Source organism: Dermacentor variabilis, chromosome 11 (assembly GCF_050947875.1).
Source record: "Dermacentor variabilis isolate Ectoservices chromosome 11, ASM5094787v1, whole genome shotgun sequence".
Lineage (NCBI taxonomy): Eukaryota > Metazoa > Arthropoda > Arachnida > Ixodida > Ixodidae > Dermacentor > Dermacentor variabilis.
In genome coordinates this window covers 17,394,579-17,613,630 of record NC_134578.1, presented here as the reverse complement: position 1 = coordinate 17,613,630, position 219,052 = coordinate 17,394,579, and the positions used below count along the sequence as shown (strand labels likewise).

The window sequence follows — 219,052 nt, the reverse complement described above, 5'->3', positions numbered from 1 at the left end:
TGGGGTTGGGGAGCGTGTACAGATACACTAGATGTTGAGGTCACATTTTGTAGGTTCTTTTTTTTTTTAATTTTCCTTCCCGTATTATTCTGCTAGCATGTCACCCGCCATCTCAAGTTGCCAATCTCGACAATAACGGTGGCATGGCATACGGGAAACGGAAAAAAAAAAGGCCTTGAAATAAGGGCAGCTGCGATGATCTGCTATGTAGAAAATTAACAAGTTTGCCGATGAAAGCGACTGGGATGTCGATCCGTGTGCAGGTCGAAATTCACTATGCACTATCAGCACTTCCGCTATTTGGTGCAATAAATATATTTTACAGCAAAAGGATACGTTTATTATGCGTGTTTGTCACTGTAGTTTACGACACGTCCGTACTGGCACCAATAAAATTCTTCTGGTGCAAATATTGTTGAGACGCGAAGTGATAAATATTTCTGTTTTGTGCTTTCAGTCTTTGTATCCCCCGTTGAAAGGAGTAGCTGGCGCCAATAATGGTGCCAACCGCTCCTTTAACTTCGTGTTAATACAAAATTGGGGTGGGGGGGGGGCATCCATCTTTACAAATGATTGACGGCTTTAATGCTATTCGCAATCTATCTTGCGGTACGTGGGTAATTGTTGAGATCATATATGTTTTTTTTTATAGTGATCATTGTGCAAGAGGACTCAGACACTAATTTGAAAACGTGCCGTACGTGTATAAATGTTTCGTACTTTGTATCATCGTGTGTATATATTGTTGGTCAGTGAGTACTCGGACACTACATTGAAAACGTAGTGACACGTAGCCAGTGGCCTAAGCTGGCATCAGAGACGTGTATTGAAGAGCGGAACAAGGCCCATCGCGCCTAGTTAGCGTGAAAAGAGGGTCAAAGAGGAACACATACTCATTGGCACATACCAAGTCTCCCAACTTGGCATCAAAGAGGTTTATTGAGCGGCGCCATATGCCATGAATCACTAACCCGCTGACTCAAGCTGGCGTGAATGAGGTTCACTACAGAGCGGCTCATACCAAGTGGCGCATAGCCAATGACCGAACTTGACGTCAGAGAGCCATGGAAAAGCACCGTACACATACCCGGAGTTATGTACCAAGTGACACAAATTGGTCCGACGGTTGGCTTTGACCACGGACTACCTAGTGACCCAGGTTGAATGGAAATATGTGTGGGAAAAGATACATTAGAGACACACCGCAAACATGGGGTAAGTTCCCAAATAATGCTAATAGCATTAAAACACGGATGCTTCCTCCAAGGTATTTCTCCACGTTACGTCTCAACGATATTTGTGCCAGGAAAATTTTATCGGCTCCAGTGCAGTATGTCGTAAGCCTTGGTAACGCGCACGGGTAAATGCTTTCACGAACACCGTGTTCATGACAAAGGTCATCGCTTACGCGTCACATGTATGCTGCATTGCAGACATGTGCTTGCATTATGGTGCATTACACTGCATTATTGCTTGCGGCAAATTGTGACTGTTAAACTGCTTATCAGCTTCTTTTTTAGCTATGTTTTTTTGGAGGGGGGAGGAGGAAGATGCTTCTGTGCACGTTTCCACCATTCTAAAATTCTATGTGCAAACTGAAACGTATATGCTTAAACGAAATGAATATGCCATATCCAGCAAATATCTAGGCTTAATTACAATATCTACCTCATCAATAGATCAATATCAATCAATATCTGTAGCAAATATCTCATTTACAGACCTATAAAAAGTGGTTGGAGAGTGTACGGCAGGCATTACCAACTCATGACTGCTGTCATATATGTGTGGGAAGAGCAATGGAACGAAAAATTTTAGGCGTAACGTTAGGGACAGAGCGGGGTGGATTATAGAGCAAGCAGGAGTGGCCGATGTTCAAGTTGAGATTGGGAGGAAGAAATGGAACCTACGTATAGGCCATGTGATCAGTAGAACAGACAACTGGTGTTCTGCTGTAGTTACAGCACGTATGCCAAGGGGAGGGAAGCGCAGTCGAGGACAGCTGAAAATTAGGTGGAGTGGCCAAGTGAGGAAATTCACAAGCATAAGAGGCAACCAGCTGTCACAAGACGCGGGCGATTGCAGATAGCGGAAGGGGGGGGGGGGGGGGGGGGGGGAAGGCCTTCGTCCTGGTTGATGATGATGATCTAGTGCGTTTAAATTTCACATAAGTTCGTACAGTATCGGTATCGGTTGCATCAAGCATTCGTGGCAGTGCGGACGAAAAAAAAAATTGGTTTTGCAGGAACAACGGTTTATTCCTTCCTCCACTTTTCTATATACGCTGTATTTCACTTCTTGCCGCTCGCTTATGGCTCAACTGGTCACTAATTGGAGAACAGCAGTAGGTTTGTTAAGACTAGCGAAAGACCCGATCAGCACTGATTTGACTGAAATAGCGTTTATATATAAAGCACATAAGATCATTTGATGGCCAACGTTAACTATATTTGAATATCACGCTCAAGACGCGGCGTCGCTATAGTTCAACGTGACTTCGCGAATTTCAGGACATTTCTTTTGGCCCTTAGAAACTTACGAAGCTCTCAGTTTATGACACGGCTATTAATTTGCCTCAGAAATGCCGCAGCACTTATATTGTCACGTATTAGTAACGGCGAAGAAGGCAGCAAAACTGTGATTAATGAAACTAGCGTTTTATTTGGCGAACTTGTGCCCTCAGAAGCAGGCTACTCTCAAAGAACAACGATAGCGGCGAACACACTCGGCGATCGTCGAAAATCTTACGAGCGGGTCAAGCACGTCGGCTTTTATATATCACTCATCGAATGTTCCAGAGTAACCGCTGGGACCCGCATATCTACCACAAAGTTCTACACTATTCGTGTCGCACATACATGCAATCGGTTTAGACAAGGTTCGGTAACAGACAGCGGATGGAACCATCGATAACATTCCAGAAACTTCCGACACATGCACGCGCATCCTGCGCCATGCGATAACATTTGTTAGGCGGTGAAATGTGGTCGCCCGATAAAGATGAACAAGTGCAAGTGTTAATATGACCTCTGAGAATTCCGTCACAGTATCATGACAACGTATCGAGGACCACCTTTTCAGGCCACAACAGTTCGAAACTATTGAGCTGTAGAGACTACAGCCCAAGGTGGTGTTTGCGAAGCCTCCCCCAGACGCACACCCCAGAAGGAAAGCCTGGCGCCAGGCCGGGGTTGCGTCTGTACCCGTTTTCTTGACCGCGGTTGGGCCTGCGGCGGTGAGTTTCGAGCGAACCACCTCCCGCAGTGCCGGGCACCCTTGGCCCCCCCCCCCTTGGGTACGTGCCTGGCTGTCGGGATTGGAACACAGCCACTGTTGTGGTGCTGATGATTATGGCGGTGGTGATGGTGGTGGTGCTGGTGGTGCTGGTAAAAGATGTTTTGGCTGCGCTTGCATATAGCAGTAGTGTCGCGCGTGTCGAAGGAATGGAACGAACTACATGATGTCATGACGGATCCACTCCTAATTAACCGAAACTGCTTCGTATAGAAGTAAGTATTGTCGCAACTTATTTAGGGTTCTCTGACGTTTATCAGCGTATTCTTGAAGGCTTTAGATTATTTGAACCTTTATTTAATGAAAAACAAACATTGCAAATAGCTTAGTACGCCTTATTACTCTTATAACCGGAGTGTCGAACCAACAAGGTTTGGGAATTGATTCGGGTTCGGTTCGGATACAGGTTCGGGCTTTCGGATATTTACTTGTTCGGTTCAGCTTCAAAGCAAGCACATAATGGTTCGAACCCGTATGAGCCGGTTCATGCGGCTTCATAACGATTCAGAATTAAGAAGTAAATGTTGTAGAAAACTATATTTTCCAGCCTTACTCAAGAATGTATTTGATTGAAAGATAATTTATTTCTACTTTTACCTGACGCGGACGATGGACGAAGCCCGTCTCGAAAGTTCATGCAGGGAGTCTGCAAAAGAAGAAGGAAGATTCGAATAGTAAAAAACATGCGGCGATGGCAGCAGCTGCAGCAAGAGAGAAAAAAAAGTTAAAGAACCAAAGAAACAAACAAGCAAGTAAGCAATTTGGGGTCTCCGTATCATAAGTGCGAAGGTTGTGATCTTACAGCGAAGGTGTCTATGCTAAAGAATCTCGGTATTTCTTCGTCCTGTAACGTCAACAGAAAACTATCATAATCTATAGCTCATACCCACAAATTCAATGGTTCATACCCCCGTAAGACAGAGGTTGCAAGCACTCAGTAATGTGAAGCGAACAGTGCATACATACAACATGCAGAACAGCATACATTTTAATAAAGAACAAGCTCAAAACAAGCAACCGAACCGCGCAATTGTTGATAAGGCGCTCTTGCGTCTGCATGCAAAACGAAGCATGTCGCGCTGCCTGCTGCGCAAGTCGCCGCGACGACGTCAGCTTGACTTAAGCTTATGAAGCAGGGAGTGACGTAACTACACTTTCGTACGTAAAAGAGGATTGCGCCTAGGAAGTGACATGTGGCAGTGTGATATGGGAAGGCAACGTGTAGTAACGACTCCCGAAGAGCAGCGTGCGTACGAGGAGTGACGAGTTTCTTCTCTCTCTGGTCCGCCCTTTGTAGGTGCCCGAAGCAGCGGCGCAAGCGAAGTAGTCGCAGGCCATCGAAACGTGTTGGGATAATAATTAGGTAAAGTGCATGAGGATGCCGCCACGTGAATAATGTTAGCCTACGTCGCAATGGGTAATCGTCCTTGTTATCGTTGAGAGCTCCGCTGTGCAACCACCTTCACAGCGTGGATTGGAGACCATATTTTTAACTCAAACCAAAGTTTCTTGAAAGAAAATGATAAGCTTTCAGCGCATTTATATAAAAGACTTATTGGTTCCGCGAAACGTTTAGCATGTTTTTTTTATTGGCAAGTCTGCTCTGCATCTTGAATGTTATTACTAGAAAATATCATTTAAAAAAGCAGTCCAAGGACGGTGTTTGCTTGTGATAACATAAGCCATAAGATGTAAGGCTCTGGCTCGAGCATAAGTCTAACGATTGTTTGTCTTGTTGTCTTTTGGTGCTATAACTTCTGCAACGCCTTCCCAAACCATTACAGTACTTCAGCATACGTGCAAGGTCTGTCCTAAAAGTTAATGCAGTAACAGAAAAAGAAGTGGGAGAGGATGCAGCGGCGTCGCACTCTCCGCTAGAAAAAACCCGGCTGTCTTCTACTACATGACGGACTGCTGTATGACAAGGCACAATACTACGGCCGCCTATAAAACCAGAGTGGTTAAAGGAGAATAAATTATGGGTGTTAAGAAAGCGAAGCATAACTAGTCTAACATGTCATTTTGACACTCAAAACAATAGTTAAAGGTGTTGATATTGCGCGGCAGTTCTCAAATCTGTCTTTGGCGGCCATTTCCATCAAGTGCATTTACTAAGTCCAGTTTTTTTGTGCGTCCGACCGGCGTTACTCATCGTGCCAGCGTTGTGAGACGCCTGGTATCTGTCAGGGTGCTGTCTCTGCTACAGACACAGACTTACGTGCTGCGTCGCGGAGACATGCCGCCCTCGCGTATTCTTAGAACACTGTCCGAGGAGCTCTAGCGCAAAGCTAAACTTGCGCTGCCCCTTGGGCGAAACTGCCATTTTTTTTAAAGCGTGAAGTGCTTTCGGCTCCCGTTGTCGGCGACTTTGAAGTGACCTTGCGCCGCCCCGCCACTGGAGAAGCGTGTGTTCCCGTGTTCCCGCTTTCTTTCTGAACAATGAGCGACCCAACCGGTCGTAATGCCTCGTCTGCCGCTGCTGCTCAGTGAGCGGCCCGAGCATGAAGCTCAGGACCGCCGCCGAGAGGACCCTGTCGGCCACAGTATATCGCGAATTGAAAACGCCTAAACAGTTGCGCTCAAAATTTGCACGAGGTAGTATCGTAATTGTCGGTGCATTTTTTACAAAACACATCCGTTTGTAAATTAACTGGAATTCTTAGTGGAATGATGGCGACGTGAAATTAGCATGTAATTTGCATTTCTTGGGGGAATCTGAAGAATTGCAACTGCTAACGGCCACGAATTGAGTTTGATCAGCCAAGAAGTTTTGATCCATGCGAGTGCATTCTGATCATGCTTTAGTTTGCTTAGCTTGGAACAGTTATTGATGAGAAACAAGATTCAAAATAAGCTTCGGGAAATTGAAAAAATATGCAATTTTTAAACAGACCATTCTCTAATGCTGCGAAAAGCAAATGCGTAGAGAAAGTAAGCCATTTTTCCCCATCAGAAATGTCTACAAAATCTATGTTAATAAGGGGGAAGGATGAAGTAGGGTTGAAAAATAATTGTGCAGATCCCGCGCAATGTGGGAATCGATGTGAGCTACCTGTGAAACGCGAAGCATTTCACAGGTAGCTAGCTGTCTGGAGTGCTAGTTGTGCACTGTGATTTCGCATCGGCTTCGTGATCGGCCCAGGTTGATCACGCTTTATCAATTCTTCGCCGGAGTACAAACGCGCTTGTCGTTTTCACGTAAACCACATGATATATAAATGTATGTGCGCACGAGTTTATAACAATTCGTTGCTATAGACGTCGCAACTCGCGTTTCTCTCACGAACGGCCGTTCAGCATAGCTATGCGGAACCCAACAATCGTCATGTATAAATTCGTGTCGAACGCTCGGACTATAAATCATGCCGTACCCGTCATACCTTCGTTGTGAGCGTGGTCATCGTCTTGTTTCTATCGTCACCGTACCCACGTGGCGTTGGCTGCTACGAAGACCGTACTGAAGGATGTACATGGGCTGATCCCGCAGGGATTGCGAAGCCTAATGGAGCCCCTAAATCGCGAGCCATCCCAAGGAAGGAACACGAGAAAGGGGCACTGGACACAAGTGCCAAATGTAGCCAAGAGCTGTAGTCGGGTTTGGCACGAGAGGGGTCAGATAATTTGGCTGCTTGCTCGAAGGCCAAGGTTCGATTCCTCCGTCAGCCACGCATTTTAGTGCGAAGAATTTCTTGCCTCCTGCTCGGCACTTTGCGGCAGAAAGGTAGGTTATATAGCTAAGTAGGTTGCTATTGCAATTCGCTTTAATAACAATATCGTGTGACCGACGGTGGCATCGAACTTCTGCCGTTGAGTACAGCAGTCGGCTGTTCTATCCATTATAGGACACGATAACTTTTTTTTATTTCAATGTTATACATTGTCAACCAGCTGTAATGATAATCGTTTTTACAACTGTTTCATATGTAACAAAGATTCCATGCCGGGTACCCAATCGGATACACACTTTCACATTTTATGCCATTTCTAGGAGCGAAATGTGCGACTCGTGAAAGTGCTCATAGCAGCACGAGCATCGTAGTCAGCTTGGCGAACGACCATACGTGATGTGCAAGTACTGTCATCATCCTCATCATCAGACTATTTTATGTTTACTGCAGAACGAAGGCTTCTCCTAGCGATATACAATTACCCCGGTTTTGCATTATAGCTGATTCGATCACATGCCAATGCCCTAACTTCATCACCTCACCGAATTTACTGCCGTCCTCGATTGCGCATACCTTTCCTTGGCTCCATTCTGTAAGAGACATTACAGGCTCGGGCGATCATGAATGTTTGCTCTTTTGGCAGGCTCTTGAACATTACCTTTGTGTTCTGCGTATTAATCTTCAACCCGACTCTTACACTTTCTCGGTTAAGGGCCTCATTCTTTTGTTGCAATTCATCCCCAGGGCTGCTGAACAGAAAAATGAATTTGCAAACCGAAGGTTGCGGAAATATTCACCATTGATCCTCACTCCTAAACCTTCCAACTCTAATAGCCTGAATATGCATGCAGTGAATATGAATAAGCATGCAGTGAATATCAGTGGAGATATTATGTCTCCATGCCTAACCCCTTTCTCGATAGGCTATTTTCTATCTTTCTTGTGGAGGACTAAGGTAGCTGTAGAATGTTTGTGGATAATTTCCAAGATATTCGCGTATACCTCCTTTGCTCATTGATTACGCAATGCAGAAATACTATGCAGAGCCAATAACATTGTAATATGTGGAAAGTCATTCTCGGCATCAACCATTAGTTACCTTATTCCCTGTTAGGCGACGATTGCCCTTTGCTCACTGATTACGCAATGCAGAGATACTATGCAGACCCAATAACATTGTAATATGTGGAAAGTCATTCTCGGTATCAACCATTAGTTACATTATGCCCTGTTAGGCGACGATTGCACGCATGGCAGCATCTTTTAAACACTCGTTGCTTGCGCCCTGTGCCACTTCCTCGCCTTCTTCCTTTGGGACAGCTCCCGCTCCGTAACCCCGTATTGGATGCTTTATCAGCGGGACCGGCCCACTTTCCTCGGTAGTTTCTTCGTAGTAGGCTGCGTTGAAATTGTGCGTCGTTGCACCGACGTCATGATCGGCCAAGTTACTCACGCTTTAACAATTCTTTGCTAGAGTACAAACGCCCGTCGTCGTTTTACATATATGCACCACATAGCCATAGATACATACGATTGCGTAACACGTACTCGCCGATGACGTCAATATTTCTGATTTCCCTCGTTTACGCTCGTCCGCTATACCTATGCAGAAACCAGCGAACGCACGTCGCAAGCACGCATCGAACAGCTGGCATAGAAATCGTGCCGTTGCCGACGCACGACTGTCTTCGACTCAGTGATGGTCGAGCTGCTGTCGTCAGAGACGCGGCCGCCCGCGACCCACACACACAGCTACTCAATTTACGCAAACACGTCAGTCTACCTTGTATTGTTTAGTGAAACCCCATGCAATGCTATACAGCAAGGTATCTGCAGAATGCTTCGCGCAACATTGATCTCCACAGTCAGTGGGATCTGCTACCATAATAAGCCGACAAGCAACGACACCCAGGACAGCATAGGGGAAATTACACACACTTATTAACTGAATTAAATAAGTGATAAATGGATGGAAACGAAAGCGGATGAAAAAAAATAGACAACTGGCCGCAGGTGGGCCACGAACCCACGCCTTCGCATTACACGTAATCTTACTAACTGAGCTACCGCGGAGCCGTTTTCCGATCCACTTTCCATGTGCATTTATGTTTACCTGCTAGAACTAAACCTGGGAATGTTAGCCGGCGCCACACCTCACGGCCTTGACGGCGCATGTGGAACATCCTTTTTCTTTTCTTTTTTTGTCGCAGGCGTCACGTGTACGTGATCTTTCTGGGTGAAAGCAGCTGGTTAATAAACCCACACATGCCACCTAAAGGCACCAATGCTGCCGGATTCGAGGCCCCGCTATATGCAATGAACGAGAACAAAGGAAACCGAGGGCCTGATTTTTCTTAGTCATATCATAAGACGCCAACAAACAACGACACAAAGGACAGCTAACATAGGGAAAATTAAACGTACTTATTAATTGAATTAAATAAATGATGAATAAATGGAAATGAATGAGTTCTAGAGGATCGGAAAACGGCACCGCGGTAGCTGAATAAGTAAGAGCATCGCACGCGTAATCCGATGACGTAGGTACGAACCTACCTGCGGCCAGTTGTTTCTCATACACTATATATATATATATATATATATATATATATATATATATATATATATATATATATATATATATATATATATATATATATATATATATATACAAGCGAGAGAAAAGGCGAGCCAAGGGGCTTGATTGTGTTAATCCTTACCATATAAACTCAACAGACAATAAAGCCAAGAAAGCATCGGGAAAATTAGCTGTAGTTGAAATTTAAATGTAGAAAATAACAAAGGGAAAGGCGAAATGAAAGTGGACGAGTAGATAACGTGTCGCCAGTGGGAGCCTAACCCAGAACCTCCGCATTGTACGTGCGTTGCACATACAAATTGTGCAACAGCGAAGGCTATGAAAAAAACCGACCACTATACTTGGGCATTCATATTCACTAGATCTAGCCCTATAGGAGTGTTAGCCAGCGCCATTCAGAGCCGAAATGGGCGGATGGGTAGAATCCTTTTCTTTTGCCCGATGGCGTCACGTAACACGTGCTCTTAGGAGAGTATATAGACACGTGCCTAATAAACCCTCGCACGCTCGCTGATCACATCAAGGCTGCCAGATTCAAGATTTTCGCAATGAATAACCGAAAGCAAATGTAAAGGGGGAACCAAGGAGCACGATTGTGTTACAATCATTATTGATTTCGGGACGATATATATATATATATATATATATATATATATATATATATATATATATATATATATATATATATATATATATAGAGAGAGAGAGAGAGAGAGAGAGAGAGAGAGAGAGAGAGGAAGGAGGGAGGGAGGGAGGGAGGGAGAGAGATAGTTCTGTCCACAGTATTACGTGTATTTACGCAGTGCCCACCCTGTGCAAGAGTCCCCGTGCTGTGTTTGTTAGCCACACGTTTCTTCGCTGTACGTCGCTCGGGCCAGCTGCCGAAGAGAGCGCGCGCGGTCACGCACCGACGTGCGATGCATGGGTCGAAGGCGCTCGTCTCCGCTGAATTCGTGCCTTATCAGAAGCGGGCCGGGCGGCGGCTCGGAGAAAGCCGTCCCGAACCGACGCTTATCGGAGACGCCGGGTATACGTCGTGTAATGTAGGAGTGCGTTTGCAACCGCCCCCCCCCCTCCCCTTGATACTTTGTATGTGGAAGCCGCGCTCAGCTCTTTCAATCACCGCGGCGCGTCAATTCTCTGTTGCCGTCGTTGCAGCGGCGCTGGGCGCCACGCGTTACACAGCCGTGCGCTTTCTGTATTTTCCTCGCGGCTGCAAAGCGAATGCCTTTGTTTTGCTTTTTCGCCTGTTCTCGCGGTTATTGGTGGACGGACGGCGGTGGTCGGACTCTGACCGCCGATGCAAGGGGGCGCGTTCCACAACGAACGCATCGTAGCCTTCGAGACGCGCGTGCTGTTGCCCGCAAGCTTTGGGCCGTCAGAATGTATAGACGCTGCTTCTGTGACACAGCGGCGTCGCTTCCTGCGAGCGGTGATGGCGGCGTTTTTTTTAAAGCTGAGCTCTCAGGCACCCGTTATTGCGGCGAGCGTTGGCGGCATCAGCGTAACCGAGTGAACGAGCACGGCGAAGAATGAAAGAGCGAACGCGGAGCGCAGGGGGGGATGAAAGCCGCGAGGAGGAAAGCGGAGGAGGAGGGTTCAGCGGAACTATGAGGCGAAAAGTGGAGCAGGAGGAGGGTTTGGTGAGAGGGCGAGAATAAAAGCGTAGTGTGGCGACGGTGGCTACGAGATGGCGCCAAAGTAGCACGCTCCGTCTGGTAGGCCCGTCGGCAGCGGCTCCTGTAAATCGCACCCTCGCGTCACCCACGTGCTAGCTCTCGCGATCTCCAGATTAGCGAGGCAGTGGCGCCGCACTTCGCTCCGTCTGCAACGTGACGCACGAGGCAGATTGTCCGCGCCAGCCAATATACCGCGAAAGGAAAACACGTGTATAGAGCTGTGCTCAAATTTCGCATTAGGGAGTATCGTAATCGTCGGTGAACGTTTCTCTGTTTCGGCATCAAGAACAACTACGTTTGTGAGCTGTTCCTGGCGCTTGCATTCGTATTTCAAACGACAAATTTTGCACGGAGGTAATTCCTTCATATTTGCACTGTTCGCTTAACTTGAGCCAAATGAAACCAATGGCATATGGTTTGACGTGATTTGGCACTTATTGGAATATATTTTATATGCTATTTAATTGGTTAAATAACTAACATCAGTTATGCACAGTTTTTAGTATTTACTTCAGGGCCAAGGGCGTTTCGTTACGTTCTAGAATGGATTGAGAAACGACCGATCCAATTTTCTGCGGCAACGCACATGCTGTGTGGAGATTTTTTCGGCATTTAAAGAAAGCCCACGAGATATGAAATAAAACCACGTGACTGCGCTCATGCGCTGTGGTACTGAATCACTCAATCGTGCTTCAAGCGAAAGAACCGTGCGCGCGGACCGTGGCGAAGAAGCGGCCGCGGCTCTAGAGGTCGCTTTCACAGTGCGTTAAGATTTTTGATGGTGGCAGACGGAAAGAAAGCGCCGTCATCATTGATAAGCGATATACTTATCACTCTTAACAAAACGTTGTTTTGTGCATTCAAACACAAGAGTAACTAGAACGCCAATGCATTTCTCCGCAAATTTTCGGAATTAATGTCTCGAAACTGGTGTCATCCTGAGAATTCGTTCCAAGCGGATGCGCCTTGCAAACTCCACGGCTAGAATTTGTAAATTGCAATATGGGCTATAAGGTAATTAGTTAAAAGGCTAATTGGTGCGTTTTTGTGAATTAGTCGAGTATGCATTTCATTTTTTTTGCAAGCAGTGTCTACCGCTTCGAGTCGACCACCTCATGAACAAGAATTGTGCTATCTGTCACAGACAACCTTTAAGAATTTTTGAAAGTGTTCACTCAAATAACCGGCTTGTACGTTAAGAGACTGTTAACTTTAAGAGACAGGAATACGAGCAAACGGGGGTATCCTTTATTCTACTTGAAAGTAGGAGGGGAAAAAATGGAGCTGTGCAGCCCGTGAAATGCGGAGAGTAGGCAACCGGAGGTCTATTAGAGTTACAGAATTGGTACCAAGAAAATGGAAGCGCAGTCGAGGACGGCAGACAATTCGGTGGGCCGATGAAACTAGAAAATTTGCAGGCATAATTTGGAATTAGCTACCGTAATACAAGGGTAATCGGAAATCGCTGGATAGGCCTTTGTCCTGGCAGTTGGAAATAGAAATATGATGATGATGATGATGATGATGATGATGATAGTGGTGGTGGGGGTGGTGGTGGTGGTGGTGGTGGTGGTGGTGGTGGTGGTGGTGTCGGTGTGTTGTTCATGGATATGTCTAATCTTTGTGCATGTGGTTTCAGACAAACTAGAAATGTTACATCGTAACACTATATGTTATGCCTACCTGAAAAGGCCTGCAAGGCCTGCATCATCGCAGGTTGGTAAAAAATTATACAGCAGAAAAACGCCTTGTATATCAGATTTACGAAAACTAGAGATCCTGTGTTAGATGCATTAAAATCTATAGAAATTCAGCATACTTCTAAGTGATAAGGGTATCAAAGGATTCTTATTACCCTTATTTTTATTATTTAGTGAATACTTTGCGGGCTCGTAGACATTACGTAAGGAGATATGCCGATGAAATGTCAAGGCACTAATATACAGAAAATTAATAACACCACCAGCAGCAATAAGTATATACATATATGAAGAAGCATAACAAGAAAGGGCAACTATAACGGACAATACATGCCAACGGCTAACATAAAACTGTGTAACAAAAAAGCAAAAAAAACTTCAAAAATCAATAGAATTGTTTTTTTTTAATTAGGGGCATCAAGCACATACTTGTTGGACAACGTTAATCACATACATTCGAAACGTAATTTTCGCAAGGTCATTTTGTCGAAAGGTGTTTTTCCTAAAGCGTTGCGGTTTGCGCGACCATATATGAGAAGGATGACAAAACTATTCCGAATAATTAACCTCCAATATCAGTCCTGCCGGCAATCTCAAAAAAGGCGTGATAGAAAAAATAGTGCACTTTCGAATTTTGTCGCAATTAAGTTGACATAATATTCTTCAGAATTTCCAGCCCATTTTCAGAAACATCGTTCCACGGAAAGGATAGTATAGCTACGCAACAATAAATCATCATAAAAGCTTTCAATAATCAGGAGATCATAATAAGTGTGTGCATCGACTTTTGAGAAGCTTTTTTTACCATTTTAGTCGCCACATTCTTCTTCCAAAGCTCCGGAAATACGGCGTCCGATGGACGGCTCAAGTGATAGTCAAGGCACACTGTGCCCACATATCAGCACTGCAAAATCTTCCACACAGTCTGTTAAAGAGGGAGATGCCCAAGGGAATGTATCAGGGCCACTATTGTTTTGTATATAGGTGAATGATTTCGTAAGCATCTAAATAAAGCGCAGTTTGCCCCGTACGCCCGTGAGAACACAGCATTTGTTTCGAACAGTAGCGAGCAAATTAGAGCGAAGAGCCAATGAAGTTCTCAGAAGTATATAGACATGGCAAACCTCAATCTCCTAATGATAAACTCAGAGCAAACACAGGTGATCTTATACCTTACCCAAACGAAAAAAAATATCGCAGCCAATTAGCGTTCCCTTGGGTAATGATGGCATAAAGTTTCTCAGCCATGTGCAAAGTCTTTTCCAGTTGTTCTTTTCAAAGCGTCTAACCTAATGAGCTTACTGAGCACATTCGATCGATCTAAAATATGTCTTGTGCTTTTGGCACTGTATCACGACCGAGGTACCATTTCATATAAAAAAGTTGAAATTCTGCCATGTAATTCATTTGTCGCCTCACTTCTACAATACTACAGCATTGTCTGGTGCGCAACCGGCGTAACAAATATAAAAAAAACAGCATGTGTTTCAAAAGAGGGCTATTCGGTGCATAGCAAACGTCCCTTACCTCTATATCCTACAAGTGTGACTTTCTTTCCTGAATATGGTATTTTACCTGTGTTTTGTTTGTTTGATTAAACAATAACACAATGATTATACAATGACGGGCAAGTGATTCCTTCGTAATAACGAAACCTCTTTAGCCAACCTGAAAAAATGTCCATGCATCAAGAATGCGACAGTCAAGGAATCCTGAATAGTTCCCACCCCCCTGCTTCCTTCGTACTAACGAAACCTCTTTAGGAAACCTGAAAGGATATCCATGCATAAAGAATGCGAGAGTCAAGGAATCGTGAATAGTTCCCACCTCCAGAGCGCATACGGTTTCAAGCAGTCATTACGTTACGCGATGTCTGTACTAATAAGTGAACTATTCAAATAGAATTATGATAATCTACGTGCTTCTACCAAAGCTGTTACGTGTTTTTGTCGAGCCTTATAAACACGAGGTTGACCCTGTGTCAACTCCTATATACATTTTTAAAGCCTTTATGTGACAGATAGCGAATGTAAGGTAATATATCCACGACCCTCTTCCAACTCTCAATGCTTTCTGCTACGATGTGCGAACTGGGAGGCTCATTTAACCATTCATTTCTGGCCCGAATTTTCTTGAAAAGTAAAAATTGAAGTTAAAATTTGTTATTGCGTGCATCTGAGCAAAAATATATACAGGGAAAACAGCATATAGTCCTATTGTATGTTGTTGCACATGAATCAAAGGTTTTTCTGATAAGCGATATACCAACAGCTCAATGTCTTCCCAGCAACTTGTGGTTAATCAGACTTTTCAATTCACAATCATAAGAGAGTCAAATATGGCCACAGATTATTTGAAGATCATTTTTGTGTGACCGAAGGCAGGTGGTATGCAACACAGCGCCTGCGTTGTGTTCTTCCTTCATTCCTCGTTTTGCACTGTGCAAACATGTCGATGCTTATGCGTTCTTACCGAAGAAAAAAATGTAAATTTTAAAGTGAGCGATTTGGCCTTGTTTACACTTGTTTACACCTTATATATCTTAGTTCTCATTGAGAAATCGTCAGCACGTCCCTTGACAACAGGCGGGTTTTCATGGTCTTCAAAATTTCCGGCTGAATTGCCGGCAGTCCTTTTTTTTCGAGAAACAAAACCAGCTTCCTTGTTCTATATTACGGGTCTGAGCTCCTTGGCCGTATAAGTTATGAACCATTCAACTGGGCACGGCGGAGGCCATGATGCTGTCGATTCATTCTGAAGCAAAACGAATGCGTTCTTCTTTCTTCTTCGGGAACAAATCTAGTAATACAGCGTGGTAGGCTTAACACGTGTACGGGCATCAAGCGCGCTTTCAAGTATTTAGGATCTAGAGGCGAAGTTCTGCTAAGCCTGTCATCAGCGACGGCGTGCCCGACAACTATAGCGAGTGTCTACACCGGGTGCAGAAGTTTATAAAAAAATATTTCCTCTTACATGGCAGGAGCTCCCGTAACTTCATTATCGAAAGAAACTTGGTGTGGCAGTCAGGGATCTTGCACCATTTGGCGTATATAAACTGCTGCATAGGTGGCGAACGTCTTTCACTTAGCTTTACAATAAACTCCCAAGCGCTCCTTGTAGAATCCATATAACTGGTTGCCACAGTTCTTAGGACAAAATTGCGAATATTCTTCTAGCAGGACCAGTCGATGGTTGCAGAAAGCCGCACAAGGTACACATACGAACTTCATGCAAACTACACAGTTCCGAGCAAACCAGGGCAAATTCCTGGCAATGCACATGCAAACGGCAGTGGAAGAAGCCACGGTTGAAGAATTGCACAGGTTAGTTGAGGAAGTACAGGCATTTAGCAGAAAATGTACTAGTACTCAGTGCACTAGAAATGAACTAAAAGTTCATCAAGTTGGTACGGAATCAAGTTACTGAAAGGCCGGCGTGAAAATACGCGCAAACACAAATAGGAAGGGAAACGACCCGAACGACGAATATTGATTGAAAGGTCTCAAAGTAGCGGAAAAAAGAAGGAAGACGCAAAACTTATCGGCGCATGCTCAGAGGAAGCTATCACCAGCCCGTCATTCATGGGCACGTGCGGACACTCGCGAGAGGTAACTGCTTAGGCATGACAATTTCTCTTTGTGTGAGATAATCGAAGGCTGACTTATACAGATGCACTGCCGCTATCAGTGATATATGACATATGCCTCGACCATAAGGCACGCGTCTTCGTTTACATGTCTTCGCAGGACTAAACTGTAAGCCGATTTTGCTGACAACAAAAGAAATATACTGTCGACCAAGGTGCGTTCTATCTCGGGCTTCTTATAGGTGACTGTGCCAAGAAAATCGTTTTTTTTTACGGGGACAATTACTTGGTGTTACGCTCCAGTGATCCCTTTTAGAGTGTCATTGCCATTGCGACTGAAGAATTCGAAGTAAAATAAAAGGCTCCACTTAAAAAAATATACGTCGAAAAGAAACCTGGAAAATTTCGACTATATTGCTACAGAAAATATCTTTCCGCGAGAAAAAGAAAAACATCCATGATCACCGACTTTCCTTCTCTACTTATGCGGAAAGAGCGTTTCTCTGGATTTCAACAGGGTTGGTCCCTGTACGGTAAAATGAGAAAAATTGTCATCGCTATTGTGAGTCAAATTATATTTGTTCGTTTCCTTACTATCCGCAATTAATAGTTTTCTGAAGTTTCACCAGTAGCGTACATATAGGCAGATAATTCCATACGCGTAAGGCAATAGATCTTAATTAATGAAAAAGATGCAGCTGCTTCATATGTGAGTCATGTCATTACGAGCATAGCTATATACTATACGATATATACTGCTACAGTTGATGCTTGGATGTATTGCGTAGTGATGTGGGTGCCTTGTTGCCGGGTGTCGTGTAAATCACATATGTTCAATGTAGCCTGCTTATTCGTACTTCTATGGTCTGGTGCAGCTGCGTTCCAGCATTTGACTTCTTCATGAGGGGCGTAAAAGGGACTTCTAGAAGGGAGTAATCATGTATCAAATCCTTCTTTTTGTAAACTGGCGGAAAAATCCAGCAACAGAATAAGTAATTCAAACTACAGAAACAATGAGAAACAGATAACAGACGAAAATAGGATGTATGGTAATTAAATTGCCAGTAATGTTTCTGCTTTTTTTCTTGCGCACGAAAAGAATTACAGTGCAAGTTGATTAAAAGATCGCCTCTGCAACACAGCACCCAATTTCTGTAGTTACTTTCAGGACATTACTCAAGTAGCTGGCGTTACTTCGAATTTTCAGGACAATAGTGAGTCTTGGGAAGACTGTCTGAGATTAACTTTGCTGAACCATTACCTTAAGCATTGAAAACCATTAATAATGGAATAGTGCGCGGTGCCTTAAGTCCGCCCTCGCCAAGACAAGTCGAGTGTACACAAGACGAGCATCAGATTCAGTGCGCAGATTACTCGTTTATTAGAAGAAAGGTTTCCTTCTTTGTGTATAGGCACTGTTTCGGAATGTTTAAAAAGGTAAATCATGTTGTACAGTTCGCACATGGTTGCAGAAAGCATTGAGAGTAAGAAAAAGAGGGTCGTGGGCAGGGACACGTGGTCAAGGGGGGGGGGGGTGCCCCCTTCCCCGAAATTTTTGTGTACCAGGGATACCTGGCATAAAGCGGAGTGCGAAAACACGCACCTGCCCCGCACCCCTCTCTTGGTCAAGTGTGTCCTCCCGACCACCCTCAAAAAAAAAAAAAAAATCCTGGCTACGCCACTGGTATACCTTGCACTGACTTTCTGTCACACAGGCTTAAGAAAGTATTGTATACAGTTGACAATAAGTTTGGAAAGGTGTGCGCCGCTGTGTAAAGAAAGGCCCAAATAACTGCGAGAAAATATCTGGCAGGTGTTATGTAAAGACCGCCAACAAGTTCGCAGAATGCCCCGTTTGGGCAAAGTTTATAAAGATCCTTTCAGCTCTGGTCACCTTATTTAGGCCAGACAGGGCGTTTCACCAGTCAGATACTAATTGGGCATAAATGGTCGTTGATCAGTAGAACACCGTCTGACCTATCATTAAATTGCCGTGAATGCAATCTTGCTGCATTTTTGCTAACAATATAGTTCTGTTCAGATATAAGAACGAAGAAGTGGTCGAGACATGATATGCCAATAATGCTGGTAGCTCATGCGTAAGTCAGCCATCTATTATCTTGCATAAAGAAGTCATGCCTAAGCAGTTATCTTACGCGTGTGCCCGCACATGTCCGTGATTGACGGGCTGACGTTGTCTTCATTTGAGCATGCGCAGATAAGTTGTGCATCTTCCTCCTTTATGCCCCCACTCTACGACCTTTCACTTTAAAGTCAGCGTTTGTGTTCTCCTTTCCGTCCCTCTTTATGTACCGTGTCTGTGCGCCTACCTTTCATTGCAATGAATTCCTACCAACTTGCTCAACATCTAATGGAATATAGAAGGTTTTACTTGATGTAGTCATGAACAGCACCTCTGGTGGCGCCATATCGTGATGTTCAGTTCAACAAGAGAGTATACAAAGCTAGTATTACAATGACGGGCTATGTGCTGCTCAAGTCTGGTCTCAAAAGAGTCACGGATGTATCACGGACATATAGTAGCCGTATTCTTGCATTTTTTAAAGCTTTCGTTCGACAAGGAAAGCACGAAAACGTATCTGACACTTCTTGGTTGAGCGGACGGCCGCAAGGCGACGCTGCCAACGCTTCTGCTGCCCCATCCACACTCGGGTACAGCCTAAATAGCAACACAAGATATATATTTTTTATATCTGTTCTTCAGTTTCATTTGTTACTTTACTTTCATAAGTTTGAATGTTTAAATTAATTATGGGGTTTTACGTGCCAAAACCACTTTCTGATTATGAGGCACGCCGTAGTGGAGGACTCCGGAAATTTCGACCACCTGGGGTTCTTTAACGTGCACCTAAATCTAAGTACACGGGTGTTTTCGCCCTCATCGAAATGCGGCCGCCATGGCCGGGATTCGATCCCGCGACCTCGTGCTCAGCAGCCTAACACCATAGCCACTGAACAACCACGGCGGGTATTTGGAATGTTTGAATCGCCAAGTGTTGTATATATTAGTTACAACGAGAAGAAAGGGGGTTAACCGAGGGGCCCGATTTTTATTAGTCGTATCATAATCAATTAGTCATGCATTAGTTACGTACTTTCTTTACGCACTTTCGCCTTTTGAGCTGTTACTGTTATAGCAGTTTGATCTAATTTCGCTTTTCTTTTTGCTGCGTGTTACTGTTTGACCCCTTTTTGGAGATATAATGCCCCAGTTGCTCCCACAGCCTACCCAGAAGCTAGTAGAGCATGTCTAAAAATATTAAAGGATATTAAGTCAGAACTCTGTTAGCAAATGCCTCTCCTGCGATAACATTTTACCACGGTAGTCTGAAAAGAAGCAATAACAAAAGTCGGGTGCCATTCCTCCCTCCCCCACCCCGCCGCCATCTTTAAGTTCCCTTACCGGCTCACTGGGGTTGAGGTTTAGGCGAGCTGGTATTGCGTTCTAAAACTGCTACAACATGGCCTTTCCATGTTGCGCTGTAAAAGTTTTAGAATAGCTTACCGGCTCGCTATGACGCCATGTATATTCAGAGCGTCCGTTCGGATTCCGTGGAAGCTTATCGACAAATAAAGACAACAACGCTTTCTTAAGGAACCGCGGGATAGGATAATATAGGCAAACTTTAACGAAAGAACAATCAGAATAAACGCTAATGGTCGGGGCCCCTAGTCCAGGGCTCCACTGGCTCTTGCCATCTTCTCAGCTCTCTAGATAAGCTTGAGCTGGTCATCGAACGCCGAGCTGGACAGCAGTGCCTCTCATTGCTCCCTCGTGGTGTTCGTGCCCGCAGATACAACCAAGCAAGATTTCAGAGCTAGCTCTTGTATCCTGGAGGGGTACTCCGTAAGTGCATACTTAGTGCATAAGTCTATTTCGTCTGCTGCTGAAGCGCTGATTGCCTGGCGGCGCCTGTCTCCTTCTCACGCATACCCCAGTCCAGCCAATCAGAACTTCAGCAGCAGACCAAATGGATATTCCCACCAAGTGAAGGCTTACAGAATACACTCGCCCCCTCCACCCCTGTCTCGAATGGGCTCAGATATGAAAATATGTTTTGATTGGAAACCGTATCGCCCCACTGACGTGCAAAATTTGAGGTTTCGCAAAAGTTTTCCGAACACGGAATACGAAGAAGGGCTATGAGGAAACGCAATTGTGCAGCCAATGTACAGGCTCGCGACTGTGAATGTGTAGCGTATGTAGCCCGGCACGACCACCACGTTACTTATGTAAATTCCAGGCTGAATGGCGAAGACGCGAACAAATACAAGTTTATTGCACATGCTGCGATCCGGAAAGTTATGCAGTCGGCTTTGCGCTATATTTTCTATGTCGAAGCTCTAGCTGTGACACCTTTGTTGATTGCGTCTGCGGACGCTGTGTGCGTTTAACGAAAGCTCGCTGAGCCAGCACCACCAAGATAGCGCAAGGTCTGTTCACTCCGATCCATGACGTCATGCTAGTGGCCCGAAATTTCCATTGTCAAGGCTGGCATGACGAAAGCGGTGACGTCAAATCAGCGCGGCTTTCTCGGGAGCATTCCCATTGGATTCTGTGGCAGTCGGGCCTGTAGCATGACGTCATGGATGCGAGTGAACAGGCCTAGTGCTATCTAGGTGGTATTGGCTGAGCCAAGGTCTACGAGACAGTGGGCCTGTGCGCTCTGCTTTATGATGTCATGCTACTTGTACCTAAATTTCCATTGCCAAGCTCAGCGTGACGAAAGCGGTTACGTCAAAATCACCGCGGTTTACTTGGGAGCGTACCCATTAGATTCTATGGCAGTCGGACAAGGTAGCATGACGTCATGGATCGAAGTGCACAGGCCTTGCGCACAGTGCACGATATGGGAATGTTACTACGACGCAAAAACAATGGCGAAGATGTTCGTCCCGGATTTTGGGCCTCGATGATGCGTGTCAGCGCGTCCCTCTCACCCTCAACTAACTCAGGCGAGCGAAGCTTAGCGGCAACTGTGGCTCCGCTCATCGGAAAACTTACCAACAAAGTTTTTTCTTGACGGCCATCGTAAGATTCTCCGTACTCTTTCAAGCAAGCCTACAATCGCAGGGCTTCATGACCCACGTTCTGCACCTGCATGGTCGTAACAGTTCACAACGCGTGCGTACTCTGGAGACACAGTGTTTGCTGTTCAACGCTCCAGTTTACTTGGAACAACATCGCTTCGCCATATACTACCCCGTTCGAGCATTCCACATTCCAAGACCGCTCGACGCCACCGAGGTGTTTGACGCACCGTGCCGTTCCGTGACCATTGCCCCCCTTGCTTGGAACTGACCAGGGGTGCCGTAAAGAAGGCACAAAAGGACGATTTACCGTCACGGCGGAGACTATAGGCCGGCGCGCGATGCGGCAAGTCAACGACTTTAGGGCGGCTTCGGGGAGACCTGGCTTCCCCACCACCACAAATCCCGTCTCGCTGAGAGCCCGTCCCCTTCTGAAGCTGCGGCGGCGGCGGAATGCGCGACGCGAACACAGGACGACAGTCTGAGTGGACGAACAAAGGTTTCGAGGCGCCTGTCTTTAGACAGCGAACGCGTGCCAACGACTCAGTCGCGTGTAAATTGTCTCCGCACGTTCGGCGAGGGCATAGATACAGTAGTGGCGCTTGTCCGTCAGTTGGTCATATAGACTGACTGGAAAATAAGTCCCCAAAACGGAACGGAGGAACCGAGATCCGAGCTGTGAATAGTGTATACAGGAACACTACCTGTGAAAAACAACCGGCGCCGTCTGCGGGCAAAGGCTGTGACATGCAGTGACCGGCGTGGTATGCCGCCGGCGTCCTTGCATTCATCCTGGATGGCAGGTGAACAGCAAAGTGATGGATGGCCTGACTGTATTACTGCCTCCTTTGAAAGGGAACGGCAGCTGCCATCACCAAGGTCACTACTTTTACCTGTCTGCGGTGTTTGTAGGAGAGTACTTAACCTGTTCGTATGCGCCTTATTATTTGCGGAGTACCTTATCATTAAGAAGGAAAGTGTACAATCAGTGAATTTTACCAGTGCTGACATATGGGGCAGAGACTTGGAGACTGACAAAGGTTGAGAACAAGTTAAGGACTGCGCAAAGAGCGATGGAACGAAGGATGCTAGGCATAACGTTAACAGACAGAAAGGGAGTGGTTTGGATCAGAGAGCAAACGGATGTAGTGGATATTCCAATTGACTTTAAGAGAAAAAAAATGGAGCTGGGCAGGTCATGTAATGCGCCGGTTAGATAACCGTTTGGCCATTAGGGTTACAGAATGGGCACCAAAAGAAGGGAAACGCAGTCGAAGATGGCAGAAGACTATAGGCGGAACGATGAAATTAGGAAATCCCCGGGTGCTAGTTGGAATCGGTTGGCGCTGGACACGGGTAATTGGAGATCGCAGGGAGAGGCCTTCAAAAATAACGTACAGCGCGAAGGACAAGGACTGCGATAGACGACATACACAGCGCTGACTTCCAACAATATTGTATTGCGTTACCACATCGTGTGTATATATACAAGAAGAGGCATGCGCAGAAAATGTACGGCAGTCACATGGGGTGTTCTAACAGCAAGTCATTGAACTAAGAACATGGTCACCTGAAAAAATAAAAAAAATATAAAAAAATATAAGCATTACGATTTCTATCTTTTTAGAAACGAGACTTCACCAGGGGTCAGCGCGATTGAGGGCGCACTAACGCAAATACTACCAAGTTTTCTGATGGAATCAGCTTCCACAATTTCCCGGGTGAGCTGAGAGCTATGTGTCGCTAAAACTTCAGTATCTTCAAAGAATGGCACGCAGCCGCAGTCCCGGCAATGGATGCCCAAGTGGCCTTGTACAGTGCTGCGGACGTTGTTACAATGCTCTCTTAGTCGATCATTTAAGCACCTGCCTGTCTGTCCTACATATTTACTGCCGCAAGCCAGGGGAATTTGGTGGGCTACATTCGTTGTGCACGTCACAAACCGTTTTCTATGCCCGACAGAACAACAACTCTGATGCGATTTAGGCGCGTTTACACGCTTACAGAGCCTTGCCAATTTTTCCGGGGCTGAGAAAACGACTGTGATTCCTGCGCGCGGCCCAAATTTCTTTAGCCTATGGGATACATCATGCACATATGGCAGCACTGCAAACCTACGTCTTTCAGCCCGCTGGTTCCCTGATTGAGCGGGATTATAACGTTTTGTGCGCCTCAGAAGCTGTTCCACTATGGCTGAAATTAAGGACAAAGGGTAACCAGCCCAAGAAAGGCGATCAACCTGAGCAGCAAGACTATGTTGCATCTGGTGCGGGCACGATTTATTGAGGCTGTTAGCGAGACATAACTTTATAATACCTCGTTTAACGAGTTTTGAGTGTGCAGAGTGGCTTCTTACTTCTCGCTTCGAAACGCCAGCACACATGTTTGTTAGCAAGGCTCAGCCTGAGACCTAGAAAGCGCAAGGAATCATCCATGGGGACCTCATGCGTAAGTTCTAGAGGCTCCAGCTCTTTCTTAAAGATCTCCAAGACTTCAGAAACAGCAGGCTCAAAAGCGGGATTAGTGCAATCAATAAATATCAGGTAGTCGTGCACAAACCTGCACACCTTGACAACAGGGGACGCGGCTAGGTGACCATGAATATTGCGATCATGATGAGCTAGATAAATATCACTTAGTACGGGCGCCAGACATGATCCTATACAAACACCATTCCTTTGTATGTAATTTTGTTCATTCCATGAGATGTAAGTTGATTTCAAGTAGAAGGTGACAAATTCAAGAAAGCCGCTAACAGAAACACCTACAGCATTCTGAAAGCCAACTGATCCAAAGTCATCAATGCATTCTTCAACAACCAGAAGCAACTTGTCATGCGGAAGTGAATAGTACAGATCTTTAACGTCGATCGAGAACATCTTGAGTCCCTTTTCATTCCCTTTTAAAAGACTAATAACTTCACCAGAATGTCTAACGAGAAAAGGATCGTCAGTGATTAGAAGGTTTAGTTTATCTTGCAAAAACAAGCCAACAGCTTACAAAACGTTATGATCCCGCTCAATCAGGGAACCAGCGGGCTGAAAGACGCAGGTTTTCAGTGCTGCCATATGTGCATGATGTATCTCATAGGCTAAAGAAAATTGGGCAGCGTGAAGGAATCAGTCGTTTTCTCAGCCCCGGAAAAATTGGCAAGGCTCTGTAAGCGTGTAAATGCGCCTAAATCGCATCAGAGTTGTTGTTCTGTCGGGCATAGAAAACGGTTTGTGACGTGCACAACGAATGTAGTCTACCAAATTCCCCTGTCTTGCGGCAGTAAATATGTAGGACAGACAGGCAGGTGCTTAAATGATCGACTAAGAGAGCATTGTAACAACGTCCGCAGCACTGTACAAGGCCACTTGGGCATCCATTGACGGGACTGCGGCTGCGTGCCATTCTTTGAAGATACTGAAGTTTTAGCGAGACATAGCTCTCAGCTCACCCGGGAAATTGTGAAAGCTGATTTCATCAGAAAACTTGGTAGTATTTGCGTTAGTGCGCCCTCAATCGCGCTGACCCCTGGTGTAGTCTCGTTTCTAAACAGATAGAAATCGTAATGCTTATATTTTTTATATTTTTATTTTTTCAGGTGACCATGTTCTTAGTTCAATGACTTGCTGTTAGAACACCTCATGTGACTGTCGTACATTTTCTGCGCATGCCTCTTCTTGTATATATATACACGATGTGGCAACTCAATACAATATTGTTGGCACTCAGCGCTGGGTATGTCGTCTATCGCTGTCCTTCTCCTTCGCGCTGTACGTTATTTTTGATCATGAATTACCAACTAGCCCAAGCAACCACCCTAGAGAGGCCTTCGTCCTACAGTGGACATAAAACAGGCTGCTGCTGCTGCTTCTGATTATTATTATTATTATTATTATTATTATTATTATTATTATTATTATTATTATTATTATTATTATTATTATTATTATTATTATTATAAATACAGAAGACGAAGAAGGGGAGCAAGCAAAGCAACCGCATATTGTCACTGCACCTGTTACCAAAGGGAGGCGAGTTACGTAACTGATGTCCCTGCGCCGCTCACGCCGCTACTCGCCGAGCGTCATCACGTGGTCCAAAATTACGTCAAATGATCCGCCGCGCTGAAGAGAAGCCGGCTTTAGGATGTGATGCGGACTTGTAAAGCGAAAGCATTTCCCAAGACGCAGAAAAGCCCGCATTTTCCGCAATGAGGGGTGACAAAGATCATAATCATCAGTTACGTCATCAGCATCTTGTGTGACGTCAGTAGTGATGCAGAATTAAAGTTAGAAAAGTTAGAGTAAGGTGTCTCAAGGCGGAGCAAAGTGTCGTAAGGTGGAGCAAAGTGAATTAAGGTGAAGTAAAGTGAACGAAGGTTAATTAAGGTGGGTTAAGGCTGGTAAAAATAAGATCAAATTAGATTAAGGTATAATTGTGAAGGACGCGCGACAACGGATGCCGCCACTTATCATGGACGTAGGCAATTAATTAAAGAAGTCATAATGCATTCGCATTCAAAGCACGTAAGGATGCCTAAGTGGCTGTCAATTTATTTTCCTTCTGTGCCATCGACATCGCAATCCGGCGTCGGTGAGAAAAGCGATCGTGCGTATCACCCACCAGGTATGCTGTGTCTGAGGACATGGCTTTTTCAGTTGACATTGAAGACCTCTTCTACAGCATTCCTCACAATGAAGTGTTTGTAGCTGTGCGTGAACTTATTGATCACTGCAGTCCTGTAAACTTCCAGAACGCATGTGGTATGTCGGTGGATGCCTTTCTAGAGCTGTAATCCTTTTATCTTTCATCCACTATTGTTAAATTCAAAAGCTCCTTGTTTCTTCAGAAAAAAGGAATGTGTATTGGCTCTAGTGTTGCTCCAGTGCCTTCCCAGATTTTTTAGCAAAATTTGACAGGACACTTCAAGGCTTCCTTCAAGACAAGCGTGACCCGCTGTGGTTGCTCAGTAGCTATGGTGTTAGGCTGCTGAGCACGAGGTCGCGGAATCGAATCCCGGCCACGGCGGCCGCCTATCGACGGGGGCGAAATGCGAAAACACCCGTGTACTTAGGTTTAGGTGCACGTTAAAGAACCCCAGGTGGTCTAAATTTCCGGAGTCCTCCACTACGGCATGCCTCATAATCAGAAAGTGGTTTTGGCACGTAAAACCCCAAAATTAAAAAAAGACAGGCGTGTGTGCGAAGTTTTTAGCTATGTGGTCGATTTTTTAGTACTTTTAGAGCTTTTACCTAATTACACTCTGCCCGCAGCGGTAGGCGATGTATTGACTGCGATGTATTGACGGGTTGTGCATAAGTTCCCTCTCACGTGCGAGAGAGTTTTCATGGGCCGAACCGGTCGATGTATTAATGACCGCCTGCAGGAGCACCACTACTCCCTGGGGTCCGATAACGGTGCAATCTTGCCTGGCCATTGCATTGAATGTGGCTGTTACTCGCTGTTCAGCAATGTAACGATTCTTAGTATAGGCAAGGGCAAAGAAGAGCGAGAAATCCTGGAAGCGTACTACATCAGTTTATTAGGTGACGACTGCATTAGTACAACATCGGTGCGCTTACTTGAATAAGAATGTACTTCTTTAGGTCGGTCACGATAGATGTGATAACTTGTCTTTTCATGCTCTTTGATTAGTGATGCTGTTGTTGCGCATGCTCTGCTGGCCTTGCTGGGACTACGCCGTTTCTAATAAAGTTCAGTTGATAGTCCAGTCGTTGTGGTTGGAAACTCTCTTCTTGTCTTTTGTCTTTTGTGACTAGTTTTTTCTTTGAACTATGTACCAACTGGGCCCGGATTTCAACTCTTCTACGTTTCAATATATGAATCTATGAATATGAACCACACAGTTCAGCGGATGTAACCTATATACGGTCAGCAATAACTGACGCTCCACCAACGGTCTTTTTTTTTATTGAAATGAAAATAAAAGAAAGAGACGTAGTCACCTTATAATGGTAACGGCTACTCCTTTTCACATATCAGAAACAACAATATAAAAAGAATATGTAGGGAAATGAAAAAATATATATAAAGAAATCACTTCATACGGTGAGAACGCCAGTGCACAGTCCTATACGCCTATGAACATAATAGTGTAAAAGTGACATGCAAGTTGCACCACAATAAGTTCGTAAACGAAGTCACAAACACACACAAACGGCCGTGATATACACTTCGATGAGCATATAAACACATGAGGAATTACAGCGTTAAAATAATTCACGCACAAAAAAACTTATAACACGTAATATACAAGCACTAATAACTACAAATAATAGAAGAATGTTTTAGTGACATCGTGTGATTATTCAATGCAATACCTAGTATTTGTTGGGATGCCTGTGTCTTCATAAAAATTTTGAATTGCGTTCAATGCTTTTCGCTAGCTGTGTTATTTTCGGTGGCCATGGGCCCAGCAATGTTGCGAGTGAGAAAGGCCGGTGAGGATCGATGGAGTGTAGCTCTTGTTCTAGCTGCTGTCTTTGTATCTCGTATATGGGGCATTCGAGGAGTAGATGGCGAACATCCTCATCGTCGTGGCCACAGGAGCAAGCCGAGGAAGGAGCCCGTTTGATGCGATGCACGAAATGTTTGGTGTATGCTGTCCCAAGGCGCAGTCGGGGAATTAGTGTCTCGGTACTTTTAGAAAGTTGTACATCCAGCTGGTATTCGAATTGAGGGTCTACTTCGTAAAGCATTGATTCCTTAGTGTTTTCGTTAAACCATGTTGACATACACAAGTCTTTCTTTAGTACTCTCAATAACCGTTTTGTGTCCATTGGCCACCAACCGTCGCGTACCTTCAGGCCAGAATAGTCCTCTTGACGGTGATCCTTAGTCGGCTTGTTGAAGCGGCCAAAATGCGTGCGCGCATTTTTTATAGCACAACGTATCCGCGTCGACAGTGATTATGCGGAGCAAACACGCTGAAATCGTCAACGCTGCAGGGTCTGTGAACGTTTGCTTAAAAGCTTAATGGCTGATAGTCCTGCATGTGATGTTTGCGGATGCAGGGAGAACAGTGACCACTTATTGCGCCACTGTCCTCAATTTCAAGCGCAAATACAATCTTTGTCCAACACATTGAGGAAACTATAGATGATCGTCCTCCGAGTAAACAGACCGTACTAGAGCATCGTCCCCACCGATCATCGTCTCGGGAGCATGTGAAGGCACATTTGTACTTTCTGAGAACGTCTGGTTTGCAAGAGCGGCTTCGACTCAAGCACTGTCTGTGCACGTCTCTGTACCCTCTCTCTCTCTCCCCTCTCTCTCATCCACTTTTCCCTTCCCCCAGCGTAGGGTAGCCAACCAGACTCTTGACTGGTTAACATCCCTGCCTTCCTTATATCCCCCCTCTCTCTCTTTAAAGCAAATATCCCGCGCATTCCGGTGACTCCCAAGAAACCTCGTATGCATGCTGGATAAAAATATTCCCCTCTATACAGCTACCATGGCAACCTACTGTGCGGAGCACGCCAAGTTTCGAGCTTTTTCCGGCTTACCTTGCATGCTTAACTGGCTGCTAACTTCAACAATGCATGCAAACAAGTGATTCGCATGTTTTCAATCGCGACTAGCAGAGGGGAAAAATAAATGGAACAGCGTTATACATTTCTGCCCCCGTGCTAAATTTGGCTTCCGCGAGCGCGAGGAGTGGCTTTACCGCATAGCTCTGGAACAAAATGATGGACATTTTGGGAAACTGTGTTCCCTTTGGGAGCATATATGAATGAAAACCTTCGCCTTTAGATTTTGATGCATTAGTTTATAACTGGATATGTAGCCTCCAAACTAACCGCCAGCGATTTGCGTTCGCGAATAGCCGCTGCTCTCTTAAAGGGACACTAAAGGTTAATATTAAGTCAACGTGGACTGTTGAAATACCATCCCAGAAACCTTGAAACGCTTATTTCGTGCGAAGAAGAGACTTATTTTAAGAGAAAATCCGTTCTAAAGCGTCCGCGTACCTCTAGCGCAGTTCAAATCACCCGCCCTCCGATCGAGGAGTATTGACGTCATGGGCTCATAGTGACGTTGCGCCGTCGGTGGGTAAAACGGCTCCCGCAGACGGCGCTACGGATTTTCTGCACAAAACGCAAATGCGCGGCCAGAAAGAGCCAAGACAGAGCCGACAGCAGCGCGAAAGCGGAACTATGGTGGCTAGCGGAAGGGAAAGCGCACGACGATAAGCTGGTTCTTTATTTTATGACGCCAACTTCGACGCTCGTTGCAATAGATGACCCTGACAACGACACATCAGCTCCCTAAACTGGGCTCGAGTTCAGCGATTTAAGCACTGATGAACGTGACCTGCTGTTGAGGGCTCGCGCTGCCGGCGTCGTTGCGTACGACGACGGCCTGCTTTGAAAGGCATTTCACGCGACTTCAGTAAGTCGGCGTTGAACTCGTAATCCTCTGGACGAAAGTGCAGCGAGTACACTACGTGATTTTTCGGCTCTTTTCCAGCACGCTGTGGCAGAGGTACGGCATTTAACCGCTTCGAACGGAGAGGTTCACTCGTTGGCACACAGTGATAAGTAACGTTGGATTCGCCGCTGCAACTGCCCTTGGCCAAGCTCCGCGGACCGTTCGCGCATCCCATGACATCGCATAGACGTGTCATTCTCGCTGCTTGTTCCAAATGCAAGTTCCGCGAGCCAGCAGGACCACTGCAGCACGACGCGATGAAGAAACAACTGAAACTCGAAAGCGCGCGCGGCGCAAAGTCGAGCGCGCAGAGTCGAGCGAAAACGAAACCTTTCGACCAGCCATACTACTCAAGGGTAACGTCAAAATGTTACTTTTTTCTTAGAATCGAATAGAAGGAGACAAGTAGCATTTTCTTCCGTCTTATAATCTAATGAAATGATCTTTTTAATACGAGTAGTTGAGTACTAGTGACATAAATTCTGATGAGGAGTGTTTTCGTCATCGGGCTAGTACCGGAATGTCGCTGGGGGGTCTCAAATCGTGTCGTGCATTTACCTCAATTTCTTGGTTACTAAAGCTCTGTTCGCGATTATATTGACGCTTTAGACGTTCTAGAGCATTGCTTTATCACTTTAACTTGACTTTCTGGTAACCTTTAGTGTCCGTTTAATTCTCCTGTACTTTCCGGTGTCCCACAGGGCACCGTTATCCGCTCGCTTATGTTTTCAATATATGTATAAATGATATCCCCGCCGGAATTTCCTTTACCATGCGTCTGTTGGCCGACGATTGTATTATCTACCGACCTATTGATAACACCTCCAATGTTAATACTCTTCAGTAGGATTTAGACATAATAAAAGAATTGCGTTATACGCGCCTAATGACTCTTAATACTAACAAAACTTCTCTATAGTCTCTTTTCATCGACGCAAGTTCTACCCTACTTCTAAATACGTTATTAGCGACACACTAATTACCCAAGTTGATTATTTTAAATACTTAGGCATCAGCCTAAAGCATGAGCTTTCTTGGTCAAAGCATATAACGAAAACAAGTAACGAAGCTAACCGCGTTGTCGGTTACTTACGTCACTCTTTCAGACTGGCTACTCCTTCTGTAAAACTACTAGCACACTTCACAACAGTACGACTGCAACTAGAATATGCATGCCCAATTTGGGACCTTCATCTATCTAACCCTTCTACCTCACTGGAATGCATTCAAAACCATGCAGCCAGATTTATTTATAACCATTACTCCTACTACAGTAGCGTGTCCCAAATAAAACTTCCTCCATGATTTAGAACTAAGACAAAAAATCAATATGCTATGCCTATATTATAAATTCTATCACTCATCCACCAGTTAATGCGCATCTTACCCGTTCATCATCACTCTTCACGCGCACACCGCGAGAAAGAAGCCCGCGAGTACAAAAAAAAAAAAAAGAAAAAGAAAAAGCCGCGGGACTGCACGCTTGCGGAACTTAAGATCCGTGTATAAGTGGGCTTCCCTGATGCTTGCAAAAACATTTCTATGTACTACTGAGCAATACAAATCTGGATCGCAATTTTTTTTATGTTGCTCTACAATATTTTCGTTGACACTTTTCACATAACTCTAATATTTGAGAAGTTTATAAATTAATTAATTATAGTTGTGTAATAAGGCGGAATACAAGAAAATAATCTGAGTATGTCCAATTCTACGGCCAACAACATTTCCTTGTTTCTGTCCAGCTACGTGCATGTTGCAGGTTTTTCAAGCTTGGCTCAAGTTATGTGGGACAACCGGTATATAAGCACATTTGTCCAGTGAACAAAGGGCTTTGTTGGGAATCGCACCGCTGGCACGAGTTGTTGGGAACTCGGCGCTGACGCCCGTTGTTGCACCTGGGTCGCAAGCCCCAAGGGTAGCGTTGGCCTGGCGGCCTGGGGTACAACTGGAAGCATCCGAAGGTCCCGGCAAAGCATGAGTCGACTGGTAACAACAAAACAACTTGTTTATTCTAACATCGCAAAGAGTTGGCGGTCAGGTTGACCGAAGTAGAGAGACGGGAGTGCACGTTACTCAACAGAAGAAATCAAAGCCTCTTGGCGTCCGGGGGCAGCTGCTTTTATACTCTCGCAGTTGAGGGCAAGAAGGAACCCCTCTATAGACGAGCACGTGACTGTGCCGCTCGGGCACAATGGGATAAGGTGGCGCAGCCGTCGTGTCGGCGCCACTCGGGCACAATGGGAAGAGAAGGTGGCGCATACGTCGTGTCGGCGCCGGTCAGACCCCCTCGCTTCACAGTTGGGGGAGCTCCTCTCTCCGGCTGCCGCGCTTCGACAAGCGTGGGCACCAACATGCACATACACACACACACGCACATGAAGACACGTGGCATTGGAACATGCCTGGACGCGCTTGGCGGGGAGGCGTAGCGGCGGCGCCGAACGGGCCAAAATGTCTGCCGCTTTGAACGAAGCCCCGGCGTCCGTTGCATCCGCGCCGGCTTTACCGCGCGTCGTAGGCGAAACGTAACAGACCGCCCCGCCGGGGGAAGGAGATCCCGATGGTCAGGGGACTGCATCCGCTGTCCGGAGGGATGTCGCTCGATGATGCTCATAACCGAAGTCGGGCGTCCCTCGACGTTTCTTGAGCGCAGCGCACAGAGAAGGCCTCGTTCTCTCGTTCAGGTTCGCACGGGACACTGCAAAGTGACTTCGGGAGAGTTCACATTTTTGTTCTCGTTCCCGGCAAGCGTTAGAACTACGCTGAAACTCAACCGCTTAGTCAGCAAGCACGGCACAACCCTCACTAAGCCCTGCCAGGCTCTTTCCCCTTCTATACCACTGCCTAGTTCCTTACAGTAGTCTAGCAGCACTCAGAACGCGTCCACAAATTGGAAAATTGCACTAGAAAGCATGTCATCACTTTGAAACACTAAACAAAAGCAATATGTTAAAAATCCTGCCTCAGGAAGAAAAACATCAGTAACAAACAATTTTGAGGCTGATTCCTACGTTAGGGGCTTCGACTTAAGCCATCGGCGTTACCGTTGAGACTCCCCTTTTTGTAACGCACCTCAAAGGAATATTGTTGCAAAGCGAGGCTCCAGCGCAGGAGGCGGCCATTTTTGGGAGAGATGGTCTGCAGCCATTGGAGAGGGCAGTGATCCGTCTCAATGATAAACCTCGAGCCGGCTAGATAGCATGACAATTTCTGAACGGCCCACACGAGACACGCACACTCTTTCTCGGTGGCGCTATACGCCTGCTCACGACTGGTCAGCTTACGACTAGCATACAGGACGGGGTGTTCTACTTCTCCATTTTCCCGTTGGCACAGTACAACGCCCATGCCTCGCTCACTAGCATCGCACAGAACAACGAACCCTTTTGTATAGTCTGGTGATCGTAGCACCGGCTGGCTTGTTAGGGCACTCTTTAGGGCGCTAAAAGCTCTTTCCTTTGTCTCGTCCCATACGACTGTTTGGGGCTCTGTCTTTCTTAGAGCATCCGTCAGGGGAGCCGCGATATCAGAGTACCTGGGGATGTACCTCTGATAGTAGCCGGCGACACCTAAGAACGACCGAATATCGGTCTTCGTGCGCGGTTGCGGGAAGTCTCGCACAGCGGCCACCTTTATTTCAGAGGGGCGGCGACGACCCCGACCAATCACGTGACCGAGGTAGACAACCTCGGCCTGTGCTAACTGGCACTTAGGAGCCTTGACTGTCAAGCCCGCTTCGTGCAGGCGGGTTAGCACTGCCCGCAAGTGTGCCATATGCTCAGACCAGGATGCGGAGAATATCGCTACGTCGTCTAGATACGGTAAAGCGAATTCTTGCTGTCCCCGCAACACTTTATCCATGAGGCTTGAAAAGCAGTATGGCGCGTTCTTCAAACCAAAACTCAACACTTTAGGACGGAATGTTCCCATTGGTGAAATGAACGCCGCATACCTACTAGCCTCTTCTGTAAGTGGAACCTGCCAATAACCCCTGACAAGATCTAGGGTGGAAATAAACTGAGCGCTACTAACTTTCTCAAGGCGCTCCTCGATGTTAGGGATCGGATAAATTTGATCCTTAGTGATGGAATTAAGCCTGCGGTAGTCGACGCAAGGACGAGGTTCCTTGCCCGGTACCTCTACTAAAATCAAAGGGGAGGTATAATCACTCTCACCTGCCTCAATAACACCGAGCTGTAGCATTTTCTTTACCTCAGCCTCCATAATATCGCTCTGGCGGGGTGACACCCGACACGCCTTGGATCGTACTGGCTCTGGGGAGGTAAGTTCTATATCATGAGTAAGTACAGAAGTCCTACCAGGCCTCTCAGAGAACAGACCTTGAAACTCTTGTAAGAGCTGGTGTAGTTCGGTTTTCTGCTCAGGCGACAGCGATGCTCCACTGACTAAGTCACTAATGACCTGATCGGTGTCTTTCCTGTTCGTCACTGAGCTTAGTCCCGGAAGCTCGACCGGAAGCTCTTCAGGAACGTTTACCATCATGCACACCACTGCTTCCCTTTGTCTATAAGGTTTGAGCAGATTACAGTGGTAAACTTGCTGTGCTTTCCGCTTTCCTGGCAGACTCACCACGTAGTTAACGTCCGACAGTTTCTGAACAATTCGTGCTTGGGCCCTCCCACTGCACGTCTAGTTTGTTCTTTAGCGATGTGCGCAATATCATGACCTCATCGCCCACCTCAAAACGACGGGCCCTGGCGGTCCGATCATAATAAACCTTGGCCCTCTGCTGGGCCTTTGCCATTGCTTCACCTGACAACTCCTGTGCCCTTCTTAAGCGTTCGAGGAGCTTAAGCACGTACTCCACCACGACTGGGTCGTCGCCCTATCCTTCCCATGATTCTCGAAGCATGCGAAGCGGAGATCGCAGCGAGCGACCGTACACCAGCTCAGCTGGCGAAAACCCCGTAGCCGCATGCGGCGCGGTCCGTAATGCAAACATCACCCCAGGCAGACACAGCTCCCAGTCAGTTTGATGTTCAAAACACAATGCTCTCAACACGCGCTTCATGACGGAGTGGAGGTTCTCAACGGAATTCGACTGTGGGTGGTACACTGAGCTGTGTAACAGCTTTACCCCACACCTTTCGAGAAAAGTTGTCATCAAAGCGCTAGTAAACACTGTGCCCTGATCTGATTGGATTTCCGCAGGAAAACCAACTCGCGCAAATATGGACAGTAGTGCATTGACTATCTCAACTGAGCTGAGTTCTTTAAGCGGCACTGCTTCAGGGAACTTTGTCGCTGGGCAGATCACAGTCAAAATGTGTCTGTACCCCGTGGCTGTTACCGGCAGAGGTCCCACTGTATCAATAACGAGCCGTCTAAAAGGCTCCGTAATGATAGGTACCAATCTCAACGGCGCCCTCGATTTGTCCCCTGGTTTGCCCACCCGCTGACAGGTGTCACATGTCCTCACGAAATGGTCTGCGTCCCGAAAACATCCTGGCCAATAGTACTCTTGCAAGAGACGGTCCTTAGTTTTCTTAACTCCTAGGTGTCCGGACCACGAACCCCCGTGCGACAAGCGCAACAGATCCTGACGATAGCATTGAGGCACGATCAGCTGATCGAACTCCACTCCCCTGCGGTCTAGATACTTCCGGTACAGGACTCCACCTCTTTCCACAAAACGCGCATTTTTCCTGGCGATACCTTCCTTGACATTGCAGCGCACGTTTTCTAGGCTGCCATCCTTCTTTTGCTCGGCTATCAAAGCCGACCGGCTGACTTTTAGCAACCTATTAAGTCCATCTGACGTAGGCGCGATGAGCAAATCTGCAGATGGCTCTTCTAACTTTCCCGCATCGGGAATTTCCTCTCTAGTATTTGGTGCCTTTAACGTTATAGACTCAATTTTATTCAGTTCGGGCGTGCTCTGAATATCGGCTTGCTGCGCCTCTGACCCTTTCTCATTGTTCGATAACGTCGGCCCCGCAACTACCGCCTTTGCAGCGAGCTCCCGAACCTTCGATCTGGTTAAGGCCTGAACGCTAGCCTCACCAAACAAAAGCCCCTTCTCGCGCAGGAGGTGATCGGACCTGTTCGAAAATAGGTACGGGTACTGGGGGGGGCAGCATAGATGACACTGCCGCCTCCGTCTCAAGCGCTCCGAAAGGTCCTTCAATAAGCACTTTTGCTACGGGCAGACACACGCTATGAGCTTCCACGGCTTGCTTGATCCATGCGCACTCGCCCGTGAACATATCGGGTTCTACGTAGGAGGGGTGAACTACATCCATCGTAGCTGCGGAATCGCGAAGCACTCGGCACTCTTTCCCGTTCACGAGGAGGTCTCGCATGTAAGGCTCGAGAAGCTTCATGTTCTCGTCAGTGCTGCATATTGACAAAAACACAACTTTTGGTTTTGTTTCCGGACACTGCGCCGAAAAGTGACCCGGCTTCTGGCACGTATAACAAACGCGCGCTTGCCTCGTCTCGAACCGCTGTCTGCGTTCGGCTTCGGCTGCCGCCGTCTCCTTAGGTTCGGTCGCACTGCTTTCACTCGCATCCGCACTACGTGTGTTCCCCTTGGCTCTCATGGGTGTGAACTTTGGCCTCTCAAACTTGGAGCCAAATTCACCCTTTTGACCGTCCTTAGCTCCGCGAGCCCGACGCGTCACAAACTCCTCGGCTAGCTCAGCGGCTTTAGCCACCGTACAAACGTCTGGCCTATCCAAGACCCAGTACCGCACGTTCTCAGGTAACCGACTATAAAACTGTTCCAGCCCGAAGCACTGTAGAACTTTATCGTGGTCACCAAACGCTTTCTCTTCTTTGAGCCACTCCTGCATGTTTTACATAAGCCTGTAGGCAAACTCTGTATATGACTCACTTCTGCCTTTCTCATTTTCCCGAAACTTCCGACGGAACGCCTCCGCTGACAGCCTGCACTTTTTTAGCAGACTCGATTTCACTTTGTCGAAATCCTCTGCCTCCTCTCTATCCAAGCGAGCGACTACGTCGGCCGCCTCGCCGGGTAACAAAGTGAGCAAGCGCTGTGGCCACGTTTCCCGAGAGAACCCCTGCTTCTCGCACGTTCCCTCAAAGTTAACCAGGAACAAACCAATGTCCTCTCCAAGCTTAAACGGCCGCATCAGGTCAGTCATTTTGAGCAATACTCGTTCTCCTGCACCGTGTGCCTGACTTTCATTACGAGCGCGTTCCATCTCTATCTCGAGACGCTTCATTTCCAAAGCGTGTTGACGCTCTTCTTTTTCTTTCTCTTCTTTACGTTCACGCTCTTCTTTCTCTTTCTGTTCTTTAAGTTCGCGCTCCTGTCTTTTTGCAGTCTCCCTCTCCTCAATGGTCTCAAGGCATTCCGACAGCTCGTCATCCTCAGCTTCTAACTCAAGAATAGCCCTTAGCAGTTCTGGTTTTCTGAGTTTGTCCGAGACATCCAGACCCAACTCTCTTGCAAGCTCCAACAATTTCGGTTTGCGCAACGACTTCAAATCCATGGCTGCTCTGAATGCTGCTTTCTCTACTGCCTACTATTGTCTTGCCGCAAACTAACCCGGCAGCAACGACAACCACAATTACCAGCTCTGTTTCTGACACTAACAAAAGCCTGGCAAAGCTCAGAAGAAGAAAGTCCCGCACTCACCAAACCTCGCAGCCAAGAATTCAGCGCAGTCGTTCCGCTGCAGGCAACCAGTCATCACACAGGGCTCGTTGCACTGCTCCCGGATGGTCGTTGAGCTGCTCAGCATACAGTCAACTGCATATCTTCGCTGCTGGCCTCCGTTGTCGCGATCTCACCGCTGGCAGACAGTTGTTGGGAATCGCACCGCTGGCACGAGTTGTTGGGAACTCGGCGCTGACGCCCGTTGTTGCACCTGGGTCGCAAGCCCCAAGGGTAGCGTTGGCCTGGCGGCCTGGGGTACAACTGGAAGCATCCGAAGGTCCCGGCAAAGCATGAGTCGACTGGTAACAACAAAACAACTTGTTTATTCTAACATCGCAAAGAGTTGGCGGTCAGGTCGACCGAAGTAGAGAGACGGGAGTGCACGTTACTCAACAGAAGAAATCAAAGCCTCTTGGCGTCCGGGGGCAGCTGCTTTTATACTCTCGCAGTTGAGGGCAAGAAGGAACCCCTCTATAGACGAGCACGTGACTGTGCCGCTCGGGCACAATGGGATAAGGTGGCGCAGCCGTCGTGTCGGCGCCACTCGGGCACAATGGGAAGAGAAGGTGGCGCATACGTCGTGTCGGCGCCGGTCAGACCCCCTCGCTTCACAGTTGGGGGAGCTCCTCTCTCCGGCTGCCGCGCTTCGACAAGCGTGGGCACCAACATGCACATACACACACACACGCACATGAAGACACGTGGCATTGGAACATGCCTGGACGCGCTTGGCGGGGAGGCGTAGCGGCGGCGCCGAACGGGCCAAAATGTCTGCCGCTTTGAACGAAGCCCCGGCGTCCGTTGCATCCGCGCCGGCTTTACCGCGCGTCGTAGGCGAAACGTAACAGCTTCTAGGAAAGGCTCTGGCGGCCAAAAGAGAAATAAATTGGCCTTTTACGTGGATGTCTCGCGGTAAGGTCCTGATGCTAAAGGCCGAACAAACTAAAATGCTACATGTGACGAGCGCAGAGAACGTGATACAGGCTGTGTCAGCTCTTGGCGTATCTAGTGTATCGCAAACTGAACAAGCAAAACTAGGACGCGATAATTTATCCATATCTCATATAAACGTAGGAAGCACCTGAAAATTTTGAGGTAAGCGTCTCGTTTACTGGTAACAGCACCCTTTTCGTTAGGACATGATTGCCGTCACGGTAATGTCGCAAAAAGAAAGTGAATCTGCCCTTATACCGGGTGCGAAGACATGTGGCTGCTGAAGTGCCGCTTTTCATGTGGTGACGACGTTGCGTTATGTGCCAAATGCGATCTGGGATGTTGCGATGTCCAAAAACACAAAAAGAAAAGCGGTTGAAATACCTTTGGCTCGTTTAAGTTGTGGTCTTTCAATAAAGGTTGCTACCCCGGTGCTACCCCAGTGCTACCCCAGTGCTATAAGGGGCCATTTATTGCAGAAATTCAGGGTGTTTGATGTGGCTCTAAGTACGAAGTGGTCCCGTTGTTATCTGTAGTGATTTCATTATTAATTTTTTGGCCAATAATTGCAGTAATTATGTATTTATTCTTAGTCATTCAAACTTAGAAATGTTATCTCTCCCCCAGACGAACGACCTGTCAATCTACGTCTTTAATTGACCATATATTGTGAAATACGAACATGAATTTATTAGATTAGATTATGAGGTTTTACGTGCCAAAACCACTTTCTGATTATGAGGCACGCCGTAGTGGAGGACTCCTAAAATTTCGAGCGCCTGGGGTTCTTTAACGTGCACCTAAAGGTAAGTACACGGGTGTTTTCGCATTTCGCCTCCATCGAAAAGCGGCCGCCGGGGCCGGGATTCGATCCAGCGACCTCGTGCTCCGCAGCCCAACAGCACAGCCACTGAGCAACCATGGCGGGTCACATGAATTTATGGGCAGGCGTTTGTGAAGTTCTCATTGTTGACCATTGTCCTATATTTCTGCTGTTGCTCTAGGCGTGTATGTTACCGGTGTATCAAATACGTCTCGAAGCATTTTATCCACGTAGACAATGAGAGCGTTAAAGCACTGCTTTATTGTGCAGATTCAGCAGCACTAGCAAAATGGAGATGTAAACGTTGAGTTCAAATTCGCTAATAATAAAAACGTATCAGCCCAAAGTACACATACTGAAAGCATAATTATGAAGTTTAGCAGCACTGGTAAAATTGCGATGTAAACGTTGAGTTCAAATCCTTCAGCCATTCAACCTTAGGATTGTTATTACGTCCCCCAGGCGAATTACCGGTCAATCTACGTATTTTATAACCATATATGGTGCAATACAGACATGAAGTTATGTGCAGGCGTTTGTGATGTCATTGTTGACCATTGTACTATAATTCTTCTGTTGCCCCGGGCGTGTATGTTACCGGTGTATCAAATACGCCTTGAAGCAGTTTAACCGCGTTGAAAATAAGAGCGTTAAAGCACTGCTGGAATGTACGTATTGAGCAGCACTGGTAAAATGGTGATGTAAACGTTAAGTTCAGATCCTTCAGCCATACAACCTTAGAAATGCTATTAGGTCTCCCATACGAATTACCGGTCAATCTACGTCTTTTATAACCATATATGGTGCAATACAGACATGAATTTATGTGCAGGCGTTTGTGATGTCATAGTTGACCATTGCCCTATAATTCTGCTGTTGCCCCGGGCGTCTATGTTACCCGTGCATCAAATACGCCTCGAAGCAGTTTAACCACGTTGAAAATAAGAGCGTTAAAGCACTGCTTGAATGTACGTATTGAGCAGCACTGGTAAAATGGTGATGTAAACGTTGTGTTCAAATTCACTAATAATAAAAATGTATCAACCCAAAGTACACATGCTGAAAGCATAATTATGAAGTTTAGCAGCACTGGTAAAATTGTGATGTAAACGTTGAGTTCAAATCCTTCAGCCATTCAACCTTAGAAATGTTATTACGTCCCCCAGACGAATTACCGGTCAATCTACGTCTCTTATAACCATATAATGTGCAATAGAGACATGAATTTATGTGCAGGTGCTTGTGATGTCATTGTTGACCTTTGTCCTATATTTCTGTTGTTGCCCCGGGCTTGTGTGTTGCCGGTGTATCAAATACGCCTCGAAGCAGTTTATCGGTGTAGACAATGAAAGTTTTAAAGGACTGCTTTATTGTGCAGATTGAGCAGCACTAGCAAAATGGAGATGTAAACGTTGAGTTCAAATTCACTAATAATAAAAATGTATCAACCCAAAGTACACATGCTGAAAGCATAATTATGAAGTTTAGCAGCACTGGTAAAATTGTGATGTAAACGTTGAGTTCAAATCCTTCAGCCATTCAACCTTAGGATTGTTATTACGTCCCCCAGGCGAATTACCGGTCAATCTACGTATTTTATAACCATATATGGTGCAATACAGACATGAATTTATGTGCAGGCGTTTGTGATGTCATTGTTGACCATTGTCCTATAGTTCTGCTGTTGCCCCGGGTGTGTGTTACCGGTGTATCAAATACGCCTCGAAGCAGTTTATCTGCGTAGACAATGAGAGCGTTAAAGCACTGCTTGAATGTACAGCTTGAGCAGCACTAGTAAAATGGTGATGTAAACGTTGAGTTCAGGTTTACTCATAATAAAATTGTATTAGCCCAATGTGCATATACTGAAAGCACAATTATGAAGCACCCATATGTTGGTGGATGACAAAAGATACTCTTTGGCATGCAACAAAGAAAGGAGTGGTAATACAATGAATGGGAAATAAACAGGACAAATAATTGCTCTAAATTCCAATTTACGTTTTACAGGAATAAATATATTGCCATGGTGATAAAATCAAACAAATGATACCTTACTAGGCTTATCACTGGAAGCAAATGAGATACAACAGTGGAAGATTGTGAGGAATACAACTGGTCTAAACCATGTAACCCTTAATATCATACTCCCGCAGGTGACCAATGAAATTAATAATTTTACTAAATGTTGACCCAAACTTCAGTACTAAAATTCCATTGTGTTACCACCTACCGCGATTGTACGCATTGCATTCAGTTCCACGAGATTTCAGTTTCATGAAATTACGGTAGAAGAGATAAAACTTGTCGGCACGACGTCGGTGAATAAAGAAGCCGACCATGATTTTATTCCGAGAAGAGTGCTTAAGCAAAATGTTGATATTCTTTCTACGCACCTAGGCTACTTGTTCAAATATTCCCAAGAGTATAGTTGCTGCCCAGATATACTCAGCAGTGCTTAAGTTGTTCCCATCTACAAATCTAGAGATCCTAACAAACCAAGTAGCTATAGGCCAATATCGGTATTACCCTGTCATTAACACTCTTTTCGAAAAACTAGTTCCACAATAGTTCAATATAGTTATTTAGGAGAACAGTGTTAAATATCCCCAACAACATGGATTTGTCTTCAACAAGTGTTCACCTAAAGCCGTATTAGGCCTTTCACAGCACATTCATTCCGCCGTACATCAAAATGACATTACAGTTGTGCTGTTTCTCGATGTACCTGTAAACTTTGCCACACTACTACTAAGAAAATTAGAGAACCACGGTTTTAGTGATAACACTAAAATTATTTTCGAATTACTTAGCCATGTTGCGAACTATAACAATAATTAATGATTCCGTTTCGGTAGTTAAAATATGTTGTGCGGTGTTCCATTGGGATCCATTATGGGTCATACGTTATTTTCTTTTTACTTAATTGATATTCTCCAGGCACTGAGGCACTGTACTTTTTGGAGGTTCCAGTGTATGCAGATGGCGCGACACTTACTTACGTTACGACACATAACACTGCAGAACAGGATACTAATCCAGCTGTCAGATTTGTCTTTTTGGTTTCCAGGTAATGTGATCGTGTTGAACGTCGCAAAAACCAAATATGCTACTTTTCATTCTAGACACGACACTGAGCCACAGTTTAATTTCTCTTTCACCAGACGTTACTTTAATTTCATTACTTAGGGGTTCTTTTCTGCAGTCGTTTATACAGGAAGGACCGCTTGAATAACGGTGCAGGATTTTCACGTTTGGGCTCCACATTCTCATAAAATAAAAAAATATATTTTCCCTCTTCCGTGCTCGAGGCTTTACTTTTGTCTCACACTCTTTCCTGCACCCAGCTACAGTTATCTGACTTTGATGCTGTACCAACGTAAAATAATAAATACAATCGTATCATTACCTAAGTTCAAACACTTAACTGCACGACTGCTATAAACGTAACCTACCATTATTGCACAACCGCATTGCATTTCGTCTTATTAGAAAGTTGTGAGTATTGAGGATTTAACGCGCCGCTTTAAACACGTCATAAAATATGAATCCTTTCTTTCGTGACATAAGTTAAATCTCGTGCCTATGTACCAATCACATGGACCACAGTTGTAATTCATCACGTAAAAGAGGCATATAAATCTTGAAGTTGGACAAAAATGTTGTACCCGTATATTTTAGCATGCATCGCTTCGTACCCACCATATGCTACGCGCAGTAGACCAAACGTTGCAGATCTAGTATTCGTAATGCAATGCAAACTTGTCGTGTTTTATAATGTGTCGTAACGGCGAAATGCTCTCACATTCTCATGGATGATCGGGAGACACGATTTCTGGAATATTTTTTAACATACGGTTTCATTGAACTCGAAAGTGTCAACACCTTTATTTTGTGTGCGGTCCCCGTTTCTAAACGGATCTTGCCAAAAAATTTGCATCCTTAATATTGTTCATACTCGGTTAAAAGTGTCCAAACATTTAAAGATGTAAGATCGGCAACTGTGCCATGCATGCGAGAAGCATGCCTTAGGGAACTATTGCTTTATAGAACAGTGTTAAATATTATTGTATATTATAAAGGGTGCTCATTCTTTAAACCTTTACTGAATCTTTAAAAATAGCCTGTTGCAGATAACATAATTCCAGTCCTTGAGCTGTATTATACAGAGAGGCGGACCGTTACGAGAAATCGAAAGACATAATAAACTAATTACGGAAAACCAGCCAATCATCTTTTGCATTAATTACTTTACTGGACATATTGCAATTTACGAATTGTAGCCCGTGAATTAGGAAGGTGTATCCACTTGGAATGAAATTCCGGAATGACTCAAGGTTGGAGTTATCTGCCATCAAACTTTCCCTTAAAATGCGCTGTTATTCCGCTTTTTTTAACAAAACACTCTTTAATGCATCGAAGCACAAAAATAACTGGAACGCCCATGCATTTCGTCCCGCACTTTGGGAAATAATATCTTGAAACTCGTGCGATCCAGGGAATTTATTTCAAGTGGATGTGTCTTGCAAGCTAACCGGCTACCATATTTAAATTGCAACAAGTTCCGAACAAAATTAAGAAGGTAATTGGTGAATTGTTGTCAATTATTTGAATGTGTGTTTCAATTTCTGGTGCTGTTAAAGTCTGCCTCTTGGTATAGTTCAGCTCAAGGACAAGAGTTATGCGGTCAGGCGACTTTTAAAAATTACGTAACACTTAAAAATGATCACCCTGCATTTTATATTATAGAATACGGAAACTATACATGTACTTTATCATTGGAGAAGTTACAATGACGACACGGTAGTACGCGTTCGAAGTCCTATGGGAGTGTGTTTGAAGTGCTCCTTGCAAGCTTCACACAAGAAAAGCGTTCAAGATCCCGTAGAACCTGCTGAATATTTTCTTGAATCAGTGCGAACTCGGGCAAGAAAAATGTAGACGTTAAATGCGATAGGTTGGGCTCACAAGACGCATTGAATCATCAGCCCCTACAAGATCGGCAGAGCAAACAGTATAACATGATACATTTGCGAGGTACTATAAGTATTTATTGTGCGCCCCTTAATAAAGGAGCAGTATAATTAGCTAGCATGCAGCTGATGCGAACTTCATTTGAGAAGTTCCTAATAGCCGTTCCCCGACCTAAGGAACTACACCGTGCTGAAACTCAAAGCGGAAGAGCACGGCGGGGTTGAACAGCGAGATAGACGAGTCGCAGACCGGAAGTATATCTATATCCCACAATATCGATTCATCATTATTATTGCAATAGCATTAGGAGTGTCAAAGTGGGAAAAAGGATGTGTGTGAAGTGTGCCAATCCAGTCACGTGGTAGAGATAGAGAGGCGGTGGGAGAGCTTAGAAGAGCGTGTGTATACATTTATATATTTATATAAGTGCAAGCGACGGTGGTCTGCTCCGGACCCCTCGTCAGCCGCACTGAAGAGGCAAGACTCGAGTCGAATGAGCTCCTGAACCACACTTTGCAATGTGGTGAACGCTGTTTAAATCGTGGATCCGGGACCTGGGAGAGGTGCGACGTAATGTTATGAACATAACGCATTTCGGTCGCATTCACCGCTATATATAGCCACTGGACTTGTTCATCTGGCTTTATGGAGGAAGTTACCTCGCATTGGAACAGCATGTATTGTTTTTGATTCTTGTAATTCGACATCTGGTGTAATGCCACCTAGATGATTATTTAGGTAATGTTGAGAAAAATGAGACACGAAGCATAATACTTGAACTGGCAAGCTGACTGAGAAAGACCTGACCTAGAACGTTTTTATTGCTTTATTTCTTCTTGATATTGTTCAAATACATACCAAATGAAATATGAAAGGGTTTCTCTGAAAACTAAGTGACACACAGCGGGTCAAAAATATTGACCAGCTGATTGGAGGCCAACGTATGGTCCAAAACCTGTGTTTGGTACTTGCTTTGGCAAGGTAAATGCGAGTTCTTGAGATCCACATCAAAGGAGACAAAAAAAGGAAAAAGCTTCCTTAAAGGGAAACAAATTCGCATTAGCGATACTACGACCACCACGTCCGCGTAGGCGATACCGACGAGGTCTTCGAGTTTTGTCACCAAAACATCTGCTGCTGCTTACGGTCGACATCTTTGCGATTACCACTGTTTAGGAGGCACACATTAATGTAACTTGACAGGCAAATTCTAATATTTGATTTCGTATAACTTTTGCAGTTCTTTTTGTAATGTCGACAATATAGCTGAGCTGCCAGTTAAAGGGTTAACCAATGGGTACCCCCTTCGCTGGGCGACTTCACGAAGCCTATAGTATCTGTAATGAAGGGTATGCGTCTTCGTTGTGAACGTTGCGGGCGATAAGAAAGTGCTTCCTGATTTAGCCACGCCCACGTTATTCTACATCTCCATGCTTCCGTTGCAGCCCCCGGAAAGCCGGGAGACGGCACTCGCATGCACATCAGTACGGCGTCAGACGCAACATGCATGGCCGCTGCAAAGTGACTCGAGTCCAGCACAATTTTCCATCCGACTCGCTCTTTTGTGTTTTCTTTCGATTTTTATTTACAGCTTAAATAAGAGCTTAGCTGAAAGTCGAGCGTCCTCGGTAGCGACACAAGACGAAGCGCTTGCTTGCTTTGCGCACAACACACGGCTGTCTCCGAAAAACAGGCCAACCCTCGCGGCGCCTTGCCGATGCCGATGTCAATGCTGCTCGCGATGCTGTTGTGGCCGCAGCTGGTTTCCGCTGCTAGTTGGTGGTTGCTGACGTATTTTAGTGGTGGCTGATGGAGATAAAAAGATGGAAAGGAGAGACGGGAAAAAGGTTCGGGAGCCCATCTCCCATTTTTTCCCTCTTCCCCTACTTCTCCTCCTGCTCCTTTCTGCTCGCGGCAAACTGTCCGCGCCACGCGAGGTCCACACGAGACGCGCCCATCGCATGCGGGAGCTTCGACGTCACGGTCGACGGTGGCGCCCTCTACAAAATGTTCCTTATGTACACGCACACACACACACACACACAGGAGATGTGACGAAGCGATGCGATTGTCCCGGGCGTATCACAAGAGGGCGCGCACATTCTGCAGGCGAGACGTGAACGGAACACGCGCGCGCGCACCCACAACACGTGTACGACGCGCACCGCGGGCTTCCTTCTTTTTGTTGTCTCCTTTTTCTTGGCCCTCAGAGAACTTGGAACTTCCAGGGAGCACCGCCGCTTCCTTTGTCCCCAGCCGACGACACGCCGTACTCCAGGCAGTCGCCCGCAGGCGGCGTCCTCGTACTCAGCGTCCCGGGCCGGTCCTGGTGGTGGGACGTCGGGTGCGGGCCTTGGAGCGACGACGGATGGGGTGGGGGCGGCGTCTGGTGCATGGGCCCGCTCAGGTAGTCCATGCCGCCGTAGTAGGGCGACGCGTAATGTCCCGCGGGGGCGTAGCAACCTCCCGACTGGAGCGAGTGAGGCGGGCCGTGCTGAGGCCCTCCGCCGGAGAGGGCCGCCTGGCTCGCCGACACGGCGGGTCCCTGGACGACGTGAGTGGAGGCGGACGAGGTGCCCGTGTGGTAGGGAGACCGCTGGTGGGCCGCGGCTCCGGCCATGAGCTCGGCCACGGCCGGCCCGATGGCCGCGGGACTCCAGATGGAGCTGGCCTGTTGGTGGAGCGGCGACGCCGCCGCGCTGGCCAGCGGGGAGGCGGCGACCAGCGCCGAGGGCTTGTACGGCGACTCGCCGCGACTCGAAGATGTCGGGCTCGAGGAGGGCGCGGGACTCTTGGCCTTCTTTGGGCGAGGCTTGGAGGAGGCCGAGCCGTTCTGCTGCTGTTGCTGCTGCTGGCGGCACTTGGCCCGCCGGTTCTTGAACCAGACCTGCGTACATCAAGGAATCTTTTATGTATGCTGAGGCGACTAGTGTTCAGACTTGGAAGTGATTCAACACTGGCCTGACAAGGGACGGTCCAGGAGACAACCGTTTTCTGACTTGTCCTCGTCAGGGCAACAGTCCTGCTCATGACGGTCAGGACAAATACTCCTAGTCGAAACGTTGCCCAGATACATCCCTTGTATTGGACAACTGTTCAGCAATTACGGACGATAGTCACATTTCAGGAACGTTAAACAACACCGCCGTTGATGAATGTTATTCAAAGGTGTAGAAGCCACTCGGGCATCAATTGAAGAGGAAAGAAATGAATACGTATGCAAATATTCTACATTTCAAAGTAACCTAAAGGGATAGCAAATGTTGGTTCGGCGTTATCAAAGAGCAGGAAGAATTTGTCGAGTAAACACAGCACGAACTGACTTTCATGCAGCGTATAATCCGTATATATGTAGTGGTGTGCGACCTGAGATGCCATTTAACACCGAGAGTCCTATAGACACGGGGTCGATTGCGCGCATACCTTCACCGTTCCATCGTACACTCTTCCGTTGCATCCACTTCGTTAATGTGCAGTGATAGTGTGCGTCTGCGCATTGTGTTCTTCATTTAAATATCATTTAATTCTTTTTTATACATCAGACTGCTGCTACAGCTCTCTTTTTGTGTATTCCGTGATCTTTCGCAGATTACTGTGGCAGGCCCACTGTGATGTACGTATCACAGTAAAAGGTATAATCGGCACCTTTTGTGCGGTTAATATTTCCCTTAATTATCGACATTCTTCTCTGCCTGGTGATAATTACACTCGGTACACTTAAATTTAAATGATAAAAAAATACAGACATTAGTTCAATCAACTTGTGATCTTCCTTCCAGTCTCATTGTAATTCTACATTTTGGAATAAAAAGGAGCAGCGCTCACTACAATGTCATTTTTTAATGCAACACTAATATAATAAAATGTTACCATGCAGTATGACGAGCCATCCACGCCGTGCTTTTCGTTAGCTGTTAAAAAACCGTCAACCGGTATTCACAATTATTTCGCAATACGACGGTCGGAGTGCGACCAACCGATATGCAGAAACCCGACCTTTGAGCATATGTAATAAAACACAGGTCCCGAAACGACGTCCATCTGAAATCAGCATCTGTTTTATTATATCTTGGAAACACGCACGCACAACCATTCGGTGATGTCATAGCTTTCTGTAGTGTTCTCCAGCCGGCGTTGCCAGGTGAAGGCGAACGGAAATGTGTGATGTCACTTGGCCGCTCTGTTAATTGAGATAGACCGTGCACCTGCCTTTTTTTACCGCCTGTTTCTGCAACGATTGCCTCTTATAATTTAAAAAAAAATGAAGGGGAACGGGGATTCGAGACAAAGGATATTTTTTACTGACCAAATTTCGTAGCAGCGGCAGACGTCAGAATTTGCGCGATAATCACCAATACGGTTATGAACTATCACCATTGCACTAATCATCGTTTAAATTATTGCTTCTACTAGAGTATACATGTTCTAACTGCATAAGTGAACTCGGTCAATGCTTAATGGATAAGCTTTTTACAGAAATGATTTGCCTTGCCCAAAATTTCAAGACATTGCCAGTAAAATGTCCCGCGAAATACGCTGCTCAGTCATTTAGTATGTATCCGCACCATGATAGTATATAGTACAGAAAAACTGCTGCCTGGAACAGCAACGCATTACAAGGCACATCTTGAGTAATGTTTTGTAATGTAATGTACATCTGTAGCTTTGGGACGATAAGCTACACGTGAAAGCCCATACAGGTATATTAAACCATAGGTAAGATCCCAAGTCAATCCCACAGCAAGCAGCGCCAAAGAACACTTTGGGTCAAGCAACGAAGCCAAGATCGTCATCTGCTCGAGTCTCCTTGCTTGTTCCTACATAGCGTTCTCTGGCGCCGTTTGCTGCCTCAATCCCTTAACTGCCGATGACGAGATAACTGGATGGATGGACGGACGAATGGATGGATGGATTGATGTTATGAACGTCCCCTTTGAAACGGAGTGGTGGGCTGCGCCACCAAGCTCTTGTGCTCGCCACACAACGAGCGTCCTCTGGTGTCTGTGCCGAAATAACTCGTCGTTAATTTTCGAAAATTCTTGCACATGCGTATGTTTCCAGGTTCTTGTAATTTTTGACAAGAAACTAACACACAATGACTTCCGCCGATCGCGTCTGCACTTGAAAAAAAAAATGTTTTTGGAATTTTAAACGGCAGTTAAGGGACTAACGAAACAACTAGCCCAACAACACATTTTTCACCACTCCGACAAGCGTCTGGTAAGGCACAGAACTTCAATTTCGTGCAAGACGGTGTCGGAAAACGAAGACGCAACATCCGACAACGCCCGGGTGGCGGAGCGCCGGTTAATTCGCTTCGAAGTGCATGCCGCGACCTCAAAAGCATACACGCCCATAACACTCAGCCCACGAACGAGACTCGCGCTTCATCGCGCGCAAAGCATCGACCAAACGGAAACCGCGCCGACCGACACTGCGGGAGACACGCCCACTGTAGTGAATACCTTTCGCCATGTACTGCCCGCCGCAAAGTGGGTACTACACCGACAATCGCGCCGCGGTGGGCTCTTCTTATATGCCTTCCGGCGCGGTGCGATGCGGGCGTTAAAAGGTTTATTCCGGGCCCGCTCGCGACCTCAGGCGTAGAGGCACCACCGCCACACATCGGTCACGCACACACCCACAAGCGCGCGCAAACTCACAGACACATGCATTTGCCCAGTCTCTTGAACTTCGCCGCCAAACTCCTCGCGGACAGCACAGTTCACGGAGCACAGAATAAGCGGCGGTACATAGCCTGTTCTGCGGTGAAGTGAAGTGAAACCGAGCCGGCCGACGAATGGATATCTTTTGCTCGGCGTTAACCAGTGCGGCTTCGCCGGCAACGGGCACAAGACCTTAGAGGGACGTGAGGAAGGGCAATTCCCTGCCGGCCTTGTAGCACACGATGTGCATAGATGCGCGGCCACGCAGAAAGCCTGCCTGCAGGGCTTGCCGCAAAGGGTGGAGGGATTGGGGGGGGGGGACAATGGAAGGAGACGCAGCCAGCTCTCTCTCTCTCCATGTTTCACTCCCCCTCGCTTCAGCGAGTAGCAACAGCGGTAGCTGTTCCAGCTGACGCCCCCTTTCCTCCGGCTCCTGTCCTCGCTTAGCACACGTCGTGGGAGGATGCCGATAACGCCCCGCAAATAGCCCCGGCGCGCAAATGCAGGCGGCGATGGGACCACGGCCGTGGGATCAGCGAGGGACACGCGATACAGTGGCTGGCCACCGAGGCGCGCAGAGAAAGAAGGCATCACCGTGCGTGCGTGCACACGTGAGCAGCGCGAACAAGGAGGCCGAGGCGTACAGTAGAACTCCGCGCTAGTCCCGCTCCCGTTCTGCGCTTTCTTGTACGGAGAGAAAAATAAAAAGAGGGGGACGGAGGAAGAGGTGTTCTTGTCGGCAAGCTCACGCTTCTTGAATAAACAGAAAAAGAGGTTTTTTTTTTTTTTTTTTCGAAAAGAGAAGCGGCGGCTCCGCTCCTCTTCGTCATCCCGCACACCTCGCCGTGACGACTGTCTCGCACGTCGCGGTGCGTATACTATGGAGGAGGCTGCTCTATGGCTGCACGCGGGAGATAGTAGGTGTCTCTGTGCAAACAAGCCAGGGAGGTTTCGGTCGCAGCGATGGCGGCGGTCTTTTGCCGCTCAGGGTCCGGCGAAAGTGTGTGGAAGTAGGGGAGGGGAGGGGGGTTCGGATGGGGGGAACCAGGGGCTGTATTCGGCGTGCAGGCGTTCTTTAGAAAGTCGTGCCTTTCCGGTTAACGCCGGTAGGCGCTGTCCTTTCTTACACAATTTTTTTTTAGATTTAGCGGAAGACTAGAGCGTGCTGCGGCAGCGAGATAGAGGCGCGAATGATGGGTGCGGCCCGTGCACGCTGTGTTGGCCTAAATTTCCTGTGGATGGATTAAGTTAATTTCTAACCATTGCCCCCAGTTACGCGTTCGTGTAGGGTAGCAAAGAGCACGTCCGTCTGGTTAACTTCCCTGCCTTTCCTTCTCTCGCTCTTTCTCCCTCTCTCTCTATCTATCTCTGTATCATATATATCTGCAAGTCGGTGAGAATGCAGTGGCAAATACACCGCTGTCCCACACGAAGAAAATTTGCATACATGCGTCAGCCAATTATGTCCGCTTATATCCAGGACGTCATGGCGGAGGCGATCTCCTTTCAGCACCGGTGTGTCTCCGGAACTACGTTTTGGAGCGCGGAGGAATACAGAGGGCAGATGCAGTGCGATTTTGTGAGCGGAGTTCGAACTTAATTCTTAGGCTTTCATATAGTGTCGATCTTGTAGCGCATCCCATATTTCTCTGGCATATGTTATCCGGTAATGACATCCGTTCTGAGCTGAATCCATGAAATCGAGCTTTCTGACAAGCTGGATACTCGCTACAGCATTTCCTGCTGACGAGACGGTCAGTCACTCTTATAGAGCATTTGTGGACCATATTGCACTCCATCCGCTAAATAAGTGCACATTCCGGAGTCGCATTGCAATCCATACATGACTGAAATCGTGAACAAATACAACATCCAACCCTAGACGGAGTGCAATCCGACTGTGGACTATGGAACGTAGCCTTTGAAGTGCAATACGGTATACTGCGAAAATTTCAATGGCTGCATCAATGTGGCATGGTGATCGACTGTGCGTTACTACCGGAGCGTACAAGATACCTGTGGAGTCTTCTCGACAGATTATATGGAAGCTGCTATGAGCGACTGAAACTGACGTTGGAAGCACAGGGTGTAGGCGGCCGCCTTAAAATGATTAATTTTGCCCTGCAAGCCACTCATATTCCACAAGGATAAATGCCCTGCAGCTCAGTGACTCCGCGTATCACGAGACGGACAATTAAGACACAACGCTATATTCTAGCACAAAAAAAAAGGACGCCGAGAAGGGAAAGGAGCACCACCGGCGGTTCCTGTATATTTCCGCTCGCACACAGTCAAAACGTCGGTTCAACACAACCCGATTCAACGAAATTTTCAATTTAACGTGATGATTTCCAAATATTGGCGCATGTTCATGAAGCCTATAATGCTTTGGAAAGCACGAGGCTAAACTTCACGACTTTCTCGATTTACCGAAGTGTACTCTAGGCTATTGTTCAGGCAACGGGCGTCATCGTTCTGTTAAGAAGGCTCCCGCGAAAGAACATTTATAGGAAGCGCTCGACAGGCTCTGTACATAAGCGAGCTAAGGGTGTATGCAGGCAAAGATTTAGTCATACGTCGTAAGCTAGCCAAAGATGATACAAGAAAGTAAGTCCTGATGAGGAAGAAGCGGAATATTGGTGGACAGATATAAACAGTCAAAGCCGTCATGATGGCCTGATCACTTCTAATTGACAGAAATTTGGCGCAGTCCACAGGATACGCTACAGTCAGACCGGGAAAGTCGCAAGAACACGCGACGTCTGCGTCGCTGAGAATTAGTTATGTCAATTTTGAAAATCTTCGCAAGCGTTCCACTTCAGGGAGTCAAGCTTATAATAGTGAGAGTTGAATATGATCACGGCTCACTCGAGCAGGACCGCTTTTCGCCGTAGACGCACTATACAACGCCCACCGGCTTAATTACATCCTCACGGGCCGCCGTAATGTTCACGCCCACTGTACACCGAAAATCGGAGCGACTCAGGCGTGCACCATGACCCTGTATTCAACTGTGCCAAATTTGTAACGTAGGTTTACTCTTTTTGTCCCGAATAAATAGCCATTCGCGTAAGGTTTGCTACAGTTTCTGATTCAACCAAGGAATTTATTTATCGAAGCAGTTCTCGAAAACGTAGCACATCGACTCTGTCAACTTCATGCTTAAACAAACATACAACGTTTAACCCCCACCAGAGGCAACGAGCTCAGCATGTGATCGCTTACTGTGAGACAGATACACTCAACCCCGGGAACTGACAGGTGGTCGTCCCGGATGGCCACTGAGCGATACGGTCAGGCCCGCGTCTTCGGAAAGAATAGACAGGCGACCTTGTCTTTTCTGGCGACGTCTCTTTCCGTGCTTTCAGTATAGAGCATACCCTGCTTCGAGGAAGAAAACCAACTCCCACTCCCCAGGCATACAACGAGCAATACACTGATCGCGGTCGCGACCATACGCGCGAACACCACCGCCGTCAAGAGGGTGCCCCGACGGCGCTTCCGAAAAGATATCGCAGGCGCACGCGAGATTGCATCTGGCTCGCGGTGCCCTGTGTGTGCGGTTACAAGGACTGCCCACGACCGCATTCAAGCGACCTGCCTTGCGTGCAGCATTTTTTTTCTCTCCCGTTTCTGTTGCGAGTCTCCGCCGCGGCGGGGCGCCACTGCGGCCGGCCGCGCTTCCACAACCGTGCACCGAGAGTGGCATGCGGCTGCGCTCGTCGTGTTCGCACGGGCGTTCGTTCTCTAGAGTGAGTGAGTGCAGGATCGGGTGTCTCTCGACGAGCCCGCGACGCATTGTGTCGAGTACAGCAGCATCACGCGCCTACGACAACCCCCCATCCACCAACCCTACATTTTACTCGGCGTTCTCCCATGCCGCGTGTCGACAAGACGCGACGGGGGCGGCCATTTGCATGACAGAGAGCGCGAGCGAGCCGGGACACTGCCACCCTCAACGCAGCACCATCGCGTGTGCCGAAGGGAGTCGTCGTCCCCGCGTGTAATTGAAACCGGGAGTTGTCCGTGCGTGCGTGTCCTTGCATCTGTGAGCGTGCGTGCACGAAAACGAGCTGTTACAGCTGACGACAAACCGCCGCGTTCCCGGGCACTTTCACGCTCATACATGGCCAGCTAGGTCGGCTGGCTGCACCTCGCAGCTCTGTGGGACAACGGTTCGGCGACCGTGCGGACGCAGGCGTTCCTACCGCTCGGGGTTTGAGCCTGGTTTCACGGCTCTCCCAGCGCGCGCGCGGAGCCCTCCGCGGAACGCCGCGCGAAGGGTCACGTGCGTTGGTGCTGCTTCGCGCGATGCGAGCGCCTCCCCCCGCCCAGCTGGTCGGGTGGGTGGGTGGGCGCGGAGTCTGTGGCTCGTGTCGCCCCCTCTCATGAATAGCCGATTAGGATTTCCGCGGACTGTTTTGGCCGCCAACCGCCGCGGAAAATTTCGGGGTGTGATTTCGGGGGAGACGCTCTGGCTTCCAAACGAGACCGCGAGTGCATGGGAAGAGACGCAGCTGACCGGCTGTATCTCCGAGACTACATGGAACGCAGAATACAAAAGCCGTTAAGTTTCCGCTTACAGCCATGCTTGCTTAATGTCATCAAAACCACAGCTCAGGACAAGCCGAGTTCTTCGTTTGTGTCTTCCTTTTCTGGCCCACGAATCTGGGTACACAACAAAAAAAAAATTTTTTTTGTTTCGCAGAGTACTTCAACTTTTCTTCAACCTAAGATTGCACCAATGAGCAAAGACAGAGGTCCGAGTGTGCGCGGACATCGCTGTGCTCGCTTGCTCGCTCAGATTCCAAGAAAGATGGTGCGGGAACTAAGGTCCGTCGCGGGCTTCGTAGTGTTCTTTCGTTTGTTTGTTTTTCAGATGTAATACGTGGAAACAGCAACGACGCACGAAATGTGCAGCTGGAATTGTGAAGCATGGTATTGCCTCAGATAGCCATCGCCTAGCCAGCCGACCCTACGACTCGGAAAGCAGATGCTTGACACAGCCATCCGTTTCAAGTAAACAACGATATATACTGAAACATGAATCAATTACAAGAGCGCCGGAGCAAGAGTAACAGACGACTCGAACACTGAAGACATATAGAATGGTGTGCTACATATGCAGCGCACAACTTCACACAGTTACTGAATTGAAACGAAATCTCCAGTTTCCTTAAAAAACGAACCAGACGATAGTCGTTTAATTTCTTTCGCATAGCAAGCTGCGAATCTTCGTAGTTTCTGTCATGCGTGCCTTTGTGTAACAACTACGAATAAATGGGAAGAACCAAATGATATACTAGATTGCTTCCTTTCGCATGACAAGTTGCGAGTCTTTCTCACTTTGTGTCGTGTGTGCTTTTGTGTAATAACTACGACACAATGAGAAGCGTGGCTACCGAAGAATACACTATCCAGAACCGTAGCTAAGAACTCAATGTGTTGCCTGTGGCTTTCTTGTGCATTGCACTTCTGTAGCGTAGTCAGCCAATAATGTCTCTTACAAGGACGGCAAGTCGGCTTTCCCGCGGACTCTTAACTGCATTGCGGCCAATACACTGTTGAAGCGTTTTTAAATGCTTGTAGTGCGAGGATTTGTCTATAGACAGTGCTCGTCCGCTGCACTTAAGACTAGCTCAATATTCAATTTTCGCTTTAGTTCAGCCCATTTCGTGTTTAACCTGAACATGGAAGGGTCCAGGAGCTTCAAAACTAAAGGCAAACAAGAACGCTTGAAGGGGTCCTGTGACGCCCTCAGCACGGTATTGCACAAAAAGACACAAAGCTACAGCATTTCAGGCATAAGAATCAATGTGACTATGTACTGCATAGTAGCAACTAAGAAGCAGCACCATTTCAAAAAGATGAAGCGCCAACATTGACGGCACACTAGCAAGGAACAAAGACAGGACAAGCCTATTCCAAGGCTTGTCCTGTCTTTGTTCCTTCCTAGTGTGCCGTCACTGTTGGCGCTTCATCTTTTTGAAAGCTATGCACCAACTAGCCTCACAGCGTGTTTTATTGCAAAAGCAGCACCATCAAGCATCCGAGAGTGCGCTATGCTGGAAAGCCAACTAACGTTTCCTAATAGCTAACGTTTCATAATCCCCCTCCCCCCCATGTCAGGGAATCTCTACATTCGCACCTGCTCGTTACCATGGATACCTACTTACGTCCATCGAAAATAGCCGTCAAATATCGGCTGCAGAGCGCTGCCGCTAAAAAAAAAAAAAAGACTTGTTTAACAATTTATAAAAAGACGTGGACAATCTCACATAGCCCACGCATATGGTCTTGCTCTTTTATTGACTTTTGTTACAAACGACAATATCACAGCACGCTTGAAGTCAATTTAGAGCGCACAGACCGACATAAATATAGTTAGTTGCGACTATACGAGACGGCTTATAAATGCTATATCGAGGACAGGGATTAGTGGGAGTACTTCATACGCAAACTGTAAATGCGTGGCTGTATGGGCGTATCGGCTCCATGAACGCCACGATCACTAACACCTTTCATTTCAAGTGGTGCACGAACTTTAAAATAAAGTTTACCTTGAGGGCGTCACATTACACACAAAGTCTACGCGACCAAAGCAATGACCCGAGATTATGCCAAACGTATTACCACTAAATACATAAACGAGTCATGTAAAGTCTCTAAATTCGAACGATGACAATATACAGATGAGGGGAAGGGTGCACATATCCCAGTTAGTTCTGCAATATCACGTTTGCCCCTGTCCCCATAAATAACTGCAAGGACTCTATTCAGCCATGTCACGTTTACCCCTGTTCCCACATATGAGAGTTGAAAGAAGCTGCGCTTACCTGCACCCTCGACTCCGGAAGGTTGATCTTGAGGGCTACCTCTTCACGCATGAAAATGTCCGGGTAGCGCGTCTTGCTGAACAGCGCCTCGAGCACATCCAACTGGGCCCGCGTGAACGTGGTCCGTTCTCGCCGTTGCTTGCGAGGAGCTGGTCCTGTCGCTGCAAAGACAGACAGAGATGGACGACAAAGTCAGTCTCGATGGGTACATGCGGACTGCTGGCACAGATTTGTCGAGATGCATATAGTTATTCGCGAAAGCGTGTGGGGGCAGGAGACCAACTGTGTGCAATTCGAGATGCGATCCACCGCGCGACCTGCCGTGGACCGGACTACAACCGAACAGCGTCCAGCAACGTTTTATCGAGTTCCAAAAGCCGCAGCGGCTATGTTTCAGGCACGTCGCGCATGGTAAATCAGCCGCCTGGAAGTACGCAGTGTTCCGCTTTAAGTCGTCAACAATTGACTAATCAACTGTAATGAAATAAATTCTTAAGTTTTACGTGCCAAACCACTACATGATAGCGAGGTTCAAGCCGTTGTGGAGGACTCCGGATTAATTTTGACCACATGCATATGGGCACCTAAATCTAAATACACGAGTGTTTTCCTTTTTTTTCCTCTCTGAATTTCGCCTCCATCGAAATACGGCCGCCGTATGGCCGCGGCATCGAACCCGCGACCTCAAATAGAGCAGCGCAACGACATAGCTACTGGACTATACCATGGTGAGTGACGAAGAGTTCGCATTTCATCAACATAATTATATATTGTTGCAATATGTATTTCTGTGTCCTCTTTAAGTGTATATCCTACGACATTCCTGCACTTATATTTCTTCGCGTACCTTTTGCATACCCAACCACAATACCTTAAAGACCACAGAATCCGTGAAAACGTTGAATTTCGAGCAGTTTGCGAACGTTGCGAGCAAAACACAGTACAAAACTGTTCACACACCCACGCACACGCACACACAGATATATATCACTGTAGTCCATCTTTATGAATTAGGGACCTCTGCATTACAAGGCGGAATAGTTTGAAGTCAAGCTGATTAATGCCGTAGTATTTACCCTCGAGCAAAATGTTACTGTCAAATAGAATGAAACTCCATTTTACAAGCTGCGCCATGCCTTTACTATAGCACTGTCGGTTTATTTGCAACGCAGCGCAAACGTCACGAGTCTTCAGAAATGTTTTGTGTCTTAATGCCCCCGTTCGTCGTAACGACCATCATCATAGTTTCCTCATCCTGCCGCTTTCACTTGCATGTATGGTGAGTATAGCTTTCCAGAGTGCGGTGCCAAATCTAGGATAATTTCGCAACTTTCCTCGATCAATACGTCGCTATTACTACCACTTGCAGTGCCTCGCCTAGCACTTGGCATTATAACTTGGACCATATGCCTGCAGTTCGGTCTTTTTCTAATGCTTGTGGGATCCGCACTTGTAAAATATCGGCGTTCTGTTGGAAGTCCTCTACACACGCAAAAAATGAAACAGTCAACAAACCGGCGTGTAGGACAGCCGCGCCTACAAGGTTTTTAACTCTTCAGACCCGCATTAGCATCAATTTTCATTTCGTGACCTATAGGAATACCAATACGCAGGATGCAAGGTATCTGTATACAATGATGCGTCACAGAGATCTGTCGCAACAGCCCGTGTCATGAACAAGTGAATGTGATACCCTGCGCTTCGTGGGTACGTGGCGAGTATCAAGAGATTGCTACGTGATTCGCTTTATGACAGGATCAAAATATGACGACCAGTAGGCAACGTAAGATCAGGAGCTACGCATTCGGAGCTTACTGTTAGCTTAACGGCTAACAAGTTTTGTGTGTGTGTGCGTGCGCGTACGTGTGTGTGTGTGTGTGTGTGTGTGATAGAGAGAAAGAGATAAAAGAGATGAGAAAGGCAGGGAGGTTAATCGGAAGATAGATATCCAGTTTACTACCCTGCACTGGGGAAGGGGAGACAGAAAGGTCTCAAAAGAAAAGAAGTGCACACACATGAAAACAATGGGAGATGAGAAAGAAACACACACACACACAAAGGAACGCAGGTGTGTCAGAGTCGTTCAAGCAGGCCGCTTGGCCGGAGAAACCTCAGTAGCGCCTTCACCGCCTTCTGGTGTGAAGGTCGCATCAACCAACCAGCACTCCAACATCGTCTGCTCAGAAAGCGGTCGGTCATCGAGGCGCGCCAACGCCATCACGAGCGACTACGTCCGGGAGCTGTAGCGAGGACAAGGACAGAGGATATGTTCGATTGTTTCCTCGCTACCGCAACTGTCACACGCAGCGCTTTCAGTCATTTCGATGCGGCAAGCAAGTGCATTCGTGAAAGAAACTGTTAGCCATAGTCGGCAAAGAGCAGTTGTCTCGATTCGGGTAGTCCAGATGGAATGCGTCGCAATTGAGTATGTCAGAAACCTGGCGTGTTCCACATGGATCGTGTGGCATCACGCGCTAGTATGCGAAGCTTGGTTGCTGCATCGGTTCTCAATAGGGGGATGGGTCCCTTCATGGTATCTACGTGAGCCTTCCTAGCAGCTTCATCGGCGTTTTCGTTGGCCTTGATGTTGCAGTGGCCTCGGAGCCGCTGAAAAGTAATGTCATGTCCTTTCTCTGCTAGCTGGTGATATAGCTGCCTTATCTCTAGCATAAGTAGGTCTTGTGGTCCATGACGTAGAACGGATAGCAAACAATGCAGGGCTGCCTTCGAGTAGGTGGATATGCTCTATCTTCGTGGTAGATCTTCACTAATCTACCAGGATCTTCAGGATCTACGCTGCGAAGTGCAGCAAGCTCCGCAGCGGTCGACGTTGTCCAGTGAGATGTTTTAAACTGAATGGTCACGGCTTTTTCGGCAAAATCACAGCTCCTCTAGATCCGTCAACAGTTGTCGAGCCATCAGTGTAAATCTGGAGATGGTCCTTGCATGTCTCGTGCAGCATGAGTAGAGATAGCTGCTTGAGGGCTGGCGACGAAAGTCCTGCTTTCGTTCGGAATCTCGGTACTGAGAATCGAACTTGTGGGCGAGGCAAACTCCAAGGAGGTGCCAGGAGCCTCTCGGCAGGCGTATAATCTCAAGGGAGGCAGTCACAGTACACCGATATCTCCTGGCAAAAAGAGGCACTGGGCTGGTATTTCGGCAGCGCGGTGAGGTAATGGAAAAGACGGCGGGCAACGTGCCTGATGTGTGCTTTGAGCACTTCCAATGTCATATGAGTTGTGACTGGGTAATCTTGAGTTATGGCACTTTACTCTAAGAGCAGTTTACACCCTTTGGAGTGCCCCTTCTGCCACACAACGATAATCGTCATCTGCCTTGATGCGTTTCCTTTCTTTAACGCTGCGAGCCCGGTACTTTCCAGTAACAAAAGGCACGCGCGTTATCAGCATGGTAGCATTTCCTGTCGGCAATGCTATCATGCTGATAACGCGCGTGCCTTTCGTTACTGGAAAGTACCGGGCTCGCAGCGTTAAAGAAAGGAAACGCATCAAGACAGAGGACGATTATCGTTATGTGGCAGAAGGGGCACTCCAAAGGGTGTAAACTGCTCTTAGAGTGTTGTCTCCGTTATTGATGTGCAGCGCAGCTATCCAAGACAAACCCTGAGTGCCTGCGCTTGTGCACTCTCGATTGTTCGGATGCTACTTCTGCAGGTATTGTTCAGTGTAGGTAAGCTGTATCCGAGATACCCCAGGAACAACGTCCTGTAGAGTTGTAACATCGCGTGTACTGACATACCCCACGTTTTCCCTCCAAGAAATTTGAAAAGGTGTGAATTAGCCGTTAGGGGTTTGTTCGGGTAGGCCACTGGGGAAACCAGCTGAGGTCTCGATCAATGATCACTCCTAAGAATCTGTGCGTCGTGGCGTAACATAGATTTTTGTCATTGATAAATACGGCGTAGGACGGCGTTAGCTTCCGCGAAAACCAACCAGCGCACATTATTTCTCAGGTGAAATCTGGAGACCTTGTCCGCTAAGATACGCCGACATAGAAGTCGCGGCTTTTTGAAGCCTCTCGCGCACCTGATGTCCACACGCATATGTCATCGGCGTACACTGATATCTGGACAGCACTTGGTATGCGTTCCACGAGACCAACAATAACAAGACTGAATAGTATGGCCAGCAAGTTGTAAGGCAACAAATGAAAACGAGCAAGAAACACTGCCTTCTTATCATCTTCTGTGGCAAAGCAACCACATTACGTTCAGGTCACCATCATAATCAAATCACTAAAGCTGTCCTCTGCGACCTGTACCTTGTCCCTTGAGTTCATTATGATAGCGCAATCGCGGAGTGATGAAACATCAGCTGAAGATTTCATCGCGGCATCCGTCTATTTCTTTTACGTTCTAGCGCTAATTTCCAACATTTACGCTCCATAATAAATTCGAGCTTAAACGACCCGCTGTAGCCTGGCTTTGTACTTTACCATCCCAAAAGCACATCTACACACGTTCTCCTTTAGCTACGTGTTCCGTCCCTCTCGTCACGTGTCCGCACCCCCCAAATATCAACCGGGCCGGCGCAGCAGCCTCCAGCAGTTCGCGCCGCCCACGTTGCCGTCCATCCCCACGTTAGGACGCCAGGCGCTGGGGTCTCCGTCTCCCATGCCAAAGTTTCCCAAAAGCGCCAATAGGTGGCGTCAGGCGCGCGCCCGCGAACAATGCGCCGCAGCAGCCGCGCTCAGCGTCGCGCAGCGCCACGCATCGGCGATAGCGGGCGAAGCGCGCGTGCGCGTCCTCGCATACAGCCACAAGCCCAGCTAGGCTAGGCCAGGCCGCGGCAGGCAGGCAGGCAGCCAGCTGTGAGGACAGCGCCGCTACGCTGCGGCGCCGTCTGTCTCCGCTGCAGCCGCGGGGTTCCTTTCATCTCGGCCGCCATCTCGAACTCGCGCGTGCAGTAGGTTGCGTAAACTACGCGACACTGCGGCGGCGGCGTTGGACGCTCGCTCGCCCTAGCGCTCCCACAGCAAGACCGCGCGGGCGACCAGTCTTCTTCCGCGGAAAACAAGAAAGACAAGGAACTGTACAAAAAAATGAAAAAGACGGAAAAAAAGAAACTCGCTTGCACTGTCCTCGTCTTCTCTTTGCGAAAAAAAAAAAGAAGATAGGAGAGGACCTTGCCTTCCTCGATTCCTGCGCTGCTACGAGTCTTTCAGAGCGGCGGATTCCCGAGAGCCTGCCTTACAGCACGAACGAGCGGCGGTGCAAAGCGGGGCGATAGCGAGAAAGAAAATGCGAAGACGATCCTATTAGAGCCGAAGAGTTACGGTGCCCACTGAAGAGCGTGTAGATGAAGTAAAAGAAGAACAAATAATTGCGCACTGTGTTTGCGCTTCCGATTGTGTTCTTCTTCTTCTTCTTCTTGATATTCTTTTTTTTGTGTGTGTGGAAGCGTTTCTTTTTGCACGAGCGTGTCGGAAACGTTCTTGCGCGATGCGTTTCGGTTCGCTGCAGTGTGTACACCCGCGGCTCGCTGCAGCTTCCGCAGTTTTGCCCACCTTGTTTCTGTCTTCTCTCGGTAGGCAAATAAATGACGCTGTTACTCGCGCTGGGTGTTACAGCGGCGTTTTTTTAGGTCGAACAAACGTGGCTTCTCGTTATTCTTCTTCGCCAACTCGAGAACTGCACAATTCTTCAATGCAAATCAATACAAGCTGCACTTTGTCAGGCCGCCTTGTTCTTTTTTTCTTGCTTTCACGAGCATGGCAGTATCGAACGGAATATTTAGCAGTTCTTCGTCGAGATGTGCTATTATATTGTATACACCTCCAGCGAGGCAATATAGCGGTAATCACCTAGACCTCAAGTGAAAGTACAGCGCGCGGCTAAAGTGCTATAGGATTGGCTGGAGCCGCTTATTTGGGTGGACTGGATAGAGCCGCTGGTAGATCCACACGAGTAAAACATCCCCCCCCCTCTCACGAAATCCTCACGAATAATAATATTGCATGTATTGTAAGGCTGCGTATAATTATAGGCTACGCAGCGCCAAAGCGCATTCCAACTCGGCTCACCACACTGCGAAACAGACCATGTTGCACAGTTTATGACTAGTCGTATGGCATTGACCAACTGCTTTGCCTTCACCATTGGGACGGCCAAGTTCCATCGGTCAGTGTTCTCAAAGCAAGTCCACGCAGAAGGCTGTATTCGTGCTGCTGAAGTTCCTGAGGTACGCGGGTCTACATGAGAGACCTTGAGGACACTATGTCCTACCGATGCTACGCGAGGACGCTGTATACGTGCTACCGTCTTGTTTTTCTCGTCTATGTCTTCGTCCATTCGCTCTTTAACCAAATGGATTGTGCACGTGCGTTGTGTTGTTTGTGCTCCTTAATATTTATGTACATCCCCTTACCCACACCACGGGTGCATGGTGACCAAACGGAACTATACCACTATAGTTAACCTCCCTGCCTTTTACATGCATTCATTCGCTCTCTTCCCGCTCGGCTGCAATTTTTTTCGTGCCACATAGCAAAACGCGGAAATGCACAGTTTGGTTCCTCTTTTGTTTCCGCTTGCTCGCGCCCTGTGATCAGTTGCCGGTCTTCCGACCAATCACGGAAGCCAGCGCCGGCAGGTGAAATTCGTGCTATATATCCCCGTCTTGTCTTCAGCAGATAGCTGCTTAACCAGGTAGCCTGATTTGCTACCCTGCGCTCGGAAAGGGGACACTTGAAGAAACGTATAGAAAAGGACAAGGGAACGGACGCTTGGTTAACTGTCACAGCTGAACAGTTCCACTGTCGCACTAGAGCGGCTCACTGAAGCCAACAGCTCTAAAAACTAGTAGCAGCTACGCGTGGAGGCGTTACCATGGACAGTTTCGGGGTTTATTACAGTGCAAATGTAGAGCAAAGGCGCAGTGGCAGGTGGGAAAGTGCGTGCAAAATCATTTTAACAGACTAAATCTTCGCACTGTAGCATTATAGAAAACTCTCGGCGAACAGCAAACACATCTCAAAACAGCATACTACACAGCTGTATACGGTGTGAGCTGTTTCCCCATGCGTGCACGTATGATGGTCTTCACTGTAAAGCTGCAAGGGGCTGCAACGCTACAGCGGCAAGGAGGTAGGTGCATGTCAAAATGTACGCCAAAGCCTCGCAATGTCGCACTATCAGAGACTTGTTAGTCGCATTCGGTCGTAGCCTCAGTGCGATTACCTTCACGTCGTTTCAGACTGAACAGCCACCTCGCGTCCTGAACTCATGTAAATGAGCAGCACGCCACGGCAACGTGCCTCCTCGCCGGTTCATCCGGGGTGCATCAGCGGAGGGGATGGAGCGAGTATACGGTATGTCGCGCGCTTCCACCCGCCGGCAGAGTGCGCGCCGGTCCTCGATAGGATCTGCGGCTCGGCTCGTATCTCTTCGCGACAGGCGCGATCCGGATAATCCGCTCCTGAGCCAATCGGCTTTGGGGGAGGATTCTGTTGCGCGGAATCAACTTGCGCTTTTGGGCACGCGTTTCCGAAGTCGGAAGACGACAACGAGATGCTCTCGCGCGGGCTATAATCGAATCTGATCTCGCGGATAACGCGTATATACGCGCGTGGCTCGAAAGCTGTTGAACGAATGGCGTTAACCGTGCAGTGGAGCCGTTTCGGTGGGAGTCGAGTGATTCGGCGCTGGTTTTCTGATTACACGTTTAGGAGCTTTCAAGGCGGGTAGTTCTGGAGTATAACTGATTGGTCTGTGGGCGTGCTTGTGAGCAGAAAGTGTAAATGAGCATTGAATGGGTATTTCCGCATGGTAATGTTCAGCGATCGCGAGCAATTTGTAAAGCATTAATTGTTCGTAAATACTTCGTCAAACGACAGACCAGATATTCGATCTACGACTGTAATTTTATGCTACCTCTCGACTTATCATTTATCTGCGCCTCTTGTCTTAGAACGAACAATATTAATTATCTCATCTCTGTGGCATCATAGTTCTATCGCAATTACTTTTGCGCTCAACTCACCACAGCAGGGACCATTCCTGCCATTGTAACAATAAATAATAAAATAATACATCCGCTAAATAACGTCACTCAAGACATGAACATTCAAGAGGAGAACAAGGCATAAAAAAAACCTTATAGATAATAAGTGCTCATATCCATATATTGGCGGGATGGCAACATACTGAATTATTGTCTTTTCACATTCGCACGCTCCCTATTTCTTTAATCGAAAGCAGAGTTTTAGACAACGCTGCGACCGCAAAGTCGCAAGTTCCGAACGTTCCCTTACTACTTTCTGTAGGGAGTATTAGATTAGCAAGAGCACGCATTAAGCAAGAACCCAAACTCTTGCGTATGCAAGTCGCTTATTTCTCTAAGCTTAAAACTCATGCTAGCTCGAACTTAACACATTTCAAGGTATTCTGGTGGCCTGCATGTGAGGTCCTGAGCTTCTCATGGCGATATTTGCCCCTGGTCCGCGCGCAGCTCTGTAGGACCCGCGGACACCTGTTGGTTTCCTCGGCCGCGATCGCCAGGGCATCGGCAGCCCTGCCGAGAACGCACGCGGTGCCCCGAGCTTCTCCATCGCATCGCCAGGGCGCGCTACCGTCCGCGATCCGCGCGCCGGGCCGGGACCGCAAGCGTAGCGGCCGCAAAAGGTACCGTGCGGCCAACGCCATCTGTCGGGGATGGCGCAGCGCGGCATACTTCCGGCCGCCCACCACGAGCGAAGGGGGGGAGAGGAGGCAAGAGGGGGCGCCACTGCCTTGTTATCGAGCGCCGCCGGTAATCCTCCGGCGACGGCGACGAGGCAAAAAAAGGGGGCCTTCCCTCCCTGCTGCTGGATTATAACCCCACCCCGGGCGGATTAAAAATCAGCCGCGTCGCGGGAAAGACGCCGCAGCGGCGGCGACACAGCCCAGGCCGTTCTCCCTCGGCCGTTCTCCGGTCCCCTCCTCCTCCTCACCGTACCTTTGCCGGAGCACAAGGAAAAAGCAGGCGAGAAAGAGGCCGGCGCGAAACCGAAACTATTCATGGCGACCCATCGGCATGTATGATATAATGAAGGCGGTTGGCCGACGCAAATCCCGGGAGCGCCCCCGAAAAATTGTTCCTTTGTGTTCCATATCGGTATCCAACGACTCCCCTCCCTCGCCGGACTCGCTAATCCGCCGGGGGTTCCCGTAATAATCCGCGCTTTTGTCCAAGTGAGCAGCGCATCTGCGCGCGCCGCGCCGCGCCTCGCCATTCACGGGCGCCGCCAAACAGGGAGGCGGTGGGCGCAGGAGAGAAGGTGGTGCCTGAGCGAAGCCGAAGCCGCGTCTCGCGGGTCGCGCGGCCACCGTCGCTACAGTGAGCAACGGGGGTGGAGGAGGAGGAGAGGGGGCTTGCGCCCTTGCTTACCCCCCGCCGAACCCCAATTAGGAGCCCCGGAACCCCCGGCCGCGAAAAAAATGTATCTTGCTTTCTTTATTTCTCTCTTTCATTCTTACCTTCTCCGGGCAATGGGGAACACCCGAGCGCAAAGAGGACACAATACGCGTCTTAGGCCTATCGCCGTGGTGCAAGCAAGCACGGCACGTCGCTTTCACGGCAACACGCCTGACATTGGTTGATCTCGCCGACGGCGCTTCGTGCCCGTTCGGTGCGTCTAAATACACACGCAGTCGCTACGCTGTAGCCCCGCACGCAGAAGACGCCTGGGTGGCATAGGCTACCGCCCCTATAATAGCCTCCTAGCATTCTTTTCACAGAGCGCCGTGGCAAGTCGTCGTCTGCTACGGCGTCTGCAGACTTGCGTCGCGTATATAGCCTCGCCGCATGTGTGGACACAGTGTGCGTTGCTCCTTCTCGCTGCGTCTGCAAGCCCCGACAGCTCCTTTGTGTGCCCACAGCACTTGCTTAGTTCAACACGCTCAGAGACAGACGCACACGGTGCTGAAAGACGTCGCAGCATATATATACATACACACTCTCGCAACCAGGGACGACGACAATGCGCGTCTTTTCTCCGGTTTTAAGCAGGCTTTTGTACATGGCACTTGCTCAAACAGACGAAGCAACAGACGTACAGATGGCATATGGTACGGTAGCAGCAATGGAGGCTGCATGCGAGCGTGTTTCTTTACCTTCTTTTCGACGCGGCCTTGAAGGTAACCCCCTAACAGTTCATGTTTGGTTACACCCGAAAACGAGCTCACTATATATATACGTGCCGCGTGTAGGAAGAGTCACAGAATCCTCTTAGGCTTAGCAGAACCGCAAATATGTTGGCTCAGATTACGACGCGCGGAAGGCGATGTCACTGGCACGTGCGCTGGCTAGAACTCGATTCGCACTTTTTGTAGGAGTTGTTTGCGCTCTTAATGCCACTGCCCTCACGACAAAGCCAAAGTGCTTAATGCGATTTCCGACGCGTGCGACTTAAACCGCCTTCTGTGTGGACCCGTATCTTCGCCGGAGTTCATCTTAAACCCTTCCCAGCCCTAATCCCTTCTTAACTGGAGAATGTGTGTATATGTGCTTCCGTTTCTTACATGTAATGCCTTTGAGTACATGTGCTGGCTTCGAATACCCTGGCCTGGCCCTTTGCTCATGTCACGTATAGCTGTGTACAGCAATCTCATCCGACTGACTTCCTTGGGCTGTTTTGCGGGTTAAACGTTTCTACGTCTCGCTTTGTACGCAATAACTGAAATAATGAAGGTCTGAATAAACAATTCCATAAAATTTCGCAAAAGTGCAATCAAAAGAAAATTAAGCGTTAATATATGCGGAATCCGCCATTATGGAAACTAATCTAGCGCGACAACAAGTAATGCATAAAATTTCCGTGAAGTTCATCGCCATAGCTTTCAGTCTCTAGATTTTTGTCCTCAGGAATCCGTGGTTATATATGCTGTTTTCAGAGCACCGATTAGAAAAAGAAAGAAAAACTATCGAGAACGTGATTTCCCGCTGCATCAAAATATTGCATAGGCTTATTTAGTATACATGCTATACACTAATAATTCTTCATTCATCAGATGCGCTGTATTTTCCACAGGAAATCGATTTGGTTTCAAATGTCAAACATCTGATAACTACAAAAGCCTAATCTCAGATGATTAAAAAAAAAGCCTGAATGAAGCTTATTTTCTGGTCGAAAGAAAATTACTGGCTTCTTTGATTATTGAAAGAAACGAATTTTACTGGTTACGCCATCGCAGTGAAAAGCTACCCCCTTGCAATCTTCTAAAGCGATTCGCCATACGACAGATGGCATGCGTACGTTTGGCTTCAGCAGAAAGTTAGACAAGATGCAGTTCCTTACGGATTCACGTTTTACTTGCCAATTCAAAATGCACGGCTGCCGCAAACAGCGGTTCCCGTGCATTTTGCCGGCAACCGCTGTTGCCGGCAAAATGGTTCTATACAGTGGACGCGACTTCTATGCATACGCTTGCGTACTATACAGTGGACGTATGAAAGCGGAAAATGACATTTCAAATTAGAACAGTGAAATCAAAAGGTTGCTTTTGACGCATCTTAATGGCACATCCGTGTACCACACTTCGATGTAACATCGATATCCATACGCCGTTATTTGCTCGGGAAAAGAGCTTCATCCTTTTACGGAACCTATAAGTATTGGCTTTGTATTGATGTTTGACTACACCCGCGATTGCATTCCACTTGTCCATAGAGCAAATATCCGCCCTTGACGTGGAACGCTGATAACTCCTTTTTTATGCTGGAGCTGCTGCTTGTTCTATGTTTAACAATATATGCTAGAGGGTTGTGCTTTCTGATAAAGTAGGTAACTCCGCTTGCACCCAAATAGACTGTGCGGAACACGATTAAAGTGTACGATCACTTTAAGAAATGCCACCAAGCATGGGGCACGCAGTTACATACGCGTAACAAGAAAGTAGCCAGTCTCACTTCTGTCTTCGGTATACACACGTCAGATCTGGCTTTGGTGCGCACTAAACATTCACAGACTGCCGGACAGCGACGGGCTTCAAAGAAGGCTCCCTCCACCTTGGGAAACTCCATATCGCTGATCACGTGACATGCGATGCGCGCCCATAGAAACCAGAGGGCTAACGTAAGATCGTTATCGCTTCGGAAACATGACAGAACCCGTCGACAAGCGGAGGGGGAATCCCCGCGAGTCATCAAAACTTTCATTGTGCGAGCCCACTCTCTTCTCTCGAACGTATACGGGGAGACAGAGAGCAAAAAAAAAAGAAAGTGAAAATACCGAACAGAGGTTACGCACGAAATGTGAACAGTATCAATACGTCGGCGCCGTCGGTTCAACCTAGTTACAGAGCGGCACACAGCAACAAAACGTTATACATGCCTTTTGGGACATCATCGAGCAGGCCATCGGGCGAAGCCGTACATATACGCATTTCAGCGGCAGCTGGTTTGTGGCACCACGACAAAAGGTTAGGCTATACACCGAGGCTCGATGGGAACGCGTGCAACGTACGGGAGATCGGTAAGTCGATTACAAGCGCACTAGCCGAGGTCGCCGCAGAGTATACATATGCGCATAATTTATATTTTTGGCACATAAGGTGCATCTGCGCTGAATTGCCAATTATGCGCTCGCAAGGAACGGAAGTCAAGCTGCCTAAATTAATGCTAAAGCGTTTCGCTGCGCCATATGTAATATTTGCGCCTTTTTTGACACTATCGCCAATCGCGAACGCAGCAGGCGACGATAAGAGCTTTATTGTGGTTTTTTTCTCGCTACAGATGTGTTTATCTGAATGACAGACAATAAATATAACGCGCCGTCGCCTTCCCCCTTCTTGATTCCAAATTTACAATTCGACCACTTGGGTGTTGACTTTTGGCGCCACATGGACTAAGTGGAGTGCCCGCGACTCCTTCACAAGGGAGTAAAACTGCTTGTCCCGCATTTAACTCCAATTTTCAAGGCTTAACCAATACTTCCCAAAAAGGGGTGCGCGAACGCTCGAAAATGGAGTGAAATATAAAGCAACTCCCCCATAAAGGTAGTCAAATATAGGAGGCGCACTTGCGCCTGCATTAGGGGGCTGCCCGTATACAATTTTCGAGAGTTTAGTGTTTTCTCCGAAAAACTGCATGCATGTTCACCCTGTTTGGATAGTTTCCGCCACTCTGAGCGATCGTGCTCTGTTAGGGCTGCACAGGAACTACAGAAAAAGGAGCCAAATATAACTCGCGCGAAATGAATTGTCAGCACACAACTTGTAAGAGTTCTCCTACACCCCCGGGAGTGTACGCTTAATCTATACTTGTGCCAGATCTTAGCGAACATGTAGAACGCTCAACTGAGGAACATGCAGGTAATCCCTGCAACGCAAGTAGTCATTAGTACTATTGCTTTCAGGATATACGTGAACATCAACAACGGTTAAAATAGAGGCAGAGAAAAAAGCATGTTTGTATTTGGGAGGGATATGGGCATTACGTAGAATTGTGCCCAAAGCGATTTAGAATCTTCTTTCGTCGTCTTGATGAGGTTTGGCATCGAGCTAAATACCTTAGTATTGTTTTGTTACATGGTATGAATAGAGCTACATAAAAGGCCCGAGGAGGTTCCAAAGCATAAACTGTCCGTGAGACATCTCATACATATAGCCTAAAAAGAACGCGCGGTTGCCAACAGAAGCTCAAAGTGGCATAATAGACAAGTGTGCACGTACTCGAAGTAAACATTGTGCAAGCAAAACCACATATACTACAGCAATGTTACGCGAGAATATACAAGTTCGTGCGTTTAGTTTTACGATATCGCTAAAACATTTACACGCAACATGCCGCGCATACGCGTTGCGCCAGCGAAGGCAAAGCTGAGCGCCATTTTACTACCGAGCAGCGCACTTGTATACAAGTTCAAAGCCTGCAGTGCAGACAACTGGTATCTCTATAGCCACAACGTGTAATCCTGCATTCACGTCGACGAGATGCGACGCGAGAATTTACATTGCAGTCTTCACTATAGAGGAGCAGCCGTCCACATGTTACAGGACAATGTTTTACTGCTTCAAGTGCCCAAGACTTTGATCACAGCTGCATTGGGTGATCGTAAGTCGCTGGTTGGCACGGCATTGGCGCCAGATGCTGAGGCGATTGCAAGGCTGTAAAAATTCGGCAAGGCGTATATGTACTACGAAGCTTTCCAAGTCCACCGCCAAGCTGCACCAACGACGTTTTGAGGCCAAGCAAAGCGATGGTTCGTGCCCCCTTGGTCTTTAACTGTTCGCAGCAATGTTGATCGACCTTGATCGCACTGATCAGTTATGCGGTGCAAGTCGTTCGCTTGACGCCTTACCGCGGTAATAATACGGGTTTGGTGGCTACTACCTATTTTTGTCTTTGGTCTGATATACCTCGGTGCCTTGTCGGTGAGTGCATGACTCTGGATAGATACTATGAATTCTAACTTATTTTTAGTTATTTTCGTTTGGTCCACCTAATTTCTAGGCGGCAAGGCTGCTTAGGTTGAAAGTGCCCTTTGTGTAAATGCAAAGGAACGATCCTAAAGGGACGCTAATGAATTTTCAACAAATTTCCATGAGTTCGCTTACCTGGTCTATACGGAAACGCTCAATATCGTCCCCGACAAGGGTTGCTCCCAACCTCGTTATCTAATATTTTCCTCACGAAAACGTTTTCAGCGCAGAAATACAGCATTATCTCTGGCCACTTGACCACATAATTAGTGCCCTATGGTCACGTCAGCAAACCGAGAACAATACGTTCAAGTGTTAACCGTAAGAATGTATGACGCATTCTTGCGGCACGATTAGGCTGAAGCTGGCTGGGCGTCACAGGTTCACCTCAGATATAGCCCTTATGATGTAAACCGGTTTACTTGCTTGGAGTTCACAACAGTTAACGCATACTGAGTCAGTGACAAAGGAACGACATTCTGAGTCGGTGACAGTCACGTGCCTGTGATGCTTCGACACCGTTCCGCGTCTTCACGGATTGACTGATTTGTTTGGGATTGGAAACGTTGGCCGCTGCAGTACATTATACATTTAAGTGTATGCCGCCAGCTTCTCCACGACGTTCAATTGTTAAATGATTGGTAGGTGATGATACGTGAAGTGGAACCTTTCAGTTACTACGCTAACTTCAGCATTGAACTGAGGTCGCGTGGCAACAAATTGGTGACTGCGAAACTATAGCTTTGTAGCTGAAGTCAAATCCACCACGTCATACCGTCGACCGCACACAATAAGCAGTAGACGCGCTCACAACGCAGATGTAAGAATTCACACGCGCTGAGTCAAGCGAACCGACAACAAATGGGCAACGTTGCGCGTAGAGCTCAACGTCGACTCCACTTCGGTTGCACCCATACGCAGGCGATCTCGGACTTTCTCTGTATAGTTAAGCCGAGCCCGCGCAACGCTAAGAACGGAAACCGTTCGCAACAGCGAGCAATGCTGGCATCGGAGACTAACCACCGCGTACTGTCTTTCCTCGTGACATTCTTCCAACTAAACCGTGGCGAGAGCCCCCTCCGCCCATATCCTACGCCCCCCCCCCCCCTTTCTTCTTCTTCTACCTTGTAGCCCGCGCTGAACAAGCGTCTCCCGTCTCTTGCGCCGATGAACAGACTCGTCGGACACACAGGCAGGCGGCTCGGTACAGGCGCGTAAGCCATGCAAAGTGTCTCACTCGGCGCGCTTCGGCGCTCTGTCATCAATGCATGGCGGATTCTGGGCATCCATCATTGCTCGGGGATGTTGCCGCTTGCCGCCAACTCTCGTCGGGCGGCCGCGGTGCGGTACGCGCACGTCACGGGGCGGTAAGGGGACGTTCGTCTTCGACAGGAGCGCCTCGGCCGCGCCGCTCATGCATCAATGACAGTGCTAGGAAGGTCCGCGCGCTCGGCTCGTCGCCCTCCCGCCCGCCGCCGAGCTTCCCTCCGGGAAAACAAGAACTCGGGAGGAAAGCGCGGGAAATAAAAGAAACAATGCCGGATGTTGCCAGGCGCGAGCCCGTCGACGACGAAGTCGGCGGAGGGAGGGCGAGGAGCTCTCTTTTCGGCGGCGAGAGCTGCGGGCGTTATTGCGTCAGGCGCGGTTTACAACTGCGTCGTGAGCTGCGGCCGCGTCGGTCGGTCGTCGTCGGCGGCGCCGTTTCTTTTATGGTGCGGCGGTGGCCGCCGCTGCGAGGCGCTGGAAGCGCGCGCGCGGCGCGCGAGTCGTAAATGGGCGCCCGCTGTTTTTACGCGGCTTCCGAGCCATCGAGATGCACATGCATGCGCGAGCATCAGAGAGCGGCAACGATTTCTTTTTTGTTACGAGGACCTCGCCGAAAGAAACCACCGCCACCACCACCCTCGGTGTTGGCTGGTGCATACCTGTAGGACCCGGACAGGTCACAACAGGACCCCGCCGTTGCCTCTGCTTCGTCGTGAAGTGCGCCGCAGTTGTGCGGTGGTAGTCTAGGCAGCATAGTGACGGTGTTGGGGCGAGCAGTATATCGCTGCAGGTGTACGGCTGCGGCCCTCTGCGCGAAACCCCTAACGCTTATTGCGGTCATGAAAAGCGAGCACCAGAAGAAGACGTATGGGTTTTTTCTTCTTTACTTCTTTTTTTCTCTCTCCCTCTTCTGGTTCTTCTCAAGGAACTTCGAAAATTGAATGCGCCAGGTCACGCTCCACCATCAGATCGAGTGCCATTGTTCCAACTTTCGAAGCCTTGACTTCAAACGCCGGAATAATTTGTTGCCTCAACACAGTGGCACACGCAAACATACGTGCCTGATCAAGGAGCATTAAGTTCGGAATGCAACAACGAATTTGTGGCGAGCAGGCAGAACGACCCTGTGGTTGGCACACAGTTATGTACTAAACGACCACAGACTTGAGGCCGACTATGGTGAACCGGCTGTAAGGGGCCCACTGGAGTTGGCGGGCAAACTTCTTGATTTTCTTTGTCCTAGATACGACGAGCTAACGTGAAGAGGAGGTTGAGGAAATGGTCTGAGGTGGTGACCTCACTGAATCCAATTGATTATTCTAATAGAGTAATTTTTCTTATTTCGTTTGTTTCTACTACTTTTACTAAATGTTTCGTTTTGATCCTGTTCTTATTCCTATACTTATTTTCCTACCACCTAGAATATTTATCGCTAAGTGGCAACAACGAGAACGACGGCATAGCGCACGTACCAGAGCGGAAAGACACAGAAAAAACAGTGTTGAGTTTGTCACACGCTGTCGCACGCAGTAACAGAATCGCGTTCAAAACAAACAATCAAACGGGTGCCGAAATCAATCCTGCCATATACTTGCTGTCGTTCTGTAGTCAACCAGGCAAACTTTTTATGCACATTCAACGGAGTAAAGCTTTATAATTCGAGGAGCCAGAACATCGCCATCTTCCTGTTCCCATAAGGCTGTGCGAATGAACGTGTGAACAAATGTCTGTGGATCGCGCAACAAAATAGAATACATTCTCGTTTCCTGGGGCCGCCGGAGAATTGGGAATCCAAATACGAATCTGAAATTGTGTTTTAAATTGGCATGCTCGGTTCAAATACCTGATATTTTATCGATTCGAATATACGGTAACGACTGAATCTGCCGGGCTACCATATATAGGGAGGCCTGTCTATAATGCAAAAGATAACATAATTTATGCGGACCCAACACACACGTTGCAATCTATGTGAAGCGAAGTTTTCGTGAAACGGTTAATGAAATGCTATAAAATTTGAATTTCTTCATTTCATTCCTGCTTCTTTGGCGTAAAAGAAGCAAGCTTGCGCATGTGGTCTCACGCACCCGTGCTACGCAATGTTACAAATCTTATATAGGCTTGTGTTCCTTTGTTGCTTCTTATTTATTTAAATGCCTGCTACACAGTCACGGTAATGAATTCTTTCTTTTTCTTTCATGGGGGTACAGTCGTAAAGAAGTTTAAGAAAGTGAAGTGTTATTTTACTAAAAGCTTAATTCGTATATAAATAAGTGATTAGGAACTGACCTGCGATTGTACCAAACACTGACATCTCGCTTCAGCGTAACAATAATGCTGATATCGTACGTCCGTGTGTAAAGATTCCCGTGCCTAAAACAGAATTTCTACATATTTATATGATGGGCATTACAGTGTTAACCTCCCCGCTTTTTCTTCTCTCCATATCTAGAGCCTAAAGATATTCGGCATTCAATTCGATATTCGAAATTCCTATTCGTGCTATATACTCGCACTTTCACAACGTATCTTTCACTACTTGGACCACCCCCCCTCCAAACCAACTCAGCTTCCACACGCAACCCTAAAGGTCTCGGTAGCTCCCTTATCCACGCCGGCGAGTCCGTAGCCGCCAGATGTGCGGGTCGGATGGCGGGGGAGCTGAAAGCGCATGCCGACGCAGCGCCACGGCGGGCGAAGAGGCGGTCGATACACGATGACCCCGCGTTGCGCCGCTGGGGCTGCGGCGACAGCTAGAACCCCGGGCCTCCGGACACAAGCGGGATCCCTGGGAGGCAGGGTATGCGCGCAACGCACCGCGGGCCCGTATAGGCTTAGCGCGCGGAGCCAACGTCCCCGGCAGCGCCCTCTCCCGACGAGAGGGCTGCCGGCATCCAGCGGCTCCCGCCCAGAAGCCCGGTCGATACCGCGTCGCCCAATGGAATCGAGACGACAGTCAATCCCCCTCCCCCTCACTTCGCCCCCACCCTTCTCTCCACACCGCACTGACGCCGCGGCGCAGACCCTTGGCGCAGCGTGTGGTCCCGGCGCTGTTGATCGCAAGGCACGATGGGACCTCTCGACGCCTCCCTGAGAGGCGTCGGCCATCTACGAGGGCCGTCCAGCCAGGCACTAGAAGCACGCCACTTGGGTACCCGGTGTGTGTATATGGATACGGCTTGTCACTGGCGCACTGCGCGCCTTGTCGCTTATGCACCCCCTGCCAGAAACGCAATGCCGGTCAAAGGAAACGAGATGCCGAGTGCGTCTCGAGGGCATATTCCTTTCGAAGGTGTCGATTCTGTCATATACGCGTACGTACAAAAGGTCTCGCCAGGAACACGGGCCTGGCGGGCTAGACAGGGGTGCGGAGTGCGCGCCCGATTGTGCGAGAAGATTTAACACGCCGTCGGGATGTATACCGCGCCCGTATACGGGAGGGGTTGCAACCTCTGTGTACGACAGATGGCACCAGCGAAGAGATTTGCGAAAGTCCTGCAGAACTTAGTCGAACTCTGCGTGAGTTCATGTATGCGTGGCGTTCGATTCTAGAAAAGCGAGTATGAGATGTTCTCCTCGATGAGGCTCGCCATGCATACAAGCAAGGGTGCATGCAGCTCACGGAAGAACAACTATGAGAAGGCGAGATACCACGCCATGTCTGTACGCTAGCTCATATATCACCGTAGTTAGCTGAGCTGATGAGTTTCTCTTTAACACGACACGTACTGCAGTGTGATAGAAGTGACGCAGGACGAAGGTGACTGAAAGACGAAGCGCTGGAGACATGCGCAACCGTGGTCAGCGCAACCAAGTCGATCGCGCGATAATTCCCGCCAAGAAGCATTGTGTGATCCAGACGAGCTAATGAAGCACGTGTTACGACGATGCAGTGGTGAATAAATAAGAATTCGTGTGGTTCAAGTCATTCTATACATCGCTAAATTCTGGCTACTTTTAAGCAAACTAACGAAATTGAACGACAACGTTCACCTTTAAATAGATCGACAAGCAATTTTTATGGTATATCCGTTTTTCCTTTAGTGCAACGGTAAGCTTACCGGTCATATGGTCCAATCATAGAGCGGTAACGCGGAATACGCCATGGAACATTTTTTATAAGAACTTTTTTATCAGCAGATAGGACGCAGTAGTACGATGGAAACATGTTGGAAGCAGTGATAGGTGAGTGAGCACGACAGCGACTGCACGCCGGCGTTGCTGGCGTTGGACGTATCATTGATGGGTCGCTTGCCTATGCAGCCGGAACGTCTCAAAACGGGAAGTTGGCATGCGCTTCCGAGGCGTTGCACTATAGCTGATTAAGCGGACCCCTGTCGTTGTCCGTACCCATAGCCGAGAGTTGCTTGCCGGTGAGGAGATGAGGGCGGGAAGTTGAAGTCGAGAAACGGCTTTCTTCACATTTACAGCTAGCATTACAGCACAAAGCTCAACGATTATTGGAGCACACTAAATGTCAAATACCTGAGCACACTCTTGAAGGAGTCTTCTTAAAGCGATTGGTTTTCCTGTGTCCCTAGGCAAGCGACTCTTATATCATGACCTCGTTCCGACCAATCGAAGTATAGTCGAACTTTGTGCGACATTCCACCCGTGATGTCACATCTCGCAAAACTCCGCCCCTGATACCTTCGTATTCGTCTACAATGCCATCGAGAGGCAATGGGGAAGCGAAGCTACACTCCATTTCCACAGTGGTCGTCGGACGTGGGAGCCTTGTAGCACAATCAGCTGGCTCTCTGTGGCTATTAGTTTGGGCTGGTTGCAGCGTCTGCGGTTTCAGACCAACACAGCCGCTTGGCAAGCACGTAGGCTTCGGCAGACAAGTTCCACAATCGCAGCTGCGTCGACCTGCCTGAGTATAGGCTCTTCATGGCTTCGCAAAGCTGACGCACACTCCCGCTGGAATGCTGGGCTTGTCAGCAGTTTCACGATCCCGGCGTCCAATCGTAAATGTGATAAGAGCTCGCAACCAATGAAGCCATTCTCCAAGCTCTTGCAGCTGCCGAACTTGGAGGCAACATCTTTAGGTGGATTAGGAGCTATCTCTCACGGAGATTTGTGTTTATCCTTACAGAATATTGCCCGACAAATAGGTATACGACTCCAACACTATCTGTCTTAAAGCCTGCGAAACAACCAATATCGGCATTAGGTGTCTCTGGCAAATTCACATGTGCCATTCAATTCCTGGACAGCTGTAACGGAGCAGTACTTGTTCCGTTGGAAGCAGTCTCTTTGTAATTTAAATATTCGTACAATACCACGTATACAGCAGCAGAACTTGCTGCTCTTCAAGGTGCACTCGATTATATGCCCCAGCAGCCACCATATCGTTGGGCCATTTTCTGCGATCCTAAAGCACTCCTACAAACTCTGCAGTTTGCTCTACGTCATGGGTTACACGAGTAGGTAATGTACGAAGTAAGTCACGCTCGTCATCACGCGTTCGAGAAAGGCTACAACACCGTATTTCAACGGTTGCCGAGGCATGGCGGAATTGTCGGTGATGACAGCGCAGATGAAGCTGCGAGTTTTGCTCATCAAAAACATCATCGGGTTCCTATAACACTTTCATGAACAGATGCTGCGCGACAACTTCAATCACTTGCTCGCCACATCTCACTTATACGATGGAATTCACCGGGTTTCACCAACTCACGCTTGCACTCTCTCGACCCTACCTTGCAACTTCGCCTCCCACCTGGAGCCTCCCGTCGCGAAACTTTATTGTGTCGCATGTGGTTGGGCGTCGCATTTACCAATGCATATTCATTCCTAATAGGGATTGCCACCAGTGCGGCGTGCAACTTGTGCGGGTGCGATGACTCTATAGAGCACCTTCTGTGTCGCTGCCAATCTTTTGACACTCAACGACTTACTCTACAAGCTAAAATCAACCTGCTAGATAATAGAGCACTCTCGGAAGAAAAGATGCCTATGCATTCTTGCATGCAAAAACCAGAAACCCTTCTGCACTTCGTGAAGGATTTTAAATTGTATGAACGCTTGTGGCAGTGGAGATTCCTCTGCGATTGACTGTGAATGGCTGACTTATTTTTCTTTTCTTCAGCGTGAACTTCTTTCTAGCCCGAAAGAACGCGTAAAACAAAACGCGTGGCGTCTATCCAATATAAAGACTGCGATGTTAAACTAAATATTTTGCACTTCATGACAGCAGCCTTACGTACATATACAGAAATTTCAATGCATAGATCTCAAGTATAAGGAGGTTTGACCGCCATTTCGCACCGTTTGCCTTTCTTTTTCGGCTTTCTTTGCCAATTTAATCTAACAACTCCTACTCAAATTGCGAACAGCATGCATGCATGCTCGTTTCTGCCACAACACATCGTGGTCTTTTCTGGAGGGTTGTTGAAGCTGCACCGCAACCCGACAATTGTGGAGCAAAGCTGGGTATTTGGGGGCCTATACAACTTCGTTACGCTTGTGAATTGCGCAACTAGACACATATTCGGAGATAGTGAACAGGTCTAGCGCTATATGCACTCTCACCGCGAGTATGTATACTCTGTAGCAGTTGGTATACAGCATGCTCTCTTCCTCTACATGCGTCCTTACGTGCGGAGAACCGCATCTGCACAAATCCACAAGGTGCTGGATGTTTCGCGAGCGGCAGAAGTTGTCCTAGGAGTTTTACCTGTTGGGCTAGTTGGATAAACACACAACGCTTAGAAGAAAGCTGGAAATTGAAACGTGTACACCGAGAAAAAAGCGCTTATTTATAACGGATCCAACTGGATGCAACACATTTCCAGGGCGGTCCCTATACCAGACCAGGAAACCCTGCAAATTACCAGCAGGAGGTTGTTCAGATGCACAGTTGATTTTGTTAACGCTAATGCACCAATGATCAGCAGCACACCAATCTGTTTTGTAGTCAACTAGCGTATATAGTTTGGACAGATGGTGATCGCAATTGGAAAAGTGCATCGTTTCGACAACATTTGCTCACGCAAAATTGGCTGTCTGTGATGATAACGACTGCTCGAAAAATCGTTCGTTAACTGGCGTCGACCTCGCCCTATGCGTAGGCAGGAGATTAGATAGATAGATAGATAGATAGATAGATAGATAGATAGATAGATAGATAGATAGATAGATAGATAGATAGATAGATAGATAGATAGATAGATAGATAGATAGATAGATAGATAGATAGATAGATAGATAGATAGATAGATAGATAGATAGATAGATAGATAGATAGATAGTAAGCGAGTGAGTGGTTGGGAGAATGATGAGGGGAATCTACTGCCACTGACACCCACACAGTATCTTGATATTGCACGGCTTACGTCTGAGTGAACAAAACAGCGCAACATTGCACGAATTCACGAAGAAATAACTTCTTGCTAAGCAATGTTGCCGTCATATGCAATATGGGTTGCAGCAGATCACGTGGTGGTGTCGCTACTTTCCGCGAAAGGGCACAACTGTCGGCGGGCCGACACGCCACACACACACACGTGTCCACCGGCGCACCAGACGCATTGGACACAGTCCTCAGTCCGGTCACCCCTCTTCCTCCTCCCCCTCCTCCCCAAACACACACACACACAAACACACACACGGGCCGTGCGCGGATTCCCGCACACAGTCGCAGTGTTCGCGCCTCCACCATCACAACAGACCCATGGTTGCAAACAACCGCCCCGTGCTATTGCTTTCCATTTTTGCGCGCTGCTGCCACGCTGTACCGAGAGCCACAGCTGAGGAGGTATACGTTTCTCCTGAAGGAATTTTGACAGACAAGGCGGCCACAAGCGTCGCCCGTGACAATGAGACCCCGTCTTGTCGTACGCTTTCTTCCAGTACACCCTCCCCGTTTCTTACTGCATTTTTCCCGAGCTCGCCGTTTCCGAGTCTCACTGGATACACACACACACACGCAGTGCAGACACACCAGCCACCCACGCGCCCGTGCAATTTCAAACTCTGCTGTGGTGCCCACCGGGAAGCGATCGCACAATGCACGGTGGTGGGGAACCCGTCGCACCAGTGGGCCGATGATCACTGGTAGAACTGTGCTGCCGCTGGGGATGCCGTGCGCCGACGCATACAAACAGCGTTGCTCCCGCGGGCGAGACGCGAGAAATGTCCACCCCCGCCAGGCCGAGACAGGTCGAAGAAAAGGAGAAGGGGGAGGGGGCTGCCACGCTTGTGCGCGCGCGCATAGGCACGCTTGTCAAGTCTCAATCAGCGTGTCTAAATATCCTGTGGAGGCCAGCCCCGCGCGCTATACTTCGATAGCTCCGCTTGGCTTCGCCTCGCGTCCCGCGCCGACGGTTTGCAGAAACTGCGGGCCTGCAGTTCCGCGGAGCCTTGCCACGTGCGCGCGAGTCCAGACAGTTCGTCGCCGTCGTTGCGCGACTAAGGAGGACCTGCGAGTTCTTGGTAGGCGAACGCCCTTTGTTGAGACTTAAGAGGTGCCGCGCTAATGGAGAGCTTCAGCTTTAACGCAAACACCGCAAAACGCTTAAGCTTTTGTGGTTTATCGAGTACGCTGCAACGCTGGCAGCGACTTCTTGCGAAGCAGAGTTCAACCAGCGAGCACACTGCACCAACCTGTCGCACAATCTTGGCAAGAAAACCGCGCAAGGGAAACGAGACAAGAAAGGACCAGCCCTGACAAATTGACCCGTTTTTCTCGCGCCGTTTCTTTTTTTCGTCCGTGAAGTAGTACCATCAAGCTCACGGTTCAGACCAATTTTAAGCTACACCATATCACACTACACCGCACGGTGTAAAGCGTTGGTATAGCGACATCATAGTTAACGTGCAGTCCATTGATTATTTTCCTTCGACGACAACACTCGCGCCACACCAAATATTTTCAAACTCGTCGTACTTCCAGAACCGCATCACAACATGTCGTTACCGGCAGTGCTACCGCCTCCCACGGGGGTGCCGGGTAACGCGGTAAACCGTTAGTGGTAAGAAGTTTCCGGACGGGCTAAAACTCGCTGTGGTCACTCACTCAGGTGACGCAACCGTGCATCACGAGAGCCGAATTGCACAAGAAGAAGAAGAAGATGATGATGATCGTGAAGAAGAAGCCCTCCGAAAGTGGTGCACTTACTCCGGAGCAATTACCAGAGGCAACAACGTCATTTCTTTAAGTGGTAGCACCGGCTAAACGCAACTACTCCGTATAAAAATTGTTCAACGAGACATGCTACATGGAAAGCATACGGCAGGGCCGATATAATGTAAGGATTCTTTTGTCGCGATTCTGTTCCTGTCTCATCATCCACCGCTCTCGATAGGCTGATCGCGTGCAGCACCGCTCGCACCACTGAAAAAAAAACGCGAAAAGAAATGGCGTATTGGAATATAATTACGTTAGCCACGAGGGCCCTGAACTGTATATTAACGCGCCTTAATATACGCAGCTGGAAGACGTTGCAAACATCTATCACACACTTCAGTGTGGCTTATACGTTACTCGTTTTTTTAGAATTTTGCCCGCGACGAACTTTCGTCCTTCTTGTGGGCCCTTCCTTGCTCTAACGTTGTGTGCGACCTGCTTTCCTGTCAAGAGATAGGGGGAGACAGCAAGGAGAGGAAGGGCAGAGAGGTCAACGAAAGGAGTGGCCGTTTACTACCCTACACTGCGGGTAAGGAAAAGGGGGGAATAGAAAGAGGAGAAGATGGGAGACAGTGAGCACCGAGCGCACATGGGATGATGCACAGGGACACTGTAAGTGGTCCCGTACACCGGTACACTTCAAGTAGTGGACTATAGTGCACGAATCGCTTTCAAGTTGTGTCTGACAGAAGGGTAGCGGAACCGATGCGTTAAAGGAACTTCGAAACTATTGACGACGACGACAATTGTTGTAGAACGAAATTATTTCGCGAAGGATGCGACTTTTGCAACAGTGAGTGTTTGCTACGTTACACTCGAATCAATACGTGCAGCGTCCACAAGCCGTTAGCGAGAGGTTCAAGACCTCCCCCATGTCCAGACAATATCACGGGTACAATACAAAACAGCCCAAACAGCAATGTACAGTCCATGCAGTACATAATCCACAGAGTATAATTCAAGTATATAACGCAGTTCGGCATATATATATATATATATATATATATGTGTGTGTGTGTGTGTGTGTGTGTGTGTGTGTGTGTGTGTGTGTGTGTGTGTGTGTGTGTGTGTGTGTGTGTGTGAAAGCAACCGCACGCTAAATCTTGGCGTGATGTTGATGTAAATAGCAACGAAGCCTTATACCGCAGGCCAGCATGCCGAACATTATAATAATATACTTTAAGAACACTGAACCACTGGCTTTTTCCTTTTCAATCTTTTCCTCTCTCTTTGTCCTCTTTCCAACCCCTATGTAGTTCCCCCTCCCTAGTGCAGGGTTGAAATTGACCGAAAGGTCGCAGCTGATTAAATTCTCTGCCTTCTCTCTGTCTCCCGTATCTTTCTTCGCAGCATACTACACAGTTGAATGAACCTGAGACGGCTGAAGCCCGGTGTACAATATGTCGGCGAGTACAACCGAAAGTACAACTAGTGGTACAGGGTACCACTACGTTCTAATGGGTTACCAAAAAAATGAGTTTCCGAGTGGTTTCGGCATCTTCCAACAATCGGAGCAACCACCTCTTGGCCACGCGGTATACTCTTGGTGTCAGTTGCTTCTATGTGCTCGCAAATATTCGTCAAACCGGCCATCTGGTTTGACCAGAGGGTAGTTAATCCAGTCTCGAAAACCGGTTATTTGGTTATTCTGATTTCAAGAAACGGATGTTCAGGATATCCGGTTTAAAGAACCGGTTAGCCGGATATTCGGACACGAATATTTGGTGTCGCTGATAGCTCATCCACACTTTCGGTTCTATTGCACGTATAAATATTACAAATGCATTGCAAATATATTAAACAAAGATTACAAAGATACGAAGTGTTCTTTTTCGAAGTTGTAACCCCCCCCCCTGCTTGCACACCCCCGGGCAAAGCGGGGTATCTCTGAATAAAGAATAAGGAATACAAGAAATAAAGGCAGGTAATTTCGGTAGAAATAGAGCAGAACAAATATCAGGCTATCCGAATGTCCGAATACTATTAAACGAAGAGCCAACCGAATAACCGGTGACTCCAGTTATCCGATTTTCAAATTCGAATAACCGTATAACTGGCTCCTGCGCAAAACCGGTTTGATGTTGCTGCACTAGTTGCCTCATCGTGTCATTTTCCGCGTCCTATACACAGGCGCGTGGTATCGGTCGCGGCTTCGCACTTTGGGAAACCATTCGATCGGACGTATCCGACTAATCGCACCAGCAACCGTATCCAGAAAGTTTCCACGAGGTTGTAGCAACGATTTTTGTTTTTAGCCGCCGCCCAAATTCAATAAAAGAAATGACTTCTCAGACTGATGGTACACACCCACTGGAATTTGGTGAAAAATCTAACGAAAATTTGCTGGAAGCTTGCTGGGTGCGTTGTCGGTACGGCTTTTTGTCGCGTATACGGCAATTCCTCCGCGTAAACCTCGCGCACATCTCCTTGTTTCGAGCTTCACTTCTCGGGGTCGGAACGCGCGCGAGACAACACAATACGGGAAGACCACGAGTGGACTCGAAGTCGGGGGCCGCACCGCCATCAAGAGGCACTCTGCAAGAGGGACACCACGCCGAAAGAATCGCACGGCCGTCCTCTCCAATACACAGTAGGGCCAGGCCAGGCGAAATCTCAAAGGCGGTCCCGTTCTCGCCACCCGCACGAGGCGGCAGCAGCCCAGGGCGTCCCCGCTCGCCTGTTTGCCCAAGGGCTGATCCCGGATTAACTCGCGCGTTTCTCGCGCGATTAACGGTTTCCGCCATAACCGCCGACGTCACTGCTGCGAGCGCGCTGCAGACACGCGGAGCGGTTAGGTGGGAAAGACAGGACGCGCAGGAGGAGGAGGCAGTGTTGTACAGCTTTCACCCCGTAAGAAAACAGCCACGCGCACACGGCTGGCCGAGATTTCCGAAAACTCTCAGCGGCCCCGCGGGCTGCTTGACTGTCGACGCAATGCGACGTTGATACAGGCGCGCTTGCACAAGCACACACACGCGCACACACGCACAGAGCACGCCGCGGGCGTTGGCCGGGGAGCGCGCCGGGTGCCCGCGCGATCTCAGTGGGGGGCGAACGCAGCGCCGCTGCTGGATGCTTCGCGCACTTTTGGTTGGTGCGGGCGGGCGTGCCGTAGCTGGCCGCTGGCTGATAGAGCGCGGGAGACGCTGCCGCAGGGTTTGTTGGTCCTGACTCATCATCCACAACAGTTGGCGAACAACTCTTAAAGTGCTTTACCATGGAGCAGCGCGTACCGCCGAGTGCCGCGCAGAGATTAGGAGCGTGTCTTTCTTTCCTTCTTTCTTTTTTTTTTTTACAGCTGTTCGTGCACTTACGCCCGGGCTCCGCTGTCAGTGTCTATCGCCAAGCGTTCGTCGCAGCTCGCACCGTTAAATTATAGTGACTATACTAGAGAGAATGGCGAGTTTTGTGAGTAATGTGCTGCCTTTACGTGCGCCTAACGTGTCGACGACTTTTGATCACCCCAGAAACGAAACGCGAGCATGCTCGCACGTGGAGCTTGCGCGGATCTACATGGGGGATGTTCTCACCCCCCCTCCCATAAAATTTATTATTATTATTATTATTATTATTATTATTATTATTATTATTATTATTATGACTATGTGCTGTGTTGTGGCGCAAGGGCCAGATGAAGCCAAAGAGAGCCAAGCGAGTGGTCATAATTTGTCAAGATAAAAAAGAATCGCTAATGACGATGTGACATGGCTGTAAAAGAGCCTAAAATCATTCGCTATATAATGCGTAATATACATATGCATTAAAGACTGCAATGCGCGTGAACTATCAGTCCGCGATGCATTACCAGCGTAATAATTGCAGAGTTGCAATTAGTGTGATAGTTTTCAAGCGACGGTGTCCTGCAGCGTGTGGCAACATGGTCGGTACCGAATCTTAGCCAGAGAAACGTCAGCAACGTATAGTCTGGATCGCAGCCCCAGAAGCGGCCGCACGACCAAGCCGTCGGAAGGCGTAGCCGGACGCCGGCAGAGCCGGTACAGCGTCCGGATATAGCGAAGTATATAGCGATATAGCGAAGTAGTAGGATATACTCGGATATAGCGAAGTATTCGACAGTGCTCGGGCAAAACAAAGGCAATGCAGCGGATATATATAGGTGAAGCGATAGCAAACTCTACAGTCGATATCGGCCATTACCCCACTATGACGCATCGGACTTTCACGGGCTGTATTCTATGATTATTGCGACAGCAATTATATGGATACTCCAAGCTCATTTCTGGCGTCGGCGTGAGCTTCCGTATAAAGTCCAAGGGCGATAACACCGTCTTCGCGCACCGCTTTATGTGCGAGTGAAACGTGCGAGGAGAGATGACGATCGCGGCTCCATTTTGCCCGCGTGAAAGGGACGAAAGCGGTGAGGAAGCTCGCCGTCTCCTGTGACGCGCGAGCTGCCGACGTTGCGAGGTGCAGGGGGCGAGGGGGGGGGGGGCGTTATACTCCAGCTGCAACTGCGCATGTGACAGCTGCGCGCGGTAGTGCGGCCTATCTTGAGAGCGATCTGCGTTCGGGGCCGAGTCTAGGTGCGTCGGCGGCTCGTAGCTTTGCGTGTGCTGTGCTCTCGGCGCTCACTTCGCGTTGAAGCGATAGAAAGCACGAAGATCACTTCGCTCGCTGCTGCTGCCGCGTTTCCCCAGGCCAGCGTATTAACAGCGCGCGTCCGCGGTGATCGAGTGTGGTGTGTTCGTGTTTGCTGTGCGCGTTGACACCATGCTTGTTAATTTAGCTAGCAAACGAATGTTTGCAAGTTGATACGGCCGATTAAACTACTAGCCTTACTTCGTACGGCTGTCTTCTAATTTGCTATCGTAATCGATGCTTCACATTTCTGGCGGAACTCACTTTTTTCTGTAGTTTGCATACATCTGCAACGCTTTTGTCTCTCTCTCCCTCTCTTTGCATAAATTCGTTCTCTCTATCGCGGGATGCGCCTGCTGTCGCTTTCTGACTTGCAGCGACGGCTAGACAACATTATGCGAACACTGTCATGATGCGCCAGAAAATCATACGATTTGTGCGCTGGGCATCAAATATGGGACAGTGCCTGCGCGCTATGTTCAGAGGGCGCTTCTACTATCAAGGGAAAAGAGAATGCAGTGTGCGTTTCACTAACCCGACCAAGTGTTGTCACGTTTTTGGTTAAAAGGATCATCCGACGTACCATACCACGACCAATCGTAGACGTCATGTGCCTCATGTCCTCCTGCATGTAAAAAAAAAGAATGTCCTAGAGGTTCTTTTCTTCAAAACAAGGCCGACAATAAAAAAAAAACTTTTCATAGCACGCTTACTTTTGCAGCTTTGTTTTCATTATGAAAACGTGACAGCACATGGTTTTAGATAAAACATTATGACATCATAAGCAACGCGTCTCCTCCGTGATTACTGCGAGATTATACCGGCTGCGGCGGTCGGGAATCGAACCTGCTACCTCGATGCTTAACAGTAGAACGCATATATAGCCACTGAGCCGTTCACGGTGAGTGTTTTCTTCGCTCGGCACACACACTGTTACTCTGAAAGAACCACTGAAACCAAGATTTCAGACTCGAGATGTTTGTGTTGGGTTCTCCTGTATACATTGGTACATCTGACGGAGGATTAATGGCGAACGAGGCGTAGAACATATATTTATCATATGGTTTTAAAGCAAGCGGGAATGCTCATCTGAGTTGGCAGCACCTCGCGACATCGTCATCAACATGACGCGTTTAGTGACTGCTCGGCCCCTCTGTGACGTCAGGGCTTGTTCGTCTGCTCGCAGGAGACACTGCGGCACGACCATCCGGGGTCCCACTTGTACCAACTACAGCGTGCAACCGATTTACAAGTTTCGACAGGATGTGACTTTGGATCGTACGACGCACGAACAACAAACTCGCTCAGACTGATTGACATCTGCAATATGGAGCGACGCCGGCAGCGGGCAGCTACAGCCGAGACTTTCGCATCTATCGCCGCTCAGAGAGGCATAAAAAATACTAAAAATAGAATGCAGTTTAATTGTTTCATGCACAAATTAGTATCTAATAGAAAAAGTTATATTGAAAGTGCACCTGTTCTGCAAATCAGTGCCCAGTATTAAAACATGGGCATGATCGCCTCGCAGACGGGCAGCACATGACCACCGTGTCTCAGCGAGGCTCGGCTTCTGCAGCTGCAGACGAATTCTGCAACTGCGAGCTGCTCAACGTCCCCGGTTTTTGAGCGCACGAGATCACGTGTCCGATCAGCTTCTTATGGTTCTGGCGCGCGTTTTGAACTGGCGTTAAAATTCATCATAATTAACGACGCTAGCATTAATTACATGCCACGTATGAACATTTATGGTTGCATTACCTGGTTATCAGATGCAGAGCTACAGATATGCACTCATCAAAACATAAAAGTCACAAACAAAAAGGCTGACTGTCAGTGGTCCTCTAACGGCCCACAAGGCAAACATATTGCACCAGATAATGAAAGAAACATTTGCTTGTGATAGATCGCTTTGCGAAGGTCTAATTTAATTTAGCGTTGTAATTTAGCTACTCTCTAAAGGCCACTTATGGTCAGAAAGGCGTTAATATGCACTCCTGCGGGTAATACGAAACGCGTGGCTCCGAGTCGTCACGGCGCAACAACCACCCAGCGGTCCGCGATGGGCTGCCAGTTCTCGGTTGGGATAGGGGGTGACGCGAGTATACCAAAAGGGCGTCCGGACGACTTGAAAGGAAAGTTTGGAAAGAAAGGGCATCCCCCCCCGACAAAAAAAAGAGGAAAAAGAAGAAGGGGAGATTGGCAAACACGCGGGTCCGCTCAACGCACAGCTGCATGCAAACGACCCCCTTCCTGTCACCGAACCCCCAACCCTCCTCGCCGCATCTTTCGCTGTTTTCTTTTCTGCTTCTATGCTTGCTTGTTTAGCTCTGCACGTGTTGGAGGCGAATGATCGCCCATCGCGGTTTAGAAGAGGACTCGCTTTATACGACGCGCTGTTTCGGATAAGGGGATATTGGCAGGTTGTAGTTGGCTGACCACTGTCGCAGTACAAATAGTGGCCCTTCTGTAGACCTAAAAAAAACTTTTGCCGAATCTAGTTAGCAAGACGTCATTCGGTTTCCTGCGCTGGTTTCTGCGCGAAAGGTAGCATAAAGATGGAGTCGCTCGTTCTTGTTGTGTGCGTTGGCTTGGGTAAGGTAACGACGCACAGTAAATCCGAATGACTTCTGTAGACACGCTGATCAACACAGAGACAAACGCACACGCTTGTCTTTGTTCTATGTTTGTCGCTGTGTCTAGATGATGTGCTGCATCCATGTGTACAAGAGCTGTTTCGGCGATTCGATGTGTTGTACCGGCGCCAGAATCGTAGCCAATGACAACTGTGACATGTGCTGCATGAGCTGTGTGTGGGAGACGCTTGAGCTGAACCGGTGGGAGGGGAGGGGAAAATAATAACAGTCTTTCTTCGTTAAATTTGTTAATATCAACGTGAACCACGATAAAGAGGGGGGGGGAAAGGCTAGAAAAGGAAGAAATTGATGAAGTCTGTCCGCGGCCGAAACGGTAACAGCAGCGCTTAAGGAATTCAGCGAACATTGGATTCATACGGATCAGCGAACATCGAAAGACGATATCTGTGGAAATGGAAAAGGCACCAGATCGGCCGTGGTACACGCCACAGGGAACGTGGTTGCCGGAAACGTTATTGGGGAACCAACGGCGGCCCGTTTCGAGCAGAGGGAGGCGGTAAGCGGACGCAAAAGCACCGCTCCACGGAGTGAAACGCAGCAAACTCTCTGTATAACCATTCCACAATTGGGAAGTGGCTGGTTAGAAGGCGTGTTTAGGCTAAGATTGTTGGAGACAATGGAGAAGCGCACAATAAATAAAGTGCAGTTCATCACGGTGCAATGGACCGATAAATCGGAACGCATGGGCAACAAGCCCAGGAGGTCTCCCTTGACGCGCTCCAGATGAACGCTCCGCACTGATCATGCGAATGGTTCACAGTCAACGTTTTGAGAACAGTCTCAAGCGCTCTGGAAAGCTGTTTCAAAGCCGGTTTCGCAAAGCCCGAAATCTCAATCCCGTTGTCACAAGTGCGGTATCGCAAGCTTGGCAACATAGTTTCACAAGCTCCGGTTCCGCCAAATCGGCGTCACAAACCCATTTTCCCATCTTCACAAGGTCATCTCGTCCGGAAAACAACATGTTGCTGGGCTAGTTGATGCACGATGGTAAGTAACTATATAGATTCAAGCACTAAACATAAAACCATAAACTAATGAACACATAAACTGGACGGGCACTATTCTCCAGCTCCAGAAGCTTAATTTCGCAAATCCGGTTCCAAATCTTCAGTACCAAAAGTCCATTTCCAAAAGTCAATTTCCAGAAGTCCAGTTCCAAAAGTCCAGTTCCAAAAGTCCAGTTCCAAAAGTCCAGTTCCAAAAGTCCAGTTCCAGAAGTCCAGTTCCAAAAGTCCAGTTCCAAAAGTCCAGTTCCAAAAGTCATATTCCAAAAGTCATATTCCTAAAGTCCAATGCCAAAAGTCCAGTTTCAAAAGCCAAGTTTCAAAAGTCAAGTTTCAAAAGCCCGACATCACAAACCCAGTATCCCGAATCCATTTAGAAAGGCATTCAAGCACATCAGTGCTCAACAATATATGGCGACGCAGACGCTCACTTTGATGGCTAAATGCATTCGCGGTTTCAACATCAAACTGGTTTATCACGCGACGAACGACAACTTGCATACAAACTCGCGAACCGGAGAACAACGCCGCGAAGAAATGTAGCGTGCATATATCATACATAATCGTTATCTCCAAGAGCCACGGTATACGGCTCTTGCACTCGAACGCAGCGAGTTGTAAGCATGTAACAACATCGAGCAACTTTCCCACACTGTTCCCGTGCCTCTCCCCCCCATCCCCCCATACTACACATACTCCGGCAGCCACACTGCTCGCATTATCCGCGAATAATAAGTATGAATAACCAAATAAGCGCGAAGCGGCGTGCTAGCTAGTCCTGCAGCAAGGGTCGCAGAATGCCCCCCCTCTTTGCTGCGGGCAATAGAATTTCATGCGCGGGTATCGTGTTTCGCGCAGCGAAGTTTGTGTGTGCATTTCAATGAGGCTGCAAAAAAAGAGAAAGAAAGTGGACAGGAAGGGGGAGGGAGGATTGTTAAAGGGCGCCATTTTGACGCCACGCGGTCACGTGCAAGCTCTTTTCAACGCGACCCGATGGAGCTCATCCTCGCACGGCGTGAATCGAGAGCCCAGGGTGACATACACAGTATAACACGCAGGTTTTATACGAACTAGTTTAAAATATGGCTTGGCGCATTGCCGCTGCTTCATTGTCGCTCAAATTTCGCAAATACATCGTATTTCTTCGTTCTCCCCATAGTTTAATTAAATGTTGCATCCTGGCTTGCTTGTTTCCAAGTTTCTATTTATTGGCGCGATAAAAAGGTACTGTTGAGGCAGCTATAGGCATTGTTTCAGGCAGAGGTTAGCGTTTTATCCATATGCTGGTATACACGCTTACACATGATTGATGCTCTTGGAAGCGTTATCGGAAGTGGCTCTGACAGTGAGCAAATCATCTGCCTGTTTTTCCTTATCTATCTTTACGCCTTTATCTTTTCCCAAGCGCAGGGTAGCCAACCGGGCTGTCATGGTTGAGACTTTGCTTCTTCACAGCCTCTCACTTTTGTACTGTTGTACAATTAACGTGTACTGTACATGTAACATACTGTGCCCATATAACATACCCATTTGACATGCTTGGAATAGATAGTATATAACATACATACATGCTGCCTTATATATATTTATATGACATGCACTCTTCTAATAACGGATTACACAGCATGTTCTAGTTCAATCACACACACACACAAAAAGAAATTCCAAGCCACCGTTGCATGGGTTTCCCGCCACGCGAAGTAACTGCTACAGCAGAGAGATCAGCTGGTTTCGATCGCACGTCGGTGATATAAAAATCGGACGAATTTGACAAGCAATGATGTCAAATGTACAGAATACGCTGCATGCATAGTGGTAATGGAATGGACTAAATCCGGCACAGAAGAAGCTATTTGACGTGCGGACGAAGCATCGCTGCCCAGCTGATTTTGCATTGCACATCCATCACCGCGCGACAGCCAGGGTGTCAATACCGACGAGGTTTTTAAACCTCCTTACATTTGATCGACACCCCGGCTGCTGCGGATGTTTGACCAAGGAGCCACTTTAGTAATTAAACCTCCTGGGGCAAACTCGCAATCTCGTGTTCTGTGATGCACGGGGGATCTCAATTGCGGCCCAGTACAACGCGAGGGCTGTGAAAAGTGGACGGCTTTGGTTGACAAATTTCGACCGCGCGGCGTTCTACATCGCGCACCCAAAGTTTTACGCACGAACATTTCTTGCATTCTACTCCAACTGGAACGCAGCCGCCGATGTCGGGAACTCAACCCGCGACCTCGTGACCAGCATCTCACGTTCAGTAGCGTACAACAGATCAGCCGAGCCACAGCGGTGAACGGTCACTAAAAAAACATTGTCAGATATAGAGTGAAAAAAATGGAAAACACAATGGCAAAGGGGAATCCCCGGACGGTTGGACGCCCGGTGGGACATAGCCGACCGCTGGCGAAACAATCGGCAACCCCACCGAGCACCCCCCGCTCGCGCGCGCCCACACATCCCGTTGCGGTGCGAATGCTAATTGTCCGATCGCGCGCCGCGCCGCGTCCAGCGAGCTAGTTTGACCGTAGCTGCGTCATGGCTGCAGCCTCGTGCGAGGCGCGCGCCACGACCGGCAGCCACTACTACGCCGGGACGCACTCTTGGCAAGGGGGGGGGGGGGATGCACCGGACATGCCTGCAGCAACCAGCGAGTGGATCGTCGGACGTTCCCACATGACGCCGATCTCCTGCCTGCCTGCTCCTACAGATGCAACGGCAACGGGCTCGCGGAGCGCAACCAGATTGGGAAGGAGACCCACTTCGGTCAGTTGCGAGCGTTGGAAGGACGCCCAACCGAGCCCTCCCCCCCCTTCTGTCCCTCCTTTCCGCATCGACAGGAGGACCCGCTGAGCCGCCGTGCTCTCTTTATTTTCTTCGGTGTGCGTGCGTTGGCTTCTTGTTCGCGAAGCAGGGGTAACCCCGGAATGACGGGCGTTTTGCGTTTCGTAATGCATTGCCCCCGCCGAGCGGCGGTTATTTACGGCGTCCTCCTCTCCCGCGCTCCGTCGCTTCTCGTTGCTTCATGCCTGTTGCGTGCATCACGCGGCGTTTCGTCGACGTTCCTTGCCTTCGCTGCTCGAGCGAGATTGCGCGAAGCCGCTTGCGGGGCTACTGATATGGAAAACAAACGATACCGTTGCACCCATTTGCGGGCGCCACAGCGTCTCCTAACAACAATGCTAGATGGAGCTCCGGCGCTGCGATTGGCGCTGGTACCGCCTGGGCATAGCGGTGCAAGGTAAATATAGAAGTTCGAAAATAGACAAGAAATATTAACAATATTCATGCAAAATACTATAGAATGAAACACACACGCGCACACACATGTATAACATGATTAACTCAAGCAGGATAGGCGACTACTTGTAACCACGCCATTTCAGTGAGGATGCCAATAAATCAACGTCACCATCGGTCAGCTACCTTATCTATAGGGACTTCATCGGGAACTCACCTAGGGACCTTATCTACCTTATCTAGGGACTTCATCAGGAACAGCGGGAATTATAGCCATTACATGTATCTGTCTAATCTTACATCGGCGACTCAAGTGCACACTCTCGTCCTTCTCCCACTCTCACTCTTTTCCCTTCCGTTTTCAGATCCCCCAGTGCACGCAGGGTCCTTACCTACCTTATCTAGGGACTTTATCAGGAACAACGGGAATTATAGCCATTACATGTATCTGTCTAATCTTACATCGGCGATTCAAGTGCACATTCTCGACCTTCTCCCACTCTCACTCTTTTTCCTTCCGTTTTCAGATCCCCCAGTGCACGCAGGGTCGCCAACCGGGATCAGTTTTGGTTAACCTCCCTACCTTTCATTTATATCATTATGTCTACTATACTGTCTAATCTTCGTACTCGTGGCATTAGACGTTATTGTGGCGTCCTTTATTACGCTTTATCTTTCTAAATTTCAGAGTAGTCATGTATAGTTTTCTAAACGCAGCGATAAGGCAATACGTTTGTGCGCACATTGCATGACCATCGCGAATTGGCGCATTTAGAAGGCAATTTTTTTTTCAAGCTTTACCAAAATGTAAAATCACAAAGCCGTTACAAGCCAAAAAGGACGAGGTCCAGGGAAACCTCCGTATACTGTATAAGCATTGTTCCCACACTCAAAATATTATAGCCTTAAAAGCGAAAAAAAGGTGTAAATTCATCTATACCAAATACCTAAACTCTTAAAAAATTTTACAGACTTTGGGGCTTATCTCGTCGAACAATGATAACCGTCATCTGTCTTGCCCGTATTTCCTTTCTTCAACGCTGCGAGCCCGGTACTTCCAGGTCACGAACGGCTTGCGCGTTATCAGCGTGACACAGCATTCTCGACAGGGAAATTATACGGAGTACGCACGTGACGTCACCGAATGCCATTTTGTTGTCCTGTTCATAGCCTCCACTGTGCTGCTGGAGACAAGCACATGGAGCCAAAGCTAAGCTTTGCGCCGTGCTGGCTGTGCAACAATATGGCGGCTTCGATGACGTCAGTGAATAACCCCTATAGCGAGCGACGAGTTTTCAAGAAAGTAGACGCAAGCAAGACTGATGACGATTATCGTTGTTCGGCAAGGTACGACCCAAGGGGTATACAGATTTGTTTAAGAGCGTACACTTTCAAAAAAGTTTACACCTTCTGGAGTGTATATTTGCCACACAACGATAATCGTCATCTGTCTTGCCCGTATTTCCTTTCCATAAAACGCTGCGCTCTTTACTTTCCTATCGAGAATGCTCTGTCATGCTGATAACGCGCATCCGTTCGTGACTTGGAAGTACCGGGCTGGAAGCGTTAAAAAAGGAAATGCGGACAACACAGATGACCATTATCGTTGTGTGGTAAATATACACCCCAAAGGATGCAACTGTTTCTAGAGTGTATGAGTGTATACACCCAAAGGGTGTAAGGATGAGAGTTGTACACCGATTTACCGCGTTATTCACGTTTAAGGGTGTAAATTATTTAAGAGTGTGTGCTGGCGATGTAAACACTATCGTCAGAGTTCTCTCTACTCGTAATTTTTGTGCGAAACCCTGTGGCAGGAGCGAGGGAGCGATCACTCGAGTCTCGCCTGATCTCGATGCCGACGATACCCAGCTTGAAAAAGGGGAGATGGCGAGCCGGTGGCGGTGGTGACGTCGAGTGGGGCGACATTCGCGACAAGGCGACGCAGCCGCCGAGGGGGATACTGCCTTCGCAGCGAGAAATTATGACCGGGTAGGGGTCAGACAGCCGCACAATCGTTATTATTCATTTTTATAACCTTTATTCTCACTGCCTCACGTGATTTATCCTCCCGTACTTTGTTCTTAGTTTATATGCTGTGTTTTTGGTTTCATGTTACGAGGTTTTTCTTTGTAGTGCCTTCTCTCTCCTTTTCTCCCCTCTCGCATCCTTTTTAGCCTGGCGTGTTAGGTAATGTTCAGCGCCTTTCTATCCTGCTCTTTTTTTTCCTCCTAGGGTCTCGTTTGCTACTGCCCCTAAGTATTGTTGTTCAACCCATTCCTGTTGTTGCTGTTATAACTCTCTTCAGAGCAATCGTACCTCCCCCTCCCCCTTCCTTTCCTTTTCTTTAGCACGTGTTAGCAAATGGTCATGACGGCGGAACATTCCAGTGAATTAGAAGTGACGAAATGCAGACACCATAAATTGTTATGGCGCGCCGACGAAAAGTCAGTTGCGACCGTACAGCGTGAACAAAAGAGGTTGAAACAACCGTTTGAAGAAAAAAAAGCGAGAAAGAAGAGTGACATGTGTTTCAACATGTACGATCTTCATTCATAATACGGAAGCAGAAGGCAACCCCGAGAGAACGGCACTGAGTAAGCCTGATTAGCATATAACGCTAGGGGGAAATGTTTCTGTGGCTCGTGCAGTTGTCAGCGTCCAGAACACAATGGGCGACAGCTTTGTTAAGTGCGGCAACCTAGCTGAGTGTAGAAACGACGGCGCGTTTCGTAATGTGCGACACCCGTCACGTGAATAACCAAGTTCCGGGTCAAATGCGTTCGCCCCCTCCGCGGCGTATGCACAGCCTTATTGCATGTCGGCTGAACGTTTCTTGCGCGATACAAAGGCGATTTCCAAAGGCAACCAGAAGAAAAAAAATAATGAGAGCATCGGTCAGCGCAACCGTCGTCCCGCATGCAGCAGTAGTTCCACTTCTTTGCATTGCTCTTATGGTTGTGCGTCCATGGGTGTCGAAAAGGTGCGCATTGGAAACGTAAAATATCATTGGCCTTCACTGCACGTGTATAGAGTACGCAGCGTTCCAAAAAAAGAGAAACGCCAACGCTGAACGCTCATGGATTTCTTATATATAATTTTTAAGCTCGGAATTCTTAAAAATCGCCTGTGACCCAGGTCGACAGCGTAATTCTTGTCCTTGAGCTCGATTTTTCGAAGAGGAGGGCATTACTTCCACTTCAAAATCGAAACACATTTTCAACTACTAAAAAAAATTCAGTAACTGCCTAGTTGATTACTTTCCGTCAGCACATATTGCAATTTACGAATTCTGCGACGGGCGATTCCTAAAAATTCCGTAAAACTTAAACATGATCACCCCGTACATACGATGCCCTTATGATTATGTATAGCGCAAGGTCTTCGTTTCTTTAAGGCCAAGCAGTGATCCATAGACTTCCTATATTGGGTTCTTTATATATAAGGTGGATATATATATAGGCATAAATATACATTGCTAAGCGGACTATATATAGCGATATTGCGCATCAGAGAAAATCGCGAAGCATTCGCGGGAGCTTGCGCAGCATTTGCGCAACACTGGAGGAAACTGGTAAAAGACCGAAGCGATTCAAAAAAGATTCGCACAGCATACTGCGCAGCGCAGGCGGAATTTCATTTCTCTCCGCCGCAAATATAAACGAGTCGGATGGAATCATCGGAGTCTGCTCGTTCGTTTGCTCGTTACTTTTTTTTTTCTCGCGAGGGCTACACGCGGGTATATACCGAGCAGCACTGACAACACGATCGCTTGCAGGGAGCGTGTTGTTACCTCCCCCCCCCCCCCCCCCCTCTGCTAGGACCGTCGAAGAATAATGCTCGACCGGCCTGCACGGCCGAGGAAAACGTGACAAATAATGTCCACCTGGCCGAATGTGTCGTCGCCGACCGGTACACAGGGACCGCGGCGAGGGCTCTCCCGCTGGGGCGAAGAACCCCGAAAAAGAAAGGCCCGGCTGCTCCCGCGCTTGACTAATGTGTCGGCAGTCCCTATTAGAGTGGCTTATAGCTCGCCGCCACTGCCGACGACGACGATATATATGCGAGGAGCAGTTCGGCGCGGTGTGGGTCCGGCGGCGGAACGATTCTTCTCGGGGCGTATCAAGCATCGCGATGGCAAGCACGCAGAAGGCGACGCGTTGGTCTTGAGCGGGTGCACTCTTATACGCGGGGACGGCCGCTTGCTTTCTCTGCGCGTGCAAGGCGCGTGTTCGTGCGAGAGTGCGGGCATGCCTAAGTGTCGCAGGTTCGTATAGGTTGCCTACAACGTATTATCTGTAACCTCTACGGTTATACGGTGGGTGCGCCTTGGAACCTCTGGTCGCTAAAGCCATACGGCCTTCCCGTTTGTTGGGAACCTTCTGTTATGAGTACACTGAATGTTTGTGTCTGCGGTGTGTATCTGTGTGTGTGTCTCAGTCTGTAGCGTGCGTCTGCGTGCGTCTGTATAGTGAACGCATGTGTGTGCGCATGCGCGTATTTTTTTTCTGTCGCCAGTAGCGATTACACATTTCTTGCGATGCCCCTAAGCACCAAAAGTGCGACCAAAAATTTATGCAAGCCTGCTTCCCGTCGAAACCACTTCCTTAACGCGGGACACGCACAGTTGCAGCAACTGCGCATATCGGCAAAGAACGTGTTGCGTAACGCCTTTCATGGACAGAACTCGTTTACATAAATGTGCGCCACTGAAAGGTCGAGCACGAAAAAGAATCAGAAAACATGCAAACCAACAAACATGCGTCTCCATTCGAAGCCGTGTGTCATTTTCAGTCCTTACTCAATTTGGCAAACAATGCCTCACTTTTCTCTCCCCCCTCCCAAAAGAAAACGAGAGAGAAAGAGGACCCAGAGAAGATGAAATGCCACGAAATTGAGTAACTTAGAAACAATAACGGCAGTAAAAGAAAGGAGGAAAAAAGGAACTGAGTCACCGAGGTTACAACTGCGTAACTATGGAAAGTAAATAACACGATTATCTAAACTTAATCTGCTACATTACCTGAAGCGGCAAATATGATGCGTTGCTTTGCAGCTTCCTTTAAATGGCTAGTTCGCCTCGGCGAGGCTTGCGTAAGTTCCGCTCACAAATCAGCGGTATAATTCAGAGTGGTTTAATATGTCTGCTTCGGGAGTAATTAATTCCCTCGACAGTATTGTAGCGTCTGACTTCATTGAGAAGCTATAGATTTGTAAACTCGTTACTTATTCTTGCTTTCTTCTTTACTTGTGCACTGCTAACACTCTTACCGTTAGGGCCTTACAAAATTTTATAGAGGACGACAACGGAGCTCTAACTAGACGTGCGATGACAAAAGACGTAGTTGAAAACTATGTAATCATTCCGACAGCCTTGGGCGCACAGAAATATCCGACAGGAGAGTTTCACATCTCTGCCTGTGAAATTCTCTTATCGGATATTACTGTGCGCCCTAGGTTGTCAGAATAATTACATAATTTTCAACTACGTCTCTTGTCCTCGCACGTCTAGTTGGAGCTCCGTTGTCGTCCTCTATAAACTTTTGTAATGCCCTAAAGGTAAGGGTGTAATGCCCTAACGGTAAGGGTAACAGTGCGACAAGAAAGCACCCTTAAGGGTGTAAACGTTTTCCCAGGGTGAGGAGAAATATGGGAAAATTTCGTGAGGAAGAAACAATGTTGAGGGCGTATTAGTAGAAGAACTGCTCCCGACAGCTTGTGGAGTATTTTTTTAACGCAGCTACCATAGTTAAAATCGGCCACGTAACCGCCAAGCAAAACGTTTTACTCCTTTGTTTGCACGTATTTAGGTAGAAGCTACGCAGGACATGTTTCGCTCGAGATAGTGAACGGGAACTTCAGCGCATACAGATCCGGCATACCAACTACACTGTAACATAATTTACACCCTTAAAACAGAGTGAAGGTGAAAATCGGTGTTTAACTCCCACCCTTACACACCAAAAAGGAGTGTAATGATGAGAGTTGCTGGCCAGCTTACACCCTTATTCAATTTAGGGTGCAAACTGCCCTACAGTGTAGGCGTGATTTACCCTGTTTACCCGACGAACGTACAGTAGACCCTTTTGGAAAATGCAAGCTTGCTTGCGCGCAATTGCACGTTGCCCAAAATATGGCCGCATCGCAGGAATATAAAAGGTATTGTCAGGTTGGCCGAATTGGAAAGCACAGCAATTGTTAGGCTAAAGTAGCGCTTAAATTAGCACAGGTAACCACGTCTTCGGAACACGGTCATCTATTTATTAGCATCTGTCTCAAGTGGAGGTGTATGCCCAAACTTCAAAACCGCGGTGCTTGACACAAAGGAAAGCCCACCCCGCGTGCAGGTCAACAAACGTCTCGGGTGCGTTGAATCTAATTTTCTTCCCTATAGTACAGCTTCGACAGAGCGGAAAGAATCGACTCCTACCGTCCACTTTTTTTTTTCTGCCCGAATAATAACAGTTCGAACTAAACAAAAGGGAGAGAGAGAGAGAGAAGAGCGCGCTAAACATTCCGCGGAATGCGACTGTACGAGCGCGCAGAATGGAAACGGGGGCAACGGCCCGGAATTCTTGCTCCAAAGCACGTGGAATTCGGCGATGTACACCCACCCAAACACAACCAGCGCGGTCGTCCTCATCCCCCCCCCTCCCCACCTTTACGCCTCCGCGCGGTTGAATCGGACGCACACGGTCGCAGGTGGAGGATCTTCCTTCGCATACCGCGCCCATGCAAGCGCGGCAAGCACCCCACCGCCACGTGTTCGAACAGCAGCAGCAAAAAGACCCGTGACGCGCGGCGGTCGCGCCGCTGTTGACCAGAACGAACGCCGTCGTACCGTCGTCGTTCTAGGTCCCGTTGTTGCGTCCGCCCCCCTCTCTCTTCCCTCCTCCTCCTCGGTAAACCCAGCACGCCCCCTCATCACAACCATCTCCCACCCCTCTCCCCCTCCCTATGCCCCTGGTCCGCGCAGCACCTGCGTTACACGACACACTGGGGCGGCCCCCCTGCAGCGAGCTGGGGGTGGCGGTGGTGGTGGGGGGGTGCGTGCGACCAGTACCAACTTCGAAGCAGAGATGTCCCCTAGCTATGCTTAGGGCCGTGATGGCGGTGGCGGCACGCGGGGCAATCTTGCGCATCCACGCAAGCGCCTGACAACTGCGGCGCGATGCCCCTCTGCCTCCCCCTGCTCCCCCCCCCCTCCTCCACCGACCAACATCTCGCTGCCGGCAGCGAATGTAGCGGTGGAGCGGCATTGTCTCGCGCGACTGGCGGTGCCTTTGAGGTGGCCTTATCGCGGGACCCACTGCCGCGCCGGACCGGCTCTCTCCGGCGGCGACGGCGCGCGGGGCCCTGATGGAAGATCCGCGCGCCAAGCCAAGCCCGGCCGCGGCGGCGGCTGCATCGATCGGCCTTCTTGCCTCCCCCCCCCCCCCCCCCTCGAAGTGGCTGGCCGCGATGCCGAGCAGGCGCGCCCCTTCCGAGAGAGTTGCGTCGCCGCAGCGACGTACGACCGAGGCAGGGGGCGAGCGCGTACGACTTGCGTATTGCCGTGTCGCTTGGCTTGGCCCGACGCCTGCTGCATCGCATCGCATCGGCGGCCGACCGAACGACGACGACCACGCGAAGCGAAGCCGCCGCACCGTTTTCACTCGAAGCGAGAGTCGGCGACCTTCGCGACTCGGGGGCTCCTCACCGCACAGGCTGTGGGACTGGCAGTGAACAAACACGGTGCGGCCGTGGACGCATTCGACGCACCCTGACAAAAAGTTTGCTCAATAGATAGACCGGAATAAGCGAGAGCTGGGCGGGGTGGCCGGCGAAGAAAGTCGATCCTATATATATATATATATATATATATTTATTTCTCGTGTGTCCTATATGTATTTCTTTCTCTTGTGTCTTTCACGTGTTTGGTTTATTAGCGCGGGAAATACTAATTTAAAAAATTATCTAGAACGGTACTACGCGGAGACGAGAGCCTGTGAACTACGGTCTAACACTTTGTCAAGACTTCCCACAAAAAAAGAAGAGAAAAAATAAAGAAAAACCGTTCCGAAAGTGAACGGACCACAATAAGCGAAATCGATTAAGACACACTTCGTAAACACTTTTGCACACGAACTATACCTTAGACTTTATATAGCCCCGAACACATTTCTACAGGAAGCCAAGCTATAGTCCACAAGTAGTCCAGAGACTGTATATATAAATTCATATTTTATATGGGATCGGCAACTTGGTGCGCACCGGCTTCGGCCAAGGCACTGACTGCTTGCTTTTTTTTTTTTGGGAAGTCCGGCTTGTGTGACAGCGGTGTGTGTACTGCGCAACTTTCGGAGTGTGAGCGAACGAGTGTAAACAACATTTTCTTGATTTCTTTTCTTTTTTACTATTTTCCCACCGTGGACGCGTGGGTGCCTGCAGCACGTGATGTGCAATTAAACGAGGCTTACGCTGCCGCCGCCGCTGCAACAGAGTTGGGAGCAAGGTCGTTGGGTGCGAGATCCGGCCGCGACGACGTTGCGCTCGAACGGCCGCATGCGCCGGTAAGTGACATCGTTTACAAATGCGTTAGAAGGCGGTTGTGCTTTCGGTTGCGCCTGATTCGCGCGACTCTCCAGAGAACCGTTTTCTTTATTTTATTGTCAAAGAGAGGCAGGTCCAGCGGACTCGTCGGAATCTAAGCGAGGCTTTCTTGTATTGCTTCAGTAAAATGTTCTGCAAAGAGTCAAGTGATGCGCGCAACTGTCGATTATTTCGGACTTAACTCGTTTGCCTGCGCCAAAGCTGCTGTGTGGGATTTCCACTACATATACGTCAACATCAGCATAAGGTTAGAATTGGTGCATGTAACACGAGATATTCTATATGATTATTTTTGCCATGTACGTCAAAAGATTGGAATGAACTTCCGTCTGACATTGTTTCTATTAATAACAATGATAATTTTCGAAAAGCACAACTAACACTGCATAATAGCAAACATTTGTACGAACTACTTTTGGCATTTTCTTTTTTTCTTGTTTAATGTTACTTTTATAAGTCATGTTCTATTACTGTATTTATCATACTTTAAGCTAGCATTGTATAATTAGCAAATACTCTGTATAAGCTCGTAATTTATTTCCTTCTTACTTGTTGTATATCCCACTCCCTTCGTTAATGCCGACAGGCCCTGAAGGTAAATAAATAAATAAATAAATAAATCTATTATGCTCGGCGAGACGCCGACGCCAAGCCCGACGTGGTCGTCGTCAGCAGCTGTATAGGTGCAAATGCTGCACCTGAGCGATTGTAATGCGATAGCATTATCAGGATTACACTGCCTCCAGTATTGGCCCGCGTTGAAAACCCACTCTAATAAACGCTCGCGAGCACACACATCCTGGTGTCAAGATCGGCCCACCAAGTCACCAGGTTTGCTTACGCGGCCGCCGGGATCGGTTATTGTTATGCTGCCTCGGGGATCGGTCCAATTTACCCAACTAGAAACCGAACCCGAACGAGCCAGCTCCGACCACGGAGAATTAGGAAATTGAACTTCCGCATTAAAGAAAAACAAAAAAGCGGGGGGGGGGGGGAACCTACGTCTGCCTTCACGCTAGTCCTGGACGAATTGTATACTGGCAAAGCCGGCGGACGCTGCTTCGTCACTACATCTTCCACATTAAAGTAAAACAAAAAAGGGAGGGGGCGGAGACCATACGTCTGCCTTCACGCTAGTCCTGGACGAATTGTATACTGGCAAAGCCGGCGGACGCTGCTTCGTCACTACATCTTCCACATTAAAGTAAAACAAAAAAGGGAGGGGGCGGAGACCATACGTCTGCCTTCACGCTAGTCCTGGACGAATTGTATACTGGAAAAGCCGGCGAACCCTGCTTCGTAACTACATGTACGACGCTATGAAACCATACATAACGCTGTGTAAGTTTATCCAAAGTTCTGAAACTGCATTACGACGCTATGCACTCACTGCCATGCAAAGAACGACGCGCAACAGCATAATTCATGGTGCAAGGTGTTGAAATGGGACTTGCAGGTAAGTCTGCATCAAACGGATCCTGCAAGCGTGAAAGTTGAACGCGGCGCGTAACACCGGACGCCCCCCGCAACGCAACGACCCAAAACTGCCACCAGCCGTTGTCGTGGATACAGGTCCAACGTGCATCAGTGATGAAACAGAGTTTTATCTATAAAACATAGTTTCATACAAAAGTAACTAGAGGGAGCTCTGGCGCTAGTGTCTACGGGAGCTGCAACGGGAGCGGTTGTGCCAGCATGGGAATTATGGGAAGTACATGGATTTACCTAAACTTCGTCCTTCTGGATTCGAACGGCTTCGTGACTTCATCATTTTCGACGAAGCACTGCTTAATAAATAATAAACTCTACATTATTAAAGTTATCCGAGGGCAGGATTCGAACATAGCAGCTCTAGCACATAAGTCCGATATTGAAACCATTAGGCCACGGACGCATGCTTCGACAAGCAACTAAAACACCCTTATGAATTTATCGCGGGCAAGCCAGTGCCTTGAAACGCTTGGCGCGTGTCGATTTGGCCACCTCAACAAGCTGAACAGTGGCAATTAGTAGCGATTAGGCGTGTTCGCCGTGTTTTCGGACCTTCAAAAGGAATATAGATTGCTCTAGCCTCCGTATTCAGAAATGCAACTTAAGCTGAAGCCCATGCTTGACTTGATCTAAGCGACGCCTATCGTGAACGCGCCGAAGGAAACGCAGTGAGCATCTGTGGGCACGTTAACGCCAGGCGTCATCTAAATCAAGTCAAGCATGGGTTTCGAGTTATGTTTCATTTCTGAATACGGGGGTAAGTGTCCTTAGTAGCTCCGTTCTACAGTCGAGTGGGCGACAACTTTTTTTATATTTACGACAATGAAGGCATATGAAGCGTGAGAAACAACGCCACAAGAACGTCTGAATCCACAAGCACGAAGATCAGACAAATCCATGTACTTCCTATCATTCCCATGGTGGCTGAACGATCGTAGCGCCAAGGTTCCCTCTAGCTGTTATTGTAGGAAACTTCATGGGATAAGTATTCGGACCAGGGCTACTGCGACAAGAAAACACAAATTTCTCCGCTGATTTGACACGTCTATAACCTGTAGACGAAGACAGCAGTTTGGACTTGGCCTTGCACACATCGCAATGCATTCGTCAGTTTCAGATTGACAGTGAGTTGCCAAGAAATTAGGCTCTTTCGCAGAATCCGTGATCCGCCTACTCTTGATCACCGGTGTAAATGGGGTCATTGCCGGAGTCAGTGTAGCACCGGAGCATGGGCCAACCCCTAAGCCAGTGCAACACCGGTACACGGACGAATCCCGCAGCCAGAGCAATGCCAGTGCATGAGCCAATCGTGAAGGCAGTATAGAACGACAGAAAGCCGCGCTAGTTGGTAAGGATTCATAATGGCACAAACACGGACACAAGAGGTTGTCCGTGCTGTCCCCTTCTCTCCTTTTGTGTCCGTATCTGCACGCCTTACCTCTTCTTTGCATTGTGAAGGCAGTGCAAATCGTGTGGCATACGGAATCGCTCCCCGATCCTTCCGATGAACGCCCTGCATAATGGTTCCACCGATAAAATGTATCGCACGTGTGTTTGGTATCGCTCGGTAGACACATAGCCACGACACGGTTTGTTCTCAGCCATGGATAACCGGAAATTGCACCTCCATCGGCTTCTCAAGGCGAGGCTCAATGAACTAACTGCACGGCTGGTCTAAAGATAGCGAAAAACACAGGGGTGCACCTTTCATCAGAAGTAACTGTGCCACCTTGCACTTGTCAGGTTACATGGTTACAGCAGCCATCTTCCGTGACGGCTTAGTTTCATAAGAAGCATAACGGTGAAAACGATGAGCAATACGAGAACAAGGTGAAAGCAGCAGCCAACGTTTCTACAAGTGGACTTGTCTTCCTCAAGACGAAACGGTGAAAACTCACTTGACAACACATTGACGAATAGCGCTAGGCAAGAATAGCAGCAAACTTTGTATAGATCGTGTTTAACGAGAGCTGTGGTTCTAATTAATTAACGCCAGGGTTCAAGCTCACATTGAACGTCTGTCACGTCGAATGATAACCGAGGTCGAATTCACAGACTTTTCGGTCGTAAGTGCTCTTCCCATTGGTCACCAGCGTTCGCTATTGATGTGTCCAGTATCGCGATTGGCTATCACCTGCTCTTACGAATACTTATACAGCGTAATAACTTCCTTGTGAATGCGTGCCCTAGCTCGTTCTACGGTGCAACGATTACTCGAGTGTTACTGAGAATGTGTTCCGCAGCAGACACTTCGTCAAACGGCGCGAGTAGTACAGAGCGTAATGATGCACTGGCCCGCGATTTGGGCAGATAATGGAACCTTTTCCTCAGTTTTTGAGTCCCGGGCTTGCGAAGTGAGTTACATCGCAATGGAGATGCCGCTTGAATATTGGACCGCATGCAGGGCAAGGGCAGCACGGGCGCGTTGTTTGCTGTGCGCACATATCTCAGACTTCGGGAATGGCAAGTACGCAGCTGGTTCGAAGGATACCGCAAAGTCCCGGCGAACAGAAGAACAGCTGATAAGAAAGGTGAGACAAGAAAAATAAAAAAAAGTACTGAAAAGTCACGGCGCGCATGCCTTCGAAGGCGAAAGAATGCGAACGGGGCATGCAGAAAGAAGGTCTACGGAATTCTGAGCAAAGAGAAAAACCACATCGATCCTGCTTTCGCTTTGCTTTTTCTCTTCCTTCCTTCCTTTCTTTCTTTCCCCACCCTTTATAAAGCATAATCCGTTTCTCCCACCAAAGCCAACAACCTGGTTGCATTGGAAGGGCGCAGGGACCCAAGCGTGCCAGCGCGCAGTGCCGTGGGATGTGCCGCCGATATGCCTGCCTGCCTTCCTTAGCTTCTGCTCCGATAAAGAACGCTCGCAGAATCAAAGCGAGAAAGAAAACGCATCGAAAGAAGAGGCAGAGAAAGAGAGAGAGAGAGAAAGGGGGGAGGCAGAAGGATAAACAGCATGGTTGCATGCACAGCCCAGACATTGCCGCACGCCCTTCGACCGCAGAAGGTTTCGCCGGTGAGCAGGTAGGTAAGGAGACAGGAAGGCCGGTGTGCGAGAGGAAATTAGGGATCTCGTTTCTGTTGACATGTATACAGGGGGAAGGGGAGGGGAAGCAGTGCTGCTTGCCTACCTGCGGCAGGCACAGAACGCGCTGCGAAGGAGAGCGTAAGGACAGGGGATTGTAGAACCAAAGGCAACACCCCCGCGCTCGCGCCCCAGAACCTAGCCGCGATCCCTCAGCACAAGCAACAACAAGAACTCCTGCTTCCACGGACGGGCAGCAGTGCGGCGGAGGGAGGGAGCAACAAGCGGGAGGAGGGCTTAAGCCCGTGCGCAAACAGCCGGACACGCAGCTGGCGCACCTGCGTGTCCCAATATTTGCGATCGCTTTCTTCGCACGTGCGGCCTGGCCGGCCGGCTCTTTGTGACGCCAGCAGCAGAAGCAACGGCGGTGCAGGAAGGGAGGGGAGAGACGGCAACCAGCGGCGGCCGAAGTCGAAACCCTCGGGGCTGCCTCCCAGAGCGATGCAACGCGGTGATGCCACTGCCGATGCGACTGCCGCGGCTTGTCGCGGCGGAATGCCGGGCGTTCCTTTGTGGGCCATTCCCGCAGGTTCGGCAGCGGCGCGCTTAACCGCAGCGAGAGACACCGCGACGGCGAGCGCTGCCGATGTCCGCTGCTCACGTCGGGCGCGGCCGTTTCGCCCGATGGCGCCTGCCGCCGCCGCGGAGGAGACCGGGCGCGCGCGCGGCCCTCACGACACCGGCTCGGCGGCGGCAAGCTGAAGCGGGGGAAGAAGGCTGGGACAGCGGCCCCCCGCCAACTCCTGCCGCGCGCTGCCCTGCCGGGGGCCTTATTTACGGCCGCCAGACACGCAGCAGCCCGGCCAGCTTCGGCGGCACGGACTCCCTTCTCGGTGCGCTTCCTATAGCGCGATTAAAGGTCTCCCCCGGCGCGCGATATACGCCCCCCCCATCCCCCCCTCCACACACACACACCAACCGTTCGCCCAACTCCGCGGATACCTGCCGACCAGCCAGCACAGAACCACACGAACACACAGAGAACGAGCACTGTGCTTCTGCTGCAAGCGGTGATCCTTCTCGACCGCTGCCCGAAGCCGCAACAGGTCCCTTTCGCGTGCAGTGCTACGCAAGAGAAGGTTGGGGTGGGCTGGAAGAGATGCCCTTCGCCAGCGAGCGAGCGAGGGGCCGACGCCACCGTCGTCCCGCCGTGGACATCTGCGATATCGAAGCTGATATCAGTGTTTTTTGCAAGTTGCGTACAACGTGAACGCGAGCAATGCCTTTTTGCGAGGTGCTGGGATTCGTCTTATCTTTCACCCGCTGAGAAGTCCAGATTAGAGGGCTGTGTTCGCTCGGCTGTGCCAGCTTCGAGGTTTGGTCGACCGCGATATCGATGTTTGTAAGTTGTACGACATAAACATGAGCAATGCCCCCTCTCGCGAGGTGTTATTCGGCTTATCTCTACCTGCTTGGCAGTCCTGATTAGATTATATTCGACTAGATTAGAGCGCTGTCCGCTCGACCGGGCCACACTTTCAAGTTACGTTTGATGTTCGCGCCACAAAGTTCTTGGATTTTGGCAGAGTTTGTCACTATATTACCTAGAGGGAAATCTGGCGCTGCTGCGTTGTGGTATGTACGGGAATGACGGTATATTGTGACTTCGGATTGGCATCGTTCTCAGAGCGCCAGGCAAGCACCATTGCATCTGTCACAGTAATTCATTTTCTACTAAAACAGCACGTAAAAAGCGGTTTTAGCTTTATTATTGCACGAAACTATGTTTTGTTTAACTATGAGAACTTGTTATTGCATGTACAATTATATGATACGTAAAAAAGTATCAGAGGGCCGATAAAGTTGGAGGACAGACGGCAAGATTCGTGCTCGCTTTGAAAGAGTTTGTTGTCTGTTCTTGTTTTTCTTCCCTCCGTCATGCCTTGTAATAAGTAAAGATGCAATTTGCGTGCATGAAAACACTTTATGAAGATTTTACTTTAAGAACGCGTTATTTGTGTAGCCATATCCACGTTTTAAACGAAGGCTCTTACAATACCAGCCAACACAAGCCCCGCACACACATATACCGCCATTCCCATGACGGCACAGCGCTCCTTAAGAAACTCCCATAGACGGTGGCGCCAGATTTCCCTCTAAGTGCTATAGTGAGAAACTCTATGGAGTTTGGCTCCTTTTATGCGAAGCATATCACTAGAGCTCAACCCAGCTCCTCAGGCGCGGCGGTGTCGCCTTCAAGGCTGACCACGTGACACCGTGACGTCACGACAGAGGAGAAACGGGGCTCCAACTCGCGCCGTCGCTCGAGGCGTCGCGGCGGTATATAAGCAGCTGCGCTTGTTTCTGGGTGGCTTTGGCTCAACTCTTGCAAGATGGGCTGGGTGGGAATCGAACCAGGGTCTTCGGAGTGTGAGACGGAGACGCTACCACTGAGCCACGAGTACGATGCTTCAAAGCGGTACAAAAGCGCCTATAGTGAATGCGGTGTTGCCTTAGAAACGAGCTGTTTCTAAAGCTCAGGCGTGCGTCGCTTGCTCAGGCGCACATTTCGTTGCCGCGCCGAACGCAGCGTTGCTCGACGCTCACCGCGTCCAATGCGGGGCGCGTAGTCACTGCGCCGTAGCCCATTGTCTTACACCCCTTGGCGGGTCGATGGGAACGCTGTCGCGTTCCGCTCTTGAAGGCGAAGCAGAGTAACGCATGAGTTGTTTCTTCGTCTAGCCGAACCAAATATAGCCAAGCAACAGCAGTTCACCAGGCTAAACAGTGGTTCAACAACTAAAATAAAGGCTAGTATGCTTCGCATCCTGGGCTTAACCTTAGCTAAGCCACAGCCATTTTTTTCAAGCTTCGTGGCCGCTGCCGACAGAAAAGCACGAAGCGGTGCGGCCTTAATTTTGCCGACAGTATATATACGTGGTATCCCAATAACCAATCGAGTGTTTCTTGCGACTTATCTGGCGACAATGGCCAACGGCTCCTAGATAGCACAAGGCCGGTGCCCTTCGATCCGTGACTCCATACTATACCTTGCCTGACTGCCATAGAACCTAACGGGGACGCTCCCGAGTAAGCCGCAGTGATTTTGACGTCACCGCTTCCATCCCGCCGGGCTTATTGGCAATGGAAATTTCGGTCCAAGTATCATGATATCATAAAGCAGAGTGCGCAGGCCTGTTGTCTAGGAAGCGCTGCTATGGCGCAATAAGGGAAATGAAACTTTGAAACGAGGTGCTCACTGCAGATTACTTGCTGCTTAAATATAGTCCTGAATTAGGGAAGCGTGACTCAGCATCAACCATGCCCGTATTATAGATACGTATAGTTAGTACGGCGTGACAATGGGAAGCGATTCAAATCACTGTCAAGCCAAGGATCAATGCCACAAGCCAAGCAAGCTATAGGACCATCCTGTATAAGTACACGCGAAGCCTGTCGCACGAATTAGTTCAAAAATACTAAATGTCTCGTAGAGCGATTGTGAAACAGAAACAGCACACGAAAGGATGGCGTGTGCTAGCAGTAACGTTATACTCCCGTTGGTATAGATGGTCATAACGGCACGTCACATAATAACGACCGAATGTGTACGGCCGGTCTTCATACGCATCGCACTTGTCCAGATGTGACGGCACGGGTCCTAGTGTTGGAATGCTCGATGGAAGGGACATATGACAGGTGGATTTCGTAACAGAACTCAGAAATTTATGCGGATACGCCAGGCAATGCTACAGGCGCTGCAGTGCAAACCTGCTGCATGAGAATGCAAAACGTCTGCAGTGCGCCACTTTTCGAAGAATGATCAGGACGACTGGTAATATCACTGTAAAATAATTTACACCCTTAAAAGTGAAAAAAGGGTGTAGATGTGCCTAACTCCCACCCTTAGAGTGTCGCTTATATAAAGCACGCCCTAAGGGTGCTTGTTATAGACACATTTACACCCTCTTTCATTTTAAGGGTTAAACTATTTTACAGTGTACTGTTGTATGAACTGAAAATTTGGCGATGACGCCCATATGCGCGTTACGTGATGAAAATAGTGCAGAAGCCACAGGACATAATTTGTAAGAACGTCGTAGCCGCCACGCAGCGGTAAATGAAGACGTAGTTATCTTGCCCAATACCTTGGTTTCCTATAAGAATTGGTACTGAATCCCCTGTCTAGACTAATAATAAACGGCGGAAGCACATTCGCTGCGCACAGGCAGAGAGCAGACCCAATGAAAATACGCACATCAATCTTTTAGAGCAGTAACTTTCCATCGTGTTCGACGATTTGTTAACACGAAGCATGGGTCGAATAAGAGGCGAAAATAAGAGCAGAATAAACGCAAGAATAATGAACTTGGTCGCATAGGGCCACAACTCCCGTTACAAATGGTAAACTAACAATATCCATACGTGCAGACAGCCGATAATTCCACGCACGCTTAGTGAAGTCCTATAGTGCACACGATTATACGTCAACAAATGTTTAAGCGTAGACACAGCAGGGTTTCCGAGACCGGATAACAGAGATGCAGGTTAAGGGATTAAACAGGATAGCCGATATTCAAGTTGAGATTAAGGAGGAACAAATAGACTTCGGCAGGTAACCTGATGGCTCAGAGCAGATAATCGGAAGTCAGTTATTATTGAGCAACAGAGCGTTGGACGCCAAGTTAAGAGGAGCGCAGTACCCCAAGACCACAGGTAGTGTGGTGAAATTAGGAAAATTTTCGTGCGTATTATGGATCCAGCTGACGGAATGCGGGAGTAATCAGAGATCGCTGGTAGAAGCCTTCCTCCTGCAGTGGATAAACAATCTGGCTCATCAAGCTGATATACGGGCAAGCGAAGAACTCTCCACAAATTTTGTTTCTGCTTAAAAAACGAAAATGTCCGAGTTACCCTTTGAAAAATAGCCCAAGCTTACCTTGTTCAGGACGAGCCTGGAACCCATAGCAGTTACGTATTAAAAAAAGAAACGAAAAGAAAAGAAAACAAGAAAAGGGAAGAAAAAAAGAAACAGGTGTCAGTCTGTTGACGGAAGCGACTTCTAAAAGACTCGACGCACGCCACATGCGCGCGCTTTTCTTTCCCACGGGAAAATAAGAAAACAAACGACCCCACCTCTCGTTTTCTTGCTTATTCGTTTCAGTCCGCCACCACCGTGCGCCTGTCACAAAGCACTCGCAGCCGGTTTCAGAGCTGGCGTGCGACTATCGCTCCAAGTACGTTTGTGCTCTAAAGTTCAGCACTGGCCAAGCCGAGATCACTAAAAGGGTTTGCATCAACACAGATATCGGAAACCATGTTTTATCGGAAACCGTGTGAAGCGAAACCTTCGGGAAGCGGTAAATTAAGTGCTATATAAGTGTTCATCCCTTGCAACGGGTTTTGATGAACGCTCCTGTTATACACTATGAACTAATTTACACCCTTAAGGTTGTAAATGTCTAGACTAACACCATTACGCCCTTTCGGGCGTGATGACGAGAGTTGTAGACCGCATTACCCCGCTCGTACACCCTTATTGGTGTTATTACCCTGTAATACGATGGCATTCATGCAATATATACAAGTTTGATTCTGCGTGTATTTGTTCCAGTTATAGTTTCGATTTTAATTGATCTTTTGTATTGACTTTTGACGTGGCGTGCTATTGCGTTGTACGAATAGTGCTTTTGCTACGCACTTCTTTGTTGTTTTGAATAACGTCTCTCTTTCACACTTACCCAATTCCTTCCCAAAGGCCTGTAAGGTATTCCTAAATAAAAAAAATATTGTTTACAGTGTAGGGGGCAACACAAAGCCCAAGGGGCGTGAAACATTTACAGTGTGGAAACCACTTCATATAAACCGGCAATATAATTTACGCCGCGGTGTATACATTCCTACAGAAACGTCGTCAATAATATCAAGCGACTTGTAGAAGGACTTGAGCTAGCTGGTTAGACGTTTCCGGCTAAGCACGCGAACGAGAGCGGTGCAAGGTTGATTTCGAGCGTTCCCTTCCTGGCCGCTGTGATCTAATGAAACCAGTGGAGCGATGCCATGCACTCTCGCTATTTCATACACATTATTGCTATATGTTGATGCCTACGTCAATCATTATTAAGAGGTGGTTGGTGCTGGCAAAAAAGAAGTGTGTGAATGTGTCTGTCGCGTAATGAGTATAGAGCATCATGCTCTTGAGTTCGTTCTTACCATCGTAAAAATATTATTGTTGGATTGATTGATTGATTGATTGATTGATTGATTGATTGATTCATTCATTCATTCATTCATTCATTTAAGATGTCCCAAGCGTGCCGAGAGGGACCCTATTAACCTACCAACCGACCCCACAAAGTGCCTGGTAAGAGGCAAAGAATGATTCGCATTGAATAGCGCCATCCGGCGTAGAATGCGTGCGCAGCGCTAAGCTGCAGACGCGCCATCTGGTGTATACGAGACGAGAAAGCGCATGACGTCACAGTGAAACATCAGTTCGCAACACAACCGACGGCGGCGTGGAGATTACGCCGACGACGTCGAAAAATACCCGGCGAGACGGCCGAAGAACGCTTCGCGCTAAAAAACTATTTCGACCAATGAACATCAGAATTTTACGATCCAAGCACGACGATGTCACAGTGCCAGCGACTCTACTTACATTGCCAGCATCAGTTCCCAGATGTGTTCGAGTCCATGAGTTATATATTTCGATATAGTTAGACAAATAACACCGAACCGCGACTGTGACACGGAAACAAATAAGGATAGTTGCTTAAAGGGGTAGCTTGTTGCATCTCGTAAGATATTTATACAATTTACATGTTATTTATTGTTTGCGACGTTTTATCAACATTGCGTAATTTACACACTTATATACAGCCTTATACAACCATATAACATTAGCTGCGCTCTCTTTGCAAATTACCCCATCTTTTGTCAACGTTTGTCGAGTCTTGTCCTGTTGTGCCAGAGTTTTAGGAGGAACGTGCCCGAGAGCTCTAGCGTGCCCGACAATAGCACCAGTCGTATTGCGCATGGGCAGAAACCATAATCCGCCAGTTAAAATTTGCTCTACTTTTTTATTTTTGTGCAATGCTCGTGCTTAGCTTTAGGTGCACTTAGCTTACTTAGCTTAGCTTTAGGTGCACGTTAAAAAACCTCTGGTTAGTCAGAATTATTCCGGGGTCCCCCGCTACGACGCTCAAAAATCATATCGTGGATTTGGCATTCAAGACACCGGAATTATTATTTTCAGGCGTAATCCGTCTCCTTGTAAGATGCGTGTGGTCGACACGTTTCAACAACCTCCGAAACGTCTGTCGGAACTAAATTTGGGCAGCTGGGGTCTATAGACCATGCGTGCACTGTGTCACACCTCGCGTGCTCAGACTTGCTTTACGGGGCCGTTTATCCGGCGATCCGTTTAGCCGGCGTGCAAATGTAGCGTTGCAGAGTCACATATCGTGTACGTATAATATTATATGCAAATGATAAAACGTGCAGTTATGCGCGTACGCACGTGCCAGGGTCTCCGGAACCGTGCAGCTGCTCTCGATATGAGCGGAACAGACCTGCCTCGGCAGCTGCAAGCACGCGACAGACAAACGGCTTGTTTGCGTTCACCAATCGCTCACTTTCGCTCCTGCAAACGCGAATATTTTATTCGCCGTCTCTCTCCCATATCCCTCATTGAAATCACTATGGGTGCATTGTTGTGTTTTTGTTGACTTTCCGTTGATTTCAGTACAATGTCTGTTGACATGCATTTGAGCACGATGCAGTATTTCTGTAAGGGTATGCTCGGCTTGCAGGTATATCTCATGTTGGAGGAAGAACTATAGGCAGCTGTACGCTGAATATGCACTTCGAGTTGAATCGCTGAAGCGCTTTACGCTTTCAAGGCGAATTAGCCCCGAAACGTCTGGTTTAGTAAAAGCCAATTCTTCGTTTGGAGACGTTTCTGACTTCATAAATAATAAGCCCGACCGAAATTTCATTTCCGTCAAAACATTTAGCTTCCACGTTCAAGGGGGGGGGGCGCACCGGAACACTACAAGGCCATAAACAGCAGCGCCGGTGGCGACATCTCCTGTGACTGTGATTATCTTCAACGTGCTACGAACACTTGCGTTGGAAGACTGCTTTTTGCACTACTATGAATCTTTTGGTGATATCTTCGTAGGACAGAAAGATCTCACAACGCAAGAACGTCTTCGACGCATACAGTCTTGTTGCACACGGCGCGAAAAGATGTCGCCACCGCTTCGGCTCCCAGCACATATGGGGGCATACCGAGGAAGTCACGTTCTGTCAAAGGCACAATAAATACTATAAAAAAAGCAAAATCACTATCGCGCCTAATGTTCAGTTAAGAAGCATAATGTACCTCAACCGAGGAGCAGCCCCACCAGTATTTTGGATGAAAATGTAATTAAAGAATGATAAATGTTCGTTTAACAAGAGAGCCTGTGTGCTGTTCCTTTTTCGTTCTTTTTGTCGGCATGGAAGCGGCACGCGACGCGTTATCTTGAGCTTCATAACACGCGACGCAGTTTTTGTTTTGTTCAGTAATCGTCGCAGCGTTATACCGCGAGTGACGCAAGTCGCAGCTGGATTTTATATGGAGTGCAAAAAAATAAAAATAAAAGCGTAACACGCTGAATAATGTGTACACCAGCGGAAATGTAGTAATAAATCAGCGTTACATGTACACCGGGCCTTATCATGACAGTCCTCACTGCACATGGCGCAGCCGCCTTGTTACTGCGCCAGTGCGAATGCCACAAAGCGAAATGATAAAGAGGAATATCTGCAATCGGGGCTCGCAATGCCAGCAAGGAAAGTATAGCCCATGACTGCGACGCTATGTGCTGGCAGGTGAAATAGGTGAACAACGACGTTGGCATTCAGATAGAAGATAGCTTGGTTACCAACTGCGTTATTATACGTGTGCTTCCTGCATGCGGTGTTCCTGCGAGGCATTTGTCCCTCGTATAACAGCGCAGCGCTCTGAACTTCTTGTTTTCCCGCATCGATGCAAAATGCTTTTTCTCGAAACCGACTCACCCTCCTGTTATCCCTAAGACTTCTGTGTTGTGTGCGTGGGTGCGTGCGTGTGATGCACGCTTCCAATTTATTTATAACAGTGAAGATTACAAGTTACGTGCTATAAACACATGACTTTACCACCCTGAACATATTTACGGGTTAACACTTAAGGTAACGCTGAATGCACCTATTCTAACCCCCAGGTTATTTCTTGCTATTTTCTTAGCCGCCTCTTTCTTGGTGCCTTCTTCCCCTTCGTGTCATTCCTTGCAGACCATATAGCACACAGGTGAATGTGCGCATGATAAACACAGCTTTTCAATGAAGATATCTCTATCTTTGTCTTGAGCCCTTAATACCGGAACGTCATGCTTTCTACAACTTGGGTTTCTTTAACGTTCACCTGTAATTACAAAGTAGTTTTCACATTCCGTCGTCATTAAAATACAGCCGGGTAAATAGAAACCGCCTTACCTCGTGTTCAATAGCAGAACGCGTAACAAACACTTCGCCACTGCGGAGGCGAGAGTCGGTGTTTGTTAGACGTAAAAATCGATTAAGGTAACGCTTTCCACGCAAGTTCTACCGACATTTAGAATCAATAGAGCAACGAATATATAATCAATCTACCCATCCATCCACCTTAAATCTATATATGCGGTTCATACCTGCGGTTAGAGAACTACCGTGCGAATATATAGATATTTTCCCGCCGCGGTCCATGTATTCGAAGCATTTCTCCGAAATCAGCTGCGAAACCTGCTGGTTCCTCTACAACGCTATACGCATACTCCAATCTCCAAGCTTGATCACGACTGCCCCTTCTCCGAAGGCCGCTTCACGCGCTAATTTTCACTCACATGCATGCTCCGCTCTTTTATAGAGAGGTCGACAAAGAGTGCGCGAGCAATAAGGACGGCGACTACACTCGGGGACAAGCCGCACAAAGACCCCTGACACGCGCTCAGCGCATGCGCGCAAGTTAGCCCTATAAGCGTCGGCGATGAGGCCTTAAGCGTCGAACACACACACATCAGCGAGGGGCCAGGATGACGGACGGCTCATCTGCGCCGGCATGTCGGGGCCTTTTGGGCCCCATGTTGCATGCGCGTGCGTTAGTGCATGCACGAGTGGTGTGCGTATTCGCGTGTACGCACGCTTGGACGGATGGATGGATGGATATACGTGGCGGCGGCGAAGGCGCGAGTAGAGAAGCCGCGCGCGGGCGTTATATGGAGTCGCGGAGGTAGTAGCGTGGGCGGCATGGCGGCACACAGCAGCAGCTGCTGATGACGACCATAGAGCTTACAAAAAAGAAAGAAAGAAAGAAAGAGCGAAAGAGAATAAATAAATAAAGAAAGAAAGAAAGAAAGAAAGAAAGAAAGAAAGAAAGAAAGAAAGAAAGAAAGAAAGAAAGAAAGAAAGAAAGAAAGTTGCTTTTCTATAGAGGTGACTGTGGTGCTAATGTCTGTATAGGAGATGCATGCACCACAGTCAATATTAGACACGGTGGTTATAGCGCATGACTTCGCCTAAGCTCCGCCGTCCAGGCATCAACATTAAGGCCTCGTGACTTTTGCAAATGGATCCTTTGTCGACAAGATATCACATTATAAAAGCAATATTGAAACTGAAACTGGCCTCTTGAAATATGGTGATACAGCAAATATTCAAAACATTCTCACGCTTCTCAATAACACGTACATAACATTCCAAAAACAGAAAAGGACGAACGTTGTGGCATATATTTTTAGTAACGTTTCGGCCGGACGAAGGCCGGTCGAAGACTCCGACGAAGGCCGGTCCTCCGGCCGAAACGTCAGTGAAAATACATGCCACAACGTTCGTTCTTTTTTCTTTTTTGAATGTTATACTTTCGGGTCTGGCGCGATACCTTTCCTATATATATATATATATATATATATATATATATATATATATATATATATATATATATATATATATATATATATATATATACTGTTTATATATACTGTTTAGAGCTTCGCTCAACGCCAAAAAGTGGGGATTAGAAAATGCCATGCCATTACTCTTTGATGTATGAGCTGCGCGCACGAAGTCGGATATACGTCCCGGCAAGAAGGCCGTCATTCAACTTAAAGCAGACGTGCGAAAATAACCTGACAGCTTGATTAATAGACAATTCGGTGGCATTGAAAATCCAGGTATCACGGGATATAGTCTTCCTCGGCATTTCGTCGCGATATAAGAAGACACAAACGACGCTAGATGCGGAGATGCGGAGAGAAAACAACAATGGCGAATTTCAGAGCTGACGCGCTTGGAGATACATAGGGGTAACCACATTGACTTTTTGTCAAGCGCGTTGCTGGCGCGTCGCGTCGTCCGGCGTCGACGAGTTCATCTCACGACATGTGGTATAAAACCGTTTTTAAACTTATGTGTCGCATCGGCTGTCCGATTTAACCGACAATGACACGAGAAACAAGATGGCCGAAAATTTCAGCACAGTTATCGCACTGACACTGACGTTGCCCACAGCTGAAGACCGACGCGCATACATATACGCCGGGCAGCGAAACATCGAAAGTACGCCGGAAATGCGCTCAATGTGGTTGCCGCTCAGTGCACTTTCGTACAGGAAGCGTGCACAGCGTATAGACACTCTACAATAAACGTCGGCGGATCCATCTAACAATACGGTTCTCAAATCGGAACACTATAATATACGCAAAATGCTTAGAACTATTTGATTTCTGAACCAAATTGTATAGGTGGCCGCGGAAGCCGAGACCGGCGATCGCTGCAGGAACAATGGAAGTAACAACGAATAAGTGTACAAATAAGCACGTGGTTGCGGATAATCCCAGTCTGCGTGACTATATAGCACGGCCACGGTGTTTCTTGCTCGTTTCGAAATTCAGAGGCCCTCCCCTCCACCTGCACTTCATCCGGTGGTGATATATATCTAACCCGCTCCATTGAACTCTGACGTTGACGCAGGGCTTTTTTTGTTTCACGAAGAACACATGACGTGTTCTCGTAAAACGTTGATAAACAGGGGATGCTAATTGTGGACATCATCAAATACCGTCATTTTGTCAAATTCCGTAATGACGGCATAGCAGCCCTCTGGGCCAATCAGAGTTGACGAAAGATCCTCCATAAGGATGTGCCAAGTGGTCTGCGGATTTTTGCTGCAGCGTACACATGCCTCACCTTGTTGCGAATATTCGCTCCGATATGTTTTCTTTTCTTCTTTTTTATCCGTAGGCAACGAGCTCAAGCCTCAAATGGCAAAGCCCATAAGGACGAGTACATAGCACAAATACGGCCCAGAACGTGGGAATGTGCAAGCCCATGACGACGATGGTGGTTTTATGTATGCCCACGCCATTTCTGCCCAATATCTACTTTCTTGCCATGTAAGAGAACTACCAAAATTTTCGAGTTTTTCCTTGAAGGCGAGGCGTTTTATCTAAATAGAAGAACAGCTAAGGCTCTTAATTATTATTCTTCGCACAAAAGAGGGAGAGAGAGAGCACTGAGTTCATGTGGGAGGATGCATAGGGACACTAAAAGCGGTCTCTTAAGCCGTGCACTTCAAGGAGTGTACTATTGCAAGAATCGCTTTTCGTGCCAGTGTCGTGTGACAGATGGTACACGAATCAGGACACCTGGACAGCACCTATTCAATTCAACGCTCGCAACACCTTTATGCTGTCCTGACGAGTGTATATATCACATGAGGGATGCCATGGCAGCACAGTAGCCAGTTCCATCCTCGAGTACGTCTCTGACATTGGCCTCTTTTTCGACGCGCATAACATGTAGGTAAAGCTCAGGCCAGTTACATTGAAAAGCACGCTTTCTAAAGAAAGACATGAGCTACGAGCTTAAATCGTGCAAATGATTAAAAAATAAACATTTATTTTACACTCGCAATGAACATCAATACCGAGATACTACGTCTTAACTAGTAGCACCGATTACGGTTGAATTAGCTTACATCCAAACGTCAACCACGCTAAGGTTTGTCGAGTTTACAGCTTACACGGAAAATCAGGTGACCATGCATGCATAAAGCAACACGTACAATAAATGATAATGCGCTCGCGGTCTCTGACGCAAAGAATCATCGGCAGTGCCGAATTACTGGCAGCTTGCGATAATAAGTGCTCGCGAATCACCGGATGACCATTCGGCGTTTCCACTAGCACATACGCCTGCACTTCGTAACAAGATATCGAAGTCAATGAGTTTACAAACAGTGATCAGTCGTCTGACTTCGTTGCTTGACAAGTCAATTAGCCTCATTTTTATGCTTGCGTGTTTAATTACTGCCTTGAATAGTTTAAAAATATATTTCACCGTGGTTACAAAACGCCGAGGAAGTCGCCTAATTTTCTAGGCGACTTTCAAGCATCTTTCCAAATTTTAAGGATTTTCGAACGTATTTTCTGAAATTAGCGCTACCAAGTAGGTTTACTGTAGAACGACGACCTGGCCTACTGATCTCCAATTAGTCCTACCTATACTAGCCGACACTATTTTTTTTGTCTACAAATTTCCTCATTTAAGCACGCCACGTAGTTCGCTCAAATACCATGTACGTTCTGCGGAAACATACGAGGAGACTGAAGGCTGCATTCGTAAGAGCGTAAACCGCGGACCACCAATTACTGTTCTGACTATATATATATATATATATATATATATATATATATATATATATATATATATATATATATATATATATATATGGAGAGAGAGAGAGAAAGAGAGCTCAATTTGAGCATCGGCGGAGTCCTGAGTTCAGTCGCCATTTTACTCGACGGTGGCGCCCCCTCCAGGTCGTGAAAATCGCGAACATAACGCGCAATGTGCCATCGTTCGTTTTGCGCCATTTCGTATATTGAAATCGGAACATTCTGACGCGCGAGTCTGTGTTATGCCGTAAGCTATATGCCTTTTCCCTCGATATCGAGAAGCAATCTCACAAAGATCTCTCGAGATAATGCCGAAACATTGCTGCCGAAGTGAGACGAAGGGTACAGCGGAAGTCTAGAATACCCTTCATTTCCCATGAAGGAGGCTAACATAGGTTAAGGAAGCTTTGTTCTCCCTTCCGCTTAAAGCTGGCAGGCCTGGTGTCGTCATGTCGGGCGATTACGTATACAGTTTCCGTGTAACGGGAGTGTCTGCAGGTGGGTAGCTCCTGCTGGCTGGGCGCATACCGTAACATTGCATGACAACGTGTGTTCTTCTGTTTTCGGTAACAGACACATGCGTCACGCCATTGTGAATATTTGCTGGGGCCACATACACGTACAGTACTAATGTTCCTTCTTTTTGTATTCCTTCATACTAAACTGCTTTATTGCCGCAATTCCATGTATGACACTGTTGCAAACGTTAGCTGTTATAGATGGCTTTTTTGTTGGTTACAATTACACCGTGTATTATTATTTGTTTTTTATCGCATTGTATGAGAATAAATAAATTAGGTGGGGCTATTCAAAGGCCTGGCTGGCTGCCTGGGGACTAGAAACATACCGGAGAAAATATTCGACACAGCCTGAAGCATGTGTTCGCTGCAGCAAGAGACCGGAGACGACTTTGCACAATGCAATGGAGTATCAAGATATTCACCCAGCAAGGCTCGTAGGGAACGTCCACCTTCCAGAAGCGCTGCGCTTCAGAGAGGATGGAAATGTTAGCTGGTCAGCGGTCGAGATAAACAAGGGACACTTAGAGTACTGATGGAAATAGGTCAGGGAAGAGATTGTTATAGTTGGAGCCGTGAAACGCACAGGTAAGTGTACAATATAGAGATATAGGTTTCAATGAAGAGAAAGAATCAACGAGAGATAGGCAGAACGCTGGACTGCAATAGATGTATATAATATTTTATTAGCTCAAGCAGGTCTGGTGACTATATGCGCCGTCCCGTGACAGAAGAGATGGCAATATATAACGCGATCGTCATCATGGTTACCCCCACCCCGCAAGGTCTCGTGCTTTAGAGCTGATATACGAAAAAAAGGTGAATGAATCATCATGGTTACCCCCACCCCGCAAGGTCTCGTGCTTTAGAGATGATATACGAAAAAAGGTGAATGAATTTGTCTTGCCATCAAAGACGGCTGAAGTATATCGCTGGTGCACAGGCGAGGAGTATGCAGCATGAACATAGATTACTTCTTTAGGGCAATGTACCTCTTTACCGTCTCTGTGGTTTTCTTTCATGAACCCCGATCTTAAGAGCCGATAAGAAGCGCACAAGAGAGCTAAAAATAACGAGTTTCTTGGAGCGAGCCACCCCACCGCTTCAAATGTGTTGTCTATAATATCCCTTCCATCCATCCATCCATCCATCCGTCCGTCTATCTATCTATCTATCTATCTATCTATCTATCTATCTATCTATCTATCTATCTATCTATCTATCTATCTATCTATCTATCTATCATGCATCTACCCATGGAATCACGGGGCCGCTTCGAGTCGACGTTCGTTTGCGTCTATACAGGTGGCGCGGCGGTTTATACCTAAGTCACCTGTAGATGTGCTTTCCTCTTCAAAAAGCTGTGCAAGAGCACATAACCGCGATCGCTGTTTTCTGCAGAAAACAGAAGGAGAAAAAAAGATAAAGACATCTGTGGCCGACAGTGCGGATGTCTACAGAATCGATCGCGAAAGAGTCGCGTCGCCACTGCGGAATCAGATAAGGGCGGTGCGCTCCGTCGCGCTTCCTTCCTTTCGTCCGTCCTCGCTTTCGAGCGGAGCGATATCACGGTTCTCTCTCTCTCTCTCTTCCCGTCGATCGAGGCGGCAGTTCGCGTCGAGCTGCACGCCGCTCGGATCGGAAGGAGACAACGCGCGCTTGCACGAGGTGTCACGTCGCACGAGCTTCGCCTTGGGAAGTTGCGGCAGGAATGCATATTCGATGCGTCGCCCTGCAGAGCTGCTCTGCGCATTGTGCAGGCCGGTCACGCTTTCGTATACGGAATGACGCGGATGAAAGAAAAGTGGGTGCGGGGGGGAGAGAGAAAACTGGGCAGGGGGTTCCTTCTTTTTCGCCACAGCCTCCCTTACGCACCGCTGTCAAAAAAAACAAAAAAAAAACGAGTGGAGTGAAAACAAAGAAGACGGGGGAATTAGAAGAGAGGTTCATTATCGAAAACGGTCGTCGTTTCTTTATTTGTATTTTTGCTTAGTTTCGTTACCTTGATCTAGCAAGGGTGGCCCTTAAAATACCGCCACGAGCTCCTTGAAACGCGCAAACGAGTCACCGGCCCCAGAGGCGTTCGAATTCATACGGCAGCCACGGTCATTACCACATTGTCATTTTCTTTCTTCCTTTCCTTCTTTCTTTGCTCGCGCGCCCGGAAAGATGACGTCATGTCATGCCTGCAGCGTCCTACACCACACGCACAAACCAGCTCAAGCCCAGTTTTGCTGCCAAACGTACATAAACGAAAACCGCGCGACCTCCCGAAATGAGTGTATGTGTGTGTGTGCGTGTGTGTGTGTGTGTGCGTGCGTGCGTGTGTGTGTGTAGGGGGAGAGAGGAAGGAGGTGGATTATTCCCTGACCGTGGGAACTGAAAATGAAGCTCGGGCACAGACGCGCACACGGAACAATTGCAAGGTCGCACCGGTCGGTTTATCGGAGTCGCACCGCGACTGTAAACCAAAACAACGAAATAAGGCAGGGAACAATGACATCGGACGAAATTCGGAATCCTCCACGGAACGCGCACTCGGCTGACCCCCTGCTGCACCCGTGGTTGACCATCCGAAACCGTCGCATATACCGCGACGCATTCCCACGAGCTGCTACAGCGGTAGAAACCGCTGCGCTTTGCGTGCACAGTATAACATGCCTGAGCGGATGAATCTTCGGCACACACACACAGACAGGAGGAACGGTTGCCGAACCGCGGTCGATCTTCTCGCTCCTGCGGCATATACCATGTATCGTCTTCACCCCGAACAAATTCACGGTTCATGGATGCGCGAAGAAGGGCGCGCTGCCAAAGACGAAAGCAAAGAGAAATAAAACAACGACAACAAACGCGTCTCTGTTGTCCTCCTCGTTCTTGAGGCGTACCGCGTTCGCCGTTGCTAGGCCTGCCGCCTGGCGCGTACACCAGGGATCCCGTAAACACAAACGCGGCTCGGCTTTCTAAGAATTCACGGTTGGTCGATCGGTGCGCGAAGGAGCCGCTTGTGCGCGCACCTGCCTGCAGGCTATATTCCGCGGTGTGTGCGTGTGTGTGTCAACGCAGGTTTGCATCGCAAAACCTCCGAAAGGAAGAAGAAGGCCGCTCAGCGCGATGCCTATCGACACCGCCGCCGCCGCCACGGTCTTGCGGTGCACTACCACCCTTCGGCAGCGGCGGCGACATCCGAGCGAAGGAAACGCGAAGCGGCGAAGCTGGGCCGTTCGGCCGGCACCGCGACCGTCGAGAAAGTGGGGCCTGGCCCCCCTTCGCCGCCGCGTCTCCCCTCTCCGGACGGCGTACGCAACGGCGGCGGAAGCTTATCAGCGAGGCCGTCTCTCTCCGTGTAGCGCAGCGCCGCGGTTCACATACGTGCGATCCATGCGCGATGCGCTGCAGTCTCGCCGCAGATCCGTATACTCAAAGCGAGGCGGTCGCCGCCGCGGTCGGTGGGTGCGTTTTGAAGTGCAGTGAAGAAGTGATCGTGCAAGCCGCTGGCAGAGCGGAACGCCGCGTCTTCGATCCCTCCCTGCCCCCCCCCCCCCACACACACACACTACAAGCACCACCGGCAACTTCTCCTTTCGCTTTCTCCCTCTCCCTCTCACCCATGGTTCGATGCGTTGTTGATGTTCCCTTGGGTGTTGGGCACGTGCAGGGTTTGCACGCACTGCAGGTGACGCGCGCGCCCGCCGGATCGATTGTGCGTACGGGCGCTCTTCGTTACCTAGCGCACAGTGGGGGTCTCCTCACGTGTAAAAGACGCGGCAACCTATACGGAGAGTCCGTTTGTTGGGGAGCTCGAGAAGAAAGCTTTGTTTGTCGATGTCCCTGATATAAATAAGGAAACTCTTACAACCGAAATGGAGTTGGGAGTTTCCAACCTGTCCAGTTGCATCTAGTCGAGCTCTATTACTATGCAGGAACGCGGAACGAGCCGAGCAACGAGAAATGATGGGTGTAACGTTACAAGACAGGTAGACAGCAGCGGTAATTAAAGCATGGTGAGCCGGTGCAGCTGATATCCTAACTGAGCTTAGGATTAAGGAAACGGAGTTAGGCTGGTCATGCAACGGCGCGCAGAGAGGATAACCAGTGGTCTGTCGGGTGAATCAATGGGCGCCAGAGGAAGGGAAGCGCAGCTGAAGAATTAGATCGTGTGATGAGATTAGGACATTTTGCAGCCATAGGGTGAAGTCCGCTGATGTAATTGGAGGGCGCTGGGAGAGGCGCGCTCTTCCTGTACGGGACATAGTATAGCATGATGGGGAGCATGTAGAATATGGCAAAGTTTAAATGCTTGTCTGTGAGCTCTTGAGAGAAAGAGAAAGCAAGTCTTGAGAGAAAGAGAAAGCAAGTAGAGGAAAGGCCGGGAAGTAACCGAATGGCAGGGAAATAACCCAATGATGTGACAGGTCATCGTAATGCTATGGGATTATAGTCGCTCATGTGAAGAATGAGGAGCTAGTTATCAGGAATGCGCGTGTACAGTATACATGGAAGTGTCTAATCCCGCACGTCTATATATATATATATATATATATATATATATATATATATATATATATGTGTGTGTGTGTGTGTGTGTGTGTGTGTGTGTGTGCGCGCGCCCAGGAGCAGGACCACGTGTGTCTTCGTTCAGTCGACGAAGGGGCGGACAGAGGCATTTGCCCTGTGAAGATGGTGGGCGCGATAAGCGTGCGTCGAAGGGTGCGCGAAACACCAAAGTCGATCAGAACGGACGCGATGAAAAATAAATATAAAGGAACCTGGGTTGTTGAACACGAACTTGTCAAGCACAGGCGAAACCGGCCACAACACCGGCGGACTCGCTAAACAAACGGCGTGCCACCAATGATACACGTTCGCCGAAACATAACACTTGTTTGTGTTCAGACACCACGCAGATAAGCGAGACCAATGAGTGCGGCGAAGATTAGGACTAGTCGATACGTTGATATACGCAACACACACGACCCACGCCTATATATACACCCTAATTTGGTAGTTCGTCTAAAAAAACGGTCGTCTAACAAAAATAAGATAAGCAATCTATAAGTGTCAAAAAGTATACGTGGGAATGAGATGCATTAGATAGTTGAAATTGTAAGCAGAAATTGACAGCATGTCGGAGAATAAGGGTGTCATAGGTGGGCTTTTTATAGATATATTTCATATCAGTTGAACGAGATCATCTGTGCGCTGTATGTATGCATGTATGTATGTATGTATGTATGTATGTATGTATGTATGTATGTATGTATGTATGTATGTATGTATGTATGTATGTATGTATGAAAGAGAGAGAGACTTGTGAGCAATGTGGATTCAGATTTGCCACTGCGAACAGGTCCTTCGTTTTACTGCCATGATTTTCACAACGTAGCTGCCACATTCTAATAGAGTCTGCTAAACACCAACAGATTTCCTAAAACACAAATGGACTTGCTAAACACATAGTGCGATAGCTACACGTCAATAAACTGCTAGACACCAGCGTACGTAACCGCTAGCAACCGCACTATAAGAATGTTCACACCCATAAGGGTGTTATCGCTTGTAAAAAAATTATAGTGGACGAGAACGGAGCTCTTACTATACATGCGATGACAAATGACATAGTTGAAATCGTAATCATTCTGACAGCTTTGGGCACACAGAAGTACCCGGCAGGAGAGTTTCAAATCTCTCCCTGAAATTTTTTGCGCGCCCGACTGTCGAATGATTACATTGGTTTCAACTACGTCTTTTGTCATAGTACGTCTAATTAGAACTCCGTTGTCGGCCTCTATAAATTTTTGTATGACCCTACGGATAAGTGCGTTGCCAGTGTGACGAGAAAACGCGCTTAAGTGTGTAAACATTTTTACAGTGACTCCTATACACTTTCCACACTTGTAGGCCCTCTGGGCAACATTTGCGTGTATTCGAGGCCCAACGCATGTGTACGATCGTTACCATTCCTATATGCAACTGATATTTTTAGCTTCTCTTCGCTTGCCTGTGAGCAAATGAGCAGTCTAGTGAAGTTTTATCTCAGGCTGACTCCTCTAATATGTTTTTTTTTCGGTTTCACTCTCTCTCTCTCTCTCTCTCTCTATATATATATATATATATATATATATATATATATATATATATATATATATATATATATATATATATATATATTTGCTGATACGGAATACTCGCCGGCCCTCTGATTAGATGGTCTCTTCCTTTCTTCTTTTCCTAGGTTGATATCGGCAGAACGTTATGTCTTGGGACGTTCACGCCGTATTTTCGTAACGATTCATTTGAATATTTCATTTTTTGTCATCCTTCGTGATTAACTCGGACATGGAAGCACCACCGTTGTATAAGAGATTGGAGGCTCAGGACTACGGATGATAAGAGATAAATGCAGCTAGGAAAATGAAATGCATCGTTACAAAATGCCGTCCCTGGACAGTCCTTATTTCTCTGCACGACCCAAAGGCCCCTCTCCGAGAGGATTCAAGTGCATTGTACTTTTGCCGAACTGTGCACACCACTAATGATTGCAACGTCACGCGCAGATATATATATATATATATATATATATATATATATATATATATATATATATATATATATATATATATATATATATATATTCAGCTGCACCACATCTTTAAATATTGCCTGTGACAGATAGCAGAATTGTAACGCTTGATCTAGTTCACTCAATGAGACGGCCATTACTATCACGAGAAATCAAAAATGCTTAATTCAATAATTCCTACATTTGCATACACTAACTTTTTGATTAATTACTCTACGGCACATGTTAAAATCTACGAATTGTAGCCAGTGAGTATGCAAGCTATATTGACTTGGAACGAATTCTCAGGACTACACCAGTTTCGAAATATACGCCGTCCAAATTGTGGCAAAAATGCACTGTTCCGCTTACTTTTTAAGGAAAACACTGTTTTATGCATTGAAGCACAAAAGTAACTAGATCCCCAACCCATTTCGTCCTGACACTTTGAAAATTAATACGAGTTCAAGTGTGCGAATAAGCTGATTGTTTGCTCCTAAATCTTCTATATGTGCTTTCAATGAACAACGCATCCTATAACGCGCAGTGTAATGACAAAAATCTGATGACGTTGTTGATAGACTGGGGACGTGAAGATCAACGGTGGGAAAGGCTGCTCAATATTCCAAAGTCATTCTAAAAGTATTCGATCATCCATTCGATCCGCTTCTGGCACTATTCGATTCGTAATTTCGGTCTCGAAAATTATTGTTCACGCACCTTTACATGTTAACTTGACACGTTGTACGCTTCGCGTGGAATGAACTCTATAACAAGCGTAGTTCAATGGCAGAAAACTAGGCGTTCCGTTCTCATTTCTGTGTTTAGGCAAAGAAAATATACTTTTGTTTATCGTAACAAAACAATACCAGACAATTATGTACACGTACATAAAGACACAGCTTTCGGCATCTAACCGTGCTTAGTTTACATTTTAAAAAGAAGGGAGGGACAGGAGGATATTTACGTTCGCAGCATACCATTTGGTAACAAGAAACAACTTGAAAAGCGGTTGCACCAGCCACTGACTGACATTTAGCGGCTTGAGCACGAGGTGACGTGATCGAATTTCGTCCCGCGGCAGTCACGTTCCGGCGGAGAGGGTTCGCAAGAACACTTTTGAAGCGCGCTTTGGGTGCACGTTAAAGAACCCCTGATTGTCAAAATTAAACAGAAGGCTCTTACCCCCCCCCCGCCCCCTCCCCGCAGCCATGCAGTTTCGGGAAGCTAAACCCCACAGTTGTTTAAAAATCGATTTTGCCCCTGATCTGTCTCCGAGTACCACGAGTATATTGGGGAAACACATTGCCATTGTAATTACGTGGATTACATTCTAACGTTCTTTTCCCCCGCAGCAAACTACCCAACCGGTATGAATACTGCGACTACCTCCGTACAGCACTGTCGCGGTGCGTTACCACGTGTAGTATGCGGCCTATTGTTAAAGGGAACACTCTAATGGAAGGCATTTACTTTGCTGGCACTCTACAGCTTCAAGTGGCCTGGCTGCTAGCTATGCCAATTGCACGGTACAGGTGCGCATACAAGTGTGCAGGCGCCATCCGACCATACGTCATCATTCTGCAAAGTCGTGGGATTGCACACTTTCTAGAAGGGAAAAAAGAATTTGCACGGGCTCCACGCTCAAGCGTTCCCTTTAGCAGTGGGCCACACTACGTATACGTCCCCGGACTCGACTGCCACGGGGTGCATTGGAGTAATAAAGCAATATTCCGCGCGCCATTAGGGCTGGCAGAGGCATGCACGCAAGGCCATGCGAAGCAGCGATATATCCATGGGCGTGAACACGTAACATCGCACATATCCGCCGAGGTCGTGGTCAAGGGCTCCTTGGTGCTCGGCCATTGGCAGTTCGCTTGCAGACACCACACACTCCGGGCCCGTCCCAACCGGCGAGGGGAACCGGTTCAACCGCGGCCGGTCCCGTCTAGCTCGGCCCAAGAGTGTGTGTGCGTATGTGCATGTGTACACACACACACACATACACAGGCGCACGCGTTTACACACTCCAGACGCACGCACAAGAACTCGAACGAACTCGGTGAATGCGCTTCGGTTGACGGTGGGTTCGACCCCGTCTGTTCAAGCAACGACGTGTACGGGCACACCCACAGCCGTCGTCGGAGACAATGCGCGTCGACCACGCAGCATCTCGGAGCAATAGCCGCGTCATCGAGTTGCATGCATAAATAGACGGATCCTCGAACCGAGAATGCGTATGTACACGCACGTGTACACACGCGTATACATATACGAGCACGCACGAGAACTGGGACGAACGAGGGCGCATGCATGCGTATGCGCTGCCGATGACAGGAGTTCGAGTGCCTGTTTTTAGAACGCGAAACGAAGAACACACCCACTACGCACGAGGACGCGATACATGGACCAGTCACATACATGCAGGGAGGCTATATCCTTGACTTATAGTCAGCCCCTCACAGCAGTAGCCACGTCATCGAGTTGTATACGCGGGTGTAGACGAAGGAGCATCGGCTGTCAGATCGAAAGATCCAGCGAGCGAGAGTTCCAGGAAAGAACTTCAAGGGGCGCGCTGCTCCTTGGATGCTTTTGCAGAACGAGCGTCAAGCATAGCGTTATGACGAACCGAAGGCTTCTCTGCAGACGCGCTGCTCTCATGCGTCGTGGTTATGACTCGAACGAACGGCAGCAAATTAAGGGTGAACAGTGTGTACGGCGCACTCTGAGGCGTTGTTTTCTGACGTTCCATTTCGTTTTGCGCACTTTTCCTCCTTGGGCGATGGTCTCGGACGTACGGCCGCGCGTCGTTATCGGCCCGAGCCCGGACAATCGTTGCGGCTCGCGATGGGAAAAGGATGGAGAATGGATATGAACCGTTATGCAAAATACAGACCCGGGGCCTGCATTCTGTAGCAATACACTTCGTAATTCAGTTGTCACCCGAACGCGATTGCATATGGCCGACCTTCGACAAGAAAAGCCGCATTCGAGCGATTGAGGAGATTTTAAAAAAAATAAGACAGTAAAATTGAATGAATTTCGAGAAAATGAGGTCCCTGTTTTTTCTCATTTAGCGTTATGGGTGATTTCTTTCACAGCGGTGTAAAATCGACTTCTGAGTAACAAAGGCGACTCCTAAAGGATAATACAACGACGCAACATGACTCGTCAAATTAGTTTTGCAAAAATGCGCATGGTATAGAGGAAGCTTCATGAATGGAAAAGATCGTCATCCACACGACTACAGCACGAAAACTATGTACATTAGCAAAAAAGGAATAAGCATGGTAGTCATGTTGTGATGCTCAAGTTACGCAATAGGGTGTGTTTGCAATAAAGTGGGATTCGGTTTGCTATACAATTTGAACTTTCTCAACGTAACTTGTACATAAAACGGATTCACTCTCGTATGTAACGGCAAAATGAGGTGATATCCTGAGCGAAAATCGCGTGCGCACAAAATCAGAGGTCTCTTCAGAAGTGTATATCGACAGTATACGCTAAACACCTCACACGAAAAGAGATTTTACTAGACACGTCGCTTTAATTGAGCGACCTGCGCATCCCGCCATGACTAACGCGTCTTATACATTTCGTCAGTCTGTCAAAGCGTCAGCCCTTGGTGACAGCGCTAAACCTCTCCCCACCCCCTCTCTTGCATCTGGTTGGTCACTCGAAAAAGAAAAAAAAAACGCAAATCATCTTACTTAAACCATCTTCTGTGTGCGCTTCGCACTCGTTTGCTGCAACCGCGGCGAATCACCGCGATTGTCTCAATGTGGTGCACACAATATGTCGTCTTCATCTGGCACTGCATACATACTGAATGTTCCGCCCTCAGAGATAAACATGCAAGGAATTCGACAAGAAGAACGACGTCGTAACGACGAGGCTCCTGATCAAATCACTAGTGATACACGCAAGCTCAACCACATTGGTCTGCGCAGTGCACCAAGCCGCACGCCCAAGGCGAGAACGAATGTTGGACGATATACGCACAGCCGCCTTTGTGATGTACCTCAAACTATGCAGAGCCTTGCTGCATGTTTTCTAAGGACGTGATATTGCCTTAGGACGTGCTGCAATGGAACTTGACGGAAGTCTATTTTCAATCGGCATACCTCTGATATTTGATGGCACCCCGTAAAGATGGCGTGCCATTTGATGCTCTTTTTTTCCCTGACTGGACTGCATGCATCTTATGCAGTTGACACGCATGCTGCATCGCAGTGCGGCCCGTTTGATGTCTTTTTTTTTCTGGCTGGACTGGATACTTTATGCAAACCGCGCATGTTGGACCACACTATTGTTTCTACAAAGTTTCAGTTTAGTCAAATGAATGTACACTTGAAGGACAATATAACTTAAGAGCTTCGACAAAACTGGTGCCATATTTTGATCAGTTACCTGTCGTCGCTCCTAGGTCCAAAAAAAGTGATCTTCTGCTGCAAGTTGTTCGCATCGTGTTTTCTATATGTGTATTTTCAGAGTACCGATCTGTGATGGGCTGGCCATAGTGATTGCATAGTTCTCGCATATACGGTGTTATACTCCACACAGTACACATACATACCACGTAAGAAAAAAAAAACATTGCCCTATATATCTCTGTGATTAGCACACCCGACCTCCAACAGCACATCGCCGCAGACGGACGTGGGTTCGATCCCCAGCGACGACTGTGGGACAAGTTTCGCTTTGTTCTTCGCCATAAGATAAGGGTGAGAATGCGGAGAATAGCAAACGAAGACGGCGTTAAAGAAAGAATCGAACGGTTGGTCACAGCCAAGACATGGCCTCGAGCTCCTATATGAAAAGATGTAGCAGTAAGAAGAGACGCAGCTTCATCCAAGGTATAGACCGTAATCACAAGCGTTAACTTCTGAAAGACGAACAAGAAAGTGGACGAGCTGATTCGTGCACGAAGTGTAAACAAAGTAATCTGAGATGCAATGACCATCAATTCAGGACGGAAAGAACCAGTCCTAGCTGCAAACGCCCACAAAATCCTTCACAGAATCTTACATACGACAAGGTGATGCACTTAGAAGCCTACAGTGCTCCACACTGGACAAACTTACGATGTCCTGCACAAATTCCACAGTTTTACACTGGGCCATGCGAGACGAACCTACACTTGCCTACACGCAGGATCCAACACAGGTTCCGACACAGGAAAAGCATACGGAGCTCTACAACGACCTATATACTGCACATGCAGGAACAACCTATACGAAGTCCTACATTCGACAGATCTACAAAGTCCTACAGAGGTCAAACTGATAAAGCCTTGTATAATATCCGAGGACAAGGCTACGAAGTCCTACATACACAAAGTGCCACATTCCTGCACCCAGAACCCAGCACGTCCAACCTGCAACTTCCTGTGCGAATTACAGAAGGACACTCTGTCGTTATATGATTACAGCAATTCAGAGAACAGTTCCGAGTCTTCATCTTAATTTTTGTTCCAGGAGAGAACGCAGAGTACAGAGATTCAACCTGTCAAACTTGCGGTCACGGCGAGGCAATATGGTAGTCTGCTATCCAGGTTTTAGATCCCGAAAGGAAACTCAAATCCTTCACAAAGTCCAATACTATGGTATTTTATCACAGCGGGGCCAGTCTGCAACCGAGGGTTTAGATCCAGAAAAGAAAATTAAGTCCATCACAAAGTCCAACACTATGGTAGTTTATCACACGGTGGCGAGTCTGCAACCCAGGTTTTAGATCCAGAAAGTAGAACTAAGTCCTTCACAAAGTCCAACAATTAATATGGTAGCTTATCACACGGCGGCGAGTCTGCAACCCAGGGTTTAGATCCAGAAAGGAGAATTAAGTCCTTCACCAAGTCCAACAATATGATAGTTTATCACATGATAGCGAGTCTGCAAACCAGGGTTTAGATCCAGAAAGGAGAATTAAGTCCTTCACCAAGTCCAACAATATGGTAGTTTATCACACGGTGGCGAGTCTGCAACCCAGGGTTCAGATCCAGAAAGGAGAGTTAAGTCCTTCACAAAGTCCAACACAGCTCTATATATGCTATATCCTGAAGAAGATGGAGAGGAAGCATGTCGTGTGCTGATCACAGCAGGACGTGCAGAACATGAAAAAGTCCTGCGTCTTCAATACTGTTCCAGCACAGAATGGAGATTCCGAAGATTCAGCCTGTGAAAGGCGCGGTCACAGCAAGGCAGTATGTTGCGTTATGTGCGTGTCAACAGCCCAGAATTCTAGATGCAGAAAGCCCTACATACCAATTCCTACACAATGACCCCTACATAGCCATCTCTAACTAAACGACGGACAGAAGCCATGCCGTGGGCTGATCCCAGCAAGCCAGCGCGAAAGCTCTGCGACTTCAGGACTTTCCAGGATAGACCGCAGAAATTGATGCTTTTCAAAAGAGCGGTCAAAGCGAGGCATGCAGTAGTCACACAGCGCCGCGTCTGCATACAGCCCCATGTTTCGACCCGGAGGGGAGAGAAAGACCTGAAAGGTCGCACGTAAAATCCATGGTCATCACAAAGCCTGGCCCTATACTATCGTAACGACGACACACAGAAGCAGCCAGTCAGAGCAACAGTTTTGAGTCTTCACGGACATTTCCGGGAGAAAACGCAGACTGCGTATATAGATTAACGTTTGTCAAATTTAGACGCGGCCAGTGCGAGTCAGTAGGCATCACGTTTTGCGATGGCTGCGATCCTGAAAGGACTTGGTACCTACGAGGTCCGAGCCCGCAGTACGGAGAACAGGAAGGAAGGACAAAGAATGAGCAAGAAAAGAAGAAGAAAAACAAAAAGAAAAAGGAAGACGGCTAAATAGGAGAAAAGTGGAGCGGCAGTCGGAGGTTGAGTGCGCGCGCTGTGTGCAAATGCGGTTGCAAAAGGCGATCGGCACGGAACGCGGCCAAGGCGGAAGAAACGACTTCGGAGCAGTCCGTGCTGCGTCGTATACATGCACTCTATACGGATACGGTGGTGAGAAAGGGTAAGGGGAAGGAGACGGCGATACTGCTGCGAGTTGCACTGCCGACTGCGTAGGAATACACACAACAACGCGAGCTTGGCTTGCAGCTATAATGCCCGCGTACATCGCGAAGCTGCAGGCAATGCGCACGTCGCCGCCGAAGAGGGAAGCAGACGAAAAACTTGGACCGGGATGTAAAAAAAGCTTGCGGTGGTCTCTTTTTGACGGTTTTGTTTTGTTTTAGTTTACTTAATTCTCCGCCGAATCTGCACGTGCCCGACTATTTTAGGTATATTGTGCTTCGTAACGTTTATTGCAAAAATTACGAGAGGGTGTCTACAACATGCGAGCTGCATGGAATGGCGCGGTTCTGTCCCGACGGGTTCTAGTACATGGGATTTGTCTCAGCTTAATTCGTTCTTGTGGCTTCGAACGCCTTCGTGGCTTCGCGAATTGATCGTTTTCAACAGAATATTGTGTTATAAATGCAAAGTTTCCGAATCAATGTATGCATGCGCGCATAGCGTTATTGGCTAAACATGCATTTGAAAAAGTATACGAGTGCTTGGAAATTTAGAAAGATAAAGTGAAATTTAAAAAAAAAAGGAAACGCCACATTAACGTTTGAAGCCAGCACGCTGATTAGCAAAATTCATGTACTAGACATCATTTCAATGATAGCTTAGCGATCGCAGCGCCAGAGTTCCCCCGGGTAATTTTCTTAGAAAACTGAGTTTCCAGGCTGTCGTTCTTCGTCAGTGACGCCTACGCTACAGTTATATACATCATCTCCCTTCCCCATTGCTTCTTTTTTTCTCTCTCAATGCCTCTGCGGCAGAGATCGATGAAGCACTGGCGAACGACTTCCCACCGTTGTAAATCTAGTTATCGTTTTCTTCGTATACGGAACGGTAAATAGCTGCGCCGGTCATAAGAAACCACCAAAAGAACACTCTGAAGTCTCCGCTCATGCATGATTCGATCCTGCAGGCCTGAGACCCAGTTGTGGTCTTTGTTGTCTGTACTGGACCAGCGATCGGTGTTTGAAAAGCAGCTATAATGTTTTCTTACAGAGTGCCTGCCGCCTGCATGTCGTGCACCACATGCGTTCTTTTTTTTTACATCGCACCACCAGCGGCAAGCATACTTCATACTCTCCTAAATATGCCAAAAAGGTCGCTCGAAGTGTAATTACGACCCCCCCCCCCCAGAAAGGGATAAAGCCTCTCGCATCTCGGGAAGCGTTGTATTACTAAAGAATGAGCTTCGGATGTTCGAAGTCGCGCCCTCGTCTGTATTTACTACCGATCGGAAACGCCACTCGCCAGGTGCATTCCTGCAAGCTTCTGAATCGGGTGGTGGGACATTTCCTGGAAACGAAACACCGCTACACCGAAAAAAACGTCCGGCTGTCTGCCTCGTGCCACGGTGGCGCCCGAACACCCCCTGACGCATCCACGACAACGTGTCATTCGAACGCAGGGGGGATGGAGCTTTCCTCCCGCTCGGCACTAGTGACTCAAGATGGCAAGCGCGCGGTGTTCCACACGCGCGCAGGAACCGGCATCACCACCACAACCCCCATCATTATCATCATCATGGTCGTCGTCATCATCATCCGGAGCTGGCACCCAACGGCCAAAGGGACGGAGTTTGCTCGAGGTGGAGGAGGCGGCTGCGGACGGCCCCAACGCCGGCTCGGTGTTCGCGTCCACGCCCACTCTTGCCGCTGATAAGCCAGCGGGAGCGAGTTAGTGAGCCGGCGTCTCGGAGCGTAGATTGACAGCAGCCGTCCGTTACGCGTAGGGACAAGCACACCGCCCGCCCAGCAGACTCGGCAAAGAAAAAAAAAATGTGCACAACGATCAAACAACCGGAGCAGAAAAAAGGTCTCGCCGCCACCGACCCTTTCCCCGAAAAATAAAAAAAGGACAAAGCTATCTCTGGGGGGGTCACGTCAGGGCCAGAAACCGGAAAGCAGCAGCAGCGGCGGCGGCAACGGCAACAGCACCCACGGCTTTCGGACTGGCTTCTTCTGGCTTGTCGGCAACCAATTTGCTCGCCATGCCGGCGCCGGGGGCCCGACCACGACGAGGCGGCGGCTCGCCAAGGGCACGCGCTGAGGCCCCGTCCGCTGCAGCAGGGGGGAAGCTCACGCCATCACCCGTCATGCTATTTTCTCTCGGGGGAGCAACCCCGAGCCCGCGCAGAGCTCGACCAACGGGAGCCGCATATTTCTTTTCTTTTTTTTTGTCGGTAGGCGGGGCGGCGTGCGGCCCCGCCCTGGGAAAAGCGAAGGAACCCCGCGATCGTGGATCCAGAATCCGCAGCCGCCCTGCCGCGGCTGTTGCGAGGGTGGTCATTTCGGCGAGGGTTGCGAAGACGCACGCAATCCTCCTCCATGTACTTCATCTTCTTCTTGACGCAAACCAGAAACCTCCTCTCCCTCGCCCTTTCCCCCCACCGCACGCACAGACACGGACACGCACAATCGCCGAAACGCGGAGACATCGAAAACAGCAGGTTCCTTGCGGCGCCCGATCGAAAACTGCGCCCTGCGAAGCGTCTTTCGCTCTGCTCTGCGTTTTTTTGTGGCAATCCTGAAGGATCCCGACCATCGAGGATGGAAGGAGGCCCGTGGAAAACCGACAGGCACGCGAGGAGCGGCAAGCTGGGAACTCTAACGTCGAACGCGCGAAGCTTCTGCGGACCCGAGGAAACGAACGCATGCGGCGCGCAACCGAGCGACGACTCCACGCATCCGAGGTTCCTCGCGCACACGAGTGAGTACATACACGCATCGCACGAGAGAAGTCGGGAAGTGAAAAAAAGAGATGGTCGCATCGCTACTCACTGGGGCAGCCCGGCGAGCCGTACCAGACTTCCTCGATCATCGGCGACTCCCAATCCTCGCGGTACTTGTCCAGCCGTATCGGCCCGTGCGCTGTTTTGAGAAAAAGGAAAACCGAAGTCGTTGGTGGTGTTGGTGGTGGGTTTTCGCAAGGCGGGGACCCGGGCCCGCACCACGAGAGGGCGAGCGAGCCAAGGCGCATTACCACCCCTCCCTCCCCCCTCCTCCCATACATGCGCGGCACACAATTAGGCATCCGTCAAAGCCGTAATCGGCTTTAGGGCTCTCAAGCCCCCTCTCCCCCCGCAGCCCTCCACTCCGCGTGCTCCTCTTCTTCCGATAGATACGAGAAAAGCCGCTCTCGCGAGCCGCTAATCCAGCTTACCGGGATAGCCAGGGTGCAGCAGATCGACGCCCGCCGAGGTGTGCAGTCCGATGCCGTTCATGGAGTACGCTGCCGCCGCGGGGCCTTTGAGGTGGTGGTACGCGGCCGCCATGGCTGCGCCGCCAGCGGACGCCTGGCAGCTGCCGAAAGGCCCCGGTCCTGCCGCAGCCGCCGGTTGAAACGCCAGCTTGCTCGCCGTCGGTCGCAGGGCAGCCTGCGCAACGCCGCACGACCGGGCGCACTGGGCGCCTCCACGAGCGCGGCTCGCGCGCACACGCCCCGCCCCAGGGAAGGACCCCGTAGGCCCCGCCCACCCCGCCGCCGCAACGCGCCGTGGCGCGCGCGCGCGCCCCCACTCCGTCCGATTCTCGCTAGGCCCCGACCACACGACTCCGCGTCAACGCGGCACGCCCCGCCCCCTCCGCGTAGCTGCTCTCTCCTCGCCTTTTATCCCTCTCTCACCCTTATCGTTTGGTTTTTGAATAACTTCAAAGCGCGCCGGCGGCGGTGGGAGGTCCAGTGCCGCGAGGAGGCTCCGCCCACGCCCTTTTCCGCACTTTTTTTTGTCTCGCCGCAGGAGAGAAAGCTCCTGCCTGCTCACGGCGCGTCCGCGCGCGCGCGCCGCGCTCGCGTCATCGGTGAGCGCGCGCAGCACGCCTGCCAGCGCGCGGCTTCGTTCACCGAGCCGACGACGAACGGGAGCAAAAAAAGAAAAACAAAAAAGAGGGCGCTTGTTTGGGGATCAATGGAAACGGGCACGAGAGAGGATCAGACGGGAATTATCTCCTTAAAGGGAATTTGATCCCCCCCACACCCCCCTCGCGTTCCTTTTTGGTTGCGGCGAAAGGATAATAAGGCGCTCAATTGGATTACAACACCATGGCCGCCAAAAGCTAATCAGGTGGTGGCGGCGGATGAGCGACGCGCGTGCTAGAAGCGACGGAAGTGGGAGATAAAGAAAGAAAGATGGTGACCGCGGCGACGAGGCTTACGGAAATGAAAAAAAAAAAGAGGGAGAAGAAATGCGGAAGGAAACACGGACGGACGAAAAGAAAAATAGGAGGGAAACTGCATTTTCCGACACGCTGGCGCAAACTGAAGTGGGGCGGGGAGTCAAGTAACGCTGCGCGGATCGTAGCACCGTTCCGCAGACGGCGACAAAAGGACGGAGTTTGTTTATTCCCCGAGATAAGCCTCAGATAAGGAAAAGCTCCGGTGGTTGGTCTACGCCACAGTGCTTGGAGGTACATTTGTCGAGCAATGGAGCCAGCCACTCGACGGTTGGTACCTGTGTCACCAAGCGACTGCCGGAGCGAGAGGCGCGCTTTCTTTTTGGGCGTATAGACGCAGAACAACGAAATCCTGAACACGAAGCAGTGAATTGCGGTGTTCGAAACGATCAAGTTTGCCATTGAAGTGCAGTACTCGGCGAAAGGCTCAAGGACTGCGATATTTGTGCTCTGGCGCAGTACGTGTTGTCGCCGAATCTTCGTCACGGCTTCGTTTGCGCCATGTGCACGGGCGAAGAATCTGGATATCGTTGGAACTCTTGTAAGGTCGCGTGCCCAACGTTACCTTTAGTGTGTGGCAGTAACATGCAAAATGGAATTTCACAGAGCTTAGCAAACGTTTTAATCAAGCGACTTAGCTTGCAGCTGCCTGAAAGAGGGCTTTTCTTTACTAATAATTCTGCCGTGAAGCCAACTTCTTTTGTGCTTCGGGAGAATTGGTTGTGCGCAGATAGGCACGCGGGTATTCTTTAAAAATATAGGTAAAAAAAGAACTGCGGTGTTTGTTGATGCCATAGGTTAGTTCTAGCTGCGCAAGACTGATGGAGTGTTGTTCGTTCGGCAATCAGAACACATTCTGCGCCATTTTACAATTCGTGGTTCTATTATTCGCTGCGCGAATACGTAGAAATGGAATAATAGAAATGGATGACTAGGCTGAACACACGTGGTCTATGTGACAAGTGACTTGAAACGTCACGACTTTGGCTAACCTAACCAATGAACGCGCGGCACGAGATAAAAGCTGTTTGTTCTGTAGCTAGCGCGGTATACTTCTATCCACTCCTATCACAGTTCACACCGAAACCACTCTCATCACCTGTAGTGTGCGCCACCTTGCACATCAGCCCTTACAAAGGTCAGCATAAAAGTTATATTTTTCTATTTACTTTTTGTTCCGTACAGGTTTTCTTTTTTACTGCGTAATTAAACATGATGCACAATCCTTCCATGGTACGCGTATACAAGGAACGGGCTCACTATATTTACGGGATTCGGTTAGGATTCCTAGCCGCAAGCGCTTCTGGTATCTTTCAAAGATTAAAGTTTTCCTTATACAACAGAAGCAGTCACCCAGGCGACCTCAGGGCTTTTACAGCCACAAGAATACCGAAAACGAGATAAAAAAGGCAGGTGCAATAGGGTATAAGAGGTGGAATTATTCACAAAAGCGAAACGCGGCAAGCGACAGCGCAGAAATTCGAAAACCGGCCGCAAACGTTTCTATGGCCGCGAATGTGGGCTATTTCTATGCATATTTCCGACTAACGACTTCGGTTACGCGGGCAGAGTGTTTTGTGATACAGTTTGTGCCTCACGTTGCTGCCAAATACTATAATCTGTCAAACGTCGGCCGATGTCGTCACAGCTTCATCACACTGTCTCCGCACAACCGTCGCAATGTCATCAAATCTTGGCTGATGCCAGCCTACATGGAGCGCCCCCCCCCCCGCACTTTAGTGCGAAGAACAGAACAATTTTTATTACAAAGCGGCAGTTCGCGAGCTTTCTCCCGTCTATTTTTCTCGCCTCGATTTTTCCCCGTCATCGGGCTTCCTCGCATTGCAGCAAAGAGCGTTTTATAACGCTCAACAGCGCATTGCGGCAAAGAACGTGCGTCATCGACGTTTCTGTATATAGAGCGTGTAAGCCCTTCATGACGGAGCTACTAATGGCTGCTGTGGGATTAAAATGGGCCATTAAACAGACTCGCCACGTTGTCTATACAGTACAAGTTCGTTATACCACTCGCGTCATCTCTGGATCGAATAAAGTTCTTTCACTCACTCACCACTCGTGTCGAATACTGCGGAAATGTACTGCCAACGTGAACAAACAGCACGATTGGTTGAGCACCAACCCGCGTATACCGTTAACTATTGATGATGTTAAGAGGATATTATTGCGAATAACCGCACGAAACTGCAGCAGACGATGAAATCAGCGAAAGCGGGGGAAATGTATAACTGGCACCGTCACGACCGCGAGTGGCACGGGTTAACACTCCCACTCTGTATACCTGGGGTATATAGAGTGGGGTATTTGAGTGCACGCACTCAAATACCCCGGAAAGTCTATACATGGAATTGCAGCCGCAGTTGTAGGTCAATGGATAAAGCATTTCCCGCGTATAGCGTGGCATATGTGTGGCTTCGGCTTTCGAAGCCCTCATCGTCGTCTTTTCGGAAGACGCGAGTTGTCGGCTGACGTATAATAAGCTAACAAGATACCAAGACCATCGCTTTCCCTTATTCTTGTAGATCATTATTTAAGCAGGATGTGAAATTGCAATTCGGGGAAAGCAAAGAAGCAACTGCTGTCCAACGAGGTATTTGTGGTAATGAGATCAAATTCATCTGTTGAGCTATATCACGTTCCTTGGCCCGTTCATTAATGCTGCATGGTAGGTCGCGCAACTAATGAACTTCTAAACTTCCTCCGTGACCCGGTGTCTTCCTCTCACGATTCCGTCAGCACTCGTCGTGTAGAACCTCGCAAGCAAAGAGAGGGAGAGGTCTCATTAAAATACCTTAGAATTTGTTGAGTGCTATGGTGTGTTTACTTTAGATTGCGCATCTGCCGTGTGCCATGCATACCATGTAATTATATATATATATATATATATATATATATATATATATATATATATATATATATATATATATATATATATATATATATATATATATATATATATACCTCATTTCGAGTAGCATGGTAGGTGTGCCGCCTAGCAAACATTTCCAAGGTTCATAAAGAACCTCTTTCTCACACTGGTATATCCATTTATCCATTTTCTATACCTATATTCATACATTGAACATCATTATTGTCATTAAAAGTGATTATCACAAAGGACAAAATGTAGAACGACCACTTTTTTTTCATCATCTATCGGATGAAGACTGATCCAGTTATATACGGAGGCAGGTGGAAAAGACAACGCCAATCTATACCAATATCGCGCTAACTGATATTTTAATACAGCATGAACCAAATTAACTACCCCAACAACGAGTAATTGCTGTCCTTATTTGATGTAATTTCTCCCGCCCCTTACCGGCAACAAGATCCGAGTGCAAAAAGTCGCCAACTGCTGCTTTGTGAATATTCAATATTTAATGCGTGATCATTCCACCCATATTCCACGGAACGCTGAAAGACGTTTAATTTAATACAACTTATAGGTTTTATTTGGGCCGAAGTAACTTCCACTCCATATCCTTATTGGCTTGTGCAAGGCTGGCCAGTAATCGCTTCAGAAGCAATTGCCTAAACTGTGTAACATGGTGCACACAGCCATGCAAGAACATATCACATGACCCGTTAACACGGTACATGCTCCAGGTACGGCGCTTGTGGCGCCATCGGTGGCCACTGGAGGCACCAAGTTGGTGCATTCAATGTGACTGCACTGGCACCCAGTGATCAACCGCGGCTCCCCGGTGGCGCGCAAAAAGCGCCAGCTGCCGTGCGGTATGATTGAAGTGTTTCAATCGTTTGAGCGTTGTACGTTAATGCTGACGTACATGCGCTTAATATATATGTTTTTTTCACCACACAAATGAAATGCTGTACCCGTAGTCCACAATTCCGATGCATTGCTGGACATATATAGCGTGTGCAAGAGCGAATGCTCCGACGTCTTGTTGGGCTTGCCGGTGTCAGCTTTGGTAAAGGAACTCGCCGTGTAAACTACCGCGACACCTGCAGGCACATGCACATGGCGAGCGTTCGTGCTTTAGCAGAACACAGCTTCTCTATCTGTACTCGTAACGTAAGAGATAATATATCGGTCAGCTTCATATCAGTGACATCGTTATGCTGAGACGGTTTGAACATTCATGGCCATATATTCCAAGGCGAAGGCCTTATACGTCCATGAAGCGAGAAATCAAGCTTCCGTCCAGCGTTAACATCCTAGCTATGGTACCGAAATCCACGTGACTAAGTGATGACATCACGTTCCCAGCACTGCACCTGCTGTGGCTCGCACTGCGTTTTCCCGCGGTGAGGTAAAGTGAACGAAGGAGAATTAATTAAGGTGGATTAAAGTGGAATAAGGTGGGTTAAGGTTGGCACAAATTAGAGCAAGGTGGATTATGGTAGAGCTTTAATTTAAGGTGATAACACAGAAAAGTCCTCATGCTTTCTCCTTCAAATCACGTAAGGATTCTTAAGTGACTCAACTCTTTTTACCTCCGAAACAGGATTATTAGCTATTGAAAACGTTCGAGCTATAGTGAATTGACAAAATTTCATACCATTTAGCAACTCTTGAACGCTTTGCACTTTGCACGTGACACGAGCAGCAGCGTGTTGAAATCGTGTTGGTATAATGATGAATCATCCCTATACCGTGCTCGTTGTTCATTGGTATATATTTTTTATAGATAATACAGCTTGATATACCTTTTCCTTTGCTTACGCTATTCGTTATTATTGAATAACATAAGCAAAAGGAAAGAAAAAGAAAACTTGCGACAAAGTTAATACCATGCGAGCTCAATCTTGGACTTCAATAAACATCTGGAGTACATACACAAACGAGCAATACAGTGCAGGGGTTAAGCGCGTTTTTGTAGCTCGAAATAACGGATGATGTAAGGCAAGCGTATTATATATATATATATATATATATATATATATATATATATATATATATATATATATATATATATATATATATATATACATACATGCATACATACGCATACATAAAAGAACGCATTAAGATAAGCGAGTGATGCGCTGACTTTCCTATTCTTATATTTTATTACGTCATAATGATTACTCTTATAGAACCCGTAACTTGAAGCTGCGTGAGCTTCATAGACGAAGTGATATGCCTGTATAAAAAAATGATATACACATGACCAGATAAACGCTTTGTATATATGTATGCGCAAATCCGAGCAATTCATACAAATGACAGCGAAGCTTTGTGTGTATATATTATATATATATATATATATACGAGGGCGAACCATAAAGTCTAAGCCTCTTTTTTTAGCCAAATTACGGCTGTAAACGCGAAGCCAACACATCCATTCCCAGCGGTGGACCTTTCTTGGACCGGCTCGGCCTTATCTTCCGTTAGCTCCACAGCAATGCACTACTGTCAGTTATTGAAGATGGCGGTTGTGCTTCACACCGTTCTCGTCGTACGAGCAACAAAGTATGATTCGTTTTTTATCGAGCAAGGGACGAACACCCATCGAAGTCCACAAGGAAATGCAGCCCACGTATACGGGCAAAGGTGTCTCGCTTTGAGAAGTGTGAGGTGGTGGTGTTGTGAGTTCGCAAGAGGCCGTGAAGACTTACATGGCAATGAGCGTTCGGGAAAGCCGCATGCGTCGCTGACTGACGCCAACATTTCTGAACTTTATTGCTGCGATGGGACAAATATCTGAACCGGTGTGCGGACTATGAGGGAAAATAGAAATATGCGGTTTTACGTACCAAAACCACTTTCTGATTATGAGGTGCACGCCGTAGTGGGGGACCCCGGAAATTTGGACCACCTGGGGTTCTTTAACGTGCACCTAAATCTAAGTATGCGGGTGTTTTCGCATCTTACCCCCATCAAAATGCGGCCGCCGTGGCCGGGATTCGATCCCGCGACCTCGTGCTCAGCAGCCCAACACCATACCCACTAAACAACCACGGCAGGTATGTGGAAAAATAGGGCAAGGTACATAGAATAGTACGTATAGTTGTAATTTCCTGTATGTAGCTTATTTTGACTAATAAAAAATAGGGGCAATGACTTATCTGATTCGCGCTCGCATATATATATATATATATATATATATATATATATATATATCTCGAGAGAGAGAGAGATCCGAGGACGAAATGACGTGTATATATGTCACCTATGCAAAGTTCCGTGTAATAGCTTAAAGAACGATAGCTGCTGGCGCTCTCGTCTTAAGATGTATGCTTGCATTCTTTCGTCGGTTGTTATTGTGTGCGGCCTCATTCTTCACCCTTTTCCTATCTAGAGCGGCATGCAAGTCCTGCGGTTCGGATAACGTCTACAGGGTTGCATGCATTAAAGGGACCGACAGTCGAAGTTTATATGAAACCCATTCTTTTTCCTCCCCCATGCAATGCAAAACGTGCGCGGGTCAGTATAGGCATTACTGAAGCGTGGACAACGGCATGAAACGTTTTTAATAAGGATTCTTTTTTCTATCTATATTGACGATCATGGAAAAACGTGATAAGTGAGCGCCATTGCATGCTGTCTCTCTAGAGAAAAGCCGACAACTGTGGTCCCGTGGCCGTGAGAAATCATTCTTTCGCTTATCAAGAATACTTGAATTATTTACGCGATAATACGTATTTTCTTTCTTGTTGTTTTCCTGTTTCTTTTCGAGCTGTTTCCTGTTTCCTTCTCCTGGCAATGGTGGTTGGATGGTTATGGCGTTGCCTTAGTGGGCATGGAGGTCGGCAGGTTCGACTGCCGGCCATCAAAATGGTCAAAAGAAATTTTCGTACCTCTGCTACAGCGTCTCTCGCATACGTTATGATCAAATGTGCCAGTTTTGGGATGTTAAACTTCCTAATTTAATTTTAACTTGACTGTTTTTTTTACGCTCCAGAAGGTTCAAAGCCTAAGCCAAGTTGGGTTAGGATATAGCCTACTTATATATACTACATCTGCATGCTTTAACAATCCTAGTGTACGGACGAATTGTGGTACTAAACTACTGAGCTATATAATCCCGAACTTTTTAAACGAAAGTGCAAAAAAAAACACGATTGATATAATAAAGAAACGCAAATCGTCTGCTGATTTAAAAAGCCTATTACATTGCACCTAGCATCACCTTTAGAATGTCAGTGTGTCAACGTAATTTAAAGTACTGCTCTGGCAATATTTTTTGCACATTCATGTACCTTAAATTCAGATATTCTTGTTTTTGTTATCTCCGCTTCTCTATGCAGAGATTTTATAAGATTTCCTTGTACTTGATACTCGCTGTGCGTATTCCTTGCAAAATTGAATCATGTTTTTCTTCTTGTTTTTGTTCCGTATAACTGCCTTTATTACGTACTCGCTATATTTGACGATTACAAAATTGAGTCATGTTTTCGGTTTTCGTTTATGCCTCCTATCTGCTGAGCAATGTACGGGTGGCAGGGCCTGCGTCACGCGAAGGATTTCTGCCTCTACCCTTGTCATCCGGGACCGTCCTTGTGTCTAAATTAATATCTAAATAAATAAATAAATTTGCATGAAGCCTCTACGGCACAATTAGTTTTATTTTTCCGAGGAAGACGACAGAATATTATAAAGAACGTTGCGTGGACTCGTTATAAAACGGCACGTGTATATGTTCAAAAAGCGATTATGCGCGCCGCCATACAAATGGGGACGCCGCACTTTGTTCGTTTCACTCGTTGCCGCGATGGCGATGCCGCTTGTAGACGTGAACTGACAGTCAGCATAAACTCAAACGCTAACAAGTCGAAAACGAATAGAACTTGTTGTTGCATTTCCAGGTGCGCTCGTGTTTTTAACCGTGGCTTGTTGAAGGTTTCAAGACATATATATATATATATATATATATATATATATATTTAATGTCTGGCTTGAGGAAATGACGCTGGGCCCGGTAGTAAAATGAAGAAAAAAGAGTACGACGTACGTTGCATAAGCACACTATATTGAACTGACGTTTCGGCTGGTGGACCAGCCTTTGCCAAAGCCTGGTTCACCAGCCGAAAATGAGCACTTTGACAAAGGCTGGTCCACTAGCCGAAACGTCACTGCAATATACTGAGCTTATTCAACAAACGACGTACTCTTTTTTCTTGATGTGTGTGTGCGGGGGGGGGGGGGGGTCAGGGGAAGAGACTACGTTGCCGATCCGTAGCAGGTGTTCTGGTCAGTTTGAAAGAGAATTAAGCTGTCCACACGAACCCTCCCCGACTTGGGTTTTATATATATATATATATATATATATATATATATATATATATATATATATATATATATATATATATATATATATATATATATATATATATATATATATATATGCAGCGCCGTCTGTCCTGTACTTGTACCTATATATGGGTGTGCGAATATTTGAAGCTTGCGAATAACGAATCAAACTTTTGCCAAATCTGATTTGATCTCCGAATCGAACAAGCGCTATTTGTAACCACGTATATTTGTCGTACAGATTTCGAATATTTTAGGCATTGAGCTAAGCGCGATAGAACATAAAATTGGAGCAGAAGTGCGATAAGTTTCACCCCAAAGGCCATGGAAAAGAAAACACAAGTTCATAGCGAAGCACGGTAAACGTTACTTAAGGAGCGAGCAAGGCTTTTCCGGCCGAGACGTTGTATCTTTAGCGTTCACTGAAGACTGCTGAGTATGCGAGGAAACTGCTTATTTGTTCTTAATCGATTCCTATGCTAGCAAACAACACGTCTTAATCAGCACTATAATGAGACAACCTTCCTAACATTGTGAATTTACAAGCCCGTGAGTTCATTTTTATATTAATGATGAAAACGGGTCTTGACGTAGTATTTCTGCGGAAACCAGCAAGGTGGAGAGAAGTAATCAATAAAGGGAAAATCAGACATCCACCCGTTCGTAGCAATTGCTACGAACGGGTGGACGTCTGATTTTCCCTTTATTTAAAACGGGTCTTCATTATCCGAAGAATCTACAAGTATATTCAATTCGACTCGTATTCAATTTGACGTCGAAAGATTACTATTATGAGACCCCTGCTGAAGGGTGAACCAGCACGCATTATACAACGCATGCGTTTTTAACTAGGTCCACTGTGCACTCATAACAGTTAACTTTTGCGTTGACAAATTTATGATCACGTGAGGTGGCTTCAACGTTAGCATACAGAAGTTTCGGAGTGGAGCGTCGTGGCGCGCAGTGCCGGCTTAAAATTGAAATTAGAGCCGAGTAAGACTGGTCGATCATTAACTGCGCGGCAAGGTGCATTTGAAAGCGTATACACGGAGCCAACCTGCGGAAATTTCGATTTCACGATTTAAAAGAGCAAGTTCTTGAAAATGCACGGAAGTCCGCATTTGACGTTTCAGATTTTTATGTTGGTGGCGCGCAGTCGCCTGCGCTGCGTTTTGAGTGCAAAATCTGAAAAACGAAAGTTTCGCCTTTCTCTAGTAATATTCCTTTCCTTCCCGCCGACCAGCAGAAAGAAGTAATCCAGATTAGGGCTTGTAAAGTTCTAGTTTATCTATCTTATATAGTAAAGCGCTTAACTTACCCTCAACGCGCCTCTATAAGTAATCGTTTTTTTTATTTCTATTATTTGACATTAACATTTTCTGGTGTATTGTCTTGGACAGTGCGCCAACCCGCCAAAATCTAACAACTTAGACGGCGGTATCTGTAAGCAGACAAAACGAATCGCATGCTTCGCCTTCCGGAAATTCGGCATCGCAGGAAAGCAAACAGTTGGGCTGCTTGGTACGCCTTGTGAATCACCAGAATTTAGAAAAGTGCGGCAAAGAAATAAAGGACAAAAGGACAGAGCTTTGTCGGCGCTCCGCCCTGTATCCCTTTAATTTTATTTGTCCTGCGTCGCGCCGGTTCAAAATTGAATGCCTTGAACAGCTCCAGGGCGTCGCATTGCCTTGCACCCGCCCCCATTCGATCCCGACAACCACCGCCTGCTGCACGCTTGTGACGTGGATTGCTAGGTATGACGCGGGTGATCAAGCTTCACAGTATAATCTACTTCGTTCAAAGCGAAAAGGGTGTACAGCTGTCTATAATTCACACCCTTTTGCCAAAGGATGTAAGAGTGTTATTTATATCCCAATTTACACCTTTCTTCGCTTTTAACGGTGCAAATTATTTTAGTGAACTGCTTGAATGTTAGCTTCTCTTCATACTTTACTTATGTACAAGCTCCCTCAGAGTAAATCCGGGTGCGCGATAGAGGTATCTCGCATGCGTTCTGTGGACGAAGGTCTCTTATAAAAAGCGCTTAGACGGTGCGTACGTTGTCTGTTTAGTTATTGTAGACTGCTTCGTCCTTCTTATAGGCTTTCGTTCCCTACAACAAGTCTGTGCTCATTGTATAGACAGAACAAACCTAAGTAAGCACGTTTTCATTGGTCTATTGCAGTATACGCAGACATTCGCGCAGGTTCCTCGCCGGGAGCCTGTGAGATTAACCAAGAAAATATTGTGAGATCACAAGCCAACAATGTGTGTGGGGAAAACTAGATTTTAATGCAGAACTGTTATAGAATGCATGGAGATTTTCCTAACAAATCACTTAAGGGACAGTTGTCACTTAAATGGATACTCACATGACATTTCCGACTTGACGTTTTTTTTTTCGTTAAATATAGCTTCTTTAACTTGAAACTTTTGACAAGATAGTGGCGAACGTCAATGTGCTTGAAATTTAGTATAATAGCGTTTCTAGGAAATTATGACATTCGGTATCACTGAAATAACAATGAGGAGCAACTTTTGCATTCACAGTAAAAAAAAATATTTCTGAAAGCTGCAATGAGCAAACATTATACAACGCGATTGCAGGTATATTCGTGATCATTTTGTATCTGTTGCACGTTTACCATTTTTATGCGTAACTTTTATTTCGCTTATTTTATTATTTGCGTTACGTCGGCTTTGGGCGATGAAAGTACTGTCTTTGTTCCACGCTTCTTTAAAACTCTATAGTGACTAAAATACATATTTATGTCATGCATGGTACCTTGCACATCCTTCAATATATTTTGTTGAATTTCGTTGCTGTAAAATGCACACGAACACGGGTCAGGGCAACCTTAGGCTATTGGCTCAACAATTTTGATACACCCTGTGTGTGTACGCGTTGAAGGATATGAGTGAAATCAAAGCGGTTTCGGCTTCTCTTCGCTGAAGGTGTACTTAAGCAAAAGGGTCACGAAGTGTGTATGCCTTGTGACGTCATGACCACAGAAGGCAGTCACGTGGTAGCAGGACTTTGCGGCGCTTTAACTCTTGGTCCAACCACCGCTCTGTGATGCTGCTACATCGGGCCTCGCAGGGGTATAAGCATAGCAGACGACCGCAAGATGGAAAGTAACACTGGCTCGATTAAAATAAAGTTTGGCTCGAAATCAAGTTAAATCGACTATTTCAGCACAATGCATTGGCGGGCTAGTTGGTGCGAATCCATAATTACTTCGTTTAGCGCAAAACAACGGCCACAAGAAAGACGACAGTCGGTCTTTCTTGTGTCCGTTGTTTTGCGCTAGACAAAGTAATTATCGAATCTATTTATTTCATCATATAGGATTGGATACGGGAGTTGTAGGGCGTATAAATTTCTCGAGTATGTCTCGAACAATCGGTTATACAATTTCCGCAGTCATATACATATATTTGCATGAAGTGCGCAGACGTGCAAGCACTCTGCGCGTACGCAACACTGGGCAGCGGACCGGCACACACCTTGCATGGTGGACCTGTGCGCGCTGTATGTGAACTATAGTGCGCATTTTATACACACCTGTAGAGCACTATGCTTGCATGATCCCCAGGACGCCCTGTACGTATACCCCGGTGCACACTGCGGCTACACCAGTGTGCACTGCGCTCATACACTGTTACGCATCGTGTTTGCACCAGTGCACACTGCGTGCATGCACCTGCACACACTGTTTGTGCACAGCTACACGCTGTACACTGTATACACACACAAGGGCACTCGCTTTTTGCATGTGACGTTGTCGTCCGTTCCGCACTGCCTGGCATGTGTTGGGAACGATACCATCTCGCTCATACCGGGACGTCCGGATATATGCACGTTCGCGGGGTCTCCGTCTGCCGCTGCTCCTATCCGAGCCGAAGCCGATCTTTGGAAACGGTCCATTTGCCGCAGCGTTGTCTTAGCTCGTACGGTATAACCTTATCTATACCACGCAGCGCACGCGGCTATGGATGAGACCAGTGAAAAAATATTCAGCATGTAACCAAGCATACAGCGAATTTGCATTTCCCGTTCAAGTAAGCATATATACTCTCGGGAGAAATATCTGCTCATATTATGAGGGAACAAGATTAACGCTTTACCTGGCAAGATAAGAAAGGCTTAGCCTAGAACATTTTTGTTCCTTTGTTTCTTCACTATATTGCCCAAATAAACGCCAGCTGAAATATAGAAGAGTTTGTCTAAAAACTAAGCGAGACACAGTAGGCCAAAAATATTGTTGACCAGCTTCGTTGAAAGTCGATGTACGGCCGAAAACTGGTGTTCTATACTTTCTTTGGCAAGGTCAATGCGTGTTCTGGATATGCACCTCTACGGGGATAAAAAGTAACAGCTTGCTTAAATGAAAGGAAAAAAAAATCGCTTTGGCGAGAATACGACCACCATGTGCGCTAAGAAGAGAATGACGAAGTCCTCCAGTTTTGTCATGAAAACATCTGTTACTGCCCACGATTGACATTTCTGTAAATGTCACTGTTGACCAGGAACATAAACAGACGTAAATTGAGAGGCACAGACTAATATTTAGATCTTGTCTCGTTTTTGCAGCTGTTTTTGTTAGGTCAACAATATTTTTGAGTTACCAGTTAAATGGTTAAGGGGATCCCGAGCGCCTCTATTTTTTTAGCTATTATCATATGGGAGAAAACAGACAATGAAAAAGCCTGTGGGCATAGGCTTACTGCTTCTCGTCTGCAGCGTGAAGCAGGGCAGATCAAACGCACGAACAAAATAACACGTTTTACTCACACACCAGGAGGTGCCGCATCGGCCGGTCACACAACAACAGCCCCAACTTACGAGCTTATGCACGCACATACGAACTGAGCCCACATCTTATGCATTACACGTGCGTTGCTTAGCCAGTTAGGTTACTACGGCCGACTGTACTTCCGTCAACGTTATTCGGTATACTTGTTTCTATTTCTGTATGTGTACAAGATTAGCCTTCGTCCAGCTTTGAACACGAATTTAAGATGGTGATGACTGATTATGACGCCAGTATGGCATTCTAGCCAACACTATAGCTTGAGACCTGCTGTGGTGGGGCACACTGAGCGTGTGGTCACGTGTTCAACTGGCCGCCACGGGGAATGTCTAGAGAGACCGCGCTGCCGTTGTAAAAACAAAAGCCACACCTTGATTTTTTTTCTTTTTCCAGGGCACTTAAGGGCCCCTGCCACGGCGGCCGTATTACAATGGGGCGGAAGACAAAACGCTCGTCCACTGTGATTATGGTGCGCGTTAAGCAGCTTCAGGTAGCCTACATTTATCCAGAGCACCTGGCTAGACGGTCTCCCATAGCCCCTGTTTTGCTCGGGAACGTTGACCCCTCATATTAATTAGGCCCACACCACTCTGTAAGCGGAAGGGCCCAAAACCGGCACGAGGGAACGCTGCAATGCTGATATAAATTAGTGCTTTAAAAAGGAAAAGAAAAATATAAACACACACACAACTACGCCACAGCACACAAGTGCGCAGCAGCGAAGCCCGCTTGCGGTCTCCAAAGAGGCCGCGCATTGCGGGGAAGCAGGCAGCCCCGCTGCCAGCGCGTCGGCGAGGCCAGCGGCAGCGTGTGCAACCCTACGGGGCGCCTCGCCTCCGCCATCTTGGCAGCAACCACTCAGCGCAGCAATCCTCCCCCCCCCCCTTCTGGCAACGCTCATACATGTCCCCCCCCTCCTCGATTTCCCAGCGCTCAGCCGAGCGTGGTTTCTTCCCCTCGAAAAAGGCGGAGCGTCGCTAAGGCGGGCTAGAAAAGGAGGAACGAGGGGGGGTTGTAACGCAGCCAAGCGCTATACTTGGCCTGCACGCAACGCACGCAGCAGCCGCCGCCGCCGCCGCTGCCAACACGAGACCGGCTAGCGAATTATTCGATCCGGCATTCGCTTTCCTCGACGGCGCTGCAGAGGAAGCGCGCGACCCAAAACAAAACGCGAAAGTTGCACTTTCCCTACCCACGAAGCAATCGCCTTCTTTTTTTTTTGCTTCTTCTCTCTTTCTCTTTTATATAAGTAACACACAACGGTTAGGCCTACCGCCTTTTTGTTCCGCATACACGCATGCAATCGATACGAAGGGAAATACTCAAACTTTTCTTCGAGAGGCCGCGTGTACGTTGGCTAAAGACGCATTCACCGCGTAAAATTATTCGAGGCCTTTCGCAATTGAAAAGCTAGCTTTCCTGCAAGGCAGTTTGACCAAACAATGGCGGCGTAGTCATTTTTTTTTTTTTGCTTACAGTGTCTATAAGCACAGTTTGCTAGCACTTTGAAAATGTGTTCCTTGGTTGGTTGGTCAATCGGTCGGTCGGTTGTTCCTCAGTGAAATGGCTCAACATACACTCTGGGGATCGGCCATGAATAGGACGGTAGAACGATTCAGGAGTTTGCTTTTGTGGTGAAAACCATACGAAAGGGACAAGCACTAGCATGTGCAGCTATGACATGGTCTTCGTATGACCGATGACCGGCGCCGCCATTAGCTGGGCAAATGAGCAGTGCAGGGAAGCGCACTTGCTAATTAGGAAAATGCTAGAAATTAGAAAATACCTACACAAGATTGTACAAACACGGGACCCTGAATGTAGCGTCTGTCACACTCTCGAGACAATAGCTCATGTACTTTGTGTGTGCCCTCAATATGCGGCCGAACGAAGAACACTCAAATCTACAGTTGACAGCTTGGACTCCCGCCCCTTTTCAGAAGAAAAGCTTTTGGGGGCGCGGAGGACTGTTCACTGTGCCCAACGTGCCATAAAATCACTTTTGAACTTTTTAAGTGAGACTGGTTTAGACGATCGCCTCTAGAAGCTGTGAGACGTGCAGTTAGTGCGAAATGTGTTTGCGCAATAACTTTTTGTGACAAGATTACTTTTTGTATGGACAAGATTGCTCTTACGTGTATTGCGTCTACAGTGCGCGTCCGCATATAGGACAACGTGTTTATAGTATCTCATTGTACCATAACATAATCATCCACCACCTACCTTTCCCTGTATTTCCCACTTCCCCTTTCCCTAGTGAGGAGTAGCAGGCTAGAGGCACGCTCTCCAGGCCAACCTCTCCTCCTTTCTCTTCATTAAAACCTCCTCCTCCTCCTCCTATATATTCAATGGGAACGCTGACTGATCGATCCCCAGAATTTAACGTTCTGAAGCAGTGCTGGGTTCATTAGAGAAGCCGCGCAGTGGCAGGCTGCAAAATGATTTTGACCACTCGGGGTTAGTTACATGCAACCAACTCTAAGTAGGCGAGCGTTCTTTTTTTTTGTTTGCTTGTTTTTTTTTTGCGGAAGGAGGGGGGGACATTTTGCCAACATCGAAACGCGGCTGGGAGTGCAACTCGCGGCCTGGTGTTTAACAGCAAAACGCATAGCCACTGAGCTTCTGTGGGAGTGTGTAACAAAGCTATAATGTTGCGTACGTGGGAATCAGATTCGAGACCACATATTACGTGTAATAGTTGCTTGAAAACGAATTCAGTGTTCCTTTTCATATGCTGCCAACCCTATAGCTACTGTGTTATGTGTTTATTTACATGTACGTGTCTATTTTCGATCGTCCGATGCGACCATTTCATAGATACCATGCGTGATGAACGTTGGAGCGAGAAACCAGAGAGGTTTCCGAAAACAAAAGTGACATAGCGACTTTTCTCTACGGCAGCTTAATACATAAGAAAAGCAAAGTACAAAAAGGTTCATTTGTAATTTTAATACTAGCATACACCTATACTCATCTAAGTTTTTAAATATATATACCATGACCGTTCAAGATACGCTGTATTGATTGGTAATAGATTTATTGCGATTCACATAAGGACGTATGTAAACGTGCCCTGCTCACCAATGATGGTGATTCTCCGTGAGGCACTTACAACGCGACATTGCAAACATATAAAGTCAGCAGACAGTTCATTTAGGCATTTTCCTGGGAAGCTTGCAAATTTTGTATGCGCCTACAGGACCCTTATCATGGATAGAGAGACTTACAACCTTAAACGTATTGTCGACTAATTTCCAATCTTCCTGCAAGTAAACTGCTCGAAATTCCAAGGACCACAGCGGTCAAAAAGAATTAGTTTAGTTTGGTAGCGACTTTTATCTTTTCATCCACTTTCTTCTGCATTTTTATTATGTTCTACATTTCAATCAATGTCCCCGATGTCTTCCTGGGCTTCATTATGTGTCGGCTTTATGTGGCCATCATATATATATATATATATATATATATATATATATATATATATAAACGGGGTGATAATTGCTAAGCTTTCTGGAATTTTCGGAAGTCGCTTGTTACAGATAGCTTAATTCTAGTCCCCGAACTGGAATATTCAGCGCGGATGAATCGAAACAGACAATCGAATAACCAAAAAATTCACAGATGAAGTTCTTAATTCAATACATTACGGCCCATACTGCAATTTACGAATTGTATCCTGTGTGTTTGCGAGGCATATCCGCTTGGAATGAAATTTCCAGAATGACTCCAGTTTAGAGGTATGCGCCATGAAACTTGCCACAGAGATGCACTGTTGTTCGATTTACTTTTTTAACGAAACGCTGTTTTATGCACTCAAGCTCAAAAGTGACTAGAGCGACCATGTATTTCGTTCCACACTTTGGTAAATATCTCGAAACTTGGGTCATCCTCAAGATTCGGGTAGGTACGTCTTGCAAACTCAGCAGCTACAATTCGTAAATTGCAACATGTGCCGCGAAGTAATTAAGAAGTTAATTAGTGATCTCTAGTGAATTAGTTGAGTATGTGTTTCGATTTCTCGTGATAGTGGTGTCAGCCTCTAAGAATTATCCAGCTCAAGGACAGCAATCATGCTATCTGCGAATGGCGATTTTTAAAAATTCCGAGAAAAAGACAACTTAGAAATGATCACGCCGTGCATGTGTGTGTCGATCCCCATACAGAACGTCTACAAGAAGCACAAGCGTCTTCCTGGGAAGTCTTTATGTGGCAGTTACATCTATATGTGGACTGTCTGTAGACTTATGACCCTAAGCGCAGTGCAGACTCACGCCGATCATGTTCGAAAGTCTCGAAGACATTAGTATACAGAAGTAATTAGATTTGTTAAAAACATTGCTATATATAGCTTTATACAGGAACCTTCAGAAAGTATATACTGTATAAACACCTACAGAAAGTTTGTAGAGCGATGACCAAGGCGTTTCGTCTACTAACTTCTGAAGGATTTCTGCAAACAACCCGCTCGAAGGTCCTAAGAACCACGACAAAGCACATTAAACTCGTTAACCCCTTCGGTGTGTAAACAGGACGTGGACAGTGCAGCTCCAAGAGAACAAGTCAGTAAGAAGTCAAATAGGTTCATATTTCTCTAAAGTCCGTGGGCTGTCTAACAAAAAAATTACACGCAGATCTCGTTGTATCACTGCTGACTTTCCGCTCCTTTAGTTGACTTTCGGATGGGCTGCATGATAAAATATCGTGTATAATTTTTGCGAGTATCCATTCTTGAGGAGCGGGCGGACGGGCTGCATCGATGAAAATAAGCAGCCGCCATACCCGGTGTACTGTCGTACAAGCAAAACCCGCTCCGTGCCTGCAAACGAAACCATGAACTTTGCAAGCTCAGGTCCTTGCCGTGTGTGCGTGTACTGCAGCTGCATGCTTGCAAAAAGAATGTGCGTAGTGCGCACAAAACAAGCAAACGAGCCACACGTTGGCCTTTTCTTTTTCCACTACTCTCCTCTTCGAATAACAAACTTTAACAACTGTAATTTCTGAGCACTTGCCCACGTTGATGAATCTTGCCTGTTGAGATCATCATCAGCAGCAGCAGCCTATTTTATGTCCACTGCCCCAGGACGAAGGCCTCTCCCTGCGACGTGCTTGTTGAGAACATGCAGGTCGGTATATGGTCACCTATTATTTTTTTTTACTCCATTGAATGTGACGCCAGCACCACGACACCTTAGTGACGTCACGCCCTGAAGCTTCTCTATATATACCACGCCTCCTCATTGTCCAGCAAGGCCTGCACGAACGGTATATATATATATATATATATATATATATATATATATATATATATATATATATATATATATATATATATATATATATATAGCTCGAACGCAAATGCGCACGTCCGTTATGTCGAGACCATCTGCGGGCTAAAAAAAAAGAACAAAACAAGTGTTTACAGGTAAGTTGTGCAATCGGCCTACCCCTATTACGTCAGCCTTCCCCTCTCTCCTGATCACACAGCTTATAGCGGGTGTACGCATCCTCCGCGAGCGGCAGCCTTTGATGTGTTTACGCGCAACGCCTTTTGCACGGAGGTGGCCGGCAGCCCGCTGACAATGACATGACGAGACGCTGATCGTGGCAGCAGCCTGAGATGAGAGCATGCAAGCTTTATTATAGCCCATGGCCAGGTATCTTTTTTTCTTCATCGCAGCCCTGAGAAGAAAAAAATGACAAAGTCGAACATATAGTGTACACACGAGACACCACGAGATACGTAATGGGACGCGTGCTCAGGAACCACGCAGTAACAAGAGGCGTGAACGGAGTATATCTTATATATTATATATATGTATATATATATACATGTACGTAATCCCCGGTTTGGCTCCGCCTCTAATAGGGCCTTCCTCCAGTAAGTATACAGAAGGGGGAGGAGGGGGAGGGGGCGTTACGCATGTCTACGTGCGTCTGGTTAACGCTCTGTCTACGCGTAACTTTTCTCGGCCTGGCAAGCAAAGCTGACACGCTTGCGGCAGACGCATAACTTGCTTGCACGTATGCCCCGAGCATCTCCCGCTGCGGTTGACGCCTTTTTCCGAGAAGAGACTCCCGGCCAACAGCGCGGTGTCACGTGGTTAGCACGACTACGAGCCTGCGGTGAAGTCAGACACAGAGGTCGCTACACGTAAGGAGATACGCTAAATCAGCTTACAACTTGCTCGTTTGTCACTCCGCGTTTGCACTTAATCTTTTAAGGCCTATGGGTTAGACGAAAGCGAACTCAAAAGGTGCCTTTAAATGCATCACTGTTCCAGTCAACACTTTTACTATATATAACTGCTTGTACATTTTCAAACAAAGCGTAATAAATAATGTCGCAAGAGCTTCTGAAGCCGCAGGCACGAAAATTAAAGAAATCCATGAACTCTATACACCCATAGATTCTATGGTATACGTGCAGTACCAGAGCTCTTGCTAGTAATTATTGCCGGAAAATATATGGTTCAAGCCACCAGAGTTCAATTCGTCTTTTTTTTTTTTGTCACTGCGGCGTAACAGTTCTGAGCTGAAAAGTGGGTTTGCTATGTCGACGCGTCCTTTCCGGTATACTGCATGGTCGTCAGGTGGCCTCGATCCTCATTCACACCTTCATCCTTATACAACATGGCGATTGAAATTGACATCACAATCGGAGAAGCTGTATATATACGCGCTCTTTCACAACGTTTGTCTAGAGTGCACAATGCAGCTGTGTTTGCCGACTATTAGTGATCATTCACCACCGACGCCCGGCAGTCACAAGGATGCACTTCGGGGGCTCTCAACTCGAGCTGCGTCGCTGGAACATGCCGTCAGCGTTCACTGCCGCCTGCAGCCGCACAGACTTCTAGCTGGCCTCCGACCACGGCTGCATGCGCTCCGACGTGGAACCGGCAAAAAGTCACGTGGGAGAGTAAAATTATTATTTACTGGCTTACATAAGCCGCGCAAGGAGGTGGTCTGCTCGAGTGAAGTTTATATATATATACTACCGCGGCACCGCGGTAGCTCAATTGGTAGAGCATCGCACGCATAATGCGAAGACGCGAGATCGTTCCCCACCTGCGGCAACTTGTCTTTTCATCCACTTTCTTTTTCATTAATTTATATTTTTTTTGTTTCAATCAGTAAGTACAAGTAACTTTCCCTAAGTTGTCCTTGGTGTCCTTGTTTATTGGCGTCTTATATGATAAATAAAAATCTGCCCCTCGGTTAACCCCCTTTCATCTCGTTCATTAGACGTATTATATATATATATATATATATATATATATATATATATATATATATATATATATATATATACACAAGGTAACTTGTTTAATAACCGTCTTAAAGCGTCTTAATCACGTCTTAAAGCGAAAATTTGGGACTCCGACGCAGGTCGTGAGGTCACCGCCACCCAAATCCCCTTAACAGTTTTGCTGCAAAAGCAACACTTTCCCCACCAACACCACGACACAGAATCGAACTGCGAGTGGCGAAATGGGATCTACACGCACTAACCACTCAGCTATATATATATCGAGCAACATTCACGCCCTGGTACCTTTTGCGGCGAGATTTTCCGCTCCGCGCATGCAGACTCCGAGAACGGCGGAGTACGCGTGTAGGTATTTCGGAGGCCATAACGAGCATGCACACATATAGCGGTCGAAAGACGAGATTGTGCGAATCACCGAGACGTTGTTAGTGATACATCATAACGTTTTTTACCGTGACCGGCCCGCTGTCGTCATTGCCATATATACCAGCGGAAATTCAAACGCTAAACAAACCGAAACTATAGCCTAAAGCATTGTTCTCCTCCAGGTTCCCCTGAATTTATAACAGTGGTTTAATTCGCATTCCAAAACTTGCGCTTGGAACTACTACACGCTTCGATACTGGCCACATAGATGTTGTGCGTCGTACTTTGATGTAATTACGTGTAACATACTTTCTCCACAAGTATTTCCTGCTCGCGCTTCAATCTATGCTGAGGGTATACATAAGTTACGCGCCAGAGAATTCCCTCATACCTGCTAACATATTTTCTTAATTGTTTTTCTTTTTTTTTTGCCTTTGGTGATTGCGATGGGAGTGCCGATGCATTTTCGTATAGCTTCAGTATCTGTGTAAGAAAGGTTTGAAGGAAAATAAAACCAGGAGACAAATCTACAATTCGAACGCGCGTTATCATCCGCTCTTGCCGCACCTCCTCACGAAACGCTCAGCATGCAAAACGTTCTTGAGAACGAGCGACCGCTGACCTGCATTCTTTACTCTATGCGCGAGCCGCTCCCTGTCTCCTCCTCTCTTGTTCCCTCACACTCTCGCTATTGTGAGTGTCGGTGAGAAGGGGCGATAGCTACTGCAATCCACTCGGAATCGTGGAGTATACCGAGGCAGTGTCGACGTAGCCAAATCTCTGAAAATACCGGCGCATATAAAACTGTGCATTAACCATAAACATTAATCAATCAATCACTGAATCAATTTATCAACCAATAAATAAATAACTATTAATTAATTAATCATGTTCACGCGTCAAGCGTGATTATGGCTTCAATTATAATGTCCGGAAAGTAGCTTCGATATCTCGCCGGCTGCGTGACCTATAGTTCAACCAGTAATAAGTGCACTTCGGATGTTGTGGCGTCGTTTCATTTGCTGTTCCGCTGATTTTGTAACACACACACGCATATATATATATAAATATATATATATATATATATATACTGCCTGTGTCATATGTGCTTGTGTCAAATAAAGCTTTGCTGTGACTGCAGTGTTCATCGTGTCGCTGTTCCAAGGTATCCGCGGGCTGTTACTGCACTCTGATTCGGGTAGAGGGGTAAACAGAACACGTGCAGTCGGTCTCAGGGGTCGCATGTAGTAAAAGTTGTGCTCCAGAGCTTTAAGTTCTCGATCAGTTCACCCACGCACTGCCAATAAGACGCTTGAATTTTTAACACTGTTGGTCACGTATATACACGACCGCCTAGAAAACGTAGTGGCCCAGGTTTCAAACGACTGGAAATCCTTTTTTTTTCCTTCAAGGACCCCGCCATAATCATCATAATCATCAACCTATTTTACGTCCACTGCAGAGAATTCTCCCAGCGATTTCTAATTACCCCTGCAGGTCACGATTCCGCCGATCTGTGTCTGAATAGTTCCTGATCTCAAAGCACACTCTAATACGCCGCCACTCTAGGCTGTGTTTTACTTCCTTTCCCACGCACTGTGTTGCTTGGATAGCAGATAAGCCAATCAGCTCTCCGCCACTGCGTGATTCGCCCAAATACACTAAATGTTCTCTTCAACTCAGCTCACATATTTACCGCTACTCGCGTTTGTTCTTTTGCCCACACCACGATCTTATTGCTTAACGTTACACCTATCGTTAGAGATCTTTAGCTTTGCGTTATACATTATACCGCGATACATTGGCCCAGTGCGCATGAGTATATATCTTACACCGCTGACTAGCGCGCAACACCATGGCTGCAGGTTACCGTGATCGTGTAACAACATGGCAGCGCTCATACCATACAATACCGCCAGTTTAAATGCGAATTCACCCTCGCTAGTAGCTCTCCGTCTTGAAATTAATCAGCAAATAGTAAAACCAGTTCATCCTTTGGTCCCATCTCACACTGAGAAGAAAATATTATCGATGTAGTAAGGTTATTATCGAGGTCAGCTGCTCGTTTTGACGTTGCTGTAGGCTATATAGAGACCCGTTATCGATCCGAGAAAGTGTTTTCATTTGCACCAAGCAGATGGCGCCGCACCGTTAGCGTTCGCGATGTGTTGACGACGCGGAAAACGCTAAAAGCCCGATTCATCATTGCATCATTAATTTGAGTCTGTACGCTCTAGCACGGTGCGCCATGACAGTATACGCTATAACGGTGATCTCTCGGCCTATCTGTATACAATGTGGTTCCGCGGAGCAGCGGCGCATGCCCAGAGGACATGAAGTATCGCGCATCACACAAAGCTAAAGTTCGCTATCTTTCGCTCCATCTCTCGTTACGTCGTCGTTAGCTTAATTCTTGTCAAGTTTCTTTGTTATCTTCCGCGTTTCCGCACGATAGGTTAATGCTCACTGACCACGATTATACAGTCATTGTTAAGAATTTCGGTAAGCTGCACTTGGCTGTGCCTGCCATATAAGCTCCAATTTATTTATAGGTTTGTTTCGTTTTAATAACGTAGGCACACTGTGGCTACTTTCGCTCATAGACATATAGACTGCTTTGCGGCAGTTCAAGAAACTGACTGCCGATCACGACCTCTTGTTCCCATGGCCCGTTAATGAACGGTTTTCTACATACTAACATTGAAATATTCCTTAAACTTTCCTGGTATAGGACCTCAGTCAGTCGTTTTGGTCGCTATAGCGCTTCTGAAGACCACAACGTCAACTCCAAAACACCGGTGACAAGCATTTTTCTAAGCCCTGAATTCTTCTGGCACAGCAAGTGGTGAATAACGACAAGATTGCATCTCCTTGCGTAGCCTTCTCATTGGCGAGGTCACCGATTTATACTTTGCCGATGTTTGGGGGACATTTCTTAAGACATATACGTGTACTTCCTCTACACTGCGTGCAATTACATCAGTACCCGGCGAAAGCCCCTATATAAGTTGCATTTCTTACATAACTTCGTTGCACGTTCAGGCGAACGCCGAGTTAACTTTTCATCAGTAGTACCAATTTTGTGACGTCATCGATCAACATCGCAGTCGATCAACACGTGAACGGTATGGCGCACATTGCTCCTTGAAAATGACGCCTCTGGAACGGCGATGCCACACCATGGAGGCTGAGGTCTGATGAAGCCAAGGAAACTATATAAAAGTTAAATGGTGAAGTTTAGCGCCCCAAAGCTACACAATAGACATGTCACAGATGGTTATAGAAAGCCGGGTTTTCACCCAGCGTTCTTTTCTGGGGAACTGTGGATTGTTCAGTATAACAAAATGGCCTTTCTTCAACGACGTGGAAGTGCTTTAAATAGTTTTGTCGGAATATTAACTCCTGGCATATCTCCACATGGAGCCTTGAGCTGCCATGCTAATGTGCATTGTTACGGTTCACTTTGTGCGGCAACATCTGAGACACGGCGTGCCTAATTGTCACGCTTGTCATCATGAAAAGACTTGTCCGTCGGGTGTGTGCGACAGGATTATGCGCGGAATGTGCAAATCCTACACTCCTCTGTCCTACGTTCAACCTCTCTACACTAGGGAGGGGTTTCTATCCGTATTTCTCTGTGTGGGTTGACCCAACGTGGCTTACATTCACCCCCTCTACGCCAGGGTGTGGTTTCTCTCCGTATTCCTCTGTGTGGGTTGACCCGACGTGACCTACGTTCAACCTCCTTTAAGCCAGGGAGTGGTTTGTCTCCGTATTCCTCTGTGTGGGTTGACCCGACGTGACCTACGTTCACCCCCCCCCTCTAAGCCAGGGAGTGGTTTCGATCCGTATCCCTGTGTGTGGGTTGACCCGACGTGACCCCTGTCCCTCCCCCCCCACTCTAAGCCAGGGAGTGGTTTCTCTCCGTATTCCTCTGTGTGCGTTGACCCGACGGGACCTACGTTCACCCCCTCTACGCCAGGAAGTGGTTTCTCTCCGTATTCCTCTGTGTGGGTTGACCCGACGTGACCTACGTTCGACCCCCTCTAAACCAGGAAGTCGTTTCTCTCCGTATTCCTCTGTGTGGGTCCAACCGACGTGTCCTGACAAGGCCCTCTACCCGAGAGCGAGAGAGAATGAGGTTGTCCGTATGGTGGAGGGTATAAGAAAACCAGCAAGCCGCCACGCGGAGACACATCTTCTTTACCCTTACGTGCAGAAGCACGCACGCTGAACGTTTTTGTGTCTTTTCCCTTTCCCCCACCGCCAGTGTAGGGTAGCAAACCGGGTGCTCGTCTGGTTGACCTTTCCTGTCCTTGCTATCTCTCTCTCCCTTGGAGCGCACCGCTCACCCGAAACGATGTATTAACCCGCTGTTGCTTTTAAAACATCATCTAGTCTTCCATGCTGAGCCCTCTCCGATTTTCAACCTGGTTCCAGCTCCAAGGAGACGCTGTTGAAGGTCACAGAAACCCCGTCTCCGTAACAATTTGCGGCAGCCGTAACAGCATAAAACACCGGCTCCCAGGCCTTTGGGCACAAAGGCCTGGGAGTAACAAGTTACATTTCACCTAATAGTCGATTTGACAACGCACGACTGGGTGCAATTTTAACAGCGACACCTGGACCATGGGTTATTACCGGCGACTTCAATGCGCATCATCCGCTATGGGGAAGCTTAAAGATGGACTGTCGAGGCAGACGTGTACTATCCTTCGCGTCGGACCATGAGCTCTGCTGCCTAAATGATGGCAGTCCCACTTTTCTGCGGGGATTGACATACAGCAGCTGCCTGGACTTGACATTTGTTTCAAGATGCCTCAGTGCCAGTGTGAAATGGTTCACGGACAACGAAACGCATGGTAGTGACCACGTTCCAACATATGTCAAAATCGACGGCATACGCAAGTCACACTCTACTACAGTTCTTCATCACATCGACTGGCCTAAATACACATTGCTCATGGAGAAGAATTGCCAAGAGATCCAGGACTGTCTGCCTGGCAACATCGAGAAGCTAATTAACGCTGCTGCTCAAGAAGCCACAAGATCTTTCAGGCCTATTCCTAAATTTTCTGAATTCGAAGCAGAATTGGAGTGGCTTCGAGCAATCCGCCGTCGCGCGGAAAGAAGGTACAGGCGCACCAAGTCCATCTACGACCTACGGGAGGCGAGACGCATACAGAAGAAGATCCAGCGTCGGATTAACTCCCTGCAGTCTCTAAGATGGAAGACCTTCTGTGATACCCTTGATCCACGTAAACCCCTGTCACATATATGGAGAACAGTGCGTGGTCTTCGAACATCACCGCAACAACGCCACCCCTTCAAATGCCTGGCTCTCTACCAAGGTCGCAGAGAGATCGACGTAGCGGAGGACTTCTGTTTCAAAGTTGCTGGTTTACCGCCATCGTTCGCTATACGTGATCCCCGTGATCTTCCAATCTCACGGGATTCTCGTATGGACAATATGTTTTCCATCGAGGAGTTGCAGGCGGCGTTGGCAGCGTGCAGACGTTCCTCATCGCCTGGGCCTGACGGGGTGACATACGCAGCTCTTGGAAACCTCGGTCACACAGCCCGGCATGCACTTCTAGACGTGTACAATAATTCATGGCGTGATGGAGAAGTTCCAGCTGCATGGAAGTCCAGCCGCCTTGTGCCTTTGCTCAAGCCAGGTAAATCACCCCTAGATGTGGCGTCTTATCGTCCCATTGCTCTGGCCAGTTGTCTAGGAAAGGTGATGGAGAGGATGGTGCTGACGCGTCTAGAGTGGTATCTAGAACACTACCGGTTATATCCTGACGCTATGGCAGGCTTTCGACGCGGACGCTCTTCTATAGACAACGTTATAGATCTTGTCTCGTCTGTTCAGCACGAAAAAAGCCTCAGGAGACTGTCAGCGGCGATGTTCCTGGATGTCAAAGGCGCATATGACAACGTAACCCATCAAGCCATCCTGGACGCCTTGGGTGAGGTCGGCCTAGGCGGCCTTGTTTTTCGGTGGATATCCAGCTTCTTGAAGGACAGGTCATTCTTTGTGCAAACAGAGGACGGTGCGTCATCACAACGCAACACGTACCGAGGCGTACCACAAGGCGGAGTTTTGAGCCCCACTCTATTTAACCTGGTGCTCATCGACCTGGTCCATACCCTTCCGGAATCCGTCCATGTGTCGATCTATGCAGACGATATATGCATTTGGTCATCAGGAGCGACGCGTCCTCAGGTGCGCGCCAGACTTCAAAAAGCGGCCACACTAACATCAGGTTATCTTCGAGCACGAGGTCTGGAGCTGTCCTGCGAGAAGTGCTCTATAGTCGCTTTCACGCGTAAAGCAATGAAACCGTACGTTATCAGAATTAATGGACAGCCAATTGCCTACGAGAAGACGCACCGGTTTCTAGGAGTGATAATAGATCGCGACCTTTCCTGGAGTCCTCAAATATCCTACCTAAAAAGGAAATTAGTCATGATAACCCACGTGCTCAGATTTCTTGCGGGCAAGTCATGGGGTGCGTCTGTGAGTGCGATGCTCCAACTCTATAACGCACTGTTCCTCGGTCTCCTGCGCTATAGCTTACCTGTACTGGGTGGGACCGGCAAGACTAACCTCCGTGCCCTCCAATCTGTACAAGCGCAAGCTCTGCGAATTTGCCTTGGTCTTCCCAGATGTGCGTCCACGGCTGCAACAATAGCCATCGCGCATGACCACCCCATCAACACGTATCTTCAAGTCGACACTTTAAGGATGCATATCAGGCACTTCGCCCGCCTTCCATCGCATCATCTCGCCTCCCTTCCTGCCGCTCGACCTCGTTCAGCGTTTAGCAAGATTATTGCCGCCAACCATGGAATTTTACCGTCAAACTTCACGCCTGCAGCACGACCACCTCAACCGCTGTGGTGCCTCCATCCACTCCAGGCTCTTCTTGCTATTCCCGGTATCAAAAGGAAAACGGAGATGTCCACTTTCGCCCTCAAACAAACCGTGCTTTCAGTGCTACATGAACAGCACAGAGGACGCATCCATGTTTACACAGACGGTTCTGTATCCTCTAATAGTTCAGCTGGAGCAGTGGTGATTCCCGCAGAGTGCGTCACCCTCAAGTTCAAGACATCTCACATTACGTCAACGACGGCTGCAGAACTCGCAGCTATCCGTGCTGCTCTGGAGTTTATAGTTCACAAATCATCACATTCATGGTCCATCTTATGTGACTCAAAGGCAGCTCTTCAGTGTCTGATGTCTCCTTTCAACCATGGACCAAATGAGCACCTAGTCGCAGACATCCGACTACTCCACCATCACGCAATCAACAAGGGACACAACATCATCTACCAGTGGATACCGGGACACTGTGGAATTTCAGGAAATGACAGTGCGGATGACGCTGCCCGGTCGGCTCATGATGGTGCCCAGATTATACCCATACCGCTGTCAAGAACAGACGCAGCCACAAGTCTTCGCTCCCTCGCCCGCGAGCTTACGCAGAATCTGTGGAACACCAGTGATTTCACGAACGCACGTCTCCACAAATTGGATCCACGTCTGCAACTCCGCCTACCACCAGGGTTGCCACGAGCGGAAGCAACACTTCTGTGCCGCCTGTGGCTCGGCGTGGCATTCACGAACTCATATTCATTCCGCATTGGCATGGCCGACAGCCCTACTTGTGACACCTGCGGCTGCGAGGAGACGATTCAACACCTCCTATGTGACTGTCCCCGTTACGCAGTGCGAAGAAAAGTGCTCGTGACCGCTCTCGCAAAACTGGACAATCGCCCCTTTACAGAGGAAAAAGCTCTAGGACATTGGTCCAGACGGGCTTCGGCACTCAAGGCCTTAAGGGCTTTGTTGAAGTTTTTAAGGAACTGCGAATTGTGCGACCGCCTTTGAACGTTGTAGCGCGTAGTTTCGCGTTACTGTGTGAATTTTCTCTTTTTTTTCCATTTTTTTCCCTCTTCTTCTTTCTCCTTTTATTCCCTTTACCCCTTTCCCCAGCACAGGGTAGCCAGCCGGTACTTACACTGGCTAACCTCCCTGTCTTTCCTCTCCTTTGTCTCCTCCTCCTTTATGTCACACTATGCACGTTTATGATCACAACAATGCTTTAGCTTTAACATTTAATTCCCCCATCTATATTTAGTAAGAACGTCCGTTATGAAGTCTCATAATTTGAACTCTGTATATCTTTCAGGCTCTTATACTAGTACTCTTATGCATATATATGCCTAGACAGCCAAACTGCATGATCTACAGTAATTCATACTCAAGATCATCCTCATAATGCAATGTTCATGGCGCTCTTTGGTCATCTCTAGTTCTTACGCCATTAAACTTCACATATCATCGTCATAAATAGAACATGTCGATAGAAACGAAGAAAAACGAAAAATAAATAAATCTCGTTGTAACTCGCATATACACTTATTTGAGCTATATTGGCCCAGTCCCTGTTGTGCATTTACGTAGGCCTCAGGTGGCAATGTGGACGCTGCAACATTCGGCCATGCTGCCGACTTTGCTATCTCGTCAGCGCTAATTGGCTCGCACTGCAGGACGAATACGCCCTGCAGAGGCTGCTGAAAACACCGCCAGAATGGCGGAATTTGATTGTCCACGACAACACCCCTCGTTGCATGCGTTCCATTCCTCCACCACTCGTTTGCACGCAATTCCGATCTTTAAAGTCCAACATATATAGCGGCGTGGTGAAGATGATAAAAAACAACGACGACGACAACAACAACAACAACAACGACAACTGCGACTTTGAATGTCTCGCTTCGATCTGTCATGTGTCCCGATTAGAACAGTCCGCACATCGTACATAAGCTTATCTTTCCAGTCGCCCGAGAGACAAACCCACGGAGGTGTATAAATGAGGGCCGCCGCTTCACTTCGGGCACACGGCGCCGGGAAGAAACAGGGCTGCCAGTTCTGCAAGCGTATCGCAAGGGAGACAAATGCGACTTCGAACGAGGCGACAATTAGAACGAGACGGCGCGACCCGACCGCGACGAGCGCTCGCACACACACACCGGACATGTAAATGAGAGCGCACGAAGCCAAAGTGGTCGCACGATGATCGAAAGCGTGGTCCGCTCGTGTACCCTCGATAACCTCCTCTCCCCACTCGCACGACGACCATCGACAGAGGCCGCGGATTCCGCCCCAGTGCACACAACTGACAGGGCAGATGTAGAGAGAGAGATAAGTGGAGAGAGAGAGAGAGATAACGAAGGAAAGGAGGCGGAGCGCGTGTATACGCAACACGCAACAGTCAGAAAAGGCCAGCACGACGTTTCGGCGAAGCGAAGTCCTCGGAGGAACCCAGTCCCCGTCGCACCCCTTGGCGCGCGGTGTGTGTGTGTGTGTGTGTGCGTCCGAAGATACAGGGAGCCGCACCCATCCGTCGGCTGACCTGTCCCCGTCCGCCGGAGCGCACGCGAACGCCCGCTGCGTCACTTCGAGCGCGAGAACGCACGCGAACGCTCAATGCGACACACACACATACACACCAGCACATCTCGACCGTCGATCGACAGGCGCCGCGGCACGCTTTGCATTACAACGCACGCACGAACACACAGACGTACGCGGCTAGCAATTTTCGCGCTGTCCGTCCGCGCGGCCCCGCATATCGAGTCTGTGTAGTGTATATCATCTATCTAGAAATCTGTGCCGCGGCCGAAGCGGAGAGGGGATATATAGCGGGGCGCCAATCGTACCCGCGCGCCTACAAGCGATGCGGCAGCACGTCTTGCTTCTGAAGGCGTAGCGCCCCGGTATATAGGTTTTCTTCGCTGCCGTATATCAAAGTTGAGGCCGCGTACAAGAAACGACGGCTCGGTGAACAGGCACACCGTGTGCCTTTCCATCGTGTGGCCGCGGCATGCATGTAAGCTACGAAGTTTAGGGGAACCAGCGGCTGCCAGAGGGCGCTGCAGGCTGTTTCAGCGGGTGACTAAAGAAGCGCGACGTCGTCCAGTATACGGATTCCACGAAAGTGACGCCGACCTGCAGTTGGAACTAAAAAACAGACACGCTCTTGCAGTGCATCAGCGCTTGCCTCCTTAACTCTATGAGTCCGAAGCCAATCAAAAGGTCAGCTCGTGGCCTTGCGCATGCGGAGTAGTGCATGCGCGCCCTCACGTTCTAACGACCCAATGTCCGTGGAGAGGCTCTATATTCGGGACATTGTCAAATTCCGCCATATTGTCAAGCTCGCCATCTCGTCAGCTCTGGTTGGCCAGAGGGCTGCTACGGCCTCTCTGATTGGCTTAAAACGCATTTTCAAAATTTGAGAATAGGGCGGAATGTGACGACGTCCAGGACAGATCTGAAGCTGCAGGCACCTGTACGCAAAGATGTGGGCTAAACATTGCAGCAATAAGTTGCACAATGTACGCTTCCTCCACTCCCTACAGGCTTATCGTCAATTGCGGTAGTGCTGTTGGCAAGGAATTGTTAATGCCTATGCATTATATGTCCCATGAGGCAGAAAACTCGGCGTTGTAGGGAAAATCATCATCATCATCATCATCATCAGTGACGTCATCAGCGTCTTGTATGACGTGAGTAGTAATACAGAATTAAAGTTAGAACAAGTTAGAGTAAGGTATGTTAAGGTGGAGTAGACTGAATTAAGGTGGAGTAAACTGCATTAAGGTGAAGTAAAGTGAATGAATGGGAATCAAAGTGAACCAAGGTGGATTAAAGTGGATTAAGACTGGTACAAATGAGAGCGAGGTGGTTTGCGGTGGATTAAGGTTTGAGCAAGGTGAATTAACGTGGATTAAGGTAGAGTTGTGAAGGACACGTGACAATGTACGACGTCACGTATCATGGGCCTAACCAATCAATTAGAGAAGTCATTAAGCTTTCGCATTCAAATTACGTAAGCATACTTAAGTACCAGTGTTGCAGCGCTGATTGCCCAATCACGACTGACCGCCGAGGCTCCCCAACTTGTTGTTTGGCATGAAGGTATACCAGAGGCTTTTCCCCGCCGACTTAGGACAGCCAAAGCGTAATGTACCGTCACGTGACGATGCGCGGCGACACGCTGCAGCACTGTGGTCAACAATCACGTGGCCAAAGTCGGTGGCAACCTAAGAACTACAAATACGCTCCTCCCACAAAAGTGCAGTTCAGCTGCCCTTCGCTTCCGAGAGAGACGATTGCCTGCTAGTTTCCGCTAACAGCTTAATCACTTTGCTCTGCTACTATAAATACTAGGCTAATCAGAAAATAAAAGCTCGCTGTTCCAAGTCAAAATGTTCGCTATGGTTGAGCAGTGATATCGAGATCAGCCACAAAATTAGCTCTGGACGTTCAGGTTTCCTCCTGTAATCAGCACCACAAAGTCCGATCTGTACAGAAAAAACAGTTTTAATTACGCGAAAGCGCTTGACGCAAGCGAAATAAGTCGTCACGCTGTTTGCCGACACGTGCAAATTTTACTCGAGTTGGACAGCGCACGTATAACCGCGCAATTCTTCGGTTGTCACCGACTATATTACGTTACATTGCGGCATGCGTATGTCAGCAGATCAGCGGGGTATTCAGAGACCTGCGTTATTATTTCATTTAAAATCGCAATAAAGAAAATATTTTGCTCGTACTCTTGCGGCGTTCGTCCTCAAATTTTCCCGAAAGAACGGATTATACGGTTTGAATCGCTCATTATAACACTTGGCCCGAATACAACGCTAACCGTTGACAGCTGGGCTCGTTGGTTGTGAATAGCATTGCTAAACATCGTTCCAGCGCACAAATAAACCAGCACGAGCAAAGAAGGACGACAAGATCGAACGCCCTCTGTTGTCCTTCTCTGCTCGCCCGTGTTTACTTGTGCGCTGGCACGATGTTTCATAATGCCCGAATACATGCCTGGTTTATCAAGAAAAAACTTCATATTTGCCTTTTTCGGCATCCCTCGCAGTCTATGCCCCTTCCGGCGTCTCTGCAGTACTGCCGAGCATGGCCTTCGAGATCGGTTTCTAGCAATCACTGGGGGGGATACGCACTTCTTTATTGAAAAACAAGGCAAATAATCGGGCTAGGTGTCATACTGAACGATCTGAACGAATGCTATATCTTTCAGCAAGATCTGAACATGAACGGAGCAGCCGTAAGCGCAAAATATTTTTTACATTATTTTAAGGGGAGAACACAAGTGTCAGTCACTATAAGCCGCTGCGGTTTGAATTTCCTTCTCGCATCGATGTCTTCTGGTATAGGTCTGCTCTAGTGTGACTCGGTTATGCTTAGGTCCTATTTACACTCAATCCGCACTGCCTTCCACATGCTTTCACACATTACGGTTTACATTGCATGCTTGTCCGTGGTTGGAGGAATGTTCTAGGACTTGGAGGAATGTTCTAGGACTTGGAGGCATGTTCTAGGATTTGGAGGCATGTTATAGGACTTGGAGGCATGTGCTAAGGCTTGGAGGAATGTGCTAAGGCTTGGAGGAATGTGCTAGGGCTTGGAGGAATGTGCTAAGGCTTGGAGGAATGTGCCATACAACACGTTACTGTTGTAGCTGCATTGCAGCCTCTGGTGAGAGGATGTGCTACGAATCTCTTGGGCTGATTACGGCTTGCAACGCATCAACGTAACGTAAGAAAGCCTAAAACCTATTTATGGTAGGAAAGCGGTTCAGCTTCGAGAAACGGCGTGGAATGAAGGGGCATGCGCCATCGGTACGCTGTGTATAGGGCAGAGTGCTTTTTCCTTTCAGCTTCTCCTTCTCGACACTCGAGTAGTGCATGGAGGACGGTCAGCGCCCGCCGCAATTTACCGTAACTATGAGGTTCATCGCATGCGAGAAATTAAAAGCGTACATGTTCCACATGTGTGGCCTATCCGAAGTCGGCTTAAAATGATGAGCTCAGTTTGTGGTGTTTTCGCTTGTTGATGGCCGATTTCATAAAAACGGCCCAATCAAATGGAGCATATTTGGTGTTTGAGTATCCGACAGGCGTTACCAATAGTTATTCGTTTCTTTTACGAACGAAAGACTTCAAACCTACCGCGGGAACAGCTATGGAAGAACTGCAAGGTTTTAATGCCGAGTATACATACTTCTGTGCACACCTTGCCTCTCCGGAAACAGCTCGTGCAAAAAAAAAAAAGAAGAATGCATACTGGTTGTGCCAGGTATAGAGCAGTTGTTCAAACACACAAAATTTGCAAGTCAGATTTCTGAGTTCTCTAATTGCTCTGTTGGTACGCCTTGGAAGAGCAGCCACGGCAACCCAGTGGGGTAGACGGATCCGTCCGCCCTCTGGTAGACGAAGGGATTAATGAAGTGTTGACGAATCCTCAGCATGAATAAAACAAACCGCAAGAAAGAACCAGTTTCTATATGGTAAGAAACGTTCGCTAAACAAAAGAAATAGGTAGAAAAATACTGAGGGGGCTGGAGGATCGCCAGGTCAGGTATGGCGATGACCAGTGTTGCAGGTCCGTCCCCTCGGACGACGACAGACGAAGGAATTCACGAACTGTTCACGAGTAATGATATGTGATCGGAGAACGTGACGATGAGGAAGTGCAGCTTCTGTGTAGCATGAATTGTCCAGTGAACTAGGCGGTAGAAATCCGGCAGTGACTGAAGGAAGGAAAAAGTGGAGAAGGAAAGGCGGGGAGGTTGACCAGTTTAGATCGACCAGTTTGCTACCCTACACATGGGAGCGGGATGAGGGGAGGCAGTGACTGAAGGGTACCGCCCGCGGTAATGAATGACAACGCGAATCAACAACAACAACTTAAAAGACAACACAAGAACGAGGAACAATATCGCCAACGAGAAACAACAACAACATGAGAGAGAACGCAACAAGAACGAGAAACGATACTACCAACGAGAAAACGACGACAACAACGACTGCAAAAGAGAGAAAAGACATTCTGGTGCTCCGGAACACGTAACCCCTTTTCGACCGCGTCCTCTTCTTCTCCGGCCGATTTCCCTTTTGTATTGCAAAACAGCCTCCTCACCTACCACTGCATGCAGCGCCCGGGCGACAAGAGCTGCAACCCGCAGGCACCTTCGCGCAGCTCCCGCTGCGCGCGCTCGTGCGCCTCGAAAGAAACTGGGCTGCGCAGGGCATGCATTACATCAGCAGCTACCAGTCGCCCGAGGACCTCGAAAAGTCACGAGTAGCGCAGGGAACGGCCCTCGTTGGTGGGTGAAGAGGGCGAGGGAGTTGTTCCGAAAGCAACACCCGTCGGACACTGTCCCTCTCCCTCTCCCCCCCCCCTTTACATACTCCTTTGATCAGAACCACCATATACTGCAAGTTGCGGTTATTCTTTTTTATTATTTTTATTTTATGCACATACTGCACACAATGCGCGCGTACAGCTCACATACATGCGTATGTGAGCTGTACAGGCCACTCCTGTCTCCTCGCTTGCGTAAAAGAGAAACGCGAAAAAGAGGAGGGGGAGGGGGCTATCTTTCGTTATGTGCCGTCTCTCCGCATGCGGGGAAAGCGAAACACAAAGCAATATAGAAAGAAGAAAAAAAATTATGTCCAGGTCTCGGTCGACGCGACACCATGGAGGAGAACGTCGGAGAAGACCCTGTCACAGTGCGCGGCACGCTTCACTCAGCGCGGTCTTGTCAAGCACGGACGACGACTCAATAGCGATCGCGCGAGAAACAGACGGCGAAAAAAAAAGGAACAGACAAACAAGCAGACGATTTTCGAGGAACACTACCGGGCGCTCCCTTTTTGACGACTTAATGTATACACGCTCAACCGCCGCCGCCACCGCAATACAGCAGCGAGTCTTGCATCAGCTTGTCACGTTATGCCCGTCGAACGGTCCTAACAGTGTGACACACCGTGCAGATGTCACTCAAACGGCTAAATTTCATGAACAAACGGTTCATTGGTTCGGCAAGGGAATGCTACCTAAGTACTGTCATAAAGTTAGGGACTCAGTTTGATTTCTTTATTTGTTTATTTGTCGTCACTCGATAGCAACAAACATTGCTGTCGACGATCTAAGAGTGCATGCTGCAAGGATGCCTCTTCAGTCTTGCTTGCTTATCAACAACTAGGCCACATACTATATACAGTTTTAACGGTGCCGTTGCTGCCCTCGGTGCATCGATCGTTGTCATCGGATACGATTATACGGAACGTACTCGAATGTCCAACCGTACGGCGTTACGGACCACAACGAATAACAGCCGTTGCGGTCCCTACATTCACCTCAGGTATAGGCCTTACCATTCCAGGCATCGAGAGGAAGGCACGGATGTAATCGGTGGCTTTGGAGCAGGAATCACTGTTGCCACACTACAGGAAGTCCGCAGTGACCACTTTACATGTTTACACGTTTACACCGACGGAGCGGTCGTTCGATCGAGTTCAGCAGCTGCAGTGATTGTCCCGGCTAAGTCTGGAGGTAAAATTCAGGGCACCACCTTTGACATCAGCGACCGTCGCTGAACTTGTACTTCGTGCAGCACTTCAATTCATCAATCAAGAAACGTCCCGGAGACGGTTCATCTTCTGTGATCCCAAGGGTGCCCGCTCTCTATAGAGTTTGCCCTCTGCATTATGTCGTGGATCCAATGAACAACATGTCGCAGACACAACGGAAATTGACCATCGGGCAGTTGAGAAAGGACATGGCATCGTATCTCAACGGCTACCAAGTCACCGCGGTGTCGTAAGAAACGAATGAAGCCGCTGTAGCCGCTCGATGTGCCAAGCACAGGGTCGACTGCGACTGAGCGGACGCAGTGGGAAAGCTCCACTTGCAGGAGAGCTTAACTTGACCCGATGAAATTCGGCAGACTTTACAAACCGGCGCATACGCTCCCTGGCTCTAGAGCTCCGCGCCTTCCACACGACTTAGACCGACGGTACGTAACTATGATTTGTCATCAATGGCCAGGAGTATAGTATTCACCAATGCTTACTTCTTCCTCATTGGAATGGCTAGAAGCCCTCGATGTCAGGTTTACAGGTGCAAAGTGACAATTAATTGCGCACCCTCTGTGTGATTGTCTTCGCTGAGGTGCCCGAGGGAAAACGCTCTTCGCCACGCTCGACAACCATCCATTTACGGAAAACAAAATTTTTTGGAGCACAGTCACAGCCGAGGTCAGCCCGAGTTTCCCTGAAAGCGCTGTTGGGTTTCTTTTTTTTTAAATCATCACGACTGAATAAAGAAGTATTTAGCTATTGTCACTGCTCTTCTTCGTGTTTGTGCGAGCATGCAGGCTCTCTTCATATTTTCGTTTCTTTTTTTTCTCATCTTTTATATCTTCTGCCCTTTTTCCCGGTGCAGAGTAGCCATTCGGAGTAGCCAATCTGGTTAACTTCTCGGCTTTTATTTTCTCATTCTCTCTCTTCCTTCATTTTTTTTTCATTAAATACGTTTTGCTAAGTCATTACACCGGCAGTGGCGTGACATGATACGTAGCTTTCACAGCGCTTATAGTAAAATAATTTACACCGTTAAGAGTAAATAAGGGCGTAAATTTACACACGATTTTCGGATGCAACTCTCTTAAAACGGTTGCACTCTTTGGGGTGTATATTTGTCCCACAACAATAATAGTCATCTGCCTCGCTTGCGTTTCCTTTCTTAAAAACTTGGCGCTCGCTATTTTCCTGTCGAGAATGCTGTGTCACGCTGATAACGCGCAAGCCGTCCGTGACCTGGAAGTACCGGGCTCGCAGCGTCAAAAAAAAAAAAAGTAAATTCGGGCAAGACAGATGACGACTGTTGTGGGACAAAACAAACTCCAAAGGGTGTAATTTTTTTGAGAGTGGAGGGTGCGCGTTATTGACCGATTACACCCTTATTCACCTTTAAAGGTGTAAATTATTTTACAGTGTTGCCTGTAAGTATTAAACAGAATATTATAATCCTTTACCGACTTGTTAGAACAGAAAACACGAAAAAAAAAGACGAAAGACGGGTTGAGATTGCTGGTAGTGGTTGCCATGATAACCTGGATTTTCGAGACCGTCTTAGGTGCACACTCATTTATCAATAATGGGCTACATACCATCTTACAGAAACCAAGGACTCAAGCTAGAAAGTTAAACGTCTCCGGCTCCCAAAATAATCCGAATACAAGAACACAAGTTGAAATGCGTCCCGTCAGTCTGACGTTACAGCCCTAAGGTTACGGCAGAAAATGCACAATCCCTTGACTGCCTCAGCCCTCACTTGTTCCACTAATAACGTTTTCCCTCGACATGAATGAAAAGGGAGTTTTGAAACAATGCTTCACGGAACTAAACTGATTTAGCTTCTCCTCCCCTCGTGGTAACAGTCGCCGCTTTGCTTTTGAAGAACAATAATTTAGTAATGCAGACTGACTTAACTTTCCTCTCTAGCATCCATTTACCTATTTCTCCAGACAACTTACAATACCACAACTTAACGTCACTTGATCGAACGTTCTAACTCACAGGCAACTTTACCCACAACTACTTAACCCGTACCCAATCAGCCAAAACATGCGTGCTGTTGTTCACTCAGTGTTCCTTTAGCGCGTGGATTGCCTCTGACACTCGGCGCGTGCCAGTATGGAGTGGCACCAGCTGCAGATGCCAGCAGCCTGTTCGAACGAGGGAACACGCTAGCCGCCGCGTCAGGGCCTTGGCATCTCGCCTCGACCGCCCCCTGGTGTTAGCAACAGCGGCATTGCAGCTACAGAGAGAGAGAGAGAGGTGGGTGCGTGCGAGGCATGCGTTTCGAATCGGCGACCGCACCAGCGTCGAGAGAAAGGGAAAGCCTACATGGCAGGACAGCGCCAGCAGCAGAAGCGGGTTCGGCGAGACCTCAAACGTAAGCAAGCAAGCAAGCAAGCAAGCAAAGTTCTACGGAAAGCCAGGGCGGGAAGCGTCCTCGTGACGCTCTTGGACGGTGGTGGTGGTGATTGCTGTTGTTGTTGTGGCGGTGGCCGTGGTAAGAGGAGGCCATGCCGTACGACAAAGCGAGGGGGTTGTAAAGAAAACGCTTCTTGGAGTCGTCGCAGCGCCGCACTGCTGCGCAGTGACAGGTGAAGCCGTGAAAATGCTCGTTTTCGTGCGAGAAGGAAGGCCAGGATGGCAGGGGGCGTCGTTTTGCCCTTCCAAATTGCAACCTAACCTAAAGATGACACTGAATACCAACATTAGGCTAGTTTAGAACGGTAGGGTGTTTTTGAAAACCACATTTTCATTCATCCTGCGGGAAAGCTCTGGTTAATATTCTCGAAAAAAAAGGTGAAACTTCCTAAACTTCTCGTCAAATACTTCTGCGCCAGTATTTTCATCGTGACGTCACGGATTTCAATGTATATTTTTCTCGTACTTGGGTTGGTTTGGGGAAATAAACATTTTCGAAACTTGACATAACGACTATTTGGTTCTTAATGACACTTAGACCCAGTTAGAAGTAAACATGCATGACGTCATGGTCAGCCACCCCCGCTACCGAAGATGTACCCGCTCGTAACAGGCATGCATACAAAAAGCAAAACAATCTAATCGCATGCAGGTAGTTGCTGTTAGAATGTGTAACAGGTATTACCTGTTATGCGCTAATTAAATTCGCATCATAAGCAGCCTCACAGTTCTACAAATTACAATGGACCGGTGGAGCCACTGAAGAGTATAACGAGAAATTCGCTATATCCATAGTTGATAGTTTGCGGGGTTTTATTTATCCCCCTTAGTCGTTCGCACTTACCAACAAACTTCTCTTTGTTCATTTTTTTCTGACTTGGGCTACGGTCCAGAGGCTTTAATGCCTCATTTCTACGCCTCACGCTGATACAAATCCAAACCGGGACCATGGCGCAGCCGCTGATAATTGTAACGAGGAATTCGCCATATCGGGTATAACTGCATAACGTTGTTCTACTCTGTCATCAGAGGTCAACAGTCGAACAACGGAAAGCGAATTTGTTTTCACTAGGTTAGCAAATGTTGTTGCCTGACGCATATACGTATCCTAGTCGAAATGGTGATTCCAGGCTGAGGCTCCCCTTGTTCGGACGCTGATGATAACTGTGAATACCTTGTCGTGTAAATATGGCATCCTTATCTGTGAAACTGTATGCTTAGTGCAAATTCGTCATCTCCAGCTGCACAACTCTATTCCGGGTGCAAATTCTTAGTGCGACTTTGTCCTAAGCGCAAGCCTGGTGTCCTCAGTTGCGCATGTGCAACCTTTGTGCAAATTTTCCTTCGTGCAACCCTGTCCTTACAGCAAGTTTGGTATCCTTCGTTGTGCAAGTCAGTGCAAATATTCGTTAGTGCAACATTATCCCAGTAAAAGTTTAGCATTGCGCAAGTCCATCCTAAGCAAATATTTTCCTTAGTGCAATAGTGGAGTTCTCATTGCGCAGCTCCGCCCTTAATGAACTTCCATGCTTAGTTGCGCTAGCTTGGTACCCTTTATAGTCTCGCAACTATATCCTTAGTCTTAATTTCCTTAGCGCAACTATCTCTTTATTGCAATTTTGGTACACTTGTTTACCCACTGCATTGTTAGGCTGCAAGTACAAGTGTAATATTATAGATCTGCTTACTTCGGATTTTGCGACTTGTCCTGCTGTCCAGAAGAACTTTTTTTCTAGAAAAGTGAATAGCTTTCTTTGGCTCCTTCGGTTGTTTTCGTGGTTGGTCAGCGGTCGGACTCGGCAAGGAAAACGTTCGTTCGTTCGTTCGTTCATTCGTTCTATCTATCTATCTATCTATCTATCTATCTATCTATCTATCTATCTATCTATCTATCTATCTATCTATCTATCTATCTATCTATCTATCTATCTATCTATCTATCTATCTATCTATCTATCTATCTCGTTTTTGTTCGGTTTTCCTTTCGTTATTTCGTTCGCTCATTCTTTTTTTTTTGTTCGTCCATTCGGACCATTCGCTTACAATCATCGTCGATGGTTTCTGCGCAATTTTATTCCTTCTCCTTTACGACCGTCCTCGGGTGCAACCTGTCCTGCGGGCGACGTCGCGCGACGAGTCACCACGCTGCGTCCCCCCTCCCTCCCCTCCCCCCCCCCCCTGCCTCTCCCGGTCCCTCCGTCGGTTCGCCGGCTAGTCGCGTTCGGCCTCGTCGTCTTCCACATTGCGGAATGCGAATAAGCGCGCGGCAGCGCTGCCGGGGACGCACCCAGTCACGTGCACGGGGCGCGCGACAAAAGGACGACGGCGACGCGTTTCGCCTCTCGGTCAGGAGCCGGCCGGTCGGTCGGTCGGGATGGTCGGCTGCAGCCAGTCTCTGACGCTGCTGCCTGTTTGCCCGGGCATCTACGGGACGGGCTCGCGATGGACGGGGCACAGTCACGAAGCTCATCCGGACGAAGCCGTGCTTTTTTTTTTTCTTTTTCAGCAGCGCCGAGGCAACGCGAGGTGGGTCCCTCGGCGGGGAAAAAAACGAAGGCGACGTTACGTCCCGAGCAGCACCCGCAGACACAAGGCCCGCGCTTTCAAGGCGCTGCGTTTCTCGGCTTGACTGCTACCTACACATGCCGGCCCGTGGGCTTGGAACAGCGGAATGAAGTACAGCGTCCCGCCGCATTTCGCCCTTCTGTATTCCGTTTTCTTGTCTGTTTTAATTTGTTATTATTGGAAATTATTATTACACTCTCCCTCTTTCCCTGTTCTCTGGAGAAGAGGCCGGTGGCTAGCTAGGCGGGGGTCCTGCGGACGTTTCGCGTTCTATATATACCTTTGTGTATATTCGATTTGTTCATGTTTCTTTTTTTATGGGGAAGAGGCCAGTGGCGGGCTGACCCAGCGGTTCGGCGCGGACGATTGCCGGCGTGGAGCCTGTGTGCGGCTGGAGAAACGGCGATGGTTGTTGCATGCCCAGCCCCGCTTCGGAAAGATATTCCTTCCAAGGAGGTCTTCGGCGCTTCATCTCCCCCCCTCTTCTGCTAGCCATATATTAGCGCGGTTGTCGGTTGGGAAGCTATGCATGTGGTGGAGAAATCGTGCCGTCTATATATGTATATATATAGAAAGAGAGAGAGAGAGAAGCTTTCTCTCGACTGAGGCAAAGTCATAAGCGGATGTCAGGGGTTCGATACCCCTTGGTATCGTACCCACGACATGACATTACGATTGGTATCGGTCGTAAGAATGAACTGTGAACTTTAACAAGCCTGTGAATTGTGCGTGTAATTGTCGCATGTAGACCTCTCGTACTCTTCATTATGTATAGGCTTGTCAAACGATTGCCGCCAATAAATAACTTGTGCATGTAATTACAGCGGGTGATTCAACCCTTTCCATGAAGAAACGTAGCATGACTGACCTTATAATATTCAAATATTTAGTTACTCTGTCATTATGATAACCCATCATAAAATGCACAAAGAGTCTTTCTACTACATCGATTTGTTTTCAGCTGAGTCTGAAGCGCCCTGGCATACAACTATCTGTGTTTCACACATGTATCGACAGTCCATCATAATTCGTGACTGAAGGTGATAGATTAATGGTTGCAATGTTCAATGGGAAAGAAATGGCTTTGGCGTAATTTGCAGAACCATGTCGACTAACAAGAAATGTTTGCGCAACGTCTACTTGTCACTCAGTTATAAAACCGTAGTGCTGAAAAGCTTGTCCAGAACTGGTTCCTGCTCGACGTCTTTCTTACTAGCGCAGAAATTGCACTAAAATAAAAAGAATACATAACTATTCATCTTTCAGTGTAGATCATCTCAACCTGCAGTGATATCTGGTTGTATGAATATCTGATACAATGTAATTTCCACAAGGCCCTTTGTAAGTATTTTCTTAATTCGGAAGTTCACCCTCCGGCATATATAAAATGTACGAAGCATGCATAACGCGTGTACAGTTAGTTATATTCCTTTGAAGTCTAATACAGATCCATGGTGTGGACCATAGATGCTTCGACGGTAGACAGGAGGGCGGCTTGAACTTGGCTTCACTTTCGACAGGTAGATGGTGCCTTGATGAACGCCGTCTGTAGAACAACTCCACACCTCTTTGCAACTATTTCCATAACGCCAACTTTGATGGGCTAAAACATGTTTATTTTTATTACCTTTGCTATGACAAGAACCTACTCCGAATAAATTCAGAACATGTTTCTCAGTTCCTCATTTGTGGCCTCATTCCTCATGTGGCCTCATTTGTTCCTCATGTGGCCTCATTTGTCGCGACGATAAGCTGCGGGAGGCGAACGCAATAGGGGGTGTCCAAAACAAGGCGTCCATGACGTCTTTTCAGCATTGTAATGGCTTCCGGCGCATGCAGTCAGCAAAAGCATAGCCTTAGAGATCTGGTTTTGTTACTCGGAGGGAGCCATCACTGGGTCGCTGGATTCGGACACCAAGTACAACGCGACAGAGTTTAATATAAATGGGAACAATTTTTCCTCTCTAAATGCGATGCCTATATTCAGTAGCTATGTGGTGGCACCACTTTGTTCTCACTTCTTTGTATATTTTTTTTCAGAAAGGAACCAATTTGAACAGGACAAGTAGTACGCATAGCAGATAGCAGACAGTCTGTTAAAACAACAGAATGTGCTCCAAGGGATGGTAAAGGTGGTTGAGGACGGCATAGGATCAAGCTTTAGAATGAACTTAAGAAATTTGCTGGCATCCGATGATGTCAGTGGGACGCGAGTCGCGGCTAATTGTAGATCGCTGGAAGATGCACGATTCTTGCAGTGGAGATAGCTTAGGATGATCATGCGTGGGCAGATATCATCAAGAACCAAAACCCTCGAACAACATTCATCGGACAGAAAGCAATTGTAGCGTGACTGTGCAGAGGCCTAAACAGAAATGAATGACGAAGCACGTGCCCAAACGAAAAACGCAGAGATTGCGGGTTCGCGAAAAAGAAGAATGTATAAAAAATAACGCCACGCATCAATGCTGTCGACGCGCGTTAGGGAGTAAATCGGCGAGGAAATCAATTTCACATTCACGCGCATCGATAAGAAAGATGTGCGCCTTTACCGGCGCCGATCCGGCCATTCACGGTGGTCACCTTTAGCGCGGTCAGCGCATCCTTCACAATTGAGGGGGAAAAATGCAATAATACAAAAGTAAGAAAGGAAACGCGAAGTCAGCGGTTCTGCTGCCACGTTGCTCTTGCTCCTGCGAACGTTGCTTCACCGCACAGGAAAAAGACGTAGGGGCGAAGCCTCAGCAAAACCGAGCCGCGCACGCATCGCAGGGAAGCAGGCAAGCAGGAGAAGCCGAACACAAAGAAAGAAAGAAAGAAAGAAAGAAAGAAAGAAAGAAAGAAAGAAAGAAAGAAACTGCGCGTGCGCGAGGGACTTCTTTTCTCTGCAGAGATCAGGCTGTATCAAGGCGCCGACTCCCTCCCGAAGAAATGCGGTGAAGAAGGGATCCACTCCGTTGCAGCAGCGTCAGTCGCAGAAACACAGCAGCAGGAGCGTCCGCGGCCAGCAGCATAAGCAACAGTAATGACAGTCAGATCGAGGCAGCATCGACGAAGCGGCGCGCGAGAGTCCCTGCCGCACTGCGTGCCAAGTCAGCGACCAGATCCATCACCGAGCGCCGCTGACAGCGCTAGCCGCGGCTGGTAAAATAAACAAAATAAAACAAAAATGAAAAACGAATTTCTCCGTCTTTTCTTTCCTCGCGAGTCCAAGGCGCATCACACCGTCGGCTCCGACTTTGGCTGGCTTCGGCCGTCTACCTTGCGCTGGCTCTCTTCCGAAGACGAAAGCGCGAAGAGGAAGCGAAGAGATGGAAACGCCCGCTACAGCCGCCCTACCCCCCTCTTTCCAGCTCTAATGCCGGTTTCCCGAGCAGCGGGCGTGCCATTGGAGGCGACAGGGGTGGAAGGAAAAGGGAGTTCTCTACCACCACCATCGCGGCACGCGCCTGCGTGCGCCTTGTTTCTTTGCGATCGATCGCCGAACGTCGCCCGAGGAACGGAGAAGGAAGGCTTTGATCGATAGCCCGGGCCGCCGGCTGTCGCTGCCGACGCTAGCGGCGCGGTGCGGCGGCGCGCTGAAATGTGCCGCGACAGGAAGGAGGAGAGGAGTAGAGAGTTTCCGTACTGGTCTAATAACATGCATGCAGCGCTAAGGAACGCTACAGGTTGAATCGGCCAATCAGAAGAACATAGCAAGCGTGCGCTATAAGCATGCGTGTTTTAATCCGCGTCGCAGGCGACGGTCCGCAGCCAACGGGGTGTTGTCGTCTGCTGCGGAGAACTGCAGGAAGCAGACGACACCGTTGTGTAACATCATAAGCATCAATTACGGAGGGCGGTTGCTTTCGCACCTCCACCCCCCCCCCCCGAACTTGTCTCTTAGATGTCTGTCTGCGTCACTAACATCTCGGTTTGCTATCCTCGGGCATCAGTGATCACCTGTCAAGAATTCTGCTTTATTCTCGTAAGACGTCACAAAAGCACGAGTGCAACAGGTACATACAAGACACGAGGAATTAGTCACGTAAATCGTGAGTTTAAAAAGCTCACCGAAACTACAAGCGCGAACAGTGTATATGGCGCCATAGATGTGAACGAAGCATATTTAATATGTTTATGACAAATATATTAGAGAGCCACAACAAAGTTTTCCTACTAGTTGAGAAGAAGTTTCGCTGAAAGAAGTTAAAGAAGCCATGGATGAATAAGGAACTATACGACAAGAGAGAGAGAGAGAAAGATAGGAAAGGCAGGAAAGTCAACCAGACGAAATCCACATCAAAAAGAGGATGTTCGATAATTTTGTTAAAAGGGGTGACTTAAATTTTCTTGCTGCATACAATAAGTACAGGAATAGGCTAAACAAATAATTAAAGACGACGAAAATAAATTACCTTAGAGAGCTCGTTTCTTGAATTCAGTGCGATTTGAATAAATATGGAGAGAAAATAATTAACTAATAGAAATCTAATTTGAGATCAGTGTTGTCAGAACTTTTTTACGCGTGTCCCCAAAGTGAGACGTAAAAGTTGCTAAATTTCCGCTAAATTTTGCTGCAAGGTCGCTAAAATTGTCGCTATAATTTTCTGGTAAATTTTAGGTACGAAGACATTTTGGAACAGTACAATATACGCTGAAAGGCGGGGCGTAACTCATTGACATAAACTTCTTACGTTTGTTTACGGTCCTTCTGAGTGAGAAATAAACAGTGAATTTACCAGCAGTGTGTAGTGGGCGTTTACTGTACTATACATACCCACATACCTACGGTCAGTGACAGCTGAGATTTGTCATCTGTCCTTAGATTGAGAGGTTCCGAATGCAGCACGAGTCAAAAGTCCCACACGGTGCAATCTGATTTTCGTATAGCGCTCAAAAGCGCTAGGTCCTCATTACCCCTGAATATTATGTTCTATTTCTTGCCGCTTTTGGAAGGATATGGCAAAATTCTGAAAGACGCACAAAGTCGCATGTTAACGCTGCGATGACAATTATATGACCTTTATGTAAGTGACATACTGCGCTTCCGCCCCTTAGTCTGCCTGAAGGCTCTTTCACAGCACAATTTCTCCGAAATTCATGCGATAAATAAGCAGTATCTTCAGGCTTGCGCGTATGAGCCCAGTGCCTCATACGCGCCGTATATATGTATATATAACATGCCTTTTATGTGCACACTTGGAAACATGTAAAGGCAACCGCTGCTTCATCGTGGTCACGTGAACCGACGCGTCACACAGCCCATTTCGGCCGCTCATTATAGCCTTTGAATAATAACGTGATTTTAGAAAGTTATTTTCGAAGAAACTTTTATAATCTAGAAATCGCAAAAACGTCGCCATTTGTACTGTCCCATCGCTGAAATAAAGAAGCCGCAAGTCGCCAAATTGAAGAATTTCTCGCTAAACGGACAACAAAGTCGGCAAATCTAGCGACAAAAATCACCAAAATGGCCAGACTGCTTGTGATGTTGTTGATATTATTACTCGATCCTAACGAAATACTACGTGGACATGAATTGTCCAACGCTACGAATAAGCATTTCATTGATGTTGGTACGGCTCACGGGAAGATTATCAAGGTGCGAACATCGCCTTTCTTGACCACGCTGTTTCGCTGCCAAGCTCCGTTATATACTCACGCCGATTATAGTGCGCGAGAAATAGCTACACACTGATCAACAACGTTAAAGACCACATATCAGCTGGATAATGATGACCTGAAAGCCCATTCCGGGAAAGCATGTTTCGAGCCGCATATATGCGATGTGCTCTCATAGATCGTAAACCTCATGATAAAATCTGACACCTTCCTTGACCAACTAAAAAATTGTTCGCGTGTGTCCCATCTGTAACGGTGCCGACTAAACTTACGTGTCGTATTAACGCCTGATCTCTGTAGTGCCTGTGTCGACTAAAGTGCTCGAAGGGGTCATTAATTGTGGATTAGAAAAAAAAACATTCTACAGTAAGTATAACGCCGCATGTCCTTCTCAGTATAGCTTTCTAAAAAGACCTACGAAGCAAGCGCTCCTTGTTATTAAATACAAAATTACTGAGTAACGTTGAACACAATAAATATAATCGTCAGAATTCAGGAAAGCAATTTGATAGTGTATATCATCACATTCTTTAAGTAAGCAGGCCAATAATGGAGTACGAGGTGCTGCACTGGATTTACTAGCGGGCTACATATCAAACAGATAACAATACGTAAAAGTAAACAATGTCGCCTCTGACCGTCTGCCAGCAATGTATGGAGTCCCGCGGGGCTTTATTTTGAGATCATTGCTGTTTGTAACACATATCAGTCACTTTACTAACATTTAAAGATCACCCTGGCGTAAATATGTATGCAGATGACAACAAGATATTCTTCACAGCTCTGATTGTGAAGCGGGAAATATGGTAAACACATACTTAGGTTATCTGCGATCTTGGCTGGAATATAATAAGTTCAGTTTGAATTAGCCCAATACAATGTACATAATATTTCCGCCAATGAACACCACTGACCCGTGCTCTATTATAGTATTCGGTTCGGGAATACAAAGGTAACGGTAGTAACCTTTGTATTCAAACTATATATCAAGAAATCACATCGTTTAACAGATTTTCGGACGATATTGACTCTCCTCTCTCCCCGATCACATTCAAAAAGAAAGTTGAACAGTATTTGTCAGTCTCATTCGCCTTTCACTTAGTTTTATAGTCCATTATGTTGTTTTTGTGTGCCTTTTTATAGTATGGTGTCCGTTTTACAAACATGGCATCGTTAATGTGCTGACTCTTACGATTATTGCTTTTACACTTGTTCATTCTTTTGTTTAAATACAGTAATGCAGCTACCTGCCTGTAATGTATGTCCCACTTGATGTATCTGTGTATAACGCACAACATGCCCGTCCCGTGCCGATGTTGCAGTGAATTATCATGTGTTATGGTGTATGCACTTTTGCATTGTGTCAAACGAAATGTTACACAGCCCATTTTACACCGGTTCCTTCCTTTCGGAAAAGAGAAATAAACTTCACTGCATATCAAACATCTGCGATGTGGCCGATAGTGTTGCTCCTGTGCCTATAAGGTCTTCAACAATTATAAGTAATGAGACTTGACTTGTATCGTGACAGACGCATGTACTGCTGCTCGTCAAGTGGGCACCAATAGCGGGCACTTCTCGAAACCGAATTCTTTGTATCATGACAGTGTATCGCAATCTATAGTGCAGCCTCCGTGATCGGGAATCGGACGCGTGACCTCGTGCTCCGCTGCACAACGCCATTGCCACTTAGCAACTGCGTCTTGTGAAAGGTAAGGATAAAGAATATATATATATATATATATATATATATATATATATATATATATATATATATATATATATAACGGCAATGTTGCAATCTGTGTGAAGCGGTTAATTAAATGCTATAATGTGTTCATCTTCTGCACAGCGTTCTGCAGTATAGAGCTTACGTGCCTGCACGTCTGGACGCGTAGACCAACCACCAGCCCGCGAACCGCGCGTGACCCACGCAACCGCTGATATCACACTGCCTCCGGTACCGGCCCACACTTCATTACACCCATGTCCGGAACGAGGCCAAGTCTACCATCGCACTGCCTCCAAGGTCGCGACTCACGGCCAGAAACCTACCCAGCAGACGCGCGCAGAATCCCGGTGAAGTAGGCATGCAAAGCTTGGCTTGTAATGAAGGAATTGCGCTCTTGAAGACGTTTTGTTTGCTGTGCTGAGGATATCTAGGTATATCATTTGTTGCTGTGCCGCTTAACTTCGCAAAGAACATAGCCTACCACCGGCACACCTGCAAGGGTAGCACAGTTGGAACTACAAGTCGACCGATTCGTTACACACAGAACTGACCCGCGCGTGAGCTGTTCCACGAGACGGCAGTGGCAGCCACGGGTTAGCAAGAAATGCGGGGAGGGGTTCGCCTGTACAAAGCTACGCTTTAAAATAAAGAAAGACCGTGCCACCCCACTCGGGAAAGCTGCAGTGCTCGGCTCTCGGCCACGACAAAGGAGAAACGCCACCGCGGCGCTTCCGCGAGAGGACTCTTTCCTCTTCACCGAGGCAGCGCGGGAGACGGCGCGGATAATCCGCAGCTCATCCGCTAGCGCACTCTTGGCCACGGTCTGCAGGGCGTGCGCGCGACGGTGTATACGGTGGCCCGTGTAATCTGATTGTAGCGCCCCCTCCCTCTCTCTCGCCTGCCAATCCAGCCGAGACGAGACGCGGCGGGCCTCCGCACCCCGTTCTCGAGTTCCACGGCGCCGCGTGCGTGTGTGCGCGAGCGTACCAGAGCGCAACCCAGCGACCCGCCGTCACGAGTATTCGACGCACGCGTTCCGTTTCGGCACGCGAACAGGAACAGCCGCCGTCGAAAGGCAGCACTCCGTGTTGTAGTAGTACACGCGAGCGTTGTGTGAGGGTGATGGGAGAGACGCAAGTGCAGCACCTCCTCCGGCCACGCGGTAGGCGGCGTAGCGCGCTTGACAGATCACACCACGGTGGTGGCGCGGCGGTCGGTATGTGTGTTCCGTTCTGTCACCTTTGCGACGTTGGGTTTCCTGCAGGAAAATCACTGGGGAAAACCGCGCCGCTGAAGTGTATGCGGGTGCTGGAAGCATGGCATTTCAGCCAGCACGTAGGAATGATGGCTAATGCGCGGATTCGCCTACACTTCTTCCTTCCGGCTTCAAGCGGCTTTGTGAATGCGCAAGACGACCATTGTCAACAACTGCTATTGCGCTCGGATGGTAACAATTCGCAATGATTATACTTGTGTGCAGAGATCTCTTGTCTCATTGTGTTTGGAAAACTATGATTGCCCTGAAATATTGCAAGATAAAGCGTAAATCCAAGTGCTACCCAGTAATCCCGTGATATAGCTCAACAATAGCAGCGCCAAAGCTTCTTGAAGAAATTGTTTCAGTATAGGAAACTCAGTGTGAAAGGTACAGTCCGTGCTGTGTACAGGAAGAGGATGAAAAGGAAGGAATTAAGGAAAGGTAGGGAGGTCAACCAGACGCACGTGCGGTTTGCTACCCTACACAGGGGAAGGGGTTCAAGGGAAGAAAATAAAGGAGAGGGAGGGAAGAAGTTACTATCGGTGCGAGTACATGCGGATGTCCGTAACTTCACGCCTATAATCGGTCACTGAGACCAGTCGCTTTCATGAACCGTAGCAGTGCCCGCGTCGCTTTGTAAGCCTGCGACGCGTACGGCCATGGTCCGGGAATCTTAGTCTCTGAAAATGGTCTGTTATCTGATCGGTTTAACACCCTCTGAAGAACGTCGCTTTCGTTGTCACAAAATATCATAACACGTGCTCACAACACGTGCTCACAGATCACAAAAACACAACACGTGCTCGATCGGCTCTTCACAGTTGGACGTGTCACAGATCGGTGTGTCGGACATTCGAAGAAGGAATGAATATAGGCTTTCGTAAAAGCCGCCCCTAACCAGAGGCGGCACAGTAAAGTTGCATCATGGCGAAAGAAGTTCGATGGAACCTGCAGCTTCAGTGTAGTATCCAGCCGGTGGAGACGACAAAATCGGGGTGTTCCACAAAGTTTCAGTATTGGTTTGAACAAGTAAACGAAGACCCCTCACAGCATCTGTCCTTGATAAGGGTATGAGTGTCAGGGTTTCTTTATGGGCTGACCGGGCGGCATCATCAGCAAGGTCATTTCCGACGATGCCACAGTGCTCCAGAAGCCATTGGAAGATGATGTCATGTCCGTCTATGAGGGCTTGATGGAGAACCTCTCTGGTCTCAAACACTAGTTGGTCATGGGTCTTGCGTCGCGAGGCTGACTGCAGACTCTGAAGGCTGAGTTGGAGTCACCAAAAACGACCCACTTTCGACGTTTGGCTTGTGTGATGTAATTAACAGCGGTACGTAGAGCGGTAAGGTCTTTAGAGGTCGTTATATGGGGCACTTTGAAAGTAATTGCAATTTGTAAGGCCGGGATGATAACAGCGCCTGTGGAGCTGGTGGCTGAGACAGATCCATTGGTGTAAATGTGCGTTCTTTCTTCATATGCTTCGTTCAGTAATGACAGTGTTAACTGATGTAGAGCCACTGTTGAATGACGGGTCTTCTTCGTTAATCCCGGAATCGTGAGGCGTACTTGTGGTTGTCGTAGGAACCACAGGGGTAACAGTGGTCTTGCTGCTGATGTAAAGCCGGACGGAAGGTAACCTTGATGTGTCGCAACAAGTTTGGAAAATGTGGCTCGAGGTCCTTGTGCTGGTAAAGCAGCAATATAATGACTGGGTACGTGACGCAGATGTCGTATGTGTGCTCCAAGGCTGTGAATCGTTATATATGTTGAAACCAAGTAGTCTCTAGCAATCATGATTGTTAGGTACGTGAGTCGAAGTGCATGGTACGATAGTCCAAGACATGTCCGTAGAGTCTGGCCTTGCAAACTTTCGAGGTTACGAATGTTTGTTTTACATGTGTTCGCGAAAACGGGCAAGCTGTACCGTAAAAAGCCCTGAAACAGTGCTCTGTACAGTTGCAGCATGGACCGTATACCGACGTGCCCCTGGTATTTCTGCACAGGAACCTCAGTATATGTACAATCGAAATTAGTCTCCGCTTCAGGTTGATGTAGCGGGGCTCCATGAAAGGTCCTCATCAATAATCACACCTAAAAAGCGGTCAGACTTCTTGTATTTGATAGTCTAGCCATTGAGAGAAACAGGGTACGGTGCCATTTGTTTGCGTGTAAACGCGATTAGCGAGTATTTTTCGATGGACGCTCTAAGGCCTTGTTTGCGGAGGTACCAACAAGTTAGGGTGGCTACCCGCTGAATTCTTGCGCGCACTTGAAGACGAGTCATCGCAGAAGACCAAAGACAAATATCATCTGGCAACACTATCACCAAAGACAAATATCATCAGCGTACATTGATAGGTAAGTTGTCTAGGGTAATATTTCAGCAAGGCCAACCATAGCTGCGAGTTGCCAGTGTGAATGAGCACTTATGCTTTTAACAATTATCACGAAACTGCAGCGCAGAAACCGATGAAGCACGAATAACAGGGGACCGACACAAGCGCCAACCTTGAACGAAATGTTTGTTCTCAGTTTCACCAGATGTATATATTGTCACGTGGTAGTGACGGCAAAGAAAGCAGAAAAACTGTGAATGGCGAAACTAACTTTTATTGGGCGAACCTGTGCCCTCAAAAGCAAGTCGCACTCAAAGCACAACAATAGCGGCGAACACGGTCGGCGATCGCCGAAATCTGATCAGCGGGTCAAGGGCGTCGGCTTTTATACATCAGTCGTCAAAGGTTCCAGAGTAATCGCTGGGACAGCGTGTCTTCCAGAAAGTTCTACACCATTCGCGTCGCGCGATGAAATCAAATTACACAAGGTTCGGTGACAACACACAGCGACTCCATGTACACATGACCACCAACTGCAAGACAGGTCGGCGACAAAAAAGCAAAAGCGGGAATCGCTCTATAAAAGGGGGCAAAACAAAGCAAAATCTGCAAAACTTAACAAACCTTTGGTCCGAAGTTAGCGCTGGTGTCTTGACCTCCGAAATTCGTCTTTAACCGGTTTGTGCGGTGCAGTTGCTCTAATGTGGATTGCCAACGAGCCCATTCTTACACTCTGTCAACATAGGGCTAATTTGGGTCTGTTGGTATCTATTGCAAAAGTAACGCATGACATTCAGCGGCATCTCAACAGACATTTTATTGAAAGCCACACAAAGTCAATAGAAACATAACGTGACATCTTTAATGATTGTTATTAGGGATGCACACAGGGGCAATGTGAACGGGCAACAGGAGATTGCGTGCACGAGTTCCTGTGACCTGTCGTCTCCTGTTGTCCCTGCCAGAAGCAGCGTTTTCATCGCCAAACTTACACTTCGTTTAAGCATAAACTGCACAACCCTAAATAGCCACAAACCGAATATGTGGTTGCCGTTGACCTGTACTCGTCTCTCCGCGAGTCATATATGCAATGGCACGCAGGATATATAAGTACACATATACGGAACACAACCCCACCTCGCGAGCACGGACAGACATCTGTCCCCTGTCTTTCGCGTCGTTCCCGGGACATCAAATCCCCATTCCAAAACGCTCGTAATACCCTATAGCCACCCCCCCCTCCCCTCTATACGCCCCCTTCGACAGCCTTTAACGGTACTGGGAAAATGAACGCGCCCCCTAAGGGACAAAGCCGTCGCCTCTCTCTCCCGGTTCCGCGAGAACGATCCTCAAGGGACGGCTTAATCCTCTACTTCGCTCGCGGGCCAATTTGCGCCGCTCAGCCTTTGTGCTCGGCAGGCGGTACGCACGCATGTACCGTGCGCCGTTCACAACATGCTTGCTTCTCTGGTCGAGCTGGTGGCCGCCGGGGGTGGCGAACTCCCCGAGAAATTAATGAACAACCCGGGAGGAGTTCGCATGGATGGATAGATGGATGGACGGATGGATGGATGGATGGATGGATGGATGGATGGATGGATGGATGGATGGATGGATGGATGGATGGATGGATGGACGGATGGATGGACGGATGGACGGCACGCAGCATACAGAGCAGCACGCCGTTCTCTCACGAGGACTATAGGCGGATGGCCTCCCACGCGTGGTCTCTTCTCGTATTACGTATGTATAGGGCGGGCGATCGCAGAGGCAGCCCCGATACATACGCTTTTCCGACACGAATCTGTGTATAGTGGTCAGATCGCAATGGTCACATCTAGTATTGAATATTGAATATATCTTCATTTCCAACAGATTGGGGGGAGGCAGGGAAGAAAAGCTGCAAGTGCAGCTTGAAAAAACACCCTGCACCCTACACCCTGCCAACTGTACAGCAAGTTACCTTAACCAGTTACAAAGCTGTGCCCTATGTAAAAGACGACATACTCCGATTGATGGGTTTGCACTCCACCTGTGTTATTATATAATGTACAAACGAAAATAATTGAAATTAAATACTTGTCATCATACATTGCTCAATATCAGACTGGCCGTTCGTAGCGTTGGCTGACACTCCCTGTGGTATAGATATAGCGAGCTGTACACACACATAAGCACACAAGAAAGTTGATGGTAGGACAGAAGCTTTGTTAACTCAATGGTAGAGCATCGCGCGCCTAACGCAGAACGAGTGAAGTCGGCTTCCCCCTGCGACAAGTTGTCTTTTCGTGCACTTTTATTTCCTCCCCCTTATATTCATTTTTCCATAGAAATGATCATTTCACTTTTTTTACACTTTACTTGGCTTCATTATTATCAGTTGGCTTGGAGTGGTCGAGCCCAGAACACCATACTCTTCTAACGTCAAGGCTAGCTATATGCGGGACGTGACAGCAAGATTCGGGATAGGAACACCATCACAAGCTTCTCTCGATCCATGTGCTGAAATCTCGGGTGCCACGTGGCATCCAACGCAGCCATGCGAGCCTTCTCCAGTTGACCACTGCCAGTTGTACTATAGAAATTTATCGCTCATTTGACTAGAACCTTTACGCTTGCAAAATACTGCAACATCGTCAGCATATGTAAGGACTCTGGTTTCTGTGCCGAAGAGCGTTTTTCCTTTAATGCATGGGTTCCGCAACAAATGGGGAAGTCACAATATTTCAATGTTCGCGAGAGTAACAATTTGAATTATGTCCTTGCTGTCGGAGATCTTCTATGTACTTCAATTGTTATGCATGCCTAGAACTTCTGTGCAAAAACTACATAGAGTACTATCGCAATTCCTATGGGGTTCACAATGGGAACGAACTATCAGGACTAATATATTTCATGCGCTGTTACGCGGAGGACCTCGGCTATCCCATCTGGTTTTTCAAGCAATTCGTTACCAGATTTTGTTTCCTGCACGGCCAAACAGACGGTTTCCTAAGAACTATTAAGAGATGACTTGCCTGATTTTACAGTGTCTACCGATGTTATCAAACAAAGAGCACAGACGGGTTTCCTAAAGGAAGCTGTTCTCGCCTATCCGATATTGAAGGCCAAGATCTCGTCCTACTATATATTTGGCAATCGTTACAAAAAAAAAGCTGTATCGAGATATTGTTGAAACTTCCATCCCTGTTCTAATGTACCGTGTTATGTATAACTTAGGAGATCAGGTCTGATCTCCCAAATTATACGTAACACGGTATTGTACACATCTCGTCCGAACGAGACGTATATAATCGGGTCATGCGCATGCTTATCAAGTCACCCATGAAACCTGTTTTCTTTTTCAGTAAAACGCCGGCACCCTCTTAAGCCGTGGTATGTTTGTATACCTTGGTCCGTAGATTGTCTGATCTGTAAAAAGTCTGAAACAATAGAGCATATTTTTCTAGATTGTCATGACGTAAGGCTCTTGTGGAATGTATTACAGGGCGCCATAAAAAGAAAAGGCTTACCAAGCACACCATTTGGCATTCGATTTTTACCATGTGCTGAACAAGAGAGGGTGCCGGGAGATATGTTTGTGTCGCTCTGGATGTCTGGAAAACCCGCATGGATGCGCGACATGCTAAAGCACGCCCAAGGTCATCAGCGAGGTACTACTTTCTATAAAGTGCGATATATATTCTAGATCTGTTCCGGCAACAGTGAGCTGCCCCAATGGATATTTGTGCTTGCTGACTGGGCTTCCACGAAGCCATAATAATTACTTTTCGTAGCCGAAATTGTGTCATTTTAGCTTCCTTTTAATGTTTCTGACTCTGTTCTCGCGTGTTTATGTGTGGAAAAAATGTAAATAAAGAAAAAATGACATGTTCAAATGGTTAGAGCATCGTAAGTGCTGTGTATAAGGATCGGGTTTCAAAACCAACCGTTGGACCAACTTGGGTCACGGGTATGTAACTCTGGGTACGTATTGCTCTTCAGTGAACCTCCTTGACACCAAGTTGTGTCATTTGGCATGTGTCACGGGGTAAGTTCCGCAATTCATAATAAGCATCACCTAAAATATATCATCAACAATTACGCACCAATCATAAGATACAATTCTAATCGCTTTAAAGTCGCGAATCATCTTTAAAGGGACACTAAAGCGAAACAATAAAGCAGTTTAGATTAATGAAGCATTGCTTGAGAACCCTGCAGGCAGTCATTTAAAAAAATAGTTTGATTATTAGATGATAAAATGAAGGTCCAAGTATCAGTATTTGAATTTCGCGCCCAAACCCCAGCGCCGGTACGTCAGCGTGACGTCAGGGATTCCAAAGTATGTTTTCGCATTTCGGCCGCGTTGGCTGAATAAAGGTTCCCGAAACTTGCCATGTTTAATATTTGCTTCCTTTAGAACACAATGTAGCCAATCTGTACCGCTATATATAATTAGTAGGCCCTAGAAGATGCCATCAAAATCCAAGACGTCACAGCACCCAGGTGCGGGAAATTATGTAGGCGTCGCCACCCGTATTTCGTTCTTGCGCTTTTTCTGGCTTGCCAAACGTCTTAAGGCTCAACCAGACGTACGCGTTCCAATGCGCCCGCACGCGCCGCACCACGCCTGGGCGCGTACGGCGTCAGGCGCGGAGGCTGTTTCGCGTGTCGGCGCGCGGCGGCGTGGAGACCTACAACCGCTAGAATTTTTGCGCCCGCGCCGGAAGCTGCCGCTCGCGTCAGTAGCATGACACACCTCACATGACCACGGCAAGCCAACGTCACTTCCGGAACGACTCTTCGCGCGACGTTCAGGCAAGCTTGTGGGAAACATGGCGGCGGTCCCGGCTGCCCGCTTCGAATTGAATTTGGCGTTGCTTTTGTAAAATGCACTTCGTTCGTAGCAAATGACTGTGTAAACGGCTTTCGCTTAGTCTCAGGCCGCTTCGACGACAGAGTATTATGGGTAACCTCGTGGTGTTTTCGAGATCGCTTCTCGTTTCGAACGAGTCGAAGCCTAACGAAAGAAACGTTCGAGATGTCAACGCCACCTGTCGCTAATGGCGCGAAATAGCCGCAACAACGGCATATGGCCTCTGAGATTCGAAGATATCGCCGGTCAACTAAAATTGTAGAAAACGTGCGCTGCTTAGCGTACGCTATATTATAGCGTATAGCGTACGCTGTAGTTGCTGACGCTAAACTAAAACTGTCTAATATGTAACACATTGCTTAACGAGGCCGTTAAGCGAAGGCTAGACTGCCTTGAACATGGCAAGCTAGCAACACTGCGCCGCCGCGACGAGACGCGCGGCTACGCGCGGCAACTCGTGCATCGTTTGGGTGCGCGCCCTCTTCCTCCGTCGGGCGCCACGCGACGTCGAGTCAGCGCGGCGTGTGCGGACGCATTGGAACGCGTACGTCTGGTTGAGCCTTTATCGTTGTAAGAGTGGTGTTTTTGGTGTTGTAGAACTCTAATTTACTGATGCAGAAGAAATCATTTTTCACTTTAGTGTCCCTTTAAAGGAAGGATGCACCGCCAATCGGTTTTTATTTAGGCCAACAATCCTGTTTGCTGAACGTAATGAAAATTATATTTTGTAAACTCGAAGCTGTAGGCTAGAACTAGCTTAGCAATAAAAAGCAATAACATAATTTTTTAAACTGAACCTAGTGAGACTTCCAAAGCGGTCTAAATTTTTCTATTATATGCAGTGCTCCGAAGTACACCAATAGAGTAAGGAGCATGCAAAATAGCAGAAGCCATGATCTCTGAGCCGATGCAACGTGCCTAAACTCGGATCTACAAAAGATAGAGTGCTGACACACGTTAACCGGAACAAAAGTGTATTTCGTCACAAATTCTTGCGGAGGCATACTTCTCGAAACCGGAGCTAAGCGCCAAGATTTGTGCTGAGTGGATGAATGTTGAATATTGCTCTGCTTCAATATCGCCATTCATGCATGCGCCCAAAAATTATTAGTGATTCGTTAGTATTCCTTCCTTTTTTTTTTGGCAATTTGCTAACATCGCATTGCCCGATGTCCGCAAGCACCATCCGCTTCAAGGTAATCTCTGTTGCGAGAGAATTGCGCTCTACGCCGGACAACTTTTTTTTAAATATATCGTTTTCCTGAAAATGAAGTATTCGCCTGTTAAACAACAGAGCGTGCAGCCTTCCGGAGTCTTACACTGGACGTTGTCAACTTTCTGTCTGGATCGATTTTGACCACTTGAGGTTCTTTATTTGGGCAAAGCAAAGCACTGTTGACGAGTGAGTTTTCTTTCATTACGCACTCATTGGAACACGCGGCCTCCACCGGGATTCTAATCCATGACCTCGTGCTCAGAATTCTCGCTCCTCGCCTCACAGAGTATAGGCCGTCTCCTCTGCAGACTGGGAGATGCTAAGCTGGGCACCGCGATCTTCCACCATGTTTGTCAAACTCGCAATCTTAAATCGTCACTTCTAATCGGCTCTCGGGGCTACTACGATCTTCTCTGATTGATTCAGTCAAAACACCCGCGCAGCGGGACTTGACCGATATGACGGAATTCTGTCCTGTCAAATTGCAACACGTCCAAATCACGCCATGTTCACGTCTCTGAGCCAACCAGGGAGGCCACGGCAGCCCCCTGCGCCAATCACGAACTGATAAAGGTGATGAATTCGACACTACGGCAAACTTCTGCGCAGCACTATGGCTAAAACACGGGGGTCCCCAGTGTTGCTTCAATCTAGCGCGCCCTTGAATGTTTTGCCGCCCTATGTGGACCGGGCGCTGCTGTCACCAAAGCCCTCCGGCACTGCGATGCGTACACTCGGCGTCAAACCTTCACGATCCGTTTAAACGCGTTTGCGCGTATTCTATTACCGAAATCACTAATGGACCCGTGTTACCGGCGGGTAAATGGTTGTAGGGACTTCATTTCCTTCAACGTACAGTAAAGAACGGACACTAATGCAATGCCCCGAGAAACGAACTTATCAAAAAGAGCGCTCCCTCCCCGCAAGGTATGTTGCTTTATTCGGGGCGGGTTCTCCCATTACGCATTCCCTAGGGAGTGGAGGGGGCCCACTATCCCTAAAAACGGAGGAACGGCAAAGGGAGGTGGAGGGGAGGTGGCACAAGGGTCGCGCTTTGAGACCAGGAGGGACGGGTTGCTCTTCCGGGGAGAGACTTCGCTAACCACTCCTAATAGACTCGTTTGGCCACCAGGGAATGGGCGGTGGTATGCGCCTTAATAATGCTCATCACTGTACTACCATCCCCGTCCCCGATTTTCCCCCAGTCTTCCCTCTTCAGAATTCAATGCGCCTGCCTGGTCAGCTTTTGCACTGTGTGGCTTTTAGGTGTGTGATTCCGGTTGCTTTGGCGGTGGCGTTGAGTGAGTGTGCCCACGTGCCTCGGACAGAAAGTGGCTGCGGGGAAGAAAATTCCCGTTGCTTGAACTGCTAAAAAAATGCTGTAGCATCAGTTACTCGCCCGTATCAAAACTTCCCCTATCCCACAATCTCACACCATCGACATCGTCCCAAACTCCATTGATCTTGCGCAAATACAGCCAACTGGTAACAAACAGCAACATGAGAACGACGGTGTGCGAAAACGAGCCACATAATGCCGCTGGCACCACACGTGGTCTTGCTGACGCTGTACGCCTCAACTCTTCTGGGAGACATGTCATTATTTGCCACAGCACTCCCGTATACGCGGCGTGTACTACATTTTCGGTGACCACACAGTACACGTTTATTTTCTTCTTCCTCTTTAGATTCGAACCAGCACGCTTTCACCCAAACTCCACGATTCGAACCCGCGACGCCACGTTCGACACCGGTTCGCCACATCCGCTGAGCGGCGCAGTCAAAACGAACAGCGCTCTCTGCTCAATGAAGACTACGCGCGCATTCCCCTGTCCCGCGTATTGAAGAAGCTCGTTAGAACTCGTACACACAAGCGCTCGCTCGGCCGCCCTGCGAAATTGGCCGACCACCGAGGGGCGGAAACTCGAGAACTTGACGCTCCCGCACGCGCCTCCGGTCCACTTCCGGGAGCACGCTGGCGCCACCTATACGCCACCGGCGAATGGGTGGCAAAGCGTGATGGCCCCCGACGTCGCTGCGCACATCTGTCCTCCCGCGGCCGGCGGTCTTTTCAGTAATCCTCGCCCAGACACAGTGAATAAAGAAGGCGCCCAGCGTGAGCAGGGAATGTCGCCTCGCTTCTTCCCACGTGGGCATCGTGTTTCAGCGGACGGCAGGCCCGACTCGAGAGGGCGCGCAAACCCCCGCCGATGGAGCCACGTGTCGACGCGGGAAGAACGCGCGTAGTGACGTCGGCACACGTGTGTCGCCGCCCTCCCACTCTTGTTCTGAGGCAGAAAGTACTTCGCATGGTCGGCGGACCATTATATTACGGTGGACGGCGCGTGCTAAACGAGTCGTATCCGGTTACACTCGTTAAGTGAAAGCGCGGGCTCGAGAGAGTAGAAAGAGTTGTATTCTGCCTGCACGTAAGTGTTGCGGATCATGGAATACCGGAACACCACAGTCAATTACGGCAGCACGATGATGATGAATATTTGGCAACCCTTTTAAAACGAGGCGGTGAAATATGGTCACCTAGCCTGCTTGAGTTAAACACGTATGCTATACATTACTTTTCATTTTTGCTGTTCTCGTCGGCGTCGCCGTGAGGTTCGGTGTAGACTTAGGTATATGTATGCTATATGTCATTCCATGCTGTATGGCATGCGGTATATGTGGGTTATATTGCCACACCATTCTATGACTAAAGTTGCTCATACTAGGTCTTACATTCGTGACAAAATTATTCCTCAGCATGCTGAGAATGCCAGCCCACAAGCAAATATCATGAAACAAAGCACCGACAGCGCATGCCTTTTAACCTAAATTTTCTCACTCTTAACTATTAAAAGTACGAAACAATAACAGAGCTCATACCTGGAAATGATGAAATTTTATTAGCGCGGCTGTGCACTACGTCCGGGATCGGCGCAGGAAAGAGGTTTGAAAGATACCCGATACGGAAACGTGCTGGTAAAGTCCCTAAGAAAGACGCTGGCTTTAATTAATACATATAACTGAAATTGTCCGTTGGCAAGATTCAAACACAGTACTCCTATAGCACAACAGATTGTATTTACTTAGTCAGCTGGCGTTTACTTCAATTCATACTGCCACTACTAGCTACGAGCCTCATACTTCGTGGACTTTTCTAACATGTTGCTATCGCATTCATTGCTTTTTTTTCGCCCTTATGGTGAAACTGTGGTAATTTTTGCGCACATGCACTTAATCCTTCTTGTCTTCCTCATAACCTATCTATCTGCCTTGTACCGCTACCTATACCTGTAACGGATCCGGTTGTATCAGTCTATTCCCTACTATTTTTGCCCATATTCTAAACGTATCCTAGTTACCCCAACTGCTGACCGGTTGATGCTTCTCTCCTCTTCAGATCCAAGCGCTTTTGGAAGGTGTACGTTACATGGGTGAATCCCTTCGCATTCTGTTAGGGTGTGCTGAGTGGCCTCCGAATTCTTGCTGCTGCATACATATGTCTCATCTTGTTGAGTGTATTTGCCTCGGTATGTTTTATCCTTACGCAACCAGCTCGTTCCTCAAATAGCAAAGCGGTCTTTGTGTTATCGTACAAATTTGCCCTTCTTATTTCTGTCTTCCCATTCTTATAAATCTTCATGTTTATTTCTTGTTTCCATTCTTTGCATACAGTTCGCTGTATCTGTTTCTCTCACTTTCTTTCTGATGACTCCTAGCTGTCTATTTACACTCACAATCACCATGTCATTGGTTGCTAACTTTCTTGACCTCTTCCTCCATTCCATGTCTACGCTTTTCAGCTTCAGATACTTGTGCACTTAAGCCGCCCATTTAATTTCATTCATGTTCCTGAGTCTTTCTTCTAAACTAATTCTGCTATGCATTTCTCTGACTTCAAAAGAAGCCCAGCCCATGTCACCCTGCACTGCCTTATTTGTGGTTTTAACGTGGGCTCCTAATGCCAACCGGCCTATACCGATGTTTCGTTAACTCCCAACCCAGACAAGATATCCGATTTTAAGCTCAGAATGGCATTTGCGAACGTTAGCGCTGGCACCATTACTACTTTCCAGATTCCACTCACCATGAACTCATATTTATTGTATAGCCCCAAAGTGACCCATGTCGTTAACGCTGCATTCCGCTCCCCCTTTATTGGCAGATTACTTTGGTGAGTGCTTGAGTAAGGCTTTCCTTCGTTTATGCATACGCCGAGGTATTTATATTGCTTGACTATAGGTGTGACTTGCTGTTTAGTCGATACCACGTAATTACCCGTCCCCTAATTTAAATATAATAATCCCCGACTTCCCTGCGCTAAACTGAAGTCCTAAGTACCAGCGCTATAATAGCGACTTCTCGCGGCGGTTTGTTCAGCCTGCGGCTTACATTGTACCTAGGCTGACCATCGGCTAAGTTCTTCTGATCAGAGAGACATGAAGAAAAGCTTTTTTATTAGATAACAGAATAACCGAACACCGCATGCAGTCATCGACGGCAGCAGCTGATGATGATTTAATGGCATCCCCTTTGAAACAGGGTGGTGACAAATCACCCAGCCTGTTTGATTTAATCAGGCGTGCACTATAGCAGCCGTGCCATAGTATAGCGACATCTTGCGGAAGTTTTATGAACCTGCTACTTACATTTCTCTTTCGCTGATTTTCGGCAAACTACTTTTGATTAGCCTGTGTATTGCACCTTGTTTACCCGCACATGTAGGGATTGTTGTAGCATGGAACAGCCTACGAGGGTGAGACGAATGCTAGATTTTTTTTTCACTGTTCCGAAATGGGCCGCTAGGTCGGCCGACGCTAAGCCGGTCGACGCTAGGCTGGTAGACGCTATATAGGCTGGTCGACGCTCACGCGATAACCTTGAAATTGCGCTAGACTGTACATGAATATTTGTCTAATCTACGTATTTTATGGCTTCGTACTATCTACTAGCGTTATTCGTTACGTCCCGTCTTCCTAAATTTCCAAGAAATTATATATTACTACGAATGAAAGCAAGAAGTTTCTGGGCAAATGCATAATTATTGCAAATTGTTCCATTTTTAACTGAATATCGTGATGAAAAATGATCAGTGTGCGAAGACACGACGCCGTTCGAAACCGGAAGGACGAAGTTAAGGCCAATACTTGTAGTGCCCATCATTAGCGTAGTTTCAACCGGCCTACTCGTAGCTCAGACTTATTTCTAGAAACATTTTAGGTGACATTACGCTAAGAAAACAGCCAGAACAAAAAATTATTTATTTATTTATTTATTTATTTATTTATTTATTTATTTATTATACCTCAAAGGTCCCTGAACGGTGCATTACGCGAGGGCAACACGCAGCAATGGCGACATGCAGCAATGATGCACGACGAAACAGACTATAATGATAAAATCCCATCGCGTGGTCGGAGACCTGATATCGGACCAATCTGAGTAGGAGTCTCGCCACGGAGTGAACCCGCGCCAGCGCATTTGCAGCCGAGAACAGAGCGCTCACGAAAAAAAAAGGTCTTGAACGTGTATACGTAACCTCCCCGGTTCCGTCGGCTCAAAACACGAGGCCGCGAAGAGATCGAGCGGCTTACACCGTGCGAGACCAAAGCGGTCTTTGCATTGTGCATCGGCGGCGTATGTACGGAAAGGGAGGAAGGAGAAGAAGAAAAAGAAAGCCCGCCTAATCGTCTTAGCCCACGGCGTGATCGCCTTAACCAACGTACTACAGCTGCTGATAATGCGGCACGTCGGTTCACGGAAAGCCGCTCCCGTGGCGGACACTGAATGGGGAAGAGATCATCCCCACTTTACTTCTTTACAAGCCCCGCGTAATCACGTGATAGGAACAGAAAGAGCCAGTGGATTGGATTCGCGGCGAGAGTATCGGATGAAGACCGCAGAGTGTGTACACGGTGTTACTCTTGAAACGATTACGGGGGCGCCCAACAAAGGCTGTGAAAATCGTCAATGAGTGCCGTGTAGTGTACGAGACACATTCCACGCGCCGGAATCACCGGCGCAGTTCTTGACGGGCCTTTTTTAGCTCCTTCAGGTGCCGTGGTCACATTTGTGAACGCGACTTGTTTCCTTGCCTGTGCTGTCGAGTGGTGGCAGGGAAAAACAAAGCACCAAGACACTGAGGTTCGGGTGAATTGAACCACCCGCATGATCAACGTGCCTTGGTTTCAGCTCCAATGTGCTTCGTGCTGCTTCAGATGACCACTTTGCTCAAGGTACTGTCAGTTTGATAGGATGTGCCGTCTACCGGCAGCAAGATAGAATTTTTTTTTGTTCGTAATGCATGCAGTCAATAATGGAATTTTGCATGTGTTTCAAGCATCACATTGAATTTTTCATCCCAAGAACGTAACTTTGCCGACTGTAAAATGATCACATAATTAATTACGATCTAACTACATTGACTCATCCAGAAATGCTCAAAGCACCATACTACCTCACTGACTTTCTGCCAGTGGGGCGTCGAGTGCCTTAGAATGAAGTTGAATAAATGTTTCACATTTATAGAGAGCCCTTCTCAATTGTCCCCTGAAGGAGCTAGTGGTGCGCAGAAATTAGAAACTTTCGAATATCGAATCGCATATCACCTTATTCGATTGGGTATTTGAGTCTAATAGTAATAATTCGGTTTCGAAAGTTACTTTTCACATACACCCCTTTCGGTAGTTATTATAGGCATGTAATCCACACTTTGTGACCTCTATCGTAAATTTCACCCTCATCTCTATACCCCACGGATAACTAGATTTACAAGTGGTTATTAAATAAATTAACAAGTCGAGAGTTTTACCTCGGTGTTTTAAAACAACTAATTTAGTTAGGATAAGCCTGCGGCCAGATAAGTATGCACATCGCTGCCATCACCGAACTTGAAACTTGGGGGTGTGCCGCTTAAATTTAGGGGTGGGGCAACATGAAATTTGGGGGTGGGACAACATAAAATTTGGGAATGGGCCAAATTGAACTTTGGGAGCGGGCCAACCTGAAATTTGAGGGTGGGCCAACTTAGAACTTGGGGGTGGGCCAACTGAAATTTGTGGGTATGCTTACGCATACTTAGGCAACTCCAGTGGAGTTTCTGCACAATTTCTTACTTGCAATAGCAATCTATTTTGACTCCTTGGCTTTTATTAATGGTTCGTACCCACTACGGTGGCGTGGCCAAGAATAAGATGAGTTAACAAGATAATTTGTCAAACCTAGAAAGAAACAACAAATAACATATTTTTCTCAGATGAGAAAAGGTCAAATAAAATATTTAAGAATTCAGCAACCAAATTGCCCTGATTCCGTTAGAATCTTCTTCACGGCTGCACAGACAAGAAATCCCTATGACAATGTCCAGAGAGTAGAGTCCCAAACACAGGATACCGGGAATGGGATACCGGGAATACCGGGATACCGATACAGTTAAATGGTCCTTATAAAATATTTTTCTTAAGTGACGAGAAATGGTGGCATGATAAGCCGAAGTGGTCCGTCCTCTCACCATTGCCACAAAACGTGTACAAGGGCGAGAATGCATGACCAGCTCTATGCAGATGATATACAGACTGATATACGGATTAGTGAACAGGACTTCAATTCTTGGACTACGGCAGAAATTTCTATTCCTAGAGAATGGGAGGCGTTGGCAATCAGTTATATTTGCTAATGGTGGGTACCGAGAGACTTGCATAACTGCACACCTCCTGAACCTTTGCAGCAGTTATGAAAGCTGACGCAGGAAGCATCTGGAGAACTGTACCGTGAACTAAGGACCACTCTCACCGAGCCATCTGCTATTTTATTCATAACTAGGCCCTTATGTGGCCAGATACTGAGATCAAACTAACTATAGGGTTAACCGAGAGTTATTCATCCAGTGTTCTACTGAGTGTCACATTTTGTGTCGTTATTCTGCCTTTTCACGCAACTTTCTTTCCTTTGCCAAGTGACAAGGAGTAGCCGGTGCAACCATGAAGGCGCCAACCTCTCCTGATATCCATTTAAATAAAAAAGAAATTGAGAGGGTAACGGATAATCAAGCATACATGAAATGCCTGAACCACTTTTTGCAGTGAGAGCTGAAAATAAACATACCGAATCCGTTATTTTAACCACTGTCGAGATTCATCAAATCACTTTTCATAGGGTCAACATAACCACCGGAAACGCAGCCATATATCTACCTGTACCAAGTCAGGAAATCCTGCCAAGAACGGCCAGCCAAAAGCGACATATAAAATGCCAATGCAACATTTTCCTTCGGTTTGTGAGGCGTCCGTTGCAAAGATAGCGTTTATTTTTAGGCTGCAACAAGTGATCTTGCAACGACCATTTATTATACTCTTAAAGAGATGCTTAGCATTGTTCAGATAGAGATATCCGAGAATAATCTGGAGTCTCTCTCTTTCACTACCCATTAATGGGACCTCACATATTCGTGCATCTTAAGGGACCAACAAGTGCCTGTGTGAAGTTTACGAAGCTTACAGTGTATATGTGTATACACACACACACACATATATAAATATATATATATATTTCGTGAAGCTTCTTTGTCATATGTGCCTCTTCTCATTTGTGCATTTGCTCGAAAGTTCTACTTGAAATGACATGTTATATTCGATGTTCGCACTTGTTCGTGTCACATTGAATGAAGCATCCTTTGTTTTATGTATTTAACCAAGCAGAAAAAATTGAGGCCAACTTCAGTACGTACCATAATCTCGGGGGCAACTGGAGTAATTTTCAAGTTGCACGCTCGATGAGACCACGATATTGCAACGCAGAAAACACCGAGTGGCTTATTTGCAGTTTTTTAGTGGAACCTCGTCACCGTGCACTTGAAAGCGTGATTGTTACTAGCCGCTGAGGCTGAATGAATGTGTGTTGCTTAGTGGCGCAAGGGCCAGGTAGGCTGTTGAAGTTCTAATATTTTTGTATGCATATTCTTTTTTGAGACAGTGTGCAATACAGTTTTGATTTACTGATGAGCAATACATACGCGTGTCAGTGCGTATGCTCGATAAGGACGTTGGATGATGTTTACGTGGTGGTGAACTGGAGACGGTCACATCCTTTGTAAGTGGCATGACAGTACAAATATTAAATTACATTCTTGAGTTCTACGCGCCATAACCACGACATGATTATGTGGCACGTCGTAGTGCGGGACTGGGGAATAATTTGGATCACCTGGGGTTCTTTAACTTGCACCCATTGCGCAGTACATGGGCGTCCTTGCATTTCGCCCCCATCGAAACTGGGCCGCCGAAGCCGGGATATACGGCCTGGGGCATATATCAACGCAGCGCCAAAACCACTACACCACCACAGCAGGTAGCATGACATTATAGCAATAGGAATTGGTTGCCTATTTTTGCATAACAGGGAAAAAAAAGGAAAGTGATACAATTACTGCTGGTTGCACCGTAACTGCGAAGCTACATCTGCTGACACCATAGCGGCGACCAGCAGCTGGGGTGTGGTTAAGACGAGAGGAAAGATACAGGGAGAGAGAGTAGGACGGTGTGACGTTTCGATAGCTCGTACCTTTTACAAGCTTCCGATTTCGTGCAAACCATGACGTGCTCAGGTAAGCTCAGCACACCTGCTGAGTTTTCTGTTAGATGGCTAAAAATATGGGTGAAGTCCGTCTATACTCTTACAAATAAAAAGCGTGACCAATGGTGGGACCTAACCTGTATCTTACAGCACAGAACTCCAGTGCTGTATAGTGCGTTATAGGCCACCATCCCGTGCATGCTTCCCTAGAGTCGAAGTCACTCTCTGAAGTCCCGGGCGCCTGTGTCACGTGCCAGCTTCCCAACTTCTCGCATTCTTCGCTCACGACAGCTAACGCTTGGATACACTGTGCATAGGCTGCACTGCCTTCGGGACCACCCAATACTCTGCCTATAACGCTACCGCCTAAAAAAAAGCATTTAATAAACCCACGCGCTACGCGCGCACCGACTTTCTTTCAAGTTGTCGTGAAATTGCGTACAGCTAAGCAAAACCTCTTTTTTTTTTCTTTGCTTTACGCCCATGACTCATGCTCTTTTGAGCACATGCTCTGGCTGTGCCCAGCCCTTAACGCCTGTCCACACATCACGAAAGAACAATGGCAGGAAGCTCTCAAGAGCAGCAATCTCCACATTCAACTCCAGGTTGTCCAGAGGGCCCATGACATTGCGGCGGGACTTCATCTCCCGGTCCCATCGCGGGCAGAGCCACCGACTTGATCTTCGGGAGCCTTCGGTTTTGGCTCCCCAAGATCTCAGTCGCTCAGGACTCAAATAAAGTTCGTCATGTCATGTCATGCTTTACGCATCGGTATAGTTTCTCGCTCATGCCGCGGTATACAATTCCATGTCATATACTATAGTGCGTCTTAGTATCGGCAGGCAACCAACAAGTTCCTGTCGTCTGTACTGTTCGTGTGACCGACTGGCTCAGTTCCAAACTCCGTTGCTTTGAGGTGATGCTGTATAAGTCCAATGAGGCCTTTTCAACAGTACGGCGTCGGAGTTTATTCACAAAGTAGCAATACCTCTTGTTTGTACTTCTTTTTCTTTACAACCAAGCGAAAAACATATCTACAACTCGCACGCGCCGTATTTCGTGCCGATAAGAATAACGTATCATAAACATGCACCAACCTTGCCCAGCAACAAGTGTTTTGTTTTACTTTTTTATTGTGTTTGGTCGAAATTCCCTAGTGTTCACTACATGTTCTGGCGTGGTCGCAAGTTCAACATACATTGAGTTCCCAATCCTACAACGGTCTTTAACTCAGGCTAACAGCGACAGTAAATAAATAGGCGTGGTATCATCGCTTACGACGGGAAAATGTTTCTCCATACTTCGCAATGTAAGCGCGTGCTCTATAGCCGGTTGCTGAAGAACGAGTAAGGCGTTTGAGGACGTGGACACCAAGCCGACGGGGCGACACGTACGGAACACGCGTCGCTGTGCCTGGCGCAACGACGCAAATAATTACGGAGACCCATAGTCGTCCAGCTCGTACGCGTCCGGGCTGTGCAGATTAAGGCGATGCCCCTTGACAGGAACTCCCGAAACAGCGATCGAGGCTGCGGGTGCGTGTCTGGGAGCCGCGGCGAATAACTCACGCGATCGACGGCGAAATACGCCGCGGCGGCACACACCGCACGCTCCCCGTGGTTATCGATCGTGCAGCGAGGAGTGTTAGTGAAGACGAGTCAGCGACAGCGCTCACCATTTCTGTCAGAACTTGGGTGCATCCATGGTGACGGAGGGCTCAACACCTGAGCAACAGACTCCTCTTCCGCGGCGGTCTGCCAGTCTACCGCCCAATGGGTGTCCGCGGACGCCCAGAAAACGTCATCGTGCGTAAATGGTCCGTAATCGATGCCGTAACTCGTCGACGGCGTCCTGCAATCGCTCAGGTTTGCCGACGGTTGTTCGGGGAAAGAAGACACAGGTGTCCAGTCAGCGACAGCGCTCTCCGTTTCGGTCAGTCGGTCCATGGACGACGTCGGCGCGGAGGGAGGGGGGAGGGGGAGGCGCAGACCGAACAAGCCTTAGGTTTTGGCTGACGGCATTCTTGCGTGCTGACCGCTGCCCGCCCGTAGATTTCGGTAGTTTAGCGCTTGACTAAGGGTAGTAAGTCCAGGGACCGAGGGCGGTCGTCATGAGCGAACTGTAACAGTCGAAGAACATGGCGCAAGGGACCAGCCAGCAGCAGCGGACGTCGTCTGCTCGCGGTAGGCTGCCAAGAATGCCGGTTGCCGGTGACGCATGCCGGGAACTTGAGTGAAGAAGGGACCATGTGCGAGAATGTCGCTGCGCATGCGCGAGATGTGTATACACTTTTCGAGCAAAATGCTATCTACCGTCATAGAGTGGAAGGACGATGTATATCGCTCCCTGTTTAACGGCGTAGCCTTTACCGTCGCGGAATGCTGCACAGCTGTCTGCTTTGCTAAGTCACCGCAGTAGTTAATTAAGCTGTCTAATTAGAACGGTAAAAATGCATTGCTTCTTGGTAGCCAAGGGAGTCAGAGCCATGAGGACGTTAAATTCTCGAAGTAATTTGCGGAAAGCCTTCGTGCTTCCGCTTTCTTGGGGGCAAAAGGGGGGAGGGGGAGGCGGGAGGGGCGAGAGCTTTGTTCAACAAATTCGGTAGAAGACACTTAAGACTGCTTAAAGTGTGGGAGTGCGAAAGCGTTATAGCGTTTATAGATTTCGGAACGCCACGAACGCGATCATATTATACACTCATGGCGAAGCGCTACCCCCTCCCCATTGGCTGCGCCGTGTTAAGAACGGCCAGCTGCAGTGCAAGTTTGCCAGCCATTTACGCCAGCGGTGGCAACCTCATCTTGGAATGCCGCCGCCAACCTCTAGCCACGGCGTGACTAAGTCGACTTTGTGTCAGGAACAATACGCACGTCCTCCACTCTACGTCGCTTCAGCTAGGATGCGTTTGACGAAGCAGGCTTTGTGCTGAAACCGCCACCGTTACGCTCTAGCCTCGTCGCCGTTGTGACTGAAGGAGTTCGACGAAGCAGGCTTTGTGCGCAACACGACAACGCGTACCTGATCTGCTACCCGGGCACGCTACCCGGGGGGGCTCCGAGTTCTACAAAATTCGTGTGGTGTCGGTTTCGGACCGTGAACACGTGTGTGTGTGTGCATGTGTGTGTGTAAACCGTCCCGCGGAGAGGCGGCTATAGTTTACGGGGACTAAACGAACGTTCGCGTCACCTCGTATCGCGGGAGGACCGAGTGTTTGAAAACTGCTGTTGTGCGGATGCTCGACACACTTTCTTAAGGAGTTATGTTAGACTGATGTACTTTCTCAAGCAGTCATGTTAGACTGATATAAATACTGTAAATAAACCCATACTCCTCGTTCTCGATGAGAACCAGTCCTTCCCTTCATCAACGTCCTCAGCGTGGATAAGTTGTACGACGGAATGGGCCAGCTACCTTCGAATTCATGCCCTACTCCAATTTTGACAACGGATCACGAGCGATGGGATTCAGCCCCCAATCCTGACAGCCGTCATATGCCCAATTACGCTCACTCTAGGCACACCTTTCTTTAGACAGCGAAAGCGTGGATTCGCCGTGGCGTCGGGGAAGCGTGTTCGATTCCCACCCGCAACGAAACGCACGGAATTTTCTTTTCAATGCCTTCAATTTACTCTCACGCCTTACAGGAACCTGCCTGACAAATTTGACGTCCATGTGAGCATTTTTTACGTGTTATTACTTCCTGCGCCGTCGGCCATTTTCGGTACCATCGCTCGGTCACGCCGCCGACTACGCCCACGGGTTTTCGCGTAATGGGGCATATAATGCTTTCGCAGTTAAAAAAAAGAAAGACTCACAGGAGGGCCCACTTTACACATACTCGCAAAAAAATTCTTGCTCGATTATGCGGCACTGTAAAAAAGTCGTTAGTCTACCTCGTTTCAAAAATGGTATGGCGATAGATAGTCACCCTGTGTCGCTGATGACAGCAATCGCACAACTGCAGCAAGCGAACACAATCAAATGGTTGTGCGCCTCAAGTGGCAGCTCGAAGTCGCGGGTCAGATCCCAGCCACAGCAGCAGCATCTTGAAATGGCGCCGAAATGAGAAAAAATAAGAGAGAGAGAGAGAGAGAGAGAGAGAAAAGAAAACGCTCGCACACTTCAATTTAGTCGCACGTTAAATGGCCTCAGGTTTTGCAAAATTATTACAAAATCTCCCATTGCGGGCGGGGCTCATAATCAGATCTTCATTTACACACGTAAAACACCAACCTTTAATTACACGCTCCCGATCCTCCCAGTGAAGAAGGGCGGACAGAACGGCTACCCGAGAATTGCCGTAAATACTCGACTAAAGCCCGAATTCTTGTAAGAGCCGCACCCCCAATTTGGCAGTCCAAAGTTAAAACGAAATTCAATAAAGTTTCGCGTGGCGTTCGTTGTCTTTGGACTCCGTTGTGAGAAGCTGTGACGTCACAGCTCGTCGGCGTCTCGTCACCACGTCTCGGAGAGTTAAGGTTACGCGACCTCCAACACTCCAGGCGCGTGAGAACACAGCGCGCACAGAGACACCAGCCATCTCGGCTCGCCCTCAGTCTTTGCACCCACCGCGGTTCAATTTAACTCGAAGATATGGCGCTTGGGCCGTGTATGGGCTCAGCCGAGCGGATAGCCATGCGCAGCCACCACAGGCCGATTCGTTTAAGCGTTAAACATTGCATGAGATTAAGTGCGTCGCATAGCACAAACATTACATCATGACATTATACACGTTACATAGCATGAAAATATTCAAAATTATATACGCATTCCGAAACATTAGCATTATGATTTGAAAAACTGGACTAATTGGTTCATGTCCTAGCTCTCTTGTCTGCGTTTATACTTTCAAAAGCACTTATTCGCTGGTGTCCTCTTTAATAGCTTATCTCACTTTTTGTTACACCCTCCCCCATCCATTTTACAATGATGTTTCTAGGTTGTCGACAGGCGTTGATGCCGGAAGAGGATGATTTAGATATTTTGTTCATTATCCTCTCGCAGGAAAAGAGCAGTGAAAGATGTCCTTATAGTATTCGCAACAGCTTCAGTAGTGGTAGCACTGTAATAAAGATGTGCGAAGAAGTAGTAGCAGTTATCGCAGTAGTATTAATACTGCTACAACAACAACAACAACAACAATAATAATAATAATAATAATAATAATAATAATAATAATAATGGTAACGTTTATAATTAAAAAGACATAGTACATTCCTCAGGCCTGCCAAAGCCACATTATACCGTGTGACCCAGCTAAGCTGTTCAACGAAAAAAAAAACATGGAAAGAAGCACGATGCAAGATGTAATCTTAAGACCAACGGTGTTAGATCATCATACTTCTGATGACTAAACACCGTGGGTGTTATGATCGTATCTTGCATCATGTTATTTTAATACATTTTTTTTCGTTAACTAGCTTGACGAACCTTAGCTGGGACACCCTATATATATATATATATATATATATATATATATATATATATATATATATATATATATATATATATATATATATATATATACGTTTGACAGGAAGAATATAGCAATATCAGCCAGTAGTATTGCTACTATACTATTACTACTTCTTGTGCACTACTTTCCCCATTAAGTAGTGAAAGCAGTTCAGTAGTAGTTGGAGTATTAATCAACCATGTTGGGCGTTTAACGCGCGTAGGTAACGCGGCGGAATAAACGACCGCGGAGTTGCTCCTTTCGGGAACGTCGACGGCATTCACGAACGAGTGCTCGCTCATTTTCGTATGCAGCCGGAGTGGAGCCAGTGGATAGCCCCGAAAACGAAACTAAGCGAAGAACGAACAAATAAGCGCGACGCGCAACGTAGTACGGCTGGGCCACAGATGCGTGCCGTGTGCACACGAAGCCGGCTCGTTGCCGTATCAGCGCCAGATATCTCGTTTCCAATGCAAGTAGATAAAGCATCGCCCACCGACTGTGCTCGGCACAAGCGTCTCCTGTCGCGGTAGGCGGTCCCTGCTCTGCCATGATTTAGGTCGTCTCGTGTGGTAGCCCCGTACGACGAGGAAGACGCCGATTAGTATTCAGCGAATGAATTGTGTGCGGTCTTTAAAGTCCGCAGATTACGGTTGCCTATATGCCTTTCGTCCGTATAGGCTCGATTTACTTGCCTCTCTCGTGCGAAATTAAACGGTCACGATGCGGAAAAGGGATATTTCCACTAAAGCACGCTTGATGGCGCTCTGCCACATGGAACGATCGTTTGTTAACAAGAATCGCGGATCTTAAGGGGCGATAGTAATCGCCTAGGAAAAGTAGTAATAGCGAGCTTGGTGGCATGAGCTACCAAACTCGCAGTATATAACCCGGTTCCAAAGGTGGTAATGAAATTAGACATCCATCTATTCAACGATATAATTGCTTCTCACCTAGCGGCAATGGCCTCGTCTAAAGATAGCCTTTTAATTGTTCCTATAGTGCAATCGCTACATGATTAAAATATTTTGCTTTGAAAGAGAGAAGCACTTGATCAGCAAGATTGGACTAGCAACTCTAACTGTGCTAAGTGTCTTAAATCTATGGTAATTACTGAAGTCACTGTCGCTGTCGGAATGCGCCCACTGTATGCTATGCCGTATTGAAAATTCCATCCCATTTGTATCAGTAAACGCGTAATGAATCAACTTGAAGAAAACCACGCAGCGCATTCACCAAGTCTTCGCGGTAGGGACGCTTATTGACCTTCCGGAAATTATGTGTGGTCTAAATGTCTGGGTTACCGATTGAGAATGCAGCTCGCGGCCGCATATTGAATTGCACACAGTCGTCCACAATATCTTGCAGAATACGGGATTTGCGAAAAAAAAAAAGAAAGCTGAATTACATCGAAGCACGGGCACGTAGCCCCAAATTTAAAGTTCCGATACGTAATGCAGTTACAGTAAGCTACATGCCTTAACTCAGTAGTAATACACATTCGTCGCAGCAACCGTGTTCCGTGAACTTTTGTGGCCGTCTGTACAGCAAGAGCATGAATCATATCCAGGACCATGATGAATTGCAATCAATCGTTGAAATTTATGTTTAAAGTTCATGAAAGCTAAAAACGCTTAACTTTGCTTTTACGGGGGGGGGGGCGAAGAGGGGAGGCTGACATCTGAGTCGTTGTCGGTCGATGGCCATGTAACGCACGTGCATTACCTGGCGACTGGGAAGTCTTGTCAGAAAGGAAATAGCGCCAGAAACTCGAATACACCAAAGTGCACATTCAAGCACGGATGCTATCGTGCTCATTAAAATGACAAATAACGAAGCCCAGCCCAGTATCATCTAGACCCTGTCCCTCGCCAGGACATCTGCTGTTCCCCATGCAGTTGCACTCAGTGGGCTGCTTTATCTCCTAAAGCAGGCGCAACGTGGCGTACGTATAAAGGTTAAACAGGCGAACTTCCCCGACGAGATTCTGCCAAGCTCTAACAAGCATAGGCAATTTCTTTTTTTTTTTAAAGAACGCTGACAGTCAACCATTTACGTGTTGTTACATCCTTACGCAACCTCGTCAGTGGGCCCAAAGTCTGACTTGCATATTATAGCCCTCCCCCCTTCCCACTGCTTTCACCCCTTACGTACAGCGCCCTCTAGAGGCACACCGTACCTGGACCACAGGCAGCCATACGACCTAAGCGCCCCCTATCCTTTAGTTGTTTGGCTTGCTTCGTTGCGTCCGCCGAGTTCGTGCGGTTGGGGCGACCAAACAGGCGCACACGGCGCGGCCGGGGCTTCGAGAGCGTCACCCTTCGGCGGGGTCACGTGGGTGCGGTGTACTAACGCTGGCGTCGGCGCCGAAGACTCTCAAGAGCAGCCAGCGGTCCCCCGTCTGGGCAGTGACGCGCCGCGCTGTCGCGACCCTCCGCGGTGCTTCACCGCAGAGGCGAGGAGCGCAGCGCAAAAGCGCGCTTTTCAGGGGCAGCGACCAGAAACATCGACGGCTCTCCGGTCCAGGCGTGGTCGCGCTGTTGGTCTGTCAGATGGCACACTGTTACTCCCCGCCCAAAAACGCCCGCTGATCCGCACCCCCGGGTCCTCGGCGCTTGTTTGCGCTTTTGTACGCGGTAGTGCATTTCTTTATCGCTCTGTACCTTATATTCATCGAGTGTGCGTTCGAGGACCTTGCGTACAGTACCCAAGCCGTCTTTTCTCTCTCACGGTTCTCTCTCTCTCTTTCTCTCTCGCTTTTTTTTTACAGCAGCCATCTAGTACGACTCCTTAGCGGAACATCGCAGAGGCACCTATTCTTCCGCTTAGCTGCGCACAATTAATCAGGGGAGTGGTCGACCACTGGGCCGGTATAGCTCGCCCCTTGATTAGTAGAGCACCCTTAACGTGAATGCGAAGAGGGACCACGCGCAACTGGACATGAATTGGGATTACAGATGGCGTTCGCGGATGGCTCCCTTGTACAGAACGTAGAGCTTGAGCGGCGAGGACTCGAAGATCCGTGAAATTGTGTGAAGTCGAGCCAAGTCAAGTCAAAGTCAATTTCATTTTTCCAGTACAGAAAGAAAAGGAGCAAATAAAATAATACGAATGGCGATGGTAAAAAAAATAGAGAAAGAAAGAAAGAAAACTCGCAGGTGCTCATGTTGCAGCTGAGCGATGGTGATGCGATAGCATTATCAAGATTGGCTCGCACAAGCCTTTGATTGCGCTGACTCCGACATGGACCCTTACCACAAATCGTATTCAAAGAAATTACTACAGAAACTCCTTAGTGGAACTTGCAAGATAGTGCGCAAGCATTTCTTCAGTCACTCGTATATACAGGGTGTCCAAATTAAGCTTTACGGTTTTCTTAAAATTAGGCACTGAGAGGCACGTGAAGACCACCTGTGCAAATAAGTTATGTGGCCAGGGGAGCACGAAGTGAAATGTTAATCATCGCTGTCAGCAGCCCAATTAATTAAAATTGAATTAATAACTTTTTGTGGACTGTGGATTTTAAACGTTCCCGCATTTAAAGCGTCCTATGTTAAAAGCAACCGACAGTTATTCTTTCGGGCGTCACCATGTGACACTATATGGATTGGCGACGCAATATGACGTCATAGGTGGTTCGGTGATCCGTGTGTTCTTGTAGATCCCTGCCAGAAAAAAAAAGATTCGGGTTCTTACGCACCAAAAGGGAGGAGGAGGATGAAAAAGAAGGAAGAAAAGGCAAGGAGGTCAACCAGACACTCGTCCGGTTTGCTACCCTACACAGGGGAAGGGGTTTAAGGGAAGAAAAGACGCGCCAAAAGAAAACACGATATAATTATGAGGCACGTTGCAGTGGGGCACTCCGTAATCATTTTTCACCACCTGAGCTTGTTTAGCGTGCATCTAAATCTAAGCACACAAGTATTTTTGTTCATTTTGCTCTTGTCGAAATGGCGGCTGCCATGGCAAAGGGTCGAACACGCGACCTCGTGTTTATCCGCGGAACGCCAGAGCCGCTAAGGCTCCGGGGTGGTTTAGCCAGGAAAAATCGAACCCTGCACATTGTCTAAAAGGCTTGAAGTCCAGAAAAGGTGTGAAAACGCTACAGGAAAGCCCAGTACAACTGACGAAAACAATTGTGACTGAAGGCACATATGACGTCACGCACCATCTACATGCACGGGAGTCTCAAGAAGACACCTTTAGTTTTCGTTAATTGCGCCTCAAATAACGTTTTCGTACCGCACTACCACTCTGGTCAGCACAGCGCTACTGGTAGACCCCCTTTCGCATAATGTGAGTTCTTGTTTCTCTTTTTTTCTGTTTTAATGTTGAAAATTGCCGGTCAATCTGTTTAAGTGTCGACCGCAGCGGCAACGTTTTCACTGATACATGGGTAGGTCTTTCTGCTTGATTCACACCTGTTATTGCTTATGCGCAAACAACCGTGAACCACCGCGCCAGGAACAGGTGCAAACCGTCAGGCCACAGGATCGCGAGCGTGTCCGCTGCAGCCGCTTGGACCGCGAGGTCATCTAGTGCCGTAAAGTTCGTATAAACGCAATGCATACAGAAACTCGCGTTTGCCCGTCCGCGCCGACCGTGCGGTACTTTCCACTCATCGTTGCCAGCCTTCTCTCAAACAAGCGCACGAAGGCGGGCCAGCAGAAAGCCATTGCGTTCGAACGTGCCAGACGCCTCACTCGCCCTCTCTCCCAAAATCCATCGGAGATTCGCTTCCGGAGGAGCGCGCGCGGAGAGTTCATTTAAAAGGCGCGAACCGCCGCTTCTGCGGCAAAAGCCAACGCTGTAGCTGCCCGTCGATAAACTCTGCGTGCGCGCGGGAGGGCTTTGTACCCCGTCCTCGGGCAGTGTATGACATTTGGGTCCGGACCGCACAGCGCGCCATCCGCTGGCAGGCCGCCGGCTTCCTGTGGGGAGCAAACATCGCAACAGAGTGAAGAATCGAGGCTGCGTGCGGTGTGCGCATGAGCGAGAGGGCAGGGTGACGACGACGCTGAAAAGAACCGGCGGTTCGAAATCGATGGCGAGGATGCGCAGTGGCAGCGCGGCCCGCACAGCAAAGCAAGCAGCAGCAATAGTAGCGGGTTGGTAGCGGACGCCGGGCAACGCCACCACCGACGACGACGAAGTCGACCGGCGACGCCAGCGCCCCCCCCCCCCCTCTCGGCGACTCGAGCGCCACGGGAGCTCTGGCACGCGAGAGTGCGTCGCCGCGGCGCCAGCGCCCGCAATGTGGGTAGTGGGGGTTTACTGTCCCGTAGGGCACCCCCATCGCCGCGGGCGTTGGAATGGAGACAGCTGCGGCGACAGACGCCACGACACGGGAAGCCCATTTCGGGACGAGGCCTCGTACGAGGCCCGAAACCTTCCCCACCACCCATCCCTACATATCCGCGAGCCCTCGAAAAAAATAAGGGGGGCACCCTCTCTAGCGCCTCTCTTCTTCAACAGGGGGCGCCCCGCCATGCAAATGCGCACACTTGACTCTCTCTCGCGGGCGCCCGACGAAACGCCCCCACCTCATTTTGGAGTGGGCCCGCGAGTTTTCTCCACGCTTACCCCCCCCACCCCTCCTCCCTTCCTTCTATCTTCTAATGCAGAACGACCGGCCTCGGACTCCGGGTTCAACAGATGGCGCGGCTCTCACGCGGGCCGATGAGAGAGGGAGCTGCCATCGATCGCCTAGCCCCCTGGCGGACGACGCAGCTCGTCGCCGACCAACGACGACGCCATGTTGATGCGCGCGGAGGAGAGGAACGAGGCAGAGTGGAAGAAGGTTATCCCGCGCCGCCGCAGCGTCGTCGACGAGCTGCCTTTGGCTTTGGCCTTTAGCCGAAGCCTGTGAGAGGCGCTCGTCGCTGCTCCGCGCTCGATAAATTAGCGACGTTTCGGGGCGGCCGCGGCGTCGCCCGGGCAACAAGCGGCTTAAGCGCCGGTCTCTCCGTGTTTCCTCCCTCTCTCTCTATCTCTTAGCTTTTCACGCTCTTCTTCCCTCTGTCGAGTGGTGAAGGCGAGTCAACAGGCCAGTGGCGGAGGCGATCCGCAGCGCAAACAGGGGGCCGGCCCTAATGTGAGTCAGGCGCAAGGGGCTCCCAGCGTTACAGTAACGTGTAGAGGAGCCCCGGATATCGCGCCGCCCGCAGCCAGCCGCCGGACCCCCGCCGCCGTTTGCCGGCGCCGAGGTTGTATCTATCGCTGCGGCCGCAGGCACGAGCTTGCCGGGCCGCGCGGCCGAAAACAGGGGAGATGTGCGAAGACACCTCCTCACCCCCTTTCTCATCAGCTCCGAGCATTGTGCGGCGCTGTGATATGCAGAGACTCGCGAGGCGTTGTTCCGTTATGCTCTGGCGCCGTGGTTGCCTCCGAAAAGAAAAAGAAACAAGAAAGCCTCCTGCGACAGTCCTGCCGTTACCTTTTGCAGGGCTATCCGCATTCATTGGTCGGAGGACCACACCGCAGGTCGAATCTGTTCTGCGCTTCTTTCCCTTAGCTCAAACTACTGAATAAAGCTAGCCGAGTTTGCTTCCTAACCTGTACTTCAATCTTCTCAACTCTTTAATGTTGTGCCTACCACCTCGCGCTCAGCAGCTCGTTGCTTAGTTCTTAGCTTTTGCTCAAGATTTTCACCTTCAAAGTTTCAGCAACGCAAGTTAGTAGCGGTGCACCGTGAAAGCATCGGTTCTGTTCAAATTTGAGCTTTGCCTGATGTCGATGATAGAGAGAAGATTTGATGAGAGAAAAAAATGGAGAGGTTTCGCCGTAGGTACGTGCATATGGCCTATAGGTACAATTCCACAAGTGGGGGGGGGGGGCATAAGAGAGCAGGAGGAGAGTTGATAAAAATACCATCTATGCGATAAACAACTGGTATCTGATCAGTCCAACTTGATTCAGTGTCCCTGACAACTACACAAGACACACACTACATGCAAACACGTACATCACTCATGTGCTTACATAGAATATATAAAAGATTGTATGATACACAAAATATACAATCCATCATACATTTAAATAACAGCTCACGTCAATCACTGGTAGGCATCACAGCAGAAGTTCACATCCGCATGTTGAAAAATAGGCTTCACACGAAAAATGTGAAAGTCTAAAAGAGCTTTTGCTACTCGTAGTCCATTACCAGCATCTTCCCAGGTTCCACGAAGAGCTCCCTCAGAAGTAGGCAGGTGTCTCCTGAAGACACATCTGTCGAAGATACCCTTCAATCTTGGGCTGATCCTGTTTTCATCCCCCAATCTTTAGGTCCACTACAGGTGAAGGCCTCTCCCAGCGATTTCCAATTATATTGTATGTAGCGCTCTTAAATTGGCTTGTCACCCGCTGTGGTTGCTCAGTGGCTGTGGTGTCGGGCTGCTGAGCACGAGGTCGCGGGATCGAATCCCGGCCACGGCGGCCGCATTTCGATGGGGGCGAAATGCGAAAATACCCGTGTGCGTAGCTTTAGGTGCAGGTTAAAGAAC

At 47.9% G+C, this 219,052-nt stretch overlaps 1 protein-coding gene across 4 annotated transcripts; it reads right to left on the bottom strand.

The window, feature by feature from the left end:
* Positions 1-45,066: 45,066 nt before the first annotated feature.
* On the bottom strand, positions 45,067-208,086 carry LOC142564820 (homeobox protein OTX2-like). Of its 4 annotated transcripts, none has more exons than XM_075675990.1 (5): positions 137,375-137,603; positions 136,993-137,082; positions 86,856-86,945; positions 56,904-57,064; positions 45,068-47,288 (listed from the first exon to the last, which is right to left on the bottom strand). In XM_075675990.1, exons 1-5 carry the CDS (start codon positions 137,484-137,486, stop codon positions 46,608-46,610), a joined length of 1,134 nt encoding a protein of 377 aa, XP_075532105.1. In that variant the 5' UTR covers positions 137,487-137,603; the 3' UTR covers positions 45,068-46,607. The 4 variants fall into 4 exon arrangements, with proteins under 4 accessions (XP_075532106.1, XP_075532105.1, XP_075532108.1 ...); XM_075675993.1 differs by having other exon boundaries at positions 86,904-86,945; XM_075675994.1 differs by lacking the exon at positions 86,856-86,945 and having other exon boundaries at positions 45,069-47,288.
* Between the last annotated feature and the right edge of the window lie 10,966 nt (positions 208,087-219,052).

Bases quoted from the DNA above. Each gene is read 5' to 3' on its own strand.
- LOC142564820 (XM_075675990.1), bottom strand. From the start codon at position 137,486: ATGGCGGCCGCGTACCACCACCTCAAAGGCCCCGCGGCGGCAGCGTAC. The intron at 86,946-136,992 runs GTGAGTAGCGAT...TTTTACATGCAG, and splicing joins CGGCTCGCCGGGCTGCCCCA to GAGGACATGAGGCACATGAC. The intron at 57,065-86,855 runs GTTAGTGAAACG...CTGTCTTTGCAG, and splicing joins ACGTGACAACACTTGGTCGG to CGACAGGACCAGCTCCTCGC.